This window comes from Armigeres subalbatus, chromosome 3 (genome assembly GCF_024139115.2).
Source record: "Armigeres subalbatus isolate Guangzhou_Male chromosome 3, GZ_Asu_2, whole genome shotgun sequence".
Lineage (NCBI taxonomy): Eukaryota > Metazoa > Arthropoda > Insecta > Diptera > Culicidae > Armigeres > Armigeres subalbatus.
The window spans coordinates 182207726-182449766 of record NC_085141.1 but is presented as its reverse complement, the minus strand read 5'-3'; the positions used below and the strand labels follow the sequence as shown (position 1 = coordinate 182449766).

The following is a 242041-nucleotide window of genomic DNA, read 5'->3' as shown; positions in this document are numbered from 1 at the left end:
GCACACAAAAACCGCGACGTAAATTTTGACGCTAGCCCCTCTTCCATACAACGGGCGCACATTAGACTTAGAGACTTAGAGAATACACGAGCAGGAGTTACTCATACTGAGGGAAGAGGTGCCATTTGTTGATTAATGCTTGATGGTGAGCAGCGAAAACAAGTCACACAAGCCCGAGCGATTCAACGCACAAGTTGCCTTCTTTGTATTGGCCAAAACCGTTGTCGCATCGTTGATAATAGTAGAGATGGACCCGATTGTGCGGTCCGGAGATGAAGAGAGCGAGCAATTACCCAACTCAAACGATGTTTTGAAGGTAGCACTAAAAGAAACCTTGTGACCTGCTTTATTGCTCAAACGGCTGTTAAGGCGAACCAAGCTGTTGTTGTCGAGAAAAACGTTAAGATTCTTGAATGGTGACTGGGACTCAAAGACGACATTTTTATCCGGTTGCAGCTTGTTTAGCATTAGTTGACGAATTTCGTTGGTATAAGATGAAACTTGTGCCTGGTAGATGATTTTTTTAATGATTGATTGACTATGATCAAGCTTGCCAATAGCTCGTTCTTCTTCCCTGCTTCGAACGTCTGCACCAGGTGACCACTTTCAATAATTTTCCCAATTCAGAAAATTTAGAAAAAATCGAATCGTCTACCTCTTCAACACAGTTTATAAAAATGACTTCACGTTTTTCACACTCACACTCACACACTTCGTTGTCGCAATGTTAGAGAATGAATTAGGCCAGTATAAAGCTGGTTTTGTAAAAAAATGTGGGCCATGCCACCATAGGTTATCATTCAGAATTTGACTGGAGCGAACCCCGCGAGATACTCGGTCAGCTGGGTTGTGTTCAGACGAAACATGTCTCCAAGGAAACCCTTTAGTGTACCTCGGAGATTCGGTTTGATACAAACACTTTCCAATCAGTCGGTGGTGCACGAAGCCAGTATAATACCACCGTAGAATCCATCCAATAAGTAACTGATCCAGTGAAGTCTGATGTCGTTCGTAATCCCAGGGTGGTAATCGTCGAACGACAAATTTCCTTTTTCGGAGGATTTTCCCACATATCATTTGGAATGTGTTTTAAACATGTGGATCATTGCTGCTCCATCTGCGTAACGAAAATCCCCCTACACCAAGTTTCGGCGGCTTATTCACGATCATTACTTCCCGCTAACACGTCGTCTAAGTAGATTCGTTTCTTCACAACAACCTCGGCTAGGGGGTGTTTGTGACTTTCGTCCTCAGTAAGCTTCACGAGTACTCTTGCTGCTTGATATGGCGAGCAAGCTAATCCATAAGTCACAGTTTTCAACTGATATATTTGCAGCGGCATTGATGGATCTCTACGCCAGATAATTTGCAAAAACCGGCGGTCATTGGGATGGTTGTTGCCTCTTCGTCCAACAAGTTTGAGGAGAATGTAATTGGTGGAAGGTGGAGTAGACTATGGTGCCGCTTCGCACAAGTTTTACAAAGGCAGCTGCGACAGTCTTCAGCTAGATGTCCTCTAAGCAGGCAGTTGATACAGAGTTGATTCCTCTTGACGAAATCCAACCGATGCTTAGGCGTCAGCTTCAATAACGATTCGCACTGGGTTGCATGAGCCTTTCCGACGTTTTCCGAAACCACGTTAGAGGAGGATCTCATTCTTACAGGCTTGGATGAAATAGCTGTGTATGGACTCTGCGAAGGTTTACACATCTGTAGCCTACGTGATCGTTTGAGAATGTAGTTTAGCAAATCCTTGTACTGCGGAACCTGATTGTCGGTTGAATTCATCGGCTTCTGCCAGTGCAGAAGCTGATTCCCGTTTGATGTGGAGAATCTTCAAAATTGCAGACATATGTGTTTAACAAGGAAATTCTTATTCTCGTACCGAATACAAATCACTTTCCACGCTAGAAGGTAATTATCCGAAGTAATTGCGAACGACGATATGAACCGTGACGCCTCACGTTTCAGTGCACTACGTAGATATTGAAGCTTTTGTACCGCGGAAATTTGGGGGTTAGCGTGCACTAACGACTTGAAAAGGTCACGAAACTCTATCCATTCATTCGTTCTCCCTTCAAATTCTTACTTCTGGAAGCCTTACCGAAGCGACTTGACTAGTAGGGGGAGAGTTTGCATTAGCGATCGTGGACTAGAAGAAGCCCAGTAAGGCATTACATTTCATAAGATATGTTATACCTTATTGGGAAAATTCATACAATCAGCAAGTGGAAATCACTCAAATTCATAGTGATATGACACACTGACAAGGCACAAACATTAAAACGGGGCCTGCCACAATAGATCAACCAACTGGTCGCAGTGGAAAGTGTACCCAAAAAGAAAAAAAGGGTTAGCCGTTGTGGAGCAAGGATGTGAACAAAACAGTATGAATATAGAAGTTGAAGTAAACACATCGTGAATAATTTTGGTATCCGAAGTACTATAAGTTTCGTCACGTGTAAAATCGATGAAATCGGTCGAATTGTCCGCTCCAAGCTCCCATTGTGCAGATTCCCAACTTTGGTGCACCGTCAGCTAAAAGGTTCGCGAGTTGAGTGTGAACAACCATGATTCTTATTATGATATTTAAAATGCAGTATACTTGCTTATTTTTTGCTCTTTTTATGCGAAATTGACTCACTTATAATTATGTAGATGTACAATTTGATCCGCGGCTATGAGGACGTTGTGTAATATTCCAAAAAAATCCCAAATTCAGAACATAGATGAAGTTGATACCTCGATAATAAGTAATGTATTGGAAATGTAGCAATCGTCTTCCACAATCTATGTGCAAAAACATATCGCCCACTGTAGGATTTCAATATGTGTATGAGGCGGTAAAATTGTTTGATATTCTGACCAAGTGGCTTCGTAGATCACAATTCGAGATTATTACCAACTACTCTGCTGGCATACTAACAATTTGTCGAGATGTATTGTTTGCAATGTTTTGATAATAAATATGAGACATTCAGTCCCATCCATCTTTACTCATGCAATCGGCATACGCTAAAAACTTTATTTACGATCGAGCGGAAGCATCATGACGAACACCTGAACGAAGATGCCGAACAGCAAGAAGAATTTGTAGAAAGAACGTGTAAATTTATCGTCTCACAGCTTCAGGTAAGTACAATGCAATGTCATGTAAAAGTAAAATAAATTAGTAGCAGTATGTTTTTGCGTTCTTTATTCGATAGCCCAAGTAGAGGAACGAAACGTGCTATGTAGGTAGCTTTGATATGCATATTGAGCGCCTAGAAACTGGGCTTGAGGTAGCATTCTTCACGCTTATGCTTATTATAATAACACTTTCATTGTGGGAAACTGGTCAAGGTCAATGTATAAGCAATCATCCCACATATTCACGCCCGAAAATAATAGTTTGACCTCCGTACGATGAACATCAATTTGCAAAAAAAATCGTGTAAACTTTTTATTCGTTCCATTATTAGTAAACTCATGTAGCTTTGGGCGTTAGTCAGCCAAAAAAGATGTCGATTGTTACTTACTGTGAAGATGACAAAATCATTTTAATTTATCTAGGGAAGCTTTTTTTTTATTCGTATCTGTTCGGTTCAAATCCCGAAGTTACTCATTTTACGAACACTCGTTAAATGGAGATTTATCTGAAATAAATCACTGTTATTAGGAAAAAAAAAATCATTTATTACGTAACACAAAAATTAGCAACCCCAGTGCTCCCTATGTCACACCTTTCGTATGCAATATCTGAAAATTGTGTATGAATCGTCACACTTGAGGCAACCCCCACGTTACGTAATTTATGGATGTTCCCTTATTAAAACAGACGAACTTTCTCGGTAGGCATTCAGCTCAGATAGGGAAACATATAATAATTATTGTCCAACAAAGAGATATATAACTTTGAAATTTTGTAATAATAGAGCTTTTTGTGATTTTAATCAAAGTGTCCGGCATTTGAGACAAAGCTTGGTAGAATAAAATCATCCATTATTTATAGTAACAACCAATAAAAATTGATTATCTTGCGTTCATTAAAAAGTTCTATATTTTCGCTTACCATTGGAATCTGAAACATATTTATTAAATGAATATGTTTCAGTCTTTGTTAATCATAATAGTATCTAAAGTCATTCCACGTCGAGCATCCGTGCGAGACGGTTGTAAGTCCGCGTACGGTCTGCTTCTCATTCGGTTTTTTTCCTGAAGTACAGGTAGCGGTTTTTTCCGAAAGTGTTTTGAAGCATAGTGCTTGAGTGGAAGTGGTGCTTAGCTGTAGCAGTTAAGTAGCCATTTCGTTGGTTTTGCAACTACGCAAAACTTTGCAGTTTATTCGGCGTCCATCGCAGGCGCAGGCATCATCGTCCCACGCCGACAGTCATCATCCATCGTGCGTCTCCACCAACACAGACGCTGCCGTCCTGCCACCATCCATCCACCCAGTTGCAGTGTTGGGTGCGGCGAGAACACCAACAATAGCGTGGTTCGCTTCGACCGCACCATCGCCCCGGCGATTGTCCATCCAGCCAGTGTGTGCTGCCAGAACCGTTAGCCGGCGACACAGCAGTGTGAACGCAAGTATTTAATTGAGCTCCCTCTCATTGTTCCCCTCTCTTCTCCATCTTATTGGAATAGTTTTTTTCTTTCTTTTTTACTCGTCTTCCCCTCTGTCCCAAATCATTATTTTGTTTGTGTATGTGTTTTTTTTCTGCCCTTGTGATTATTGTTTAGTTTTAAAAGAGATTGTGCCTCGCTGCAGCGGCGCATTTCGTGTCCGCAATGCGCGAAGGCGAAGTTGGCGGGGGTACTTCGTATTCCATGTCAGATGTTTCGTTGCATTCGGGTGTTCCAAACCAAAACGAAATGGACACCAGCAACGCTAAAATTTCCTCTACGAGCCCCCGTCCCAAGGTCTACCCTCACGACTCTAGTGGGCCGTATGTTGTTTTCTTTCGACCCAAAGGCAAACGTTTGAATATCAGCCAGATTAGCAAAGATCTGGAAAAGCGATTTTCGTCTGTCACGACCATTGACATGGTTGGGTCCAGTAAACTCCGTGTCACGGTCAGTGATCGCAAACAGGCCAACGAGATTGTCACCTGTGAGCTTTTCACTCTCGAATATAGGGTGTATTTACCGTCAGCAGTGTGTGAGATCGCGGGGGTGGTGACGGAGGGAAGTATGACATGCGACGATTTGAACCAAGGTTTCGGTCGTTTCAAGAACGTTTCTTTGCCTCCTGTTGCGATACTGGATTGCAAACAAATGTATTCGGTGTCGCAGGAGGGAGAGAAGCGGAGTTATTCCCCGTCTGACTCTTTCTGCGTCACTTTTTCCGGGTCCGCACTGCCTGACTTCGTAGTGATTGGCAAACTTCGTCTACCTGTTCGGCTGTATGTACCGAAGGTGATGAATTGTGTTAATTGTAAGCAGCTGGGCCACACCGCTCAGTACTGCTGCAATAAACCTCGCTGTGCATCATGCGGAGAGAAACATGTGGAGGGCGCGTGCAAGACGGCACCGAAATGTGTCTATTGTAACGAAAGCCCTCCACATGCTCTTGAAGCTTGCCCAACGTACATACAGCAGCGAATCCACCAGAAGCGGTCTCTTCAGCAACGTTCTCGGCGAAGTTACGCCGAAATGTTGAGGAAGGCCGCTCCTCCACTTGTTTCTGACACCATCTACTCGTCTCTTCCTTTGGACGATCAAGGCAGCTCTGACTCTGAAGTTGGAAATGGGATTCCCTTGTTTCAATGGCTCAACGAGGAAGAGAATAAAACAGAGCCAGCGACCCTCGAAAAGCCTAGAAAACAGCCTCAAAGTGAGCCCCAATCCAACATGGTCAAATTCAAAGCGGGAGGAAATACTCAAAAACGATCAACTTTTGTGGTTTCACATCCGGATGATCGAGAGTTTCCACCGCTTCCGGGAACATCTAAAATCCCAGATACCCGATTTTTGCGATTTCTCAGCCAGAAAGAGAGCATACAGAGCGAGCAGAAGAACTCCCGAGCGCTCCAATGTTCACACTTTCTGGCATCGTGGAGCTCATCCTCAACTTCTTTGATGCTTCCGACCCCGTGAAGAACATGGTCAAAACTGTTCTTCCTATTCTGACTCCTCTCCTGAAGCAGCTGGCTTCGAAAATGCCCCTCCTCGAGTCATTTGTATCCTTCGATGGCTAACTTAGTCAATAAGGGTAACATGATTTCGATTCTACAGTGGAACTGTCGAAGTATTCTTCCAAAATTAGATATTTTTGAATTTTAGTTAACAAATTACAATGCGATGCTTTTGCTTTATGTGAAACATGGCTAACACCAGATGTGAACCTTCATTTTCCTGATTTCAACATAATCCGCCGCGATCAGGCAAATCGATATGCAGGGATACTACTTTTAGGAATAAAAAGCAGCACTCCTTCTATAGAGTCGATCTTGCGCCGATGTCTGGCACAGAAGCTGTCGCATGTCAGGTGACTATTCGAGGAAAAGACCTCAGTATCGCCTCGATATATCTTCCTCCAAACACCGCGATATCTCGAAGAGATCTCTCGCACATCTGCTCGGTTATGCCCGAGCCACGGTTGCTCCTGGGAGATTTTAACTCCCACGGAACAGGCTGGGGGGAACTGTACGACGACAACCGTTCATCAATGATATACGACCTCTGCGACGACTTCAATATGTCAATTTTGAATACAGGAGAAGTTACACGAGTGGCTCCTCCAGCAAGAGATAGCCGTCTAGATCTTTCCATTTGTTCGAGCTCATTATCGTTGGACTGTACTTGGAAGGTGGTCCAAGATCCCCATGGTAGTGATCATTTGCCAATCGAAGTTTCGATTTCCAATGGACATAAGCAATCTACTTCCATCGATCTTTCATATGACCTCACGAAGCACATCGATTGGGGCAAATATGCGGACGCCATCAGCGATGGCATACAGTCGATAGAAACACTTCCCCGCGGGAAGGTACAAGTTTCTATCGCAGTTGATTCTTGAAAGCGCTCTTCAGGCACAACGTCGGCCGGTGCCAGGAGCTTCGGTTCGTAGGAAACCCTACAGTCCGTGGTGGGACATCGAGTGTACGCAACTTTATCGCGAGAAATCCGCCGCGTTCAAAGAATTTCGGAAACACGGGGCGATCGTTCTTCACAAACGATACACCGCGCTCGAAATCCAGTTCAAGAAACTGGTCAAAGTGAAGAAGCGCGGATATTGGCGCACTTTTGTTGAAGGTTTATCGCGCGAGACTTCAATGAAAACTCTGTGGACCGTCGGGAGAAGAATGCGCAACGCGTCGTCCGTAAACGAAGATCGTGAAAGCTCGTCGCGGTGGATACTTGACTTCGCAAAGAAAGTTTGTCCGGATTCGGTACCGGTGAGGCAAGAGCTACGTGATGCTTTTGCAGACAGGGATGATATGGATCGTCCCTTTTCGATGATTGAATTCTCACTTGCTCTCCTTTCATGTAACAATTCCGCTCCAGGGATGGATAGAATCAGGTTCAATTTGCTCAAAAACCTCCCAGACGTCGCGAAGAGGCGCTTATTGAACTTGTTCAATCAGTTACTGGAGTGCAACATTGTTCCGGATGATTGGAGGGAAGTGAGGGTGATAGCCATCCAGAAGCCCGGAAAACCCGCGTCGGATTGTAACTCGTATCGCCCAATCGCGATGCTGTCATGTCTTCGGAAGCTGTTGGAGAAGATGATTCTCTTCCGGCTAGACAAATGGGTTGAATCGAATAGTTTGTTGTCAGATACACAATTTGGTTTCCGCAGGGAAAAGGGGACGAACGACTGTCTTGCGTTGCTTTCTAAAGAAATTCAGTTTCCATCAAAAAGAGCAAATGGGCTCAGTATTTTTGGACATTAAGGGGGCTTTTGATTCAGTTTGCGTCGATGTCTTATCTGACAAACTCCACGAGTGTGGACTTTCACCAATTTTGAACAACTATTTGTACAATTTGTTGTCAGAGAAGCGTATGAGTTTTTCTCATGGTGACTCGGCAACTTCACGAATTAGCTACATGGGTCTCCCTCAGGGCTCATGTTTGAGCCCCCTTCTTTACAATTTTTACGTCAGAGACATTAATGAATGTCTCATGCCAAATTGCTCGTTGAGACAGCTTGCAGATGATTGTGTTGTATCCGTTTCGGGGCCAACATCGGTTGATCTGCAAGGACCGTTGCAAGATACTCTGGACAATTTGTCCACTTGGGCTACGAAGCTGGGTATCGAATTCTCTCCGGAGAAAACTGAGATGGTTGTCTTTTCAAAAAAACATAAGCCGGCAAAGTCAACTGATGGGTAAGACAATCACTCATAGCATATCTTCTAAATACCTCGGGGTCTGGTTCGACTCGAAATGTACCTTCGGGAAGCACATTGTGTATCTGACACAAAAATGCCAGAAACGGATCAACTTCATGCGATCAATAACCGGAACATGGTGGGGAGCGCATCCCGAAGATCTTTTGACGTTGTATAGAACAACCATTTTGTCGGTCCTCGAATACGGTAGTTTCTGCTTCCAGTCCGCGGCTAAAACACACATGCTGAAGCTTCAAAGGATTCAGTACCGCTGTCTCCGTATCGCGTTAGGATGTATGAATTCGACACATACAATGAGCTTGGAAGTACTTGCGGGAGTACTGCCACTAACAGATCGTTTCGCGGAATTATCGCTCCGGTTCCTCATCCGCTGTGAGGTTCTCAATCCATTGGTCATTGATAACTTCGAGAAGCTGCTCGAACAAAACCCTCAATCTCGATTCATGAGTATTTACCACTGGTACATAACGCTGGAGGTAAGCCCTTCTTCGGTAGATACCAATCGTGCTAACTTCTTAGACTCTTACAGTTCCTCTGTTACTTTTGATCTGTCCATGAAGCAGGAGGTTCATGGAATACCAGACTTTCTGTGTGCGGAGGTCATACCTCCATTATTTGCAAGCAAATACGGGCACGCCAGTGAGGAGAGAAGCTACAGGTTACAGACGGGTCAAAAATTGATGACTCCACTGGTTTCGGTGTTTTCAACGGTTTTCATAGCGCCTACTTTAAGCTCAAAGAGCCTTGTTCCGTGTATACTGCTGAGCTAGCAGCTATACACTATTCACTCGAGCAAATCGCATCCCTACCTCCTGACCACTTTTTCATCTTCACCGACAGTCTAAGTTCCTTGGAGGCTGTTCGGTCAATGAAACTCAGTTAAGCACTCAGCGTATCTTCTAAATGGGATACGAAAGCTTTGAGTGCCTTATCACAACAGTCTTACACAATCACCATGGCTTGGGTCCCTTCTCATTGCTCGATCCCGGGAAATGAGAAAGCGGACTCTTTGGCTAAGGTGGGCGCTATGGAAGGTGATATTTACGATCGGAAAATCACCTTCGATGAATTTTTCTCATTAGTTCGTCAGGAAACCTTGAACAGCTGGCAACAGAAATGGACAAATGGGGAGTTGGGTAGATGGCTGTATTCAATTCGCCCGCAGGTGTCGAAGCGTCCATGGTTCAAAAATTTGAATATGGGACGAGACTTCATTCGAACCATGTGTCGTCTAATGTCCAATCACTACACTCTAAATGCACATCTTTTCAGAGTGGGGCTCTCGGAAGGAAATCTCTGTGTTTGCGGCGAGGATTATCAGGACATCGATCATGTCGTGTGGGCGTGCGAGGAGCATCGTGGCCCCAGATCTGCGCTAACTGAACATCTCCGGGTCCGAGGAAAACAACCAAAGCCTATTAGGGAAGTGTTGTCGGGCCTTGATCTCGAGTACATGTCCCTGGTCCACCAATTTTTGAAAGTTGCTGATGTAAAACCGTAATCATTGTCTGCCCATTCCCTTGTCTGTCGTACCCCATATCGAATGTCTTCCTCTTGTTGTACATTTCCATGTCTGTCGTTAATCCCTTCCGTATGTCTTCCTCTCGTCGTTGTCTCCCAAAAAAAGTTTGTTTGTCCCGTTACAGATGTAAAAATGCGAGGAATGTCAACTTTGTGAACATCAGAATAGTAATTACTTAAGCACCCTAAAATCCTTTCCTTTCCTACTGTATTATTGTATTCCCTAACCTCGACTAAACCGCGAGTCTTTCGGTTCCCCAAAACTAACACTATGTATAAGAATCAAGAAATGTATTGTTAAACTTGATTTCGGCTCCGTAGCGCTTCACGGCAAATGAGCCTTCCAAATAAACGAAAGATAAAAAAAAAAAAAAAAAAAAAGTATCTAAAGTTTTGATTTTATATTTATATGTTGCTCCCTCAGAAAATTAGATTTTATAAATAAACCCAGATTCCCAAGCATTTCAACTCGGATTTCTCAGATTTTTGAAGATATTTTTCACTTAACTATGGAAAATTTTCGCTGGATAAAAAGGAATATGATAAAGACATGCACTGGCTTCTAGACGATATACACCATGCTGGAGTTCAGATGTTTTCAAGAAAACTATACTGAGCCCAATTTTCCGAATATTTCAGTCCTGAAGAGTGCAGTAATGTTAGATCCATCGTTCGAACTAAAAATATGGTGAACTAAGAACTATTCGAACTAGAAATATGGTGCTATACATAAAATTGATTCCATGCAATGATTCCACTAAATACGTGCTAGGGTCAAAGTTTATATCTGTGATGTATTTCCTAGATATGAATTGATGATCTTGGAAGTGTAAATACATTACATATATCCATTTAATATCTGAGTGGATTTATGCGGGGCTTGCTGTGCTGAAAATTACCTCAAGATGTGGTCTGTAGCTTCTTGTTATAGGGTCTTTGGATGCACAGTAGAGCTATCACCATCTATCTCCAGGGCTAAAAATGTTTCCATCTATGGATATCCAATATTGCAATAAATAGATGTAGACATGTTTCTTGCATAAAATCACTGCCGGACAATGGAAGATAGATTGGAAACACACACACAGCATCAATATTTACAGCACATCATAAATATGACATAAATAGGTACCTTGTTTAAGGATTCTTTCGAAGCAGTACAATATGATTTCAAAGATTATGATCACACTAGTATGAATGCCTTCTGCGCACTATCATCGATCAGGATATCAATTCTTCAGTAATTTGTTGTTGTTTGTATAATAATAATATGTATGCCATTGACCAATTCATTCCGCGTTCCCGCAAGTCTCCGCCAAATCCACATTAGAGCAACAAACGTCTTAAGGCTCCCCCAGACCTAAGCGATTTCATCGCCGCGACGGCGACAAGTAGTCGCCGCGATTCTATCGCTGGGTCGCTGCAGGTAATTATTTACGCTTCCATACCAACGGCGACCGAATCGCTGTCGCCAAGCGATAGAATCACATCGCTACTGTCGCGTCGCGTGTGTTTGGGGGAACCTTTAAGCGTTTTAAAAGATTGAAATGAACCGCTCTTCGAAATTATTCGAAGTTCAAATCTCGCCATTATAAACAAATCGACCTATTGGCAAACTCCCGTTACAAATATTTGAACAAAAGGCTGTTTTCCTCTTACCAACTTTTCAACTTAAACTACGACATAACCCTAAAGTATTCAAGAATTATGTCAATGACCAGCGGGAAAAATCCGGGCTACTTACTGTCATGAGTATGGGTACCGAAGGAATCTGTGATCTTTTCAAGAGTTATTTTATTTCATTTATTTAGTTTACATCTAAACAGATAACACTGAATCAACAATTTGACTACACGGTTCGAGGCCGCAACTCACCATCCTCGAATGCGCCCCACGCTCGCCAAGTCGTTTTGCATCTGGTCTGCCATCTCGCTCGCTGCGCTCCACGCCGTCTCGTATCTGCCGGATCGGAAGCGAACACCATCTTTGCAGGGTTGCTATCCGGCATTCTTGCCACATGCCCTGTCTATCGTACCCTTCCGGATTTAGCTACCTTCTGTATACTGGGTTCGCCGTAGAGCTGGGCGAGCACGTGGTTCATTCTTCGCCGCCACACACCGTCTTCTTGCATACGGGAGTGAGGGGAGTGATGGAAGGGGGGTCAAGGGGAGTGATGGAAATTTTAGTAAAAGTTTGATAGAATAACTTTATAAATAATATTTTGACGTAGGACTTACGTCTTTCTTTACTATACTGGGTGTCATTTAGATTTTTGGGAATCGAGAGCGTTACGCTGAAAGGGAAGATTTCGAACGTTACTAGCGCCTTTATCTTTCGATGGATTTTCAAGATTTGTATATCCATCGACTCGGATACTCTCCAGCAATTTGCCAATTTCATTGAAACTTAAGATTATTACCGATAAGCTTTTGAAAATTTCAATTCTTGTCAAAGGCAGCAAAAATTTCATATGTAACCAATCTCCTGCATTCCTAACACGGACATCAGAATGCGGTATGCCATGCGCCGTGCGGTAAGAAGCGCGGCTACAAAGCAAGACCATGCTGAGGGTGGCTGGGTTCGATTCCCGGTGCCGGTCTAGACAATTTTCGGATTGGAAATTGTCTCGACTTCCCTGGGCATAAAAGTATCATCGTGTTAGCCTCATGATATACGAATGCAGAAATGGTAACTTGGCTTAGAAACCTCGCAGTTAATAACTGTGGAAGTGCTTAATGAACAGCTGCGAGGCGGCAATGTCCCAATGGGGGATGTAATGCCAACGAAGAAGAAGAAGAAGATGCCATGCGCCTTCGGGTCCACCGTAAGATTTTTTATGTGTATAAAAGAAGCAGTGCCTGCCGTGTTCGAGTCATTACAATTTGTGACATCAGCGCGTACTGACGTGTTTTTTTTTCTATCGAATTTTTCGTTTCGTTCGTTCGTTCGCTGTGCTTACCTACACAGCATGCAGTCGCCAGCGTTTTTTGTCATTCTGTGCTTGATGACGGTCGGATGCAGTGGTGTCGGTTGCAAGGGATGCAATCGCATCGCTCGGAGTTATTTTATTTCATTTATTTAGTTTACATCTAAACAGATAACATTGAATCAAAAATTTGACTACACAGTTCGAGGCCGCATCTCACCATCCTCGAATGCGCCCCACGCTCGCCAAGTCGTTTTGCATCTGGTCTGCCATCTCGCTCGCTGCGCTCCACGCCGTCTCGTATCTGCCGGATCGGAAGCGAACACCATCTTTGCAGGGTTGCTATCCGGCATTCTTGCAACGGCTAGAGGCCAATGATGGCTGAGGCAGCGGTGGTGGATGAAGAAGAATAAAAATAGGGAGATTTGATCTGATCATCCACGAAAAGTGATTGGTTTCATAATCCACATTATCCCGGGATGGGTACGAGTCATGGCATATGACGGACCATATATTAAGTTGTGCTTGAGTTGTGCTGAGACGTACATTAAAACATGGTTATACAGTTCTGATTACCCAGCAAAAAAATCAACTACACTGATGAAAATAAAAATTTGATAAAAATAATTTACTCTCATTTATTCGCAGAAGGCATTAGCAATTAAAGATGCATAATCAGCAATAGTGTTAATATCCATTTAAGATCAGAAGATTTTGCTGTATTACATGTAAATGTTATGAAAAAGTCCACATAAAATCATTTCCAGAAGAATATTCAAATAAACATTATCTTATTTTTTTGTTTTTCATTTTCTGAAAAATTATTTTCATTTTTGTTTTTTTTTGTGGTACAATAAATTTAACAGCATAAGTGTTACTGCCCTCTGACACTTCATCTTTAGTTTTTACTTTTTAGTTTCGTTTAAGAATAATATTTTTGATGCAATTTGTTATTCTATAATGTACATTCCGGCTAGCATAGAGCTCTGATAGTTTTAAATTCGTTAATTTGATAACCTACCTAACTATTCACTATATTTATAATTTGATAACCTAGTTGGTAAACAAATCCCGGATAGCCTGCCGTTCTGACTTTAAGCAACGATCTTTGCACTCACCAAAGCGATCTTCTAGTGTTTTATCCCGGCCAGACGGTGAACCTCAGAAGTTCGTGTCCTGGGAGGGGTGTTGAGGATCATCCTCAGGAATTTGTTCTGCACTCTTTGGAGTTTGAGGTGATGGGTTTTAGCGCAGCTCTCTCAGACTGGTATGCCGATCACGGAGAGGATGATTTGCTTGTAGACAGCAAGCTTATTCTTCAGTGACAATGACGACCGGCGGTTGATTAAAGGGTACAGTAGTTTCAACAAGACGTTACACTTCGTCACCGTCTTGCTAACCTGTTGCCTGAAATTAAGCTTGCTGTCGAGGCTCAATGCCTTTGAAAGACGCGAATGATCAGTTATTTACCGAACCAACTGACCAGCTGAAGCGCTGGTTCGAGTACTTCGAACAACTTTTTCAAGTGCCATCCACGTCATCACCACCTCGGCATGATCTGCCTGGGATCCGACGTATAACACGCGTCAATACCGAAGCTCCATCACTGCTAGAGATTCAAACAGCCATCCAAAACATGTAATCGAACAAAGCCCCAGGGAATGATCGCATATCAGCCGAGATGCTCAAAGCTGACCCCATGACATTCGCAAAACTACTGCATCGTTTATTTCGTAATATCTGGGACACCGCAACTTTCCCGGTTGACTGGATGCAAGGTATCTTAGTGAAGGTGTCCAAAAAGGGTGACCTGACTATATACGATAACTGGCGAGGCATTATGCTGCTGTGTACCGTTCTCAAAGTTCTATGCAAAATTATCCTAGCCCGGATTCAGGAGAAGATCGCTGCGACTCTCCGGCGGCAGCAGGCCGGATTCCGTGCCGGAAGATCCTGTGTGGACCATATTGTCACGCTCCGCATTATTCTGGAGCAGGTCAGCGAATTCCAAGAGTCCCTTTACTTGGTATTCATTGACTACGAAAAAGCTTTCGACCTCAATCACGAGAATATGTGGGGTGCCCTGAGACGCAAGGGGGTTCCTGAGAAAATCATCGGCCTCATCGAAGCACAGTACGAGGCCTTTTCGTGTAGAGTGTTGCACAATGGGATTCTGTCCGACCCTATCCGAGTCGTAGCTGGTTCGAGGCAAGGATGTATTCTATCACCGTTACTGTTCCTCATCGTAATCGACGAGATTCTGGTAGATGCGATCCGTGAACCAAACCGCGGGCTGTTATAGCAGCCTATAATCATGGAGCACCTAAACGACTTCGAATTGGCTGATGACTTTGCACTCCTCGCGCAACGGCGCTAGAATATGCAGAGTAAGCTCAACGACCTTGCCGAGCACTCCTCTTCGGCAGGTTCCCAAGTAACCAAAAGTTCCTTAAAGAGTACGTTTTTTGCTTAAGCAGCTCAGTGAAGCTGATTATTCGAAAAACGTACTCTTAAAGGAACTTTTGGTTACTTGGGTTTAATCATCAACGTCAACAAAACCAAATCGTTGGATGTAAACACGGTGACTCCTTCCAGTGGCGTCAGACGACGGTACCAAGATCGACATAGGCGCACGGATCAAGAAAGCAATGGCTATCTTTGCGAGTTTAAGAAATATCTGGAAAAACAGTGAATCAGTGAATGCACCAAAATACGAATTTTCAACTCTAACGTGAAATCTGTGCTGTTATGCGTTAGCGAAACATGGTGTGTATCAGTGGAGAACACTCAACGGCTGCAGGTGTTCATCAATAGATGCCTGTGGTATATAATACGGGCCTGGTGGCCTCACAACTGGATCTCAAACAACGAGCTCCATCGTCGTTGCACCAGAGGCCGATAGAAATTAAGTGTCTTAATAGAAATTCGGGATCGGAAGTGGGGAGTTGGGTCGGCCACACTCTACGTAGGGGCGAACACGAAATCTGTAAACAAGCATTAGACTGGAACCCAGCGGGACATCGCACCAGAGGCAGACCCAGAGGCTCATGGCGGCGAAGCCTCAATAAAGGAATAAAAGAAGTCGACCGAAATCTAACATGGCAACAGGTTAAAGCGATAGCCGGGCAACGCTCAGGATGGAGATCTTTCAAGTCGGCCCTTTGAACCACCGGAGGTGTACAGGATCCATGAGTAAGTAAGTAAGGTAGGCGTAGAGCATACTGCAAGAAGTGGTGTAAAGGCTTTATCATGGGATCGTTGAGGTGAAGAAGGATGCGTTGGGCAGTTGAATTATTGTTGCAGTTCGATTGAAACGTACATACCTAACATAATAAGCTCCAAAAAACGATCAATATTCATTTTGACTACTGATTCAAGCGATAGCTATCTGGTGGCTGACGGATTTGACTGAGTAAAAGCTACCTTATCGTCCAAGATATCGGATTGTACACACTTTTTTACCGAGATCTCAGCATTTTTTTCAACTTTTACCGAGATTCGCACAGCCGAGCCCTAGCAAACGTGTTTCTCGCTGAAATATCTATCAAAGTAGCTGAAAATCAGCAAATAGTTTGCCGGATCCCAGCTAACAAGCCTAATTTTTGACGGAATATCAATTTTTTCACTTTGTTAAGCACACGGCTGTGCGGATTTTGCCGAGCTAGAAATAAAAACTGATTGTCATCTGCCAAAAATTCAAAATGCCCAAAAATCTTACACACCAAATTTTCATTTCTCGTTCCAGCAAAACAGTTTGCTGGTTGTAAACCAGCAATGAATTTATTTGCTGAAATCCAGCTGTCGTTCAAATGATTTACTGAAAATCAGCAAAAATGAAATGCGGTCAAATATTGCTGGAAATCCAGCAACCGTGTTTATTTGTCAAATTGAAGTCATGCGTCAGAGATAAAAATGCGCAAAAGTACACGGTCACCACTTTTGCTTCACTACCGGGTGTTTGAGTTAGAGCTGCTTTTTTAATAAAAACATTTGAAATTGATCCGGAACTGCAGTCCAGATGCTGGACCTAGACAACTACGGGTGCTTCTAATTTTATTAGGCCATCAACTCCCGTGAGCGATGTTATCGTGAGGTTGTTTTACTGATGTTTTTAACTGCTTTTATTTGTATCTACAATTGAAAACAGAAATTGATGCATATCGGTTTATGAAAATATATTTCCTGTGACATGTACCATCATTAACTGATGGATGTTAAGAGAAGTTATTTCATTTTCATTATTATTTTATTATTAACTTTATTGCGCTTTCTGGTATGAGAAAAAAATGCTGAAAATTCAGCAAATTATTTTGATTTTTCTTTTGCTGATCGTCCAGCAAACCATCATCGACATTGCTGAAAAGACAGTAATTTTGCTGGATGTATTGCTGGTTTTACAGCTCGGAAAAATCCAGCAAAATTTTGCTGGTTTCCAGCGAAAAAAAATTGGTGTGTAAAAAATCTGATTTCTTAAAAAATCTTTAACCTTTATATAAAGATGTCTTTATCAAAAAATATTAAAAAAATATTTATTAATAAAACAGATCCTCATACCGTGCAAACTCAAACTTCGGACGCTTAAGCACTTTCTGATATAAAATCATCCTGTTTACTGACATTTTAAGTCACACCGTTTAAATCACCATTGCAATCACTAAGTATAGTATTCATCTTTGAACTACGTATTTAATATGTGCAAGATATTACGAAGAATGTTTGCAATTTATGAAAATGTCCGGCTTCTGTTTAATTCAAACCTCGGACACCGGCGGGGTTGGATTCATATTTCGGACACAAAGATTCTAACTTCGGACACCTGATTACACAATACCAAGAAGAATAATTGAAAATAATTCGCACTGCACAGCTCAGACTGTCTTTTAATCATTTCGTCGCATTGTTTTAACATGTCTTATTGGAATGTAACTATTATAAAACAAGCTAAAACTATTAGTCATCCGAATGCAGCTTGACGAAACATTTCGATGAAATATTTCAGAAAATTTCCCATACGAATTGAAGCGTCCGAAGTTTGAGTGTGTCCGAAGTTTGATTTTCCACGGTATGTGGCAACACTGGAGACACAGCACACACGTTTGGCTTGTTTGAGCTATCGGCACGGAATGAATTTAATAGATCCTGTGAATTGTGATATAAGCAAAAGAAAACAATTGATTGTTATATAACAGCAATTCTTTGTTTATTGATGGCTCCATACATGTTGCATCTTTTTATTTCATGTATAACGATTATGAATTCCTGTATGGGTGTTCGTTTGCTCGTAAATAAATTAACGTTCAACTAACACTAACTTGCCAAGAACAATTCGATAAATATTAGCTAAATATAGGTTTCTCTGTCACACAATAATGTGTTATTACTCAGGTATTTAAACATTGATATATGATCTTCTATTCAATAAGTTGAACCTTTATCTTTGTGTTTTTTGGAATATTTTCTATAAATGTTTAAATTGCGAAAACGCCGTTTTTCAATCACGTTTGTTGTTAATATTCTTTATTTCGGAAATAACTTTCGGGAACAGTTTCTGCATGCTATAGATTTTGAAATATCAGACATTATTTGAGGAGGGTATAGCTTTTATTTTGGTATAAGTAGAAAAGTCGTACGAAATTGGTTTGAAGTGCTTTTAATACAGTGACGTTTATATGGTGAGTATACGTAATACTTCAACAGTTATAAAAAGTAGTTTGAATAGTACTGCGCGAATATTTACGATTTCGACATTTAGTTGTGCGAATGGATACAATTGTATACATATAAAACTTCTAGGATGTTATGAGAGGTGAAACCTTGATTTTGGAAAATTCTAAGGTGATTTTATCATGATTTAGGCCATTGAAAATTTCTACATTGTACCAAACTATTTAACAATTCCTATGCATATTCACATTTAAATATTGTGCTAGCATGCCAAAAGCCATACAAATATCATTTTTCGAAAAGTTATTTCTGCTTTGGAATTGTTTTCCCTTTCGAGGGAGTTTTATTGTCGTACAATATGAGAAAATAAATTAGCTTTTTATACAAAATGAATGATGTTGAGCTCAACGATCTTAAAGCGAAATAATACACCAGCAAGTCCAGCTTGCCAAATATAGAAACTACAAAAACAAAATACAACCGGTCAGTACTTGGTACCATTGGCTCATCGAAAATTAATTGTTGGTGTACTTAAAATGTGGGGGAAGGAGTTTAAACATGCCATAGTAGTAAATGGTTGGTGCTATCTTCTCGGCCAGCAATTTCGCTCATCGTGTTGTTACCGGAGCTTCGGAAATCTTCATATCCATCTCCACCTGATATCACCAACAATGTTCGATTCGAGTTATGCTTTACAATATCGGCTTTACTACCGCTTATTTTAGATAAATCCTCTGAGCTGTCGCAATCCGGAGATTTAACAAATGTTAGAAACCTTACATGACCGGTATGTCCATGAGGAATTCCTGAAAAAATATCATATGATGGTGTTTTCTGATCAGTTTGAAGACACAGTGCGACCATACCTGTTACCACCGGTGGAGAAGATCCTTTGCTAATATTCGATCCCGCGATTGTGAGCAGTACGCCTGCGCTGGTTCCTACCCAAATCAGATCTTTACAAGCCAGCAACGACGTTACTCGCAGACAAGCTGCTTTATGTTGCCGTATTATATCATCACAATTAGATAACATCTTATTCACTGAAGGTGCCAAGTTGACTTCGAAAATAACCTCATAGCTGCAAAAAAAAGCATATATTATTGCGCCTTGTGGATTGGATGTTGATAGCTGAGATGTCGAAAGTAACTAGTTTACCTTTCGTGGTGGCAACACTTGATGTGTGCTGAATTCTGTACCGAAATCCACACGTACTCGTCTAATACTGTCATATTTGTAATTGGCTTTGAGTCATTAGAAATTTGGATTTGGCTGTCCACCTGGAAATAAAGAAAATCATACGTAGAGTCCATCGCAAAGTTGAGTATAGATTATAAAAAATCCAAAGGCGAATAATCAGTTCTGGGTTTCTTTTAATTCTTTCAATTCTATAGTTTGAAATTTTTTTCCGAGATGTAATAATTTGAAAATTATCACATATTATAGGAGGCCCATAAGATCGAGCGTCTGTCCACCAAGCCGGTGCGGATTTCAACAAATGCGCCCAAAGCCCAAAACTTTTATACGCTGAGCTGAAAATCGACTCGTAACGTCATCGTGATTTAGTTCATTGAGAGGGTTAGAAGCAGAGGGGTGTAATTGACATTTTGTTCAAATTTGAGTTGATTATAGCAAAAAATGGACCCTCCTTAGCCGTGCGGTAAGTCGCGCGGCTACAAAGCAAGCCCATGCTAAGGGTGGCTGGGTTCGATTCCCGGTGCCGGTCTAGGCAATTTTCGGATTGGAAATTGTCTCGGCTTCCCTGGGCATAAAAGTATCATCGTGTTAGCCTCATGATATACGAATGCAAAAATGGTAACCTGGCTTAGAAACCTTGCAGTTAATAAGTGTGGAAGTGCTCAATGAACGCTAAGCTGCGAGGCGGCTCTGTCCCAGTGTGGGGATGTAATGCCAATAAGAAGATGAAGAATAGCAAAAAAATGCTTTAGTTCTTTTAGAGCTTGGCGGCAATATTTCGTAATCATGTGTACGTTATTTACAACAAATGTGAAAATTTACAGAACTCTTTTGAACTCCCACAGAATTTGTCAGAAGAGGAAAAATATTGAATCTATTTTTCTCGAAACTAACATATTGTCACTTACATCCCCTTAAATTTGACCCCTCCAATTGCTACATACCGGCGATCATGGGAAAAGGTCAGTGACAAAATGAGCACAATATAATAATCACTCATATAATCTTTTGTAGGACATTTATGAACGAATATAACCATTACAATTCATTATTAGTAATACCGTAGAGGAGCCATATTCTGCGCATTTAAGAAAAGTTTGAAACAAAATCGTAGCTATTAAGAAAAAATAATGCTTGATGAATATCTTTATGTAGTAGATGTGTAACTATAATCCACGGAAATCTATGAACCATGGAAATTTTGATTAAATTGACTAACAACATATCTCTCGCGCTTAGTTTCATAGGGGCGTAACTGTATTGATCGATTTCTCTTAATCGATTTTATATTTGGTTAATAACTCAATTGTTTCAAAAGCTACAACCGTGATTATTGATTCTGGTGCAAGATACAATCATCCTTTATCACCACAAACCATTAAATCATCGACAAACTAGCGCAATTCGGTACAAAAAGAAAACATCGACGAAGAGAAGTCGATCAATACAGTTACGCCCCTATGAAACTAAGCGCGAGATCTTATTACCGTGATGTGCCCTAATTTCGCGCGCGCCCCAACTTCGCGCATTATAAAATCCTTTATTTTTTTAAATTTTTAGGTGCCAGTCAAAATTGAAAAATTTGGAGGATTACAAAATATCATTGTTGTTGAATGTTTTTCACGAAAAAAAATGAAAAACAAACTTGGTTTAGTACACCAAATAAAATTATTTCAATTTAGTCCTCCCATCGACCGCCATATTTGCTTGTGCTTAGCACAGCGACGAAGAACATGACCCAAGTAAACAAATGATTTTACTGTACTAAACTGGATACTTTTTGGAAATATTAGTATCCGTAATGCTCTGTTGGATATGTTTATTCGTCATTACTATTGAAAAGTGTGAAATTTTATGTATATTGTGTTTATTTAGACTTTCGCTTTGTGCGCGAAATTAGGTATATGAGAGTAATTATGGTGCCTAATTTCGTTTATTGTTGTCGCGTAGTTTCATTTGCAACATTTTAATGAAACAAAAGCTATATAATGCACAGGACAGTTTTACACTGAATAGAACCTGAAGAGTTCATTCCCATACGCTTTTTATCTAATTTTCAGGCGGATAACCACCGACATCGACTAATGTTGACTTGAAAAATCTTATAGATCAGTGCCTGCAATAGCCTGCAATGATGCTAAAATGTGCGATGTGTAAAATGATGCTAAACTTAAGATAAAACTACAGCAGCTTTTTCGATAATGTATATAATATTGAAGATGTCTTGTATAAAACACATATTTGAAGATGTTCTATGTAAGCGATAGCGGAATTTAAGACTTTATGACGTCTCGGAAATTTAAACTTTTTTTATACACCAGCTAAACATTGCTCATACAATGCCTTTTTTCTTAAAATATGGTTTATATTTCAGAAGAAAACGATATTTTAGGAATTATGACTTGTGTCAACCAAAATTCATGAAGTAAAATCTAAGCAAAGCTCCAGGGTCGAAATATAGGTACATACCATTTCGACTAAAGAATGGGTCACTGACGGCTGTCTGATACCGTTATCTGCATATTTTGAACAATGGATGCATGCTTCTATTGGTCAATTGATTATATTTCACCAAACCAATAACGATATTCAATTCCAAACATGAGCGAAGTTAGGAACACTTTTGCGCGAAATTAGGAACTATCCTATTTTCTTGCGCGAAATAAGGAGCATACAACGGTCTCAGATTCATACCCCATTTTTTTTAAATAGCAGCAAAATTTGCAAGTAACATTTTTTTGAGAACCTAGAATCCTTCTACTACGTGATGCAGTAGCAAATGTTTCCGAATGGCCACTACATGTTTTTTAATGAACGTTTGAACTTTGTCAGATCTTAAGTGCACGAAATTAGGGTACTTCACGGTAATTGTTTTGTAAATTGCCATATGGTTCCTTATTTTGCGCACATATTTTGGAATGTTCCATATTCTGCGCACAATGTTCCTAACAATAATAAAATAACAATAACTATAATAAAAACTCAGTTTGGTAAAATTTTATGTTTCATAAAATGGTGTTGAGCAATTTATACAAACATTTAATTAATTTTTGTACATTTTTAGTGCCATGTATGCTTTCTAAAATCAAATTTGTTTAACTACAGCTTTTACCGTTCTTGTACGCTAAGTAAAAGTAAAACTCAATGTTTGTATGTTTGTATGTATGTTTGTATGTATGTTCCAGCATAACTTCTGAACCCATTTACCGATTTTAACCAAATTTGGAACACACATTCTTTATCTTGAGGAGATGACGATAGGGGGGTTAGGCATGCTCTTTGGAAAAGGGGGAGGGTGGGGGGGGGGGGGGGGTATTGCTTAGTTATCGGCCAACTCAGTGTAAATTCTGAACCCCTTGGCCGATTTCAACCAAATTTAGAACACAAATTCTTTATCTTAAGGAGGGGACGGGTCGAGCATGCATTTTGGAAAAGGGGGACGGTATGGGGGGAGGGGTATTGCTTAATTATCGATCTACGCAGTTTATATTCTGAACCCCTTGGCCGAATTCGACCAAGTTTGGAACACAAATTCCTTATCTTAAAAAGGGGACGATAGGGGGTTTAGCATGCTCTTTGGAAAAGGGGGAGGGTGTGGGGGGGAGGGGTATTGCTTAGTTATCGATCAACTCAGTGTAAATTCTGAACCCCTTGGCCGATTTCAACCAAATTTTGAACACAAATTCTTTATCTTAAGGATGGGACGATAGGGGATTGAGCATGCTCTTTGGAAAAGGGGGAGGGTATGGGGGAGAGGGGTATTGCTTAGTTATCGATCAACGCAGTTTAAATTCTGAACCCCTTGGCCGATTTTGACCAAATTCGGAACACAATTACCTTATCTTAAGAAGGAGACGATAGGGCATGCTAAGCATGCTCTTTGGAAAAGGAGGAGGGTGTGGGGGGAGGGGTATTGCTTAGTTATCGATCAACTCAGTGTAAATTCTGAACCCCGTGGCCGATTTCAACCGAATTTCTTTATCTTACTTTATCTTTATCAACACAAATTCTTTATCTTACAGAGGGAACGATAGGGGGGTTAGACGTGCTCTTTGGAAAAGGAGGAGGGTATGGGGGGGGGGGGTTGCTTAACTATTGATCAACGCAGTTTAAATTCTGAACCCCTTGGCCGATTTCGACCAAATTTGGAACACAATTTCCTTCTCTCAAGAAGGGGACGATCGGGGGTTAAGCATGCTCTTTGGAAAAGGGAAGGGGTGTGGGGGAGGGGTATTTCTTAGTTATCGGTCAGCTCAGTGTAAATTCTGAACCCCTTGGCCGATTTCAACCGAATTTGAAACACAAATCCTTTATCTTACAGAGGGAACGATAGGGAGGTTAAGTATGCTCTTTGAAAAAGGGGAGGGTATGGGGGGAGGGGTATTGCTTAATTATCGATCAACGCAGTGTAAACTCTGAACCCCTTGGCCGATTTCGACCAAATTTGGAACACAGATTCTTTATCTTAAGAAGGGGACGATAGGGGGTTAGGCATGCTCTTTGGAAAAGAGGGAGGGTGTGGGAGGAGGGGTGTTCTTTACAAAAGAGGGAGGGTATGGGGGAAGGGGTATTGTTTAGCAATCGATCAACTCAATTTAAATCCTGAGCCTCATGACCGATTTGAACCAAATTTGTATCAAATATTGTCTGTCCTAAGGAAGCGATTTTAGTGGATGTGGTTAAGTAATTTTAAAAAAAAGTGGAGGGTGTGGGAGAGGGGGTATTGTTTAATTATCCATCAATTCAGCATGACTTCTGAACCGATTTATCGATGTCCACCAAATTTGGAACCCATATTATCTGTCTAAGGAAGACTATATCAGACTGGGTATGAGTGCCATAGCCAAATGAGAGAGAGGGTATATTCATTAAACGAACAGTTTAGTATACCTTTTTATCGCATTGGTCAATTCAAACCAAACACGTAAGCACGTAATCCCTACCCAAAGGAAACTATTATAGAGAGGCTGGAAGGGACTTTTGGAATGGGATGGGGGGGGGGTATTGGGATTGTGTATTGTTGTTCATCGGAATAATTGTATGCCCAGTGAAAAGCAATGATTAATGTGTTGCCTTCTGAATGATGGATGTGATTGCTTCTTCAAAAGTAGGCATTTGCCCGGAATAAGGCAATGGTGGGTGTGATCCCTTCTTTAAAAATATGCGTTGCCCGAATATGGCATCGATGAATGTTTTTCCTTCTTTAGAAATAGACGTTTTCCCGGAATAAGACCTTTCAAACCCACGATCCCTTCTTCAAAATCAGTCAATGTTTCCAAAAGCCTTCTTTTAATAAAATGATAAAGTATGAATAAGTAAACACAACTACCCTGTTGATCAATTGGTTTTATCATTTTCCGATTGTAAAAGAAAACTGCAAACCAAACTGGCAATTCCGAGCAAGGCCGGGTACATCAAGCTAGTTTTCTATAAAAATCTTGTTTTAATCAACATTTTTAAAGGGATAAAACGTTTCAAAAGTTTATACCATAACTGGATCTTAAAGTCCATTAAAAACTTCTTTCCTCTCGCTAGTTACGGTGAAGACGGGCGTGGCCAGGAGTAGTAATCCTCATGCTTTTGTTATTTTGGTTTGAGACTGGAATCAAGGACCACTCCCCTTCTTGATTTCTGATAGCATTCTAGATAAGGATCTCAAAAGTAAAACATGAGTATCACTAGTGTCCAATCTACGAATTACACCGTAACAATGCTAATGCTAATGCTAATGATTTAATGGATGAAATCGGTCGAAAATTGTCGAAGTTATGCAGTTTTTTGTAAAATCATGGAAATTGAATGTACCAAGATTGGCTGTTGTCCCGCTCCTAGGTTCATGCACCACTTCCAGTAAGCCTTTCTGCGGACGTGGAAAAAAAAATTAGTGTCAAAGTGCTCAGAATTAGGAGCCACGCAGAATAAGGGACGCTCACGGTATTTATTATTGAGCTGCATCGGAAAAATGAGCAAAATCGTTTCACTTAAATTTAACGATTTCCGAATCATCCATCTCACCCGTAAAATTGTCGTTCAATAAAAAAACAAAACAAACAACCATGCGTTCACTATTATTTTACACTTGAACACCACCATTCGAGCGTTTTGCCCCAGGCTCATTTATAAAAGTAATGAAAATCTTGTTGTTTTCAATAGGAGACCATTGTGAAATGTGGCTGGTTTTGTAATTTTTGCATCTACACGTTGAAATGATTAGGTATTCTTGTTCAATTTGTTGAAACCATTAAAAAAGCGATCAGTGCTGTGCTAATTTAAATCAAATGTAAAATGTATACACAGGATTTTGTTTTTACACGATTTTTTTTCGCTCGTATTTTTGTTCGTGTGACTTCAATTTGCCACCAAAATCTTCGCAACATGTTTCAAAAAATCCTAAATAATTCAAAGAAAAATCATATGGAAATTAATATGCGTTAAGCATTTAGGATGGGTGAAAAATTAAGAAAGTGTAAATCGTGTAAAAACAAAATCCAGTGTATTGAGGCAAGAACTATTACTAATACGTATGTATATTTACCTGTAACGTAGTTGTGTTGACCACTTTGATGCACCCTTGTATAGAACACCATAGTTTACCATGTACGTTGAGTAACTTCGTCACAGGACTCGTCACGGTTCCCACAGAAATAGTAAGAGGGGTTGTAGTGTTCCAACCGTCTAGAAATGCAAGGAGCTTCATTGAAGATTTGATCAATATCTTTTTCCAATCATTACTCACTGTGATCCCTCGAATAGATACAGACGTCACCGTTAGCTAACGAAACAAACACCTTATTACTTAAGTACAGTATGGAATAGACGGCACTTATATGTGGAATCTTAATTTTGTTCTTCTTGATACGAATATTATCGGTACAGTTGTAAACGTGAATGCAACCATCTTCGGTACCGAGCCACATGGTGGATTGCGACACGTCCGCTTCCTCGGAATTTGACTCTTGATGCCTATGCGAAATTGGCAAGCTGGTCGGCACATTTGGCCCAACAGTTATGCTGGAAGGACTAACCGATCGCTCTGGCTGGCTTTCGGTTTCCGAATCTTCGCTGGAGCTGTCAGACTCGAGCTGTATGTTGCTGGAATTTCTACTACCGGCTGATGACTCATCAGTATTTTTTCGCTTCTCGTGTGGTTTAGAATTGACTATCGAGTTGATGGAACTCGTTATGGATGCCGGTGGGTCTTGAATTGCTATGTTGATGCTAGCATTCGCATGACTAGAAGAGCTGGAATAGTTATAAAATATTGGTTTGCTTTACAATGTTATCGGGGGTAGGGTGAAATGGAGAATATGGCACTGTTTCAATAACTTAGAATGCCTGTTAAATGGATTAAAGGTATCTAAACATTACATACTGATGACAACTTTTATGTTGTAGGAAAGATTTATTAGTGTAATTGTGCTTATTCTACGAGCATAATGACGTGAGACTGCTCGAATGAAGTGAGGAAAGTCGTATGCTTTCATTTGAATTGTAGGTCGACTCACGTAAGGATAGACAAAATCGACTCACCTCACTCCACTCGTAGAATTATTACAAATGATCCAAAGCTTACCAATCATCGGACGCAGGAACGGATGCGACACACAGTATTCGTGCGTTACAAACGCCATTGCAACTGGTGACAGTTGGTTCCGGCACCAGGCTCAGAACACACACCTGGCCCACGTATCCATCGCTATTACACACCCAAACATCTCGCTGGATGCCGAGCGTCGGAGAGGCACAAGTGAACTGAAGGCCGGCTCTGGTTTTTCTAATGGGTACCGACACCACAAACTCTGGAATCTGAAAACGTTCCGGGGCGCTCGCCAACTTCTGCTTTGCCTCAGTGAATGCCTCCTCCCACTGAGACCGCTTGTCTGGTTTGGAAAACAAGACCGTCATGTTCTGAATGCCACCCCTGTGGGAAAAGAAAATCATTTCTCTGTTGCTTCGGGTTATGGCTTTAGTTAATTCACTACTTACGATGAATTTAACATTAGTTCCAGTACGTTCAATTGAGCATCGTTTGTTTGCCTTTCGGATAGTTGCCGTTGAACCTCTCGCTGTAGATCACGAATAGACTCTTCAAGCAGTTGATGAGGACATCTGATTCGAATAAGTTAGTAATATGGAGTTGGAATTATTATTTAATTTCTTTACATGAGTCACTTTCATAATTTAAATTCAATCTATTTCAGCTCAATTCTACTACAGTGATGAACTTATTTTTGAATAAAATAAAATTAATAAAGGAAAAAAAGTTACAACAGACTGACTGGTGGAAGATGAAATGGACTGGTAAGGTGAATTAACGTATATTAACGTTTTAGTTCTAATCCATGGACGCAGTAGTTCTAGTTCCCTAACAAAAGAAAACGTTTTAGGAGAATAATATAAAATGTGGCTCACCTTAGACTTGCAGCCAGATCAAATATTTGCGTTAACTTATTTGAATCGTCCGATAGATGCTCTATTTCTTTCATGATACGCCGAATGTTTTCATCTTTTGCTGTAGAATATAAAAAAATATTGAATAGTAATTTCTAATTCGGTTGAAACAAAAATAGAAGTTATTTGTGTGAGTAGATGGTTGTTAATCATCTCCAAGTAGGTGCCGTGCCCTGAATAGTACTATGAACAGTTTGATCAATGTTACAAAAACTGGTGCCCCAAAAGGGTTTTTTAAATCAGTAGACAAGTATTGTAGAAATAGGATGTCACAGACACGAAATATGTTCTGTTGTTATTGATACTTGATCTTCATATCATAACATATGGTAACATTAATCGGGACCAGCTGGGGCAGTTAATGCACGAACACGGATTTCCGGATAAACTGATACGGTCTGCTAAGCGACGATGGATCGAGTGAAGTGCGTAGTGATGATCTTTCGTGTCTGCTACTTGCCATCTCCTTGGAGGTGGTAATACAAAGCGCAGTGACACCCACGGTATGATTTTTTTTTACGATTTTTCCGCCAACTATATTGCGATTATGGCACGTAGCTTCGATAAGATGAAAAAAGCCAACTTATGGAAGATGAAAGAAGGTAAGTAGATTAGACTAATCATCCACAAGTCGATAAAGAAGTACACTGTAAGAAAAGGCTCAAGGGAGGACACCGTTAGCCACTCACAATGATTTGTATCTGTGATGACAAATTCGAGGCAGTTGAAAAATTGAAATTTTCAGAATAAAAGTACTGTGTATGGTGGGGTGCTACAATGTTGACAGTTTATTAGTAAGAATAAACTCATTGGTTTTGCTAGATCTCGTTGGGTCAATAATATTTTTAACTTTGGAGTGGATTAGGAAAAATCTACCCCTATAGTGGGTCTGACGATGATTTCGAACCACTACTGAACCTGGCTGGAATCATGAAATCCCACTCTGCGCAGTGGCGAAAATCGTTTTTTAGCGCGTTTATTCAATAATACTTTTATTATACGATTTAGCCTAATGGTGTCTTCCAGATATTTCATCAGTAAGTTGATGCGCTTCTTATGAGATATGCAGCTTAATGATCGATCCCCCTAAAAGTGAGATGTAAAAAATGCCTACAAGTTTTGAACATGGTCATATAAGCATAAAAGGCATATGGAGACGCATGGTGCATTATTTCATCAACTCCTTGGAACTAAACTTATTATGCAAAAAATAGAGGTTTATAATATTCTGCATACCAGTGAGAGCATATTTGCATGAAGTTATGATCAAAACAACCTGGCATGATGTTAAGGCCCACCTGAAGTTCCACAAGAAAAAAGGCAAAATACCGAGGATTGATTTCTGCTTTGAACAATAGAAAATTGTTTTTGATTAAACATACCTTACATCCGCTTACAACTCGACAGCTCAGGTATAATTGTCAATTACTTGTACTTTGAAATGCATATGAGATTGTCTACCACAGTTTGCCCCTTGTCAAGTTGCAGTTATATCAAAAAAGATTAAAAAATCCAATTTAACTGTTATAACTTTTTTGTTTTTCAAGTTTTCAAGTCGCAACATTCACCAAATGGCGTCTTCGTAGAACATGCAAAAAATGTAGAAATGATAATAATAAAGATTTAATAAAAAAAACATTGTTAAGGGGCTTTCGGCATAAAACGTAACATCAAAAATAATGAAATTACAAACTTGGCATCTTCGACAAAGTTTTTCAGGGAAAGTTTTGCTACAACTTTTGTGAAGACACGAACCTTGTATGTTTTAAATCCAATTCTAGATTTGATTGAAACATATTAAAAGAAAACAGGAAAATCCGCAATGATGTGGAAATAAAGAAATAAATAATATCTTATAGAGCGACCATTCATTTTAGTGCCTCCTGAAGGCTGGCGCCCTAAGCCAACCGCACGCTACGGCGCTGACCAGCTGCAATTAAATAGTACTATATTTAGGTGTTATTACGTATCAAATTTAGGGGAAATGTGTACTAGTGCAAATCGTATAATTATTAGGAATGTATCATTTTATCGTTGCAACCCCGCATACACAATGAATTGGATTGTGTTTATTTCCGCATAACTTGAGAACGGCTGGAAGGATTTTGATCCAGCACTTTTGCTCGTTCCAATCTCTTATAGGTTAATAGATAGTTTCGAGAATTTTTTTTTTATGTGACCCTCCACTCTCCCCCACACCAAAAGGCTCTACGATTGAGCCTCCTGGACATGGACGCATCTATGTTCTCAGCAAATTGGCAACACAAAAAAAACTAACAGTTAGACTAATTGCTGAGAAGTAAAATCAACAAAATAATAAGGGCAGTGGAGCAAAAGGACATGAAAATTGCCATTTTGTTTTCAGTGGACATTAGTCCTTTTAAGAAACCACATTACTTAATTTAATACAAGTATTTAAACAAAAATGAATCTTTGGAGGGTTAATATATTGCATCGGTAGTTTATATCAAAATGTTATTTTTCAAATAATGCCTGACACTATTTTTAAAGCCCTATCTATTTGTTATGCGCTGCAATTCTTGGGGAAGACTGTTAAACTTTGATGGGCCAATAATTGAAAATCGTTTCTGACCAAAACTGGAGATTGCTCGAATTTGTACAAGATTGTTTACTCGCCTTGTGTTATGAATTCATTAAGTTGTTTGTAAAACAAAATTATGATGGATAGTTGTGTTATTGATAACATCATGAACAAGCATAAAAGCTTGTAGTTCACATACTCCAATTAGTGGTAGTATTTTATGAGGTAGGTTCGAATATAGGTTCACTGAAGGATAAAGTATGGGTAGCTTGAATATGGTGTGTATGCATATATTCTGTAAAGTTTTAAACCTTTTGAGTTACGATTTACATGTACGGCCCCAATTCAAAATCAAATAGCTCAATATTGAGTGAATATGTGCATTATAGAATTGTAGAAGTATTTTTTGAGGGACAAAACTACTGACACATCTTAAAACTGCACACAATGATGATACTTTATTACAAACATGTTTTATATGGACATCCCAAGAAAAAATATAGTACAAATGAACGCCCAGATATTTGAAAACTGAGACACATTCAATTTTATTAGGCCCAAGTATTGGATCCTCTAGTTGTGGCAAAGATCTTCTTGACGAATGGAGTATCATGTACTTAGTTTTACCAATATTTAGTGATAATAGGTTGCTAGACAAATATTTTTGTATTTTCTCTAAATCGTGATTGATATGCGAAATTATAACTTGAGGATTACTATTGGGGTAAAAAAGAGCAGTGTCATCTGCAAAAAGTCTAGGGGTTCCTTTCAGACCAATTTTGTATAAATCATTAACATAAATTAAGAAAAGTAACGGTCCAACATTACTTCCTTGTGGTACTCCCGTGTTGATTAACTTGAAAGAGCTTTTTTCACCATCTAATGGTACGAACTGCTGACGATTATGTAAATAGCTACATATTATGTCATTAGCTCTACCTCTGATACGATCGAGCTTCTTAAAAAAGATTTCATGATTCAATGTATCAAAAGCCTTCTTCAAATCGAGAAGCAGAGCGCCTACGTGTTTTTTTGAGTCTATATCAGATATCAAACTATCAACTAACTCAGTAATGGCTATAGTTGTACTACAGCCTTTCCTAAAGCCATATTGCATACTATAAAGTACGTTATTCCGTTCAATGAAGGTTAACAGCCGGTTGACTAAAAGCTTTTCAAAAATTTTGTTAAAAACTGATAGCGTGGATATGGGTGGGTAATTATCCGGTTTGCAAGGATCACCATTTTTAAAAATAGGCACTATTCTGGCTAATTTGAGACACTGTGGATAGCACCCAGTTTCTACTATTTCATTGAACCAATCAGATAAAATTTTGGAAAATAAGTCGACATTGTTTTTACTATAATAGATGGAATGTTATCCGGTCCAGGACTTTTATTATTTTTTAAATCCCTAATCAACATCATAAGCTCATTAATGCTAACTGGTTGAATGAAAATAGATTCCGTGATGGAATCCACTACTCTCAAAGGGTCTTCTCCATTAATTAGAATCGTGCTGGCTAATGCAGACCCAATACTTGCAAAATGGTTATTTAGCACTTCACAATCTTCTACTTTGGACGTTGTTTGAATTCCATTTAATATTAAATTTGGTGGTGAAGTTTTTTTCGGAGAACCAAAAAGAGCGTTGATATTCTTCCAAAGTTTAGAATGACATGTATTGGTTAGCAGATTTTCATAGTACTGTTTCTTGACTTTCTTTTTAAGAATTTCTACTTTTTTGAAACGTGTTTTAGTAACTCTAAAGTATTCTCATCTGACGGATTTCTACGGTGTCTTTTCAAATAATTGTTTTTGATTTTAATTGGGGACCAGATTTCAAAATTCAACCAAGGACAATGTGTGCCTTTCAGTTTTGCAGCTCTAGTTACCGTAACAGTGCAATTTGCAAGAAGCTCATTATATTTATCTATCAAATTTTCAATACATGAGTCGACATTTTCCACTTCCCTAATGCTTTGCAAATATGCTCTAAATCTATTATGCAGAGTATAATGATCGACAATGTTCCGATATTGTGAAAATAGTGCAAACTAATCAGTTTAATCAAACTAATAAAACATAATTTTTCTATCAGAAAACATATTTTTTTCATTTGTCTATCATCCGATAAACACTTGTATAATGACTGGCTAGAACGGTTCATATAAGTTTCGATTTGAATTCTTTCGATTTTTCTAAACAGCAACAATCCCCACCTTTTTTACCTTCAGCGGATCATCCAGTAATCACGTAACACTTAGAGGGTGGGGGGGAAGGTTTAAGCGAAGTGTTACGACCCATACAAAATTTTCAAAGGATTCATATAAAAAGTGTAACATAGGCGGGAGGGGATTTGTCTTTATAATTTTTGTTTTTTTTTATTGTCATTGTTGTCTTTTTTGTATTGTATCTGTCTCTCTGTTCCGTAGATCACCGTTACTCTGGCAATCCGGAAAATGGTTCCATTCGAACCATTCCTCGAGCACGACAACACGTCACTTTACCACGCCCAATGCTCGGATAAGCAACTGAAATTCCCTGATCCCGAATCCTAAGCCCCGTTCTTCCTTAAAAAATATTGTAAACCTAACCTCGAGTCACCACGAGTACGTTGGCTTATGTCCCTCTCTTGTCCCGTAACATGGTAGATCATTTTGACGTAGTGTATTACGGTGTAAGATCTATCAAACAGAGTCCTAACCTAATCCATTTTTCTGGCTAGGGCAATAAGTTGTGGTAATAAGGAATTCATCGTATTTAGTCCTCGTTACTAACATCAGTCTCAGTCTATAACCTTTTATTGAATACGGTTAGTTGTAGAAAAATACTAAACTACAAATATTTCACTTTCACATATTATACGACCGGTATACGGTATACGACCGAAAACACGAAAGAACAAAATATTACTCAATTTTCAATATTTTTTTATAAATGTGTAGAACTTTGAAAATTGACTTTAAACCACATTTAAACATGCATTCAAGTTCATATTATTGATCAACATCAAAAACTTTTCGAAATCTGATCAATTGAAAATTACAAAAAAATAATCAAAGTACCCCGTCTAAAGGCGTTAATGTTACCCTGAAAATAGTTAAAAAATAGTCTCAAGAAAGGATTGATTTCCTCTTGACAATGGGTGCGCCTTCAATGGGATTGATCTCTGTGAAGGGTCTAAATATCGGGACCTTGTCATGATGCTCTTGATTTTTTTTCTTAGTCTCAGTGAGTGACATTTGTAGAATGTTGATACAATTGCCTGTTCACACTCACTTCCTAACAATGAAAGCTAAAAATGCACTGAAAATGAGGGCTGAGTACTTTAGTTCTCCAAGCTAAGATTAATGCACTAGATACGAGTTGCAAAGTTGTGGAACAAGATTCAAAGGAGTGTAATTATTGCTGAAAATGTAATGCGAAACAACAACTGTATTGAAACCGATATTGAGATCTCCAAATGAATAAAAGCGTGCTTGAATCCGCTGTATTCCTCTCACAGTGTTTATGATGTTTTTGCGGCAACTGGTTTACCACCCACTTTTATTTTATACCTGTTGCGTTGCAACGGGTTCAGACAAACATATTTCCAATTTCTTAAACGTGTATTTCTCAATTATGACGACGTTAAAAAATTCCTAAGGAATAGAACCAAATACATAATTGTTATCCATAATATTACATTGTAAATATTCTTCCTTACGCTTTTAATCCAATTATCTTACGTTTAGTGTTTGTTGTCCGAATCATTGTGGTCTGATTGGTAGTGATGTGGTAATAATGAAGAAGGATTTTGGAGATATAAACACATATCCTTGTGATCGGCTGACAGCGAATAGAATATTGAGGTTAGCAATATTATACATTAAGTGAAGGTGCAATTGAACTGTTCATGTGTAGTGTACTAACCTTCGCTCTAAATAATCGTACTATTTACTAAGGTTTTAGCTATCTTGCCGTTTAACTTTAGTTAGGATTAATCAACGTTTTTCACTTATCCAAATTCCACTAAAATTTCCAACTTAAATTAGATTTAAGCAATAGTTAAGTAGAAATAAAAACTAACAATAGTGCTGGTATAGTGTTTAGATACATTTACGACTGATTTGCTTCTCCTCTGTCATATAATCGTACTTGACGTATCAACGTTTCCATATCGTTCCAATAGATGACAAGCAGCCCCGCAAGGTAGTTGGATAAAAGCAAGCACGTACTATCTACGCTGTTGGATGTGTGGTGCTTTGCAACGAAACGTTGCAACACTCCCCCCGGTACTTTGAAGTCGAAAATTCGATGGACTTACGTTTGCGCCAACGTCCAACATTGCAGCGTTATCCGATGATCCGATTGTTTCATGCATCGGGACATGGCAAATTTGCTCAGTAACCATTCTTGGTCTGAATTAAATGTACCTGGCGATTATTTGCTGCTGTTGTGTGGTGTCGCTTAACAATTTCAGTTCCGCTGACCCTCCGTTGTTGCCATGCTCACGGGTTGATCATTTATGTCTAGTAAAACACTTCACCTTTGCGCCATCGTCAACGATTAAACTCTTTCAAATAACATTTCTGTTCGCCTTACGCAATGTACTAGCCATCGCAATGCTTTACGATTTGCGATCGTTTCGGAATTTACAGCTTCACAAATATCCAGGGTTTCGACTTTTCGTTTCAATGAGACCAAAGCAAGCGTTTTTCGGGCCAAGGGAAAATCTTGTTTCGTTGTTTATGTTGAGGATCATCTTTCACCCATCAATCTTTTCTCTAGAATTAGCATTGGAAGATGAACGAAAATCTTGCCTATTAGATGAAAATCCTTTTTCGTTTCATTACTTTCACCTCTCACTCACTTTTCGCGAGAATTATCGCAGAACAATTACAAAATTGTATGGCCGCGCCGGGATTCGAACCCAGAATAGTAACAATAATAGCTGTAGGAGATGCGCTTACTCTAGCCACACCACCACACTATCTGTATGGAAGCATTAAGTTATTTGATCTACATAAACTATCTCCATTTGCATTGATGATGCCACGATAAGACTCGAATATGAAAGAAAAAAGAGCAACCTAACCCAACGATTGGCGGCAATCGAAGTGAGCGAAAAATGATTATCACTCTCCAGGCTGTTTTTCTTTCCCGAAAAACGATTTCTTCCCGAAAATTTTCGTGAGGGAGCATCCTGTGCTCCTGAGATTGAATGAGCATTATGAACCCTGCAAATATCCAATGCGTAGCCCTGACGAAAACTGTCCCTTGGAATAGAGATTGCGTTCATTAGCATTAGCATTGAGCAATAGCATAGCATAGCATAGCATAGCATATGTGATTGTACAAATCGTGGGTGGCTATACAATGCTCAATTCAAGCTCCATCCGGAATAAGGGCGAATGTCGCAAGAGAAGACTCTCCCCGTCGACCCCCCTCCCTTAAACAAAAGTGACAAGCAGCAGATCTCTCTGTGGTTTATCACTTCAGAACGAAAGAAAACAATGCGAACTTGCATTCTGAGGTGATAAACTGCAAAGAAACTCCCTGCCTGTCACTTTCATTCAAATGAGGGGAAGTCGACGAAGAGAACCCTCTCCCGCGACACCCGCCCCCTTACCAGACAGAGCTTGAATTGAGCAATCTACTGTATATTGTCGCAAATTGGTACTTGGGATTAGTACCTTTTCCTATACAGTAGCAGTTGTACACCTGGCCACGTCCTTACAATCACGGAAGGAAGGGAAGGAATGTTAGTTCAACATCTACTAGTGAAGATGCAGGGAACCCATACTACCTTCATAGATGTCTCGGGAAGGAAAATTTGTGTTAGTGGGAAAGGTGAATAATAGGGAGCTCTATTCGACAATATAGAGCGTTTGTCAATAACAGTATATGCTGTAAAAGTAATAAAATATATTCATCAATTTACTTACGAACCGTCTTAAGGGAAAAACAAAACAAAACACAAAATTTCGGCAGATCGCGCGATCGTTCTGCCGTCCGAAACAAGAGCCAACACGCACTGAACTAATTAACTTTATTACCGGCCGCGCAATGCAAAACACAAAATTTCGGCAAATCGCGCGATCGTTCTGTCGTCCGAAACAAGAGCCAACACGCACTGAACTAATTAACTTTATTACCGGCCGCGCAATGCAAAACACAAAATTTCGGCAAATCGCGCGATCGTTCTGCCGTCCCAGGGTTGTTAATCGTTAATTTATCGTTATCGCCGATAAAGTTAATTGTGTTCAACGTTATCGGTTGCTACGATAAAGATGCATCAACTCAGTAATTATCGGAGTTCGATAATTCAACGTTAATTTAACGTAAGTTAACTCGATAATTTTGCAACAATGTGGTTACTAGATTACGAAAAAAAAATTTTGACAGAAGGCGAGAATTATGTAAACTGATCTTTTCCAAAATTTCTCAATGATGACCCTCATTGTAGCAGGTTGACCAGAGATTATTTTGATTGAAGCGGGACTTCCTAGAAAAATGCTCAATGGCGTATAGGCACGGAACGAAGAAAAACCAAGTGTTCTGTCATTGGCTTGATGGACTAAGTGTTTGGAATATATGGCACTGGCTACAAATACAACGCGGATATTTGTGCTAACCAGACAGACTTGCTTTGAGATGGAGACATATCTATTGAGAACGCATGATGATTTTTTCTTAGACAATCTTCATCGTCTAATCATCGTCTTCATAATCAAGAAGATGTAGCTGGAATCGGAATACTTCGGGATTTAGAATTGGTTTTCAACTGCTAAAGAATAATACAGCGACTTGTAGTATTTCATGTCAGGCATAGGTACCCAGTGAAAATACCCTCCGTGATGAATTGAGCACGACTCGGTTAATCTACTCTCTGAGTCATAAAATAACCATAATTATGTTATACATGTAGGCTCTCCGGATCTCCAAAATATATGTTTTGTGATTCAAACATAAGAAATACGATTCTTTATTATGAAAAACCAAGAGTATCTGTGAAATTGAATTAATGATCATTAAAATGTGTTTGATCAATTTGAACCCCAACTTAATTGCAAGATTTGAATGAGTTACCTAATATTTCAGGGCAATGCTAGAAAAGCATATTGCAAAACCAACTTGAAAATATTATTTTTTTACCTGCAGGACATATTACAGTTAACTCGATAATTATCGATAAATCAACGAAGACTCGATAACGATAACGATAAATCAACGCTCACTTTATCATCAACGAAGCATCATCGTACATTCGTTATCGTTATCGAAGATGGCGTTAAATTAACGACAATAATTTATCGATTAACAACCCTGCTGCCGTCCGAAACAAGAGCCAACACGCACTGAACTCTAGCATTAGCATTGAGCAATTCGCACAAATTCGTAGGTGGTACAAGCCAAGACTATTGTATGAGAGTAGCATCACTTTCATCCGTTACCACAGATATTGATTCGGGACTAATCACTATCTCTTTGATGGAAGCAATGCACCCTCCAATAGTCGAGATCTGTCCTGGCCACGTCCTTGCGAATGCTGAGGAGGGGAAGGATGATTAGTTGGACACCTACTTAAGAAAGATGCAGAGAACTCTACGACCTCTCATAGGTGCCACGGGAGGTTTTGGAATTGTGTGGAAGGTTATAACAGTAGGAATCGTTTTGGTAGAACGTGAAACACAGAAAGAACTAAGATAGAAATACAAAGTAGGAAAGGGACGAGCCTGGAATTGAACCCACGATCTCCTGCTTATAAGGCAGAAGCGGTAGCCACTATACCACCGAGCTCGTCCCTTGGAATAGAGTTTGCGTTCATATGCACTTAGTGCGTCTGGCGCCAACATCACGAAAATCGTTTGCCGTTTCTGATGATTTGCTGTCCAAACCGTGCACGAGAGACGGCACCTACATCCAAGAGCAAGTTTTCTCCGCAACTGTGTACCTGCATTGATTACGGGCCGTTGTTCTCGAAAACCTCTCTGGCTATTTTGCTTTAGGCTCTCAGTATTCATGTCTATCGTTAAGCACACACTGGAATATCGGATGTTTGCACAACTAATTTCAACCATGCGTTGAAAGCCGTTAGAAGTGTCCACCGATGTTTCAAACTGCAGAGAACAGTAGTGCGCGTGAATCTATCAATGAGCCTTTGAAGACGGTACGTCCAGTTCATTTGCGTTTTCATCCCGTAGATATCTGCGTTCTGGCATGCCGATTGCTTGTCCCGAATCTTACACTCTAACATGTGTTCGATATTGTGTGTACGGTTGAGTGACGAATGAACCCTAATATAAGCAAGGTTGAGTGTGTCTATCGACTTGAAAGTATTCCCCGAACGCCGATGCAGATGATGTAAATCCTGTTCACTTGAAAAACTGGATGATTGGGTATAGCAGTCCGTAAAAAGAGGTAGCTTCTCTGGAGTCCCTCGCATAGAAAGCTCATTTGAAACAACGCATTGCACGGTTGATTTGTTGTTAATTTGCTCGTGCGGAAGTGTAAATGACTGAAAGTCCGAATGTCGATACGAGTCAAATGAATTAGCATCGTAATGCAATTCCAAACCGCTGTGTTTCCTCTGTTGAGCTTCGCTAGTTTTGCTATTCATCGCCCTTAATCGTCTTTCAAGACACTCCATTCCGAGTTCCACTCCCTTCTGCAGCATTTCAAATACCCTTTCGTTCCTCGTAAAATGACGGTATTCATCATCCAGCGCTGTCCTATTATCTATAGACAGCATTGTGGATTTCGCACCAGCTAAGGGCATAGTTGGTAAGACAAAAAAACCATTCCGAATTTCACTTGTCTCCTTTCGGCAGTAGCGCTGGTGCTGCAGACAACTTGTTTCCAACTTTAATTCGCGATCGTTCTCATCAGTTGTGATCTTGATGGTCTGCCGAGGTCTGCCGCTGCTTCGTTGAATTGCACTGCATTCTTGTCACCAGCTGTTGAAATTCTGTGAGTTGTACACGTTGATATTTCTGTTTGTCGTCTAACTTGTCGCACTGTTTCGTACTGGAACCATTAAAAGTGCCGAGGTGACTTGAGATATTCGCCTTGTCTTGCAATGCACATCTCCAGTTCATTTTCTCGGTTTCTTTCACACACGCCCATGCACTTCAATGCGTAAATTTCATCCAAACAGTTTGGTTGATGTCCGGAACATCCTACGCTCTGCAGCTCACAGTGGACTTTATGCCTTCTTGGTTCTCAAACCACATCCTATCCTCGCCAACCGCGAATAAACGATTTTTTTAATATGTTGCGTTGCAACGGGTTCAGACAAACATATTTCCAATTTCTTAAACGTGTATTTCTCAATGATGACGACGTTAAAAAATTCCTAAAGAATAGAACCAAATACATAATTGTTATCCATAATATTACATTGTAAATATTCTTCTTTAGGCTTTTAATCCAATTATCTTACGTTTAGTGTTTGTTGTCCGAATCATTGCGGTCTGATTGGTAGTGATGTGGTAATAATGAAGAAGGATTTTGGAGATATAAACACATATCCTTGTGATCGGCTGACAGCGAATAGAATATTGAGGTTAGCAATATTATACATTAAGTGAAGGTGTAATTGAACTGTTCATGTGTAGTGTACTAACCTTCGCTCTAAATAACCGTACTATTTACTTAGGTTTAAGCTATCTTGCCGTTTAACTTTAGTTAGGATTAATCAACGTTTTCCACTTATCCAAATTCCACTAAAATTTCTTATCTTATCTTAACTTAAATTAGATTTAAGCAATAGTTAAGTAGAAATAAAAACTAACAATAGTGCTGGTATAGTGTTTAGATACATTTACGACTGATTTGCTTCTCCTCTGTCATATAATCGTACTTGACGTATCAACGTTTCCATATCGTTCCAATAGATGACAAGCAGCCCCGCAAGGTAGTTGGATAAAAGCAAGCACGTACTATCTACACTGTTGGATGTGTGGTGCTTTGCAACGAAACGTTGCAACAATACCGTTTTGACTCAAATTCCGAACATGACTCAAATTCCGAACAGTCGCGTTTAAACGGTCATTTGAACCTTATTCGCGTAGTTTTCTCCATATGATCTTGAATTCTTTTGCAACATTGGTCCTCCGTACAGAAAACCGATGAAATTCTTAGTTTTAGGGTGCTAAAACGCTAGTGTTCGGAATATGAGTCATGTTCATGATTTGATTCACTCAGTGACATTAGTGTTGGGGATTTTGGATTTGGAAAACTCAATTTCATTGCTTCTCAATAGTAATGGAGCAATTCGACATGCACTTAAACACTAAGGACAAATAGGAAATGCCGATTTGGGCAACAGTTTGGTATTAACAGCGATTCGCATAAATTCGCAGGTGTTACAAGACTTTTATCTTACTTACATCCGTTAACACTTTATAAGGCAGTGGCAACTATATTGCCACCAACAAATTATATATTTTTTTGTTTAATAACAAGAGCTCTATTTATTATTTTCCATGTAATGGCTATATTTGCTATCTAGTAACTCCCCAGATGAATTTGAGCAATAAAAAAAATTAAATGTCAATTTGAGAACAGTTTTTTTACGAACAGATCGTAAGTTTCGAGTGGAAGAAGGATTTTCAGTTATAATTCGTTAAAATACGACAAAGATATTTTTTCCCGTTGGTATTATTTATTTTGAATCTCCTGTGTTAGATTATGGCTTGAAAACCGTGAAAAATGCTTTGCCCTTCTGTATATTTAGTTTTTGGGTTTTTGACGAAATTGTAGAACTCTTCCCTAAAAAATGTAAAGTGCCTTGATTTGACTGTTTTTACGTAAAACCTAATTTAAAAAAAAAATTTCATTTATTTTTGTTGTTGCCTGTTTTCCCCGTTTTCCCACTTGCAAGGCAGTGGCAACTATATTGCCACAAATGTTGTCCTGCTTGCCGGGCAGTGACAACTATATTGCCACCAATTTTTCAATGTTTCTAAACTGTTTAATGTATAACAAACAAACATTTGAGTTTAATACCATGTCAACATTGTGTCCTACTGTTGTTTTTGTTAATGTATTGTTCAGATTCGTCTGCCTTATAAAGGGTTAACACAAATAACGGTTTTGGACTAATCACTGGAGCAAGGCACTCTTCAACAGTCGAGATCTGTTCTGACCACGTTCTTGTAAATGCTGGAGGGAAAAGCAAGGTTAGTTGGGACACCTATACTTATCGGTGCCACGATGCTTAGGAACTGTTAGTGTGGAAACAGTAACGATAGGAATCGTTTTAGTAGAACGTGAAACACAAGAAGAACTAAGGCATACAGAATAGGAAAAGAGGCGAGTATGTGATCAAACCCATGACCTCCTGCTCATAGGCAAAAACGATAGCCACTAGACCACCGAGCATGTTTCCGATTTGAGCAACAGTTCTGGTATTTAGAAATCGGTTCACATTCTACCTATACTGCCGCTGAAAGCATAACTGTTCCATGTTGATATGAAATCCATTTCAATATGGAAAAATTATGCTTGCAATATAATCAATTCTAAAAATAATCAGGACTTGGGCTGGAATATTTATATAATTTATAGAAGAAGTCACGGGTCACAGAAATTAAAAAAAATCGACTACTAAGATTTCATATTACCTCCTAGATCAAGCGATCCAAAGCAAACTTCCAAAAAATCGCATGATTGTCAAAGAATCTGTTTTGGGAGAATCCCTTACGGATCAGATTTAGAGCGGTCTTTGGTATGTTTCTGGTTCAATAGAGGTTTGAAGAAGACTTTTTCCGTGGCCTTCTAATAATCAATTCAATCGTGCTTCATCATAACTTCAAAAAAAAATTAATCGCATTTGCAGATTTAATAAAAAAATAAACAACAGTTCCTATTTTACCTTTGGGAAGATCCATTAATTACGTAACGCAAAAATTGGGCATTTTCAACCAACCCGTGAGCAACTTGACGTCTCCAGTACATTGTCAGTGTACCCCGAAAAATTGGTTCAGGTGGTTCTGTCAAACTTACTTATATCGGGAACATTTCTCGATTATGGCGTAAAAGGTTAAAGATAAACCTAATTTTATTTATTTTTTTTATTATAACACAATTGCATTACTCATTAGTTATTTTGGTATAGGCTCGTATATGCTCAAGCACTACGGGGCTGGGTGCTCAGAATATAGATCACTACTACGTGGTTTGTTGCTGGATTATTCGAAACAATTAATTATAGGGGTACCGTCAACTGGGGGGAAGATGATCATTGAGGTGAAGATGATCATTTGATGTGTCAGTCAAAAGTGCCAATTTTTTTTATGAAACGGTAGTCAACAATATTCTCCGTTCAAGTAATGTTACCGCTAGGTAGAAATCCGAGTTTTTCGATTATAATCATGGAAATGTATTTTGTGGAAGAAAGAGAGAAATATTCATAAATGACGCTATTTTCGTTTCAAATATTGACTTCTTAGACTTCTTTACGTAGTAAATTCAACATTCATACAAATAACCTAGTGTATTTTGACTACTAGGTCATAATGGTTTTAGTAGAGCTGTCTTGATCAACTTCACCCCAAACCAGATTATTCAAAAAATGTGTGATAATTTAATTTATTTTAATAAATGCGAACGCATTTCAGAAAACTAAAGTTGTTGATTATTGCAACGTATAGCAGTACATATTTTGAAAATATTTGTTTCGATTTAAAATGTAAACACACATTGTTATTGCATGTTTTGTCTTAAAAATGATCATCTTCCCCCCAGTTGACGGTACCAACTCGGGAACAACTTGACATCTGTTACAGTAGTACATATATAGTAGTAGTACATATATAGTACCATATCACTATACCCCGAAATTTTGGTAATTTTATTTGGTTCAGTCAAACTTGTGATTATCTGAATCAATTTATGAAAAAAGGGAAAACGAAGGTAATGTCCAGTACTAAATAACGTGACAAAAATCATCATTCTAGAATTAATATTAGGAAAGAGGCGGTAGCTGATGACTTTAAGATGACCGACTGAAGGTTGAAGGAGCGATTGCTGAAACAAATCAAATAGCGAAAATTTTATCGTCGGCCAATTTTGATCGATAGCGCTCAAATGTCGCATAACTTGGAAATATATAAGAATTTCGCAGGTCGAATATGTTTTGTGAAGTATTAATGGGTGAACTGTGCTGGAAATACAGAGGAGGAAAGTAAAGTTATTAGATAAATGGGCACGGAAGATGTCGCTTTTTAAAATAGCTTATAAAAATCTAACGCAAATCATCCTTTTCATTTTTAATTTTTTTTGGAAAAGATGTTTAATTTTGATACACATAGTTAAGTTTGCCATTTTAAGGTGTTTTAATGAGATATTGCGAAAAAAGATTCAACTGCCGGTGGGACTTGAACCCACACTATTCCATTAAGTACACGGACGTATTACCAATTATACAACAGCTGCCCTTACGAGAAGTTGTTCCATAACCAGCTAATAACGATGGGATATCAGTCAATTCCCCGTATCTATAGAATCTGCTTTGGCAACATTTTGCACCCTGTTCTCTCTACCCTTAATACGATAATAATCTCCCTACTCTTAATATGATTTATTTTTAATTCATAGTAAATCTTCGCGAAATATTTCTCTATAGTTAATCCGATTGTCAAATCCATACAAATCAACCAAAATAAACCCACAGCCATTTGAAAACAGACAAGATAATATATTTAAATGAGTGTTTGTACTTTTTTTCTGGAAAAAATTGATACTGCCGGTAAAACTAACCTTACACCTTGGGAAAACCTTCCGCCGGATTTTGGTCCCCGCGTCCCGTGTATTTTAAATGGAGCCGGGATTGCGATTATCCGAGCTCAATTTCGAATAATTCGTGCCCAACATCGCATAATATGTAAAAGACCCTTGAAAAAATTCACGAACCAAATTCCGAGGTGTGAGGCTACCTTAATATGAAAGTATGGGTTGGAAAGTATCTCGACTTCCCTCAAGCAAAAAGATGTTGCAGTTGAAATTATCGTACCGAGGGTTAATTTAAGAATATGCACGTTAAACCCGTACATCATTACGCGCAGTGAAAATAAACTGTGGTGTTTATTTATTCAATTAAAAAGGCACATCGATTTAAATACTCTACAAAACTATCCTTCGTAACGAAAATAACCACTTTCTCGTACGCAAGGTGTAACGAAAAGGCTATATATTCACTTCCAAGATGATTTTGTGATAGAAGGTCCGGAGACCCATAGTGTTATATACAAATCTACTCAGCTCGACGAATTAAGATGATGTCTGTCTGTGTGTATGTGTGTGCGTGTGTGTATGTATGTTCGAAAAAAACCCACTCATCTTTTAGACACTTATCTTGATCCGGTTTGTTTGAAATAGATTGCATTCGACGGGGAATCCAGTCCCATTGTTTCCTATTAAAAAATTGGCTTGATCGGATATGGGTTTTGTATGGAACATTTCAAAATTTCACACTTTACTCAATCCCCCTTCCCCCGTAAGAGACTAAGCGTTACGTAATCTGTTGACGCTCCCTTTTTTGTCTTTATTAGCGAGACTTTCAGCCCAAAACTATTTTACCTCTGTAAAACCTTTGAAAGAAGTGAAGCTTAGACATCTTTGAGCGCTTTAGGGATTTTAAAGGGCCTGAAGTCCAAAACAACAATCAGTAGTCTATTGCTTTAGGATCCCAAAAACATCTACGATTATTGTTTGGAATCTGATTAACTTTAATATCGCCTTCTGCTAACACACAAATGTTTGCCATCCAATGACTTCATATGTTTTTTACCACAATCATGGGTAAGACAGTGCTTTGACTGTCCCACTCAGAAAATTTCATGCGTAGGACATGTCCTACTTGTTCCACCCACTCCCGGCGCCACTGGCGTCTTCGTTTTAACAACATTTTTAAGAACTTTACATTATACATGTTTATTGACAAATGCTTATCGAATAATGCTCCCTATTATTCATCCAACACACTAACAACATTTTTTCTTCCTGAGACATCTATGAACGTAGTATAGGTTCCCTGTATCTTCACTAGTAGTTTTTGAACTAACATTTCTTTTAATCCTTTCGTGATTGTAAGGACGTGGCCAGGTATGTAACTGCTTCTGTATGGAACTATTTCCAAGTATATATTGGCGACAATATACAGTAGATTGTTCAGTTGAGCTTCATCCACGATTTGTACAATCATCTATGCTATGCTATTATGATAGATTAGTTGTAACACTTGTACACACAAAATAAAAAAAAAACCTCACGAAACCTTCGTTACTAACGATTGTACTTTAATTGGGCGGGGCTCTGTCAATCCGCACCAAGTGGCTTTTTGGCTGATATTTTGTCCGTAAAAGTAAAACAGGAATCATTTCATATCAATTCATACGTAGGGGGGCTGGGGGTAAAATGGGCACCCTAAGGAATCGCGTCATTCCACATGGAAAACGTTGTAATATTGGAGACCTTAACCACTTACGTGAATCTCAAACCGAAGCACTACGATGGCTTGAAGTCAATTTAGTGGAGAACAATCAGATTTTGTGATTTTTATGACAATGAAAATCAGGATGGAAAATAAGATCCACTTGACAGAGTTCCAAATTTGCAACGATTTAGCTCAAACGGAACCCCTGTACGTTTGACCCCACCTCCCCTACATTTGTTGAAGGATATCCTCAGTTATGGGATTTAGGGATATTCGATACGATTAGTTATCAATTGAATCTGTTAAACGAACGGCGAAAAATTTGAGTTTTTAGTTGGCGCTTGGTACGGTTTGACAGAACCCCGGCCATTTGTGCATTTTTTTCCTTATTAACGTGCTTTTTTTAATTTATAAATTCAAGTTCAACACTAATTCATTTGTGAAGCATGTTAAGCAATTGTTCGCATCAATTCCATTTGCCCGATGTGTCCAAAAATCCCAATGATAGATCGTCACTGTGATGTGACTCTGATAACGTACTAATAAGCAATCAACGTCCATTGAATCGTTTTGTCTCGTGAATCAATACAGTATCACCCAAACAGATTGATAACCAATCGAAACGCCTAACAACCTTCATATAGAACTCCGAAAAACGGTTTTATCTTTCCCTCCTCTGATAACGGCATGGACTATAACCACCAATACAGCATTATATGTCATGTTGTGCGAAAGATTATTGCACCTTCCGAAGTATCGGCTAATTGTTACCGAATCAGTCTGCATAAGGTGATTGACAAACGCAGTGTCTTTTGGTTTGTGGCCTAATACGTGTGTCGCTCTTCCTTCGCTGCCATCAAAATGCCAAAAACTCCAGAAACGAAGTTTGTGAACTCACTTTTTCTGACCAACCTGATCCAGTCGCAGTTCGGAGAATCGGAGATCAAAATCAAGGCGTACGATGTCGAGCCAGCGACTGCCGAAATCAACGACCCGTACGCGAGATCATCCATGAATCGGATTCTGGTGAAGTGAGTATTTTTCTTATTCAAAAACACTTAATTTCAAGTAAGACAATATTCATTGGTCATTACAGGTATGTATCCAGAGAGAATCCTGTCGAAAATGCGATAACATTTGTTGCAAAGATCAAGCCCGTCGAAGGACAACTTGCTGAAGAATTTAAGAAAAGCGATGTGTTTGACAAGGAAATCTTCGCCTACAAAAATGTTCTACCCAAGCTGGTGACCGTCATTTCCAAACTTGGTGGGGCTGTTGAGTTGGCTCCACAGTAAGTATACGTAGGGTCAGCTGACTTTGTTTTACGTCAACAATCGGTTCATCTACAGTCACAATTTGGTTTAGCCGAATCTAATCTTCTGACAAGTTATGATCTATCCCTATCGCTTTGAAGTGTGTTCGTTTCGCTACGGGCGCTGTGTAATTTTATGACCATGGACAATGCAAGACAGTCGCCGGCTACGAACGTGGCCAGATAGAGCTGCGATTGACCAAGCCAGATTTGCCCCAAGCTACCGGATGGCATTGATTACTCTAACATGAATTTACAATTGCAGATTAATCTACTCGTCTGATGTCCCTTCAAATTTGATGGTATTGGAGGACTTGACCGTACGAGGCTATAGCGTTGAGAATCAACAGCTGGGATTAAATTTGGAGCAATCTAAGATGGCCATTGAAAAATTAGCCTTTTTCCATGCTGCAAGCGCTGTTTTGATTGATGAGGTAAGATTATGGTACAATATTCGCACAATGCATTATTAAATATATAAATACACACTCGTATTTGGTTTGAGTACAGTTGATACGGAAAATAGATTGCGAGTGTTGGATCATGTGTCTGATGTTGGCTATTTGGACCCATCAGTACCAGCTAAGACGCTTATGCTGACGGAGGGTCTTCATAACTTAGTTTGAGACAGTATCAGTTTAGCGTTTCAATATTTTCACTGGTTTCAATATTGGAGAGCACAAAAAAACCTTGTGATTATTCAAACGGTTGAACTGAATCTCACATGATGTCTTGAGAAAATCAAAATTATTTGCGATAAACATGGTTCAGGCTCTGTGATTGAAAATGCACAGTGCAGATAATGAATCAGTTGTTTACAGGAGTACCATTTTATATCTACAAGGAAAAATTGAGCCGAGGCGATTACAGAAAGTTGCCTTCGCCGGCTGAATCAGTAGCCTATCGGAGGGAGACGCTGAAAAAATGTATTCGCATGGATGCAGTGATGTAGTCAGAAAATTGCTCCTGGGTGGCTTCGAAATTGCGTTCGATGAAGCAATATTAATATGTAATCTCTTTAACTGATGAATTTTGTTTCTGTTCGACTTTGCATCCCGCGTCATTCAACTACAGTGATCTAGAAATTTTCACGAATGTTTAGAACAGGCTTGTCCCAAACGATATAGTGCTGGTGATCCTTACTGTTTTAATGCTGTTAATGTTTTAAATTAATCACTCCATATAATCTTCTTCTATTCTGTTAAATATATTTAACTATTTATTTAAAAAACTGCAGTTGCCTATGTTTTTTAAATGTTTTCCAAGAAAGCAGGGCAATTTATTCTTTCGTATTCTTTGACACAATCCAACACTCAGCAAGAAATAATTAAAATATGAAAAAGAAACAGTGATCTTATAATCAAAACTAACCTAATCGTTGTAAACAGCTTTTGCTACCGACAGAAACTTTTTACCGTCACCAAGCGATTATTATTTGCCATTTTTAGAAAAATTGTCTCGCCACGACCTTTGATTCTATGAAATTATGGTTCTGAAAAAAACCGAATTATTTTTCAAAATGAGCTTTTCGAATCACCAACAGCAGCAAAATCATATCAGAATCTTTAAAGAAAATTTCACTTGATTGCCACTGATGCCATCTAGCCGACGCGCGCTCGTGGTTCTACTATGAACGGCAACTTTCTGTTGTTGCCAAGCGATTGATGTGCACTTTGAACAAAGTTCGTCCCGGCTCAACCTTCATTTGTATAGAATAGTGGTGCTGTCAGCAATCACTCAATAGTTTGGATTTGCAAATTTTCTAGTCCCAGTGGTCCCAGTATCGACATCGGCGAGGAGTTGCTACAGGAAAATTTATTCCTACCGACGGCGTAATTCGTATGATCGTCGACATCAGCATCAGCAGCACTCAAGTAAAATTTTCTCGCATTTTTCGGACTATCGGTTGCCTGTTTCGCTACCATGGCGTCTGTGGTGGTCGTGGCAGGTGGAGTGCAACTGCAACGCACTATGGGGAATTCTCATACAAATGGGCGGCCAGTTTTTCAATGAAAACTGTTACTATGCAACATATATACTGTGAATTTAAGAAACTTCTTTAACCCTTTAAGGGCCATCGTTAATCCTTCAGAAAATGTCAACCGCAAAAAAAATTTCCATTTTTTTTGCTTTTTTTTGTTTGTTTCCAATACATCATGCATAAAATAGCAAACAACCATATTTCTAGTAATAATGTTGTTTGTTTTCTAATCATTACGAGCTATAGAGAATAAAAACCACATTTTCCAAAATAAAAAACGTTGATTGCAGCGTTCTCCTAAAAGCGCAAATATGCGCAAGCAAATCACTCACTAAAAGGTGGTACTAGGGTTATATTTTAATCCCCCATTCATAGATGAGGGGACATTTGGGGACAATTTTATAGCGAAGATTTATGATAATTAAAATTTTCTTCTACAACTTTTTGATATTAATCTTCGCGTGCAAAGCAAATCAAACTATCAAAAAGCTAAGGTTTTAAGCTTTGTAATGGTATATAAAACTTTATATTTAAAGAAAAATTAACTTTAAAACATACAAATTAATGTAAACAACGACTTTTTTATTTTTATCAGCTTTTTTCATTTCGCCAGCCCATATGTTTTGACTGAATAAACATAGCGCATCAATATTTTCCAATTTTCTTATCTAGGGTATATGCTTTCATATGATATATAAATTAGACAAATTGGAGATAGTAAATTTTTCGATTAATGGCCCCCCGTAGTGCAACGGTGGTGCCTGAAGTAGCATCGATTGGCAATAATCAGTGCACTGATTGTGAAACAATGCATTGCTTTCTATTGAAAATTGACCAGATCGGAATATGGGCTCCGAAGTTATGTTTAAAATACATTTTTTATAATTACATACAGCCCGTGAAAAAAAACTCACTCATTTTTCGAGCACTTATCTCTATCAGATTCACTTGAAACAAAAGTGAAATTCCACGGAACATCCGGTCCCATTGTTTCCTATTGAAAATCGGCCCAACCACACTATGGGCTTAACAGTTATGGCTAAAATACATTTTTTATAAGCAAAACCCTTGCAAATAATTCACTCATTTTTCAGGCACTTAACTTTATCCGATTTGCTTGCAACAAATTGCATTCAGCAGTATATAAGCAAATGTGAAAAATTCCCATATTAGTGCTATTTTACTTTTGAACATAATTTTTTTTTGTTTGTGTTGTCAAATTGACGGCTGGGACCAATGTGATCCATCTCGCCTATAATTTATTTAATAACAGTCTTCAACATACTTACATCGTACAGACTAAACTTAAATGCTAATTCCCGACTTGAAAACATATCTATTAATATGGAAGTCATACAAATGATAAACATTATTAAAAGAAAAACAACAAGGTGCAACAAGCATCGAGCGGATTGTTCTGTCCATATTGCATTCGGTGTGCTGAATGTCTGAAGAATCCACTGCCGCAGTATCGTATCGTCCTTCCGGGAGCGTTGAAACGAAGCCTTTCCAGAAGAACTTGAGAGTCGATGTTACCTTCAAGCATGTCAAAAATGAAGAACCGTCTCAAAGTAGGAAGATTAATAAGTGCACAACGGTGTTGATAGGGTGGTAGCATTGGCTTAACTAACGAAAAATTCTAGGGGGGGCTAATTTTTGTCGAAGGATTACGTTCTTTGCGAAGATATGGAGGATTCTGCATATTCAAATTTGATACTTTCACGAAATGTACTGATTTTCGAGATTTTGTTATCAATAGATCGACCAACTCTTTAAGATTTTCCCCAGCTATTAAAAGCTATGGATTAGAATGCGCTGGCCGTCTCCGAAAATACCAGTGCTCAAGAGAAATATCCACGCAATGCTCAGACTATCGTTTTGCTTCTACCAATGATTAGAAAAGCGCTTTGTGGAAAAAAAACCCTGATTAATCCACCTAGCGGTGTTGATGCCTTTCTCGTGCAAAAAAAATACTGAAAAATATGAGTGAGTATTTTTAAGCGTGTTTTGCGCATAGAAAATAGTATTTTGGCCATAACTTCTGATCCCATAGTCCAATCAGGCCAATTTACAATAGCAAACAATGGGACAAGATTCCCAGACGAATGGAACTTGTTGCGAATAATTCGGCCAATGCTAAGTTCCAAAAAGTGTGTCTACAAAATTTTGTACACATACACACATACACACACATACATACATACATACATACACACAAACAGACATCACCTCAATTCGTCGAGCTGAGTCGATTGGTATATAACACTATGGGTCTCCGAGCCTTCTATCAAAAGTTTGATTTTGGAGTGATCATGTAGCCTTTACGTATACTTAGTATACGAGAAAGGCAAAAATCTTTTCTTTCTAGGCGTCGACTTCGGTCTCGGATCAGTGGCGGTGCTGAACTTTTTTTTTCTCAGCGTCTTAGCTGAAAATCATCGAGCGGCCGTCGGACAGCAGCAGCAGTGAATTTTTAACGCAAGGTTCGGATTAACTTTTGATTCCTGTGAGTGATTCGAAAGAATCACAAACGCTCGTCGGAGAGCAACGCTAAAGAAACGTTGGCGTCAGCAGCAGTCAAGTGATATTTTCTTTCAAAATTCTGATTTTATTTCTGTTTGTAATTGGAAATGAAAATTATTGAAAACAAATCGTTTTTTCTCAGATACACTAGAGGTCCTCTAGTAGTAGTTCATTCCCTGTGTCGCATCGGACCGAGTGTAAATCTTTATGACGTCCACACGTCTGTAGAGTGGACGTCCAAACGTCCCTAACTAGCTCACCGAGACAAATCACTCAGGGTCGACACCAACCTGCTCAAAGGAACACACGAAAACCAACATTTGGAAGTGGACGGTACAAGAACCAACGTACGGACATGCAAGGAATTAACTAGCTAATTAAATAAGCATTGAAAGTTTTAATTCATCTTAGCTTTATGTTTATTTTCTTAATTGTATAGGGTTAGTGGTTAGGGTTAGAAACGTTGCGGCCGATTGAGGAGTTGGGGCCCATATGGATGGCATGCTTACGTGAGGAGACAGATCTTTGGAACCTGATTTCGCCTTGATACTTGCCACGGTGTGGTTCTGGAATGTTCTGCCGACGGGTGGCGTTGCTGTGACCACCGTATCGGGCCGGAGTCGGCCAGGTTCTTGAGATGGTCGTCGAACGGGATTCGGGCTTGATCTGAAGTCGATTACGGGCTGGTATCGGCGGTACGCCAGCGATGGCAGAGGCCTGCAGGGTGGCGAGGCCGGGCGGGGTTCAGGATCGACCTGATATCGGGTACCGATCGATGCCGACGAGACGCCAGCGATGGCAAACGTTGCAGGGATCTTGAGATGGTGGTCGGACGAGGTTCGGGCTTGATCTAAAGTCGATTGCGGGCTGGTATCGGCGGGATGCCAGCGATAGCAGAGGCCTGCAGGGTGGCGAGACCGGGCGGGGTTCGGGATCGATCCGATGTTGGTCCCCGGCAGGTACCGACAGGACGCGAGCGATGGAAGAGGCCTACAGGGTGACAGAGGCCGGGCGGGGTTCGGGATCAACCTGATGTCGGCTACGGGCTTGTACCGACGAGACGCCAGCGATTGCAAGGCTTACCGGGTTCTTGAGATGGTCGTCGGGGTTCGGGATCGATCGGCTGTCGGTTACCGGTAGGTACTGACACGAAGCCAGCGATGATAGAGGTTAGCAGAGTTCTTGAAATGGCCGTCGGAAGGGAATCGGGCTCGACCTGTTGTCGGTTCCGGGCTTGTACTGACGGGAAGCCAACGATGACGGAAGCACTACGGTTTCTAGGAAAGTGGAAATCGGCCACGTGTCCACGCAGAACCGATCCTCACAATGGTGGAAGGCGAACGGCTTTGTCGCGGAGCTCGGTGGCCACACCAATCGCTTGGTCCGATGTCGTCCTTTTCTGTTTAACGGAAATCCGGAGGGCGATAGCTTAGTATTTCTCCGCTGGTCGCTACCTAGGCACAACCTTCTAGGAGCGTGGACTTCGGCCAAACCTGGCGGTAAAGATGGCGACTTTTTTTACTTGCTTGTCGGTGTTGTTGGCGACTTAAGGAACACGTCTCACTACCTTGATAGTCTATTCCCGACTGACTTTTTCACCCTCTCATCCTTCTTTTTCATTCGTCTTCGCCCTCGGGGTTGGGTTACCCGATAAAATTTCGCTCGTTTTCGGGGTTCCACAGTAGCGTTAGTAAATACACTATTAAAGGAGGAATAGTCATTTTTACTAATAAAATAGATGACTATTCCCCCTTGTTGGCACTACATGCGGAGTTTCACAAAATTTTGTTAGTTTTTTTGCAGTTGTTATTTTTGGATGAAAGTAAGTTGATTCTCAACGAAGGTATTGTAACCGTGTTTTGGTAACAATTGTCCCCCTGTGCGAGGAAAAATTAAGCTTATGGGCTTAATTTTTCACTTCTTCAGATGGTTTATTTTCATTGGTTTAGAAAGACATTCGTATTAACGTTAGTTGAAGCACTACTCCATTTTTTTTTTTGGTTCTAGTTCGGATCCGAATATATTTTACGTCTCGTGCCAATTTGCATTCACCTCCTTAAAACTTAAACTCTGTTGATGTTGCTTATTTCACATTTGGGTCTCGTTTGTTACAAAAAAAAGAATTTATTATTTTTTTGCTTATTGATTTCAATTATTTCGGTAAGTTTGAGAACCATTTTCCATTCTCTTTCATTTAAAGGAACAAATTAACTTCCTCTCATGTTCTTTCTACTCGCCTACTATACCCTAGGACTATTCCTAATTTAAGCACATTCATTCTACACACTCATATCATCTCATTCATTTGGGCCCTTGTTCATTCATCCTTCGTCGAATATCCTATAATCTTTTGTACTTAATTATATTTAATTATTAATTATAAATCAGAAGATGCCTTACATCGTTCGGATTCCTAACCGAGACCAAAACTATCTCGATCTTTTCCTACATACGCCTTATTTATATTCTTGACGCTCATTGCTCACCTGAGCCTTTTACCCATAATTTGAATGGGTACTGGTGAGTTTTTCTTAGGGTAAAACCGAATTGCGTTACGTTTCGTGTGAACGCACACGGTTGATCATTCACAGTTGATTTTAGCCCTAGCATGGCAGTCAACTTCAGGGCGCATAATATTTAATGCGACAAGGAGAAACGAAAACCTAAATGAAAACAAAACCAACATTGATGTTTTCATTAGAGGAGGTGCAAATCTTAGTGGCTAAGGAAAACTGTTTATTTCTTCAAAAAATTCCTCAACTAATCGAGAATCAACAGCCACTTTCATGTGTTGAGATGGTATTAGAGCAGAGGTTATAGTGGAACCAGATATTTATCCTGGTTTTAAATGGGAAGCTGGCCATACCCCTAGCGGTTTTCCGTCGAGATCCTGGAGCTCATATGACGACGATCCTTTCACCTTAGCTACCCGAGCTGGTAATAACAGGGGACCATATTTAGCATTATAGTTATCTATAGCACTAGACAGCTTCATGTTGCGCCGGAAAACTAGTTGTCCCTCTTGGAACCCTTTGCTAAACTTTCGGTGTCGTAATTCATAACGTTTCCGGCACTCATTGTGTGCTTTAGTCAGATTTGTTTTGACTAAGTCGCATATTTTACCGTATAATTCATTTTGCCTGTTTGAGCGCTCATCGGGTGTGAGAACTTCTTCAGACCCCCCCAAACGGTGATCAGATCCCTTTATCATTATCTCGTACCCATGGGTGGTAAAAAAAGGAGTAAGCTCCGTGGCGGAGTGGACAGAAGTATGTATTTAAAATGTTTTCAATTTCAGATAGCCTCCCGTCCCAAAGTCTTTGGTCCTCCCGCACATATGTTCTAATGGCTGCATTTATCGTTCTATGTACCCGCTCCACAGGATTGGCCTGGGAGTGGTATTTTGAGTTGAGCCAATGCCTCACGTCGAAACGCTGAAGCAACCCTCTGAACTCTTTCGACAAAAAGCAAGTGGCGTTGTCCGTGATCACCACCTCTGGAACAGAATTTCGAAGGAACCAGTGATCACGAAGCGTGGCACATAGAGAACTGCTGTCGATTCTTCTGAAAGGCACGAGCATGACCCATTTACTAAACAGATCCATGACTGATAGTATGTATTGATGTTGCTTTTTGCTTCTCGGTAAGGGGCCAATGAAATCCAAAGCAATTATTTGTCAGGGATGGGTGGTCATCCTCTGTTCTCCTAATGGTGGAGCCAGAGCTGTATTGGCTGCTTTGGTTTCCTTGCAGATCATACAGTTATGAATATGGTTCCGCACTTCGATAGCCATGCGAGGCCAAAAGTATCGCTGGCGGATACGAGAAAGAGTCTTGTCAACACCCATATGCATTGAGTTATCGTGATTCTCTCGCATTATCTCCAACCGTTCGTTTGGCGAGGGTACCTCTTTCCAATCGAAACGATTATCCGGGATTGAATCAGGTGTCGAGAGGTATTTATAAAGTTTACCGTCACGTAAGTCAAAGTCCACATATTCGGTGGGCTTCTCCATCACTTCATCTATTAGTTTCTCGTACCACTTAGTGGCAGAATCAACGTCCGTAGCAGGGAAAACTTCTGGGGGAATCGTCTTGGAACTCTGCCCACAGTTGGCAATAGGCACTTCCGTAGAGACGGTTGCTATGGCCCTGGATAGAGCATCTGACACTGTATTCTCCTTCCCTTTTCGGTGGAGAATGGTCATGTTATGGTGTTGTAATTCTAAACACCACCTACTGCATCTGGATGCCGTTTTCCACTTCGCTGTCATTATATGGTTCAAAGCGGATGAATCTGTTATGAGGGTGAAATGTGACCCTTCTATATATCCCTAAAGCATCAATGGACAGGAGAGCAGCTAGAGCTTCCTTTTCACACGCATGGTAATTCCTTTGGGGAGTTGTCATTTTGTGTGAAAAGTAAGCTATAACTTTCTCCTGTCCATTTTGCGTCTGAGTTAGAACTCCAGCCACAGCCACGTCGCTGGCATCGGTCTGGATTGAGAACTCCAAATTAAAGTCTGGTGGAGATAGTATGGGCGCCGTTATTAGTTTTTCCTTAATTTTGGTGAATGCCTCCTCAGCGGATCCGTTCCAGCCAAGAATTTTAGATTTTGTTTTAACAGGTCAGACAAAGGAGCTGTAACTCCACTAAAATCGTCAAGGAATCGACGGTAATAGTTAGCCATTCCTAGGAACCGACGCAGTTTTGTAACTGTGTTCGGTCTTTCGTACTCAACTACGGACCGCACCTTTTCAGGATTGGCCCGCAATCCCTCTGTAGACAGCAGGTATCCTAGGAATGGCAACTCGCTAACGCAGAACTTTGACTTATCGAGATTGATGGAAAGGTTCGCCTCTTTTAGACGTCTCGCAATCTCACTGAGCAACCGAACATGTTCCTCAAACGTCTCCGTAACGATAACTATGTCATCGAGATATACGAAGACGTTTGGTTCCAATTCACCATGCCCCAGTACTCGGTCCATTAGCCTAGATAAAGATGCTGGGCTGTTTACTAGTCCGAACGGAAGTCTGGTGAATTGGAACATCCCCTTGCCCTGAATACTGAATGCCGTGTACCGTCGGGAACTTTTCTCCAGGGGAATCTGGAGAAATGCTTCAGATAAGTCGATGGTACTTAGGTAACGTGCCCTCGGTAAATGGCTCAGTATTCGTCCAGGATGGGGCAAGGGGTAGGCGTCTCGAACGGTTCGCTCATTGATTTTGCGAGCGTCTAAACACAGTCGAACCTTCCCGGAAGGTTTAATCACTGGAACTACATTCGACGACCAGTCTGAATGAGCCCTTTCGATAATGCCCAGTGCTAGCATCCGTTCGAGTTCCTTACTCACTTTTCATGAACCTTTGGCGATAAGGGTATGGATATTGGCGTACTGGTGGTTTTCCTTTCCATTCCTCGGAAATTTCAATACGATGTTCCGTTAAAGGAGTTATTGAAAGGATATCGTTCTGTGCAACTTTGAAAAGACCTTTTATACTCTCAAGCATGGCTTTTTCCGAATCGGTAAGCGCCATTGGTGAGTGATCTGTTGTTAAGCCCTCAGCGCTTTCCAGGGCACAACTGTGGACGGTAGGCCATATTCGGAATTTGCTCCAAAAGTCCATACCCAGTATGCAACAGACCGAAAGCTGCCGGACTACTAGAGTAGGTATGATTTTTAAATTACCTCGGAAGTTGATAGGTATATATAACTGACCTAGCACTTTGAGCTCCGAACCATTCGCTGACCGAACCTTGGTAATCCGTGTCAATGGTTGTAGTTTAACCCCTTTTAATTTATTGTAAATTTCCTCGCTAATGAGAGTGATTTGGCTCCCCGAATCTAAGAGACCCTTAGCTGGGATCCCGTAAATTTTAATTGTCGCGTAGGGACGATTGTCCTGTGGTTGGGAGAGAGAAATTGTTAATGTTACTGATGAGTCTGGGTGGTAAGCTTCTTCTGGAACTGGTTCCCACCATTCCGAAGGGGTTATTCCCACTGGAAAACTATTCACGCGATTGATTGTGTGTTGGACGGCCGGCGTTTTTCGACCGTCTGTAGTCCGTTTTTTTGACAATACGGACAATGTTGGGTTTCGAAACCCTTAAAACCACACACTAAGCACATCAAGCCTTTGTAGGTCCGACATTGCTCTAGGCGGTGATTGCTTTGCCTACAAAACAGGCACTCGTGATCACGGGGAGGCCGATAGCCTTCTACTAGGTAATCCAGGGTTCGTTTCGGTCTGGAGCTTCCTTCACCAGGGTTTTCTGGTTTCGACCCGTTAGGATGTGGGGGAGGCGTGGGCTCAACTTTGGAATTTCCTTCCTTCTTGTTTCCAGTGTTCCCCTTTTCTTTAAAGTAATTCTTCTCCTGTGGTTTGATGTTATTTGAATGACGATTAGAGAATTTTTTCTCCTCTCTATTCTCCAATGTCATCACATTGGAAGATTTCTCATTTTCGAACATTTTGAAAAAGAGAAAATTTTGAAGCGTCTATTAAGTGTCCCGCATCAAGTAACTCAGAAAGGCTAGCGATGGGTTTCCACAGCAAAGCCTTTTATAATCAGAACGCATGTTTCTCCGTAATACATCCAGCTTTTCCCATTCCCCCATGGGATTGCTCATCGAACGGAACATACCATCCATTTCATAAAAAAAATCCTGAAATGTTTCATTTCTGACCTGTCGTCTTTGGTAAATTCTAGCTCGAACTAGAGAGTCTAGCTCGGGATGGACAAAAGCTTTACGTAATTCAAACACCAAGTGAATCCAGTTCATAAGCCTACCAGTTGACCTCATTGACATATACCAGCTCAGCGCTGGACCGGTGAATAGATGGAAAGCAGAATCAAAAAGCTCTGCTTCCATAACGTTCTCGGATAATGCCAACTGCGACACCAAGTGGAGGAATTCGTTCAACTTAAGTCCCTGGTCCGTGCCAGCATATTTAGTTAACTTCCATTTAGATACAGGTAATGATTTTCGATTATACAATCTTGGTGTGGTATCCCCCACTCCTTGAAGAGGACCTAACCATGGGTCACTCAAGGGTCTAGCCGCCGACCCGCCAACATTCACCGGTTGCGGTCCGACTGCAGTAACTGTTGTTAGTCCTGGCATAGAGTATGGAGCCCAGCCGGACCTTACAGACCCCGAATTAGGAATTTGAGCCGTACTCGAATTACTAAATAAAGTTTGAGTTTGGCTATAAGGGTTGCCCCGTTCGCTGCACCCGTATGGAACCATCTTCCACAAATCATGTCTCCCCTCCAAATATTGTGGCATCTGAACACCAGCTGACGGGAAAGTTGTTGTACCCATTGATTGGTTCGAAATAATTTCGGGTGGCGCCACATAGGCCACCGTTGTTACAGGGGTCCAGCGGTAGCCCGCGCCAATTGCAGCCGATGTGGCCATGATTGGGACCGTATTCGTATGCGTTGGATTCGTAACGGTATTTATGACTGGGCAGCCCCCTATGTTCCCGGCGTATGCATTCACCCCGCCAGGATTTGCGAACTGATATCCATTAAAATTATTAACAGATCGGTTTGGTGGTGAGTCCCGTGCCAAGACACTCGGTTCAGTGAACTGTAGCTGTCTTGTTGGGACACCTGTCAAAGTATATTTTGGAACAGTTCCCGTGTAAGTAGTCTGATTTTGAATTGCTTGGACCTCTGTAGCTCCAGGTGTTGAGAGATTTTTTCTGAGGGTGTGGGTTTCCTTAAACTTTCGCAAAAGATATAACTCATGCTCCAACATTAACAGACCCTGCTTTACTCCTACTGATTCCCCGTCTGAGGGATCCATTAATCCTAGCCTCCGTAGGGAACCTAAAACATCTTCATCCGTTGCTACCGCATTCTCATTTTGTTCTTGCCTATCTGATGCACTAGTACTCTCTGTGAACAGCCTTTTGAGGCCGATGTCCACCTCTTGCCGCTTCTGGTAGAAAAACTCCTTCAAATATGTTGTAACTCGCTCAGTCATATCATCTAACTTAACGATATCTTCTGGTTTACTTAACTGCTTTACTAATTTTAATCGATTTCCCAGATGCAGTAAGGAAGACTGACATCTGGGAGGCAATTCCTTACTAGTGTTTTGTATCGTGTTCTCTATCTCCCGAAGTTTGATACCGCAAATGGTCAATTCTTCTTGTGGTTCTCGTTTCAACGAGTAAGCTTCATGTCCTTTCAATTTTTCCAACTTTAATTTTTCCCTCAGCGCGCGCCGCTTTCTAGACATAGATTCTCCATCTGCAAAAACAATGTCGCGTATCTCTAACTCGAAGTCTAGTTCATCTTCGTTTAGATGGTCGACGCGTATGTCAAAAAACATCCTTTCTATATCATCCTCCCTAACCTTGTCTCCTTGCGCCATTCTTGAATTAACCCTCTAATCAAATTCAATATGAAATTCACGAATCCTAAATCTAGCTTTGAAATATACACCTTACACCTTTAATATACTAAATCAATTAACAGTTCAATCAAAATTCAATAAGCAAAATATAATAAACCTATAATACAATATAATAAGAATGTAAGAAAACCGAAGCAAATCACCAGAATTCACCGTCTTACTGATGGGGTGACTCGGATCGGCAAGAAACCCGCAAGAGATCAAACAAACCGTAGCCGTATTTTGGATAGTCCTCTTCACTAACGCCACTTAGAAGTTCTTCAGGATAGCCAACGAGAATTTTTCGAGGTTCTCCCCGAGCAGGTGTAAAATATTCTGCATTGAGTGAAGAATATTTTTCTTTTGTTGGATCGCCAATTGTAACTCTTTGTGACGTCCACACGTCTGTAGAGTGGACGTCCAAACGTCCCTAACTAGCTCACCGAGACAAATCACTCAGGGTCGACACCAACCTGCTCAAAGGAACACACGAAAACCAACATTTGGAAGTGGACGGTACAAGAACCAACGTACGGACATGCAAGGAATTAACTAGCTAATTAAATAAGCATTGAAAGTTTTAATTCATCTTAGCTTTATGTTTATTTTCTTAATTGTATAGGGTTAGTGGTTAGGGTTAGAAACGTTGCGGCCGATTGAGGAGTTGGGGCCCATATGGATGGCATGCTTACGTGAGGAGACAGATCTTTGGAACCTGATTTCGCCTTGATACTTGCCACGGTGTGGTTCTGGAATGTTCTGCCGACGGGTGGCGTTGCTGTGACCACCGTATCGGGCCGGAGTCGGCCAGGTTCTTGAGATGGTCGTCGAACGGGATTCGGGCTTGATCTGAAGTCGATTACGGGCTGGTATCGGCGGTACGCCAGCGATGGCAGAGGCCTGCAGGGTGGCGAGGCCGGGCGGGGTTCGGGATCGACCTGATATCGGGTACCGATCGATGCCGACGAGACGCCAGCGATGGCAAACGTTGCAGGGATCTTGAGATGGTGGTCGGACGAGGTTCGGGCTTGATCTAAAGTCGATTGCGGGCTGGTATCGGCGGGATGCCAGCGATAGCAGAGGCCTGCAGGGTGGCGAGACCGGGCGGGGTTCGGGATCGATCCGATGTTGGTCCCCGGCAGGTACCGACAGGACGCGAGCGATGGAAGAGGCCTACAGGGTGACAGAGGCCGGGCGGGGTTCGGGATCAACCTGATGTCGGCTACGGCTTGTACCGACGAGACGCCAGCGATTGCAAGGCTTACCGGGTTCTTGAGATGGTCGTCGGGGTTCGGGATCGATCGGCTGTCGGTTACCGGTAGGTACTGACACGAAGCCAGCGATGATAGAGGTTAGCAGAGTTCTTGAAATGGCCGTCGGAAGGGAATCGGGCTCGACCTGTTGTCGGTTCCGGGCTTGTACTGACGGGAAGCCAACGATGACGGAAGCACTACGGTTTCTAGGAAAAGTGGAAATCGGCCACGTGTCCACGCAGAACCGATCCTCACAATGGTGGAAGGCGAACGGCTTTGTCGCGGAGCTCGGTGGCCACACCAATCGCTTGGTCCGATGTCGTCCTTTTCTGTTTAACGGAAATCCGGAGGGCGATAGCTTAGTATTTCTCCGCTGGTCGCTACCTAGGCACAACCTTCTAGGAGCGTGGACTTCGGCCAAACCTGGCGGTAAAGATGGCGACTTTTTTTTACTTGCTTGTCGGTGTTGTTGGCGACTTAAGGAACACGTCTCACTACCTTGATAGTCTATTCCCGACTGACTTTTTCACCCTCTCATCCTTCTTTTTCATTCGTCTTCGCCCTCGGGGTTGGGTTACCCGATAAAATTTCGCTCGTTTTCGGGGTTCCACAGTAGCGTTAGTAAATACACTATTAAAGGAGGAATAGTCATTTTTACTAATAAAATAGATGACTATTCCCCCTTGTTGGCACTACATGCGGAGTTTCACAAAATTTTGTTAGTTTTTTTGCAGTTGTTATTTTTGGATGAAAGTAAATTGATTCTCAACGAAGGTATTGTAACCGTGTTTTGGTAACACGAGTCAGACGCATTTAGTTTGGATCTCTCACGCGAACTCGATTAAGTGCTTTTTTACGTTGCCAAATAAACGGCACCGAAGTTTCGCAAGGTGAATTCCTGGCGACCAGAAGGAAGCGGGCTGTAATTGGTAAATTACCAACCGGTAATCATTACAGCGCCGTGAATATCAGCATTCGGACAGAGCATCATCCATCCCCGTACGACGACGTTCGTAGGCACCTACAAAGGCAGAAACAAAACGGCTAAGTACCTATTCGCTTTGTAGGTATTGTTTGCATGCGGTGGAGTTGGGTACACTTTTTTCTCGATAGAAAGAATCGGACAGTGCAGAAAGAGTGGGCATTAGCCTGGTCCAAAAAAATATTTTTTTCTTAAATAAATTTATTTAAGTTTTTTTTTTATCTTTGATACATGGACGAAGTGAGTGGAGGCGAAACGCCTCCCAAAGACAATGTCGTTCGCACGCGATTTTACCAGGCCACATCACCTGGTCCCTGGGTTGTTTACTTTCGGCAGAAAGTGAAAAGTATTGATTTTTAGGAATCAAACGTGACTTGACGCGTCGTTTTCCGAAAACTGATTTTCATCAGATCAATCGGAACAAACTACGTGTAACCGCAGCTACATTCCAGGATGCAAATGCTATCGCAAAAGACCAGAACTATAATGTGGAATATTTGGTTTATGTCCCCTCGCGGGAGGTTGAGATTGAAGGCGTAATTAACGCAGCGAGCCTGACTTGCAAGGATGTACTTGCAGGAAAAGGCCGTTTAAAGAATGCCCTGCAATCTACCGTGGATATTCTGGACTGCAAGGAATTGCATTCAGCAGCCATGGTAGATGGTAAAAAGTATATTCGAAGTCAGGTTCGCTACGAGTAACGTTTGCCGGTTCGATACTCCCAAAATATGTAGATATCGAAAATATGTTGTTTCCGGTGCGTCTTTTTGTACCCAGAGTTTTCAATTGTACCAACTGCAAACAGTTGGGGCACACTGCCGAGTTTTGCGACAACAAGCCCCGTTGTGGCAAATGTTTTGAAAAACATAGGGAGGAGTCCTGCCAACAACAAGTTACAAAGTGCGCTTATTGTGGCATGGACCCTCTCCATGGTTTGCAAGAATGCCCGGTGTACAAAAGCGCACCCAAAAGTTAAGCGTTCGTTAGTACAGCGCTCTAAGCAGTCGTATGCAGAAATGGTGAAGTCGCAAGACACATCCGCAACTGCCAACGCAACGGCTGCTATTTCAGCTGCCGTTCAAGTAAGTGATTTTTATGATGTCATTTCCATAGACGAATCGGACTCTGACGTAGCCGATATGGATGATTCTGCGGAGGTACACGTACCCGAAAAGAGGAAGAAACTGTCTTCCCTGGGATTGCGCCGTAAGAAAACTAAAATCATCCCTAGAAGCTTACCTAAATCTGATGGTAATGGGGGATTATTTAAAATTCCGAAGCAGCCTGTCTATACTGCTCCTTTTGACCCATGTTGCAGTAAGACATTCCGCCATTGCCTAAAACTGATGTTACAAAGAAACATCAGTCAAGGAATATCTCTGAGCAGAAAACTGCTACTCGCACTTCCAAGAAAAGAATCTCGTCCAAGCGAGGATTGATATCCTTTAAGGACCTTGTGGATCGTATTTTTTGAACTTATTCAATATTCCGAATTCATTGAGGCCAATCATTGACCTCTTTATTCCAACAGTTGACAGTTATCTGAAGCAATTGACTGTTTCATGGCCCTTCTTGCAGGACTTGTATCTTTCGATGGATAATACGGCCATACAAGATACAATCACTGTGCTGCAGTGGAACTGTCACAGTCTGAAACATAAATTGGACGTGTTTAAGTTTTTAATTCGCAACTCCGATTGCGATATATTTGCACTCTGTGAAACATGGCTTTCTTCTGAAGATGAAATCAACTTCCACGATTTTAACATTATTCGCCAAGATCGGAATGATCATTATGGTGGCGTTCTTTTGGGAATCAAAAATGTCACACTTTCTACAGAATTCCCATTCCGACTGTTAATGGTTTAGAGATCGTCGCTTGCCAAGTAAATGTAAAGAATAAAGACCTTTGCATAGCTTCAGTGTATATTCCCCAAATGCCTCACTTAATCGTCGGCATCTTTGGAGCGCAGTCTCTCTTTTATCATCCCCAGTTTTAATACTGGGTGATATGAATGCACATGGTATTGCATGGGGCGAAACTAGAGACGATAACAGAGCGCCTATTTTCTATGATTTGTGCGACGATTTCAACTTGAATATTTTGAACACAGGCGAAGTAACTCGAATAGGACCTCAAGGTCAGGAAAGTCGAATAGATCTGTCTTTATGCTCTAATTCACTATCATTAGATTGCACGTGGAAGGTAATCCAAGATCCCCATGGTAGTGACCACATGCCGATAGTCACCACAATCAAAAGCGGCTATCAACGATCAGTGCCAGTTAATGTTCCTTTCGACCTCACGAAAAACATTGACTGGCAAAAAATGCATCGGCGGTAAAAATTGGTATTGAATCAACTGATATTCTTCCTCCACTGGATGAGTATCGATTCCTTACCGAATTGATTCATAAAAGCGCACTAGAAGCTCAGAAACGACGCGTTCCAAGTACATCTGTCATAAGAAGACCAGCCACTCCTGGATGGGATGATGAATGTACTAAGTTGTATTCCGAGAAATCTGATGCCTTCAAGGCTTTCCGTAAACACGGAAGGTCTGAGCTTTTCGAAGAGTATTTGAGGCTTGAAAGAAAGCTCAAAAATCTTCTCAAGGCTAAAAATCGTAGCTACTGGCGACGTTTTGTTGAGGGACTATCACGAGAAACCTCAATGACAACACTTTGGAAAACGGCCCGCAACATGCGGAACCGCATTTCCACCAATGAGAGTGAAGAATACTCCAATCGATGGATATTCAACTTCGCAAAAAAGGTCTGCCCAGATTCCGTACCAGCAGACCGCTATTTCGAGAATCAGTCACTGATCCCGGTTCTTTGGGTGGACCATTCTCAATGCTGGAACTTTCTATGTCTCTTCTTTCATCAAACAACTCTTCTCCGGGATGCGATAATATCAAATTCAATCTTCTTAAAAACCTCCCAGATATCGCTAAAAGACGATTACTTGACCTGTACAACTGTTTCATGGAGTACAACATGGCGCCAGGTCAAAGTAATAGCTATTCAAAAGCCTGGGAAACCAGCGTCTAATCACAATTCATACCGACCGATCGCCATGCTATCGTGCATGAGGAAATTATTGGAGAAAATGATCCTTTCAAGAATTGACCATTGGGTCGAGCAAAATGCATTACTGTCAAATACTCAATTCGGTTTTCGAAAAGGTAAAGGAACAAATGACTGTCTAGCGTTGCTCTCTTCAGATATACAGCTGGCCTATGCGCACAAGGAGCAACTGGCTTCAGTTTTCTTGGATATTAAGGGCGCTTTTGATTCTGTTTCCATAGAAGTACTGTCGGAAAATTTGCACAGTAGTGGATTACCCGTTATTTTGAATAATTTCTTGTACAATTTGTTGTCAGTAAAACATATGAACTTTACTCTCGGCACTCTGACAACTTCCAGAAATAGCTACATGGGCCTTCCCCAAGGTTCATGTTTAAGTCCCTTGCTTTACAATTTCTATGTGAAAGATATTGACAATTGTTTGGAAGGACAATGCACGCTTAGACAACTTGCGGATGATGCCGTGATCTCCCTAAGAGGTTCATGTGCAAATGTCCTGCAAAGACCATTGCAAAATTCCCTAAATAACCTGACTGTTTGGGCCAGACATTTAGGGATCGAGTTCTCTCCGCAAAAAACTCAATTGGTAGTGTTTACTAAGAAGCGGTACCCAGCTCAACTGAAACTAAAGCTGTTGAAAGATGACATAAACCAATCTTTATCTTCTAAATACCTTGGGGTCTGGTTTGATTCCAAGTGTACCTGGAAAACCCATATTGATTATTTGTTAGAGAAATGCCGTAAAGGATCAATTTTCTCCGTTCTATCTCTGGAACTTGGTGGGGCGCTCACCCGGAAGACCTCATCAAACTATATAAAACGACTATTCTCTCTGTTTTAGAGTATGGCTCTTTCTGCTTCCTCTCAGCAGCTGATTGCCACCTGATCAAATTGGAACGAATTCAATATCGCTGTTTGCGTATTGCTCTTGGCTGTATGCATTCAACGCATAACATGAGCCTGGAGGTGCTTGCTGGAGTCACTCCTTTAAAGCACCGTTACTGGGAGCTCTCACTTAGAATACTGATCAAATGTGGAACAAGTAACACACTTGTATTAGAAAACTTCGATAATATGCTTGAACTGGCTCATCGTTCAAGATACCTGCGAGTCTATCTCAACTACATATCGACAGATCTCTGTCTTCCATGTTATAATCCACCTCGAGTTCTCTTCGTCAACGACAGTTCCTCAATTGAATACGATCTGTCCATGAAACATGCTATTCAAGGAATACCAGATCATCTTCGACAAATATCTATCCCTTCCATTTTTTCTGAAAAATATGAACATGTCAATTGCAATAACAGATATTTCACTGATGGTTCTCGCATTAATGGATCCACTGGCTTCGGTGTTTTCAACGTAAATTCAACCACCTTCCGAAAACTTCAAGAACCGTGTTCGGTTTATGTTGCTGAGCTGGCAGCAATTAATTTCGCTTTGGGGATAATTTCCGATCAGCCCGTAGACCATTATTTCATCTTCTCGGATAGTCTTAGTTCTATCGAGGCACTCCGGTCGATGAAACCTGTTAAGCACGCATCTTACTTTCTTACAACTATAAGAGAGCAGATGCGTGATTTGGTCGAAAGATCATTCAAGATTACCTTTGTATGGGTCCCATCCCATTGCCTAATCTATGGCAATGAGAAGGCGGACTCGCTAGCAAAGGTGGGCGCACAGGAAGGTGAAGTTTATGATAGACAAATCTCGAATAACGAGTTTTTCCCATTAGTCCGTCAGAGTACTCTTCAAAATTGGCAAATGATTTGGTCACACAATGAACTTGGACGGTGGCTATTTTCCATAGTTCCTAAAGTTTCTGCGCGAGCGTGGTTCAGAGGTGAGGACTTAAGTCGAGGCTTCATCCGCACGATGTCGAGGCTTATGTCCAATCACTATTCACTAAACACACATCTCTACAGAATAAACCTGGTCGATAGCAACCTATGTAGGTGCGGAGCCGGTTACGATGACATCGATCACGTAGTTTGGTATTGCTCGGAAAATGACGCCTCCAGAGAGCAACTATTGGATACCCTTGTGGCCCGAGGTAAACAACCCTTCCGGGATATAAGAGGTGTTTTGGGAGATCGCGATGTGATATATATGCAGGCCATCTATGCCTTCCTTTGCTTGGCTGACATCAAAGTTTAATGCCTATATTCTTCTCTTTCTCAGTTTTTTTTTGTCCGATTCTGTTTCTCTGTACCATGTACCCCGAAGCTCTGGCCATCCGGAAGATGCTCCCTGACGAACCAAAATCGAGCACGACGCCACGCAAAACCGTTTTCAACGTTCAACGTCTAACGCCCGGATGAGCAACTGAAATAACCTGAACCAAAATCCCTACCCCTTCCTTCTTGTATTAGGTAATTTTTAACCTTGAGTCGCCACGAGTATTATGGTCTATGTTCCCTCCCAACTAACTGTTGAGATAAGATGATATACCATGAAAAATATCATACTTGAGAATTGCGGCTCCGCAAAGTGTCATACACGAGTGAGCCTACCAAATGAATGAACTGGTTAAAAAAAAAAGATAGAAAAAGGTCCTCTAGTAGAGGGTGTAGAGCCGAGACGAACATGCTTCAAAGCGCAAATCATAATCATTTGGCGACGCTGCAGAAGTTTTTTCTCCATGGATGGCAAATCATCTGACGTTGGTGTCAGAGAATACAAAAGAAATTTTCATTCAAAATTCTGATTTTGCCTGTGATTGTCAGTTCGTCTCAGAACCATCATTTCACAGGAGGTCTAGTATGAGTGACGAATTTTCTGTCTTCAGATTCCAGAAAAACTGTATGCGATTAGAAAGATATATGAGCTTACCCAACAAGCATTGAAGGCTGATAAAAAGCTTATTTCGCCACAAAGCCACAAAGTTCAGTTCAGTTAAAAAACTAGCTTATTCAACTTAAATTGTTTGTTGGGTAGTAAGACGCCTGTGCAGTTTTACCCATCCGAAAGAATTCCAATTTCTTTCTCATATAAATTTTTGTTACCTGTTCTTGAAAACTCAGGATTTTGCCTTTCTGGAATCTCCTAATTGATTTTCTGGAAATAGCAGAAAAATCCCCCAAATTACATTTCAAAGTTATAAAAAGAAATGCTTTCAAAATATCTGGATCGATACAGACATATGATACGTAGTATTTGGCTTTTTCGGAAGGATTCTTTTGATATTTTTTTCAGAAAGGCCATGTATCTTTAAGAACTATGAACACGCTAGGTTTAATTGAATATACTCGCAGAACTCTGTAAAAACTTTAAAACTTTTAAAGATTAAAAACTTGCTGAGAAAACTAATTTTATAACAGGATTTTTTAGAAATATGCCGATAAGCTAAGTGTTCCTAATTGTTGTGTTTCTTAAACAATTAAAATTTGTCCAACATTTTATGCTGTGTCAATATTAAGACCATACAGATAGTTCAGTATGCCAATAGAACTATCTATATATGATTAAAGAGCTAGATAAGTACAATTTTCATGCAAAGTGGCAAAAAATCTAGGGGGGGCTTATTTAGTTCTAGGTGGGGCTATAGCCCCCCCCTGTAGTTACGCCAATGCGTGGTAGCTGTTGCCGATCCCGCCATGGAAGTCTTCGAAGAGCGAATCTGATGCACGCTTTCTGTAGGGGAGAACGATCAAAAATGCACCCCTTAAGCTTTTCGATGTTTTCGCCCATATAAACAAAAAATACCCAACCATTTCAACGTATAGGTGCAAAATTTACAAACCCAGCTACATTTCACAATGATCTCCTATTCAAAACAATAAGGTTTTCATGACATTCTAACGCATTTAAAAAATGTTTTAAAATAGGCCTGGGGCAAAACGCCCGAATGGTGGTCTATAATGACTCAATTGCATGTAAAATTATGGTGAACGCATGTTTGTTTGTTTTTTCTTAATGGATTGAACTTCAATCTTACGGATATGGTGGAAGAATAGCAAATTGTTAAATTTGAGTGAATATGAGGGGATTTTGCTCAACTTTCCAATGGAGCTCAATGATGGATAACTAATTATGAATTGGTAATTGGTAATTGGAATGATAATATTCGTTCATATATATACTACAACAGATTATATGAGTAATTTTATGAGTGAGGCCATTTTGCCCCAGGAGTGCATTTTGGACCGTTCTCCCCTACTCGCTCGATACGGTTAATTTGCACATGTTAGACGACTTCAATTCGTTGCATAGATCGTTGACGAAGAGTTCAAAGAGCACTAGCCCGAGATGACTCCCTCGAGGAACGCCTGAAGTAATGTGAAATGGATCCGACATACCTGTTCCGAGTTTTACGGACGCGCTACGATTGTGAAGATTGCAATCCAATTGGTAAGCCAGTTAGGGAAACCTACGCGCTTATGTTTTCCTACAGCTAACTGATGAGGAACTCTATCAAAAGCCTTCGAGAAGACAACACATACCGTCGTTGAGCGTTTTTTTACGAGGCGTTGGTCAACGTTGATTATGTGCTGTACCGCCGGGTACAATAAAACCAGCACCATGTCCTCGAAAACTTTCGGAAGACAGCTGAGGATGGAAATTCCTCGGTAATTTCTAACATCATGACTAACAGCATTATGGGTAACGGAATTATAGGTAGTGTCGTAGAGTCGGTTCTTGGCGCTCAATTTGAGTTCTAGCTTAAGGGAACCTCACGGAGATTCTCGATTACCCATTAATGGGTACTTTTCTGTGCTATCTCTTTCTCTCTGCAGAAAACTTTACCCATTTTTTGAAGTTCGGCGGCATAACCCATTAATGAGTTATGCCGCCGAACTTCAAAAAATGGTTAAATTTTTCTGCAGGCAAAAAGAGATAGCATATAAAAGTACCCATTAATGGGTAAATTGAGTTTCTCCGTGCTTACACGGTAATTTAAAATCGCCATGTGACCAAAATCCGGCATAAAATATTCTCAAAGTGTGAGGCTATATCAAAGACTAATTGCTATAGTGTGGAGACTGGGAAAAATTACTCTAAGACAGGAGTATTGAGGCAGCCCCAATCTAGTCTACGGATTTTGTTACCATGTTTTAAAAGGTGCGGGATTGTTGCAAAGTCTACTAGAAAAGTCTAATGAACGTGTCTCATTAACGCAACAAAGCCAACTCATAATTTAAGAAGCATTTCAATTTCAACACGCCTTGTTTAAATTCTTTGACTTCACATATTGTATTTTTGTTCGTTTCAGAACCCTGAGGACTATACCAAGTTTGCGAAAGGAACTTTCCATGCTGATTACAAAGACAAGTTGAAGTATTTCAGTGATGCTCTGACGGCAGTGGTGGATAATGCTTCCGAACTTGGCATAGACAGTAATGTTGCAATAAAGCTTAAGACACTTCCGATCAAGACCATACAGAAGGCAATTGATTCATACGGTAGTGATTTCTATGGGCTGAAAGTGCTGAATCATGGAGACTTTTGGACCAATAACATCATGTACAAGTACAAAAACAATGAACTGGTCGATGCCATTTTTGTGAGTTATGCTGAGCTACAATTTAGATTTATTGTGACGTTTTATAACCAGCGAATTTACTTCAGGTAGATTATCAGAACTGTGTGATTGGTTCACCAATCATTGATTTGACCTATTTCCTCACATCTTCACCTGCTTACGATGTGCTAGAGGAATCGAAGGATGCGCTGATTTATACTTATTATGAAACACTGTCGCTGCTGTTGCAGCGCCTGAACTACAAAAAGCCAGTTCCGACGCTAGTTGACCTACAGGTTGAATTGTATAAGCATGGCGCCCTTGGTGAGTATGTATAAAACATTCTTAACGAAATTTAATATAAAAAAACTTTTTATATCTTACAGAGGTAATCTTTTCACTAACAACGGCTCCATTTTTACGTACCAAGCACGCGCAAAATACCCCGGCCGTTCAACCATCTTTGTATAAAGATGATAAAAAGGTGGACATTAAGCCAATTCTAAAGGAACATGCCAGTGCCATCGTGAAACAGCTCAAGGACTACGAGCTGCGTGGCTTGCTCGATTGGGGTGCAGCCGAGAGCAAGATCAAGAGCCTGATGGGACGTTTCCAACGCTAGATTGTTAAGCTTTTGGATACGTTGAGCTCAATTCGGTACGGGTGTTGTCACAATAAAGCTTTTCAGTTGTTCATGCGTATATTCGTTCAATTCTCATAATCTTTGAAACATTGCCGTAGGGAAAACGTCCCATATTTCTTTTTGTATATTCGTCTCATATTTGCTGGCATTCCTATGCACATGGGACAGTTATGCGTATAACGCAAGTATATCTTATCTATATGTAAAATGATAAAATTTTTCGTAGTTTCAACATTCAAGCTCAAGTAAAGTTTAATCTTACTAGGAAAAAGGGAAGCAATCTACTTTTTTGCTGCAAACGCTCCTCCACAACTGGGGTTTAAAGCCGCCTCAAAATATAGTTATCAATGAATAGTGAATCAAAATTTCATCGATGCGCACGCAAAATAAGCGACAAAAGTAAACGTTTTGTTTTGTTTTGTACCTACGTCAATATTTAAAAGGGAAAAACTTTTATTTGTATTCACTTATCGAGGACTCTTCCAGTATAGGGCCGATGTCCACGTAGCGATTTAAAAATCAGCTTAAACAGCTGAGGTCACCGGAGACATGATTGTTTTGAGCACAGCTTTTTTGTTCCGTTGTGAAAATTGTGATCGGCGGGAAATTAGCGGATACAGGACTTTTAGTACCGCCAACGGGGTGTCATTGGGCCAAAATGTGGTATGCTCCAAATAATTGTTACAAAGCTCTAGTAGTTAACATTGGAATCAAGTTTAAATTAGTTTGGTACAAGCTTGAACAATGAATTTATCACTGTGTGGGGAAAAAATAATAAATTAGGGAAATTCTTCAAAGTTCAACAAAGTTCAATGTTGTTTAAAATTGGCCCATTCTCACCCCTCACAGGGGATGACATTGGGCCAAGTACAATAAAGTTCAATGGTGACGATGCAACGATTCAAGCGTTCATAAAAAATAATTACCTACATTACGGCTATTACCAACTATGTATGGCAAATCAACCAAAGGCTTGGCCCAATCTCACCCCTTTTCGCGTGCATTGCTCGTTGCTACGAAAAACCAGAACCGCTATAGAAATATTCATAAAATTCGATAAAACAACAACAGATTATCGTAACATGATAACCAGGTATCCATCGATCTAAAAACTAGTTATGTAATAGATTTGTGGGGCATTACTGACACTATTTTAATACGGGTTCATTCGATCAATAGTTTTACATTCAAATTCCAAGCATTATGGTACGAGCACAATTAGTTCTTGGATTTCATTTTGTGGTTTCCTAGACGTGAATTTTACTATAATTTCGAACCGTTTGAAGTTTTGATCAAAATTCGTAACAGTTTCTGAGATATTAGGAGTAGAAACATTTTTCGTTTTTGGCCCCAAGGCCCAATGTCACCCCGAACGACGGTAATCCAATGGACCTGTTTTTCAGTTTGTCGGTATGAGCACGGTCAGCTTTGTCGAAGGCGATGTCTAAATAATCAACCTCTTTGACCATTTAACAGGACAGCCGTTCACTTGGATAACGCAATCCGGAGGCGGAAGTAGTTTTGGAGATTGACGATGCCGGAAAAGAATGGGTGAAGGTGAACTCGGAACTTTCGGTTGGATAAGTTTTTTCTTATAATTTTGGTGATGTAGTTTGGAACATAAGCCTGCACCAACTTATGGACGAGACCACCATCCAAACATTATAAAATGCTTTCTCAATGTTGGGGAGTAGAATGGCTGTGTTATTGGAGAGAGCTTGGTAGCGATGGATTCTATTTTCTACCCGGATCAGTTGGTGAATGGTAGAATGACCTTTCCTAAAACCAAACTGTTCTGTTATGATGACTTAGTGCTCTTCGATGTGACTCAATAATCTTTTAAGGCTCTCAAAGATTTTGCTTATTGTGGATAGCAAAGTGACTGGTTTGTAGTTTGTTGGGGCTGTTGGGTCCTTTCCGGAATTTGGGATATTAATGACCTTACCCATCTCCCATACGGCTGGAAAATAGTTCAACTGGAAACTTTGGACTGGTGGTGAATGCGTCAAAGACAAAGTACATGCTTGTGGGCGGAAGCGAGCGCGACAGGGCCCGCCTGGGAAGCAGTGTTACGATAGACGGGGATACCTTCGAGGTGGTCGAGGAATTCGTCTACCTCGGATCCTTGCTAACGGCTGACAACAACGTTAGTCGTGAAATACGAAGGCGCATCATCTGTGGAAGTCGGGCCTACTACGGGCTCTAGAAGAAACTGCGGTCGAAAAAGATTCGCCACCGCACCAAATGTGTCATGTACAAGACGTTAATAAGACCGGTTGTTCTCTACGGACATGAAACATGGACAATGCTCGAGGAGGACTTGCAAGCACTCGGAGTATTCGAGAGACGGGTGCTTAGGACCATCTTTGGCGGTGTGCAAGAAGACGGTGTGTGGCGGCGAAGAATGAACCATGAGCTCGCCCAACTCTACGGCGAACCCAGTATCCAGAAGGTAGCTAAAGCCGGAAGGGTACGATGGGCAGGACATGTTGCAAGAATGCCGGACAGCAACCCTGCAAAGATGGTGTTCGCTTCCGATCCGACAGATACGAGACGGCGTGGAGCGCAGCGAGCGAGATGGGCAGACCAGGTGCAGAACGACTTGGCGAGCGTGGGGCGTATCCGAGGATGGAGAGATGCGGCCTCGAACCGTGCATTGCGGCGTCAAATTGTTGATTCAGTGTTATCTGTTTAGATGTTAACTAAATAAATGAAATAAAATGGAAACTTTTCGTGAAGATTGCTGTCAGGTATCGGTATGCTTTTCCAGAATTCTTCTGGATGTCTGTTAGTTTATAGTTGACTGGAAGATTTGTCTACAGAAGATGGTCGAAGGCCAGTAAATCGACCGAAACGTCTGGACAGTCTGGCAATTGTTTGTATTGTATTGCCTGTATTCGCCGAGAAATGATTGATAAAAATCTTAAACTAAAACAGAAATGCATTTTTTTAATCTTTCGAGGGGATCGTACTATTCTACAAAATTGTGGAATATTTAATTATAAGCATTTTTGCTCTAAAAAACATTTATGTTATCGCATATAGGGGGAATGACGGCTTTAGCAGGTTTTGTTCTATTATTGTCAGGGGGGGGGGGGGTAGTGTTATGACTGATTATGTTCAAATTTGGCTAAACATTCTGCATATCAAAGAATATTGTGGCCAAATTTCATAAAACACAAACCCCCCGACAATAATAGAACAAAACCTGCCAAAGCCGTCTTTTCCCCTAGGTAAAGTTTTAAGACAGAATTACTAAATTTGGGTAAGGTGGTCCCGAAATAAAAACAGTTTTAGCGCAAAAATTCAAATTATTTAAAAAAAACTGTCTTAATATCGCTTTACGGTCTTTAGATTGCGCTTCTTTTGATTACATAAGATGTTATTTTTCTGAGCATTCTACTGCAGTTAGTAGTAAATATTAGTTATTACAGTTAGTAGCAAATATAAGCAAAAAATTCAATCGTGTTCTGAAACTATACATTCAGGCCAATGAAATCCACGATATCTTCTCTGTCTTATCTGTCTTTTGTTTGATGATCGTATTTGGTTTTGTATGAAAAATCAGAAATTCCTCGTGAAACACATACACTCCCGGCCAAAAGTTTGGGTTCACCCTCGAAAAATATAGGCAAAAGTTTTTGGTCGTATTTTTGCCGTCTTACATCCGATTTCGGGTATTGTTAGCTCGATACAAAGAATATGAGTAGATCTTGCATCACAGGTGCTTTAAACTAACAGTTTTTTGTGTACTTATTTATTACATTAAGATACACATTTAAAATTAGGTTCCATTTCACTTTTCATCTCGAAATTTTGTGGGCTAAATTTTGAGAAAAAACTACATTTTTTTTTACAATGTTATGAAAACTTATATGTGACCACTTTTCCACTTTCCCTTATGTAAATCGTATCAACCATTTCTTTCAGTGTATAGTATAATGTGTACTATGAGGAGAGGGTTCGATGCCCGCTCCAGTCGTGAAATAAGCGATAAGCGAAACATTCTTCACTGGTCTACTGAATCGGACAGTACCCAGCTTTTTGTTTAAGCTTTTCCTGCTTGTTCTGAGATCTTAGCAGAATTAAGTATGCTCCAAATGTCACATTTTTTTTTTAATTCTTTATTAAAGTGTTAATAAAGAATTAAAAAAAAAATGTGACATTTGGAGCATACTTAATTCTGCTAATGTTACACATTTTCTGGTATTCAATTAATATGCATCAAGAAGTAATGTTTTTGTTAAATTTAATGAAGAATTTTAAAACGTAATTCAGAACTATGTCAAAAGGTACTCACATTTAACTATTTCTAGGTCATCTAACAGAATTTTGGTAAGGAATTTGTATTTATTTGTATCTAGAGTTGACGCCACACTGCCGGGACACGTCCTAAAATTCAAAACATGATTTCAGTACTCCACTAATCACCAACAGAAAACAGAAAACATCAAACTCACATATTGGTCTTTCGGATGGTACCGCTACGTCGTTTAATACTGGTGATAACTAACAGATCGTTGAAGAGAAAAGCCTCGCTCCTTCCGGGTCGCCTGCCCGGACGGCATAGACACGAGATCGAACAGTAGGAAAGCCCGATCGGGCGTCACCAGGTCGTTCATGCCCTCGATAACGCCCTCCAATTCACGCAGTGCCGTTTCCCGCTGCCCATTCTCGAGGGCTTCCTTCTCCTTGCAGTTGAGAAACATTAGGATATCCTTTACTAATGTTAAAGCTTCTTTTAATGGCCTCTGATCGGGATGATCACTGTCGGTGTTTTTAATCAGTCTTGATAATATTAATTCATAACTAGAGAAGAAGAATGAGATACGTCATTTGATAAGCTTTGAGATAAGATTGATATTGGTTGATATTCAACTTACTTTGGAAACTTTTGTACAGGTTTGATTAGTAAATTGTCGAGAGATAGCTTTCCCTTGTGCTCGCGTGCCATCGCTTCAAGAAATCGTGCGAAGGCTGGACACTTTTGTCGTGTTGTGCGGATTGCATCTTTAGCCCGATTCCAGTTGTTAACGAATGATGTGTATGTGTCCAAAATGACTGGCCTTGAAAACTGGAAGAATGAAAAATATGTCCGAAATGTATTGAAGATGTCTGAGCGTTGGAAGGTAATGATGACTTACCACATCAACGAATGCATCTCCAACTTTTTGCATTGGGTCCCACGCATCTAAACGCCTCCGCAGCTCTTCCAAAAACCTCTCATGGATGTTGAGAATTGCAGGCACCATGAAGAAGATTTCGTCAACGGTTTGAGTATCTACTAGGCCGGCATTTTCTGGTGATTTGAGCTGGTTCAAATATTTCTAAAGAAATCATATTATTATTAAGAAAGCATATAGTTCACTTAAATAACTGGCGTAGAATGCCAATCGGAAATTAATCCTTACCAACACAATCGTTTGCAACGACTCGACGTAGGATTTTTCCGTGTTGAAAAGTTCCACCACCACGTGTGTCCGTGTGTCCTGCAAAAGAGAAAACAAGGAAAACAAGCAATTAGCAACAATTCTGCCAATCAATTTGCATTACAACTTTGATGACAATGTGGCGTTATTCAATGGAAATAATACTATCCGTAAACTGCACAGCTCGTCGGCAATCGATAGCATAACTGATTGAAAGTGTTCTGCAACAAAGCATGCCTCCAATCAGTGTTCTGCTGCTTGTTGCCTCTACGAGACTGCAGAAGCTGCGATAGACAATCGTTCGTGAACGGCAATGTTGAAGGAAATTCAATTATGTCATCGTGAAAAGCTTTTAACTCAGGATGGGATTTTAATTTACTTATAGGTCCAACTAGCATGTCTATCAGCATTTAGTGTCCCGTAAATCAACGGAATGTTCACCTTTTCGAAACCTCTTTGAAAGGGGGAAGCCACAAGTTGAGCAACAATTAGGACTAGCCTGATAAAAATAGATTTATTTGGAGTTTGGACACATCTTTATCAACATTGTGATGCCTACAGTGTTGTTTGAAATCTTGGCTAAAAAGCCCAAACTTATTCAAGGTATGACAAAACATAATCTTTTATATACAACATCGTACTGTCAATTGCCGTGCGTTCGACATTAGTTGATTTTGGAATCGATACCCACCTTGTTACAACTAGTGACACACTGCCACATACCGGCGTCGGACACAGATTTGGGCGTTCGTTCAGGATCATCTTCCGAGTCGGAGCAAAGGTTTAGTGGCATCATGGTGTTCCACTAATTGTTGCACTCAGGGTCTATGAATATCCATACATCCGCACGAGGCCGCTAATACTTCCGGTTTATATGATGATTTATTCGCTTCAATTTCAATTGTTTTGCTTATATGAATGTTATTCACGCTAGCTACGGTGTATTCAGGATTTCATACATGCCGTACGACTGCTCATATTTGAGCCGAAAACCTGTTGCTTGTTTCGCAACTTTTTACTCACTAACATTTTATTTGCAATCATCATCCCACATTTCTCGCACGCTTTACTGAGTGATACTAATCATTGTTAAATTGTTACTATTATGGAGAACTCGCTTGGAAGTGAAATAATCTACATGAAAAGTAGGGAAACATCTCTAATTATATGTATTTGAAGCAAGCACATTTGTTCCCTAAAAAGGGAATGCTTCGAATACAGCTCCATTTCAATCAAGTTGACGCATTTACATAGGAATAAATTTCCATTTTAAAATTTGATCAACTCTTATTATTATTTTTACTTGAACGCGTGTATAGAGGTGGTATAGTTTCGAATCTTTAACATATACATCATGTCTGACCGTTCACCTTTTGAAACCTTCATCAGTTCATAATAGGGTGACACAATAAATAGTTGAGGAGTTATGTGTCCCAGGGCAGGCATGAGGTCTCAACAAAGAATATTTTGGATAAGGGTAAGGGTATGGGAATGCTAAAAATAAGATTTTGAACATGGAACATCGCAATCAACTTGAAAACGAAGGACTATCCGTTGCCCAAGCTATCATGGAAGTATACCAGCGGAATAAAATGTGCTATTTTCTGACCTTCGAGGTGAACATGGAAGCGTGAAATTCGTTTCTTACTAATTGCCCAAGCACATTCCGTGCTTATGAAGTGTATGCACAATTGCTAGATTCGACGGACCGAACTATAAGCGGGTGCTATGGTCCTCGAGAAATGAGCAAAAATGAAGAGCTGCATGAAATAATTGTACCTAATTCCTACATGGTCCAATTCAACCAGAGGAAATATATCGTTAGTGACAAAGGCAATTGAAATGTATTAGGTAATTAAAAACCTAAAATGTATCATCGCAAATAAGGATGATAGTGTTAATCAAACACGGAACACCCAGTCTAAGAGATGAATGTATGTATTATAAAATTAGCAAATAAAATTAGTTTAAAAAAGAAGAGCTGCACGCAGAGCTTTGTGGTAACAACAACATGACCATCGATCGTTTAACAATGCCACAATGTCCCTCGTACAGTTTTAGTAAACGTCACAAAAATGTCGTGGGATTACTATTGCCAATTTTATGATAACTTTTTTCAATAGCTATTCACGACTCGCAACCTACTCTATATATAAAAAGGGGGATGGGTCGATTGGCCGAAACCCATGCGGCCGAAAGCCATTTGGCCGAATGCCACTAGGCCGAACAAACCATTTAGTCCGAAACCCATCTGGCCGAAAGTCATTTGGCCGTACGAGTCATCTGACCGAATAGCTCATTTGGTTCAATAGGTTATATGGTCAAATAGGTCATTTAGCCAAATAGGACATTTGGCCGAACAGACCATTTGGCTGAATAAGTCTTTTGACCGAACATGTCTTTTGGCCAAACAAGTCAATCAGCCGAACAGGGTATTCGGCCGAATAGGTCATTTGGCCGAATTGGTCATTGCGCCGAACAGGTCATTTGGCCGAATAAATTTGAAAAGTGAGAAATGAGTTGTGAAAAGTGAGGCGTCTCACTTCTCACTATTTATTTCCCATTTCTCACTGTGAAAAGTGGGTAATGCGAAGTGAGATGTATTATGTTAGAAATGAGGAGTGAGTAGTGAACTTCTCATCTCTCACTTCTCACGGTGAAAAGTGAGTAGTGCGAAGTGAAAAGTTGGACGTAAAAACTACTCACTCCGCGCTACTCACTTTTCACAGCGAGAAGTATAAGATGAGGAGTGAGAAAGGACCTATTCGGCCTAGAGGTGTACGCCGGTACAAAAATCGGCGGCGGCATTTGTCAGAATTTTGCCCGGCGGCGGCGTTTTTTCTGCATTTTTTAAGGATGTTTTCAAGACTTCAACGGAAGAATCTTTTGAAATTAGACGGAAAAATCTGATGAACTTCTTTCGAAAATTCTCTGAGCTTCTCCAAGATATTCATTTGAAAATTATTTTCGGATTTTCCATGGCAACTACTATGAAGTTTTGGGAATTCTTTGGAATTTTCAAGGAAGCACTTTGGAATTTCTAAAGAAAATTGTTTTAAGTTTCGACAAGAAAATGTTCGTAAAATCCACGGAGAACTTGTGTTGTGTATTCTTCGAAATTATACAGAAAAGTCTTCAAATTTTCAGCGGGAGATTGTTCAAAATGTGGACATCAACATAAAAATTGGAGTTCAACGGAAAATAGTTTTTATTTGCATGGGATTTTTAAAAATTTCTTTGGGAAATCCAGCTTTCCACGCTCGGTAATGGCGGCTTGTCGGTGTGTAAAAATCAATCAGTCACTGTACTTTTTGACACTAGCTGGAGGAAAACTCACTGGCGAAAAGGCCTTTTTTCCCTTCCCCTCATCCAGGAACGCCAGTGAGCTTTCCTCCAGCTAGTGTCAAACAGTACAGTGACCGATTGATTTTTACACAGCAGCAAGCCGCCATTACCGGGCGTGGAAAGCTGGATTCTTCGGAGTTTCCATGGTGAATATTACGATATTTTAACCAAAACTATTCAGAATTTTACGTGATTTTTTAAACTTTTTACGGGAAATCGTTAAATATTTCAGTGAAAAACAAGAATTCTTTGTCCATAAGAAATTATTCGGAAATTCAATGAAAAATTATTAAAAAGAGGAAGGGTCATTTGTCCGAAAACCATTTGACGAAAGACATTTGGCCGAATAATACGTTAAGTTGAAAATCATCAAGGGGTCGTTCAATAATGACGTCACCGGTTTTAGGGGGAGAGGGTCTACGATTTCGTAACAGAACATATACTAAGTATACAAAAAAGCGTGACAGAGGGGGGAGGGGGGTCTAGAAATTCCAAAAAGTAGTGGACGTCATAGTTGAATCATCCCCGACCCGAATTTTATTTGACCGAAATAAGAGTTTGGGCAACACGGTTATACAAGGGAAAGCAGTTTGACTAAAAATTCCATTTGGCCAAAGTGACATACAGCCGAATTGGTAATTTGGACGAAAAAGCTCTTTTCTCTAACACGTCGTTTGACCGAATAGGTTATAAGGCCGAAAATGTCGTTCAGCCGAAATGTTTGTTTGACAAAAAGGGCCATTTAGTCGAAAATGTCATTTGGCTTGTCATAAGACGAGTTTGTCCATCCCATTTAATTCCACCACTTAATTGTACTTTGACAGATACGTATTTCGACCTCAACGGTAATGTCGTCTTCAGTGTCTCGTACTTGACTCGACTCAATAAAATTAATATAAAATTAATATAATGGGATTGTACAAACTCGTCTTATGACAAGTGAAGACATTACTAAAAAGCTCAAAATAATTTTCTTAATGTCATTTGGTCCAATGGCCAAATGTTGATTACTGAACAGTTAAAAATACCCGCCCGTTTGGCCAAAGAATCTTTTCACTTGACCGAAAAACGGCCATTTCGGCCAAACAACTTTTTGACCAAACAATTTTTGCGGCCAAATGGCCAGTCGGCCGAACAATATTGTCGTATGTCCATTTCAGACAAATAAAATTGTCGACCAGATGGGTCTTGATCTAATGGTTTGTTCGGCCGAATAACATATTCGGCTATACAACTTTCGGCCTTGTGTCTATCGGCCGAAAGTCAGAAATAACAGGTTAGGCCAAAAGACATCTAGCCAAATTTCGTTAGACCGAACTAAACGTTTGTTTCGGTATTAGGTCGAAAATGGTTTGAACGACAATAACAATAACGGAAAGTGACAAACAGCCGAAAGGCTCATTCGGCCAAATAGGTAATTTGACAGAAAAAAATACTCATACTCATGCTTCCCTAATGTGGACGTGTACTATACACATGTGGAAGTGTTGGCTTGGAAATGAATTGCGAGTGATTTGACTATGCGTCCAATTTGGGAATCTCGAGCTCGTTCAGTAGCCGCTAGGTTGCGAAGGCCAACGGAGATCCTTCGTAGCTTAGTTGGTTAAAGTACCGGTCTAGCGTACTGTAGGGTCATGGGTTTCGAGTCCCATCGAAGGGAAAGTGGTTGCCTTCAATACATTTTCCAAATCAATATCTTCCACATAACGTACATATTCATATATGAGTTTTCATAACATTGTAAATCAGAAAAACTTGTTGTAAAAGTTTAGTTGGCTCGAAATGTCATTTGGCCGAAATGGTCGTTTGGCCAAAGAAGTCATTTGACCGACCAGATCATTTGGCAGACAATGCCGTTTGGTAGAAATAATGCCCTTTCTGCAAAACAAACATTTCAGTCAAACGGCATTTTCTGTCAAATAACCTATTCAGCCAATCTGCGTTCTTGGCAAAACGACCAATTCAGCCGAACGACACTTGCCAAATGACCAAATTGCCAAACAGGGGGGAGTTATGAAAGTTAATGAGTTATGAGTTATGTTGTTAGTTATGAAAAGGCAATATCTAATCTAGTTTGAAAGCATCAAAGTAAGCTTGATAGGAACAGCAACGTAGAGCCACCAAAATATCAATCAAAGCAAACGTGATACTTTGCCAATAGTCAAAGACATGTGGTCAACCATCACGGAATAGAGTGACAGTTTTCCATCAGACTTCCGCTTGCCCAGTAGCATGATAATTTCCACAGATCCCATCAGCATCCGAAAAAAATTCTCACTAGAATCTGAAATAATAATGAATTCCTTTCACAATCATCGAAGTATTCCAACCAAAATCCAGAAGAATCCACACTGGATCCTTTCGGTATCGTGAAGGGATTCCCTTGGAAATCCCTAAAACATTTCCGTCGGATTCACTAGAACATTCCCGTTCAATTTCCTGGAATATTCCTGGAAGTCAAAATTCTAAGAGGATGGAAGATATTCATAAGATTCTCATTGGAAACCCTGGAATATTCCTGCCGGAATCACTGGTGGATTCACTTCAGAATCCCTGGAGGTTCCCTTCGATATGCTTGGAAGATTCCCGTCGAAATCTCTGGAGAAATGTTGCATTATTATTTTTTATTTGAATTTATGAAATATGCCAAAATTTCCACTGTGACCCGTCACATATTGTCCTTTCAGTGTACAGGACAAAGCCTAGCGCTACTATTATTAGACGCAATGCCATACGCTATCAATTGACGACGTTGTAGCAATTATCGGCTGGTAAACAAACATACTTCGATACTATGGGCTATAGCAGAAAGCATATGCTTGAGAAAAAAGAATATGAATGAGTGTGATTGATCCGCAATTGATTTAGGTGGTTGAACCGTATTAATCTCTAAGATTAATAAAGTGGTAAAATGTTCGAGACATTTTGAAAAGAAGCTCAAACTTAAACGAGAGAAAAGAGATGAAGGGGCCAGACCCTTCACCGATTTTATTGTTCTGTGCGGTGGAAATGAAAACCAATCAGTGTCTGTTTTGTCGTGTTTCTGGTAAGTTAGCAGATAGTTCGCTCGGGCCGGGCTTTGTGCGGAAAGCAAAACGATCGGCCGGTCACCGAAATTTTGTGCTGTTTTGTGCGGAAAGCAAAGTGATCGGTCGGTCACCGAAATTTTCTGCTGCTTTGTGCGGAAAGCAAAGTGATCGGTCGATCACCGAAATTGTGTCCACAGCCAGTTGTGTCGATAATTAAAATAATTAGCTTTCGTTCGATATATTCGAGTTATACACGGCAGACCGTTTACCAAAACGAACCCCGCCACACTCCCTACCCCATATATTCAACATTCCATTCTGATTTCTCGTGGAAGTGCAGATGACTCGTCGGCTTCTATCAAAGCGAGTATCACGTGAACAATTTCCTACCTATTCCTTAATTGACCTGCATTCGGACACGACCGGCGCTGGTATTCACCAGTTCTTACACATTGAAGATGATGTTTGTCCCAAACTTCATCTGTAGGTTCTCTGTGTAATTACAGCTGACCTGGCAATAACGGAGTAGCAACTATGGGCGGTCAATCATGCTTATGCTCATGTTCATGCTCAAATGGCTTATTCGGCCAAATGACCTATTCGGCTATATTAGTAAATTCGGCTAAATGACGTTTGGCCTAATGGCCTGTTGGCCTGACCAAATGGTATATTCGGCCAAACAATTTTCGGCCTAGTGGCCTTCGGCCGAACGGTATTCGGTCAAACGGCCGTTCCCCATAAAAATGAGCTTGCATTTCCTTTGAAGCGATGTAAATCAAGAACGGATGGACCAATTAGCATAATTTATTAACGGTTCGATTTTTTTAGGAAGGACAGTGTTTATATAAAGAACAAGACCAGAATTTGTTCTGGAATAGTTGCGAAATCACGAAAAAGCAAAAAAGTTTGTGAGTAGTGAGGTAATTTAAAACGATTGTACATTAGAGTGGCCCAGCCTAGTATGGGGAGAAAAAAAAGTCGTCGGATTTTACGGGGCACCCCCCAGGATTTTGCCTTTAGGTAAGAAAATCATTCTCTGAAAATTTCAATCTGATCGGTTATTGCATAAGCTGGCTCAATTGATTTGAAGTTAATATGGGGGTTTCAGTCGAAATATATGGGAATATACACCTCTGTTACTATTTCATACAGGAAATTGGATGGAAGCGCCCGATTGAGCCCAGATTGGCAAGAAATGAAGTTAATATGCCCATGAACAATTCGACATAAAATTCTACTATTACTAAATAAACTTTTAATCAGTTTTGGCTGATTTGTTTGGAGTTGGGTTGAGCACTTTGAAATTCATTAATTGCCATGAAAACATACGCATGCAATCAAAGGTGCCTGCGATGCGTGATTTCGCGCGCACTGAAACATAAGTAACTGCACGCGCGCCACAACACATATCGCAGCTACCTTCGATTACATGCGCTTGTTTTCAAGGCAATTAATGAATTTTAAAGTACTCAACCAAACTCCAAAAATATCAGCTCAAAACTAATTTAAAGTTTATTTAATCATAGTAGAATTTTATGTGGAATTATTCATTGGCATGTTAACTTCATTTCCTGCAAATCTGGGCTTAATCGGGCTTTTCCATCCAATTCCCAGTACGAAATAGTAACAGAGGTGTATTTTCCCATATATTTCAGCTGAAACCCCCATATTAACTTCAAATCAATTGCGCCAGCTTATGCAATAACCGATCAGGCTGAAATTTTCAGAGAATGATTTTCTTACCCAAAGGCAAAATCCTGGGGGGTGACCCGTAGAATCGGACGACTTTTTGTATCCTGGGCCAGTCTATTGTACATGAATCGATTAAGAGTGCGGTGCTGCAATATTGGACACTTATATAACAGATCTGCCGGTCTCGAGCATCGCAAGGTCCAATCTGCTAGTTATTGATAAAGCGAAATAATAAAAATGTCAAGGAATGTTTTTTACGGCAAAAATACGGCAGATTACAGTGCGCTTGACATGTAGTGCGTACTCCGGAAGAAAGACCAGCAAAAGTCATGTTTATCAGAGAACCTTGAAGAGAATGTGATAAACTTCCCATGGAAGTTTTCACAAAATGTTCGTTTGGATTTTTTAAATTATTCTTTACAGGGTATACTATGAACTGTACACGGGAAAATCTTTGGAATTTCCAAAGAAAATTGCTCAGCATTTCCAAAACAAAATGTATGGAGTTTCTAAGGGAAATTATTTGGAATTTTCATGAAAAATTCTTCCAGATTTCCACTAGAAATTGTTCCAAATTTTGACTTGATATTGGTCAGAATTTCCACGGAAAGGTGGCAAATCCCCTGTAGAGGATGTATTAATGACAAGAAGAATAGAGGTCCTAATAGCGGACACTACTTCAACATCTCAAAATAAGACTGTACTTTTGTCGCTTGAGTGAAGACAGATGACTACTGAGTAGCTTCCCTTTGGTTCAAGATTTTCTAACAATTCTGTATAAGATATAAGCTCACAAACAAATATTGTTAGAAAACCTTGCACAATTGTAGGGTCTCATACAATATTTGTAAAAAAATCTAGCATTTTCGCATATGCCCAGTTCTTTTACAGGTTTTGGAAGTTTCTTCTACAGAATTATTAGAAAATCTAACTATCACCAGTTTGGTGCAGTTTTGAGAAACGTCTAGTACTGGGCAATATCCTACGCAGTTTCTTGCATTCCTACGAAATCAGATACGCAAAATCAACAAACATTATTCGCATTATTCTCATGATATCAGATCTGCAACAAATGGCATCTAACTTTCCTGCATGTTTTCCTGAACCACCCTATCTTATGTACCAACTCAGTGATAGCAACACATGCGAAGTCAAATATTCAATATATACACAGCTGCTGAGTTTTCCACCATCTATGTGGAAGCCAATCGCCAGAATGAAGAACTATTTGTACATGAGAGCAAAAAATTCAACATCAACAAATATCTATCCCTTATTGCCGATCATTGGAATCACATAGTTTTTTTCGCACACGCATTTTCACCTCACGACTGTTTCGGAGTAAACATTTTGAATTTTAATGGCACTTCCAATACAGACCAATCGTCGATAGGTATGCGATTTTCATTGCATTAGATTTTTTCACACCATGCAGGAAATTTGCATTCCATTTCCCAGCTTGCTGGCTAGGATTAGCAAACACTAAATTCCTCTGGACTCCAATTACACTTAATTGTTACATTCGTACTAATTCGTATACACCCATTTTACACTTGACATTTTCACACGTTTAATCCGACAAATTTATGAGGGTATTTCACTCGTTCTAGTCAACATTTTTGGCTTCTCACATTCGTTCGGCTTTCCCGACAATGAAAAACAAACACTCTCGTTTCGATTATTTAATGAAAACTGCGTTGTACCACCAGAAGAAGCTACTATTTTCCTATCGGTGGTCCATCAGTTTTCCTCCCCGAGAAGAGAGCGAAAGAGCGCGAAAGGAAAATCTTAAGGTAAACCCTCTCTCTATAGTATGGTCATGGGAGAAGCATCCAGTAAGCTGAACCTTGAACGGTCGAGAAAGTAAAATCGCTCTCTGTGCGTGGAAAACATGTGGAAACTGTCAACGTAGAGGTGTAGAGCATCGTGTTTCCCGTGGTTCGCTTTACAATAGCTTAAATGATATGTTGCCTCACATTTCATAATAGGAAAAAAAGGGATGAAAAGTGGCCAAATTTATGTTTTATCATTATGTTTTCAGACTTTCCTCGGGTATACAATTCGGATACAGATTTTTGTGCGGGCTTCAGTGTTTATTGGGCGTAGTTTTTGTTAAAAGGTTAAAAGACTATTATTCTTCCATTTACTTCCACTATTAACTTTTTTATGTATCAACAAGCAGATACGTATTTCGTTTCCTACTTGGAATCTTCTTCAGTGTTTGTTATCGTCGATAACAAACACTGAAGAAGTTTCCAAGTAGGAAACGAAATACGTATCTGCTTGTTGATACATAAAAAAGTTAATAGTGGAAGTAAATGGAAGAATAATAGTCTTTTAACCTTGTAGAATTTCCCCTAAGACGCTCTAAAATAATGAATCGTAGTTTTTGTTATTTGTTATTGCTTTGCATTGATAAATGAAGATTTTTTTTACTTACAATCTACGATAACGCTTTGCGAAAGATCATTTTATATTCCAGCTAGATGGTGCCAACAGTGAATGCTGTTTAGGCATCTCTTAATATGAATCTATTAGATTTTCTCCTTTGATCCTAGATGCAAATCAAATGGGAGGATTGCAAAAGATCTAATTTTATGATATCAAGACAAGTTGTCAAACTTTTTGAGCGACATGTCCATGGAAACTGATTCCGTGCTCCATGTATTGTTATCGGAAAACATTTTAAGCAGATAAAGGAATTGAAATGGGCAATCATTCGTTATCATTCACTGCAGTTAATATACAATATACATGAATATGAAGATGCTGATTTTCTTTTAAATAAACACCTTTGGTTGAAGACACCTTGCGTGTATCCAACTTTATTGATCACGGTGTAGGGTCATGCGCTGATTCCCTTCATATCAAATTCTAATTCCCGATTCTTGCAAATGATCATTTGATAACTTATCACCAGGCGAGATAGAAAACTCAAAGGTGCAGCCCAATCGGGTTGTACGCAAAGATGACGTAGGACTACGCAGCTATACGAAATGGATGTTATTCGTCATCATAGTTTGTGTCTCTTTATTAACATTGACGAAGTTAACCGAATCAAGAAGCCGAACAGCAACTCCCAGTTGGATAAACTTTGAATCTCCAACCGTGGAAAAGGGATCAACACGACTCATCGGCCACATCACCGCTGAAGGCACTTGTCTGGCTTTTAGTGAATGACATCGAAATCTCAGAAGACACCATCCTCAAAAACGTCCGAAATAAAGGAGAGAATTGGGAGTGGCGCGAAACCAAGCGCAACATATTTATTTGCAACGTTCGGTTTCCGCCCGCGATGAATACGTATATAGTTTTCTATAGCGCCGGTGATTTTCTTTTCGTCGGCGAAAAGTTTTCAGCATCGCCTTTGCTGGCGCGGGATCGCTACGGACGCCACCATCAATGCGATGGTTTTCCGTTGAAACCTCTACCAGAGTCCTCGTGCTGCTGAGTCCGCTTTGCGTGAAATCTTGTTCGACCGCTCTCTAAATAATCCCGATCAGCCCCCCCCTTTTGTGCAGTCATAACGATTAACGAAAAGGCGGAGCTAATGGGATTAATTTATTAGATACAGGAAAGCTGCTTTCCTACGCGCGCGAGCAATTTTGATCAGGATTCTACAGAGAGCGGTAGGGTAAGACGGTATAATGCGCCCCACCTGGCCAAAACGCCCCACTTTGATTTCTAGAAAACTATAACTAACTAAGGGTCTTTCTAGGAGAGATCGACTATGATGGTGATATTTGATTGTCCACAGACTCCTTGATAAAGGTACAATATATGTAACCGAAACGTCGGATAAAAACGTATAACCCGTTTTTGAGCATCAGAAGACTGAATGCCAAAACCTCAAACAGTGGCGTAGCCACGGGGGTGGTTTTGGGTATGAACCCCCCCTCCCAAAGACAAAATTTTTGGTAGAAATTTTTTTTTTTTTTCAAAAAAAAATGTTCAGAAAACCCCCCCCAGACCAATTTTCTGGCTACACCACTGACCTCAAATATAACTAAGGGTCTAAATCAGTTGGTACCTTTAAATATTTGTAAAACCATCATACTATGTGAATATGGAAGTATTTTTGTATTACATAATGAACATAATAGCAAAATACAAAAAGTTACAGTTTTGATGTAACTTTTCATGTTTGTTTGCTCAACATTCTGGGGCGACGATAGCGTACTGTCCGCAAAACTTGCACTGGAACACTCAGTTGGGCAACAAAATAACTTTTCTCAGTGGTTAATATGATATAAAATTGCTTCCATCTTCAAAAATGTAACGTTTTTCGAAAATATGTTTCACTGGTCAAAACGCCCCAGTGTAGGCAGGTCGATATGCCCTTACCAACTGGACACAAGCGCGGCGAGCATGCAGCAGTTGCTTCCAAATGATATGGAAACTATTGAAATGTAATTCAAACCTAATTAAATGAACTTATGTTGGTTTTTTAATGTCAAGCACATAAAGATTTGTAACCTTTTTATTATGGGGTTGATAAAATATTAACAAATGGCAATGAGACGTCTTTGGCTAAGGTGGGGCGTATTGCCCAGGCACTTTATGAAAACCTTTTTTTTACGACTTTTCAAAATAGCCAAATTTTGTGTTATCTGTAATATTTTTATATGACTACTCACGGGCAATGCATTTGCGACTTCATGGACTATCAAATAACACAAAGTTTGCATAAATTGCGTTGAAAAATAAAAAGTTATCGAGGTATTGCCTTAGGGGGGGGGCATATTATACCGTCTTACCCTACCAACGCATGGAAATTCAAAGCATCTTGTGAAATTTTCTTGCAAGATGCTGAATTCGGTTATTAGCTGTTAATGATTCAAAATACGTTTTGATGAAAAGAGCAACAAAATGAATTTGACCCAAGACGAAATTTTATTATAGTACAAAACATAATCGATTGGCATCTGTCGGTCTTATCGATGGTCGCCTGTGTGTGGATTCTATAGAAATTTTCCCCTAAAGTAGTGTCTTTATCGATTTGCATCTCGCGGGATCGCAACAGACGTCATTTTTGTAATCAACCCTTTCTTCACATAAAATGCTGGTTCGTAGAGGTCGAATGATGACCACCGACGCCGACGACCACCATCAATGCGATGCGTTGCGATGGTTTTCCGTTGAAAATGGTGCCAGTGCCATCGTGCTGCTGTTTCCGCTCACCTGCGTCCGTTCTGCGTGAAATCTTGTTCATACTGAGGATTAGACCCAAACCCACCACAAGTTGCTTGATTTGGTCCTCAGTATCGTTTTCCACATAGTAAAAAGTAGGATTTGAAAAATATGAACATGTCAATTGGAACAACAGATATTTCACTGATGGTTCTCGCATTAACGGATCCACTGGCTTCGGTGTTCTCAATGTAACTTCAACCACCTTCCGAAAACTTGTGTTTATTCTGCGTCTCGTATGAGGTTAGGCGTTTCGAATGAAGTGACAATTGTCGATACCTCCTATTTAAATTACATGGTCCTCTCACGTGAGACGTTTCGAATCCGATACACAACGTGAACGCGCGAGCGTGGTTCAGAGGAGAGGACTTCATTCGCGTGATGTTGAGACTTATGTCCAATCACTATTCACTAAACGCACATCTGTTCAGAATAAACCTTGTCGATAGCAACTTATGTAGGTTATGATCACGTAGTTTGATTCTGCTCGGAAAATAACGCCTCCAGAGAGCAATTATTATATATTAGCCCGAGGTAAACATATATGCATATGGTCTACATATATGCAAGCCATTTATAGTTTCCTTCGTACTTCTGTCATCAAAATCTAATAGTTTGATTTTTTTTTCTTTTTTCAAAGTTTTTGTTTTTGTTTATTCTCTGCTTTCTGTTCCGTAGAGCACCATAGCTCTTGCCATCCGGAAGATACTCCAGTCGAACCATTTCTCGAGAACGACGACACGCCACATCGTCCCTGACTGCCAATGCCCGAATAAGAAGCTGAAATTCCATGATCCCAAATCCTTAGCCCCATCCATTTTTAAACATTGTAAACTAACCTCAAGTCACCACGAGTACGTTGGCATCAAGCCCTCTCTTACTAACTGGACAATAAAATGATATTGATTTTATATATCACAAATAACCACAAATACCGTGAGAGACGTTTTTCGGAAGCTGTTACGATAATGAACTGATTCGTTAGGCTATTCTCCATGATAAATTTCTTTTAAAAAGTACCAATTTCGGGGGCACCGGTTCTGATGATGCATTTCAACTTGTTTTACACAGCTGTGCGAAGAAAATATGGTCCCCAACATAAAATGAGCGAGAACAAAGCGTTTTATCAAACCCCCTCGGTAGGGGCCGCCTATCTGAATCATTTTTTTTTTTTCAACTTGTGTACAAGTGCAATAGGCGAAATCGAGTAGGCTTCGCCGCGAACGGTTGACACAAGCTTTTTCTGTTAGGTTTTTTTCTTTTTCTCCTGTGTATTTTCTCGCTCCAAGTGATAATTAAGAATAGTTTTTCGCGTCCGGAAGGAGAAACAGCTTTTAAGCTGACATAGTGATTGCACACCGCCGAACAATGTGACCAACAAATGGCAAAAAGGACACACCCTTGAAACGAACTCCTTAATTATACTAGCATCTACTGAAAATCGCCGGAAAAATCGTTTCTGTGGTCGTCGTTTTTGGTGTACTGCTGAATTGCGCAGCTGGTTGATGGAGAAGAATCAAACGGACACTTGAATTTGGTGAGAAAGTTCCAATTGTTTCCTTTAACCCTCTAAGACCCAAATGTCCGTATCCGCTCAAAACCATTTTGTACTTCCTTTACTAATCACAAATATTCCACCCATCGAAGTAATACGAATTTGAATACTAAAAAATAAAAATAAAACCACATCACGAAATAAACTTTTCATAAAAATTGCTATGATATTTTAATTAAGCTTCAATTTACTTTGAAATAGTACACATTGATTGACTTCAATGTCAACAAAATGAATTATGAATTATAATTATTTGAATACTAAACATCAGTTAAAAGACGATCTTGGGAATTAGAGAGTTAATTGTATTATAATTTTGTTACCTCATATATTGCAAACTAAATACGTACAGGGCATCGTTTGCTACTATTGCCGCGGATATTGTGGGAGTCCCAGGTATCCGGTTCACGCTTTAGTTGGCAGCGGTGGCTCTTCTCGACCTTCTACTCCCTGAGTAGTCAGTACGAATAAGGGCGTCCTTGTGATGTTTTGCTGTACCTGTTATGGTTAGCTAGTGCTTCCCCATCCCCTACACTCCCTGAAGACACCCTTCTTGCTTCAGCAGTGATTCCTTTTTACAGCACTAGTCTTCCTAACGAAAAGGGCACCATTACGGAGCATGAGATATGAATGCTGTCCAATGAGCAGCTCGAAGTAGCTCGAAGTTGTTCCTGTCCTGCTCGTTCTTTTTTGTCAACAAACGGGCATGAGCGTGACAGGAACAACTTCGAGCTGCTCATTGGACAGCACTATGATCAAATTATTCGTAGTACTACTTGACCAACACCCCCAGCTGGGTGAGGGATAGAGGATGACACACACACACACACAACTTGTGTACAAGTGCAATAGACTTGTTTTCATGGCTTGTTATGATTCGAAGAGGTTTCTGCCTCTCTTTTATAGTTGCTCGTTATCTTTTGAGAGCGATTTCTGCAAACCCTGGTAAAAAGTAAGACGAAGATCGTTAACCTAAAACCTAAAAAACAAAACAATAACTTTGACCAAATGGAAATTTAAGCCATTTTATTCTGGAAGGAAAAAATAAACTCAATCCAATCGCTATGAGTTGAGATTTTGATAATCATACATGCCCATTCTCATACAAATCAATGCTTGATGTGATGTTATAATTATTTTTACCAGCGAATTAAAATATAATGTTTCAAATTGATCTTTATTTTTTGTTGTGCTAGCTCGTGCTTTATTTTTCTGCAGAAGAAAGTTGCCACCGTAGGATTTCTTTCCACAGTTGAATCGCTATAAACAGTAAATAATAATTAAAATTTAATTGTGGCAACAAACTCACATACACCGCGCCGGTTGTCGAACGCAGACGGAATGTTATAGAGTGGCATTTTTGCATATGCGACAGGCAACGACCAGATTCAAAAATGGGAATGTGTTTACTGCGAGCAAATATTCATCAACTTACCAGGCACTTGAGAACAGCTGTGGGAAGCGCATTGCTGGCTGCATTATTGGGACTGGCGCCACCTGTAAGTTGCTCGGTTACGAGTTTTTCGCTTGACCCCTTCAATAATTCTGCGAGTAATTCTGGGGAAGCGACCAAGCTCTTTGGTTTTTCCGGCGAGCCAATGGCAAAACTGCGCTCGGACGGTGTGCGACTTGTCTGCGAATATCTGGTATCATCGAGGCTCCGTTTTTGGTGTTTCTCACAGTTTCCCGAGCTACGTTTACTGTGTTTCTCATGATGGTGGGTATTTTTGTCAGACAAATGAGAGTCCAATGAAAACTTTTTAGTCTCTAATTTATTCGGAGATTTTTCCGATTTATCGGAGTCTGTGCTTCTTTGCTCTATGTTTCCAAGGTGTCGTTTGCTGGTTGATGAGCTTTCCACACCCAAATCTGCCAATTTTGAAGGACTGGATGCTGTCCTATTGTGACTAGGAAGTGGCAGATTTGCACTAGCTTTCCTTGGTTTGAAGAGCTTGCTTGAATAACGATCGTTGGTTTCATCCATAGACTGACTTCCACTACCTCGATTTCTGTTGAACGATGGGAACGAATGGGAGCTGTTGTGAATAATAGAAAAGAAGTCTGATTAATTGAAGAAGACATTTAGGAAGAAAAAGATGAATATATTTTTAGGATGTCAATGAATGCTTGTCGTGCCGTCGTGTGTGCTTCTTCTTATAAACTGGAGGCTAGGTAGTTTGATCATTTTTAAAGTATGACGTTGATTTATGTGTATATTCCAATATCGTTATTTTTGATGTTAAATTGCTGATTTTTTAGAAATTGTAAAAAAAATACAAAAGCCCCCGATTCAAAAGCCCTGCATGACGATTATCATAATACTGGATGAAAAAAAATATCGGGGTCCCTCGATAATCGACCGGTGACTGACTCTAGTTGATTATTTGGTCACAAAATAGAGGGAGATGGGTTTGTCGCTAAGAAGTTTGGTCATAGTTAAAAGTTATTTGCATGTTTTATGTAAAACTGAAGTTATGGAGACCCACGGTGCCTTTATGCGTTGATACATCAACTGTAAGTAATTTTGTTTGCAGATTATATTACATCTGAAATAAAATTAATTGTATACCAACATTTGTATGCAAACTTGTGTTAAGAAAAATTTGAACTAAAGTCAGAAAACGAAATCATATCGGTAATGAAGGCTCCCCCAGACCTAAGCGATTTCATCACCGCGACGGCGACAACTAGTCGCCGCGATTCTATCATTGGGTCGCAGCAGATAGCGTTCTATTTACGCTTCGTGTTTGGTGGAATCTTTATTTTTTTGGGGTGGTCCATAGTAAGGCTGTGACAGAGTAATGTTTATCGATAATATTTATATAGGATTTATTAACTATATCTATATAGTAGCAAAACTTGATTTCTTTTTTTTTTGCGGCTAAATAAATATGGAACTACCAACGCTGGATGAGGTTAGAAAGGCACTAAATGACCTCAAAAACAGTAAAGCTGCTGGGAAGGACGAGATCCCGGTCAAGCGTCACAAACTTGGAAGTGAACAGCTGCATTAGTGGATCCACCACATTATACAAGAAATATGGAACGATGAAGAACTGCCTACCGGCTGGTTGGATGGCGTCATATGCTCGATCTATGGGAAATAGCACGTATTAGAGTGTGCCAACTACAGTGGGATTACCCTTCTAAACTCGGCTTACAAAATTCTGTCACGTATTCTATTCAAAGACTGAGACCGCTTGAGGAGTCCTTCGTCGGCAAATACCAGGCAGATTTTCGTGAGGGATGATCAACGACGGATCAAATGTTTAGCCTGCGGATGATCCTCGATAAATTCCTGGAATACAACCAGCGGACTCACCATCTGTTCATTGATTTTGACGCAGCATACGATTCAGTGAAAAGAAACACATGATAACTCTAAATCAAGTATTCGGATTGCAGACGAGTCAACGTCGTTTGTGATCTTAAATCGATTGAAGCAAGGTGTTGTACTTCCGAATTTATTGTTCAATTGTTTTCATTTTTTACATGTGGCTTCAAAGGAATACATCCATAACCAAGCGATTGATTAAATTCCGAAGGGCCATTTTGCTCCTATTATTGATACCAGGAGGTAGTGGTTTTGTTTGGAAATGTGATAATAATTTGCTCGTTTAATTCAGAAAAACTCCATGTTTTCCGAATAACATTGAATTATATCGGCGTCTGTATCAAGGAATTTCAATAACTCCAAAATATTTGCTTTATTAGAATTGTTGGTAGGACAATTTTCTTCTTTTCTCATATTATTCAAATCGAGTGTTGGATATTTTCTTCACCCTCCTGCTTCCGATGGCATATCCGGCCATCGACCAAATCATTTCATAGTTGGATACTATTGACCAAACTATGTGTATAAGAGTCTCCAGTGCACCAACAGGATTTTCCTTTATCTGAATAGATCCGATGTTGATTTCTTCCACCAATTAACCAACTTGATCCGACGAGGTCTAATAGCGATTCCGACCAACTCCGAACACCGATCAACCTACCTCATTTCATTGACCCAACTAGGTCCATGGCATCTCCAAACCATCCGAAGGCTTACTCAAGATTTGAATTTTCTTGATCCGAATAGGACCGATGGCGATTCCGGCCTTCAACCAATCCACTTAAGAGTAACTTTTCATGATTCAACTAGGTCCGAAATGCGATTCTGGCAATCGACCACCTCACCCTTGAAAGGAGTTTTATTATTCCAACCAGGGTTGTAAATTTTCGGCAGCACTGGATGAAGGTGATGTTTTTTTATATCGTGTTTTATTTTCTTCCTGCTTTGAAATCAACCTCATATTCCCGGAGAGGCAGAAAAGTAAACAACAGAACTCACATCACCCACTGCGCCGCGAAGATGAAATTTACCACAGCAAAATGTACACATTCACCCACCAAATTGAAAAAATTCACCACGCGTTTAAATGGGCCACTCACAGTCATACGGTACGGCGCGAACTGAGCAGCCTGTCAGAGCGACTTGTGAGTGGCTGAATGCGAAATTGAACTGTCGGTGTTGGAAGTGATTTTCGGCTGCACCCAGTCGCACTCACCACGGCGGCGATGAAGGCGACTGCAGATTATACTGAGATCCATGTTTTCACTGCATTGACTGTGAAATATTTCTACCCTGATTCCAACTACATATGTCCAATAGTAGTTCCAAACCATGGTCAGGCCCACTTCAAAGTTAGATTTTCCTTGATTCGATTGCGATTCTGAGCACTGAGTTTCACTGTTTTTACTCAAAATTGATTATATTTGCAGTCTAATGAAACCATAAAGTTGTGCCAAATACTGCTTTTTATTGTTGAAACAATTCGGTGAAAGTTGGAAGGTGCAAATTTTGATAAAGCTCTACACTGCCCCTATTCGCATAAGCGTCCCATGTCAGTTTTCTTCAACATGAGTAATATACCGTTGAATTGTTTAAACTCGTTTTACATGGAGAAATACAAAAAATTCTAATAAATTGATAATGATTGATAAAAATTGAAAATTTGGCCTAATTTTCTTCTCCTGTATACATTGCCATGGAACTATTGAATGGACCATAATTATGTTTATTCGTTGCGCAAAAGAGTATAAAAATCTGGAATGTGACTGTTATGCGAAGAAATGGCAAGATGGGACTACACAAGTGGGGGTTGATTATCAAATTTCTAGAACAAAGCCTATGATTTTATCAGTTTTTCTTAGATGAGGTCATTTCAAACTTATTCCTGGATGAATATCAAAATCGTCAAAAACCGACATGGGATTCTTATGCAAATCGCGGCAGTACAGCTACCATGGAAAGGAAAGGGTTAACCAATTTCGAACATATATTACCGGTCAGGCTTGTAAAATGTCATCTGCATATCATATGACTAATTTGTTCATCACTTTCTTTAGAAGCAAATTTATTCTATAATTTTAGATGTACTCATAACGCTTGAGAAGGGCTATATTTTTGTCCAAGGGTACATTGCTCTAAATCTAACATCTGTGGCTGGAGAGTGAAAACTCTCCAAAATGTCATTTTGCCGCAGATGACATATTGACCCCAGATGACATATTGACAGCAATGGGTCTTCCACGAAAGGCTGAATCACATAAATCTTACATAAGGCTAAAATAACAAAAGGCTGAACAATCGTGAGAAACCAATTTTATGGGAAGAATTCATATTTGACGTTAAAGGCACAAACTAACATGATCGGAAACCATTTGCGACTTCTTGTTGTCTTCCAATTTTTATATGGAATTCTTATTTTTTAGTCTATACAGCTCAAAAAATTTTGGGTGACATAGAAAGGAACAATACTTTATTGTTCTTGGTTCTTGTATGTATTTGGTTTTAATTCTTGCCAAGATTACTTTCTTATTTTTAATTTTTTTATTTTTTACTCTTGTCTCTTCTTCCTTCTTCTTTATCCTTCTTTATTCTTTCTTCTGTCTTCCTACTCCATTCTCCCTTTTTTTCTTCTTCCATCTTTTTTATTCCATTTTTTCCTTTTTCCTTCTTTTTTCTTCAACCCTTCAAGTTCCTTCTTCCTATTTCTTTATTCCTTATTTGTTCTACCTTCTTCCTTCTTAGTTCTTCCTCCATAGTTCTTCCTTCTTAATTCGTCCTCCCTTGTCCAATTTCCTTCTTCCTTTTTCTTTTTTCTTCTTCCTACTTATTTTTTTCTGGTTTCTCCTTCCTTCAGTTTTATTTGTTCTTCTTTTTCCTTCTTTGTTTTCTTCTTTCTTCCTTCTTTCATTTCCTCGTTTTTGTTTCCTCTCTGTCTTCTATTCTCTACCTTCTTCTTTTTCGCAGTTTATTATCCCTTTTTCCATATACTATTTTCTCTATTATTTTTTTCATTCTACCTTCTTCTTTCTTCCTACTTTCAATTTTTTTTTCCTTTTCTATCTTTCATCCTTTTTTCCTTTCTTCCCTCTTCGTTGTTTCTGCATTTTTCTTTCTTCTTTCGTCCTGTTTTCTTCTTCCTTCATTTTCCTTTCTGCTTCCCTTTTTTCTTCTTCTTTCTATTACCTTCTTCCTTTTTTTTCTTCATTCGTGTTCTTTCTTCTTTCTTCCACCTTTTTCCTTCCTTCATCCTTGTTTCTTTATGCTTCATCATTATTCCTTCTTCCATCTTTATCTCACTTTTTCCTTCTTCAATTTTTTCTTCGATCTTTCATTTTTTTCCTTCTCCCTTCTTTCGTTTTCTTTCTCCTTTCTTCCGTCTTCTTCCTTCTTCTTTCCTCCTTTCTTCTTATCTGGGCCACTTTTATTCTTTAGTCTACATTCTTCTTTATTCTTTATTCAACATTCTTCTTTTGCTTTATTCTTTATTCTTCATTTTTCTTTATTATTCATTCTTCATTTTTCATTCTTCATTCTTCTTTATTCTTTATTCTTCATTCTTCATTCTTCTTTATTCTTTATTTTTTATTTTTTATTCTTTATTCTTTATTCATAATTCACTATACAATCACTTAACATAGTTGGTACAACATATCGTATGGTTGGGATTCAGCTCTTCGATACATTTCAGCCTTTTGAGACTTTCAGCTTTTCGGGAATTCAGCCTTTTGCGTTCAGCCTTATGTGTTTCAGCCTTTCGTAGGACACCCGACAGCAATGTCTTGTTAGACAAAGTTGTAGGCACATTTAAGCGCTATAAGTTCGTCATACATCATGAATTGATAGCTACCTTCTGGAAAAAGTTATGGGAAAATTATACAAACGAATGCAAATGACATTTTACAACACTGACCGGTGCTTGCAAAAACCAAAAAGGAGTAGTCATTTAGTGCATCACGCAAAAAAAAAAATTGATTGTGACCTTCCTCCCCTCGACCCCTTCGTAAAGATATTTGTTTTAAATATCTTAACGAATAATAAAAATTTAAAGAAATCCTGAACCCATCTTATTTGTGATCTACTTTAGAACTGTAAAAAGCTTCAGCAATTTTTATGAGATTATAATCCGACTATACAAGTTTCCATACATCATTTGCGTGAAAATCTATCACAAAATTTCAACACAGATCTATCTATACTATAGATTCTAAAGCCATCATGCATGCTTAGTGTAAGAAAAAGGCGAAAATTCAAACATGATATTCACTCTTACCTCTCGTGCCTGGCGAGTTCCTCTAGAATTTCATTATATTGCACTTTGGATGGTTTCTTCATTTCCGCCTCAAGCATTTGACCATACGGGCCACGGAGTGGTCTTTTGGAGTACCTTTTCAAGTCATGTTCACTCGACGGGGCCGGCGACGCACTGGTTCTATCTCTCGAGGATGCACGCTCGCTCTCATTATCCGACACCGAATCGCAACGTAAGAATATGTTTTTGAACGAGCGAACGGGAACCGAAGAAATTGGTGTAGAATCGTCCTTTTCGTCGGAGCTCTGATATGTTAAACTTTTTCTACGAGACCCCCGGGGCCATTCCGGCCGCGAGTTATCCGAATCCGGAGTATAAGGTCCTAGAAGAAATGGATCTGGTCCATGCAGTATGCTGGAATCTCTCATCTTATCTGGGGATGATGTGATATCCTTAGAGCTGAGATCTGTGCAGCTTTCGCCACTGAGATCTATGCTGGAATCTTTCTCTATTTTAAGTCTAGGTCGCCAGTTATCGTCGGGGGTACAATTGTCATTGGAATCAGATTCTGGATCTAGATTCGTGTCTATTGCAGGCCATTGAATATAAATCCCTTTCCGTCGCTTGGACTTATCAATCCTTCGCTTTTCTTCAATCTCACTATTGCTATTATTGATAGCTTCACCACCATCCTCATTATTGCTATGGCGTTTTCGTACTTCAACGATCTCCCCCTCATTAGATTTTATTCTGATAAGTGATTCCTCTGGAGTTGGAGGTGTTTCAATAATAGTAGTTGTTGTTTCTGTATCTGGCTCTGTACAAATAATCGATACGGGCGGCGTGCACATAAAAGTTTCATTTTCAAATTGATCGTTCAAATTGACTGCACAATCCAGCACTGGCTCCATAAACTGTTCCTCTGTTTCATCAACATTTTCAAGTGTTGATGCTTCCGGCTCCACAATTTCAGGTGGACTTTCTACAACAATAGTTTCCACTGGATTCAAATGTACCTCTTTTGGCTCGGATATACTTTCGCTTGGCTCTATAATACTGTCTAAACAATCCGACAATTTGGTGCATTCGGTCATGGACGCATCGATCCATTGCTCAGAAGGTCGAGCTGTGCTCCATTCACTAACCACGCAATCGTATACTGGTACAGGAATCAAACAAGTTGTAGCTTGTTGTAGGCATTCTTCATCTTTGGCCAGCGATTGTGGTGTTATTGGAATTCCTTCTTCTATCAATGGTTCCAGTATCATCTCGGATGCCTGGACCGCATTGATTTCGGCTTTTTTCTGTATGCTGCTCTCATTTTCAATCGTTTCCGAATGTTCTGCTTCCGGATCTTCAACGATTGTCTCAATATCGGAGTTTCTGTTGGAGGATAGCTCTTTTCCGTCGAATCCTTCGACACGATCGAAAATGTCCGGAGGGGTTAGATTTATATTAAGTTCTGTTTTCTTTAGAGGGATTTTTGAAATGCTATTATCGTCCATCGACACACCGGGTTCGGAGACTGCTGGACTACAACTACGAGTAAACTCTTTCTTGTTTCTTGGAAGCGTTACATTATCTACTGCAGAGCTTTCCTTTCCACGCATCAAGCTGTTTTTAATGGCACCTAAAGCTGAACGTATGTATTTACCGGATGAATAGTCTACTTGAGAGAAGGAAGCGCTTCGGAATGGAATAGTCTTCTGGGTATAGGAACCAATTATCGTTCTAGATTCTGGTCTGGACAATTTGGTGAATATATCATCTTCTTCTTTGAATGGTGTGCTTGGTGCTTCAGCAAGCACATTACTTTCTTTGGTAGGAGAACATTGTAAGCATTCTAAATTAGATGTGCTCACATTTGCACGAAGGCAAGTTTTATGTTCACTCAGAGGAGAACTTGGAGTGGATGCTCGATTACTTTCAACGAATTGATAGGGAAAATCAATCGAGCGAGATTCTTTGGATTTAACTAAATTGCTGCCATTGTCCTCTCTCCGCAAGGAATCTATGTTTAAAAGGCTGGCACTTGATAAGCTTGAATTTTGTCTTTCGAAGGTTTTATCGAGGCTCTGGGATGCTTTGGGTCGACGTGGGGGTGGTACGGGTGCACGTGTTCCTTTCAACAGTTCAGTAAGCTCTCTGAGACGTTCAGTTTTAGTACCACCGTGTTTATCGCCTGTTTTAGCCTCGCTCGATCCAGATGTTGTCTTTTTCACTAGTTTTTGTAATCGATCCAAGGTGTTGTTTCGCTTTTCCATTATCTGTGAATTTGAACAAGAAAAAATGGAAGGATGAGATACTGGATTACTTTAATTTTATTAAGTATAAACGTCCTTAAGTTAATCAAATATAGATGTTGCTAGAAATTCCATCGCGAAGCTATAATCTTCGAGTTCAAGGTATACTATATGACTTGAAGCCAAACTCAATATCAGTGAGTTTGTAATGTTATTATTGTCTCGCTTGGCATGCCAGCTCGTTCGGGAAATAGTGCGCTATACATCGTACTATCACCGTGCACGCCTGCTCTTTCGACAATCTCTGATTCGTTCTACTTATCAGTGTGAATCAAGATGACCCAGCTATGCATATATATTAACAAACGTTACTGTGATCTTTGTGGAGTGGACTCTCAGAGATAAACAGATAAATACCACAATTCAAACCGATTAAGTTGCATCAGCTTATATACGATTTCATTTGGTCGTATATAAATTACAGAAACTTGTACATGACATTGATCGGTCATTTGAAGATGCTCTCTGAAAAATATTTTCATGTACGGTGATCAAAAAACTTTCCCACGGAACAGCAAAATGCAATGCGGTTGTAATACGGGACGAGGCATGAAGAAAAGAAGTACGACTTTCGTATGAGTCTTCGAATAAGCCAGCGATCGCTAGAACTAGCCGAATAGCATGTCTTGTTAAGAGTAGTCACCATGCTACTACCCAAGCCGTTCATGGGCGAACGTTAGGCAAAATAACAGCGATTTCAACAAGGGTGTTCTTAAAATTGGCCCTCAATCGTTATGGATCCTTGAGATAGATGCAAGAGATAGTTTCATCGGCGAGCTCCCCTACTCAAAACCTAACCAAATGGTTAATGAAAGAGTTCCAAAGTATGCCGAAACCATTCCCCAGCAGGTCAGTCATCAACATCCAGGAGTTCGCCCATAAGCTGTTGGAACATTACCCGAGAAATGGAAGAGATACATCGACAATATTTCCAGCATTATCAACCAAAAGTATTTACCCAGGATTTTGGAAGCGATAAACAACGTACATAAGGACAATTACCCCACTTCCTTTTTCCCCGAATGTAACATTTCACCCAATGTAACTACCCCGAATGTAACAATTTCCTGAATGTAACATTTCCCCGAAAATAAAGTATCTCCTGCAAATACATGTTTGCAATCCACTGTATGCGTCCAAAAGAGCAGCGCTCAAAGATACGTTCAAGAGGGTCTTATTGGAGATTATCAGCCCAAGATCCTTTTATTGCTTTTAAGTTATACAGATATCAGAGTACAGTGTTTTTCAAGGTCGTTTTTGTTCTAAAGTAGTCGGACAACTGTTGCATTTTTAAACAGTAGAACCGCGAAGAGAAATTCCGATTTTGGTAAATATTTTCATATTTATCTTTGAAATTAAAACTCCTGTCCTGTATATGTATACCTTCTTTTTTATCTATTGCGTTTATTTGACAGGCTCAGGCGTGTATAACACTTAACGGAGGCGAGACTTTATGATATTTACAATCGATATCATCTTATTATCAACAGTTAGTAAGGGGAAAGGGTATAGACCAAGATACTCGTGGCGACTCAAGGTTAGATTGCGTAATTTCAGGACGGACTAGGTTGGGATTTAGGTTTGAGGTATTACAGCTGCTCATCCGGGCATTTGACGTCATTAACGGTATGGCGTAGCGTCGTGCTCGAGTTGTGGTTCGTCAGGGAGCATCTTCCGGATGGCCATAGCTTCGTATTACACAACTATAAGATAAAAACAAAACAAAAACGAGAGCTTGAGCTTGAGCTTGATTGACTGCTCGTAGTTGCTACTCCATTATGACCAGATCAGCTGTTCTTGCACAGGGAACCAACAGATGTTTGCTTGGGACTAGCACACATCTTCAATGTACAAGTACTGGTGATCTCATTTGTTAGGTCATACTGGCGCCTGCCACGTCAGAATGCAAGTCAATGTAGGGAAGGGGAGGAAATGATGATGCAATCACTCGCCCACTGCAAGACGAATATACCTCTGCACTTGCCACGAGTTCATGCGGAATTTGTTGGAATTTCTGGGTTAGGTTGGAGAGGCAGAGGTCCGTCTTGGTTAACGAGCTGCCAATGTGATAGATAGAAGGTAACTGATGGAATTTCTAATTGGATGTAGGAAACGAGCTCTATTAGTTCATTTCCAATTCTAGCAGATTACTGTTAGAATACTCAAGTTGAAGGTATATAGGAATAGTAATGGAAACGGTATGGAAGTCCATTTCCAGTTCTAGCGATTGCTAGAACATGAGAAATAAAGAGAAAGATACAAAGTAGGAGAATGGAACGGACCTGGGATTGAACCCACGACCTCCTGTGTATGAGGCAGAAGCAGTAGCCATATGACTACCAAGCCCGCTAAAAAAAAACAAAACAAAAACGAGAAAGAAAAAAAATAGGGGAATTAGACTTTTATGTCAGACGAGCAAAGAAAGGCATAGATGGCCTGCATATAAACCACATCGCGATCCCCCAAAACACCTCTTACTTCCCTGTAGGGTTGTTTACCTCGGGCCACAAGGGTGTCCAATAGTTGCTCTCTGGAGGCGTCGTTTTCCGAGCAATACCAAACTACGTGATCGATGTCATCGTAACCGGCTCCACACCTACATAGGTTGCTATCGACCAGGTTTATTCTATAGAGGTGTGCGTTTAGTGAATAGTGATTGGACATAAGTCTCGACATCGTGCGAATGAAGCCTCGGCTTAAATCCTCACCTCTGAACCATGCTCGCGCAGAAACTTTAGGTACTATGGAAAACAGCCACCGTCCAAGTTCATTGTGTGACCAAATCATTTGCCAATTTTGAAGAGTACTCTGACGGACTAATGGGAAAAACTCGTTGTTCGATTGCTGCCAGCTCAGCAACATAAACCGAACACGGTTCTTGAAGTTTTCGGAAGGTGGTTGAATTCACGTTGAAAACACCGAAGCCAGTGGATCCGTTAATGCGAGAACCATCAGTGAAATATCTGTTATTGCAATTGACATGTTCATATTTTTCAGAAAAAATGGAAGGGATAGATAATTGTCGAAGATGATCTGCTATTCTTTGAATAGCGTGTTTCATGGACAGATCGTATTCAATTGAGGAACTGTCGTTGACGAAGTGAACTCGAGGTGGATTATAACATGGAAGACAGAGATCTGACGATATGTAGTTGAGAGAGACTCGCAGGTATCTTGAACGATGAGCCAGTTCAAGCATATTATCGAAGTTTTCTAATACAAGTGTGTTACTTGGTCCACATTTGATCAGTATTCCAAGTGAGAGCTCCCAGTAACGGTGCTTTATAGGAGTGACTCCAGCAAGCACCTCCAGGCTCATGTTATGCGTTGAATGCATACAGCCAAGAGCAATACGCAAACAACGATATTGAATTCGTTCCAATTTGATTAGGTGGCAAGGTATTTAATGTATACCTTCTTAATAAGTATTAGTCAATGGTTCTTCTTCTTCTTATTATTACTGTCCCATTACTGTCCCATGTCCCACACTGGGACAGAGCCACATCGCAACTTAGCCACATCGCAACTCATTAAGCACTTCCACAGTTATTAACTGCGAGGTTTCTAAGCCAGGTAACCTGGCCCAGGTTACCATTTTTGCATTCGTATATCCTGAGGCTAGCACGATGATACTTTTATGCCCAGGGAAATCGAGACAATTTCCAATCCGAAAATTGCCTAGATCGGCACCGGGAATCGAACCCAGCCACCCTCAGCATGGTCTTGCTTTATAGCCGCGCGCTTTACTGCACGGCTAAGGAGGCCCCTCAGAAGGTTCCTTTTCAACAAAAATATCGCGTTTTCCCAGATCGAACTCTTTAGAAGTGGGCGTTTCCTCAGAATAATGAATGTTTGACCTGTTGAACAAATCTGTAGAAGATGACCACTTATCTTACGAACTCCAAAATATCTAACCCAACGAATATTCTTATATATATACTAGCGCTTCCAAGCGGATGAGTTCCGAAATAATATGGTTTGCGACAGTTTCGTTTTAACCACTTGAATTAACGTACAATTCAATGGGATTGTACAAACTCGTCCTATGACAAGCACTTGAATTAATTTGTAGAAGACTGCATTTTTATAAATCCTACGGATTCCACAATGTCAAGCGAATAAGATCCGAGGTGATATATCAGTTAGCGCTCAACTTTCTAGCAGAGTAGTTGTGTTTCGCAGTGGAAGCCACACACAGGCTTTTGATTTTTTTCCGAGTTTTTCTGTGACACCTAACCAGCGGAAATAGCGCCGCGAGTGCCATCGCGAGGAGCGTTCATCGCGAAAACACGGTTCGTATCGACTACGCTAACGTGCCGAAGAAGCCTTCCTTCGAGGAGCTTCATGACTTTGTAGCATCCACATTGTGTCTCCAATATGATCAAGTTGTCCGTCTCCAGCCAAGCAGAGCACTCGGCTGCGCATTAGTCAAGGTCACCGACCTTGAGCTAGCTCGGAGAATTGTAGCAGAACACGACAACAAACATGAAACAGAAGTAAATGGCAAAATCTACAAGCTTCGGATCACTGATTGCACTTCGGGTGCAGAACACGACGCTCTGCAATATATACGCTCCATCTGGCTCAGCTTTCCGAGCAGAACGAGAACGCTTCTACACCGGCACACTTGCATACTATCTTCGTCAGCATACAGAACACACACTGATTGCTGGCGATTTCAACTGTGTGATACGACAGTGTGACGCGACCGGCCAAAATCATAGCCCGGCTCTGTTGGCCACTACACAGCAGCTACAGCTGATCGATGTTTGGCAGAGCCTCTCTTCAAACAAGCTTCAGGCTTCAAACAGGTTTCACGTACGTCACGCACAATTCCTCTGCTTGCTTGGATCGTATCTACGTTATCCAGAACCTACGTAGTCACCTGGGATCTGCCGATACGCATGTCTGCTCTTTTTCCGACCATAAGGCTCTAACAGCACGAATCTGTTTTCTCCACCTAGGGCGTGAGTACATGTCCCTGGTCTACCCTTTTTTGAAAGTTGCTGATATAAGCCTGTAATCATTGTCTGCCCATTCCCTTGTCTGTCGTACCCCATTACGAATGTCTCCCCCTTGTTGTATATTTCAATGTCTGTCGTTAATCCCTTCCGTATGTCTTCCTCTCGTCGTTGTCTCCCGAAAACAGTTCGTTTGTCCCGCTACAGATGTAAAAATGCGAGGAATGTCAATGTGAACATCAGCATCGTAATTACTTAAGCATCCTAAAATCCTTTTCTTTCCTACTGTATTATTGTATTCCCTAACCTCGACTAAACCGCGAGTCTTTCGGTTCCCCAAAACTAACACTATGTATAAGAATCGAGAAATGTATTGTTAAACTTGATTTCGGCTCCGTAACGCGTCACGGAAAATGAGCCTTCCAAATAAACAGAATGGAGCAAATACGAGAAACGTTTCAACGCTTCGGATGAGTGTCTGAAGCACGGCTTAGTTTGGAGAAATATTCTACCTCCATATCCGTGGGTTATACCGACGACATGCCGCTCACCGTACTTGGCTGAGGTGCGAAAACACACTGCACATTTTGAGAGTTACGCTTGCAAATTCCATACGCCTAATGAACAAACTTAACTGGGATGCTCTTGTAGCCAAATTCACACAGCAAGTGTATCTTCACTCCTTCCGCACACTCAGCTTACACCAAAGGGTGACCCTACTAAATGTGTTCATCTCACCTAAACTTTGGTATCTGGCGTCGCTGCTCACTTCTGCTGTTGTACACACCGCTAAAATAACAATGACGATGAGAACTTTCCTATGGAGAGGCATTTCTGCAAGGCTGCCGATTCAACAGTTTGGCGCGGAATATAGAAAGAGGTGGGGTGAAGCTCCAATGGCCCATATTCAAATGCCGCTCTCTGCTGACAAGCCGACATGCCCAGGACATCGATAGATCTTTTATACTTCAAGCAAATCCTAATCCACCCGCCGACTGTCCATGTTTAAAGTTGTTCCTTGCGACTTTTGCGCTTTGGTTTCCCCCCCAAACCCAACAGAATCCATCTGCAGCAGCCATTCACACTTTTCTTATTGAGTAAACAGAAGATCCCAAAGTGTCACAAGAACATCCAAGAGAACATTGGGGGAGAATTTGGAAGAATATTTCAAGGAAGCAACTGACACTAAGCCAACGAACCTATTCCTGGCCGTAAATCGTAAATTGGAGCATCGGGAGCTGATGTTTAGAATGAACAGAACTGCAACGCAGCATCTGAAATGCTTAAGCATAAGCTCAATGCTTGTGTACGGGTGGAAGCAACCTGGAGACTACTGCAGCAGATGATATCCGCTACTCTCAACGGATGGCGCAGGTTTTCGGCAGAGCAATTACTAAGACCGCAACTACATACTTGGTATAGACATAAAGAAAAAATTCAAATCTTGAAATTGTTTGCAAATTATGTCAGCTTTATTATGCAAAGTAATAATGTTATCGACGTAGCAGCACAGGAAATTGATGTATGAATAGATATTTATGTAATTAATTTTTTACTCAATTAATAAGCAAACAAATTTTACAAAAAAAATATAACCATATAACTTGTGACAATGTTTTGACCTCTTGAACAAATTTGTAGATAACGGCAACTATCGAAATTTACGGATTCTATATCTAACCCAACGAGTATATACACTAGCGCATCCAAGCGAATGAGCTGCGGAATAATATGATCTGCGATCATTTCGTTTTGACATCTTGATAAAAAAATAGTAGAAGACGGCAACTTCCTAAATCTTACGGATTTCAAAATATCTAACCCAACGAGTATTTCCATGTACACTAGCGTCGCTAAATGCATGAGTTCCGAAATAATTCATTGTTAATTGTCGACTGGAATTAAAGTTGCTTATGGATGTGGCTTTCTCAGTTTGAGGACGACTAGATTTTGAAATTACCCGACGTTTCGGCAGAATGTATTTGGCCTTTTTCAAGGGAAATCATTTGTCAACCGTTTTTCGTTCGCGAATTAATGCTTGTTTTGGGCTTCTTGTATGCCACAATTATACACATTAAAAAACATTAATTATGATGATATACGAAAAACACTTCAACACTGTACGATACTAAACGGCTATTTCCAAGCCAGCCTGTGCCATCGGTACAACGGACCGAAAATTCCTGGCAGCTGGTCAGTAGGGCAAAGCGGAAGTCGAACGCATTCTGACCCGCAAAGAAAGCTAAGTACAGAGGCGAGGCCTTGTTGGTGAAAACTGATAAGGCAAAGTACGCTGAAGTCCTTAAATCGATGCGGGCGGCCGAAAAGCTTTCGGCGCTGGGTCAGGACGTGCGAAGCGTCAGACGCACCAAGACCGGTGAAATGATGTTGGTTCTGAAACGCGGAGCGCAGGCTAGTGGGACTGACTACAGGAAGCTAGCCCAAGAGGTCTTGGGTGACGACGCCAAGGTGAGTTGGGAGCGGAAGTGACCCTCCAGTTCAAGCAACTGGACAAGGTCACGAACGCGGACGACGTCGTCTCTGCCGTCAGGAACCAGTGCAGTACAGAGGTCGAGAAGACCTCTGTACGCCTAAGAGGCGGTCCCTTTGGCACGCAGGTAGCCTACCTTAGGTTACCAGTTGCGGAAGCCAAAAAGGTAATGGAGCGAGGGAAGTTGAAGATCGGCTGGTCAGAGTGCCCAGTGAGCAAACTCCAGCCGCCTTCAGTGGACAGGTGCACAAGTCCTACGACTTTAAGGGCCCAGACAGTAGCAACCTGTGTCGTCGGTGTGGTGAGGCGTATGAATGTGATAAGGCACCAATGTGCTTTATCTGCGCCAGCAAAGAGCAAGCCTGTAACCACGTTTTGGGTGGGTCTTCGTGTCCCATCGGAGAGAAAAATAAGAATAAGTTGTGCAAGTACAAAGCTGAATCTTAATCACTGTGCAACTGCCCAGCAGCTGCTGTGGCAGTCGGTCTCGGAGTCGAGGATCGATGTCGCCCTCCTGTCCGACCCGTAAAACGTCCTCGTCGATAACGGCAGTTGGGTGATGGACGGGTCTAGGATGGAGGCTATTTGCACGACGGGACGGTACCCGATCCAAGAGGTGGTACACTCTTCTGCTGTGGGTGTCGCGATAGCTAAGATCAATGGTATGTTCTATTGTAGCTGCTATGCCCCACCAAGGTGAATATTAAAACAGATCAACCAGATCATCGATAGGCTGTCGTCTGACCTAATCGGTCGTAAGCTGGTCATCATAGGAGGAGATTTTAACGCTTGGGCAGTGGAGTGGGGCAGCCGCTGCATCAATCGAAGGGGTCAAGCGTTACTAGAGGCTCTAGTGATGCTCGACGCAGTGCTAGTCAATGATGGTTCCGCTAGTACGTTCAGAAGGAACGGGGTCGAGTCATGGATTGACGTAGCGTTTGTCAGTCCTAGTCTGGCACCAAACTTGGACTGAAGGGTGGACGAGGGTTACACCCATAGTTATCATCTAGCAAATCGCTTTAAGAGCCAGTTCGCGAGAAGCGCGACCCCCTTTCCAAGGGAGGCTACAACGATGTTATCTGCGTTATGGAATCAACGGGGTGCATCACGCCACGCGATGCACCAATCAGAAGCTAGGTGTAGGAATGTGCTATGCCTACCTAGCACAATTAGGCTATAAAACTCGAGTGCCAACGTGGCTCGTTCCCTTTACTTGTTCATTAAGCAGTGAGTAGTGTAGTGGTCTTACGTTAATAAAGTGTTTCGGTATATTAAAATTAGTTTTTAAAAACGCTAAACGGTATCCAAGATCCCTAACTGGTGTCAGAAGTGGGATCCGCGAGTGAGGTGTTAAAATAGTGATTGCATCAACCGCTCCAGAAAAATCCAGCAACGGAAACAAAGGACGAACGATTGCTGTCCGCCGCACAACGCATCTTTAAATGGTCATTAATAAACTGTAAGTACAACTCAATTTCTTACACCGTTACACGCTTTTACAAACCATGCCAAACACACGCCATTCAGACGAGATTGAGCAGCTCAAGGCACTAGTGCATGAGCTTAAGAGACAGGTATTGTCTCAGCCCGATAACTCGCAACAGTCAGAGATTGACGCGTTGAGAGATGAGCTAGCGGGGCTTAGGGCACAGATTGTGCCGCCTACACAGGCACAGGGCGGGGACGCATTTCGGCTCCCTGACCCGTTCAAGTATTTGTCAGAATTCACGGGCAACAAGAAAGAACTTTCAGCTTGGCTGGAAGAGGTCGATGACCTGTATAATGATTATAAAGTAAAAACCTCAAACGGGGGTTATTCACTTAGCAGCCTCCACATTAGAGCCATCAAAAATAAGGGGAAAGGGGAAGCCCGCACATTACTATGCGCAAATGGCAACCCTAACACTATAGACGGGATCAAGAGGATCATCGTCGAACATTACGGTGATGAAAAGGATTTCATCACTAACCTCTCTACCCTTTTCCACACACGGAAGGGAGACAAATCACACACCCGTTTTTATAACGATATGCGTGAAGTAAACATCAAACTTAAAGCAAATCTCCAAACGAAACTGTTGGCACACGCCAACATGTACAGAATCGATAGCGGCTTCGGTTGAACTTTGTTGGCCCACTGCCAACGATAACGGCTTTCATCGGTTCCTTGTTAGCCCACTGCCAACAATGGAGGATGACGATGAGTGGCTCACTGCCAAAACTCGGGTAGACGGATGAATCGATCCTCGAACGAACCAAAATGGCGCAGTGCTGCTGTGGAATGTGCTAGTCGGTGTCGCTGACTCGAGAAACGAAGCTCTGCAAAGAACTCTTATTTTAATTAACTCCAAAGTGAGCAGCGACACTCGGCAGCGGGCGAGGCAATCAGCAGTATTCGAACGACGGGAACTGGTTGGCACAGGATTGGACACAACCAGGGATCCAACTCTAGGCTCAAAGCAATCCGGTGGTTTCTTTGATGAAAAAATAATTGGTCACGAACTTCACTTTTTGTGTTTTTTTCCGGTAAAATTGGAAACAGACTGAGAGACGAGTACAATAATGCTTTTTCTTTTATAGTTTACCGGCAAGCAAAAAACCCTATCGCTACAATAATGGTGTTGGTGACATTTTTTATTTAGCAACATCTAGAAACATGTAGAAGGTACTTCAAAGCTGTTATTTCATTGGGTGTTACATTTTATTCATCGATTTGCCGGTATGGGTTTATAGAAACTCTTATGCTAGTGTTAGTAATTGGAAGCCGTTACCGCGGCTAGCTCGGGTTAGTAGGTAGAAAATAACAAACATAAGGATGGGAAAGGGAAAGGGGAATATCATCGTTGTAGAGTGCTCTGCCTCATCGGCCATGGAACGATCGTCTGTTGTGTAGGGGTTCCCAAATTATTCGCCGTTGCGAACATCCTCCCCGGCGGGCTTCCGAGGATCACTAGCAGACTCCTCGCTAGTGATACGTGGCCTGTTATTCTCTATGGGCAATACAGAAATTTTCGTTATTGAGCGTCGATACAATGAATTTCCCACCTTAACTTCAACGACCCTTACCAGGCCATCTTCCCCTGGATATGAGCGAACAATTCTTCCCAGCTTCCACTGCTGTGGTGGCATATTCTTTTCTTCTAGCAAAACTACCGTTCCAGGAACAACATTGGGAAGACGAATCCAATTTTTGGCTCTCGGTTGTAAGCTGACAAGATAATCATGAGACCATGACCTCCAGAAATGTTCTCTCATTTGCTGGAGATGCTGCCATCTGGACAAACGGTTTTACTCAAACCTTCATATGAAGGCTCTGGAACAGCAGTCATCGGTCTCCCGATTAAAAAATGAGCAGGGTAATAACTTCACCTTCAGTTGGATCATCCGAGGGCATAAATAAGGGCCTAGAGTTAAGAATTGCTTCTATTTGAGTAAGAAGCGTGTAAAACTCCTCAAAGGTTAATTTTCTTCCTTAAGCATACGTTTCAGGTGGTACTTAGTGCTTTTGACGGAGGCTTCCATAAGCCTCCAAACTCTGGAGACTCTGGTGGAATAAAATTCCAAACGATTTCTTTGGCTTGGCAGAAAGCCTCAATATCATGGACAGCGACGTAGTCTTGGAATAGTACAAAGAGCTCATGAAGCTCAGTGTTAGCTCCTTTAAAATTGCTACCATTATCAGAATGGAGTTCTCTTACCAATCCTTCGACTAACGAATCTCTGTAAGGCAGCGATAAAGGCAGCGGTAGTCATATCGGAAACAAGTTCCAGATGAATGGATTTTGTAACCATGCATACAAAAACAGCAATGTATGCCTTAACAAAATTGGGTTTACGTGTGCCTTGTTTGATAACGAATGGTCCTGCATAATCGACCCCTGATACTTCGAACGGAGCCGCAGGCGATACACGACTCATTGGCAAATTACCCATGTATTGAGAAACTCCCTTGGGTTTTACACGAAAGCAACGTACACATGCTCGAATGATTTTACGTATAGCAAATCGGGATCCGAGTAACCAAAAACGTTGACGGAGGGCAGAGAGCAGACCAGATGGTCCAATGTGGAGGTTTTCCTCGTGGTACGAGCGAATCAGGAGATCAGTCAGAAAATGATTTGGTAAAATGTATTGATGTTTTGTACATTGAGCAACACGGGAATTTTGGATTCGCCCCCGACACGTAACACCCCATCTTGGAGGAATGGTCCAAGCATACCAATTTTCCGACAAGGCTCATTTCTTTCGATTCTGTTAATTTCATCCATCAGCACCTCTTGTTGGATGACCTTTACAATCGTATGAAGAGATGATCTCATTTCTTCGATTGTAGGCAGACGGGTCTGAACACGACATTCGACCGTTTGGATGCGACAGTTGTTAATAAACCTACGTACATAGGCAAGTACTCGTTGTAACTTACGGAAAGAGCTAAACCTTTTGAACAAAGGGAGATCGTCGGAATTCAATACAGGCATCAATACAACTGGCACAGATCTGATTTCTGGAAGTAGGTCATCGGGAACATCTTCAACATCGGGCTGATTGAATGAATGTAATCGCAAAAAATCAGGTCCTTCCCACCACATAGTGTTTGATTTCAGGGCCCCTGGCAGCTGTCCCCGCGAAATCACATCAGCTGGATTTTCCCGAGATCGAACATAATTCCATTGCTTGTGCCCATTTTCGATAGTGATTTCATTCACGCGATTGCTGACAAATGACTGCAGCATTGAGGGTGGTTTGCGGAGCCACGCGAGGACGATCTGACTGTCTGACCATAGAAACAGTGATGAAAACTGCATCTGCATAGCAGGAATGGTTTTTTGTACCAATCTCGAGAGTAACAGAGCCGCGCAAAGCTCTTTACGAGGAATGGTTAGCACTTGAAGAGGAGCTATTTTTGATTTACTGCGAAGTAGTTTCACGGATATAGAACCGTTTGCGTGAATAGCACGGACATAGAGACATGCTCCGTATGCTATGCCGGAAGCATCGGAAAATCCATGCGATTCCACCAATACGCATTGTGGAGCCATTACATATCTGGGAATGCGAATGTCTGTTACTTCATTTAAGGCGAGACGAAATTGCAACCAAGAATTGAGGATTTCTCCATCGAGAGGGGAATCCCAGCCAACCTTAAGTTCCCATGTTTTCTGCATTAAGTGTTTGGCAATGACGATCACAGGGGACAGAAGACCCAACGGGTCGAAAAGCTTCGCGATTTCTGAGAACATTACTCGCTTAGTGACCGAAGATGAATCCAAAGTCTGTGGATTGATGGCGAAGAAAAACTCATCGCTGGTGGGACTCCACAGTAGACCAAGAGTTTTTATAACTTCATTCGCCGCAATTTCATTCAGTTGTACAAGTGTTTCGCGTTCCGATTCTGGAATCCCTTCCAAAATCCTTTGATTGTTGGCACACCACTTGTGCACCGGAAATCCACCTTTCTGCAACAGTTTCTTAATTTGTTGGCGACATTCGATTGCTGTTTCGATACTGTCTGTTCCAGACAGTATATCAACATAGCAGTCATCTCGAACTACAATTGCAGCCAATGGAAATTGGCTACCTTCATCCTCACATAGCTGCAGCAAGGCTCTGGTAGCCAGAAAAGGTGCCGCGGAAGTTCCGTAAGTTACGGTTTGCAACTCCATCACATTGATAGATTCGGTAGGACTCGGACGCCAGAAAATACGCAAGAAGGACGTCTGTGATGGATCTACATAAACCTGCCTGTACATTTTAGCAATGTCAGCAGTGAATACATACGAATGTTTTCGAAAACGCAAGATGATCGACTCAAGGTCACTTTGGATGACCGCACCGACTTGCAACACATCGTTTAGAGAGGTTTTGGAAGGGAGCTTCGCCGATGCGTCGAACACCACTCTCAATTTTGTACTGGAGCTTGACGGGCGAATAATGGCGTGGTGGGGCATATAATATTTCAGTTTGCCGGGAGGATCATCTGACTCACAAATCGGTTTACAATGGCCAAGCGCCATGTATTCTTCGATGAAGCAAGTGTATTGAGCGTGAAGCTCTGGGTCACGAAGCAGACGCCGTTCCAGAAAGTAGAAGCGACGGAGCGCCAAGGAACGGTTATCACTGAGTTGAGCAAGGTTTTCTCTGAACGGTAGCCTCACGATATATCTACCAGATGAGTCACGACGGTGGGTAGTTCGGAAAGTGTCTTCGCACTTCTCTTCTTCAACCGTACGTTGCGAAATACTATTTATCTCTTCGATTTCCCAGAATCGTTTGATCAAATCGTTGAGAGATTCGATAGTGACTGAATTCACCTGATGTGAATTTTGAAATGCAACAGATTCATCGTGGATCTCCCCAGCAACTACCCAACCCAATTCGGTTTCACGGAGCTCTGGGAGACCCTCGCCAAGAACGAAATGTCCGGTCCGTAATAGACTAAAGAAATGGCCAATACCGATGAGCAAATCTACGTCGGCAGGAATGTGGAAACGAGGATCGGCCAACTGTATTCCTAACGGGATGTTCCACCGAGAGGGATCTACTGGTCTAGTAGGGAGAGCATTCGTAATTCTCGGTGTGACCAGACATTGGAGAGTTGCACGATAGTTACTGTAGAGAGATTCGAGATTCACGTTTACCGAGCAACTAGACCTTGTTCGAGAGTTGCTAACACCGACAATATTGATAGCAATAGGATTTCCTTCTAGTCCAAGCCTTTCATACATTGCAGTAGAAATCAGATTCGTTTGTGCACCACAGTCTAAAAAAGCACGACACAGAACTGGTTGACCCCATCTATCCCTCAAATATACCACTGCAGTTAGAAGCAATACATTCGGAAAGGATACACTAAGCGATACTACGGAAGATTCAGTAGCGGACGTATTGGAACCCGATTTGATTGGGTCATTAGCGGACACTTGTGACGCAACGGAAAGAGACGAGCATTCGCCTTCAGCTTTGTTAGAGATGGATTGTTTGCTGGAATTGTTATAATTATCTGCTGTGTTTCCACCTTCATGTAGCAAGGAATGGTGACGCTTATTGCACTTGCTGCAATTTCTCTTGGAGGAACAATCAATGGACCTATGTCCTCTACGCAAACAGTTAAAGCACAGATGGGACTCTCTAACCTTCAAGACTCTATTCGAGACCGACAGTTTTCGAAAATCAGGGCAGAGATAGTTGAAATGGTTTTTACCGCAGAACTGACAAGTTTCTCCACCAGTTTCGGATGTCGCAGTATGCACTTTCACACTAGCAGACTTAACAGTTGATTGCGATAATTTCGCAGGATGAATTTTAACGGTTGTAGGGTGATCGGATTCACAACATTCAAGGACTCGACATTGATCCTTCAAGAATGTCAGCGTCTTATCGAGATCTGGTAGCTGACCATGAGTGAGAGATTGTTCCCAATGTTTACGAGTGGAAGGGTCAAGACAGGAAGTTAAAATTTTATTGATAATTAAACCCGTTGTCCCCCAACCGGTTGTTTCATTACCTTGAGGCCTTCAACATGCCTTGTGCATGTATTTACTAACTCTCGCAGTTCCTTATGGGATTCCCTCGGCATTTTTTCATAGCTAGAAGCCCATCGATATGAGTGTCAATAATTATTCTCGGATTTTCAAAACGATCGATCAATATGTCCCAGGCATGACTGTAATTATTGTCAGAAAGCGTTTTTGCATCTAGAATGCCAGAAGCAGCACCGACTAGTGCCTTCTCAAGGTGATGCAATTTAACTGCATCGGAATCAGAACATCTTCCGATAATGTCCTGGAACATAGATTTGAAACGTGGCCAGTTTTCATAGCGCCCATCAAACGTGGGGATGGGTGCTTTGAGCGGCTGTTGTACAATTACTTGTGTGGCACTAGTCGGAGCAGATGGAGTTGCTTGGGAAAACGTGGGAGGTTTGTTCAAATTTTCCTTAAATTCCTCCAACCGAATCAAACAATTGGTATGGAGGTTGTCAAATTCATTGAGCTTTTCATCTTGCTCGTCAATTTTGTTGGGAGGGATGGAGCCGAGAATCTCCTTATGAAATTTACAATATTCTGTGTAATGCGCTTCTAGCTTTTTCTCAAACACTTTTAAGAGGGGAAGACTCACCTGTGATGCATCATGTTCAGCATTCTCCAGAGAGTTGGCAATCGCAGTTACTTTACCTTTTACCTGCCCACGCTGGTGGATAAGAGATTTGACGTCATCCATGGTTGGCTTCTGTTTCATCGGCGTATGGTCGACAGGCATCGATACGGAGAAATGTTGCTACTGGTAGAGCAACCGACAATGAATTTCCATGGACGGAACACTGCACCGGATAGCTTCACGTTCAGTATTTCTTTTCATTTAGTGTTCACTGTTCGGATGTGATTGTTTTGTTCGGTTTCTTGTTCACTTGCACTTTATACGGCTGAACCAAAACCGGTAGAATTGTTCAACTTTTTGCACACGCGCACTTTCTGTTCGGTGTGGCAAACTACCACTGCACTTTTGGACTGTATCACGAAAACTTTTCGACGATCCGGAAGAAGAAGGACCACTTTGTTGGCACACGCCAACATGTACAGAATCGATAGCGGCTTCGGTTGAACTTTGTTGGCCCACTGCCAACGATAACGGCTTTCATCGGTTCCTTATTAGCCCACTGCCAACAATGGAGGATGACGATGAGTGGCTCACTGCCAAAACTCGGGTAGACGGATGAATCGATCCTCGAACGAACCAAAATGGCGCAGTTCTGCTGTGGAATGTGCTAGTCGGTGTCGCTGACTCGAGAAACGAAGCTCTGAAAAGAACTCTTATTTTAATTAACTCCAAAGTGAGCAGCGACACTCGGCAGCGGGCGAGGCAATCAGCAGAATGCGAACGACGGGAACTGGTTGTCACAGGATTGGACACAACCAGCGATCCAACTCTAGGCTCAAAGCAATCCGGGGGTTTCTTTGTTGAAAATGAACTGGTCACGAATTCACTTGTTTTGTGTTTATTCCGGTAAAATTGGAAACAGACTGAGAGACGAGTACAATAATGCTTTTTCTTTTATAGTTTACCGGCAAGCAAAAAACCCTATCGCTACAATGGTGTTGGTGAGATTATTTATTTAGCAAATTCTAGAAACATGTACAAGGTACTTCAAAGCTGCTATTTCATTGGGTGTTACATTTTATTCATCGATTTGCCGGTATGGGTTTATAGAAACTCTTATGCTAGTGTTAGTAATTGGAAGCCGTTACCGCGGCTAGCTCGGGTTAGTAGGTAGAAAATAACAAACATAAGGATGGGAAAGGGAAAGGGGAATATCATCGTTGTAGAGTGCTCTGCCTCATCGGCCATGGAACGATCGTCTGTTGTGTAGGGGTTCCCAAATTATTCGCCGTTGCGAACAGAAACCACTCTCTGGCAATGAAATTATAGAAATAATTACGGTGGCCAGATACTTGGATAATATCCAAGAGCCATTGGGTTCCATCATCAGGAACTCGAAACCCAAAAACTTAGAAGAGGCACACCAGGCGGTGCTCCTCAACCAAAATGCAGAATCGCGGGTTAAGCATAAACCGCAGACGCATACACATCAGAGCCACTCGTTTAGAAGCAAGTATACCGGCTCTGATAAAAATAATAACAATAGCGACTTTAGGGCGCGACCAGGTGCGACACCTAGCACCAACTATAAACAAAATAATCATGACACGCCGTTTAAAAACAACCATATGTACAGCGAGTGAGAGCTGAGGCTCATAATATTGAAGTAGAGGAAGCAGAAGAACCAGAAGTTATTAATCCAGAGGAGGAGGTCGATGACTTGGAAATTTCTGACGAAGAGATAAATTTTCAGACTGCCAAGGGCAGGCTGAACCAAACTTAAATTTCATCCCATATATTCGCGTTCCAACAACTAAAGGAATTTTGAACTTCCTTGTAGATACGGGAGCGAATAAATCTTATATAAACCCCGACCACGTCAAAAAGGCCAAATCTGTAGCAAACCCATCAGTAGTGACAAATAAAAACCGTAAATTTTATATCGATAAGATGGTTCACGCAAACCTTTTGCCCGATGCTTATCCTGATAAACTCTCATATTTCGTTTTCAAATTTCACAAATTCTTCGATGGCCTCATTGGGTATGAGAATTTAGTCAAGATGAATGCTGTTGTTGATACAAAGCACCATAATTTGAAAATTAGAAATAAAACATTTGATTTCTCCAGATATTATCCTTCATCGGTAAACTTCAACATCCAAAAAAACTCTTTCGGACACCTTTGCACCACTAAAAACGGTACCTTCTTAGTAGAAGAGGAGATAAACTTATCCCCTCAACAGAAAAATATATTAAGCTCGTTTAGTGGAATGTATTAAACCGTCTAAGACGAATTAAGTACTGTCCATTTAATTCCACCAGTTAATTTTCGTTATCTTTGCAGATACGTATTTCGACCACAACTGTGTGGTCGTCTTCAGTGTCTTGTACTTGACAAGTCAAGTACAAGACACTGAAGACGACCACACAGTTGTGGTCGAAATACGTATCTGCAAAGATAACGAAAATTAACTGGTGGAATTAAATGGACAGTACTTAATTCGTCTTAGACGGTTTATCCCCTCAAGTTGTTTTGAAACCAGGGTTATATGAAGCTCGTGAGAATAGAGCTCTGGTACACCTTCCCTGCCGATCTTAATTAGAATCAGAGAAACTAGGCCCATTCAACAACGATGATCTTGTTGAGAGCAAGAAAAAACCTGAAAAACTTAATTTCCTTAGTGATCACCTTAACAAGGACGAAAAATCAAGGTTAATCAGTACTTTGCAACAATTCGAGATGTATTTTTTCATGAAAGTAACAAATTGACCTTCACACACGAAGTGATGCACAAAATATCCACCACCGATGAGAATCCTGTACACCAAAAACATACAAATATCCTTACCAGCTAAGAGACGCCGTTTCAGAACAGCTTCAGAAACTCCTAGAACCAGGAATAATTAGAGAATCTTGTTACCCTTGGACAACTCCTACCTGCATAGCGCCCAAGAAACTGAACAATACTGGAACACAAAAATATAGAATTGTCGTTGACTACAGGAAAGCTTAATGAAAAGACTCCTGCAGACAAATATCCTATACCCGAAGTGAGTGAAATACTCGATAGATTAGGTAAAGCTCAATATTTCACCGTTTTGGATCTCGCAAGTGGTTTCCACCAAATCGAGATCGCTCCTAAGGATATCCCAAAGACCGCCTTTAATGTCGATGGAGGTAAATTCGAATTTGTTCGAATGCCGTTCGTTTTGAAAAATGCGCCCGCTACCTTCCAAAGACTGATGGACTCAGTGCTGCGAAAGCACCTGAATATAAGATGTTTCGTCTATATGGACGACATCATAATTTTCTCTAGATCTCTAGAAGAACATCTTCAAGATATTCGGAAGGTTTTAGAAACACTTAGATTAGAAACTCAAACCTGAAGGTCCAGAGTGACAAATCAGAATTTCTGAGAAAGGAAGTAGAGTTCCTCGGTCACGTTGTGACCACCGAAGGTGTTAATCCTAATCCAAAAAAGGTGGAAGCAATTCATAAATGGCCTCTACCTAGAACTGCAAAACAATTAAAATCATTTCTAGGAACCGTAGGGTACTATAGAAGGTTTATTCCCCGTTTCGCACACGTTGCGAAACCCATGACTTCGAAACTCAGAGGAAAATCTAAGGAAATAGTATTAGACGATGCATATGAAAAGGCGTTTGCAGAATTAAAATCGATCATGACTTCTAATTTACTACTGGCGTATCCCGATTTCAATCAACCGTTTCTTCTGACTACGGATGCTTCCAATGTGGCCATAGGAGCAGTACTTTCTCAAATAATGGAAGGAAAGGAAAAACCTATAGCATACCTATCTAGAACCTTATCGACAGCCGAAGAAAAATACTCAGCCACATCAAAAGAGTTACTTGCCATTTATTTCTCTGCTAAAACTTTTCGACCCTACTTATATGGAAGACCTTTTACTATTTATACGGACCACGAACCACTGACAAAAGAATTAAAATTGACGGATGCAACCGGACGGGTTACGAGACAAAGACTGTATCTCGAACAATTCGATTTTAAATTAGTATACCAACGTGGAAAACAGAATGTGGTAGCGGACGGTCTCTCAAGCATTCCTCGTGTTGAATTGAATATTCATACCGTTCTGAAGAACGATTGCTACGAAAACCATGCTTCACACGGTCCCGAAATCATAAATACTTTCGAGCTACAGATAATCCTTAAGGTCTCAGATGACAATAGCAAAAGTCCACATATTCACGTATGTATATTTCCTGGTTACACTCGCCATGTCTTCCACCAAGCCGAATATACGGGAGAGGACTTGCTCAGGATCCTCAAGGATTGCCTTGTCCCAGGCATTAGAAACGGAATATTCGCCCCTCTTAATGTAATCCTTTCCTGTAAACAGATCCTAAAAAACCATTTCAATCCTAACATAAAAGTCCATTTTCAAACCTAAAACTGCCCGACCTCGTTTCCGAGAAAGAACAAAACGACTTCATAAAAGGAGCCATAATTTCAATCATAGGAGTTGGAAACTCACCTATGAAGAGGTCCAAAAGTCAGTGTTCTTTACCGGAATGATTCAGAAAATTAAAAGATTCGCGAAAAATAGCGATGATTGCAAATTCTCTAAATATGAGCGGAAACCCTTCAAAATTGAAATTACTAGACGATTGTACGAAAAACCACTTGAAAATATCTTCATTGATGTTTATGTAAAAGAAGGTGAAAAGTTTCTAACACTTGTCGACTCTTTCTCAAAGTTCGCCCAGATTTATAAAATTTGCAATGAAACATCGGAAGAACTAATTGAAACCCTCACGGAATACTTCAAAACGTTCGGCATACCAAAATTGATCACATGTGATCAAGCAACTTCATTTAGAAGTCAAAATTTTAGAGCTTTTGAAACACACGGTGTTGCCATTCACTATGCTAGTAGTAGTAACAGTAATGGCATAATCGAGAGGTTCCACAACACGCTTTTTAAATATATATGGCAAACAGGAGAAAGGTGGACGAACTAACACTCTATCAGGGATTATCTCTGATCACAGCCATATACAACGACAGTAAACACTCCACTACACAGCTCACTCCCCGACAGATAATTTTGGCAACGCGACCTCTCTAAATCTTGACGACATAAATTTAACGAAACAAAGAGTAATTATGACGGCTAGAGATAATATTTCACAGGAAGTTAGGAAACACAATGCAAGACAAGTTACGGGACCCAAAGAGTACGAACATATCAGGGCTCAAGAAATCTTAGTTAAAACAAAAGCCAAGCCGTCTCCATATCACGACAGATACAGGGCGATAGACATTCAAGAACAACACAAAAAGACGATTACGGACACAACAAATATCAAAATACATAAAAAAAACATATCAAAAAACCATCGAAGTGACGAGAGTTTACTCCCTCTATCTGATTTCAGACTATGTATCTTGATTCAAACAACCTGGACCGACATAAGAGTACATGACCTAAACCGTCATCATACCCCTTGGAGAAGCCAGAATAAGCAATAGTTACCTACGAATAGTTCACCCCATAAACTTAGGACAATTAGGAGATCACATAGCGGAAATCGATGACGTGACGCAGAATGCTATCAACACAGACAAACCGCTTAGTAATATTCTGAAAATTAAGCTTCATAGACTGCACTCTATTATATCAAAGGTTAGGCCCATGAACAGGAATAGACGTTGGGAAGCTCTAGGGAAAGCATGGAAGTACATTTCAGGAAGTCCTGACGCGGAAGATTTAAAAATTATAAATGTGACAACGAATTCCTTTATTGATCAAAACGACAGGCAAATTAGAATCAACATAGCAATCGAACATAGACTCAAAAACATTACTGAACAACTGAAAAAATAATCAGGGAAACTTTACTGCAGGGACTTTAGATGGATTTGACTCTATAAACCTCCTTTTCAACTTAGATGAACTAATCTATCAGCTAGAAATCATAGAGGAAGCAGTCACCCTAGCCAGGAGAAATATCCCCAGCAGCCGCATCATCAGCTCTAGCGAGCTAATCACCGCCAAGAAATTTCTTTCCCACGATGGCCTTGAACAACACAGCATGGACAGCATTTTGGACATCGCCAGTGTGTACGTAATCTACAGCAAGGACATGATTATCTATACCCTCAAAATCCCAAGGATTAAAAACGTTATCTACAAACTGAATTTCATTGAACCAGTGGTACAGAATAATCTCAAAATTCAACTGCACGCAAACTACTATCTCGACGGACCAACACCCTATCTTTCTAAAACTCCATGTTCCAAAGCCAAGGATATGTTTATATGCTCCAGCACGCAAACAGAACCAATGACGGAGTGTATTCAACAGCTGACTACCGGAAAACCAGCATATTGCAACGTAGAACGAACGTATGGAAAAAATTTCATCAAAAGAGTGGACGACGCAAACATTGTGGATAACGCCGCAGATCTTCTCATGTCATCAAACTGCTCAGCCCAGGAACGTAAACTACAAGGATCGTTCCTTATACAATTTCAACAATGTACATTGAAGCTCGATGATGAGGAATATGCAAACCACAAATACGATGCGCAGCCCCGATCGTTTATCCCGACAACAGGGTTGAAGGTAACTCCAGTTAAATTCATAAATCGTCTTCCATTGGAATTTCTTCAGGAACAGCATTTAGAGCAGCGTCACAATATCGCGCATTTGAACCTAACAGCTGACAATATTCATTGGAAGCTGAACCTTTTTGGATGATTTTCTTTCGGAACCCTAACGACATTGACAACCATTATAATTATCATAGCGGTAATCGGTGTTCTGAGAATTCTTATATGGAAAAGAAGAAGATCCCATGATCATTGGACCTAGCGAAAGAACGATACCCGAAAGATGGATGGAAATGCAGCGGCAGCCTCATCTTATTCCACAGGAGTAACCAATATTGCGGAAATCGAGGACGTGCTTCCAACTAAGAGGGGAGCCGTTATGGAATCAACGGGGTGCATCACGCCACGCGATGCACCAATCAGAAGCTAGGTGTAGGAATGTGCTAGGTAGGTAGAATTAGGCTATAAAACTCGAGTGCCAACGTGGCTCGTTCTCTTTACTTGTTCATTAAGCAGTGTGTAGTGTAGTGGTCTTACGTTAATAAAGTGTTTCGGTATATTAAAATTAGTTTTTAAAAACGCTAAACGGTATCCAAGATCCCTAACTCTCATTTGGATGAAAGTTTCAGGGTTTGTTCTTATGTGTAAGAGAAGACATTTTGCAGTTTTTTTTAATTTTTTCATTGAAGGGAAGTGTGGTAAAACAGCCCTTCAAAAATTATTGTTTAAAAATCGCCAAAATAACTTTGGCAATGACTAACCGATTTTGTTTAAATTTTGCACGCTTTTCTACTCAATTAGTACTTTATACCCAGTTGTTAATATGGTTATAAAGTTGTTTACTTTAGGAGAAAATGGGCTTGTTCGATATAAAAAATGTCGATTTTCCTAAGGGAATATTTTTCACCAACAGATCTAGGATAAAAAACTAAACCTTCAAGGCAATAAAGAAACTAAAGAGCTTTCATTTCATATATAATTCAGAAGCGCCAACTCAAGAATTTCTAAGAAAATCGCAATTTTCTACAACACTGTTTATTCAAAAGAAAGTTGGCACAATTATTATGACCCTACTTATGTTGATGTTTTTCGATCTGGTGAAAACTGATCAAACTTTTTTGTCTAAGTAGAAATTAAAAAATCGGTATTTTCCATTAGGGGAGTTTAGGGTAAAATAGTCCTTTAAAAATAAATGTCAAAAAATACACATTTTTTTTTATGTGAGCTCAAGCAGAATATACATTAGTATAAAAATATGACGTACTTCCTTTCTAACTTAAAACTTATTGAAATTTATTTCAGTGCGCCGACTTAAGAAAAATCAATCAAATCAAAGTTTCTGCACAATGCACTGTTTGTTTGCAAGCCAGTTTGTGAGAATCGCAACTCTATTTTTATCGATGTTTCAGCATCTGGCTGAAACTTACAAGGTTTATTTCTATATGTAGATGAAACTATATGGCAAAATATTAGGATGGGGAGATAGGGGTAAAATAGATCTCCAAATATAAATAATGTTACGAAACCAGATGATCGTAACCCAGTCAACACAAAATCGCATACGCTAGCGAATAAGTGTACATGGGGAGGCGATATAGGCGCATTCTTCCATTTGACTGCATGCAAAATGTGCGTATATGGCCTCCACTTTGTACACTCTGAATTTAAGATAAACGCAAATAGTTTAAATTTTAATCATTTTAGTGATTTTTAACATTAAAACATAGCTTTGTATAAAATATATACTATCAAATATTCAAATGTATACTAAGGCTGGTTTGTGCTGGAATATTTGAAGTTGTATAACTAAGATTTGCTCAAGTGTGATGAGACACGTTTTATGTTCTGAAAACGCAAAAAAACTGATCATCGTTCAACAGAATAAAAGCTCTTCGGCGTATGGCGAATCATACATATTTTCAAGCGTAAGTTTATAGATATAATTCTCTAGAAAATGATAAATATTTTGATAAACATGGGTAAATTTCCTTTTACAGGTGCTTCCGGGCAAAAGTATGTCATCGCACGTTGCGCAATAAACATAAAATAATACGAAATCAAAATTTTTGATCTGAAATGATCGTTTGTAGCTGCCATATTTTATCCGAAAAGGATGGGCTCCACCGTCACCAACCTGTAGAGATGCCAAAATCGGCACCCGGATCCATCGAGTGTCAGAAGCTCAAAGATGTTCAATGAACGGAGGCGGAACCCAAGCTGATCGGAGGAAGGACAAAAAGAAAGGCAAACATAAATGGATCTCTCCAATTGGATCGCACTGGGCCGGACTAGAACGGAACCCAACTGAAAAACTTCTACGGTAATGCTCTGTTCTCGACGGAGGTAGTTCGTGGTGAGACGGACATAGTGTTTGACAAATTTTCTGAGCATCGGTGGCTGTGGGACACTGGGTATATGCAGCTGGTGGAACGATGTCATCAGTGGGGACTTATTGACCCATGTCGTACAATTGCATCAAGGTGACGGAGGAGGAAATCCTGACCGAGGATAGGATGGCCATCATCGATCCGCCGGAACATCATCGTCAATGGCACGACTGATTTCGGGTCTGCAAGACCAATATTTCGCACACCGAGCGTGTAAGTTACCGTTGCATTTCCATTCTAGAATGTTATGACTCAGTTAAATATATTCTACTGTAATAAAATATAATATTTTTATATAAAGATTTTTTTATTTACTGTTTATGACAGATCAAAAACAAAACTAAAATCATTAAAACGCTTTTATTCTATTCCCATATACTGGAAAGTTATACTATGCGTTAATAAATTGAATTTATACTATCTCCGTATTGTTCAAGCTTAAACTAATACGGGGTCAACCAGGCGAATAGCCAATTAGTATGACTTTTAACTTATTTAGTATACATTTATTTCTGAGTGTATACTTATTCGCTATGATATATGATCTTGTGTTTGCTGGGAACCACACTTCTTAGATTTGATTATTCCGACCCAACTGGTAACTAATCGGCGATTTTGCTAGTTTGCTTCGAAATTCTTCCAAGCGTAGTATTTTTATGGTTTTTTATCTGTCAACAATTAAATACTTCACAATCTCTCAATCTCAAAAAATAACGTGAACTGGTCATCTAGTCATGTCATTTATATAATATTCCGGCGGAGGTATTGTAAACTTAGCGCCGTCTTAAACTCCCGTTCAAAAATATTGTCCCACCAAAATATATTCCCACCAGTTCCTCCATATATGGGTGACGTCTTAACTGCAAGAACGATGGTTCAAGAACGACGTAAAGCACAATCCAATGCTTTAGCTAGTTTCCATCCATTCGGAAGTGTGAACATTTGTTTTGGTACTTCAACACGGTAGTCTATTCCTCGGTGAAAAAAGCAATAGATAGATTTCTCAAAAAGTATTGCAAGCTCTTACTACCCATAAGTACTACTTCTTAGCAAACCACATCTTGGATGGTTGGTTGGAAATATGTTCATATAAGGTTAGAAAAGATTTTAAGAGAAAAAGGCTGGTATTCAAAGCATCCTTTTTACACATCAACTACACAGTCTTGTTAAGGTACTCAAGCACTTTCAGGTGGTGTAAATTAAGCCGAGAATAAAACAGTTTTGCTTGGTAATCTTTTAATTAATTGATTAAGCGATCTACAATTTATATACTTTATCTATGAGTGTAGAAACGTGTATCCTAAAATTTGAAGTATTTTCATGAGGGGTGTGCTTTAAAATCGTCAGACAATAGTATACTCTATCCTATTCAATAGTATACACATTACATAGTTACGCTCTCCGTGTAAAAAAACAGCTCGTTGTAGAAAAAAAAAGGTTTTTTCCCGTATCGACACAGATAGAAGAAGTTGTTGAACTTTACACGAAAGTAATGCACATAAAGGGAATGCCAAAAAAAGCGTAAATTTAAACGATATTATCGCCTGAATGTATGCGATTTCATAGGCATTATGTCAGTTTTTATTTGATTTATGCCATAGAATTTGACATAATGCTATAGAAATTGCATACATTTAGGGTGAACTTGTTGGAAAAGATCCATGTACGCCCAGAATAATGTAATCTTCTGCGTCTTTATTTTTTACGCGCTTATTAGATTTCATAATTTTTTTCTGTGGAGGGTATTCTATTACCTATGAGATAAAATTGGCCAACCCTTGAAAATATATACACCCGATTAGAACTGGTCTAGTGGTATCAGTACCAGTACCCACAGTAATTGTAGCTGATTCAAAAAAATATCAACAAGCACTTTCGCGGAATCCGTTCATTTTTGTTTCAGTTTGCGAAAGACGTGCTAATGTTTAAGGCACTTATTTTGGTCTTATTTTACTTCTGTTGAAAATTGTTCTGCAGAGAGTTTGCTATCTAATATAGATCAGCGAAGGATATACGTATCTACTGAGACAAAAAATATAGATGAATTGAAAGGAAGAAGAAATACTGTTTTTAAACTTATGTATTTTCTGCTAGAACTCACATAAAAATATTGATGTTTTTTTTACATTTATTTTTAAAGGACTATTTTACCCTACACTCCCCTAATGGAAAATCCTGATTTTTAATTTCTACTTAGACAAAAAGTATTATCAGTTTTCACCAGATCGGAAAACATCAACATAAGTAGGGTCGAAATTTGTGCGAACTTTATTTTGAATAAACAGTGCTTCAGAAAATTGCGATTTTCTTAGAAATTCTTGAGTTGGCGTTTCTAAATTATATATGAGATGAAAGCTCTTTAGTTCCTTAATTGCCTTGCGGGTTTAGTTTTTATCCTAGATCTGTTGGTGAAAAATATTCCCTTTGGAAAACGACAATTTTTACCGACCATATAACCATATGAACCACTTGATATAAAGTACTAATTGGGTAGAAAAAGCGTGCAAAATTTAAACAAAATCAATCAATCATTGCCAAAGTTATTGCTTTTTTATGATTTTAGCGATTTTTAAACATAAATTTTTGAAGGGCCGTTTACCCCACTTCCCTTAATGAAAAAATCTGCACATTTGCAAAATGTCTTCCCTCACATATATGAACAAACCCTGAAAATTTCATCCAAATCGGAGAATATCGATACTAGAGGGGGTCGCGCTTCTCGCGAACTGGCTCTTAAGATCAACTATGGCGTGCAACATCCGAGGTCCGGGGATCCCTGTCCTGTCCGGGGGTGGAGAACCAATCACTTCGTCAGCGAAGTTTTCACCGCGGCCCTGGGACTGGAAGCCAACACTGAAGGTCTAAGTGAGGATGCGTTAGTAACTGTCCTATCACGCGCGTGTGACGCCATCATGCCGAGGAAAGCCCTGCCGAGAATTGGCAGACGCCCGGTATACTGGTGGAGTCCCGAGATTGCGGCCCTTCTATCAACCTGCTTCAAGGCTAGACGAAGGATGCAACATGCCTGCACCGAGGATGAAAAAGCGGACCGCCGTGAAGTGTTTCGAGCTGCGAAACTGGCCTTTAACAAGGCCATCAAGAGCAGTACGAGAGTGTGTTTCGACAACCTTTGTGAATAAGGAGCCAACGCGAATCCATGGGGGGACGCCTATAGGATAGTGATGGCCAAGACCAAAGAGAGCTCTTCACCCCCCGAACGGTCCCCAAATAGGTTGGCGAGAATTATCGAGGTACTCTTCCCGTCCCGAGCCACAAGTTCCTGGCCTCCTGCACCGCAAGGCAATATGGGTGCGGCCGAAATGGTGGGTGACGAACGAAGAGTTACTCGCGGTGACCCAATCCCTGGTAACGAACAAAGCTCCAGCGCCTGATGAAGTTTCGAACAGCGCTCTCAAGGCAGCAATCATAGCGATCCCGAACATGTTCAGGCTAGCAATGCAAAGATGCCTACATGAGTGTAGATTCCCCGAAAGATGGAAAAGACAGAAACTGGTGTTGTTGCCGAAGGCCATCTGTTTTGAGTAAAAATATTAGGAATTATGTATTACGAAATTGAAGACTAAACGAAATTTAATAACTCAAATGTTGCCAGGACAAAATTGTTATATTGGATTTGAAACCGATTTGCTTTGGAAATGTTTTTTTTTTCAAATTTTTATTACATTGCTATTTGAGATCGAATAAGGATTAATGTTTGTATGAAAATAGATTGGATTTATATTGCATTCAAATTGTAGGTGAACCATTAGCAACGTTGTTCGTTTTCGGCTATATAGGGCTATAGCCAGTTTTGGTGTGTTCTTAATTATGATACTAGATTGGATTTTGATTAAATCCACATGATTTTTTATTTTTAGTTACAATAATGGAGTACAGAAGGGAGAAGATGTAGAGAATATGATGTTCGATAATTGTAAATGTTTTATGGTAAATAATCTTAAAAAAAAAAACATGCAAAAAATCAATCATGATTTAATTTAAAAAAAATCAGAGTATGCTGTGAATTACTGAAAAACACAAAATGTTTGGAACAACGATCATTCTTCAGACTAATTTTGCGACAGATAGTCGTGTTTACTTCGTTGTCAAGAAATACTCAATACTTCTAATTCACCACAACGGCGTGTTTGCATGGGGCATCCATACGTTTTTTGAGAGGTCCTCAAACTCGCGAAAAAGTATTCCTGTCGGCCAGGTGTTTGGACTGAGTGTAACTTTCTTTAGTCTAACAGCCGAATTCGACGACACTACGGGTTCTGGAACACTAATGGGCCAAACACAATGGATACGTTTGCGTGCGTTTTGACAGTTTTTCCATGGAGAAACTGTCAAAACGCACGCAAACGTATCAATTGTGTTTAGTCCATAAGAACCTCTGCAGAAACAGAGCAAAAATTTACTCTAGTTCCGCTAAAGAGAGATTTACTGATGAGACGTCGTTTTAAAGGCGGTTGGCGTGTGGGAATTCTCGGACTGGAGTGACTCGGATTTGAAAGAGCGATGCATTTCGAAAACTGAGCGATCTGTTCTCCCTGTTTAACTATTTCCGCTTTGAGTTTAGCGTGGGCGATCTCATGTCTTTCAGCAATCGACCCTTAGAAATAGTAGACTTGAATTGTTCACATTTCATGAGTTTCGTGCAAGCATCACACATCCAGAACAATCTGGAAAACGAGTTGAGAACATTCACGAAGGTTTTCGATAATTTACTGCATAGTGCTCATGCTCACATACATACATACATACATACATACACTACACACAAGCATACATCACCTCAAATCATCGAGCTGAGCCGATTGATATATAACACCATGGGTGTCCGACCCTTCTATCACGCTAGTTTATTGAGTTTATCAGTTTAAGAAGTGCATGAATCTAACGTAAAATTAATCATTTGTTTGAAAAACTGTATATATCCATACTGCACGAACACGGTTTTCCGGATAAACTGACACGGTTGATCAAAGCGACGATGGATCGGGTGATGTGCGTAGTTCGAGTTTCAGGGGCATTCTCGAGTCCCTTCGAAACCCGCAGAGGGTTACGGCAAGGTGATGGTCTTTCGTGTTTGCTATTCAACATCGCTTTGGAAGGTGTAATACGAAGAGCAGGGATTAACACGAGTGGTACAATTTTCAATAAGTCCGTCCAGCTATTTGGTTTCGCCGACGACATAGATATTATGGCACGTAACTTTGAGAAGATGGAGGAAGCCTACATCAGACTGAAGAGGGAAGCTAAGCGGATCGGACTAGTCATCAACACGTCGAAGACGAAGTACATGATAGGAAGAGGTTCAAGAGAAGACAATGTGAGCCACCCACCGCGAGTTTGCATCGGTGGTGACGAAATCGAGGTGGTAGAAGAATTTGTGTACTTGGGCTCACTGGTGACTGCCGAAAATGACACCAGCAGAGATATTCGGAGACGCATAGTGGCTGGAAATCGTACGTACTTTGGACTCCGCAAGACGCTCCGATCGAATAGAGTTCGCCGCCGTACCAAACTGACAATCTACAAAACGCTAATTAGACCGGTAGTCCTCTACGGACACGAGACCTGGACGATGCTCGTGGAGGACCAACGCGCACTTGGAGTTTTCGAAAGGAAAGTGCTGCGTACCATCTATGGTGGGGTGCAGATGGCGGACGGTACGTGGAGGAGGCGAATGAACCACGAATTGCATCAGCTGTTGGGAGAACCATCCATCGTTCACACCGCGAAAATCGGACGACTGCGATGGGCCGGGCACGTAGCCAGAATGTCGGACAGTAACCCGGTGAAAATGGTTCTCGACAACGATCCGACGGGCACAAGCAGGCGAGGTGCGCAGCGGGCAAGGCGGATCGATCAGGTGGAAGATGACTTGCGGACCCTCCGTAGACTGCGCGGTTGGCGACGTGTAGCCATGGACCGAGCCGAATGGAGAAGACTCTTATATACCGCACAGGCCACTTCGGCCTTAGTCTGAATAAATAAAATAAAATAAATATATCCATACTGCATACTGTTTTTGAACAAATTGGCACCGAATCTTTTAATCCTAGGCTAACATTACCTCCCGTGACCCTACATTCGTTTTTTTGGTATTAAAATCACCTTCACTTTCTAACTAAAAGCCATTGAAAGCTAAGTTTTTGATTTTGCAATAACACTTTTAAGAAATAAATAACATCTACAATGTAGCACTTACCGGTTTTTCTGGCGATGTCCTGACATGCAGTTGTTGTTTCCCGAAACAATTTAAACTGCTGGAGGAATTATCCGGAGATATATTGTTGAAGCCAAACTGTTGCGTGGAAATTCGAACTGGTGATGTTGTTTCGACTACCACACCACTTGATCTGTCGCCGTCGTTGTTCTCTTCGTGGCTATTATTAGTAGTTGGATTAAATTTAAGCACAACGTCGGTATTTCTTGAATGTTGATTGTTATTGCTATCGCTTTGCCCACTGACGACGACGGCGGCGTTGGCCGACCTTCTGTTCACTATCAACCAGCGAGGGTGGATCTGGACAATCGGTATTTGCTTCACTGACACAGGCACTTGATTGGGAATTCGACGTCACATTGCACTTTTTGTATTTAACCGTGTGGAAATTTTGCTTTGCTTCCTCGTTGAAGCTGTTTACTACCAACGTCGGCACTAAATCACTACCGCTACACACACTACTCAATTCGTCCGACGAGCATATGAAAATGTTGCTGCTTTGTGCACTATCATAATTACCGGGACACAGTTCGCCAGAGGATTCATCGAGTTTTGGTACCGATAGGCATTTATGATATTCCCGGTAATCTTCTTCATTGATCACAGTGATGACATCGTCTCCAGCTGATGAGATATCCGAAGAATCGATAAAAGTAAAGTCCTCCAGTTCAGCTGTAACCAAACTGGGAGTTTGGGGATTTGTGTTTAAATTTTGAGCACAGTATCGGCTTAAAGATTGTAGCCGAACTTCAGCATTAGATCCTCGAGAAGGTAGTTTTGGTGTAACTTGGCATATCACAACTGGAGGTGACGCGCAGCCGTTGTTTTTGGCACCAATAGTATCGGAGTTGAATTGTCTATGAGGTTGAAATTGGACGACACTCGCGTGATTTATGACGGGGAGGGAACTTTTTCGTTGACCGTTAACTCGATAGTTTTCTAAATGTGGGATGGTGTGATTTTTGGGAGTGTGCCTGTTTTGGTGGTGGATGGCCGATCTATTAATACGGAACTGATTGCTTTCATCTGAGCAGCCGTTTGAGTCACTGAAAGCTCTGACTCTTCCACGTTCAGGTGTATCGGGTAGGCCAAAATCAAACGTAGACGATTCCGTTCGTGCGGTTAAGTTCTTGTTGAATGAACCAGAGCACGACGGAATCGGTGAACAAGGTGGTGTTAGCTTCACGCGATCGCTGAACAACCACGACTCTGCTACTGCAGTTGGTGGGGGTGGTAAAGGCAACGGCGACGGGGGCGATCTAGGCGACAACGACGAAGATGAGGACAACTCGTCTGCACAAATATCATCGCCTCTTGTGGTGGTATTTTTCCCGATATTATTTTTATTGTTAATTCCCGTTCGACCCACACTTGAATTCGGTCCAAAATACACACCATACGACGACGTATTCTTTTTCTTAAAATTATTTATGTTCACATCTTTCAACCGCGGCTCTTTTGAATGCTGTGCGTTTTTGAAATTTAAATTTAAATCATCGCATTCGTTCTTCTTCACACTGACTCCACTGGTGCCGCCTCTCAGAAGACCTTTCCCACTGATGATCTCCGCGGAGGAAAATTCGCCATGTTTCTGAACACTACTTTTCACGGCATCATATTCGCTACTGCTAATGCCCGACGACCACTTTTCGTTCAAATTGCGCGAATCGCCACCATAACCGAATCCGTTACGATGATTTTTACTAGTTCGACTTTCGTCAACGTACGGCGACGGCACTGTATCCTTGTGTTCACCTTTGTTGTTCCCTATCTTCAGCTTCTTACTGTCCGAGTACTTGTCACTCACTTTAACTAGATTATTATTTTTAGCATTTTTGTTGGAAGCACTATTGAAATTGTTAGTGGTATAACAACACACGCCCGATACTGATGCCGGAGAGGATTCGCGTTGCTGATTATGTTTATCAACACCTGGAAAAGTGCTGCCGTTCTTATTATTGTTGCTGCAATTGTTCGATAAGTCCGATTCGTTAGTACCGCCGTGCTGTAACTTTTCACTGAGGTTTCCTTGTTGTGGAGCAATTTGCTTCTGAGGAGCTTGATGCAGCTGCCGATGAGTGGTGGATGACGATGAAGACGATGATGTTGATGTTGAGGGCGACGATTTTCTATTCTTAGCTGGAAAGATAGAAAACGAAAATTTGAATTTTCATCGTTTCGTGTGTTCGCTGTTCGTTCGTAATGTTGATAGGTTGGTTGGGTGGTGAAAAATAAATACACGCAGATGTGATATTTTCCTGAATGCTACACCTACTCAGAGAAAGCTATAGGCAGTGAATGGCGATGATTTCAGTTTTGGTTTCGGATTAAGTTGTGCGCACTGATGTGTCCACAGGGGCAACAAGGGGTTATCATTTGAAGGGTTTTGGTTCAGTACGAATTATTACTGTCGTTCTACGATTTTTTTTTGTAAAAAAATCTGCTATTTGATTTTATATCAATAAACGAATAATTTGATGTGTGGATCACTAATAAAGCTATATTAGAACTTTTGTCTTTTCAAATACTAGAGCCTCTTTGCGTTAGTCAAAAGTTCACTTCCCCATGGGGTCTATCGACACATAAAACTCGGTATGAGACGAATAGTCCACCTGTCTTTGGTGTACCTATCCCACTCTCGTTGCCATCCTAGAAGAGTTGCAGTTTTGGAGGTCCTGCGGAGTTCCTTGCTCCCCGTATGTTGTAGCACTCTGCGTTTACCTTATCAACCATGCCCACGATTACGCAGTATAGTGACGTGGTACGGTGCAATATGTTATGATCACTCTGAGGCACGTCAGTCTTTGCGTACTTAGCTTGTGTACGCTGCAGTACATTCAGTCCGTTCGCAGGCGTAGTCGACGTGGCTGATGTTGAGTTTGTCGTCGATCATCACCCGCCCGAGCAGCACCACTTGGACAAAAATGATTGCAGCAACTATATTGTGACTAAATCTGGTCACATATGAGTTGCAGTAACATATGCGACACAAATGTGGTACTAGGGCGCGATATCATCAACGCTGCGTCGCAGCCACTGCCGATTTCGCAGCAGTAGCAATTATCAGGCTATGAAATCAAAATATTATGTACACCCAGGAAATCAATATTTCATCAATGCACTGCACATGTAAAATAAGCAACAAAATAGAACGTACGACAAAGTTTTGTCAAGATAATTATGAAACAGATTCGAAAACATTTGTCAGCAACAAAAATGAAGAAATTTTTGTCTGGGACATTGCCGCCGCGCAGCTTTGTGGTCATTAAGCACTTTCACAGTTAGTAACTGCGAAGTTTCTAAGCCAAGTTACCATTTCTGCATTTGTATATCATGAGGCTAGCACGATGATACTTTTATGCCCAGGAAGTCGAGACAATTTCCGAAACCGAAAATTACCTAGACCGGCACCGGGAATCAACCCAGCCACCATCAGCATGGTCTTGGTTTGTAGACGCGCATCTTACCGCACGGCTATTATTTTATTTATTCAGACTAAGGCCGAAGTGGCCTGTGCGGTATATAAGAGTTTTCTCCATTCGGCTCGGTCCATGGCTACACGTCGCCAACCACGCAGTCTACGGAGGGTCCGCAAGTCATCTTCCACCTGATCGATCCACCTTGCCCGCTGCGCACCTCGCCTTCTTGTGCCCGTCGGATCGTTGTCGAGAACCATTTTCACCGGGTTACTGTCCGACATTCTGGCTACGTGCCCGGCCCATCGCAGTCGTCCGATTTTCGCGGTGTGAACGATGGATGGTTCTCCCAACAGCTGATGCAATTCGTGGTTCATTCGCCTCCTCCACGTACCGTCCGCCATCTGCACCCCACCATAGATGGTACGCAGCACTTTCCTTTCGAAAACTCCAAGTGCGCGTTGGTCCTCCACGAGCATCGTCCAGGTCTCGTGTCCGTAGAGGACTACCGGTCTAATTAGCGTTTTGTAGATTGTCAGTTTGGTACGGCGGCGAACTCTATTCGATCGGAGCGTCTTGCGGAGTCAAAGTACGTACGATTTCCAGCCACTATGCGTCTCCGAATTTCTCTGCTGGTGTCATTTTCGGCAGTCACCAGTGAGCCCAAGTACACAAATTCTTCTACCACCTCGATTTCGTCACCACCGATGCAAACTCGCGGTGGGTGGCTCACATTGTCTTCTCTTGAACCTCTTCCTATCATGTACTTCGTCTTCGACGTGTTGATGACTAGTCCGATCCGCTTAGCTTCCCTCTTCAGTCTGATGTAGGCTTCCTCCATCTTCTCAAAGTTACGTGCCATAATATCTATGTCTGTCGTCTGTCGTCGTTTGTCGTCGATCATCACCCGCCCGAGCAGCACCACTTGGACAAAAATGATTGCAGCAACTATATTGTGACTAAATCTGGTCACATATGAGTTGCAGTAACATATGCGACACAAATGTGGTACTAGGGCGCGATATCATCAACGCTGCGTCGCAGCCACTGCCGATTTCGCAGCAGTAGCAATTATCAGGCTATGAAATCAAAATATTATGTACACCCAGGAAATCAATATTTCATCAATGCACTGCACATGTAAAATAAGCAACAAAATAGAACGTACGACAAAGTTTTGTCAAGATAATTATGAAACAGATTCGAAAACATTTGTCAGCAACAAAAATGAAGAAATTTTTGTCTGGGACATTGCCGCCTCGCAGCTTAGTGGTCATTAAGCACTTCCACAGTTAGTAACTGCGAAGTTTCTAAGCCAAGTTACCATTTCTGCATTTGTATATCATGAGGCTAGCACGATGATACTTTTATGCCCAGGGAAGTCGAGACAATTTCCGAAACCGAAAATTACCTAGACCGGCACCGGGAATCAACCCAGCCACCATCAGCATGGTCTTGGTTTGTAGACGCGCATCTTACCGCACGGCTATTATTTTATTTATTCAGACTAAGGCCGAAGTGGCCTGTGCGGTATATAAGAGTTTTCTCCATTCGGCTCGGTCCATGGCTACACGTCGCCAACCACGCAGTCTACGGAGGGTCCGCAAGTCATCTTCCACCTGATCGATCCACCTTGCCCGCTGCGCACCTCGCCTTCTTGTGCCCGTCGGATCGTTGTCGAGAACCATTTTCACCGGGTTACTGTCCGACATTCTGGCTACGTGCCCGGCCCATCGCAGTCGTCCGATTTTCGCGGTGTGAACGATGGATGGTTCTCCCAACAGCTGATGCAATTCGTGGTTCATTCGCCTCCTCCACGTACCGTCCGCCATCTGCACCCCACCATAGATGGTACGCAGCACTTTCCTTTCGAAAACTCCAAGTGCGCGTTGGTCCTCCACGAGCATCGTCCAGGTCTCGTGTCCGTAGAGGACTACCGGTCTAATTAGCGTTTTGTAGATTGTCAGTTTGGTACGGCGGCGAACTCTATTCGATCGGAGCGTCTTGCGGAGTCCAAAGTACGTACGATTCCCAGCCACTATGCGTCTCCGAATTTCTCTGCTGGTGTCATTTTCGGCAGTCACCAGTGAGCCCAAGTACACAAATTCTTCTACCACCTCGATTTCGTCACCACCGATGCAAACTCGCGGTGGGTGGCTCACATTGTCTTCTCTTGAACCTCTTCCTATCATGTACTTCGTCTTCGACGTGTTGATGACTAGTCCGATCCGCTTAGCTTCCCTCTTCAGTCTGATGTAGGCTTCCTCCATCTTCTCAAAGTTACGTGCCATAATATCTATGTCGTCGGCGAAACCAAATAGCTGGACGGACTTATTGAAAATTGTACCACTCGTGTTAATCCCTGCTCTTCGTATTACACCTTCCAAAGCGATGTTGAATAGCAAACACGAAAGACCATCACCTTGCCGTAACCCTCTGCGGGTTTCGAAAGGACTCGAGAATGCCCCGTGAAACTCGAACTACGCACATCACCCGATCCATCGTCGCTTTGATCAACCTTGTCAGTTTATCCGGAAAACCGTGTTCGTGCATTAGCTGCCATAGCTGGTCCCGATCGATTGTATCATATGCGGCTTTGAAGTCGATGAATAGATGATGTGTGGGCACGTTGTATTCGCGGCATTTCTGCAGTACTTGGCGAATGGCAAACACCTGGTCCGTGGTGGAGCGTTCGCCCATAAAACCCGCCTGGTACTGCCCCACGAACTCCCTTGCAGTTGGTGCTAGTCGACGGTATAAAATTACCGCACGGCTAAGGGTGGCCTAATATAATTCATATAATAATATAACACTGGAGTGATTCAAATTTTGACTTTTTTGCTCCCCTATGCTTAAACGATGGAATTTGCTATTTTAATAATCGTTCTGAATTAGCTAATTTGGATGTAATTTAACTGAGCACAAGCAGTTTGAAGCTTGCATGAAGATTACTATGAAAACAGTAACTTTTCTTAAACCCGTTCCGCATCATTACTCATTAAGCTTTAAAAGTGTATGAATTCGTTAGCAACAGAGGAAATGACACTCCTGCCTCAACACAAGCAGATTACTCGTTCCTTGCTACCGAAGTATAATTGTTAATTGTTTATTCGTCTTCGATTGGATCGTACAGACTACTCTTATTCTAAGCTCCTTATTCTAGATTTGAAACAATACTTGGACACATTGAAATCAAACAAATTACAAACATTATTAAAAGCTCTAAGGCAGAAGCTAAAGGGATTATTGTATCCGTACGTTGTTCGGTGGGCTGGGACAGCGAATAGATCAGCGTGACGCTGGCTATGGCCAGGTATGCTCAACTGTCACTGGCGGAGCCAGCTATTGTTTTTTGGTGGGGCACCACTAAGCGCAAGAACAATAGCCTTCGAGAAGAATGGTGTGATTGCATCGCGTGGTGCCCCACATCTGTCTCCGCCAGTGTCAACTGTACATCCACGAGCAAGTCCAGACAGTCTATGTTACTGCTGATGATATCATACACCACAAGTCTTCTGAAGTCGTCTAGTTGAGAGTAGTTCCAGGTCGATTAGCTGACATCGGGCTCTATAGTCAGGTAAGTGCATTGGATCGTTCCACGGTAGGTGCCGAAGTGCAAAACGGATGAACTGCTTTTGAACTCGTTCAATGCGAATCACTTGGGTCGTATGGTACGGCGTTCAAATAGGGGCAGCATATTCTAAAATACTCCTCACTAGTGCACAGTACAGAGCTTTCAAGGTGTAAACATCGGTGAAATGAGCTGCATTCCTACGAATAAATCCAAAAACTGTGAATGCCTTCGCCGTTATTGCAGAAATATGTTCGTTGAACCTTGGGGCCCTCCTTAGCCGTGCGGTAAGACGCGCGGCTACAAAGCAAGACCATGCTGAGGGTGGCTGGGTTCGATTCCCGGTGCCGGTCTAGGCAATTTTCGGATTGGAAATTGTCTCGACTTCCTTGGGCATAAAAGTATCATCGTGCTAGCCTCATGATATACGAATGCAAAAATGGTAACTTGGCTTAGAAACCTCGCAGTTAATAACTGTGGAAGTGCTCAATGAACACTAAGCTGCGAGGCGGCTCTGTCCCAGTGTGGGGATGTAATGCCAATAAGAAGAAGAAGAAGAAGATGTTCGTTGAACCGCAATTTCGAGTCCATTGTAACGCCCAAGTCACGAATCGACGAAACACGCTCTAGTGCAGCATCGGCAAAAGTATAGCTGTACATTATTGGGGATATAATTCGGCAGAAGGTGATTACTTTACATTTCGCCACATTCACGCTCATTCCGTTTTCATCGCACCAACGGCGGAGTACGTCAATATCAGTTTGTAGAGCAACATAATCCAGGGGGGTCTCGTAGCGTAGTTGGCTACACGTTCGCCTTACAAGCGAATGGTCATGGGTTCGATTCCCAGCCCCTCCACCAAACCCTCGTCAGTCGCCAGATCCGCAGCCCATACGGTGGCGTTTGGGGTACGCGCCTTACCGTCACGGCTGCCTGATGACGACTGACAACTTGTTCTTCTCGGAGGCATTCCTCCAACGTTACCCGGATTAATGGCAACCGAACAATGCAACGATCATTGAATACACGATATGGACAAACGGACACAATGGACTCACGATGAGATGGACTGGCAACGACAACAATAATGGTAATGGAAATCTAAAAATAGATTATGTGTGGATTCTGTAGAGCAGAATACCACAGTAGATCTCGACACAGTAGCGGTTAAGTAACACAGAGTGCCTAACAAATAAATAAAGGAATAAAAAAAGGAAAGAGCAAAGAGTGTATCACTCTGAAAATTTTGAGGTCGCCAGCGTACAGAAGCTTTGCAAAGGTAAGGCAGTGGTCAAGTCATTGATATACAGGATAAACAGTAAAGGTCCCAGCACGCTGCCCTGGGGCACACCCGAGGTAATGCTGAAAGTCCTAGACCGTGAGGCATCAACACGAACGAAAGCCTTTCTGCCAGTCAGGTATGACATTATCCAATCTGCTATCCAATCAGGGAAACCCAAGTGGCGTAACTTTGCAACGGCATGTTGGTGAGGTACGGTGTCGAATGCTTCCGAGAAATCTACGTATACGGACTCCACCTGATTGCGCTTCTCGACTTCACGGAAGAGCGCATTAGAATAGCATAGCAGATTCGTTGTACTAGAGCGTTGAGGAAGAAAACCGTGCTGATGAATTGAAATGAATGGTTTAACAGCAGATAACAAAACTTTATGAACTAATGATTCAAGAAGTTTTCCAACACAACAAAGAATGGAAATTCCACGGTAGCTATTAACTTTGCGCAAACTTCCAGATTTGTGAATTGGAATCATCGTTGCTATTTTCCATAGTCCAGGGAACGTTTTTTCACTCAACGATCTGTTGAAATGTAGTGTTAGTGGAGCCGCTTTCAGCAGGAAAGTTGTTAGGCCGGCAGCTTTTGAAGCATGTAAATCGCGAAGAGTTTTCAACTGTTCTAGGTCGGAGAACAGGAAGGGTGCGAGGTCAATATCGTGCGGTAGAACATTCGAAAACCTACCTGGGTGAGTTTGAGGAGGGTTCACATTGAACACACTCTAAAAAAAAGTCGGCGAAGAGGTTCGCAGCTTCATCAGATGTGGTAACTGTAGTGTCACCATAAACAACATTGTTCGGAACTTGATTAGCCGTCTTTTGCGATTTGATAAATCTCCAAAACATGGACGGATTATTTTTAAGGTTTGATTGGAGGTCGTTCATATATCTTCGGTAACTGGCATCGAGGAAAAGGGACATTGGACATAGTCCCTGCTGCCCTGTACCCGGAAAGTCCATGCCGACAGATAGATGTTGATGACTTACGCTAGGCAGCTGGCAAGATGGTAGGGTTGTTGTAAAATTGTCAAATGTTTTTTCGACATCGAGTTGGGCCATGGTAGTAGAGACAAAATTGTTCCATCTGTGAATGTTGGTAATTCGGGTCAGTTGGTGGACGGTTGATCGACCGTGTAGGAAACCAAACTGTGCCTTGAGCAAGATGTTGTGGAGTTCGCCAGACTCATATAGGAGGTAAATTGCCTTTTCAAACAGCCTGGATAACCCTGAGAGAAGGTTGATGGGACAATAACTTGTTTGAGAGGCTGCATGGGGATAAGTTTCTGTGACTTCCGGAACGATGTATTTGATTTCGAGATTCAGGATGTTGTCGAAGCCTGGGGCCTTCATGGCTTTTCGGTGATTTGATATAGGCCGTCGATTCGTCAGCTGAGATCTACAGCTCCGAAATCGATGGGAGTTAAATGGTTGTTGTTTGCATGCTCATTAACGGCTGCTTCGTGTGGACTGGCTAAGTTATGTCCAAGATTATGTGGGCTGACGAAGGGGCGATCTATTTCTGTTGCTTTCTCTGCAAGAGTTATCAAGCGATCCTTAAAGCCATTGTTGTCTAACGGGATAAAATGTGTAATGGGTTGAGGCTTGGACATCAGAATTTCGGTAAATTTCCTGTACATCCTGGGAAAGCGCGGATTTTATTGGAGAAATCATTATTTCGCCAAAATATTTGGTGAGTGTTTTTTGGTGAGAATATTAGCAGGAAAATGCTATTTTCCTACGTTCTCATTCAGTTACATTTTTCAGGTAAAAAGTTGATTATGGTAATCCCCTTTTAAGTTAAAATCTGAAGTCATTTTTTTTTTAAATTGAAGGTCATACGCGGTAATGTTATTCAACTGTAATCAACTGTCATCAACGAAAAAAAATCAGGTGTCCATACCCAAGCAAGCAAAAGTTCGGATAACAGTACATTTCTGGCTTAATCAGCTCCAAGAGGGATCCTGAATAGAATTGACCTTTCCCGTCAAAAAAAAATCGCTGAATCGAATCTTTATTTTATTTTAGGTCAACTTTCACATTTCTCCACGAGACGAGCCAGCCTTGGGCTGAAAGTCTCACTAATAAAGACAAAAAAGTTCACATTAAGTTATTCTCAAGTTCTAACAGTTTGCAGATTGTTCATAACAAGTTTTGTGAGAGTCCTGTATAGCATGCTATTCAGCTGAACAAAGAACCTTTACAAAATAAAATAAAAACACAAGGTGATGTATACTGCTAAAACTATTTTCAATTTTATTTCAATTAATATTCGCTAGAACGTATAAGCTGATCTTATTTAGGATGCGAGACTCCATGTGATGATGCGCCTACCACAAGTATTGAAATCTAGTCCTCCTCTTATAATCCGGGATGCGTACCACTACTGACGTGTGAAGTGGCAAAATTTTACTTCATGAATTCATTTCATATATGACACTTGTAGGTATCAAAGTTCACCATGATAAAATTTGAACTAGAAAGTTAATACAGTGTTGACCCGATTTTATCACTCCCCGATTTTATCATGTTTTCGACCCGGTTTTGTCTACCCAAATTTTTTTGAAAATTTTGGTTTTTCTTTTTATTTACGTATAAAAAACCGCAAACCACAATGATTTTCATAAAACAACTTTCACCGTCTGTGGTATATTATGAATGACTTCTACGTACATGTGAAAGATTATGTAAGAATCATTTTCAACAAGAAATAACAGATACCGTTCACGCATTTTGCATTTCCAAGGCACAAACTGATTAATATGTGTAAGATGAATTAAAAAATTGAAAATATAAAAATTTCCGATTTTCTTACATGCTCTGTTTTATCACACCAAAATTCAACATGGGTGATAAAATCGGGATATTACTGTATTATGTCGAGGTGGCACTAAATGTGAACTTTATGACATAAAAAGATCATACTAAGCTGATTCTGAATTCGAAAATTCACAAAAAGTTCGTATGAAGTTTGAATACGAACTTTAAAGTTTATAAAAAGTTCATGTGAGCCTGATTGGATGCTTTGAATAGTTTGACGTTTTACTTTGTTTTGTTTTTGTAACAGTGTGCCTATGCTCAAGTTTAAACAAAGTATTATTCAGAACTTTTTTTGTACTTGTAAAGTGAAAAAAAAAACATCTAAAACTATTTTGTGAACTATTCTGACAACAAGTCTTCTTCTTCTTCATTGGCATTACATCCCCCACTGGGACATTGTCGCCTCGCAGTTTAGTGTTCATCAAGCAGCACTTCCACAGTTATTAACTGCGAGGTTTCTAATCAAAATTATCATTTCTGAATTTGTATATCATGAGGCTAACACGATGATACTTTTATGGCCAAGGAAGTCGAGACATTTTTCAATTCCAACTAACTTCGTAAAAAGTAATTTTTGTCATTTTATTGTCAGCCAATCCAATCCGAAAATTGTGTAGACCGGCACCGGGAATCGAACCCAGCCACCATCAGCATGGTCTTCCTTTATAGCCGCACATCTTTCCGCACGACTAAGGAGGGCCCTAAAATCTTAACTTTTTTAACAATGTACATTTTCTCCATACTACTCTCGAATAAACCAATGACTGTAACTGGTTCCTATAACAAATGAACGCACGCCTATGTTCCTTTCCAATAACAGAGCGATATGAGTATTTTGCGAATGTTATAAAATCTACTTTATATAGATACGTAGTTATGTACTCCCCTACGCAATCAAATCCAATACAACACATACAGGCGACTCACTTCATGAGTTTTCCTCAATTGAGAGACACGCGCATGTGAAAACGTGTTCCCCACCTATACTCCCAACCGAAAGATTTTTCTCCTTTTTTTTTGCTTTACACCGTCTTCGAACTTGATCTCATTCAGATTTTCTGAAAAACGTCTGTGCATTTTCCTCCACAAGCGGCGTTTACACATGGTAGGCATTCACAAATACGAGGGCGCATGAATCTGGCGCGCTGGTCGCTAAATACTACCGGATTTGTTTAGAGGTATAAATGACCGGTGGAAAAACATTGCCATTATAAACTGTTTGATTAACTACAGTTCCGACAGCAGCTTGGGGGAGGCGCGTAGGAGCGGATAATGTAATAACCATGAGTTTTTTTTTTCTGATAATAGGGATAATTCACTAAAACAGTGCAGCTATTTGAGTAGGCAGTTTAACTTTCTTACATTCGATAGGAATCGTAACTGGTGAATTTATATTTAAATAACATGGGGCGGAAAAGATCGAGCGTTCGGTCGAACACATAAAGGTTGAACAGCGGTGAAATGTAATTTTTCATTTCAAGTCAACGTGGGCTGATTATTTATTTGCTACTTGAACATGTTTAATATTTAAAGTCATTACCCCTTACGAATATAAATCAAATGTGTTTATTTACATTCACTAATCTGTAGCTTTATTTTTTTCGAAAATTGGTGCTCGTCACATAGCCTATGTCCTTCTTCTTTTTTACTTCCTTTCTAATTGCCTTTACTTCTTTTCGCGGTTCTATCGTTCTTGGCTGTGACAATAGGTTCCACAAAAACTGTGGCTGAACAGTGAACACTCAATCGATCGTGGAAACAAGAGCGCAGACTGACTAATCTTATATTGTCGTCTCTGATGTACGAGAAAATTACCATCACCATCTAATAGTTTTTGTTGTACAATAACAATAAGAAGAACCATAATATTATCGTTTATCCACGATGAGGACCTGCAATGCAATTGTGCTGAATGATTTTAAAATGATAATGCTTTCAGCTATCATTTGAAAAATAAAATAAAAGTATGCAAGTTGTCGCTGACTATAACTACTCACATTTCAGAATCAATCGATAATCAACAATATTAATGACAAAATAAAGCTCACTAAAAACAGTTACATGTCAATAAACACCTTTCTTTCAGTAATGTTATTCATAGCTCATGATGAAAAAAGTTCAAACGTAACAAAAAATTAACCGTTTGTTTGAGAAACTGCATGTGTAACATTTTTGGCCAAAATGAGATTTTTATATATTCTGAATCCTCATTCAAAAATACGTATTCTGGCAAAAAAATACGAAAAAAATTGTTTGTTCAGGAATGTGTGAAACAAAATTTTATTTGTTTGTGAAACAACATATGTGCACGCACTTTAAAGAGCAATTATGGAGTATTCCTTAAAGTTTTTGCACTGGAAGTGCCCCAGGGTGTTGAGTTTCACCAAAACCTATTGATCTGTATTGAAAAAATCAAAAGATTCGGTGCAAATTTGTTAAAAAAACAGAGTAGCATAATTGATACTATACAAAAAGTACACACATTAGAAAAGTAATGTTTTGCAGCTTGTTGTGAGAAACTCGGTTAAGGTTAAGCTAGTTACATTTTTTCATCTTTTGTGTACAAACGTACGCACACACACACAAACGCACGGACGGACATTTTTTCAGCTCCTTTTAACAAGGATGTTAACGATCATTCAGTAATTTGCGTTCGATCATTTAGTAGTTTGTCAATAACACATTCCAGAAGCTGAATTTCAAAATATGTTGTATGGTGGACTTCTAGTGCGAAGGTTTATCTACAACTTTGCCTAAGGGTTCGTTATTAGAATTCAACTAATAACGGAGTTAGAGCGCTAGTTGCAGTAGCTTAAACTAAATTATTGGAATTTTGTTATCATTTAGTCTAAGTTACTGAAACTATAGCTATAACTCCGTTACTAGTGGAATTCAAACAACGAACCATTAGGAAGAGTTGTAGAAAAACCTTCGCACTAGAAGTCTACCATACAACATAATTTGTAATTCAGTTTCTGGAATGTGTTATTTACAAACTACTAAATGATCGAACGCAAATTACTGAATGATCGTTAACATCCTTGCTTTTAAGTATAAAAAGTTCGCTTCTGGAGTGACAAGAAAGTCTTTCGGTACAACTTTGTTGTGCGAAAAAGACGAAAAAGGTTCTTTTTAGTATATTAAGGCTTGTACACTCCAGTATCTTTGCGAGCAAAGGCGTAGGATTGCCTAATGCAATAGCGGGCATAGAAAAGCTTTCAATTAATAACTGAGAAAATGCTAATAGAATACTAAGTTGAAAGCCAAGTTACAGTTGGAATGTAGAGCCATTGAAGAAGAAGAAGAAGAAGGCTTGTACACGAAAGCGTAACACAATTGGGGGTGGACAGGGCGTGTCATTGGAAATCTGTTCATACCAAAATGTGAGTTCTCATAAAAAAATGTTACGAAGTGTTGGGAGATTGCAAATGTTGGTATTTTGTAGAACTCATGGAGTTGTCTATGAAATACTTACATGAAACTAGAGAGCTTTTTCAAACGTGCTCAACATCACCAAGTACTCATATGTGTAAACGTAGCGAACAGTTTGCTCCCTAACACGATTCCATTCTACCATTTGACGGAGACTGGTTCGCGGGTGTCAGCTTAGACGATGCTTTTGTTTATTCGTTTATTTATAAAATTTCATTTGTTGTGCATCATGTTTTTCAATATTATTTTATCTATATTTTAATACACATTTTCAGCTTTGGGGAACTGAATCGTGTTATGTTGTTTTTGTTTTGATGATTTTAAATAATTTAGTTAATTTTTCTTACGTTTGTCCCCGGTGAATAAAAATAGCTACAGAAAAGAAACTTCAGCAAATACAAGTAGCAAAGTCTACCACTGCCAGAAAAGCTCTAACGAAAAACCAGAGAAGCTGTTGAGAGACAAATTAGAAATTTATTTATCATGTTCGAGACATATTTTCCTTATCATGTTCGAGACATATTATAGAAACATCCGACTGAACTTCGCTTTGAACTTGTGTATAGCGGAGACGAGCCAGCCTCGGGCTGAAAGTCTCTTTAATAAAGACACAAAAAAAAATAAAAAAATTAAAAAAAAACTTTGTTTGAATTTTTGTATTTCATTGCACACCAAGATAACAACACTATTCTAAAAACCCAGATTAATCCACCTAGCGGTGATGGTGCCTTTCTCGACCTTCGTAAAATGTGTGTGCTTGAAAATAGATGAGCTAGTAGCTAGGAGTAAAAAAGACAAATTTCTTTGTCCGTTCTATGAAAATCAGATTATTTATGGCAAAGATATTGTAGATCCAGTTGAAAACTGAAAATCATATTTTGTCCCATTCCCGGATGTCGCGACTGCATCGCGAGTGGTGCCCGACTATGGCACAGTTGCGCACTACTCGCGATGCAGTTGCAACATCCGGAAATGCGAGAAAATGCGATTGTCGCGAAACCTCGGTTCGGTTTTTAGCTTGATCTACAATATGCTAATGAGAATTTCGACATTTTTGTTTCCTTTTCCAATCTTTTTGACGTACATACCCCTGTTTTATTTTACCCAGTCATATATTTTAAGGATATCACTTTTGGATGTAAATTGAACTGAAGCTCCGACTACACAAAAAGAAAACGAAAATGTCATTCCCATCAAGCGAGCGGAGGGCAATATTTGTTATGATATAAATCTCATGACCGTCTTTCTACCAAACTCCCGTATGAAGAGGAAGGGAAGTGTATCAGTGTGGAAGCATCCGATAGTTCGTTTTCGGAAAGAAATTATAGCCTTTCGGTACAACTTTGTTGCACAAGAAAGGCAAAAAGTATTTTGGCCATAATTTCAAAGGTAATAGTCCAATCTGGCCAACTTTCTAAATAGAACAGGATTCCGCATCTAATGCAATTTGTTGTGAGTAAATCGGTTGAGGGTAAGTCCATTAAAAGTCAGCTAGACTTTTTTACTCGCTGTTTTATAACACATAGTATATTTTGGCCATAATTTCTGTGCCCATGGTCCAAATTTTCAATAGAAAACAATACGACAGGATTCCGCGTCGAATGAAACTTGTTGGAATTATAGATAGTGGAATATATAGATGAGTGAAGATAAATCCTCTGTCTCCAAACGAACTGTCAAACGTGTCTCCAAACGAGCATGACGTCACGATTTCAATGGAAACGTTAAGGGCTGTGACGTCATATGTGCGTGTGCACGGGCAGAAAAATCGACTCAGCCATGCTTTCGCTCATCTATCTATTCTACTATCTATAGTTGGAATTAAATCGGTTGAGGATAAGTTCCAAAAAGTGAGCTAAACTTTTCGCACTTTTGGTGCGCGCACACACACACAGAGACATCATCGCAGTTCATCGAGCTTATACGTATATAACACTATGAGTCTCCAGGCCTTCTGTAAAAGTTTGGTTTTGGAGCGAACATACAGCCTTTTCGTAGAAAAAGGCAAAAATGGTGTTTCAGCCATAATTTCCGATCCCATAGTCCGATCTAGCCAATTTTCAATAGAAAACAATGGGACAAGATTCTGCGTCGAATGCAATCTGTTGCGAGCGTCAATAGATGAAGTCTAAGTGCTAAAAAAGTGAACTCTTTTTCGCAATAAATAGTAATTTGACCATAACATCTAAGCCCATAGTCCGATCTGGCCAATTTTCAATAAGAAAATATGAGACATTCTGCGTCGAATGCAACTTGTTGTGAGCAAATCGGTTAAGGATATGTGCCCGAAAAATGAGTGACATTTTTTAGGCGATTTTTTCGTATGATTTTGTATTTTGGTCATAACTTTCGATCCCATAGTTCGATCTGGCCAATTTCAAATAGGAAACAATGGGACAGGATTCTGCGTCGAATGCAACTTGTTGCGAGCAAATCGGTTGAGGGTAAGTGCCCGAAAAATGAGTGACATTTTTAACGCGATTTTTTCGTATGAATTTGTATTTTGGCCATAACTTCTGATTCCATAGTCCGATCTGGCCAATTTCAAATAGGAAACAATGGGACAGGATTCTGCGTCGAATGCAACTTGTTGCAAGCAAATCGGTTGAGGATAAGTGCCCGAAAAATGAGTGACATTTTTTACGCGATTTTTTCGTGTGAATTTGTATTTTGGCCATAACTTTTGATCCCATAGTCCGATCTGGCCAATTTCAAATAGGAAACAATGGGACAGGATTCTGCGTCGAATGCAACTTGTTGCGAGCAAATCGGTTGAGGTTAAGTGCCCGAAAAATGAGTGACATTTTTTACGCTATTTTTTCGTATGAATTTGTTTTTTGGTCATAACTTCTGATTCCATAGTCCGATCTGGCCAATTTCAAATAGGAAACAATGGGACAGGATTCTGCGTCGAATGCAACTTGTTGCAAGCAAATCGGTTGAGGATAAGTGCCCGAAAAAGGAGTGACATTTTTACGCGATTTTTCGTACGAATTTGTATTTTGGCCATAACTTTCGATCCCATAGTCCGATCTGGCCAATTTCAAATAGGAAACAATGGGACAGGATTCTGCGTCGAATGCAACTTGTTGCGAGCAAATCGGTTGAGGGTAAGTGCCCGAAAAATGAGTGACATTTTTTTTAGTAGTTTTGCGCACACACACACACACATACACACACACATACACACACACACACACACACACACACAGACATCACCTCAATTCGTCGAACTGAGTCGATTGGTATATAACACTATGGGTCTCCGGGCCTTCTATAAAAAGTTTGTTTTTGGAGCGATCATATAGCCTTTACCGTATACTTAGTATACGAGAAAGGCAAAAATACATTCCTGTTCTACGTATGAAATCACCAACTACGGTCGAAATTGAAAGAAGCTGTAACATTTTTCCTACATAAACGTTAATAGGCGACAACTATCTCCATATATTATTAGCCCAGGGCTTGCATGCATCCGCCCAAATCCGTTCAAATGATTTTTTTGCGAAGCTTTCCAAATAAAGGATTACCCCAAGTCCCAAGCTAAAGCCCAAAGCCTTCCGGCTTTCCCGGAGGTGTGGAGCTGAAGGTCACAAGGCTCACACCTGCCAGGCCTCACAGAGGTGTTTGATCTGTGGTCCTGGCACAAACAACAAACACCCATCCAGTGGGCAGGCATGTCCCGCCTTCAGACGGGCTCGATCATGCAAGTAGCTCAGCTGAATCTTAACCACTGCGAGGCAGCGCAAGCGCTGCTACAACAGTCGAAACACGAGAATTAGACTGATGTTGCTTTGCTGTCCGATCCGTACCGCATCCCTGCTAAACATAGCAGTTGGGTTGCGGATAAATCCAGAATAGTGACCATCTGGACTTGTGGAAGGTACCCCATCCAGGAGATAGTGTCATCTCCTGATGATGAGGGTTTTGTTATAGCAAAGGTAAACGGAGTTTACTTTTGCAGCTGCTACTGTCCTCCAAGATGGAGCATAGAGCAGTATACTAGGGTGTTAGATAATCTTGTAGCGAGACTAACTGGTCTTAAACCATTAGTTGTAGCAGGTGACTTCAACGCGTGGGCAGTGGATTGGGCCTCTCGGTTCACTAACGCTAGAGGTCATATCCTGCTAGAGTCTCTAGCGATACTGAACGTAGTCCTGCTGAACGAGGGCCAAGCGTCAACGTTCAGAGGACCGAATGGCGAGTTATGCATCGATGTGGCCTTCTGCAGCGCGGTATGGACGGTGGAGCTTGAATGGAGGGTTCACGAAGGGTATACTGCTAGTGACCATCAGGAAATACGCTTTATGGTCAGCTATACCCCCAACAGAGCCACATGGCGCGTCAGTAAAGCTGATCTAGGATGGGATACCTTGCAGTTTGACCCAGATCTGCTGGAAGAATCACTACGGTGGGAAAATCGGACTCTAGGCCTTAGTGGTGATGAGTTATCCGATGTCCTAACACGAGAATGTGACGTGACAATGCCCAGGAGGACTATGCCAACCGGCAACCACAAACCGGTGCATTGGTGGACGAGCACGATAGCTGATCTTCGCATAACCTGTCTTAGAACTAAAAGAAGCTTGCTATGTCGACGACGCCGGGTATTCCAAACAGCAAGCAGAGCTCTTAACTACGAAATCAAATGTGGTAAGAGAGCTTGCTTTGAAGAGCTGTGTAGGATGGCCAATAATACTTTTTAGGGGGGGGGGGGTGCATACAGGATAGTGATGGCTAGGACCATCAGCACACCTCTTAAGAAATCCCCGGAGATGTTAGTCATGATCGTTGAAGGTTTGTTCCCGAAGCATGACTCATCGGACTGGCCCACCATACCGTACAAGTTAGTGTACGTGGTACCGCTAGTGACTAACGATGAGCTTATCGCCGTTGCAAGATAACTTAAGCTAAACAAGAGACCAGGGCTGGATTGTATTCCTAATCTGGTTCTTAAGCACGCGATTCTTGCCGCTCCAGATATGTTCAGGAGCTGCCACCAACGTTGCCTGGACGAAGGAAATTTCCCCGATCGTTGGAAACGGCAAAGGTTGGTGCTATTGCCAAAGCCTGGGAAATCCCCGGGAGAACCTTCGGCATACATACCAATTTGCCTACTCCACACAACTGGTAAGTTGTTAGAGAGTGTGATCCTGAATAGATTGACGAACTATAAGGAGTGTGTTGGTGGCTTCAAGCAACCAGTATGGGTTCCGTAAAGGTCGTTCTACCATCGAAGCAATTTAGTCGGTAATGGAAACGGCTAAGATAGCGCGTGGTTTGAATAGGAGAGGTATAAAATACTGTGCATTGATTACACTAGATGTAAAGAATGCATATAATAACGCTAGCTGGGCAGCTATAGCTGATTCCCTGCATCGCTTTCCAGAGTCCCGGATTATCTGTGCAGGATTCTGAAAAACTATTTTTAGAACAGGATTTTATTAGTCGACACTGGCCAGCAATCGATTGAAGTGTCAGCAGGTGTTCCACAGGGATCGATCCTCGGACCGGTTCTGTGGAATATCATGTATGATGGAAATCTCCCGGCTGGTGTGAAAATAGAAGGCTTTGCGGATGATGTAATGCTAGAGGTCACAGGCAACACTCTCGACGAAGTTGAATTGAAAGCTTCGTACGCGATTAGCAGAGTCGAAGAATGGCTCAACTCAAGGAGGTTGGCGTTAGCACATCACAAGACTGAGGTTGTTGTGGTGCATAACCACCATGCGTTGCAGCATGCGAGGATAAACGTAGGGACCTGCACAGTGAGCTCCGTGAGGTCTTTAAAGCATCTGGGCGTGATGATCGACGATAAGCTCGATTTTACGAGCCACGTCGATTATGTATGCCAGAGGCTTCATTGGCAATAAAATCTTTATCGCGAATGATGTCCAACGGATCGGCGGTGCAAAGTCAGGTGCGTAGGCTTATAGCGGGTGTAGCATTGTCTATTATCCGATAAGGCGTACCTGCATGGTTAAAAGCACTAGCGACTGTGTGCAATGTTAAGAAATTAATCTGGGTACACCGGCTGATGTGTCTGCGGGTTGCAAGCATATACCGCACCATATCTTATGAAGAGGTATGCGTCATTGCTGGGATGATGCCGATAGACATACTTCTGGAGGAAGATGTAGAGGTGCTTCAACGACAGGTACTCTGTGCACGTGCAGCTTCGTTGCTCAAATGGCAAAGAGTATGGGACACTGCAGTCAAAGGTCGTTGGACCCACAGACTGATTCCGGAGGTATCGAACTGGATAAGTAGAAAGCATGGTCACAAATTTCCACCACTGACGGGTGGTAAGGTTACCACCCTTAAAGTCGATGTTGCGTTATAACATCGAGTGCGTTAGCATAGGCGTGAGCGTTCTCAATAGTCCTCTGTTGATGTATTGCTTAATTGCGGGCCAGGGGATACGGACTGGCGAAAGGGTTTGCGTTTTAGTGGGTCGGGTTATCCCATCTCCACACTACCTGGGTTAACCTCCTCAGCTGTCAGATTTACGTTTACCCTTGCTCCAGAAAAAAAGAGGGAATAATGCGAAGGGCAGGGATTGACACGAGTAGTACGATTTTCACGAAGTCCGTTCAGATATTTGGTTTCGCCGACGACATTGATATATTACATCAGACTAAAAAGGGAAGCTATACGGATGGGACTAGTCATCAACACGTCGAAGACGAAGTACATGCTAGAATGAGGCTCAAAAGAGGGCAGTGTAAGTCACCCACCACGAGTTTGTATCGGTGGTGACGAAATCGAGGTGGTTGAAGAATTCGCTTACTTGGGCTCACTGGTGACCTCCAATAGCGAAACCAGCAGAAAAATTCGGAGACGCATCATGGCAGGAAATCGTACGAACTTTCGATTCCGCAAAACGCTCCGATCGAAAAGAGTTCGCCGTCGTACCAAACTAACTATCTACTGTAGAGATGTGGTAGGGCCATTCCACATGTTACTCTAGGTTTCTATATTGATTATGAAATGATGCAAACTGGTGAAATAGCGTTAAGCGTGTAAGTGGAGAGTTTGGGAGAATCGGTGCACGAATGAGCAAATGAACTGCGCGGGAATTGCTGGTTGGCAGTTGAGTGGAGGTACCGACGGCAATCGGACGTAAGTACTCGCGCGTCTAAGTAGACTGAAGTTTAAGAGTTGTGTTCGGAAGGTTATACCTGATTGTTCGGATCGTACAAATTGGCGCAGCCGGAACGATTAATGGTGAGTTTTCTTTGCGATGCAATTTTTTTTCCGCGTTTACATGGTGGGAAGTGGTTTTATCGCTAATCGTGTTGTGGAAAAACGGCTGATTGATTGTCGTAGTGCTATGGAAAATAGAATTACTTCGAAGTGGAAATGCGTTTTAATATCAAAAGAAAAGATGGCGGGTCCGGTTGAAAGCCGAAGCGCACCCAGTGAAATTGATATGATGTGGAGTTCATTGGAAGCTGGAACTATTATGATGAAAAGATGGCGGGGCTGGTTGAAAGCCAAAGCGCCCTCCCGATTGACGGTTTGAAATTTTTTTTACAAGGTGAAAAGATGGCGGGTCCGGTTGGAAGCCGAAGCGCCCAGTTGGAAAAGAAAGAGAGTCCGCTTGAATCGAAGTGCTCTGAACCAAGATGGTGGACTCGAAAGAATACCGAAGCACTTAAGAAGAGGTTAATAGAAAGCGAAATGATGTTAGATAACTGAAGTAGTAATGACAATGGGGATTTTGATGATGATGACGATGAAATGCAAAACTCGAAAAAAAAAAATGATGGCTCAGAAGTGAAAACAATTAGCAGTTTGCAAAACCATTACCTATAAATATTAAGTGAAATTTAATTTTGAGGAGTTTTGTCTTATGGACTTTTTTTCTGATTTGCGACAATTTCAGATGACTGAGGACGGCGGACAACGCTGGTCACTGGCATCGTTCAATGCCACGGTTGATTCTCAAGATATGAGAAGAGAATGGGAAGAATGGCACAGATCTTTTGAGCTCATTGCTGAGATGAGAAAGATTGAGTCACAACACGAGAAGTTGGTGACGATGTTGGCATACGGTGGTAGAGGATTGCAATCCATCTTCTACAATTTAAAGCCAGTATCAGACGAAATAATTCCGGAACCGGTGAGAGTACCTTTGATGCCACCGGAAATTCCAGAATACGACAACGCCGTCAAGAGGCTTAACAAGTTCTTTGTTGGAAAGAGGAATGACCGTGTGGAGCTCGAGCTTTTCCGTTCCTTGAAGCAAGCGGGGAACGAATCCTCTAACAAGTTTGTGTTGAAATTGCGGACACAAGCAGCTCGATGCGATTTTGGAGAACGCGAAGAAAATGAAATACAGGGGTTAGGCAAAATGATTGAGATAGGCAAAATTTGACCCAAATTCAAATCCTTATAACTTTTTGAAAAATTGATGAAATTGGACAAAACCGGAAGCATTCGACGGCAAATTTAGTCAAGATTTAGGAACATGTGCGGTCACTGGCCACCGAACACCGGAGATGTTCCGGATTTTCGGAGGCAATGTCAAAAACACATTTTTTCTGCCGCTCGTATTTTTGTTTGGTTTGAAGTTACACCGATAAACACTATTTTCCTAGAAACTAGATCTTATTGAAAATTGAATGCGGGCTGTTGCGCTAAGATCCGTTGAAAAATATCCGAGATATGGCCATTTCAGTGAACCTGGCTCCGGATACTATGGTCAATTATGTATATCCTTCCAATCACGTATATATTATCCGGTACCATATCAATATTGATATCAAACTTCAAGATTTTTCATGGAGATGCTTCAAGAAGCATATGCAGGACGATCAGTTGCCCTGACCACTCTGTGGTAGGTTCCAGGTGCCCCGGGGAAGTGGCCAATTTGAAAACGTTCAGAACCCTATCAATATGGGTATCAAACTTCAAGATTTTTCATGGAGATGCTTTAGGAAGCATATTCAGGATGGTCAGTTGCTCTGACCACTCTGTAGTAGGTTCAAGGTGCCGCGGGGAAGTGGCCAATTTGAAAACGTTCAGAACCCTATCAATATGGGTATCAAACTTCAAGATTTTTCATGGAGATGCTTCAGGAAGCATATTCAGGACGATCAGTTGCCCTGACCACTCTGTAGTAGGTTCCAGGTGCCCTGGGGGAAGTGGCCAATTTGAAAAACGTTCAGAACCCTATCAATATGGGTATCAAACTTCAAGATTTTTCTTGGAGATGCTTCAGCAAGCATATTCAGGACGATCAGTTGCCCTGACCACTCTGTAGTAGGTTCCAGGTGCCCCGGGGGAAGTGGCCAATTTGAAAAACGTTCAGCACCGTATCAATATGGGTAGCAAACTTCAAGATTTTTCATGAAGATGCTTCAGGAAGCATATTCAGGATGATCAGTTGCTCTGACCACTCTGTAGTAGGTTCCAGGTGCCCCGGGGGAAGTGGCCAATTTGAAAAACGTTCAGAACCCTATCAATATGGGTATCAAACTTCAAGATTTTTCATGGAGAAGCTTTAGGAAGCATATTCAGGATGGTCAATTGCTCTGACCACTTTGTAGTAGGTTCAAGGTGCCCCGGGGGAAGTGGCCAATTTGAAAAACGTTCAGAACCCTATCAATATGGGTATCAAACTTCAAGATTTTTCTTGGAGATGCTTCAGCAAGCATATTCAGGACGATCAGTTGCCCTGACCACTGTGTAGTAGGTTCCAGGTGCCCCGGGGGAAGTGGCCAATTTGAAAAACGTTCAGCACCGTATCAATATGGGTATCAAACTTCAAGATTTTTCATGAAGATGCTTCAGGAAGCATATTCAGGATGATCAGTTGCTCTGACCACTCTGTAGTAGGTTCCAGGTGCCCCGGGGGAAGTGGCCAATTTGAAAAACGTTCAGAACCCTATCAATATGGGTATCAAACTTCAACATTTTTCATGGAGAAGCTTTAGGAAGCATATTCAGGATGGTCAGTTGCTCTGACCACTTTGTAGTAGGTTCAAGGTGCCCCGGGGGAAGTGGCCAATTTGAAAAACGTTCAGAACCCTATCAATATGGGTATCAAACTTCAAGATTTTTCTTGGAGATGCTTCAGGAAGCATATTCAGGACGATCAGTTGCCCTGACCACTCTGTGGTAGGTTCCAGGTGCCCCGGGGGAAGTGGCCAATTTGAAAAACGTTCAGAACCCTATCAATATGGGTATCAAACTTCAAGATTTTTCTTGGAGATGCTTAAGGAAGCATATTCAGGACGATCAGTTGCCCTGACCACTCTGTGGTAGGTTCCAGGTGCCCCGGGGGAAGTGGCCATTTTGAAAAACGTTCCGAACCCTATCGATATGGGTATCAAACTTCAAGATTTTTCATGGAGATGCTTCAGGAAGCATATTCAGGACGATCAGTTGCCCTGACCACTCTATGATAGGTTCCAGGTGCCCCGGGGAAGTGGCCAATTTGAAAAACGTTCAGAACCGTATCAATATGGGTATCAAACTTCAAGATTTTTCATGAAGATGCTTCAGGAAGCATATTCAGGACGATCAGTTGCCCTGACCACTTTGTAGTAGGTTCAAGGTGCCACGGGGGAAGTGGCCAATTTGAAAAACGTTCAGAACCCTATCAATATGGGTATCAAACTTCAAGATTTTTCATGCAGATGCTTTCGGAAGCATATTCAGGATGATCAGTTGCTCTGACCACTCTGTAGTAGGTTCCAGGTGCCCCGGGGGAAGTGGCCAATTTGAAAAACGTTCAGAACCCTATCAATATGGGTATCAAACTTCAAGATTTTTCTTGGAGATGCTTCAGGAAGCATATTCAGGACGATCAGTTGCCCTGACCACTTTGTAGTAGGTTCAAGGTGCCCCGGGGGAAGTGGCCAATTTGAAAAACGTTCAGAACCCTATCAATATGGGTATCAAACTTCAAGATTTTTCGAGGTGCTACTTTTAAATGCATTTTAGAACCAGCAGCTGTCATGACCACTCTGTAGTAGGTTCCAGGTGTCCTGGGGAAGTGGCCAATTTGCAAAATGTTCGAAATCATATCATAAATGAGCATCAAAGTTCAAGGTTTTTCATGGAGATGCTTTTGGACTCTCCTGTCGAATAGAGTTCGCCGCAGCACGAAGTTGAACATCTACAAAACACTCATTAGGCTGGTCTGCCTCTATGGCCACGAAAGTTGGATGTTGCCGGCGAAGGACCAACGCGCCCTTGGAGTTTCCGAATGGAAGGTGTTGCGGACTATTTATGGTGGGGTGCAGATGGAATACAATGGAGGTGGTGATGGAGGTCAATGAACCACGAGTTGTACCTGTTAGGAGAACTACCCACACGGTACAATTTTGGCGGTTACGATGGGCCGGGCAAGAAGCCAGAATGTCAGACGATAACCCAATTGAGATGATGCTTCAATAATAATCCAACCGGTACAGAAGAAGAGGCGTGCAGCAGTCACGGTGGATCGACCAAGTGGAACGCGACCTGCGGATCTTTCGCAAAAATGAAAAACAGACGTCATATTCAGGATTTGTCATCATATCAACAAATACCTTGTCTTTCAAAACAATTTGATAATCGGCAGGCTTCACTTTGCCCTTAAGTGCCATAATAGGACCATGGCCATGTCAAGATATAGCACCCCACACAATTGCTAAGTCATGCTTGCGACCTGCTGCCATTGATGGCAGGCCATCTTACACTTGGTCGATCCACCGTGACCGCATCGCGCCTCTTCTTCTTGTACCGGTCGGATCATTATCGAGCACCATCTCAATCGGGTTGTCGTCTGACATTCTGGCTACATGCCCGGCCCACCGTAACCGCCAAAATTGTACCATGTGGTAGTTCTCCTAACAGTTACAACTCGTGGTTCATTGGCCTCCACCACCACCTCCATTGGCTTCCATCTGCACCCCACCATAAACAGTCCGAAACACCTTCCATTCGGAAACTCAGAGGGCGCGTTGGTCCTTCGCCAGCAACATCCAACGTTCGTGGCCATAGAGGCCGACCAGTCTAATGAGCGTTTTGTAGATGATCAACTTCGTGCGGCGGCGAACTCTATTCGACAGGAGAGTCCAAAAGCATCTCCATGCAAAACCTTGAACTTTGATAATGAGTATTGAGTATTTGATATGGTTTCGAACATTTTGCAAATTGGCCACTTCCCCAAGACACCTGGAACCTACTACTAGTGGTCATGACAGCTGCTGGTTCTAAAATGCATTAAGAAGTATCACCTCGAAAAATCTTGAAGTTTGATACCCATATTGATAGGGTGCTGAACGTTTTTCAAATTGGCCACTTCCCCCGGGGCACCTGGAACCTACCACAGAGTGGTCAGGGCAACTGATCGTCCTGAATATGCTTCCTGAAGCATCTCCAAGAAAAATCTTGAAGTTTGATACCCATATTGATAGGGTGCTGAACGTTTTTCAAATTGGCCACTTCCCCCGGGGCACCTGGAACCTACTAAAGAGTGGTCAGAGCAACTGATCGTCCTGAATATGCTTCCTGAAGCATCTCCAAGAAAAATCTTTAAGTTTGATACCCATATTGATAGGGTGCTCAACGTTTTTCAAATTGGCAACTTCCCCCGGGGCACCTGGAACCTACTACAGAGTGGTCAGGGCAACTTATCGTCCTGAATATGCTTCCTGAAGCATCTCCATGAAAAATCTTGAAGTTTGATACCCATATTGATAGGGTTCTGAACATTTTGCAAACTGGCCACTTCCCCAAGACACCTGGAACCTACTACAGAGTGGTCAGAGCAACTGATCATCCTGAATATGCTTCCTGAAGCATCTTCATGAAAAATCTTGAAGTTTGATACCCATATTGATACGGTGCTGAACGTTTTTCAAATTGGCCACTTCCCCCGGGGCACCTGGAACCTACTACAGAGTGGTCAGAGCAACTGATCATCCTGAATATGCTTCCTGAAGCATCTTCATGAAAAATCTTGAAGTTTTATACCCATATTGATACGGTGCTGAACGTTTTTCAAATTGGCCACTTCCCCCGGGGCACCTGGAACCTACTAGAGAGTGGTCAGGGCAACTGATCGTCCTGAATATGCTTCCTGAAGCATCTCCAAGAAAAATCTTGAAGTTTGATACCCATATTGATAGGGTTCTGAACGTTTTTCAAATTGGCCACTTCCCACCACCTGGAACCTACCACAGAGTGGTCAGGGCAACTGATCGTCCTGCATATGCTTCCTGAAGCATCTCCATGAAAAATCTTGAAGTTTGATACCCATATTGATAGGGTTCTGAACGTTTTTCAAATTGGCCACTTCCCCCGGGGCACCTGGAACCTACCACAGAGTGGTCAGGGCAACTGATCGTCCTGCATATGCTTCTTGAAGCATCTCCATGAAAAATCTTGAAGTTTGATATCAATATTGATATGGTACCGGATAATATATACGTGATTGGAAGGATATACATAATTGACCATAGTATCCGGAACCAGGTTCACTGAAATGGCCATATCTCGGATATTTTTCAACGGATCTTAGCGCAACAGCCCGCATTCAATTTTCAATAAGATCTAGTTTCTAGGAAAATAGTGTTTATCGGTGTAACTTCAAACCAAACAAAAATACGAGCGGCAGAAAAAATGTGTTTTTGACATGGCCTCCGAAAATCCGGAACATCTCCGGTGTCCGGTGGCCAGTATTCGTGACCGCACATGTTCCTAAATCTTGACTAAATTTGCCGTCGAATGCTTCCGGTTTTGTCCAATTTCATCAGTTTTTCAAAAGTTATAAGGATTTGAATTTGGGCCAAATTTTGCCTATCTCAATCATTTTGCCTAACCCCTGTACTTCATCAAATCACAATGGGAGCACACGATGAGCGGGTCCGAGACAAAGGCTTGGAGGGCGTTATGGATCTGGACGATTTGACAAGTTACGCGATCAACCGAGAAGTTTTGATGCAGCAACGAGAAAAGGCCAAACCGTTCAGACAGGAGGAGACCATCGCAACGGTGAAGCAAGACAGGACTCGTCAAGCAGGATCTCGTAACCGTCTTCCTGAAGGCTCCATGTTTGATGAAGGACAGAAGTGGAACAGTGGACGCCATCGTTCGGCGGATCAGAAAGGCTTTTCGAAGGGATCCAAATTTGGCGGTCGAGTGACAAACATTCGTTCACGTGGTGAGTGCGATCGCTGTGGGTCCTGGAATCACGACGCTAACTATCCTCGATGTCCCGCTCTTGGATCACGGTGTCACCAGTGTAATGGAACTGGTCACTTCGCACGGAAGTGCCGACGTGGTAAAGTTGAACATCGCCCAACAACTTGGAAGCGGTCATCCATGGAAACTAATGCTCTGTCAGACATAGATGGTTGGAAGCAGGAAATTCCCCGCCGCCCAAAACCGGAGGATGTTTCGAAGGTAGAGTGACTTTTACTTCTATTTCATTGATGTATTATTTTGATCTGAAATGTACGATTTGTACCCTTGAATTCAAATTAAAAAAAAAGATGCAAAATAGTACCGATTGATCTGATAGTTATTTTTCCGTTGCTTACCAGGTGAATAAGATTTTCACGGGGTTGAAGGACGGTCTCATCACATGCATTGTCGACAAACTCCCGATTGAATTTCTTATAGATTCAGGATCAGCTATCAATACAGTTACTGAAGAAGTTTGGCAGAAGTTTATTGACGGGAAGGCAAAGATTTATAACCGAAGGTCTCACTGTGAGCGTAGTTTCACAGCGTATGCAAGCAGCAGCTCGTTGTGTGTTCTGACTGTTCGAGGCGCACATCTCAGTAAACCCGTCAAAGCCGCAAAGTTACGCAGAGTTTTTTGTGGTTAAAGGAGCTACCAAATCATTGTTAAGCAAAAGAACATCAGAAGAACTTAGATTACTGAAGGTGGGGCTTGATGTTGGCCATATCGAAACAAATATTGAGCTGTTCCCCAAGTTCCCTAATGTCCAGATAAAATTGTCTGTCGATAAGAGTGTTACACCGAAGCTGATTTCCTATTTGAGGGTCCCTGTGGCTATGGAGCAAAAAGTTGACGCCAAAATATTGAAACTACTACGCACTGATGTTATAGAGAAGGTTGAAGGCCCACCGGAATGGATATCCCCAATGGTAGTTGTTCCTAAAGGCAAAGACGATGTTCGCCTTTGCATTAACATGAGGTATCCAAATGAAGCTATTCAGCGTGAACACTACCCGCTACCAGTAATTGATACATTCCTTAATAAGCTAAGAGGATCGAAGATTTTCTCAAGACTGGACATAACATCAGCTTTCCACCATGTGGAACTACATCCGGATTCTAGAGGAGTTACTACGTTTATGACAGCGAGAGGGTTAATGCGATTTAAGAGGTTTGATGTCTAATGCACAATGTAATTCATTTACTCAGTTTTATCAATATTTTAGACTCATGTTTGGGATAACGTGCGCACCCGAGATCTTTCAGCGGATCATGACGGAAATGCTAGCTGGCATTGAGGGAGTTATTATATATATCGATGATATCGTAGTAGCTGGCAGGAATTTGGAAGAGCACGACATACGATTGCAAGAGGTGCTGTCGGTGTTGAACTCGAACAATGCTATGCTGAATCAGAACAAATGTGTTTACCGGGTAGAGGAACTTGAAATATTAGGCTTCAAGGTCAGTGCGGCAGGTATTTGTCCCTCGGATGAAAAGATCCATGCGATCAAAAACTTTCGGAAGCCTGAAACGAAGGAAGAGGTTCGCAGCTTCCTTGGCCTGATTAATTTCGTCGGGCATTTCATTCCACGGCTATCGACAAGAACGGAACCATTGAGACAATTTATTCGAGGCGAGGTCGAGTCATTCGGAGCAGACCAGGAAAATGCTTTCGATGATCTGCGGACTGAGCTATCCAACAATGTACGGAAGCTTGGATTCTTTGACCCTGAAGACAGTACCGAACTCTATGTGGACGCCTCTCCTGTCGGGTTAGGTGCTGTGCTGGTCCAAAGGGATGGAAAAGGTACGGCACGAATTGTTAGTTTCGCCTCAAAAGGGTTAACCGCGTCGGAGAGAATCTACCCTCAAACCCAGCGTGAAGCTCTTGCGGTCGTATGGGCAGTTGAAAAACTGTATTTCTATTTGTTTGGATTGCACTTTACGATCTTTACCGATCACAAGACCTTAGAGTACATATACGGAGGGAAACATCAGACAGGACGTCGAGCCTGTTCCAGAGCAGAAGGCTGGGCTCTACGTCTTCAGCCGTACGATTTCGAGATAAAGTATGTCCCAGGATCCGCGAACATTTCTGACATTCTATCGCGTCTTGTTACACAGGAAGGCCCAGCATTTGACAATAGTGCTGAACATTTTTTGTTTGCTGTGGGAGAAAACTTGTCAGCAATAACATTGGCTGAGATCAAATGTGAAACCGAAAACGATGAGATCCTGACGGCGGTCATCAAAGCACTAGAATCCGATAAATGGCCAGCTGAGTTGTTCCGCTATCAGGCCTTCAGTAAGGAATTAGGAGTTCTTGGCGGTATTGTGGTTCGAGACGAACGGATTGTTCTACCACGGTAACTAAGGGCGAGAGCCTTAGACATTGCTCATCGAGGTCATCCAGGCGTAGTTTCTATGCGCCGAAATCTCAGAGAAAACTTATGGTGGCCGTGTATGGATCGTGACGTAACAGGTAAAATAGAAGAATGTTATGGATGCGCAGTAGTTCGCAGAGAAAACCCACCAGAACCTATGCTACGAACGGAAATGCCGGAAAGAGCCTGGCAGAGAATCGCTATTGATTTCTTTTCAGCAAAAGGGTTTGCAACATTCCTAGTCATCGTGGACTATTTTAGTCGTTTCGTTAAAGTAATTGAAATGAAAGGGACAAATGCTTCGAAGACGATTGAGGCACTCGAGGGCGTATTTATGGAACAAACCTATCCAGAAACGATTCGTTGCGACAATGGGCCGCCATTTGCGAGCGAAGAATTCTCTGAATATTGCTTGAGCAAGAACATACAGCTCATCCACACCATCCCCTACTGGCCGCAAATGAACGGGATGGTGGAGCGCCAAAATAGAGGAATTTTGAGAGCATTAAGGATTGCCAAGGCAACTGGCACAGACTGGCGAAAATCCGTTCAGGATTACGTCCATATGCACAACACTACACCACATTCTGTGACAGAAAAGCGTCCGATGGAGCTATTGATGGGTCGTCCAATAAAGTGCCTACTTCCATCACTGAGAACGGAACCGGGATTGCATCGTGATGAAAGCATACGCGATACCGATGCAATAAAGAAATTTAAAGGAAAGCTCTACGCGGATGAGCGTAGGCATGCAAAGCCATCTTCCATAGAGGTAGGAGACTCCGTCATGTTGAAGAAATACGATTGCGGAAAGTTAGAACCAAATTTCTTACTCGAGCGTTTCACAGTTGTCCAACGGACTGGTAATGATGTGATTGTCGAGAATGCTGAGGGTGTGCAGTATCGTAGATGCGTGACTCATTTAAGAAAATGGCCAAAGGCAGTGCAGGAATCCCTAGAGGTTCCAGATTCTGAGGAGATGAAGCCCGACGATGTACCAGAATGTGTGCCGGCTGAATCAACAACAGTTGCAAAACCAAAGAAGCGGGTGGCAAAAGCTACAGAAGCAGAAGAGCCTACAACAAAACGCCCTTCCAGAGTGATCAAACTACCAGCTCGGTACGACTCATAATATCTTTCCAAACGTTTAAAATATTTTTTGTGAAATTTACTTGAAATAAACATTTGAAAGTTGAACTAAAATATTTTTTCCTCTTTTTTTATTTGGACTAAGAGAGGGATGTAGAGATGTGGTAGGGCCATTCCACATGTTACTCTAGGTTTCTATATTGATTATGAAATGATGCAAACTGGTGAAATAGCGTTAAGCGTGTAAGTGGAGAGTTTGGGAGAATCGGTGCACGAATGAGCAAATGAACTGCGCGGGAATTGCTGGTTGGCAGTTGAGTGGAGGTACCGACGGCAATCGGACGTAAGTACTCGCGCGTCTAAGTAGACTGAAGTTTAAGAGTTGTGTTCGGAAGGTTATACCTGATTGTTCGGATCGTACATCTACAAAACACTCATTAGACCGGTAGTCCTCTACGGACACGAGACCTGGACAATGCTCGTGGAGGATCAACGGGCACTTGGTGTTTTCGAGAGGAAAGTGTTGCATACTATCTATGGCGGGTAGCAGATGAAATACGATACGTGGAGGAGGCGAATGAACCACGAGTTGCAATAGCTGTAAGGACAACTATCCATCGTTCACACCGCGAAAATCGGAAAACTGCGGTGGGCCGGGCATGTAGCCAGAATATCGGACAATAATTCGGTGAAAATGGTTCTCGACAACGATCCTATGGGCACAAGAAGGTGCGCAGCGAGCAAAGGGGATCGATCAGATGGAAGGTGATTTGCAGACCCTCCGCAGATTGCGTGGCTGACGACGTGCAGCCATGGATCAAATTGAATGGAGGAGACTTTTATTTACTGCACAGGCTTCTCCGGCCTTAGTCTGAGAAATAAATAAAAATTATTACTTATTCTGATGGGAAGATTATATGGGACAGGGATGGTTTGCTAGAATCATTAAGCAAAAGGGAGTGTATAGAGGGAGGGGTTGTCGACCGGTTTCAACCAAAATTTAGTACACATATTTTTTATCCTGAGTACCTAGACGATTTTAGAGGGTTAGAAAAAAAGGCAGGTCACTATGGGGAAAGTGGTGGCCAAAAATCGAAAAATTGACTTGCTTTGAATGACGTGTCTTGTATACCATTTGAAAGAAGGATAATTCAAACCTAGATTCCCAAAATTTCAGCCCTCTGTGATGAAAACTCATTGTGCCACAGACATCAAACTTAGGAAAATTGTAAAAAAAAATGCATCTCAAACAAATGCAAATTTCTCAGCGAATAACGGTCCAATTTTGGAAATTAATACACCGTTGGAAAGATAATTGTCTAAGCTTTAAAATGAGTATGTTGTTGAGCTATCACGGTTGATAAAAAATAGTCAAAAATAAGTAATTATTGAAAAAAATGTGTTTTTGTCTAAGTTGGACTATATTTAACAAGCAGGGCCGAGCAGTCTCAAGAGACCACCACCACAGTTTAGTTTGGGGTCTATACTATCTGCGGAACGAGAATCCAGCTGCGCATAGCTGCGGTTGAGCGTCATTTTGGCACGAAGTCGAAAAAAAATGGATTTTTTTTTGTTAATAACAATTATCGAGCACAAACAAAAAAAAAGCATACAAATCAAATACTGCTTTAAATGTGGAACTGTTAAATGTCCTGTTAAACCTGCAGTTTTACACGTCGTTGAATTTTCAAAATTATTTGCTGTGCATAATGCTAGGAAAAGGTCACGAGTTGATAATCTACATGACGTCTTTATTCGAGCTATGAACTCATCTGATCCTTCGATAAGTTCAATAAATCTAGATAGCAGAATGCGAAAGAAAGTATCACATGAATATCCAGATGTTGTAAAATCACTTTTAGTATTCGAAGATCTTTACAGCTCTGAAAATGTAAACACTGAAGACAATGCACTAGATGAATTAATGGATGATGTTGAACAACTTGATGATGATTTTGCTCTCGATGAAAATGTAGAAAATGAGTAGAATTGCTTGTCAATTTGATTTAGTTTTAAGAGAAAGTTATTAATTAAAATTTATTATGACAATTTATCAATAAAAATTAGGTTTTATTTTGTACAAAGCAATGAAATTTATTTCTTATTTTTGTGATTTTTTGCATGTTGTCAAAAAGAAGCGACTTAATTGATGCCGTATTTCTTTGTTTCGCGATGAGATAAATATATATTCAATGAGATGGAGATCGGAACAGCTCCTTTATATTCATCCCTGCAGTATGAAAAATGGAGACAAATCATCAACTTTGTTAAAGATGTTGATATATGTTCAGTAAAAATAACGGAAACATATTAAAAAATAATCCTTTCGACTAGTTTGATTGATTTATTTGTACGGAAAAAAATATTTCCATAGGGGGGGGGGGCAGATAACTTTGTGTGGGGGGAGGGGGAGGTTCGGAAGACAAATAATTCTTCACCAAAATACCTGATTGATAAAAGAATACTCTTATATGACATACTCAGATAAAAATATGTTGTGATTTTAAATGTATTTTCATGCACATATTTGGAGCATGCAAATAAACGCAACATTCAATCGATCTTACTGTCCCTTTAAATCGAAATAAATTTAAACCGTGCTTGCTTGTAAAAATCAATCGAATTTAATTGAATATCGAGTGTTTATTCGTTTGTTGGGACTAGCTGCAATTTTACACGTCGTTGAATTTTCAAAATTATTTGCTGTGTAGTTAAAAAAAATGGGGAAGGGGTCAAATCTTGGTTAGGGGGGGGGGTCTTCCACCTCCACTTCTCCTGTTTAATCTTATACATAGCAACCTTATTCTAGTTTTAATTTGCATTTGAACTGCCCCTAAAATTAAAAAACAATCGTTCAAGTTTATTGTTTAGGAATACGTAGCTCATTACTGGGTTAAATATTAGTTACACCTTCCGGATGCGATGAAAATGCATAAATATGATTAATTATATGCTAATCTTACTAGAATACTATAAAATAATGCAGAAAAAACAAAAAAATATTTTTGGCCGCCACTTTGTATGGAGCCGCCCCATAATGGTGTGGTGGGATGCTCTTGAATTTGGAACCTCTCCAACGATGTCAACCAAATTTGGGACACATGTTCTTTGTTCTAAGGAGACGATTATAGCAAGTGTCATTGGATGAAGGGGAGAAGCGTTTTTTCAGGAAATGAATTGCAGTTCATTAGGTGAACGCACAGAGTGATTTAAAGGAACGAAAAAGGCTGAAGGCAGAAGAAAGGAAAAATAAGAAGGTAGAAGAAAGAAGGAAGAGAAAACGAGAAAAAATAAAGAGAAAGGAGGAAGATTCCTGATCAATTCACCTAGCGATTTTGATGCCTTTCCCGTGTCAGTTTTTTTTAAATATGAGTGTTTTTTAGCGTGTTTTGCGCGTAGGTAATTGTATTTTGACCATAACTTCTGATTCCATAGTCCGATCTCTGACCAAAAAGTGTATCTACAAAATTTTGTACACGTACACATACACATACATAAATGCTTACCTACCCACATAACAGACATCACCTCAATTCGTCGAGCTGAGTCAATTGGTATGTAACACTATGGGTCATCTATCCCTTATATCCAAAGTTTGGTTTAGGAGTGATCTTATAGCCACTCAGTATACGAGAAAGGTAAAAAGAAAGAAGAAAGAAAGTGAAGAAGAAAGAAGATGGGAGATGAAAGAAAGCCCGAGAGTTGCGTTTTTCAACCTGTAGTACACTCGATTATTTTTTACACGAGGAATGCGTTTTGTGTAAAAATAGTTTTCAGTTCAAAATTCGAAAGTTCGTGTAAATATGTCTTATGATTTCTCGCGGAATCATGCAAAATGGAAAATGTTTGCAAAAATTGTGGATGGGATTTTTGTACACGGCCATGTAAAAAAAACAATGTAAAAACAGAATCGCAAAATGGCCTGACACCAAGTAGGACACAAAGACAAACCAGTACGCTGCCGTCATACGCATATTTGTCCCATGTTTGCTGGGATTTTCTATGTACATGAGACAATTATGCGTAGAACGGTAGTACGGCCACCCTATTGAGAAACTAATCACAGTGTACACAAAGCAAAGCCTGGTACCGCCATCGGGGGTGACAATGGGTCTGGGGGGTGAGAATGAGTCATCACTCTCACAGGCAGCCTGAAGGTCTTAGAGCAAAATCGTTTAAAAAGGTCTCTTATATTTTAGTCTACTTGCTCTCAGATACATTTAATCCATTCTACAAGCATTCTAAGTAGTTGAAACGGTGACCCATTCTCACCCCCATTTGACCCATTGTCACCACCGACGACGGTACATAAAGCTTGAACCAAAATAATATCTTCTTCTTCTTCTTCATTGGCATTACATCCCCCACTGGGACATTGCCGCCTCGCATCTTAGTGTTCACTAAGCACTTCCACAGTTATTAAGCTGGTTTCTAAGCCAAGTTACCATTTTTGCATTCGTATATCATGAGGCTAACACGATGATACTTTTATGCCCAGGGATGTCGAGACAATTTCCAATCCGAAAATTGCCTAGACCGGCACCGGGAATCGAACCCAGCCACCCTCAGCATGGTCTTACTTTGTAGCCGCGCGTCTTACCGCACGGCTAAGGAGGGCCCCTAACCAAAATAATATAGCCTTCACCAAAAAAATTATCTTATTATAATAGGGGAAGGGGGGGCAATATGCCCTAGCTAAGCAAACACTGCTCTATTGTCTTATTTGTAACGCTATTCATGGGTATTTTTACATTATGCATCAGTTGAACAAGATAGCTAGTTGATGCCATTCAAAAATTGTCAAAAATCTCAATCATATTGATAATATTCACATTTCAAAAAAGTGGTGATATTCTGTTGCCGGAAAACTCATGAGGCAAAACGCCTTTTAGCAGGCAGCTCCTAGGGAACAAAGTACCACGCGTCGGCGAAACAGCATTCTCGTATGGATAGCCCGTGGAGACGCAAGTACTTTGTAGGTTATTGCCGCTAGGGCGTTTTGCCTCGCCAAAATGTTAGATGTTTCTTCAAAATGTGGAACTTTTCGGTTTTTCCGACCTTCCCATGCACTATTTTGAAACTTTCTTCGCCTATCCTACATAATTTAAGATCTAGTTTTGTTAGGGGCATCTTAATGGCGGTAAATATGAGGGAAACAACAGAAGGCGTTTTGCATCGGGGGGGCGTTTTGGGGCCTCTTCCCCTACATGTTTATTGGTATACAATCAGCGAATGCAGCTTTAATTATTTTTTCAAAAGCTTTACAGAAATGTCGCAGGAGACAAATAAACCCTCCACTACTAAGCAGAAAGAGTGAAAAATATATTTTTTTTTTTCATACGAATCAGGCAAATTAGTTATGACCGCCAAATACTCACCCAAATATCCACTTGGTACAGGTAGGCGTGTTCGCACGTACCCACTATTCCATGGCATTTCAATGCCATTGGTTGCGATGCAGCAGCAGCTATCATTGGCACCGCGACTGCTGTTACTGCTGGTGCCGCCAGCGCTCAGAACGCTACTCCCGTTGGTATGCTGATCATACGAGTCGGAGGAGAATCTGGACTGTTGAGCACTTCCGTGGTTAGCCGGGGGAATCCCATTGTCATCGTTCGTTGCGGCGCTTACGAGGTTTGGATTTGAAAGTCTCACTCCGTAGCGTAACGTTCCCAGTTGAATGTAATCGCTCTCTGGTATTGCTCTGGGAATGAAAATATAGACAGATAAAAATAACGTTTTAGTACAACTAAGCGTTGTTGAATGAAAGCTTTCGGAAAGCTGGCTGACTCTCATTTATAGTGCGCCTGGTAGATATACATGCTTCCTTCCATTTTACTTGCACTTGTACGAGAAAAAAGCTTAATTTATTAGTACTTAGGCTAACGTATTTTTTCATTAGGACAAATATTAGGTGTCCTCTCTCATAGGCGGTTAGAATATCAAAATAGCGTTCACTGCGTTTATGTGATCTTTGGTAGTGAAATAAATTTCCTTGTGTCTCCTTCTGTTTCCCTTTCCCACCACAACATGTTGTTTAATATTGTAAATATTGCAATTAAACCCACAGATGAAGCAGCTGCTGTTTAAATGTTTTACTGCAGGCCCAAAAGCTAGATTTTAATATGGAGATACAATGAAACCTCTTTTATTGATTTGTGCCATCCAGAGGTGAACCAGCCAAGGGCTGAAAGCCTCTTTAATAAAGAAGAAAATAAACCATAATAAGTTCTACGGGTATTAAAAAAATCTGAAAAATCTTGTCTGTTTTTAGTTGATTTCAAAACGCATTTCATAGTTGTTGAAATGATTAGAATGCGTACATGAATTTAAGCCCAGGAATGATCCCCAATTGTTGCAAAATAAATCTACACTGAAGAGAATTTCATGAATATTTTCATTATCGTGGACCTTAGGAGCCGTATACCAATTACGTTAGGGATGTTTCTGATTCGAACAAAGTTAATTGCTTATATCCGGGGATTAAACCACCCGACTTGGGTCCTTAATTTACATGTTGTGAAAACTCATATGTGAATATGTACATTATATGGAAGATATTGATTTGAAAAATGTATTGGAGGTAATTACTTTCCCTTCGATGGAACTCGAACCAACGACCCTCAGTTTCAGGTGGTTTTAATCCCCCTCTTTCCATGTATGTTTTTTTCGAACATTCTCTTTTGCATACATACATACATGGAGCGAAAAATGAAAGGTTTCACCACCCATAAACTATTACAAGATTATGGCAGGTATGACGAAAAGGTCGATTTTCTTAACGGAGATTTGTGTCACAGCTTAAGTCGAGAAAAATTCTACATATATTTTCTATGTGGATGAATTTTCTTATGAACATCAAACGTGTGTGCTACTTCCGGAGGACAACAATTAACGATCATGTGTCTGCATTATTGTTTATTCAACGGATTGCGAGTGTGTTGAAATTAATCGTTCGCAGCACACGTTTAGAGATCAGTCAAATTCATCAGGAAAAGAAAAGAACGGAAAAGAAATGGGTTTTAGTGAATTTATATCGAGACGAATTTTGACGCATTGTAACACACAAACAAGTAGGAATCACCAAACTGTGTGTAGGATATTTGGCAAATCCATTCCTATTTTACTACTGGTCGTCAAATTTAAGACATAAAAAATTCCCGGGCTGTGAAGTGGATTAAATTCTAGTCAACAAAAATCTACAGAAAGTTTATCGATTAGTGAAATTCAAAAATTGAAATTTTTCAACCTGAGGTTCGTTGTTGATATCTTCTTGTAAAACAATTGAAGTCTTTTGCGTAAATAAAGTGGATGTTTTTATATCTGAATGGAAAAAAATATCGTGACAGTGATTTTAACGTTGTACAAAAACATGTTTTTTCTCGTATAGCTAGAAACATGTTAATTTATATGGGTGTTTGACTGTGTGTGTGTGTGTGTGTGTGTGTGTGTGTGTGTGTGTGTGTGTGTGTGTGTGTGTGTGTGCGTCATCCTCTATCCCTCACCCAACCGGGGGCGTTGATTAAGTAGTACTACGAATAATTTGATCAGATCTCATGCTCCATAATGGTGCCCTTTTTGTTACGACAACTAGTACGACAAAAAGGAATCACATCTGCAGGAAGAATTGTTTTTTCAGGATATGGAGGGAAAGGGATGTACTAGTTGTTCATAACAGGTACAGCAAAACTTCACAAGGACGCCCTTATTCATACTAACTACTCAGGGAGTAGAAGGTCAAGAAGAGCCACCGTTGCTAACTAAAGCATGAACCGGATACCTGGAACTCCCACAATATCCGCAGCAAACGATGCCCTGTAAGTATTTAGTTCATTTTTTTTGTATAGATTGATGAAGCAATGAAGGAAAGAAAAGTAAAGAACTGGAACGTGCTCACCAATTTAGTTTGTCCAAAAAAGCTCCAATTTTGAATAGCAAACACCAAGGATATCCGAAGAGACCACATAATTTCCTAAAGTTTTGCATTTGTTATTCTCCTTTGCTTCCAATGAAATCGTGGTAACCACGTGGCGGCTACGAAATTTTCATGTGGGGTTATCAGCTTCCGATAGCTGTTATTGTCCTGGCTGCTATAGTCAAGTTGATTCAGCTCAGTACCAGCTCACAATTTTGATTTAACACCTTGAAATGAGCAGATATTAGAAAACTTTCAGATTATGGAAAATTGAGTTCTTGAATCGGGTCTCAAAGCATGGGTGCGATTTGTGGAAGCACTAAATAAATTCATCATCCTTGCAGAAATCAGCGGCTGTCTCTTGACGTTTAAAATTCTAAACACGCAATTGCAATGAACCGAGTGTTAAAATGCACTGCGGATCAAATCAACCTTTACGTGTTTGATGGGGAATAGATTTGAAGTCACTTAATTTTCTTCTCACTAATGTTTGCTGGACAATTGTTCGGTAGTCATTACACCATGACCGCGACGTCGGATGGTAACACTATCACACATATTGGCACGGGATTAAATCGCGGAACATATCGGACAGCTGGTACCGTGGCACTATCGAGGAATGTAGATCAATTCTCAAACGGATAAGTTGGAGGCCATGTGATGATGTATTTGAATTAAATTCTACAGAAATATTTTGTAATATACAGAAACAGACGAAAATTTGTGACAGCGAAATTATGTTTCAACCATTCACACGCGTTGTCTACTTCGATCCTACTTATTTATATGGGTGTTTGACTGTGATATCTATAATTTTTGTTTGTTTCGGCACTGATTAGTGCCATCTTCAAGGTATGGTAATTCATGGGTTACGTTCGTCGTTAAATGTCCTTTCTAAGCTCATTGTCTGCACAGTTAGAATTTTCGTGTTTATTTTGATGCACATATTTGGAGCATCAAAATACATCTAAAATTAAGTTAGATGTTAAATTTACACGAATTGAAAATTCAATCAGAATCGTTGAATTTTACACGTTTGGTGTAATCAATGCATGTAAAATTAAATTAATTTTTATCGCCCCCTTTTGTTTTTCCCATACTCATAAGATAATAAATAAAATATGAAAAAAACACTTTCTTATTTTTTTATTAGTCAACAGTTTCATTATTTGAATAAATACAAATTCTATCTATTCATTCAATCATTGTGTATAACATGATGCGGTGAGATAAGCACTTCCACGCACTTTCATTTAATGAAATTGTGCATCCTGCTTCTCTGAAACAAAAAGGGGACCCGGCGGCCAAAATAAAACAGCTGTAAAATAAGAAATCTTTTAATTCAGGAATTTAAATATTAGCGCAAACTATTCTTACCATACACGTAGTTAATCCATCGTTTAGCCTGAACTTGTTCACGATTTATTTCATACAAATTGAATTTGCATTCTACTTGAGAATATGCTTTAGAGCGTTCGGGGACGCCATGTTGTTTCAACGTTCAAATAATGCCGATTGAAATTTACACGATCGTGTAAAATTAAAGTTTTATTGATGGAAGATTAAATGAATGTTGACTTATTTTTACATCAATTGTAAAATAAGTAATAATTCGTGTAATTTTAAATAATTTTCAGTGTTCCAAATATGTGCATCAATTTTGATGGAAATTTAAATCAAAGACCAAATTCAATTACTGTGATTTTACTACAGATCTTGTTTACACGTCGTTGAAATTTAAACATTTTTTTCTGTGTGTAGTGTTTTTGATAGTTGATACATGTATTATGTTTTTCGTATTTTTTTGGTTAATTTTGTTGATGTTTTAGGGATTATTTTTTGCACTTTCACTAATACGAGTACGAGGAAGTCTTCGAATACCATTCAGCAGACTATGAGAAAGAATTAAACTAAGATTAAATAGTATTAATTGGCAGTCAATTATAAGGAATGAAGGAAACATCGATACTGCTGCATACACTTTTAACACTTAAAGGCGCAAGGCGTTTTTTTAGAAATCGTCGGAAATATTTTTAACGTAAATAACCATTGAAATTATTAACATTAAACGTATTTTCGGTTTGTTGTTTTAAAACAACATTGCGCATTTAAGGGTTAACCAAACTTTACAGCAAATAATTGAACAAGAAATTTCATTAAAGAAAATACGACGACAAAGAAATACAAGAAGCCAACTGGTACAACAGCCACATCAAAAATTAAAAAAAAAATCGCAAACGAAAAGCTCATAAAATTTACAAGCTAGAAGAGATTGATCAAAACTTAGCAAAATATTTTGAAATCTGTGACCAATCATCAGTAATGCACTTGAAGAATATAATTCAAAAACTGAGCTTGAAATAAAGTCCTGTCCAAAGAACTTTTTCAATTACGTAAAAACAAAATTAAAATCAGACAATTTCCCATCTGTAATGCACCTCGACGAAAATGTTGGCGATAGCTCGAAAAAAAACTGTAATTTATTTGTCATTTTTTTCCAAGACATCTATACTACATTTTCGGAAGAAGATCGCGATCGCGATTATTTTGCGTTTCATCCACAATTTTTCAGAGATGTTGTAAATCAAATTCAAGTCCAGGAAATTTTCGACGCTCTAATGAAGTTGGATGCTTCGAAGGGACCTGGCCCTGACACGATTCCACCAGTATTTATTAAAAAATTAGCAAAAGAAATCACTACTCCTCTATATTGGCTTTTCAATAAGTCTCTGGAATCTGGAATCTTCCCAAAAATATGGAAAAGCTCTTTTCTAGTACCAATATTTAAATCTGGTCGAAAATCAGACGTACGTAATTATCGTGGCATAGCCCTTATCTCTCGCATTCCAAAACTTTTCGAGGCAATTGTCAACGAGAAGCTATTTTTGCAAATCAAAAACAGAGTAACTGACACACAACACGGCTTTTTTAAAGGTCGCTCGACCTCAACAAATCTGCTTCAATTCGTAGACTTTTCATTGAATGCAATGGAATACGGCAACCATGTAGAAGCTCTATATACGGACTTTAGCAAGGCATTCGATCGCATTGATATACCGATGCTGCTTTTTAAACTACACAAAATTGGAATTGAACCACGACTCTTGAAATGGTTTGAATCATACCTAACTGACCGCCAACAAATTATCAAATTTAATGGACACAAATCAAAACCAATTCAAGTCACTTCGGGAGTCCCTCAAGGCTCTCATTTGGGCCCTCTTCTTTTTATCTTGTGCGTAAACGACATTTCCTTCATTCTGAAAAACATTAAAGTGTTAATTTATGCCGATGATATGAAGCTCTTTATGGAAATGAGAAATGAAGTCGACATCAATGTATTCCGCAATGAAAAAAGAACAAATTCTACATATGCACAATAGGAAAAAAGGATGTATTTTTGGCCAAAATTATGAATCCTGCAATAAACGGTGGTATTCATCATAAAAACATAGATAGAAAAGAAAAATATTTTTTCTGAGCCTTCAATGGGGTATGGGGCCAATTTTCGGCATAGCATCGATTTTTGTCATATTCTACAAAACCAACGGAATTTGGTCACTTTTTGGCTTGCAATAAGCCTGTTTGATTCTAGATAAAATATGAATGGTCATATACTGTATATTCGTGTCACAGACAAATGGACGCAACACAGATTTCCTAAAATGATCAAAAAAGTACTATTAGCTTCTGGCGTTGAAAATTTACGAGTAGAACTTATTAAAACAACAAAAGAGGGCAGAACAGATTCAATTAGTGTCATATTGTGACATCAACGAAATAAAGATTCATTTATTTGATATTTCATTAAGATTTCTTTCATAATTATAAAAAGGTATTGTGGCAAAGAGTTATTCACACTACTCATCCAACACCGTTATGACACGTTATGGTTAAATCTATAATTCGCTCTTATAATGTAGTACATAATGTCAAAATTGTAAATTTTGAACAACTTCCCTTCTCACTGCGTAACGATTTTTATATGATAGATGATTTTTTCCTGAATTATGCGCAACGTTAAGGCATAACCCTTCCCCTTGAAATGTTATGTAAATTGTGTTTATCACAAAATTCGATTAAAGTGGCATTATTGAGTAACTCATATTCAAATTGAAAAATAAGAAGTTTACCAAAACACCTGATTAATCCCCCTAGCGGTAATATTGTCTCTCTCGTACATTATAAGAAAATGTTTTTTGGCCATAACTTTTGAGCCCATAGTCCGATCCAGCCTATTTTTAATAGGGAACAATGGACCAACGTTCTCAGACGAATGGAACTTGTTGCGAGTAAATCGGTTTAGAAAAAGTGCTTAAAAAAGAGTTAAGACCATTTTTGATCACACACATACAGACATTCACACACACGTACGCACGGACATCACCTCAATTCTTCAAACTGAGTCGATCGGTATACAACACTATAAGTGTTTGGGCTTTTTTAAATGCTTTTAGAGCGATCATATAGCTTCTACGTATACTTAGAGAAAGGCAAAAATGGGCAATTTTTAAAATTCATGTATCTTACAAAATTGTGAATTTTGGCAGAATTTTATTCATGGTCCTCAAAGCTTAAGAGTTCTACAATGTAGTGTATAATGTTTTACAGCGAGCTTATTCAGGGTACCAAACTGTTTTTTTTTCGTTAAATGTTGATAATTTTATGCTTTTACAAAACTACTGAAATCTAAATTCTGGACGGAGCTATTACATAGATCTGTTCAAGAGCTTTGTAACGATATATAAATATGTTACTTTTGAAACGAAAACATGGCAAAGCTGTCCGTTTTCTCAAAAAAAAACGTAAAAATATAATTTCTAAGAGGGGCTAGTTTGAACGCCCCCCACCCCTCCCTAAAAAATCTAAAAAATAAAAACCGTCATGATTATAGAAATATAGGTTATTAGCTGTGTATTCATCACATTTTACTCGCTCAAATCGAAAATTGGCCTTTTGATAGTTTTGGCCACACCTTTATATGGGGCTGTCCTATTGTGATATGGTGCAAGAAAAGCCTATTAGAACTGAATGTAAAGAAATGCAACTTAATATCATTTAGCAGAAAAAGAACAATACCAAACATTTCAATCGCATTAGGGAATCAGAATGTGGAAAAATGTGAAAGAGTAAGGGACTTAGGAGTAATCTTAGACTCTAAACTTTCTTTCGTAGACCACTACAACACAATCATTCACAGGGCTAATAACATGCTAGGGTTCATAAAGCGTTTCTGCTATAACTTTCATGACCCATATACAATTAAAACACTTTATGTAGCTTATGTTAGATCAATAATGGAATATTGCAGTATTGTATGGTCTCCTTTCTCAATCACGCACGAAGAGAGATTAGAATCTGTACAAAAGCAATTTTTACTATTTGCTCTTCGTAAATTAGGCTGGACATCATTTCCACTCCCATCATACAAAGCACGCTGCATGCTTATTGACATACAGACTTTGAAAGAGCGGCGTGAAATAGCAATGGTTTCCTTCGTAAATGATATCGTTTCGCAACGTGTTGATTCACCTGAAATCTTATCAAAATTAAACTTTTATATTCCTTCAAGGCAACTTCGTAATTGTACCTTATTTGTAACAAACTATCATCGAACAAATTATGCCAAATTTGGACCTTTGAATCGAATAATGGGCATTTACAATCAACACTGCGAAGCTATCGACTTTACAATGTCTCGGCAACACATAAGGCAAAAGATATAACATTTTTTATTTGTACTATTTAATCTCTAGTTAATTTTTATTGTAAATATATGGTAAATACTTCACAGTTTATGTATATTAGCATTAAGAAAAGAAAAATTATGTATATTTATATGTACTAGTCTACGACGGTTGACGAAAATTAATAAATAAATAAATAAATAAATAAATCGGAAAAAATGTCCAGGCTGGCGATTAACCTGGCGATTAACTTGGCTCTCAAATTATCCGTGTGACGGTTCCCGGCTACCCGCTTGATTGAAGAAGAAAGGGGAAAACGAAATCTAGCACATCTCGTTGACAAGAACATCGTCCTCCGTTCAAAGTAATAGAACGCAAACCTGATCTACAAGGGAAGGGCCCAAAGCAACACACTTGTCATAGTTCTTATGACTTATGTACATCCAAATCTAGTAGTTGCTGCAACCAAATCTGTCTGGATTATGTTACTCGGGGATCGGAAAGTTTGCATATAACCAGCCGATAAACAGGGTCAGGTGTTAATCCCAGGACATGTAAGATTTTCGAAGTATCCAGAAGGCCTGGTATGTTCAATTTTAATTTAATTGGTCCATGCAGAGATTAGGGACGGATAAGTCACTAGGGATCACGGTCGGTATTTTTATTTATTTATTTATTTATCGTGTAATTCCTACGCTGAATTCAAGGTTGATTGATGGATTTTACATATTGAGCGTCGCAAGAATAGTTTTTACATTTAGAAAAGTTTACATCAGGAAAACGCTGTTGTTAGTATCGGATGATTACCCTTAAATGCATTTATGGTGAAAGTTTATTAATTAGCATTAGCATTAGCATTGTTACGGTGTAATTCGTAGATTGGACACTAGTGATACTCATGTTTTACTTTTGAGATCCTTATCTAGAATGCTATCAGAAATCAAGAAGGGGAGTGGTCCTTGATTCCAGTCTTAAACAAAAATAACAAAAGCATGAGGATTACTACTCCTGGCCACGCCCATCTTCACCGTAACTAGGGAGAGGAAGGAAGTGTTGATGTAGTACTTACTTAACGAGAGGCCACCGGCTTACCGACACCCTCATAAGTACCACGGAGTTGAATAATGAGGAAGGTATTCGTTGGGTCAGGATTTGCCTGTAGCTGGCAATGTAACCTTGGTAGATCTTACCCTGTAACACACCACGTAAAGGTGTCTACCCAGCATTACGGGTATGAAATGCATTTATGGTGAAAGTTTATTAAGGTCAATAATTGTTTAAAGTTTTCTTGCTGAAACACACAAAACTAATCTATCTGTATCAACACATGCAGAAAACACAAAGAAAATTCGATCACAAAATTAAAGAAGTTTTTTTTAGTCAAAAAGTTTTACGACGTTTTACGTTTCTGAAAATTTTGTGATTTTGAATTGTGTCTGAATTGCACGAAACCGTCGATTTGTTCTTTTTTTTCTGTTAAAACAATAGTCACTAGTAACTAGGGTCAATCGCAGTAATCTGAAGCTAATCCGTTTGATTTTCATCACTCTGCTTCAAATGGCATGAATGGGATGAGAAGTAAGGACACAGATTTTAGAAGGTCTCTGAAAGGAGACTGAAAGTATTAGTTTAACATTATCATTGGCACACCACAGATACCAGTGAATACACCCAACAATATTCACTAAGCTCATTATACAAAAATATAAGTCATAACTATATAATAATGTGTTAAACTCAGTTCTACATGTGATTTTGAAAATCGTTCATCAAAACGATCCCTATACAATCTTGTCTTTTTCCAAGCTCGCAATGAGTACTCGTGTAAGTGGGATGAGTATTCTTCGGCTTTCATCCCAACGAGTTGCATTTCATCATTTTCCTTCCCAATTCCTAATTGACCTGCATTCGGACGCGGCCGGCGCTAGTATTGCCATTCATAGAATATTGGATTACCAGTATTTACACACTGAGGATGTTTACTGCACCCGAGTATTATCTGCTGGTTCCTTGTGTAACAACAGCTAATCCAGCAGTAATGCTCAAGCTCACTTGATAAAATTAATTTACCTTGTTTTAAAATAACCATTTTGCCTGTATTGATATAACACAATTTGCCTGTTTTGCAAAAAAACACTCTCACATTAACAGATGGATCCGCACGGAATCAGTTCAACGAAGTTCAAAATATTGTAAGCAAAAATTTCACGAAGTTCAAAATTTTGGAGGCAAAAGATTCTATTTCACGGCTGATAAGGCTTGATTTCCAAAACAATAGGCGTTATATGAGTTAAGCGAACAATAGTATTATAATTGACGAGCAACGTAAGTGGTAAATCAAAGTATATTACTACGTAAAATCGAAAAATTAACATCAACAAAGCTATCGATTTTGTTTCATACATGCTCTAAAATGAGTTTATTCCATTTGATAGAATGGTGTAAGGTCGAATAAACACACCAGCGAGCTAGACATTTGGTGAACTTTTGATTTTTTTCCCGAGAATAATGTGGGACGTTTTGTTAAGTTACAATCAAGTGGTGAAATTAAATGGGATAGTACTAACTCGTCTTATGACAAGTGGCTATGGATCTTCGAGCCTTCTATCAAAAGTTCGGCTGTGAAGTGATCCTACAACTTTTCCATATACTTAGTAAGCGAGAAAGACAGAAGGATATTGGACTTATTTTTGCAACATATTGTGCAGTTTGCAATTTCAAGTCGAATTTCCAAATAATTGTCCATGGAAATTGTGTAGAGAGACAAGCGCATAAGCCATCGGGAAAAGTAAGTACAGTGCTTGGTTCGGTCGTTGTGTTGAGAAGAAAATATTTGGTGTGCGTTGGATCATGCGGTAGTATTGCACTTTGGTCCGGTCAAGACAAGCACAATCTTCAATAGTTGGCAGAAGCCATCGAGCGAACGAATACAGTGCGTGTTTTAGTCGCAGCGAAAAAAAATATTATTCGGTGAAATGTTTTAGGCGCCCGTTAGGTTTTCGTCTTCGTATTAGCATGAATATGGCGCCGTTCCGAAGAAATAAATAGTCGCTTACCAAGGCGACTTCCTATAGATTACTTTCTCATCTAACCAACTATCCCTTCCCGTGGTGCTCACGGAGATACAGGGGATTCCTCGGTCTCTTGTAGCAATGAGTGTCGGACTAATTTTTCTCCCCTAATCCTAAATTGGCTGTGAGGACGTGGCCGGCATCGTTATTGGACTTGATTTATTAAACTAGGTTTTCAATATACAGCATAGCAGAACTGCTCTGGCTAACATATCTAAACAAATCCGATGATATTACTAGCTTTGAGCAAACGGCTTTAAAACCAGACGTGTTACCAGTAATGCGAGTAAACGACGCGTTTTTTGTTTTAGCCGAAATTTTGTGGATTTCGAATGGGTTTTCAATTAACCCAAATTTGCTGTTATAATATAACTATTTAAGTGTAGAATTGACATATTTCTGACAATAAAATGAGTTTCTACTACAATCAATTAATTAAATTAGTCAAGCTTTTCAATCAATTAATTAAATTAGTTGGCTTTTCGGCCTCAATCATATGTTGCTTGAGAAATGGTTTTGTTTTTCTAGACAGGAAGGGGAATCAACCTCAGCCATCTTCGTATGGTCTTGCTTCGTAGCCTCGCATATTGCCACTAGGTAAAGAAAGGCTTGATTTACGGCTGCTAAAACTATGTTCTTAGTTCAAAACTTATACAGTCAAACCTCCATGAGTCGATATTGAAGGGACCATCGACCATAGGAAATCTTTGGAAATCTGTTTGAAGGGACCATCACAGTAACCCAGAAAATATTTTTTAATATGGGATAATTTGCTTCCATGAGTCGATATCGAGTCATAGAACATCGACTCATGGAGGTTTGACTGTATTTATGGGTCTATAGTGGCTTTTTAAATAATAATTGATATGCACCGCTTTGAACAAGATGACGTTCAAAATAGAAGACTATTAAGTCTTATTGTAAACAATATATGGATAAACAGCACGGTATACAGAAAACAAGGTAGGCTCGTAAGAAAAATGACACTTCGAATGTGACGCATGTTTTATCGCCACATGTTGAAGTACAAAAGTAAGCATGCTGCAACCATAGAGCATCGTCTCAGTCCAGCTTGTGCGAAGATAGCAGTGACGTCACATGTTTACCTTCAAAATGAATGTTTATATACGTGATGAGCCTGCCTTGTTTTTTGTATGCCGTGGATAAACAGTTTGTCAAAATGCAAAACCTAAATGTGATTCGAAAAATGACACTGTAACAGGGTGTCAACTCTTTTTTACAGTTTTACTTTTTGCCTTTCTCGTATACAAAGTATACGTAAAGGCTATATGTTCGCTCCAAAAACAAACTTTTTATAGGAGGCTCGGAGACCCATAGTGTTATATACCGATCGACTCAGCTCGACGAATCGAGGTGATGTCTGTGTGTGTATGTGTGTGCGTGTGTATGTGTGTGTATGTGCGCAAAAAGTCTAGCCCACTTTTCAGATACTTATCCTTAACCGATCTTGTCCCGTTGTTTCCTATTGAAAATTGGCTGGATTGGACTATGGGCTGAGAAGTTATGGTCAAAATACTTTTTTTTAGACAACAACGAATGGAAAAGTCTAGCCCATTTTTTAGGCACTTAACCTTAAATGATTTTCTTCCAAAAAGTTGCATTCAAAGCAGAATCCTGTCCCATTGTTTCCTATTGAAAATTGGCTGGGTCGGACTATGGGCTCAGAAGTTATGGTAAAAATACTTTTTTTTTGGGCAACAACGAGTGGAAAAGTCTAGCCCATTTTTTAGGCACTTACCCGTAACCGATTTGCTCGCAACAAGTTGCATTCAACGCAAAATCTTGTCCCATTGTTTCCTATTAAAAATTGGCTGGATCGGACCATGGGCTCAGAAGTTATGGTCAAAATAATTTTTTTTGGACAACAACGAGTGGAAAAGTCTAGCCCATTTTTTAGGCACTTTTACCCTTAACCGATTTGCTCGCAACAAAACGCATTCGACGCAGAACCCTGTCACATTGTTTCCTATTGAAAATTGGCTGGATCGGCCTATGTGCTCAGAAGTTAAGATGTATTCTCTGTGTCACGCAATAAATAAAATAATTTGGTGAGCATGACATCAAATTCTCCAAAGGCAGGTTTATTTATCGCTTTATGGTCTGTCGAGCACATAATGTGGCACGATAACATGGAATCTATTTGTTTTCTGCAGCAACATGAATTTTTGACAAAATTGATCATGTGAAGTAAATAAAATTGTACCATTTTGGTACAGATTTATCATACTCGTGCTGAAAAAATCATCTTTTTGCAACTAGTTGCACAAACTACTATTTTCAATTATTTGCAATGAAACTGCCATAGCATCATTCCATGCACGAATATGTACAAGATACAGTGATGACTCGATTTTTAGCATGTAAAAACTTTGTTGCCCCTGATTTCGTCTACACTCGATTTTATGACGGTTTTGATATGGTTTCTCCACGATCCAATTTTTCCACAAGTCTATATAACCATTAATTGCTTTATATTTGTTCTATTTGACCTCTCTGAAGAATTTTTCTCGACACATTTTATAATGAGCGAGAAAGGCATCATCACCGCTAGGTGGATTAATCTGGGTTTTTACATTACAACAGTTCGAAGTTTCAAAATTACGAAATCTTTTATATTTAAATATTGGCGACATCTATTCAAGCCGTGACTTGAAACGATGTCGCCATTTTTTTTTTTTTATCTTTCGTTTATTTGGAAGGCTCATTTGCCGTGAAGCGTTACGGAGCCGAAATCAAGTTTAACAATACATTTCTTGATTCTTATACATAGTGTTAGTTTTGGGGAACCGAAAGACTCGCGGTTTAGTCTTTAGAGGTTAGGGAATACAATAATACAGTAGGAAAGGAAAGGATTTTAGGGTGCGTAAGTAATTACTATGCTGATGTTCACAAAGTTAACATTTCTCGCATTTTTACATCTGTAACGGGACAAACAAACTATTTTGGGAGACAACGACGAGCGGAAGACATACGGGAGGGATTAACGACAGACATTGAAATGTACAACAAGAGGAAGACATTCAGAATTGGGGTACGACAGACAAGGGAAAGGGCAGACAATGATTACAGCCTTACATCAGCAACTTTCAAAAATTGAAGGACCAGGGACATGTACTCGAGATCAAGGCCCGACAACACTTCCCTAATAGGCTTTGGTTGTTTTCCTCGGACCCGGAGATGTTCAGTTAGCGCAGATCTGGGGCCACGATGCTCCTCGCACGCCCACACGACATGATCAATGTCCTGATAATCCTCGACGCAAACACAGAGATTTCCTTCCGAGAGCCCCACTCTGAAAAGATGTGCATTTAGAGTGTAGTGATTGGACATTAGACGACACATGGTTCGAATGAAGTCTCGTCCCATATTCAATTTTTTGAACCATGGACGCTTCGACACCTGCGGGCGAATTGAATACAGCCATCTACCCAACTCCCCATTTGTCCATTTCTGTTGCCAGCTGTTCAAGGTTTCCTGACGAACTAATGTGAAAAATTCATCGAAGGTGATTTTCCGATCGTAAATATCACCTTCCATAGCGCCCACCTTAGCCAAAGAGTCCGCTTTCTCATTTCCCGGGATCGAGCAATGAGAAGGGACCCAAGCCATGGTGATTGTGTAAGACCGTTGTGATAAGGCACTCAAAGCTTTCCGTATCCCATTTAGAAGATACGCTGAGTGCTTAACTGGTTTCATTGACCGAACAGCCTCCAAGGAACTTAGACTGTCGGTGAAGATGAAAAAGTGGTCAGGAGGTAGGGATGCGATTTGCTCGAGTGAATAGTGTATAGCTGCTAGCTCAGCAGTATACACGGAACAAGGCTCTTTGAGCTTAAAGTAGGCGCTATGAAAAACGTTGAAAACACCTAAACCAGTGGAGTCATCCATTTTTGACCCGTCTGTGGAAAAGCTTCTCTCCTCACTGGTGTGCCCGTATTTGCTTGCAAATAATGGAGGTATGACCTTCGCACACAGAAAGTCTGGTATTCCATGAACCTCCTGCTTCATGGACAGATCAAAAGTAACAGAGGAACTGTAAGAGTCTAAGAAGTTAGCACGATTGGTATCTACCGAAGAAGGGCTTACCTCCAGCGTTATGTACCAGTGGTAAATACTCATGAATCGAGATTGAGGGTTTTGTTCGAGCAGCTTCTCGAAGTTATCAATGACCAATGGATTGAGAACCTCACAGCGGATGAGGAACCGGAGCGATAATTCCGCGAAACGATCTGTTAGTGGCAGTACTCCGCAAGTACTTCCAAGCTCATTGTATGTGTCGAATTCATACATCCTAACGCGATACGGAGACAGCGGTACTGAATCCTTTGAAGCTTCAGCATGTGTGTTTTAGCCGCGGACTGGAAGCAGAAACTACCGTATTCGAGGACCGACAAAATGGTTGTTCTATACAACGTCATAAGATCTTCGGGATGCGCTCCTCACCATGTTCCGGTTATTGATCGCATGAAGTTGATCCGTTTCTGGCATTTTTGTGTCAGATACACAATGTGCTTCCCGAAGGTACATTTCGAGTCGAACCAGACCCCGAGGTATTTAGAAGATATGCTATGAGTGATTGTCTTACCCATCAGTTGGAGCGGGAACTTTGCCGGCTTATGTTTTTTTGAAAAGACAACCATCTCAGTTTTCTCCGGAGAGAATTCGATACCCAGCTTCGTAGCCCAAGTGGACAAATTGTCCAGAGTATCTTGCAACGGTCCTTGCAGATCAACCGATGTTGGCCCCGAAACGGATACAACACAATCATCTACAAGCTGTCTCAACGAGCAATTTGGCATGAGACATTCATCAATGTCTCTGACGTAAAAATTGTAAAGAAGGGGCTCAAACATGAGCCCTGGGGAGACCCATGTAGCTAATTCGTGAAGTTGCCGAGTCACCATGAGAAAAACTCATACGCTTCTCTGACAACAAATTGTACAAATAGTTGTTCAAAATTGGTGAAAGTCCACACTCGTGGAGTTTGTCAGATAAGACATCGACGCAAACTGAATCAAAAGCCCCTTAATGTCCAAAAACACTGAGCCCATTTGCTCTTTTTAGCGAAAGTAAGCTGAATTTCTGAAGAAAGCAACGCAAGACAGTCGTTCGTTCCCTTGCCCCTGCGGAAACCAAATTGTGTATCTGACAACAAACTATTCGATTCAACCCATTTGTCTAGCCGGAAGAGAATCATCTTCTCCAACAGCTTCCGAAGACATGACAGCATCGCGATGGGGCGATACGAGTTACAACCCGACGCTGGTTTTCCGGGCTTCTGGATGGCTATCACCCTCACTTCCTCCAATCATCCGGAACCATGTTGCACTACAGTAACTGATTGAACAAGTTCAATAAGCGCCTCTTCGCGACGTCTGGGAGGTTTTTGAGCAAATTGAACCTGATTCTATCCATCCCTGGAGCGGAATTGTTACATGAAAGGAGAGCAAGTGAGAATTCAATCATCGAAAAGGGACGATCCATATCATTCCTGTCTGCAAAAGCATCACGTAGCTCTTGCCTCACCGGTACCGAATCCGGACAAACTTTCTTTGCGAAGTCAAGTATCCACCGCGACGAGCTTTCACGATCTTCGTTTACTGACGACGCGTTGCACATTCTTCTCCCGACGGTCCACAGAGTTTCCATTGAAGTCTCGCGCGATAAACCTTCAACAAAAGTGCGCCAATATCCGCGCTTCTTCACTTTGACCAGTTTCTTGAACTGGATTTCGAGCGCGGTGTATCGTTTGTGAAGAACGATCGCCCCGTGTTTCCGAAATTCTTTGCGTACACTCGATGTCCCACCACGGACTATAGGGTTTCCTACGAACCGAAGCTCCTGGCACCGGCCGACGTTTTGCCTGAAGAGCGCTTTCAAGAATCAACTGCGATAGAAACTTGTACTCTTCCCGCGGGGAAGTGCTTCTATCGACTGTATGCCATCGCTGATGGCGTCCGCATATTTGCCCCAATCGATGTGCTTCGTGAGGTCATATGAAAGATCGATGGAAGCAGATTGCTTATGTCCATTGGAAATCGAAACTTCGATCGGCAAATGATCACTACCATGGGGATCTTGGACCACCTTCCAAGTACAGTCCAACGATAATGAGCTCGAACAAATGGAAAGATCTAGACGGCTATCTCTTGCTGGAGGAGCCACTCGTGTAACTTCTCCTGTATTCAAAATTGACATATTGAAGTAGTCGCAGAGGTCGTATATCATTGATGAACGGTTGTCGTCGTACAGTTACCCCCAGCCTGTTCCGTGGGAGTTAAAATCTCCCAGGAGCAACCGTGGCTCAGGCATAACCGAGCAGATGTGCGAGAGATCTCTACGAGATATCGCGGTGTTTGGAGGAAGATATATCGAGGCGATACTGAGGTCTTTTCCTCGAATAGTCACCTGACATGCGACAGCTTCGGTGCCAGACATCGGCGCAAGATCGACTCTATAGAAGGAGTGCTGTTTTTTTGATCCCTAAAAGCACCCCTCCATATCGATTTGCCCGATCGCGGCGGATTATGTTGAAATCAGGAAAATGAAGGTTCACATCTGGTGTTAGCCATGTTTCACATAAAGCAAAAGCATCGCATTGTAATTTGTTAACTAAAAATTTAAAAATATCTAATTTTGGAAGAATACTACAGTTCCACTGTAGAATCGAAATCGTGTTACCCTTATAGACTAAGTTAGCCATCGAAGGATACAAATGACTCGAGGAGGGGCATTTTTGAAGCCAGCTGCTTCAGGAGAGGAGTCAGAATAGGAAGAACAGTTTTGACCATGTTCTTCACGGGGTCGGAAGCATCAAAGAAGTTGAGGATGAGCTCCACGATGCCAGAAAGAGTGAACATTGGAGCGCTCAGGAGTTCTTCTGCTCGCTCTGTATGCTCTCTTTCTGGCTGAGAAATCGCAAAAATGGGGTATCTGGGATTTTAGATGTTCCCGGAAGCGGTGGAAACTCTCGATCATCCCGATGTGAAACCACAAAGTTGATCGTTTTTGAGTATTTCCTCCCGCTTTGAATTTGACCATGTTGGATTGGGGCTCACTTTGAGGCTGTTTTCTAGGCTTTTTCGAGGGTCGCTGGCTCTGTTTTATTCTCTTCCTCGTTGAGCCATTGAAAACAAAGGGAACCCCATTTCCAACCTCGGAGTCAGAGCTACCTTGATCGTCCAAAGGAAGAGACGAGTAGATGGTGTCAGAAACGAGTGGAGGAGCGGCCTTCCTCAACATTTCGGCGTAACTTCGCCGAGAACGTTGCTGAAGAGACCGCTTCTGGTGGATTCGCTGCTGTATGTACGTTGGGCAAGCTTCAAGAGCATGTGGAGGGCTTTCGTTACAATAGACACATTTCGGTGCCGTCTTGCACGCGCCTCCACATGCTTCTCTCCGCATGATGCACAGCGAGGTTTATTGCAACAGTACTGAGCGGTGTGGCCCAGCTGCTTGCAATTAACACAATTCATCACCTTCGGTACATACAGCCGAACAGGTAGACGAAGTTTGCCAATCACTACGTAGTCAGGCAGTGCGGACCCGGAAAAAGTGACGCAGAAAGAGTCAGACGGGGAATAACTCCGCTTCTCTCCCTCCTGCGACACCGAATACATTTGTTTGCAATCCAGTATCGCAACAGGAGGCAAAGAAACTTTTTGAAACGACCGAAACCTTGTTTCAAATCGTCACATGTCATCCTTCCCTCCGCCACCACCCCGCGATCTCACACACTGCTGACGGTAAATACACCCTATATTCGAGAGTGAAAAGCTCACAGGTGACAATCTCGTTGGCCTGTTTGCGATCACTGACCGTGACACGGAGTTTACTGGACCCAACCATGTCAATGGTCGTGACAGACGAAAATCGCTTTTCCAGATCTTTGCTAATCTGGCTGATATTCAAACGTTTGCCTTTGGGTCGAAAGAAAACAACATACGGCCCACTAGAGTCGTGAGGGTAGACCTTGGGACGGGGGCTCGTAGAGGAAATTTTAGCGTTGCTGGTGTCCATTTCGTTTTGGTTTGAAACACTCGAATGCAACGAAACATCTGACATGGAATACGAAGTACCCCCGCCAACTTCGCCTTCGCGCATTGCGGACACGAAATGCGCCGCTGCAGCGAGGCACAATCTCTTTTAAAACTAAACAATTATCACAAGGGCAGAAAAAAAACACACACACAAACAAAATAATGATTTGGGACAGAGGGGAAGACGAGTAAAAAAGAAAGAAAAAACTATTCCAATAAGATGGAGAAGAGAGGGGAACAATGAGAGGGAGCTCAATTAAGGTGATTATACAATTAAGCCATGTGGTGAATTTTAAATTGACCACTCAGTTTTCTACTTGTATTATCAAAAGTTCAAACCTAGCGTAATAACTTTCGTACAATGCCGAAATTAAAGTCGATTGTTTAGCATAAGTAAGCAAACGTTCTACGGATGTTTCATCCCCATGGGCGTTGTGGTTCTTTCAATTCGTGCTCTAGAAAATCACGAGAAAAAAACACGTGGTTTCCAAAATGGCCGATTTGTGGCTTTGTTGTATAACCACCTTAAATACTTGCGTTCACACTGCTGTGTTGCCGGCTAACAGTTCTGGCAGCACACACTAGCTCGATGGACACTCGCCGGTGGTGCGGTCGAAGCGAACCACGCTATTGTTGGTGTTCTCGCCGCACCCAACACTGCAACTGGGTGGATGGATGGTGGCAGGACGGCAGCGTCTGTGTTGGTGGAGACGCACGATGGATGATGACTGTCGGCGTGGGACGATGATGCCTGCGCCTGCGATGGACGCCGAATAAACTGCACAGTTTTGCGTAGTTGCAAAACCAACGAAATGGCTACTTAACTGCTGCAGCTAAGCACCACTTCCACTCAAGCACTATGCTTCAAAACACTTTCGGAAAAAAACCACTACCTGTACTTCAGGAAAAAAACCGAATGAGAAGCAGACCGTACGCGGACTTACAACCGTCTCGCACGGATGCTCGACGTGGAATGATGTCGCCATTATTTAGGAATATTTGGGAAAACTTTTCTAGCAGTTTGTCAAATTTGTCAAATAATTTTTGGTTGCAGACTATAAACTCAAATTTTCTTAACAGATGAGTCTATGAGCTGGAAGCTCTTCAAGGAAGAAAGCCTTAAAAAATCAACTATCATTTATCATAGCACATAAAGGTTCCGTAAAGTTTTGACTAATTTTGGCTAGTCGCCACTAAAATCGAGAGACACTTTATTCGCCTTTAGTGAAACCTTGATAATAGGGGGAATTTAATAAAAAAAAGCCTTCATATTCCTCTTATCGGGACATTTTGGTCAATTTTAATTTTAATCCGAAGCTGAAAAAGTCTTGAATAGTGACTCGGAAAGGGCCGGATTTAGGGAGGGGGATCGTTGGGGCCGTCACCCAGGCCCCCTACAAATCTTATGTACCAAAACCAACCCTTTTTTGTACATTTCGGGGCCCCACAAGCTGTCGGCCCCGGGCCCCCCTTCCGCCTAAATTCGGCCCTGAACTCTGGTGATATAGAGGTCAAGAGATGGTGGAATGAAAAATGGCCGCTGAAGTTGATAAACAAGATAATTCGATGATAAACAAGAAAAGCTCTCCATATCATCAGATCAAAGAAGTAAACACAGAGTTTGAATAGTACAATTGAAAAAGATAAAGACGATACGCAACACAGAGAGGCATAAGTCTCTTACAATCTTTACAAGCCACGAAAACAAGCGCATCGCGACCTGATACAAGTGCGAAGGAAACATTTGCTCCTGAAAGTGTAACAAAAAACTTTCTATTTGACTACTCAACAGTTTTCTTTAAATGAATGTTCAGATGTTGAGTGAATCCAGCAAGAGCAAGAACTTAAAGTAGTGGAAATAATCTCTCTGAGTTAGAGTCGAAACAATTAGAACTCTCCAAAGTTTTCTGCATTTAAACGAGTATTATAAAGATGGAAGTAAGATACATATACCCGCATATATTTCCAATTTCTGACCGATCTTTGCATATGATTTTAGAACCTCTTTTTTTTCTTCTTTATTAAAGAGGCTATCAGCCCTTGGCTGGTTCACCTCTGGCGATTTTAGAACCTGGAAAAACCTGGAAAACTCAGGGAATTTTTCCCGGATTTCGAGTAGACACCCTGTGTTATGTAAGAATTTTCTGCCTATTGGGAATAAGGCTTGACTGGTCTAATTTTTAAATGAAAATATCACTTTTAAATACCTGTTCCATCGTTGTTGCATTCCAAGAGCGAGCTTTTGACAGCTCGGCGGCAAAGTTTTAACATTGCGTGTCACTTCTTGCGGATTGGATTGGTCGCTCATTTTTCGTAACACTGGTTACTTGCTTCATCTGGATCATTTTCTCGAGTAGAACACATTGAGCGACTGGGGAACTGATGGTGGAATTATAATCTGCAAAATAAGAGGAAAAATAGCATTGAAAACGACATCGTGAAAAGCAGAAAATCTTATTACTTAATGAAAGATTTAAATTGTTAGATTTACAATCAACCTATAATGAGTTGTTATCAAAGCAGAAACCTTGATTTAAATAAAAAGTAAAACCTATCGCAAAACAAACCTGGTAGTTCCTCGACTTGATATTTTACTAAAAAATAATACGCTTACACATCAACCTTCGGCTGTTGAACGTAGTTAAAACAGGTGAACATCCATCAAGTTCGTCAATAGGCGTTACTTTAATTTTCCAGAAAAGATACCACGGCTAACAATCGTCTCATAATTGATTAAGGGAAATACTCTCAAATGCCAAGAACGAGTGCGCTATCCCAGTAAGAGTAGACAGACATGACGAAAACAAATATTCAAGCGGCCAAACCTTGAACGAAGATTACAACCGAATGCCGCTGTACGGTTTTAACGTCGTGAATGCCAAGTTAGACGACACGACAGAATGCACGCAGGTTCCTCCCAGAGCAGATCATATCTGCATTGCGGTGCGCTGATTGTGTACTATGCACTACCGTCGAGCGTACGCCGGTACCGAGGAGGTAATTTCATGTTGTTCGTTTGTTTTGCATTGCGATGTCCAGTTTTATTAATTTATTTTGCGAAATTCAACAACTGAAAGCCTGGGTGCGCACTTTGAGTTTTCCTCGGAAGAATAGCGACCACAGGCGGTTGAGAATGGTGGTGTGTCTATTTCTATACTAAGTTGCGCTTACCTCCTACGGTTATTTTAGAGTAATTGAAAAATGAAACTGCTAAATCGAGGCCGACAGTTTAATGACAGTTCTTTGTCAGATGTTTGCCGAGCAAGGCAGGCGTGGAATCGTACCTCTCAGCTGTAACATAGTGCGTTTTCCGCTTTTAGTTATGACGGCTTGTAAGTGTGCTTAATTTTTTTTGTATACCTATACTCATTCTTACGACTTCTGAAGGTCAGAAACTCCTTTCTTGCAGTTTCTCCCCCAGAAATGGAAGGAAATTTATATTTAATCTAAGAAGGACAAAGATTTTTAACCTAAACAAAAGTCACCTTTACCGATCCTTAAAAGCTGGATAGTAATGTTTCAAACTGGACTATCATTCTACTACTGATTCTATTTTCACAGTTGGCAACGTTAGAACGAGATGTAGCTGATATTGTCGGTATTCCGGCGAAACTGATTATACGATGATCCGTGTAACGCTTGTAGACTCGAAATCACGTAGGAGGAGCGCAGGACACCGGCAATGTTTTGTAAACACCACAAAAGCTGTAACTTAAGTGAGGATAAACATTTCATTACACGAACGTACATAAATGACTACCAATCAATCACCATATTGAAATAACAGAAACATTTAATATAATAAATGATGAGAAGTGTAATTCATTAGATGTTCAACACTATTCAACAAGTCCAGCAAAAAGGCACTTCTGCCATTCATTTCAATTAAAGCAACATTCATTGAGTTTGATGTTCGCGCGCTGCAAAAAAGTAGAGCTTTAACGGACAAACAGACCTAATTAACTTGAATATACAAGATGCTTCGAATTTAATACTTTTCGTATACCATGTCCCGCGTGAAGCAGGGGCTTCCTTAGTCGTGCAGTAAGATGCGCTTCTACACATTAAGACCATGTTGAAGCTGACTGGGTTCGATTCCCGCGGTCTAGGAAATTTTTCGGGGATAAAAGTACCATCGTGTTAGCCTCATGATATAAGAATGCAAACATGACAACATGGCTTTGAAACCTCGCAGTTAATAACTGTGGAAGTGCTTAATGAACACTAAGCTGCTAGGCGGCAATGTTCCAGCGGGGAATGTAATGCCAATAAAAAAAAAGAAGAAGAAGAAGTAATGTTGAGCAATATGAAAATCAAAAATCCGTATCGTTCAAACTGTTATATCTGTATGTCTGTGCTTCAATGTTTAAAAAGGGCCGCAATTGATGCTCACGTCTCTTGGGTCCGCGCTTCCAATAACACAGCGCAATTCGAAAAGTCATAATTTTTCTAAATTTGCATATTATATTATGTATGCACTATGTGATTATGAACATGACTTACAGAAAGCTCATTTCCCATCGCAAGAAGTCCTTCATAGTCTGACCACGCTTCGGTTTCGATATGCATCTGGAGCTCGACAACAGCACTAATGATCGTAAATTGCAACGCCCCATGACCACGGCTTCGTCACTTCAGTTGAGCGGATTTCCATAGCAATCCACAGAGTGCGGTATGACTTGAGATGTGCTGAAGAAATAATCATTTCCGACTTCTCTCTATAATAATTAATTGACATATAAAACACGATGACAGCAGTGATTGCAAAAATAGGACCCCTGACAGCTTAATCGAATAGCATTACATTCACACAAAATACGCCATCATATTGAATACGGGAAGCGATGGGATGCTTTGTAAACCTCAAATAAATATAGATGTATCAGTTGATTGGTGAGGATCAACAGAAACATTCAGCTAAATTATCAATAAGTATACAGTTTGACATACAATGACATATTCAGGATTAAATTAAATTTTTGTTCTATCCCCCTGTGAAATTTCATTAATTATAAAAGGCTCCGTTCGATTCGACTTATTTTTGCATCACTTTTTAAAATTACAGGTCGTCGTTACTATGACATACTGTATTCAATATTGTTGGTTGTAAAATTAGAGGCTATTGAACACAAAAATATACGTATAAATATTTTCATGGCGTGTAATCTTCAGAATTTTAAACTGTGCATGCACAGATTGCATTAAGTCAATATAGCAAGCCATTGCATTAGGTCTCTGGTCACGAGAAAAAATAACTAGATATGTGTTTGTGTCTATACAAAGAATCTATTTTTAAACTTCCGTCGAGGAACGATGCTTTATACATATTTCGCCAACCTTATTTTGCTTACAAAAGAATTTGGCCGAAGACGAGAATTGAACCTAAGCATTCCACACCAAGCCGAGCACTATGAGAGAAGCAGTGATAGAAGACTATTAGGGCCGATGCCCACGTAGCGTTTTTCCAAGCTGCATGCACGCCGCGTCCACGCAAGGTACCCAGCATCAAATGTAGTCGTGCACACGTTTACGTGTTTTTTTTTCTTCCTAAACAATGGAGGGGGAATCTGCTCAACAGACATCCTGGGTTGACCAGGAAGTGCTGGGTTAGGGGCCACCTCCAATGAGGGAGGCAGGACTGCATCCCCGACCAGCTAAACCGTTTCCATTGCCGCCAAGCCCATCGTCCCTTCGGTACAACCAGAAAGTAATGCTTCAAAGGGGGGCCAGTGCATAACGCACCCTCGAGGTTAGCTGCGTGTCCTTGCAGCATCGAACATCGTGACTCGCTTTTTTAGAAGAACACCATGGTATCGTGCCAGCGCATTGCCGGCTTTCCAGGTGGCCTTACCACGCCCACGGCCTACCACGTTTACGTGTGCATTACTCCATTTGATGCTGGGTACCTCGGCCCTTATAATCCTCGTTCTGTGCTATGTGAATGGGATAATTATCATATAACACAAGTAGAAGGGCAATAGAGATATCGGAATTGGCACTATGCTTGTCTGCGTCCTTGTCCGTCATCAAGTTGGACGGAGTCGGGAAGATTGTGTAAGTCGAAGCTATACTGCTGTACACGATGCATATATTTGTTGCTGGAGGAGCTAACGAGAGTCGTTTAGATGTCTTGATCGAAACCAAACAAACCGATTTAACCCAACAAACAATTCTAGCTGAATAAGCTAGTTTTCTAGCTGAAAAAGACTATTTTTGTTGATTAAGCGCAGTATAAGCTTCTGATGTTTGTTTGGGAATGCAAAGTTGACGTAACAAATATAACATTCTCTGAGCGGTTTGTATGCGAGATTTGATACAAAACACTTAATGCAAAGAATGTCATGTTTCTTGATTGAATCCTTAGATTTCGCCTTAGTGTGATACAAACGCTGTATAGCGAATCAACCAACCAAGCTTATATGGTTCAACACAGCGTTGTCCTCATAATTTTTGAACGCTATGACTTATCGTGATTATATTCAATAGTGATCAACTATGCTACGGTTCTCAACCTTTTTCATGAGAGGTACCCCTTCGAACCCTTGCACTAATTGAGGTAAGTACCCCCTATTTTTTGCTGTAAATAAAAATAAGCGTAACTCATAAGACATATGGACGAGAAAGCTGAAGGGATATATGGCTCTCCATAAAGTAGGCTGAAATTTTTATCATTCTGTGCAACTTTCCAATTCACATTAAGTTTAACCATCAAACTTCCTACAGGACTTTTATCAGTACTGGAGGCTTCTGAATCACTTCAAAGTAGGCTTCTGCGCCTCTTGAAGGGAGGTTTATGAGCCTCTTGAATGGAGGCTTCCGAACCACTTGAAAGGAGGTTTCTGTGCCTCTTGATAGGAGCTCTCCGAGCCTCTTGAAAGGAGCCTGCCAAGCTTTTTGAAAGAAGGCTTTCGATCCTCTTAAACTAGCTTATTGAAAATAGGCTTCCGGGCCACTTTAAGAAGCCTCTTTAAGGGAGGCTTCCGGGCCCCTTGAAGGGAGCCTTTCGAGCCTCTTTAAAGGATGCTTCCGGGCCATTTGAAAGGATGCTTCCGGGCCATTTGAAAGGAGGCTTTCGGGCCTCTTGAAAGGAGGCTTCCGGGCCCCTTGAAAGGAGGCTTCCGGGCCTCTTGAAAGGAGGCGTCTGGGCCTCTTAAAAGGAGGCTTCTGGGCCTTTTGAAAGGAGGCTTCTGGGCCTCTTGAAAGGAGGCTTCTGGGCCTCTTGAAAGGAGGCTTCTGGGCCTCTTGAAAGGAGCCTTCTGGGCCTCTTGAAAGAAGGCTTTCAGTCCTCTTGTAAGGAGGCTTCCGGGCCTCTTGAAAGGAGGCTTCTGGGCCACTTGAACCGAGGCTTCTCGGCCTCTTGAAAGGAGGCTTCTGGCCTCTTGAAAGGAGGCTGGGCCTCTTGAAAGGAGGCTTCCGGGCCTCTTGAAAGGAGGCTTCCGGGCCTCTTGAAAGGAGGCTTCGGGCCTCTTGAAAGGAGGCCTGGGCCTCTTGAAAGGAGGCTTCCGGGCCTCTTGAAAGGAGGCTTCCGGGCCTCTTGAAAGGTTGCTTCTGGGCCTTTTGAAGAGAGGCTTGGGGTCCTCTTGAAAGGAGACTTCTGGGCCTCTTGAAAGGAGGCTTCGGGGCCTCTTGAAAGGAGGCTTCTGTGCTTCTTGAAAGGATGCTTCTGGGCCTCGAGAAAGGAGACTCGGGCCTCTTGAAAGGAGGCTTCTGAGCCTCTTGAAAGGAGGCTTCTGGGCCTCTTCTTGAAAGGAGGCTTCCGAGCCTCTTGAAAGGAGGCTTCCGAGCCTCTTGAAAAGGCGGCTTACAGGCCTCTTGTAAGGAGGCTTCCGTGCCTCTTGAAAGGAGGCTTCCGAGCCTCTTGAAGTAAGGTTTCCGAGCCTCTTGAAAGGAGGCTTCCGAGCCTCTTGAAAAGGAGGCTTCCGTGCCTCTTGAAAAGGAGGTTTCCGAGCCTCTTGAAAGGAGGCTTTTGGGCCTCTTTAAAGGGGGCTTCTGGGCCTCTTGAAAGGAGGCTTCTGGGCCTCCTGAAAGAAGGCTTCCGGGCTTCTTGAAAGGAGGCTTCCGAGCCTCTTGAAAGGAGGGTTCCGAGCCTCTTGAAAGGAGGGTTCCGAGCCTCTTGCAAGGAGGCTTCCGAGCCTCTTGAAAGAAGGATTTAGGGCCTCTTAAAACGAGGCTTCCAGGCCCTTTAAAACGAGGCTCCCAGGCTTTTGGAAAGAAGTCCCCCAAGCCTCTCGAAATGAGGCTTCTGAGCCTCTTGAAATCAGACTTCCAAGCCTCGTGAAAGGAAGCTTTCGAGCTGCCTTCGAGGCTTTGCGGAAACAAAGAAGGATGCTTATAATCTTCTTATAACGAAACAACTGAGCTTTTAGGAAAAAAAACCTTCATGCCTCTCAACCGGAGGCTTCTGAACCATTAAATTCTAGATTTTAGTTCAAAAGCATATTTTTAACATGTTCTTCAACATTTTTATTTTATTTTTATTATCAATATGTTTTGCTTGGAATTGTACAACGTCCGCTATTACGCATTTTTGTTCGAGGTACCCCCTGGGGCCAGCGAAGGTACCCCCAGGTTGCAAAACCGCTGCACTACTTTATTGCTTCTTTATCACAGTGCTGAAATATCCATTCGTTAAAAATGTCAATTATGATTCAATAATGAAAACCAACCACCAGAAATGGAAAATGATTAAATGATTTAGTTCAGGTCGAAATAATTATTACAGTACTGCTTTACCGATAAATTCTTCGATCCAACAATCAGGCCAATACTCGTATCAGGAAAGTTGCAATCTACATAGTAGTGCTATTAAATGGAATGCAATAGTTTTAGTTTCTTTAAAATATAAAGGATAGAAGAATTATGTATGTTATATCTATATACAGAGTATTGCCATGACTAAATCACATGACAAAGACATAAAATATGTTTGAATATAAATGATCAAATCTGTCAAAGCATCTTAACAGCTTGACATTGATTTGCTTAGTGAAAACGTCGAGATGCGAGTTTCACACAATTAATATTGAAAAGATTAGCTTAGATTAATTCGCAAGACAATCCCGAAACAGACTGTGGGATTAACATCGCCGAAACAGAAATTGGAATGATTGATATTGAGTCTCATGTTTCCGCCATAACATAACACGTCTTATGGGGCAGCGCTTGCTCTCAACGAAGTGCGAATTCTAAAATTGTTGTTTTATCATAAAGTGAAATTCCAACTGTCAAAGGCAATCAAAATGTAATAAAATTGAAAAATAAAAAAAATATTCTGGAAAATATGGAAGACATTTTTGATCGAATTCGGAAGTTTATTTGTGCAGTATATTGTTGCGGTTAAAAACACAACTAAAGTACGTTACTTATGAGCACCCATAAATTACATAACGCTTATAGGGGTAGGGGGAGTTGCCCGAAGTGTGAAGTGCGAATTTAAATAATTCATACAAAAAGTGTGATATAGGGCGATGAAATTGACTTTTTTTGCGTTACGTACTTAATGGATCTTTCCTAATAAGCTGGCGCTTATCGAATCAATTTTGTTTTTTATAAAACTGGTTGATTCTTCAATTTGAAAATCAGTAATAGTCTGATGAGAAAATTATTAAGAACTTTTAGTGCAATATCATCACTTGTCATGAGACGAGTTAGTATTATCCTATTTAATTCCACCACTCACGTTGGCACGGGGTCTTATCACAAGCAGTATTAGCCTTTTTATCGGATGCTAAGCATGTGATAGGAAAGGAACCCTTTCCAGTAATTACTATCACAAACCTGCAATTTTCGCTGATTTTTGAACCACACCGCTACCATGGCGATCTTGCCCGAAAATATTTACATCTGAACCGACTGATCCACAAAAGGTCCCACTATAACGTATCCCAGCAACAATAAAAAAATGGATCGCCATAGTTGCGGAACGAAGGAACGAGCAAAACATAAACATCGATAAACAGCAACGTGAGGCATGCAAAAACGATAATGACAATAATGAAAAATGGTTTTATAGAAAATTATGTTTTCATTCGTCATCCCACACGCGTACTGTCATTAAATTAGCATACGCTACAGATATGTGGAAGAAACGACAGAAACGACGATCATGTGAACAAACAAAATCCATTTTTTTTTGTTGTGCCGTCTATATTTGGGTTATACTTTCGGAAGACGCGTACGTTCGCCAACATATTAAATTACATGCTTTATTTATATGACCGATAAAAATTTAAACACTGAACACTGTAAAATAGTAATGCTAAGTTTATATTAGACAAGCGAATTGGGCTAGTCAGCTAACTTGAACGCGAATCGAACGTCCAAACAGTTTCGCTTTATTCACATGAACATTTCAACAACATTCAGCAAGTCAATTGAATACAGTGGAAACTCTAATTTTATTTTAATTGATTAAAATTAGAGCAATGCATGTACCGCATGGTATATTTAAGGGTAGTGGGGTTGAAATCTAGTATGAATCGAAAAATCAATTATCTCAATCTTAAAATTTTGTTTAAAAGCGCAAACGTTAACTACGTACGAAATTTTCATGTAATTTTGGGGATGAGATCTACTGCAGTTGTTGCGCTGTGCACCGTTTCAAGACAGGTCCACCATGTGATCAGTCATCTCGAAAAGCAATTGGACTGGGTTCGTTCATGATTCTGTCTGTCTGTCAACTTGCATACCGTACACACATTCAATCACGTTGGACCAACATCGACGCCACCCGTCCTTTAGTCAAGCATCGACTATGTTCTACAAACCGCGACACGAAAACTCAATTTATTCGACCAACAATATCACACACGAACGAGCGATGCCCTAACTTGAACACCTATCATCAAAAAATATATGGGAGTTTGTCCGACGTCACTACAAACGCTCATAAATGTTCGGCGAGCTTTGACAGGTCAAACAGGTCCGACAGATCAAACCAAAATCGAACCGCTTTGATTTTTTCCAACCGAGCCGCCAACCGTCAAATGGTTGTTCTCAGTTGCCTCAGTATTGAAGGAGGTGCCCTTGAAAACGCGAGGTGGAAAAACATTGGATTCTGAGAAGTTTGTCCTTGAAGGATCCTAGTCCTAGAACTTTCCAAACTGATCATTGTCCTTAATACAGGAGAGCGAATTTAAAAAAAATCACGGAATGTCCTAACATGCAACCTAACGCGATACGGAGACGGCAGTACTGAATCCGATGAAGTTTCAGCAGCACTTGTTGTCGCCGTCGCGGCGATGGAATCGCTTAGGTCTGGGGGAGCCTTAAATTTGTGTCACACCTTACAGTTGCCTTTCTGGCGTCGGTGGTTGCCATAACGATGGAAGAAGAGCAATATAAAAATCATTGGAAAATGTATAACGTATTACTATGTACAACATGTTTTCTGGAATGCCAAATAATTAAGCTTCAAGCAACCTTATTTATTCAAATGTTACGCTGTGTTGAAATGTTGAAAGCAGATCAGAACAGCAAAAGAAATAACAAAACAACAAACCCATCCACCATCGTCAATAGTGTGAAAAGCAATGATTAATGCAACCAATCGATTACGGTTCTGTCCCGAAGGTGTCTCGGGCTTTAAACGCTTTCGTTCTAATTGGATAAATACACCTGCCGTTAGATCCGACGATTGAATTTTTTTTCTTCGACCATGTTCGCTTATTTTGCCTCGTTGAGGAAGGAATATCGAAATGGTTCAAAGGCATGCTTAATCTGATCATGCTGGGCAAAAATCGTTGCGATAAAATCAAAGCTTATTACGTCTGTCTGTACGACGGGTACTAGCATAGACAATCTGTCATTGGTGTAACGAGGGTTTTATTTTTTAAATAACCTGGGGTATAAATATAGCTTTTGGAGCCCCTTCAAGGTAAGATGCTCAGAGAGTTAGCGATGTCTTGGTGAAAGTTCTATTGATTTTCGAATTTATCATTTAGACCTTTTTGCTTCTGATGCCCTTAACTGCGGTATCAGAATCTAAGATAAGTATCATGCGGAAATTTCATTTGTTTATACTAGCCTTGCATTTTTAGATATGTAAAGAGCAAACATCTGATAGAAAAGAATGTGAAATTCATTTGTTGAAAACGAGGAGAACTATGGTGCATGATCTAAGGTTTGCATTTCGCATCCCCTTTTAGCTACGCCATTGTGAATCATATGAAACAGCTTTGCATTCCACCAAAGTGGCACTGTTCGTGCGGTTAGCTATTCCCTACGACGAACGCTGAGACATGTTTCTGATCTTTTTGTTTCTTTTATGTGAATCAGATCTGTCCTCTTCACCTCGCCGCTGCCTTTTCTCGTGTAGCTGCCTACTTTAGATGGGATGAATGCTTATTTTATTTGCAGATTTTACTACCAATTTATTTATATTTTACCTTATCCTGTTGGCTACAATAAATACACGCCGTCGCTCGGTCATGATGATTTACCATGCTGATACTTTTCACTTCGCTTTTGCGGCAAACTCTGATCGTTTAAGCGCCCCCTAAGTAGTTCTTGCCGGACTGATCAGCTTATACACTGATGTTGAAAGAACATGCGGCAAGGATTACCAGATGTATTAATTCATTTGTGATAAGCTTTACCGAGATACTCAAAAGATTCTTGATGCCCCGCTGACTCAATCACCTTCTTTGAAATTTTTGCGATATAAAATACGGATTGATCTTTGCGCTGACGTTGTGGCTGTATCTTTTGTAGCTACTTTACCCAGATGATCAAAGTAAATCGCAATGCGAAGGCGGAAATAAGATGAAGAGGCAACCCATTGCTATCAAATTAATAAAAATGCGTTTTGCGAGCACTCGTAAATGTAAACGCAAGGCACAATACTTTTTCAATGAAATATATCGAAGCACAGTGGCATGCAGCAGGACAAATATTTAAAATAAGAACGCATCTTGTCCTTATCTAGCCGTTGTTAATCCTACCTTATAGCTTACGGTAATTAGTTTATAGTCGATTCCTATGACCGTACAATGAATTTATGGCTTGATTTGCCCATCCGTCACATGTGCCTTACTGTTGTAGAAAAAAGCACATATGACGGATTGACTTATCAAGCATTTGAAACATATTATTCTTGCACAAGGGCTAACTGTAATATGTGATTGCACTTATTCTCGGTTTCGGATCCCGGGTAGAGGAGAGTAGCTAATAAATAACGTAATATTTACAAATTTTGCTGTGATATCAGGTTTTGTTAATCTTTTGTTATTTATGAATAACATAAAATAGCATCCTAACAAGACATTTTATTATAATAGTAAAATTTGTTATTTATATGTTATTGTAAGGAAATACAAATAAGGAACTCATTATGTAATCATAACAAAGTTTGTTATTCATAAGTGATTTTGATATTTCCTTTTCTGCAAATATTTTGCTATTGGTTTGTTCTAATAAGGGCAAAATGATTTTTTTTTATATTCGTTCGAACAATTTTTGCTATTTTTTTAGTTATTTTAGCATTATGGTCTCGCCACATTCCCCTACAAAGGTTTGAGCTGGACGATAAGATATTTAATTAAGATCAATTTAATCAGATTTACAAAAAATCGATGAAACAGATATAAATTCGTAAAAAAAAATTACATTACTTTACAGCTAGAGGTGTGCGCCGGTCCGAAACTCGACGGCGGCGTTTGTCAGAAATTTGGTCGGCGACGGCGGCGTTTTCGGCGTCACGCCGAAAGCCATTTTAACCGGCGGTGGCGGCGGCGTGAATCGGCGTGGTGATTTTTTTATAACGTTCTTAAAGATTTTTTTCATTTTTTCGGGATATTACATCAACGGGAGCATCTTTTCCAGATTTTTTTCTCCGAAATATTCATTATTGGAAATTATTTTTGAATTTTCCACAGAAACTACTTTGCAGCTCTTTGTTCTCAAGGAAAATTGTTTTGAATTTCAAGAGAAAATAATTCAAAATTTGCATGAGAAACTTTACAGAATTTTCATGGGAAATTGTTCTAAATTTCGTACTCCAGAATACTCAACAAAATATTTTGTCAAATTTACACTGAACATTTTTCGGAACATCCACGGGAGACTGAATTTTTACGGGAAACTCGCTAGAGTTTTCACCAGAAATTTTCCGCGGGAAATTTTTCAAAATGAGAAAAAAAAATAAATCAATTTCAATGAAAATTGTTAGGAGTTTTCATAGGAAATTTATTCTAATTGGCACGAGATTTTTTTTTAATTGCGACAAAAGTTCTTCAGAATTTTCCAGAATTTCCACAGGGTGACTTCTACCTGAAAAACCTGAAAAACATTAGCATGAGCATGAGCATGATGACCGTGCATTTCGTAGTTGCTACTCCGTGATCGACCAGAACAATCGCAATTGCACAGGGAACCAATGGATGGAAGCATGGGACTTGCTCTCCAACCTCAATGTGCACAGTCCGAGAGTTCTAGTATTTTGGATGGTCGATAACAGCGCTGGCCACGTCCTCACGGTCATCGGGGATGGGAAGGAATTGATGATGCAGTTACTCGCCCACTGCAAGCCGAGAACACCTCTGCACTCGCCACGAGTTCCTGCGGAATTTTATTGGAATCTGAGGGTTAGGTTCTATGGCAGAGGTTCGTCTTGGTTAACGGGTTGCCAATGTGATAGGAATGAAAGAGTGGTGTATATTCTAATTGGATGCCGAAACTAGCTTTTTTTATGCTCATTTCGAATTCTAACAGTTACCTGCTAGAACTAATCAAGTTGTGTAGGTATAGGGATAGAAGATGGAAACGGTATGAAAGCCCATTTCCAGTTCTAGCGATTGCTAGAACATGAGAAATATATGAAAAGGTACAAAGTAGAAGGAATGTAACGGGCCTGGGATTGAACCCACGACCTCCTACGTATGAGGCAGAAGCGATAGCCATATGACCACCAAGCCCGTTTCTACCTGAAAAACCTGGAAAAATGCTGGAATTATCAGAGAATTTCTGACGCAATCAGGGAGCTTTCAAACATGAAAAAATAACAAAATTAAGAATTGAACACGTATGGATCGTTGTTCCGACCTATGGACAAAAAAACATTTATGCAGCTTCAAAAGAATTTCTTAAAAATTCTGAACCAATACCTAAAGAGAGCTAAGCATTTATTCGAGAAATCAATTGGTTTTTGCTTGTAAAATCTTCGGAGAATTCGGAGAAAAAATAATTAAGGATTTCAAGGCAGTTCCTGGAAGAACTTTCGAAGAAATTTCTGGATCAATTTTCAAAAGAATTTTCGGATGGCTTTACAAAGGAATCCCGTGTCCTAGGAATTATAAGCGTAATTTTCTAAATTATTTCTGGAGAATTTCCAAGATGAGTCCCTGAATGAATTCCTGGAGGAATTTCTAAAGGTAATTCAGGTATTTCCGAAAGGATTCTGTAAAGAATTCCCGCGGTAGAACATGAAGAGATTTTCAAGAAGAAAAAATCAAAAAGAAATTGTGAAGGATTTCTGCTAAAGGAATTTTCGATGGAATATCGAATGGATTTTTCAAGGAATTCCCAAAAGAATTTTCAAACGTATTTCTAAAGGTATTCTTCAACTAATTCTCAAAAAAAATCAAAGAATTCCTCAGAAGGATTCCAAAATGAATTTATGAAATGATTCCGTTAGAAATTGCCTTATCAATTTCTATGGAAATTTTAAGAAAATTTCCGAATGTTCAAAGTAATTTGTAGAAGAGAAACTCTCTAGAAATAACCGAAAAAAAATCCGGAGAAGTTACTCGAGGAATTCCTCAAAACAAATACTGAAAATAATCTCCTCTAGGGATTCTAGAAATAGATAGAATTTCCAAAGAAATTCGTATAGAAATTTCCGAAGGAGCCTTCAAAGGAATTTTTCTAAGAATATCCAGAACAATTCCTTAAGGAGTTTTCTAAAGTTTTCGTAAATAAATTTTCGAATCCCCAAGGATTTCAAAAAAATCCGAAGCATTTTCCTAATGTACTCCCGGTAGAGCATACACAGATAAAAATATGTTGTGATTTTAAATTTATTTCCATGCACATATTTGGAGCATGCAAATAAACGCAAAATTCAATCGATATTAGTGTTCTTCCAAATCGAAATGAATTTAACCTTTACTGTACCGACCTATTTTTTTCAGTAACTTTTTTTCCTTCAATCTACTCTAACTTTGTCAAATATCCACCGATTTTTATGCTTCTGGTATTGTTGGATCCAGAAATTAATATAGTTTTCGTTCCCGGAATCTGGAGACGGTCCGTTACACGGTTCCGGAGATATTCCGGATTCCGTTGGGGTAATAGAATATTTTGACATGGAAAAAAATCCTTTTCTCAACAATTTAATGATTGTAAAATATAAATTCATCGACAGATGTTATAATACGTAAAGCAGAATGACCTCATAGATTCATTTATAGAAGACATTCCACTAAAAAGCTCAAAATAATTTTCTTATCCTCATAGATTCCCTATGATCATTAGGCCACTTTGGAAGTACCTGGTGCCTGGTACCCTGGGGGAAGTGGCTACTTACCAACCCGATTGAAACAAGGCCTTGTGACGTTTCAAACTTCACGATTTTGCAATGCCAGTGAATTCCTGGTCATTTCAGGCAATATATTTCTGTCTCTGTCCATCTGGCCATGTCCCCGGATCAGGTGCCCTGGGGGAAGTGGTCACCTATCGATCCGAATCAAACAACGTCATGCGACGTATAAAACTTCATGATTTTACAATACCAGTTCATTGCTGGCAATTTCGTATAATTTCTGTCTGTGTCCATTCAGCCATGCCTCGGACCAGGTACCCTCGGGGAAGTGGCCACTTATCGAAACGAATCAAACAATGTCATGCGACGTATCAAACTTCATGATTTTACAATGCCAGTTCATTGCTGGCAATTTCGTATATTTTCTGTCTATGTCCATCTGGCCATACTCCGGATCAGGGTGCCCTGGAGGAAGTGGCCACTTATCGATCCGAACCAAACAACGTCATGCGACGTATCAAACTACATGATTTCACAATACCAGTTCATAGCTGGCAGTTTCGTATAATTTATGTCTGTGTCCATTCAGCCATGCCTCGGACCAGGTGCCCTCGGGGAAGTGGCCCTGCTGATTTTTTTTATAATAATTTCTTTATGTGTGTATTTGGTTGTGCCTCGGACCAGGTGCTCTGGTGGTCACTCACTTATCGTTTTCCGAGGAAGTTCCAATGAATTTATCGACGAGATTCCAATAATTTCTCAAGGGATATGCAAAGAATTTCCTGAGGAAGTTCCAAAGAAAATTCTGTATTACCCCTAGATATTCCAAAGCATTCCCGGGGAAATTCTCACAAAATTCGCGAGGGAGTTCCCAATGAAAGTTCTGAAAAACTTCCTGATGAAATTCCAAAAATTTCCCGAGAAAATTGCGAAGAATTGCTCAAAATAATTTCGCAAAATGTCTGGAGGAAAATCCTTAGTATTTCGCGAGAGATTTCCTTAAAATAACTCGGAAAAATCCTTAGAATAATGAGAAACCAATTAAAAACTAATAATTTATTCACTAGTTCAGTTTATTCATTCATACTAGTCAATCACGGAGTAGCATCTACGAAATGTACTGTCACCAAGCTCAAGCTCAAGTTCAGTTTATTCATTCATTTATTTAGACTGCCCTTCCAGCTTTCGCTAACTTCAGGATACTGAGGCCTCATTGCGCATCTTCTTTCGATAACTCTTTCGTATGACAGTTTGCATGGTTTGCTCGTTTCGAGTCTAGGTGCGCAATGCCACCCCTGCGTTCGCCGTAGAGTTGAGCGATCTCGTGGTTCATCCTTCGCCGCCACACACCGTCCTCTTGCACACCGCCAAAGATGGTCCCAAGCACCCTACTCTCAAATAGTCCGAATTGCAAGTCCTCTCCGAGCGTGGTTCAAGTTTTATGTCCGTATGAGCGTTCTGTACATGGTACATTTGGTACGGGCGTGAATCTTTTTTTACCGCAGTTTCTTCTGGTGCCCCGTAGTAGGCCTTCGTATTTCACGACTGACATTATTATCAGCCGTTAGCAAGGATCCAAGGTAGACGAATTCATCGACCACCTCGAAAATATCCCCTTCTATCGTAATACTGCATCCCAGGCGGGCCCTGTCGCGCTCGGTTCCGCCCACTAGCATGTACTTTGTCTTCGAGGCATTCACCAACAGTCCAACTTTTGTTGCTTCACGTTTGAGGCGGGTGTACAGTTCTGCCACCTTTGTAAATGTTTGTCCAACATTGTCCATATCATCCGCAAAACAAATAAAGTGACTGGATTTGTTGAAAATCGTACCCCGGCTGTTACACCCGGCCCTACGCGATGTTGAACAACAGGAACAAATTTGCTTAAGCTTCATCGTCTTGTCATCGTCCCCGGCGGGATTCGAACGAACTGGAGTTTCTACCCGAAACCTTACACAGCTTTTGAAACCATCCACCGTTGCTTTGATCAGTCTTGTAAGCTTAACAAGCAAGATGTTTTTTATGTAATTTTCTATAGCGCTACGCGGTCTATACTGTCGTATGCCGTCTTGAAATCGATACGCAGATGGTACGTTGGGACCTGGTTTAGTTTATACAGCTACTAGAAGTTTGAACTGGGATTTTATTTTTTATTTTTGTGATTGAAATTGGGATTGTAAAATTCCTTGAATATTTGCCAGGACTCCTTGAATGTCAAAAAGATGCTAATACAGATATGGGACCTGAGATTATCGAGCATTTTCGAGTTTGAACTGCCCAAATGATCACTTTCCCCAGGCCAACTAGTCCGGATCACAACAAGATGCACACTGATGGAAAACATACCAAATTGCCAGCAACAATTACACAATTATGAAGTTTGATATGCCGCATGAAATTGTTTGATTTTGATCAATAAGTGACCACATTTCCCAGGTCACTTAAACCAACCGAAAAATGTACAATCGGACACAGATAAATAATATTCTACAAAATTGTCAGCAGTGATTTGGATTCAAAAATTCACAAAGATTGATACGTCGCATGACACTGTTTGATTGGATCGATTAGTGGCCTCTTCCCCCAGGGCACCTGGGGATATGGCCAGATGGACACAGACATAAAATACGCGGAATTGCCAGCAAGGAACTGTTATTGTAAAATCATCTAGTTTGATAAGTCGCATGACGTTGTTTGATTCAGATCGATAAGTGGCCACTTCCACGAGGGCACCTGGTCCGGGGCATGGCCGAATGGATACAGACAGAAAATATACAAAATTGCCAGCAGTGAACTGGTATTGAAAAATTATGAAGTTTGATACGTCGCATGACGCTATTTGATTTGGATCGATAAGTGTCCACTTCCCCCAGGGCACCTGATCCGGGGACATTGCCAGATGGACACAGGCAGAAAATATACAGCATTGTCAGCAAGGAACTGGTATTATAAAATCATGAAATTTGATACGTCGCATGACGTTGTTTGATTCGTATCGATAAGTGACCACTTCCCCCAAGGCACCTGATCCGGGGACATGGTCAGAAGGACACAGACATAAAATATACGACATTGCCAACAATGACCTGGTATTATACAATCATGAAGTTTGATACGTCCCATGGCGTTGTTTGATTCGGATCGATAAGTGGCCACTTTTCCCAGGGCACCTGATCCGAGGACATGGTCAGAATGACACAGACATAAAATATACGAAATTGCCAGCAAGGAACTGGTATTGCAAAATCATGAAGTTTGATACGTCGCATGACGTTCTTTGATTCGGATCGATAAGTGGCCAAAAAAATAGGTCGGTACAGTAAAGGTTAACCTGTGTTTGCTTGTAAAATTCAATCAAATTTAATTGAATATCGAATGTTTATTCGTTTGTTGGGATCAGCTGCAATTTTACACGTCGTTGAATTTTCAAAACTATTTGCTGTGTAAGTACTAAAACGCTAGTGGCGCTGTAACCATTAAAATTATTTTGCCATTTAATATTATTTGGCTTCAATAAGCGTAACTTGGCATATGCTGTCTATCATGTTGTAGTGTATGATTGGTTGCATCAACAACATCGGTTTGACACTTATACTACCGGTTTTTTTTTTGGCTGCTATGTTTAAGCACAATACTGCCCCCACTCGCATAACAGTTCAAATTGTATCGTTAGAATGACACTAACATGTCTAAAGTGATAATTCGGAAAAATACCTAAAGCTGGTTAAACGTTTGAAGCCATTGACAGCCAAGTGATTTTAAACGTGCTTATGTTTGATTAGGTGCTATTGTTTCTATTATGCTTATTCTTGAGTTTTGTGAGTGTGGGATCGAACGAGTTTTTAGAGCGCAGAACAATTTCGAGATCCGTGTTATTTTGTTCTACTCTGTGTCGTTGAAAATATATGAATTAGTGCGTAACAAAATGTAGAACGACGTGGAATTATAGGAAAGTAGGATAATACTGGGATAATATGTACCCCAGGGCAAAACGACCCTTTGGCATTTTTGAGTACATTTTCGGCAGTTTTTCCTGAGCGCATGTAATTCGAATCTCGAACTACCAATCTAGTAGTATATATTCTTGAAAATATTCCTGGAACATAGCTAAAAATGCCAAAAGGTCGTTTTGTCCTAGGGGTGCATATTACCCCAGATACCCCTAATAGTAAACGGTGCGTCTGATCGTGTTTTCTCTAGTCGCATAACGATCGCGCGATCATCGAAATGTTTTGTTCTGCGTTGTGCGGTTGACTTAATTAGATGGCGTGTGCGTGTCCCATCGTATTTCTTTTATCACGCAGAACGATCGCGCGATCATTGGAAAATTCTGTTCTGCTTATTGCGATCGGTAAATCAATTTGTTAGCGCACGTTCGTACGATTGTGTTTTTGTTTAACCTCGATCAAATTATACGCTACACTCGGCATACCAAAACGAGCTCTGCTACACTCCCTCCCCACATATCCAAGATCCCAGTGATTTCTCGTGGAAGTGCAGGTGACTCGTCAGCTTCCATCAAAGTGAGTATCACGTCAACATTTTCCTTCCTAATCCCTAATTGACATTCAGGCGCAGCCGGCACTGGTATTGCTTAATTTTGGGTCACTAGTTCTTACACATTGAAGATGAGGTTAGTCCCAAACACCATCTGTTGGTTCTCTGTGTAATTACAGCTGACCTGGCAATAACGGAGTAGCATGCGTGGGCGGTCAATCATGCTCATGCTCATGCAATACTGCCCCCACTCGCATAACTGTTCCATTTGAATTTTTGTGACTTTTGAGTCAACCCAATGAATAGGGCTCATTTCTTATGTACTTCCATAAATCATAATAAAAACTGCGTTTTTCTATGCCCATGGGGGCCGTCCATAAACCACGTAGACTCTTGAGAGGGGGGAGGGGTTTCAAAAAAGTCTACTTTAGTCAACGAAAGGAGACGGGGGGTATACCAAAAGTCCACGTAGACTTTTTTTATAACAATTTATGCAGCAGCTTTGTGGGAAGTTCACTTGTTTGATTTTAAGGATTTTTTTTTTGACTGAGCTACGGCTTAAAACTATTACGGATTTTCCCTAGAAATTCGTCTATGTAGAGCAGGAAAATTGTCTATAAAAATTTTCGTTTTTTTTAAATTTCCTCTCGGATTTTATTGCAAATTATACTAGAATATCTTTTGATTTTCGGCAGGAACTTCTATAGAAACGACAGGCAATTTTTGAGAATCATACTTCAACGGAAAATTCTTTGGAATTTACAAAGGAAGCATTTTGTAATATCAAAGAAAAAGTCATTTGAATTTTCAAAAGACATTCGTTAAGACTTGTAAGGGGAATTCTCCGAAATTTCCGCGAGAAGCCCTTCAGAATTTCAACTGGAGATTTTCTAGGAAGTCCTTGGGAAACTTTGCTTAATTTCGTTTATTCTTCGGAATTTTCGCGAGGAATTCTTTAGACATATAAGCGAAACTCTTCGGAATGTCCATGGGAAATTATTAGAAATGTTATGGCAATTTATTCGGGAGTTCTAATGCAAATTCTTTGGAATTATTGATGGAAAATCTTTGGCATTGCTATAGAAATTGTTGAAAATTTCTACGAGAAATAATTTGGGTTTCCTACCAAAAACTCTTTGAGTTTCCAAAAATAAAATATTTGCATTTTTTGTAAGAAAGCCTTTATAATTTTCACGAATTTTTTTTTCGAAATTTTGGCGAGAAATTCACCAAAAATCATATCGCAAATTATTCGGAAAATTCTTTGAAATGTGAAAATTGCTCCGAATTTGAAACAACTTTCTATCATAGGAAACCATTCTAAAGCTCCACGGGAAACTCACGATATATGAATGAAAAACAGCTGAGATAAACCGCGCATTTAACAACAGTGGAAATGCTTAATTAACATCGAACTGCGAGACGGCAATGTGGTAGTGGGATATGCAACCTCTGCCAATAAGAAGAAAAAGTTGACGAGAAAAAATGTTGTCAGACCACCAATGATTTCTTTTAAAAAACGTGTTTTGTTTGACTTGTTTGAATTGATTATCTTACTGTAAAAATCTGTATATGGCACGTTTGTTTTTACCTCAAAATTGATGTCGAGTAGCTAAAAAAAACTGGAAAAATAAGGAAAATTTGTTAAGAAAATTATTTTGAGCTTTTTAGTGAAATGTCTTCACTTGTCATAAGACGAGTTTGTGTCATCCCATTTAATTCCACCGCTTGATCAAGTCTTATGAGAAGTAGGAAATTTTGTTTTTACAATTGGGTAGACACCTTGTTCCACTAAAATTCATAATTTATAAGCGAAAGTTTTGAATTTTCACGGAAAATGTTCAGTATTTCAACGAAAATTTTTCCGGACAGATTTTGGATTTCTACGGGAGGTTCTTTGTATTGTCCATAAGAAATTCTTCAAAAGTTCAATTGAAAAACATTTAAAACTGGAAAGGGTCGTCGACCAAATAACTTTGGGCTAGATGGACTTCGGTTAAATAATGTGTATATTCGGCCTAACAACTTTCGGCCAAATTTCTTTCTGCCTAACGACAAAAATTCTATTTCAGCGAGAAATTCTTCGGAGAAGTTTACGGAATTTCAACGGTAATTCTCAAGGAAATCATTGGTATTATCACGTAAAAATTATCTGGGGTTCCAACGTGATGATATGTGGATCATTCGGGAAATTCTAAGGAAATTCGATTGAATCTTCGAAATTTCCACGGAAAATTCTGCGGACTTCTTCAAATTTGAATCGGCGTGAAAAATATAGATCAGCTGCGTGACAATATTTTGAACGGCGGCGCGCCGATGCAAAAATGCCGGCGGCAGCGGCGTGCCAAAAACTGTCGGCGGCAGCGGCGCACACCTCTATTTACAGCAAAAAACATTGAAAAAATGAGCCGTTGATTTCAACTTCGAACTTTCGTAAACATCAGTAGAGATACTTACAGTTAATCAAAATGAAAAACTTGTGAGGGAGCGTCCACTAGTTACGTAACACTTGGGGTAAAACGAAATGTGACGATCCATACAAAACCTTCAGATGTTTCGTACAAAAAGTGTGACATAGTGGGGGGTTGAAAATGCACAATAATGGATCTTCCCTTATACTTCTCGAGCAGATTTTGAAAAAAATCACCAAGGAACGCGTTTCAAGTCATAATACAAGTCGCAGGAAATAACTCGTAAGTATCTTTCAGATTTAAATTTAAATTTGATAACACAGAAGCCAAATCTTGTGTTACCGCTCCGTCGTCAAAAGTTTCGGCAATGGACGCGAATACAATACAATCTAGCAGAATGCTTACTACTAATCCAAGAAATCATTCAATCGGCTCGAAACAAGTAATATTGATTATCAATTCGAAATCAATTATAACAGTATTCTGCTCGCGAGACTCAAACTTTTGTAGACTACACAAAAAAGGTTCAAACTAGCACTACATCAATAAAATAAAATCCATCATCATCATCGAGGCGAAAGTTATATTGTGTAGGCATCGAATTGAAAACATTAATAAAACATTTTGAAAGAAAGGAATATAAAATATAGAAACAAAATAGGGTGTTCTTAATTCTTCCGCGATTCTAGTGTTATGGCTATGAATATCATTTCCTCTTTCAAATCGATCACACACATATCGAGGCAGCAAACCGTTAACTACTTTAAAAATGAACACCATTGTCAAATATACAACTCTCTGCTTCACAGCAGCCACTGCAGGGCACTTAGTAAAAAAGTAGAAGAAGTGAATCTATTACATCTTAAAATCAAACGCATTACTCTATCTTGTTACCGCTGTGATCTCGATAGGGTTTCTTACCCCATTCTCGGCCTAACAAGCGTACGACTGCATTATTTAATTGATATTTATGGCAGGAAGCAATTTTTCCTCAATTTTAAGGCCCGTATAATACTGCCATTGGGTTCACTTCTGCTTCAAAAATAGTATTTCTTGCTAAACATCGTTTGAAAAAGCTTTTATTTGATTTAAATTAACGAAGTGTAGCACGTATTTCAGTCACAGCGATTGCTTTTCTGGCATACTTCAATTCAATTCTCGGCATAAGCGATTTGCACTCAATATCTCAACATCTAAATCTCTCATTCTCTCTAGGGGGTAGAAAATGCGACGTAAACAAAAATATAAATATATTTTTGTAAATTATGAAGATAACATAGTACAGTGTTTTCCAGTGTGTGTTTCTACAGTGTTTCTACAAAATCAAACTCTTGCCCTGTAGCTGATTATGCATTTGAAAACATTTTAAAATCTACAACATGTGTTTCTACTACCATTTCAAAAGCCCAAACCTGGCGTAATCGTTTTTGTACAATAATAAGATTTAAGTCGATTATTCAGCATGAGTAAAGAAATGACTTGCCATTGTTTTGCCCCATGAGCGCGAAAATCCTTGAGCAGTACGGTGCTGGCTAATAACGCCTGCAGTGTAAAGTAAATGGAGCTCTCAATTTTCCTTACGGAAAATTATTCCGTCCCATTATTTTGCAAGAAAAGTCAGCTATCAAATTTGCTTTGATCAAATTTTCCGTAAACTCTTTCCGTATGCGAGCAGCGTACTATACTTTAAAAACTATAAGGCATGCGAATCCTTGTAAACAAAAATAATACGTTTTCCCAGAATGATGCAATTATAAATGTGATTTCTTTTTTAAAAAGAATGCATCTGCTTGGAATGATGCATTGTAAAATGTGTCCCTTCTTTAGAAGTGGGTGATTCCCCAGATAATTCATGTTATTATTCTTTCTTTAATAACGTCTATCTGCTCGGTATAAGATAATGGGGATGTGGCCCCGGAACACTGGGTAGACACCTTTGCGTGGTGTGTTATGGTGTAAGATCTACCATGGTCACATTGTCAGCTACAGGCAAATCCTGACCCAACGAATACCTTCCCCAATATCCAACTCAGTGGTACTTGAGGGTGTCGTTGAGTGGGGGGCCTCTCACTAAATAAGTACTACATCAACACTTCCTTCCGCTCCCAAGTTGCAGGGAAGGTGAGCATGGCCAGGAGTAGTAATCCTCATGCTTTTGTGATTTTTATCCTAGATTGAAAGCAAGGATCACACCCACCTTGATTTTTGATAGTAATCTGAATGGTGATTTCAAAAGAAAAACCCAACTTAATTCACCGAGTAGTGATACTGCCTTTCTCGTATTTAGTTAAAGCACCAACCTTATATGGCGCTTATATATTTCGGTTCGATGTACCATTTTCTTTATAACTTTCACACCCAACGGTCGATCCTTATCAAATTCAATAGTGATCAACTAGGCTTTGCCCTCTGGCGAATGTTTTTCTTAGCTTTTGTGCACACACATACGTACACACATACATATACACATACACACATACATACACACGGACAGACAGACATGTGCTCAGTTCGTTGAGCTGAGTCGATTGGTATATAAAACTATGTAATTAAATTAAAATCAATTTAAATGTACATTATGTTAAAATAAAGCGTATTTGACTGAAATTATAAATTATGAATTTACAAAGTAGTAGTAATTGTATCTAATATAGTTTATTTTATTTTAACATTATATATACACATGTGGAAGCGTTGGTTTGGGGAATGGATTGCAAGTGCTTCGACTATGCGTCCAATTTGTGAATCTTGTACTCATTCAGAACATTTACGGTGCAGGTTGTCGAGAGGTTGCCGTTTGAAAGCGTTATACCAGTAGTGTACCGAGAATACTTGCCATTTTACCACCTACATACCACCACATTCCAAATTTCCCAGTTTGCCTTACTTGGAATTATTTTGTATCGCAGTTTCAATTAATCTTCTGTTTTTTTCTGGCTTTCCTCCGATGGCACTCCACTGAGCATGGTCGTGATGCTATCCAATGACGCGCAACAACCAGCACCGCATGGATACTCTCCATTAAACCGCGAGCCACGATACGCGCCGCATGAAGCAGTAACTAACCGTCAAAGGCCAGATAGTAGTACGTACCCGGTAGAAGAGGTGCACAGCGCGAGAGCGAAAATCGGAGCGCAATTTATTGGCTTAATTTATTTGCCGTTGCTATAGATTTGACAATAAAGTGAAATCTATAAATGGGAGAAAGACATTAAAGTCTAAATCAGTACGGAGACCAGCAATTTGCATATACTCTATACCAGGTGGAGATAAAAAGAAGAGATGATTATAAGTCTTCCATCCTGCTGTGGTGCCTGCACAGTTTTCGAGGGGAGCTGGCATTTATTAGTGAACCTTTGAGCATGGCCCGATTTCACCATTTTAGCTAGTAACTTCTGAATGTGTGTGAGAAAATTGTGCCAACCTACCTAGTTTGCGGATTTTGTCAGCGAGCCATCTGTAATACCATCTTGAGCAAGCTGTAAATAGAAAAGAAACAGCATATATTTAATTATATGATATGTAGCGAAACATAACAAGACACGTTGTTTGGTGAAAAGTAAGTTGAGAAGTGTTTCATATCAATATTGAAATATATGAATCATTCCATAATTTATGTACTGCATTTCAGTATTTTATGCTTCACAGATTAAACTCAACATAATTCAGCTAATAAGGATACTGCCTGTCTCGCATTTAGCCAACACACCAAACTTTTACTCGAAACATTAGTCAATTTAATTTTGAATCTATGTGTATGCACAATTGTTTATATGTCGTTGAGTTTTTCTTAATTTTTCTATGTAACTTTTCAACACGTTTGAAACAAATGATGAACAAATCAAATTATTTTCTAGAAAATCTCTAAATAACGACCTACGCGCTCTGCAGCATAGCACACAAACGGTCACTACCTTCCGTGATAAATAAAAGCTTACCTTGCCAATAATGAGAGTGAGACCCTCAGTCAACACAGCGTACAAATGAGAAGAAAATGTGCATAAAAAGATTGAATTATGATTTCAGAGTCCTTTAACGAAATTAACGAGATTAAATTGTGCATGCATGCGCTCCATGGATCCAGGCGTTTGCATGCCGCCCCGTACTCATGTCATCTATAAGAGTCGAACCCGATTTCGACTTTTTCATAGTAACCAACGAACCAGCAAAATCTTGTTTCGTACGCCCGAAGGCGAACCATAGCTCCCGGGAAGGGTCCATAATGCTAATTGCAACAATAAGTCACTGCACTTTCACTGTTTCAAAACTGCTTGGAAGGATTTATTTTTCAAAGGGATCACCAAATGAACTGATTTGCGTGTCTTATTTGCCGCCACAGTTAGTGGATTAGTTGTGTAACTTACCGTCCATATATGGAATTGGAATGCTTTAACCAGAATCAGCTGGCAGTAAAGGGATTGACATTTTGATGGGAACCGAATTAATTGGATCTGTTGAATCATAGCACTACTGGAACCATTTCACTAAACATACCTTTCAAAAAGATGTTAGAAAAGGATGCAATTTGAAACAAATGAAGCAATATTCTACCTTTTTCATGAAATTACGTTTTCAATGGACCAATGTTATATAGGGTATTTGTTCTATTATTAATAACATGCTCCTATATCAATAACATTCACAAAATAGACGATTCTGGCTCAATTTGTGTCGTTTTTTGTTGTTATCTGGCGTGCTCACAACTGAAAAAAAAATCACAAAAATGAGAAACAAAACAAAAGGAGTAGTTCCCCTACATAATCCAGAAATATTTTGTAAATTTACGCGCATATTTGAAGCGTGGAAAAACGTAAAAATAAACGAACGCACTGTAATTTTAAATTAAAATCAATTCAATTGTACATGATGTTAAAATAAAGCGTATTTGACTGAAATTGTATATTATAAACTTGGCAATTGTAATTATATCTAATATAGTTTATTTCTACATTGGATATTATTTTTCATGTCGCTTAATTTTCATTATTTTGTTAAACAGAAAACTACGGAGTCGAGAGCAAAAAAAATGATATTCTATAAATATACAATATTATTAGGTATCCGAACACCCGTTTTCGGGCGTGTTACTAAACCAATACTTAAACCGGAACCGGAAGTAGTGAGTCCGTCCGGAACCGTAATTGAGACATTTCTTCCTTTATCGCGATTGCTACCTCTGCCTCATGTAGCTTTGATTAAAGTCCCCCCACTTCAGGCTAGTGCGCTAAGGGCGGCGCATGGTCACTTTGATAGGGCCTGCGTTTGCGGAATGCAGCTTTTTATAGAAATTCAATAGAACCCACTGTCAAACCCCACCTAGGCAGGCTCCTAGGTTGCAGCCCCTCACTTTAGCTGATGTCAGAAGGACAACAGTGCCGAGGCTACATTACCTGCTAAGTATGCAACCCTTTTTTTGTTGGGGCGTAGAACCACTGCGTTCATTGAGTTGAACTTTTGTGGTATACCCCTGATTACTATTAACTATTCGCATGTTGATCACCATTTGTCAAGTAAACAACCTAAGATGCGTCTTTTCCCAGTCCGGCACAATTGATAATTAATAAAACTCACTATCTTTCCAGGATTTGCAGTCCAAATATCTCCTGGCTGCATGAAGCCACTGTTTAGAAATTTAGATCTACCCTTGTACAATGCATCACAACTGCAAAGCAGATGTTCCGAGGTTTCACGTTTCATGTTACAGAAACGACAGATATCATTCTGAATGTGGCCAATATTTTTCAAACGATATCTGGTCGGGCAGTGTCTGGTTATTAGGCCAGTAAGGGTGCAAAGAGCTCTCTTGCTGAGCTCCAAGAGCTTTTCAGTTACTGAAACATTGGGAATTATAAATCTATTTGATTGAGCACACTTTTCGGAAACCAACCAGTTGGTCATCAACCTTTATGCTTCCCAGGATTTGAATTCCATTTTTATGGTACAGTATGATATACCACAGAAATGTTCTGGGCCAATAAACTGTGTATTTGAACCTCGTTTTGCAAGCTCGTCTGCCTTTTCATTACCTCCAATGCCACAGTGCCCTGGAACCCAGTACAGATTTGAGGAGTTCTCTTGGCACACCTTTCGCAATGAAAGAATGCAGTCCCAGACAAGTTTTGACGTACATTTAAAGCTACTCAACGCTTTGAGTGCCGCTTGACTATCTGTGAAAATACAAACATTTGCATATCTATATTTTCTTGCTAAAATAATATTAGCACATCTCATCATAGCAAAAATCCTTGACTGGAATAGAACACCGTTGGATAGTTTCCCATTGCCACTGAGATCGCTATCCTAGGACCGAAGATTCCTGCACCCGTTTTGTTCCTATTTTTGAGCCATCTGTGTAGAATTTTATGGAACCGTCTCGAACAGTGGGACCTCCGACATCCCAAACCATACGTGATGGTTCATATATGTTGTAAGAAATGTCATAATTCTTCACAGGTTTCATCCAGTCTTCATTCCTATTCATCACTGGCCCATATTGAAAATTTAGTGAAATACTTAAGTGGCCCACTAAATCGCCTGACTTGAATAACTTCAGTCGTTTAAGTTTTTGCATATTCTTTTCGCACGAATTCATACAATGGTAGCTATGGTAGATTAAGAATTGCATCTAAAGATTTTGAAGGGGTGCTACTCATCGCTCCCGTTATAGCAATGGACACTAACCTTTGCAGTTTTGTCTGTTTCTTCTGTGCAGTAGCCTCTTTTGTTTTTGACCACCAGACAAGAGCAGCATATGTCAGTTTTGGACGAATAATGGAAGTATAGATCCACTTTATTATTTTTGGTCTTAAGCCCCATTTTCTTCCAAATGTTTTAGAGCATATACAGAAGGCACTAGTTGCCTTTCCGATCGCACACTCAATATGAGCATTCCAGTTCAGTTTAGAATCCAGAATGACTCCCAGGTATTTGACTTGTTCACTAAGCTGAATTTCTAGTCCTCCAAGCTTTAAAGCTTTTAGATCAAGTTTCCTTTTCCTAGTGAATGGTACAATTACAATTTTTGACGGATTAATGCTAAGGCCTTCCTGAAGACACCACGATTGGGTAAAATTTAGAGCCCATTGCATTCTTTCAGAAATGATGTTGTGTTGTCGAAATGCAAACCTTAACTGGCGGTATATTGTCATCTACAGACCTGGGAAAGCGTGAGATTCAGTAACGTTCATTATTATCAAAGTTTTTTTTAATTACTTTATTCACGTGTATTTTAGTTTTTTTTTTAATTCATGACATGTACGGTCAATAAACTAATGTACAGAGTACCGACCTTGTTTCTGGGTTGGTGCAACTTTGAGGAACATCATTTTACTATTGTAAACTTGTCACAGTATTCCTAGAATATCAACTGCACTCTAGATTATTCTTGAGCTCAAATCTTGAAGTTCTATATGTAAAAAAAATAAATTGTCAGTAGATCTTCGCCATTATTTTTTAGTTCGGGGTACTGGCCTTACTTTTGAGTTGGAATAGCTCCATTAGATATCTTTCCGTTACTATAAACAAGTCACATTAGGCCCAGATCATTTATTACACTGTAAACGATAAACATCCACAACCAGGACGTTATAGGCAAGAAGATTCACGCTTCGATTGCATGCTGTTCAATAGATCTCTATGCCTCCCTTTCAAATTTTGTCGTTTCATACTTGTTCACGCCCTAGCGAACGGTTTTCAATATGTTGGTTTAAAAAAAACTTCCGGTTATCTACTTCCCCATACTTTAGGTAGGATATGCCGATAGACAAATCAATCACTGATCATAATGGTGTGGTTATGTCCCATGACACTAATCCAACCCAATAACATTAATGGGACAACCACAACGCATATCTCCTTGTTGATTATTATCGATGCTCTATGCCGCCATCGTTTTACCTAAAAGCTGTACGATAATTTTCCATGATGGAACAGTAAATTTTGCACAAGTTCGTTATCTCATTAAACCGAATTTTGACAGCTGATGTTTGGGTCATATATGACCCAACCGTATTGAACCGGTTAAAATAAGTATGAAGTTTGGAAGTTTTTTCAAATATCTATGAAAATCGAATTACCATACGAGAAAAAATGGACGAAAAATTCCTTCAAACACCATTTTTTATGATTTTCTGAAGCAAATCCAATACGTACCGTTTTGATTTATATTCCAAACATCTACGCACATTTTTCATTCCGGAGGTCTTTATGGCACATGAATTAAAATGTTTTCATAAATCCATTGTTTGCATCGGGCAACGAAGGAATAGAAATTTCAAATAAGCGTTTGATAATCATATTTAATTGATTGTAACTATCAATAGGGAAGGTGGGGAGACTTGATCCCCCTGTTTTATCGAGAACCAAAATAGTTTTGCTCTAGCGTATTTTTTTTGTATAGATCATCTAGACAAATGATCTGTAAATGGTGAATTATATTTTGGTTTGACACATGGTGAGTTATATTTTGGATTTATAGCACGGTGTGTTTGTTTTGACCCTCCTGCAGATTTTTTAAGTGGCCACACACAATTTGAACAACTTCTCGTAACAATGACCGAATGCTATAATTTTTTCACAGGACAAGGACATAAACATGCTAGATGAACTGCATTGGTCAAAATGTCAACATTCCATCACAGTTATAGGATATTTGGAGTTCAAGTTGTTGCGTCAATATGGAGACACTTGATCCCTCATTTGTCACCCATACAAAAATTTGGCGAAAAAATTCAAAAAAATATAAATCTGTTCTCAGGCTGCTTGTGTAGGGGAAGAGGCTCCAAAACTATATTGGTAACGAATGGAACGGAACTCGTTTCGATTTGAATTCAATGACTCTGTAGGAATTAACGTTTTATTTGAGCCATGTCATGAATATCGTTACAAGTTTTTGTATGGCAGAAAAATCTTCTTGTAATAAAAAAAACAATCAAATATCAGTTGCGAGCTGCCCAAACCGCTGTTCACTTGGATCGAATGATAAATCAAGGAGTAGCATCCATTGACATGTACAGTCTGCCTAATCTAAGCTAAGCTAAGCATACAAACCGTATTTGAACATTTGGACATGATTGCAAACAATGTACAATAGATTCTGTTTTTACACGATTTACATTTTCTCAGTTTTCCACTCATCCTAAATGTTTAACGCATATATATTATCAAGTGATTTTTCATTGTGATTTGAGTGTATCAAGTGATTTTGTGATTTGTGTGTATCAAGTGATTTATTCAGGATTTTTTGAAACATATTGCGAAGATTTTGGTGGTAAATTAAAGTCACACGATCAAAATAAGAGCAACATGCTTAAAAATGATTAAGATCCCATTGCTTGCGTAAAAATCATTCCAAATGGTAATACATATTTATCACTAGCATTGAATTATAGATGTTAAAACGTGTTAATAGATGTTATTTTAGTTCTCCTGATAATTGTTAAGTTATTTTAGTTCATAGTATTAGTCCACCACTTACAGTGCAATCTTTATTTTATTCTGCTTAGGTATTTCTGTTGATATCTGATACCTTACAAAAAGATACAATTTAGATTGAAATAGTTCCAAAAATGCAGGTGCGATAATTTACTATTTGCTCACATGAAAAAACGCACTGTCTGGATGTTGGAGATAGCCTCTCGAATATTGCAAGTGGTTTCAGAACACAATTAATTACATATGGTAAAATAGGTACTTATCCAAAATATGATTAAAATTGATCACCTCGATTTTATCATAGATATTTTTTTTCAATCTCCAATAATGAAATAGCTTAAACATGCGAACCTGATTTACATCCGAGGTGAAGGACTTTTAAACAGCTTCCTTTTGTACTCTATGAAAAATAATATCACATCTTCGAATAATTCAGCAATATACGAATTCAAATATTAAGATACAATGTAGGAGACATTGCAATTTCACTGTATAGCCATACTTGACCTTGGCCAACGATATGCATCGGCTTAGTCATGAGCCACAACTGTAACATAATATGCCTTAGCGCGTATCGGGTCGACAACGAAAACTGCACCTTGCCGATCTAGTTTTCAGTTCAGATCGGTTCGGAGGAGCCGCAAACTCGGCCGAGCAAAAGCCTATCCCTAATGTGTAATGTGCCGAGACACGTTGTTTGCAGAAAAGACGACACAAACTCACACGAAGGCAATTCATTAGATGGGGTACAGCCTGTTTTTAGCGGCCGGTAAATTACTATTATCGCACCGTTTAGTGTCGATCGAAGATCAGGTATTGCAATAACGGTACGGCTTTTAAAAGGCGATAAAATTAATTGCTCTTTTTATGCATGGCAGTAAAAATAAAAAGACGACGACGTAGGGTTAAGGCAGGCATTTTCGTCTTTTCGTCATAGTCTAGGAAACCAATAAAAGAGACACTTTTTTACCAAGCTCATCCGTACCAAATCGTAAGCTCAGGAGAAACGTTTTGCTGCAGAGGAGTTCTAGCAAATGAACGTTGCTTTCGTTGGGTTTGGCCCCTCCGACGATGGACGGAAATACCTGCCGTGTCCCTATTAGAATCAATTAATTAAACGTTTCATCCTCGGACTGAAGAATATTTCATGATGAATAGAGTTGGATAATCTAGCTTGGATTATTAATTATTAAGGAGATTGCTTTTAGAATGGAATTAGAAAGATATAAATATTACTGGTTGTATAGTGTTGTATATTAATGTTCTAGACATCGTGATAAAATACTGCATTTTTTATAGTTTTTAATCTGATTGTTGATTAGATTTTTTTTTGTCAAAATCTTCAATGACAGTGGATATTTTTATTTCTGCAAATATTTCAACATTAGTTGCGCATACTGCTTGCAATGTTATATTCTGTAAAACTGGATGCTAGAGCGTTAATGATTAGTAGCAGATACCCTAAAGGTAAGAATTCATTTTTGAAAGTTCCTCCAGGAATTCCTCCGAAAATTCCTTTAGAAGTTCCTCCAGGAATTTCTTCGGAAAATCCTTCTGGAATTCTTTGGGAATTTACTCCAGGAATTCCACTTATTCCAGATTTTTATTTATTTCAGGATATCCACTGGAAATTCCTCCAGGAATTCCTCCGGAAGTTTGTTCAGAAATTCTTTGGAAAGCTCGTTCAGAAATTCTTCCGGAAGTTGGTCCAGAAATTTCACCAGAATTTCTTACACACCCAAAGCAAAAATTTGTGACATTTTTTTATTGGCCCTCTTAGTTCAAATCTCAGCGAATGTAATAGGGTTACCGCTCCTGGACTTCATTTAATAGGTCCGATATTCATCCCACGAAAAACAAAGCAATGAAAAGGTAAATAACTATTTGCGAGCGTCTTAGGGGAAATGTTACACGGTTAAACGACTATTTTCTTCCTTTTACTTCTTTACTAATTAGTGGAAGTAAAAGGAAGAAAATAGTGATTTAACCGTTAACCAATGAAAAGGTATTTGATTTGTTTCTTATTTTTGTGATTTTATTTTCAGCAGTGTAGCAAAAAAAGCGACGACATTGGTGCCGTACCCAACAAACATTGGATATTTCTTCATTTCTCGATGAGGTGAATATATGTTGAGTGAGATGGAAAACGGATCAGCTTCCATATTTGTTGTACCAGCTTATTGCATTAAGTCGGTTTATTTGGTTTCAATCAATACATCCAAACGGCTATCGTTGGTTCCTCCAGAAACAAATATATAAATCGTGTACAGCACTATAAATTTGACGCACACAACGATACCGTTTAGCTTGATGACGTACAAGGAAACGGAAATCATTGGCTTGCGATATTGACTTAATACAATATGTGCATGGACCCCAGCTTATGAATTGATGCAAGATTGTAATAAAATCATGCATTCTCTGATTGGGTGCAAAAATTCCTTCGGAAGTTCCAATGGGAATTCATACGAGATATCCTCCTGAAATTCTTTGAGAACTTCATTCAGGAATCCCTCTGGAATTTCCCCAGGAATTCCTCCGGATGTTTGTTCAGAAATTCCTCCGAAAATACGTCCCTAAATTCTTCCATGAATTCCTCCGGAAGTTCCTCTAAGAATACCTAAAAGAAATTCTTCTGCATTTCCTCGGGAACATCTTCCAGGAATTCCTCTGGATGATCCTCCGGAAGTTATTCACGGGTTTCCTTCAGAAGCTCTTCCAAGAATTCTTTCGAAAGTTTGTTCAAAAATTCCTCTGAATTACATCCAGGAATACCTCCGAAAAATCCTCCTGAAAATCATTGAACATTTTCTTCCGGATTACTCTGGATGTTCTTCCAAGAATTCTTGCGGAAGATACTCCAGAATTTCCTCCAGAAATGCATTCTGGAATTTCCTCCAGGAGTTCTCTGTATGTTCTTCCGTATATTATTGCAGTTGCTGAACTGGGATATTGAATGCAGCGAGCGCTTCTAAGCCAATTGAACTTCCACGCTCCCCAACGACGTCTACGACAATACTCGCTTTTTGAGCATCCGTCCGTCACACCAACTACAGCTTCAGCGAACCATGGACTATGTGCTGCCGTGTATTCAACGAAACCAGTAGTGTCGTCTATGATTTTGGCATAAGTTGCGTTGCGTTGTAACGGAGTATTTCGTAGATTGCATACTGATAGTTGTCATGTATATTCTTTACCTTTCTTACCCCAATTGCTTATGGATTTCCATTTGGGATTCAATGGAAATCCAATTGGAGGTACAAAATGATAAAACATGAAAGCTATCATTGCCGGCCACGCCCATCTTCTCCGTTACTAGGAAAGGAAAGGAAATGATGATATGACATCTACTTAACGAGAGGCCAGCGACTCACCGACGCCCTCATAGATGTCAAGGAAATAGATGGTGGGAAGGGTATGTGGTTTAGGAGTATCATTATAAGCAAATGATAGAAAATTATGGAAATACGTTGGGAGTGACTTTGCTAAGAAATTTATGTCACTCCATTATCCTTGCCGATGATTTTCCTCGGATGGGGCGAAGGTATTAGCCTTGCCCTGGCTAATAGCCTAGGTTTAAGCGCCTTTGCTCGCTCTCTGAAACGAAAAAAGAGCAAAAAGAAATTAAATTCCCCTTCCCCCCTGATATGATAATGATTTTGATCAACAAATGAGTTCTAAGTGGATGAATAAATGATCAAACGGCTGCAAACAAGCCTCTATTGTCGTAGCAGAAGCAAACCCGATTAAGACAATTAACTTTTTCACTATGCCAAGAGATATTGATAAATAATTATAATTAATTGATAAATTAACGAGTCTATTTTTTTAGATATAGTTTAATAATAATGAAAGGGCTATTGTGGTAACCCAGATATATGTTTATGTATGGCAGGATTTGTTTTCTTAAGTGTGTCTGGTGTAACATTACAGGCATATGGAAAATGGTTTCTTTTTGAATTTTATGAATATAATAAAAATAGTAAAGACTTACCCCATTTAGATGGACTTACAAGTGCCATTCCTTATGCTCAAGAGTAGCGAAGCCAACAGTGTTTGTGAACTTGATTCCCGAAAATTAACGCCATTCTTTCGAAAACTCGCAGTCCTCTCCACACGAAGTATCCTTCTGTCGTCGGGGGTCGGGGGTCCCAGTCCAGCAGCAGTTTAGAAACATTGTTTTCACTCTCATTTATTTTGTAAACTTTATAAATAAAAAGCAGTTAAAATTTCAGAAAAAAAATGACAGCAGCACGCACAAAAAAGATTGCCGTCCGATGCCTCTGACTACTACGATCTCGATTTCCGTCTATGATTTTGGCATAAGTAAGTCCACATACAAGCAATGGATTGTCCTTTTAGCATAAGTTTTTATCTGTGCAACTTTAAGTTGAAGATTTAATAATAAATAAAATAAATAATGTGCTTGTATTGCAAACAAAGAAGCCGCAGCCGTAGAAAAAAAATATCTATTTGATATTCGGTGGATCATCATCGCTTGTATTGCGCTTTGCTCCGGTCAAGTAAGGGCAAGTAAGGACAGAATACTGCACGTCGGTTCGGTCGCCACAGTTTGCATATGCCATCGGGCATGCATGGGGTCTATTGTCCATGCTTGGTTCATAGACACGCCAAACGATCTGGTATCGTTGTAGTTTGTGTGGTCGGGTAGTAAATCAATAGATATGCGTTTGATCATGTTTCCGCTTGGTGTGCAGGTAGTTAGTTTGTTCTGATTTGTGCGGCCGAATCATGGTTAGGTAAAATCACTGTGTATAAAGAATGGTACGATCGTATCGCTTATCAGAGTGAATCCAGATCCAACGATGCCTACTAACTAACTGATAATCCTTCCTGTGGTTTTTGTGGAGACGCAGAGGTAAACACGGTCTTCAAATAGCAAAAACCACCTACTAATATTCCTTCCCTCTTCCTAAGTGACTAGGAGGACGTGGCCGGTGCCGTTATTGATCATTTGAATATTAGAGTCACTGAAACTTGCTGAAAACACTGAGAATGCTTGAACAATCCCAGTCAATCATTCGATTGATTCTTTGTGCAATTTCACTAATTCTGGTCAATCACGGAGTAGCAACCATAGATATGTGTAGTCAGTCAAAGCTCAGCTAAGCTAAAATCCCCAAGAACTTTTTATAAATTACATCAAGAACTCTTCAAAAATTCTGTCTGATTTTCTTTTAAAATTCACTTGGAATTCCTTTGAACTTACCTCCCACCAGGCCACGGGGATTCTTCCGTAAAGTCATTGACGAATTCCTTCATAAAATCTTACACACATTTCTGCAGAAATTCCTTCAGTAATTAACCCCCAAATTTCCTTCAAGAACTCTACTCGAAAACCATTTAAGAATTCCGCAAAACAAACTTCCACCCGGCCTCGGGGAGTTCTTGAATGATTTCATGAAGCAATTCCTGGAGGATTTCTTTAAGAAACTCTCGGTGTTGAACTTAATCTAGAATTTAAAAAACACCTAAATAAAGATTGAAAAAAAAAAATTAAGAAACTCTCATAGAAAAACGCGAAGGAATTTCTGGTTTGAACAGAGTTGCTCAGTATCACTATCACGCTATCACTACAGTGATTTAGGCGATATCGATAGCATTGTTCGAACCAAAATCATTATTAATCACAGCAATCAGCAATCAATTCAAACACTATCAAATCAGACTGATATTTGAAGCAATCGGTCGTCAGTGACAGAGATCACCAAGGGGAAATTACTGAAAGTCTGTTTTACCTTGATTTTTTTTTGCATTTTCAACAAGCGGTGAAGTTCGGTTGCTCATGCGTTCGTTTTTATTGTAACTTTAGATATTATAGCGAACTTTAAAATAAAAAGCTTATTCCTTTATTAGTTAAGAGGCTAGAGAAGCACCTAATAGAAGACAACCTGGAGTTCCCAGATTGCTTAAGGCGGAACTTATTCTAATTTAAACAATATGTAGAAAAAAAAACAAAAAAAACACTGATGTAATTAGTCTTGAGTTGAAAAGTAGGTAGGCATGTTTGAAAAATTAGAATTCGACGAAATGCTCGTTACCCGCTAAGAGGTAGGAGCAAAATTTGTTCGTTTGATAGTGACCTCTGGTTGAAGATGGTGTTACTGTCTTTTTATGGAGACGTGACCTTCAGGATTACCACTGCTTGTCGGAATTTTTCTTCCTCAAACGGGTCCAACGTAAAACGAAGGCACGGGTCCTGGCAAAGATCAGTTGGTACAAATAGCGCTGAGAAGCACTGTTGAAATTAAAATAGCTTCGGGTATTATTAAAAACTTCCTTCAGCAAAGAGAGAAAAGAACCGCACAGCGCGAAAGCACGATGCGGTCTGTAGCCCGGGATGTCTATAAATTGATACTATTCGACATGCATTCGACATCATTTGATTTTACACACACTTGAGGATTTTGTTAAGTTAATTCTAAAATCTAGAGAGCTAATTCCCTTCTGAAAAAAATAAGAACAGGACATTTTTAGTATCGGGTGGCAACTAAAACATTGAAAAAAAAAGAATGGCTGGGAAAAAATACAAAGAAGTACAGTTCAATCTGATATATGTTATACAAAGAGTTGTCTTTAGTCTTCAAACTTTGACTAATGAATATTAGCATACCCTAGTAACAATTTGGTTCTATTTTGGTTTGAAGAGTAAATTATGGTCTTCAAAAGCGTTATAAAACTTAAAATGTTTCTTGGCATATGGTCCATGGTTCGCCGTGTGGCGCAGCTTTGTCTTGCTGGTATGACATGACCGCTGTAAGGATCTGCCATTTCGATTTCCAGATTTCTGCTTCTGATCCTGCTTATGAGTTGCTTCGTGTCTTTGGCCTAACAATGACTTTTGTATACTTATGTATTTTGTAGACCTAACAATGCTATGACAGTTTTCGAACATTTTCACGCTTAAAATGTTCGACCGTGTACTTTCCCATGATCTTTCTTTGCTTGAAAAATTTTCAATGCGCGCCGCAGTACTTCTTGTTTTGACGGTATGTTGCAAGCAATGTTGGAGTGAAATTGTGTGTGCGACAATTCTAAGGAGTCATTATAAGGATTCATTCACATAAAGTCATTATTTTGATAGAAAAGTATTAAATTCATTCCAATTTTTTAGTTGCCACCCGTTAACACCTGACGTGCAGTTTTAAGGTTTTACTGTCAGTGACTGAAATTTTTCAGTATCAGTGACTGTGCTTGATTGACAGAGCTCGAGCTCGGTGGTCTAGTGGCTACCGCTTCTGCATTATAAGCAGGAGGTCGTGGGTTCAATTCCAGGCTCGTCCCTTTCATACTTTGTAGTTGTATCTTAGTTCTTTATGTGTTTCAGGTTCTACCAAAACGATTCCTACTGTTATAACCTTCCACACTAACAATTCCAAAACCTCACGTGGCACCTATGATAGGTCGCATCTTTCTTAAGTAGGTGTCCAACAAACCATCCTTCCCCTTCCTCAGCATTCGCAAGGACGTGGCCAGGACTGATGTCGAGTATTGGAGAGTCCATTGCTTCCATCTTAGAGATGGTGATTAGTCCCAAAACAATATCTGTGGTAACGGATGAAAGTGATGCTACTCTCATACAATAGTGTTGGCTTGTACCACCTACGAATTTGTGCGAGTTGCTCAATGCTACACGGGTAGATCAAACAACCCAAATTTTGAGTTGTTTTCGATCTGGCATCTCTTTCATTCCATCCTTTGATGTCAAAAACAGAGAAAGAAAACCACCCACCGATAGCAGTTCGATGCCGGAACCCAACGCTAGGCTAAAGGGGTTGAACTCAAATTTAGGTTGTTTAAACCTATTTGAACTTAACATTAGGTGGAAACAACTTAATATTTAGGTACTTTTTCACACGGGATCAAGCGGAAACTACTCAAATCCGAGTTGGGCCATCCAACTCAAAATTGGCTTCCCCCACCAATGGTCCAAATTAAGTGAAATGAACTTAATTTTGAGTTGTTTGAACTTCATTTTGGGTTGTCTGATCTAACCGTGTAATGCTAATGCCAAGATGAATACACAGCTAGGTGTTTCAATCTTCCCAATTTATGGACGAGAAGAAGGCGGGGGTGAAAAATTCATTTTCGGTGCAAAACATAAACAAACCGGCTGGCTCTCCCATACTAAAATCCAAGATGGCTGAATCGTGAATTTGGCAGATTGGAACACCTAGTGGTGTATTCATCTTGGCTAATGCTATTACTTTTAGCTGGAAGTTCACTTCATGCTAGTTGTATGTTAGGTCGCCATCCAATGATTTGTGCTTGGTCGGAAATAAGAATAAATTCTACATATGTAAATAGACTATTGTCATATGAACTGTATAACTATGGAAAGTTTTGAAAAAAAATCGAAACCCTACTGTTTCAATATTCAATATTCCAATTTGGCTATTGAAGCCATCGGCGTGGTCAATTTAACATGGCGGCAGCACGCCGATTCATTTCTGACTGCGGTGGCGTCAATTGCAAATCCACATTATTAGCTTATCTGGTGACAATTTTGTAGTCCTGCTTCATGCGTTTAGAGCTAGGAGTTTAGAGTACATAGGCCTACTCAAGATGAATACACCACTAGGTGTTCCAATCTGCCAAATTCACGATTCAGCCATCTTGGATTTTAGTATGGGAGAGCCAGCCGGTTTGTTTATGTTTTGCACCGAAAATGAACTTTTCACCCCCGCCTTCTTCTCGCCCATTAATTGGGCAGATTGCAACACCTAGCTGTGTATTCATCTTGGGCCTACTGAACTGTCAAACAAGTTCGTTCGACGAGGACCGGGTTTCGGGTGGGCTCCTGTGTTACCAGGGCCCACTGTATCCATTGTAATTGCCACCCAAGATACATATTCATGCAATTGGCGAGCCTAGAAAAGCTTTCAAACAATTACTGTGGAAATGCCAATAGAACACTAAGCTATTGAGCAGGCAAGTTCCAGTTGGAGTCATTGAAAAGAGATTGTTCCCATATTAGTAATGAACGATTAATTTGGTGCTTCATTTTTCTACTCCAGCTTACGTTAACATAAAAAATCGTAAGACAACTTCAGGCAGTTGATCTTTTCTGATTTTATTTCTTAAACTACATTAAAAGTAGACCACCCTAAAGCACATTCATCTCAAAGATTCGCAACCATTTTCCAGCACTCTAATGTAATCAACAGTGCATGTTTTCTCACTTTTCTCCCTCTCGGGTCGTGCTGCCGTTGGTTGTTGACTGCAATGTAACCCAATCCCCGTTCCTACAACCAACCAACCGTTTGTAATGCAAATAAATAAACTCCAAGTGATATATTTGGATGTAATCATATCTTTCTCTTTGAATGTGCTATCTGCAGGTTAAAAAGCGATGCATTTTGCATTTCAGTCGCTGCCCTGTTGCAGCCTCAGTGCGAGGAACGTTTCGTTCCATGTTACACACGTATGTACTCACACATCGTTCATGTCCCCCGGCTCGACACTGAGATACATCTTTTTTAGCGTTCATACGCATAAAAAAGTTATTCCGCGGCATGACGTTTACAAATTAAGCGACGTTTAATTAATTCTCGGCCATTGTGCATCAATCAAAGTTCTTATCTGCGCAACTGTAAGCTTAACTGCATGGGGGCCTTAGCGCACCTAAGTGCTCCAAGGTGTGAAATTTCGCATATATGTCCGACGCAACTATCACCTACCGGAAAGAGTAACGAGTGTGCACAGTCAGCATTCCGGGTATGACAGACTACGCGCACTATTATGGCACCTATCAAATGCATAGTTACGAATGGTACTTGTTGTATGGAATTAAGATGCCATTACACGCTGAACAAGTCTAACTGGTTGGTGTTAAATTGCTGATTATGAATACTTCAAAAAAAGAAGAAAATTAGATGCCTTCTTATAACTACAATATTAGAAAAGAATAGAATACATCAAATTCGATTTTGCATCCAAAATGGGCTTCGTAGCCATACGGTTTGCGCTCTATGTTCATTTGCGTAAAACGCGGATATTGCGAAGATTTTTTTGTGTAAATTTTGAAGAATGTCGCATGAAAGCTCGAAAAAAATTGCGTGAAAATATCGAAGCATTTCCCGTTAAAATCCGACGAATACCCATGGACATTTTGAGGAAATGTGGAAATGAAGACTATGGAAATTCCGAGGAATGCCGAATTTTCAATGGAAGAGCCGAAAAGTATCGCTTGGAATTCAGAAAAATTCACACGGAAATTTATTTAAAAAAAATCCCGTGGAAACAGTTTGTCAGAAAATTTAATTCAAATCTATATTGAATCTTTTTCTATGGCTCTACATTCCAAATGGAACTTTGCCTGCCTTTCAACTTTCTATTGGCATTTCCTCAGTTATCAATTGAAAGCTTTTCTATAACCGCCATTGCATGAGTATGTATCTTGTGTGGCAAGTAAAATGGCTACACTGTCGCCAGGGAGTCGAGAATGTTTCCACCCGAAAACATCCTAGACCGAACTGAGAATCGGACTCGCCATCTCCGGATTGTCAATCGTATACCTTTGCTCGCAAGGCTAACTGGAGACCTATCTACATTAAATGCAACTGTTCAAAAACGAATTGTAAACAGCATTCTGGGAAAATACATGTCCAAAACACAATATCGATTTTTTCAGGTAAAATGCGTAATATCCCAAGTAACATTTTAAGTTTTATAACGCTCTCGATGACCATAATTTACTCTTCAAGAGTGTTATAAAACCAACATAAAATCAAAATGTTACTAGGGATATTTAATATTATACGGTATTGTATAAGCCTTACCAATTTGAATCAGCGTGAGAAATTAGAGTTCGACGGCGGGTAATATTGAGAACAGCGGTGCGTCGATGTAAACATGTCAGCAGCGACATCACGCCGAAAAGTATTAGCGGCGGAAGAGCACACCTCTACATTGTGGAGCCCGGGTACAGGATGCTCTGAAGTCTGAAGTAGAAATAATGTTTCAGTAAAATAAAACCAAATCGCATGATCCCAAAAAAAAAATCGTCGAGATATTCAAAGTAAAATACACAAGAATACAATTATTATAAGGTTTTTGTCTGAATAAAACTAAAATATATTCTTGTTCGTGATTAGCTTCAGTCCGCTTCACTCAATCCAGGGGACAATAGACAACAGCGGGTTTCCTTCACCATTCAAAACAAATTTGCTTTCAAAGCAATCAGTTTTGAACCTAAACAAACGCGTACCCATTAGAAACTGTTCAATACGAGTCCGTTTCATAAGATTTTCTATTCTGCATTCTTTCGGCTCATTTTCAGAACATTTTAAATTTATTTTTATTTACCTAGTACCGACTCGCAGCACTCTCTCAGTAACCGTTCCGTTAGTATCTGAAAATGGGTAAAAGCGGCCACACGTATAAATAGAACCCTATATCTTGAGGCGAAGGTGATTTACATCGCGCGATCGATCCCGATCCAGATGTGGAGGAAGAGAAATGGCGAACAAAGTGGTAAAACAAATATCGGTTCTGCCCTGGACACTCTCCAACCCGTGTATCGCCACTCCGGTACAACTCCGGCCAGGCCTCCTGCCTGCTGCTGATGCAATGCAACAGACAAGACACGGCGGCGTTCGTGTGAGGCGAGAAGGCAGAGCCGTGCGGTGACCAAGGAGCGCTTAGGGAAATGGCGCGTCTTGTCGTACGCGCTCGTAAATATGACATTGAAATTACCAGTGAGAGTTGCCTCAGTGCACCACTGGAGCAACCTTTATGACACTTGGGATCTTGCTATGAAACTGGGTGTGCTTTTAATCGAGATTGGTGAATAAAGCTATCAGTACACTGTTTGTCATAATGACAAATATTTGTCAAGCCAGCCTGATATCCATGTCGATTTCTAATCGGTTTGATAGATGTCCGGATCAACTTGACAAATATTTGCCATTATGACAAACAGTGGACTGCGGGCTTAACTTTTTACATCTTGTCTGGGTTAGCACCCGGCGTACAAATGCGACGCTGTACAAATGCTGAAGGATTCGCTTTTTTCACGTCTTTCATAATTAGTAAAAGTTGGCTAAAAATCATATCTGAATGCTAGACCCGAGGCTAGACCAGTACAATGTGCGATTTTCCACGCCTGAAAATTTACAGCGGCTTCTTGTTTATATCCCGTTGATATTAAAGTCACTAGAGGAGTGGCCACTTGTTACTGGCGGAGTGAAAACCGTGAGATGTTCCAATCAGAAAAATTCTTGTTAGATTTTGGCAGCCCATGAAAAAGTTCAAGCTCTCGTATTTACGATTGTTAGCTTTTATAAGTTGCTTTCTCAAAGAAAAAACACATTTTCCACATTTTATTCGCGAAAAATCAAACAGATTGTTGTTCAACTAGTAAATCCAAAAACAAATTCCTTTACCTTTTTCTTTGGATTTTGTAGATTTTATATTTTTGGAATAATTTTCCAATATTTTTATCAGCACTATCTCAAATCTCACTATCTCTCCATTGCTTCAAGCCCATTTGAAGCGTCATGTTCGATTGGGTCCCACAAATGACAGTTCGATTGGTGACCTGACCTATTAGTGTCTTCGACAGACTTTATATCTAGTGACTTTAGTTAGTGACTAGAAACGCGGATGAAAAAAGAACATCTTATTTTTGGCATGGTGCTTCACAAAATTCATTGTCCTTAATATCAATAAATGTTTTCAATTCAATGCCTGCACACATTAAGCGAGCAAGTACACTATCACAGTTCAAGAGACTTTTGCTTTTCACACTTGAAAGCTGTTCTGTAAACCTATTTAACTTTTTATAGATGACTAATTGTGAATCTTGTCGAAGTTTGTGATAACGGATATTTTTGTTTGGACGAATGTAAATGATTTGTTATTTCTTTAGAGCGCTTATGGTTCAAATGTCATACATCAAATCGACTTCTTTTTCTTGCTATTCGCTTCTTTTTTTGCGGAGAGCCTACTCATTCGCTCAGATCTGATTTTGTACAAAGTACACAAACTTTTCAAAAGGTATCAAACTCTATATATTTCCACAAAATATAAACGTCCTTTTCAATACCTGTACAGCGCACAGATTATAGTGATACGGATAAACAACCTCAAACATGCATCTGAGATTGATTTGTTGTGCATCCTTCTCCTAATTACACAATTTCCTACATGCATTTTACATGAATGTAAAATTATGATGCAGTTGACTACTTTCTCAAATGTTCGTCCAGATTCAATGGATTGTTTCACTGAGCCCAAACATCATCATATAAGCGTAAGATTTATCATCCTATCTGTCTCTATGATACATCATCTCAATTTCATCTTACGAAGATAACCGAATGCCTCATAGTCAAACTAGTAAAAGACAATCATCTCCAATGTGGATGATTGTGTTTTGATTTTCGTATGCTTGTTAATTTCATTCGTGGAACAGTGAGAATGCAACAGAGAGTTATCTCATACGTGGGTGAAAAGCACATCGAACACACCCCTCAACGACAGTCATTCGGGTTTCGAATCATTTTCAGTTGTAGCAATAGTATCGCTGCCAGCACGACATTTTTTTCCGGTAGCTGTCGCAACACAAAATTTTCAAAACTTATTAGGTAAGTAGCGGATAATTATTATCATAAACCTTTAATGCATTTTGTAATTGATAATCAATTTAAATTACAGAACACCGGAACAAAAGCACAGTGGACATACCAATTCGTAGTACAGTGGACGTTCGATAACTGCAAGTCATTTAACTGCAATGCTTTTTAAACTGCAATTCGATAGTTGCAACAGTTTTGCAGTTATCGGACCGCTAAACTTCAAACTGATGTCAAACTCAATGACAGCTGCATTGCGCTGCACATTTAGATGCACTTTTATTGCATCTGACGTCGATTGACAACCGTTTGACGTCTAGAATGCGTTGCAGTTATCGAACGGCATTCGTTAACTGAAAAGTAAACATTTTGCAGTTATCGAACGGCTACTGTACAAATTTTATCAAGGATGAGCCGAAATAGAACAATGTTTTCTATACTCTCCGGAAATACATCGAAAAAGTGAAAGCGCAGATTAAGCTACGGATTATTTACGAGCTACGAAAAAACGCAATACAGCGGCCGAGGCAGTGGTGTAGTGAAAGAAATGGCGATTTTCATCGACGTTTGGCTGCATTCACTTCAAAGCTTCATTACCCATTGCACGTCCGGCTGAAACTGGGAATCTGTGTTCTACAACCGTCGTTTGGTCTGATTGGTGACTAGTTTTCGTTTAAGATGTCCATTGCTGCCTTCAAATCAATTTTCAACTGTGTTTGCGATTTGTAAATAATACTGTTAATAAGCATCAAAAATAAAGTTCTGTGCATGACCATACACTGAACCAATACTTCATCCCGTAAGCGACTGAAAACTATTTTGCTCACGCCCTTTAACGAACATCATCCGCTTTCCGAATGATTCTCACTCGGCTGTTCGAAGGTAGATGAGATGCAGCCGTAGGACAATCATCGGAAAACCGAATGACGAACATTCCAAAACCGAATGGATCTTCAAAAAGAAATCAAGTGGTTTGTTAGATGATTTTGAAAGCAGCGCAATATGATAATGGAATGGCTTAAACATAATTTACTTGTGAGATGTATACGTAATCATAATCAGTAATAATAATTTAGCGTATCAGGAGTTGGAATGAATAAAAAAAGCGAAATGACACTCATGCACAGAACTTTATTTTTGATGCTTATTAACGGTAATATTTACAAATCGCAAACACAGTTGAAAATTGATTTGAAGGCAGCAATGGACATCTTAAACGAAAACTAGTCACCAATCAGACCAAACGACGGTTGTAGAACACAGATTCCCAGTTTCAGCCGGACGTGCAATGGGTAATGAAGCTTTGAAGTGAATGCAGCCAAACGTCGATGAAAATCGCCATTTCTTTCACTACACCACTGCCTCGGCCGCTGCATTGCGTTTTTTCGTAGCTCGTAAGTAATCCGTAGCTTAATCTGCGCTTTCACTTTTTCGATGTATTTCCGGAGAGTATAGAAAACATTGTTCTATTTCGGCTCATCCTTGATAAAATTTGTACAGTAGCCGTTCGATAACTGCAAAATGTTTACTTTTCAGTTAACGAATGCCGTTCGATAACTGCAACGCATTCTAGACGTCAAACGGTTGTCAATCGACATCAGATGCAATAAAAGTGCATCTAAATGTGCAGCGCAATGCAGCTGTCATTGAGTTTGACATCAGTTTGAAGTTTAGCGGTCCGATAACTGCAAAACTGTTGCAACTATCGAATTGCAGTTTAAAAGCATTGCAGTTAAATGACTTGCAGTTATCGAACGTCCACTGTACTACGAATTGGTATGTCCACTGTGCTTTTGTTCCGGTGTTCTGTAATTTAAATTGATTATCAATTACAAAATGCATTAAAGGTTTATGATAATAATTATCCGCTACTTACCTAATAAGTTTTGAAAATTTTGTGTTGCGACAGCTACCGGAAAAAAATGTCGTGCTGGCAGCGATACTATTGCTACAACTGAAAATGATTCGAAACCCGAATGACTGTCGTTGAGGGGTGTGTTCGATGTGCTTTTCACCCACGTATGAGATAACTCTCTGTTGCATTCTCACTGTTCCACGAATGAAATTAACAAGCATACGAAAATCAAAACACAATCATCCACATTGGAGATGATTGTCTTTTACTAGTTTGACTATGAGGCATTCGGTTATCTTCGTAAGATGAAATTGAGATGATGTATCATAGAGACAGATAGGATGATAAATCTTACGCTTATATGATGATGTTTGGGCTCAGTGTACGATCGGTCTTCTCTCTGTGTACATGAAAAGTGATGCCGTTTTAGCATTACATTATTATTTTAGCATTACATTACATTATCAACACTTGAGTTATGAAAAAATAAATAACCTGCGTTGCCTATGAATGCTTGCGTTTTTACAGTTCTAGCTCACATCTAATATTTAGTGTCAATATATAGTATGAAAAGCATCATTTTCATAGATTATTGCTCGATGTTTACGTACATATTCGAGAAAACAAGCATAACATATAGAACAAATTAACACGCAACACTGAACGATGATTTTGAGTATCTGCAAAGTATAAGAGAGCGTGAGAGTAAATCGACGGTTTCCCTTCTGAAAAAATATTTTTTCAACTTTGCAATATTTTCGGCAAAAGGCAGTTTTTTCAAATAATATTATGAAATTCATCCAAATGAAGCATCCCACGGATGTATTGAAGTCACCACTATATGTTGATGTAGTTTTAAAAGAAGAGTGCTTCCCCGATTAAGCTGGGGAATGCATTTTCTCCTCAGTGGGCGGATTTTTTCCTGGGGGTGGTACAAGCACGTGGCTGTTTTCTTGTCAATGACTGGATTACGGTAATTTGGGCCTTATAGACTATTTCACCTCGATGATGATGATGGTATTTTGTTGATGTGTTTTAACTTTTATTATTTATGTGTAGTCTACGAAAGTTTGAGAATCGCGCGCGTAATACAGGTATAAATTACTTTTTGTATTTATCACTACAATTTGGAATATTTGAAACTGTTTGAAAAATACTATAGCAAAGTAGTGAGCTCTCAGATAGAACGCGATTTTCTCGAAACTTTTGGTATCTACGGATAAGTAACACAAGTTTTGAATGTTGTCGAGCTTTCCTAATACCCACCACAAATAGCTTCGAAAAACCCGGCATATCTTCGGTATCCGATGGCCATGGTCGGTTCCTGAACATTTCGTGAAACTACATTAAATTTCTAGTCCATTTATTTATCACCAGACTAAGGCCGGAGTGGCCTGTGCAATACATAAAAGCCTTCTCCATTCAGCTCGGTCCATGGCTGCACTTCGCCAGCCACGCAGTCTGCGGAGCGTTCGCAGATCGTCCTCCACCTGATCGATTCACCTTGCCTGCTGTGCACCTCGCCTTCTTGTTCCCGTCGGATCGTTGTCGAGCACCATTTTCACCGCATTACTGTCCGACATTCTGGCTACGTGCCCGGCCAACCGCAGTCATCCTATTTTCGCGGTGTGAACCATGGATGGTTCTCCCAACAGCTGGTGCAACTCGTGGGTCATTCGCGTCGTACGTACCGTCCGCCATCTGCACACCACCATAGATGGTACGCAGCACTTTCCTTTCGAAAACTCCCAGTGCGCGTTGGTCCTCCACGAGCATCGTCTAAGTCTCGTGTCCGTAGAGAACTACCGGTCTAATAAGCGTTTTGTAGATAGTCAGTTTGGTACGGCGGCGAACTCGATTCGATCGGAGCGTTTTGCGGAGTCCAAAGTACGTATAATTTCCTGCCATGATGCGTCTCCAAATTTCTCTGCTGGTATCATCATCGGCGGTCACCAGTGAGCCCAAGTACACGAATTCTTCAACCACCTCGATTTCGTCACCACCGATAGAAACTCGTAGTGGGTGGCTTACATTGACCTCTCTTGAGCCTTTTCCTATCATGTACTTCGTCTTCGACTTGTTGATGACTATCCGTTTAGCTTCGCTTTTCAGTCTGATCTAGGCTTCCTCCATCCTCTCAAAGTTACGTGCCATGATATCAATGTCGTCGGCGAAACCAAATAAATGGACGGACTTCGTGAAAATCGTACCACTCGTGTCAATCCCTGCCCTTCGTATTACTCCCTGGGAAGCTTACCAGATTGATCAACGGTGGATGATGTGCAAAACTGTGTAAAGATTTCTGGCGAACACTCCAGTTCGTTCGAATCGCGCCGGGGACTAAGACAGGGTGATGGACTTTCGTGCCTGTTGTTCAACATTACGCTAGAAGATGTAATGCGGAGAGCCGGGTGTAAAAGCCGGGGTACGATTTTCAACAGATCCAGTCAATTTATTTGTTTCGCGGATGACATGGACATTGTCGGGCGAACATTTGCAAAGGTGGCAGAACTGTACACCCGCCTGAAACGTGAAGCAACAAAAGTTGGTCCAGAAGAAACTGCGGTCAAAAAAGATTCGCCACCGCGACATGAAACATGGACAATGCTCGAGGAGGACTTGCAAGCACTCGGAGTATTCGAGAGACGGGTGCTTAGGACCATCTTTGGCGGTGTGCAAGAAGACGGTGTGTGGCGGCGAAGAATGAACCACGAGCTCGCCCAGCTCTACGGCGAATCAAGGGGGGCAACAAAATAAAATTCGGATTATTTTGAGAATTTTCAAAACATTCTTTAACAAATCCGAGGAGTTTTTTGATTATTTTTTTTTAATTTTAAATTTTTATTTTTTTTATCCCCCCCCCCCCTCCTTCACCTTTCGGAGACCAGTGAGACATACCAAATACGGTAAATATGATGGAATACGGCGTTTTGGGGCCGCTATATGTACACAATAATTATCTCCTTTTTTTTTAAACTAATGGAACACGGAAAACATATTTAAGTATGGAACAAAAAAAGTATTTATACGAAAAAGAAATATATTATCTTATTATTGAAATTGATGAAACTGAAGAACATATTGGGTTTGAAATGTAAACATTCGTCTATTTTTTCAGGATTCAAAATTCTATTTTCCAAACTTCGAACACTTTTTGATTTTGTTCCTTTTAAGATCTTGGCTCAAGCTCGGCTAGTTTTTGAAGTGAATCTATATAATTAACACCAGGAATAATTCGTTCAGAAAATCGTTGTAATTTAATTTTCTAATGGCTATATCTCAGTGGTTTTCTAACCGATTTCCTCAGATTTTTCAACAATCTCTTAGCCAACTCTTCTTATTTCTAGATATTACAAAAAAAAGCTACATATTCATTTTAATCAAAACATTCATGTAATTATGTATGATACTGCCATTCGTCTTTTTATTTCATCTTTTCAACCAAGAAGTCTATTTTTTGATCTGTGAACCAGAACGATGAATATCATGATTTAAACCAGTACATTTCTAGACAAACTATTGGTATTTCTGAAGACAGCATAAATCTAAAACTAGCTGGTGTTGAAGATAGGTCCTTTCTCATCCAGGACATGTGATTTGAAACTAGGTGAGGGAATACTATAATATATATTTACCAAGTTATATTGCAACTATATGATTATATACCACAAAAATAACCATCATTTCTTAATGCTAATATTATAGATTGTGAAATATTTAACATATATTTATAATTTTCAGTTGTTGACTTCGTTGTGTTAATTTTTGAGATTGTTTGAGGCTATGCAGTCTGGTTTATTAGAACAAATTTTTAAATTTTGTCCAACGATTCGACATCGGGTTCGAAAAAGAAGACATCGAACCCGATGTCGAAACGTTGGACAAAATTTAAAAATTTGTTCTAATAAACCAGACTGCATAGCCGAAAAATCTCAAAAATATATTTATAATAAAAATTAACTAGAAATTAAATAGTGCAGATAAAAAATGTTATATTTTTTGTCTTATATGTTACGATTTCGAATTCTATTAAAATATGTTTTAAGATTCTGCCGAGACATTGTAAAGTCGATAGCTTCGCAGTGTTGATTGTAAATGTCCATTATTCGTTATAAATAAGGTACGATTTCGAAGTTACCTTGAAGGAATATAAAAGTTTAATTTTGATAAGATTCCAGGTGAATCAACACGTTGCGAAACGATATCATATACGAAGGAAACCAGT

General features: G+C 40.3%; 2 protein-coding genes across 2 annotated transcripts; one reads left to right on the top strand and one right to left on the bottom strand.

The window, feature by feature from the left end:
- Positions 1-18862: 18862 nt before the first annotated feature.
- On the bottom strand, positions 18863-216419 carry LOC134226403 (uncharacterized). Its single transcript, XM_062707163.1, is given in 21 exon segments — positions 18863-19253; positions 19314-19528; positions 19606-19727; positions 26180-26319; positions 26381-26886; positions 27218-27565; positions 27631-27753; positions 28057-28156; positions 76023-76114; positions 76183-76254; positions 76256-76531; positions 76606-76796; positions 76867-77049; positions 77134-77211; positions 93398-93998; positions 99567-101812; positions 132605-132889; positions 132891-134761; positions 170192-170517; positions 191754-191944; positions 216360-216419. Coding segments are annotated over 20 exon segments (8130 nt in total). The 5' UTR covers positions 191855-191944; positions 216360-216419; the 3' UTR covers positions 18863-18999.
- Positions 46827-71972, top strand: LOC134221062 (uncharacterized). Its single transcript, XM_062700244.1, has 6 exons — positions 46827-47092; positions 47158-47352; positions 47639-47807; positions 70831-71121; positions 71187-71403; positions 71466-71972. The coding sequence occupies exons 1-6, from the start codon at positions 46923-46925 to the stop codon at positions 71699-71701; spliced, it is 1278 nt and encodes a 425-aa protein (XP_062556228.1). The 5' UTR covers positions 46827-46922; the 3' UTR covers positions 71702-71972.
- Positions 216420-242041: the final 25622 nt, after the last annotated feature.

Coding starts and splice junctions, on each gene's coding strand:
- LOC134221062 (XM_062700244.1), top strand. CDS start 46,923: ATGCCAAAAACTCCAGAAACGAAGTTTGTGAACTCACTTTTTCTGACC. Junction 47,093..47,157: donor ATGAATCGGATTCTGGTGAA/GTGAGTATTTTT, acceptor TGGTCATTACAG/GTATGTATCCAGAGAGAATC. Junction 47,808..70,830: donor GCGCTGTTTTGATTGATGAG/GTAAGATTATGG, acceptor TGTTCGTTTCAG/AACCCTGAGGACTATACCAA.